Source organism: Pan troglodytes, chromosome 3 (genome assembly GCF_028858775.2).
Source record: "Pan troglodytes isolate AG18354 chromosome 3, NHGRI_mPanTro3-v2.0_pri, whole genome shotgun sequence".
Classification (NCBI taxonomy): domain Eukaryota; kingdom Metazoa; phylum Chordata; class Mammalia; order Primates; family Hominidae; genus Pan; species Pan troglodytes.
The window spans coordinates 46,077,283-46,365,640 of NC_072401.2; the positions used below are offsets into that span (position 1 = coordinate 46,077,283).

At 37.8% G+C, this 288,358-nt stretch overlaps 1 long non-coding RNA gene across 4 annotated transcripts; it reads right to left on the minus strand.

The window, feature by feature from the left end:
• Positions 1-72,475: 72,475 nt before the first annotated feature.
• LOC104006041 (uncharacterized) lies at positions 72,476-209,660 on the minus strand. 4 transcript variants are annotated; one of them, XR_010156551.1, is made up of 9 exons: positions 209,571-209,660; positions 178,568-178,641; positions 150,844-150,983; positions 146,051-146,157; positions 137,230-137,349; positions 132,661-132,778; positions 113,479-113,539; positions 112,628-112,669; positions 72,476-75,186 (listed from the first exon to the last, which is right to left on the minus strand). It is a non-coding gene; the product is annotated as an uncharacterized LOC104006041 (long non-coding RNA). The 4 variants fall into 4 exon arrangements; XR_010156553.1 differs by lacking the exon at positions 150,844-150,983; XR_010156552.1 differs by lacking the exon at positions 137,230-137,349.
• Positions 209,661-288,358: the final 78,698 nt, after the last annotated feature.

Consider the following 288,358-nt stretch of genomic DNA (forward strand, 5'->3'; position numbering starts at 1 on the left):
AATTGTCAGATATGGGGAAGCGAGAATTTGGCTTTCTAACTTCTCAAAACACACGGTAGCACATTCCATGTATGTCAAAAATAATTCAGACACTAGAAAGCCAAAATTTAACCAGCTGGTTAAATTTTTTAAATTTTAAATAATCGGTTAATTTTTAAATAAATATTTTATGTTTTAAAACAGAAGAGGAAAAAATTGATTTTTGTCAGATCTTAGGGTGATGAAGGACTTTAGAACATAAAACAGAAGAAACTACAAAGACAGAGATTGACTATGCAGCACAAAATTAAAACTTTTGCATCAGCCAGGTGCAGTGGCTCACGCCAATAATCCCAGCACTCTGGGAGACCGAGGCAGGCAGATCACTTGAGGTCATGAGTTCTAGACCAGCCTGTCCAACATGGTGAAACCCTGTCTCTACTAAAAATACAAAAATTAGCTGGGTGTGGTGGCCAGCTACTTGGGAGGTTGAGGTACAAGAATCGCTTGAACCCCGGAGGCAGAAGCTGCAGTGAGCTGAGATGGCACCACTGCACTCCAGCCTGAGTGACAGAGTGGGACTCTGTCTCAAAAAAAAAAAAACACTTTTTAGCAAGGAAACTCTCAATTATTAGGTAAATGAAAAAAATGGAGAAAAGAAATAACATATAAAATACATAAAGCTCTAATAAGTTTATCATATAAACATTTTTCAAAAATCAGTATGAAAAAGTCCTGTTAAATAAATAGGTAAAGGACATAAGCAAAAAATTCACAAGAGAAATAATGATGGAATGTGAACAGTGTATGGCCTTTTTGATTATTTACTTCATGCTCTTGGATCCAGGCTTGCTGGGGCTGCAGAGCCGGGTCTATGAGAGGCTGTCTGGGAGCCCATCCTGCCATGCACAGTGAGGTTGGAACTGAGGGGAAGGGGGAAGAAGAATTTGGAAAAGTCAAATCCAAGAGAAATGATACTGAGCAAGAATGAGAAAGTGGACAGCCAGCAAAGGAGCACAGTCAAGACCTAGTTAGAGGTTCAGGAGTCTCTCTCATTTCATTATTTCATTTAATCCTCAAACAACTGTAAGGCAGATGTTTTTATCATTCCTATTTTGCAGTGGAGGAAATAAAATCTTAGAAAGCTGAAGGGATTTGTTGATAAACGTACATTGAGCATGTGGAAGATTCAGAATTTCAACCTACTGATGTTCATGGTTTAGCACTGGTCTCCAACTTGCCAAAAATATTTATGATATTTACAATGTGATAGAACAAATAGAACTGTGATGTATAATTCACAATCATCACAGCCAATTTCATGTACTATCATGCCTCAGACAATCGCACTTAATTTCCTCCTGGAACTCAAGAGAATGATATTGTCACGTGGGTGGGGCCTCAGAATGCTAGGGTTGGTGTGCGGGTGTTAGGATTTACCGTGCCTTGCAGGGTCCCCGGCTTCTGTCCTGCCAACCTCACACTTGGCTCAACCCTTTTTTCCTAAGGAACAACGGTATAGACAAAAAAACTCCTCTCTGGGCAGAAGTGCTTCCATAGAGATGCTAAGCTCATTCTTTGAGCCTCCCCCTCCTTCCAGCCTTCCCTTTCAGGCCACCCGCCCCTCTTCCTCACTCTTTGCAGCTGCAGAATCACCACTACATCTCCACTCATTGTAAGAGACCAGACTAGGCAAATAGGAAGACGAATGGTTAGTCAGGGAAATTTGGGCCACCATGATGGGAAAGGTGCAGAGGAAAACATTATGGGCAGAGTCCCTTTGAAACACGCTGACAGTTGACAGATGAGCATCCATAAAATGACAAAGGCCTCCCTGTGTAAAGCCCTTTGCCACCAGTGCTTCTCCCTGGGAAACTAACTGCCCTCAACTGTCAGTGAAAATATTATTACTTTTTGCTGGTAATTATTCTCATGCCTGTTTCTCTAGCCACAGAATAGACTGCATTTTGTGTATGTGGGTATTCTCCATCCTGGAGGCTGCTGCACCCCGCAAGCCCCCACCCACCAATCCTCTTGATCAGAAGTGATGACTTACCCTGTTGATTAAATAATTACAACCAGGATAGTGAACTGGAGCATGTAACTGTATAAAACTTATTTATGGTTGCCAGGAATACATACTGGGAGAATCCTAGGATTTCTTAAGTGATGTCAGTGATCCCCAAGGGGCCATGAAAGAGATCTGCACATACAGAGTGTTGAGCCTGCAGCAAACAATGGGGACTAAAAAGGACACTGTATCTGTCCTCAAAGAAGCCCTGCTGATGTGACTAAGCAGTTTCTTATTCTGTTTATTTTGCCTGCCCTATTGCTTTCTGTGACAGAAAATATTAAAAAGGGAAAGGGGAGGAAAGAAGACAGAGGGAACCTGAGGGGGTCGGGATGTTGTGACAAAATTTGGCAACTCTAAAATACAGGGATCTTCTTTTCTGCAGATTCCTTTATTTTGGGATTTCTCCCAGGAATTAGAAGGAGATATCTTCCCCTCCCAGATGAAAACCTTAAATTCAGGGTCTCCCTTGATCATTTTTTCTCTAGAGCAGTGCTATCCAATAGGATTTTCTGTGGTGATACAAATGCTCCATATATGTGCTGTCCAATTGTTGTTTTCATGTGGCTATCGACCCTTGAAATGTGACTACAGTGACTGAGAAGCTGGACTTTAATTCATTTAAAATTGGATTTAAGTAAGCACATATGACTAGTGGCATGGGACAGTGAGGCTACAGGGCTATCATCGTGACCACCTCAGTGCAGTCCATGGAATATTCGACCACTGTGGGTGTCAGAGGAGGAACTGAAAATTAGACACACATTTCAAATACAGATTCCTCTGAGATTCAAGCCATTCCACACAGGGTTAAACATTGGTATGCCCTGTCAGGAACTCTCTAAAGTTACTCCCTCTTCCTATCCATGAACCTTTCCTTTAGAACTTGACTTTGGGATTTTCTACTTCAGCCTCCAGCTTGGACTGAATTTTATTTCATGTCCTTGTTTTGAAAAAGGGTGGATGCTTTGCCTTTTTGAACTTCAAGCCCATTTCAAGCTTCAAATGAGAATTCCCTCCCTGTTAGACACCTGATCTACCAACTAAGACAGTGTTTCCTGGGCTCTGAGCCCAGAAATGCCTGCCCAGCTTTTCCCCAGCTTTTTAGCTCAGCTTCTGTCTTGATCAGTGACACCTGCTGGCTTCCAGTTCCCTCATCTCTGATCTTCCAGTGTTTTCTTCCCAGCCCTTCCTGGCCTTGCTTTTTAGCTTTGAGCTTACATCTGCATTTTTCTTCCTCACTCTACCATCATTAGCTTGGCTCTTTTCATGCAGTAGAATTCCTGAGTCATGCACCCAGTAGGATCCCTTTCTTGGGTAGCTTCAGAGTTCAAGTACATTTGGTATGTGAAAGAAAACTTCTTGTCACTTTCCAAATTCTTAGCATTGTTTACATACAAATTGTTTATATACAAATCTTTACAACTTTTAAGTTCCATGACTACATTTACATTTGCTTTCACTCTAAGTTTTTTTTCAGTGTACTGTCCCTTTCTCGCAAAATATTGTTTATATTGCTTTATTCTACTGTTTTTATTTGTTATTTCTTTGTTTTATTGTTTCACCCCCCCACACACACATACACACACACACACAACACATACACAGACCATAATAATTCACTAAGTCATAGTATAAACTCTGTAGGTAGAGGTTTTTAAAATATGTGTGTCAGTATTTAGAGATATTTATGGATAGATGGGAGAGAGAGAGAGAGAGAGAGATACATAGATTTTTTTCTTTCTTTTTTCTTTTTTTTTTTTTTGAGATGGAATCTTGCTCTGTCACCAGGCTGGAGTGAAGTGGCGTGATCTTGGCTCACTGCAACCTCTACCTCCCGTGTTCATGTGATTCTCCTGCCTCAGCCTCCCGAGTAACTGGGACTACAGGTATGCGTCACCACGCCCAGCTGATTTTTGTATTTTTAGTAGAGACAGTGTTTCACCATGTTGGCCAGGATGGTCTCAATCTCTTGGCCTCATGATCCGCCCCCCTAGGCCTCCCAAAGTGCTGGGATTACAGGAGTAATCCACCACATCTGGCTGACATTTATGAATATATTTTATGTGGTCTTCCTCTCCTCCAAAATCCTCTCTTTCACCATTATTATGAAACAAACACAAAAAGGTATACAAAAGCATACTGTAACCTTTAAAGTGCCATCTAAATGTGAGTTTATGTCATTATTGTTTCAACAACACTCTTGGAGGCCCACCCTTGGGTGATTGTTTCAGAGTAGCGTGGTGGCTGCCTTCCCTGGAAGTTGCCTGCTGGCTGTCACGAAGTGTCCTCAACTGCAATTATCCACACATAATTCTGTTCCATTCCTACTGACTGGACCGGATGTGGGGACTCGGCTCATGCTGAACAAATGGCATTCTCCCTCCTAGGAATTTGATTTGGGATTGAAAGATAGGTGGTCAGTTTGAGCTCATTATGGTGGAGGAAATGTAATTATAGAAGCTTCATAGGGAAACTCTTCTGCCTTCCAAGTAGATTGAGAATGTAAAAAAGTAACCAAAAAGCGCCTGTAATCCCAGCATTTTGGGAGGCCGAGTCCAGACAGATCAGGAGGTCAGGAGATCAAGATCATCCTGGCTAACACAGTGAAAACCCATCTCTACTAAAAATACAAAAAATTAGCTAGGTGTGGTGGCGGGCGCCTGTAGTCCCAGTTACCTGGGAAGCTGAGGCAAAAGAATCGCTTGAAACCAGGAGTTGGAGGTTGCAGTGGGCCGAGATCGTGCCACTGCACTCCAGCCTGGGTGACAGAGCGAGACTCCATCTCAAAAACAAAACAAAATGAAACAAAACAAAGTAGCCAAAAAGCTCAAACTAAAACAAGCATAAAAAGTGAAAATATTAAAAAAATGTAATATAGCATAGCATAATGTAGTTAACTCCATGCTGTTCTTGGTCTAGTCAGACATTGTATGAAGCCATGCTCTTCCTCACAAGGATAAAGAGTGATGGAGGATCAATCAAAATCCATTATTACCTCTGGAAACACAACACGTTGTATATCCCATTGATGGCTCAAGGCTTGTGACTAGCAGAGAGAACACAAGTTGTAAGTGGTCATGGTGATGGCCTTGTGAGCCACTTGTATAGTTTGCTGTTTTTGTAATGTCAGGGCCTAGGGAACCCTAAGGGGCATCTCCGTGAAATCAATTGACAGGTTTCCTCTTGTCAGGCATTATTACTGTCATACCTGGCAAAAAATTACGTGAATTCCAATCAAGTCATCTTCAGCAAATGTTTATTTGGAATGTAGGTGCATAGCTCCTACAGTGTCTGCCTCATTTCCCATCAAATCAGTAGGTATCCTCTCAGGCAACACATGCTACTAGTGTGCATGGTATTGTCTGTGTGTGGTGGGTGCATGTGGAGTGAGGGAAGGAAGGAACGGGTCTCAGAGGCCTGCAAGAGATAATGCTTGTGATGACAATGTTCTCGTTTTCTCAGCCAGTATGACTGTATCTTTGATGTCTCTGGCTTGAAGTGACATCTCATGATATTCCCAATAATAATAATTATCCCTTGATTACTATTTTCATATTTAGGCTGAAAAATGTTATATTCTCTTATACATATTTTCATGTAGTCTGAGACCAAGGTTTCTGCTTCTTTGTCTAATTTGGACTATACACATGCATACCAATGAGATTTTTTCTCTGTTGCTACTCATGAAAAAGACTTATTCCTCTTCTAAGACTGAATTCCAATGAGGAGAAATGAAAGAGCAGAAACAGACACTTGTCCTTCCCTAATGTAAATCACACTGCAAAGCCTAATTTATCTCATGTAAGAAACATCCACTTATGCTTTAGAGAAAGGAGCCAAGAGAGGTCTACCCATCTTTGGAAGCATAACCATCACTCAGACAGGTTGGATGTTGTGAACAGAGCTTCAGAGAAGAAATCATAGAACTTGGGTTTGGTCCTGATGGAATTACCCATAAGTCCTAATCATACAACATGAGGCTGTTTCCTCATTGATTAATTTTTTTTAATGGAGATAACAATACCCATCTTAGATTTCTCAGAGTTAGTATAAAGGCCAAATAAGATAAGGTATGAAAGCACTTAGAAATAATAAAACATGGCAACAATGTAAGATAAGCATGTGATGACAAGTATGGTTTTAGATGATGGTAGACCAGACCAATGCAATGTATATATAATTTATTCATGTGTATGTGAATTTTCTTTGAGTCCAATTTTTTTAACCTCTTATTTAAATGTTGAGCTCACATTTCCTTTCATAAAACACATTTTTGGTCATTTTATCTTTACAAAAAAAAGAATATTTCAGCACAAATTCAAGATAAAAAAAAATGCAGCTAAAGGTCTATAGGGGTATAAATCTAAATGAGTCCATTAACGAGAACTAAAAAGTCAGTCCATCACAAATGAAAAAGGCAAGTAAACATCACGTTTAATGAAATCTAGTTAAGGAAATAAATTACTCTCTATTTCTCTTTTCCCCAGTGCCAGTGTTTCATGCCTAGGTTTGCAAAACCAAGTGTTTGGAGATAAAGTTAATTCTAAATGTAGTTTCTCAACTATTTAAATAGCAAGTCTTTCTCGTGTTTACTTAAACGCACACAGAGCTGCATGGAGTCCAAACACTGAACACTTTATATACTGACACTATGTAGTATCAGTGCAAATGAGAATCTACGTGATAAGAAATATCATGCTTATACCCCATTCTTTCCTGTTCCAAATGGGATTTTTAGAGACAAAAATTCTTGAAGTGAATAATTCAAAAACTTAGATTTTAAACATCACAATGAAAAGCAAAGTTGACAAGCAGCTTCAACAAGCAATGTTGTATGGTAGAGATTCTTCATTAGACCATGAGGCAGTCCATTAATGATTCCCACTTTCTATAAACTGTTTAACAAATATCCCACAAGCATTTATGGAATGTTTATTACATACCAGTTGATATTTTAGGCATTTAGACTACATATGTAAACAAAAGAAAATATATTCAAAATTAGAAAGCAATAAATTGTTGTTTAATGAAATTTATGTCAAATATAGTTTTGGGCTTATCTAAGTTGTTAAAGTAGATAACAATAATTTCCTTAATCTATAAAAATAATAGTCATCATTTATAAACCAATGTCCCATTTCAATGTGTCAACAGGAAAAATATTTTTTTCTTTCTGAATTCCTTTGACCTTGTAAAACACACACAGTAATAATATCATATTGACAAAAGAGGTTTAGTTCAATAACGTCCCACCCTCTTTCCTTGCACATTGTGAGGTACGGTATCAGTAGTTGAAGATGAAAAATTAATAGGCATAATTTTGTGTATTTGGTTTCTCCTTCTAAGAAAATTGAGGGTGTAAATAAAGTTGGATACCAGGGTTGTGCATGGCACAAATTAACATTCTTGTGCACATTTCTCCAGCAGTCTTGGCAGCAGAGGATTAGAGTAGAAAGAGCACTGGATTAAGAGACAGCGTCATCAGTTCTACTTCTTGCCTTGTGCAAATTTGTGCTATGAGTGCATTAAATTCTCTATATTTAAGTTTCTACATCTGCAAAATGAGAGCTGGATCATATTACTGTAAAAAGTCACTTTTAGGCCGGGCGCGGTGGCTCACGCCTGTAATCCCAGCAATCCGGGAGGCCAAGGCGGGCGGATCACGAGGTCATGAGATCGAGACCATCCTGGCCAACATAGTGAAACCCTGTCTCTACTAAAAATACAAAAAATTAGCTGGGCATGGTGGCGGGCACCTGTATCCCAGCTACTCAGGAAGCTGAGGCAGGAGAATGGCGTGAACCTGGGAGGCAGAGCTTGCAGTGAGCTGAGATCGCGCCACTGCACTCTAGCCTGGGTGACAGAGCGAGACTCCATCTCAAAAAAAAAAAAAAAAGTCACTTTTAGATATAAAATTCTTTAATTCCCAATGGTAAAAAATATACATAAGACATAGGTCAATATGCAATTTTGGGTATGAAGAAAAAATGTTGTGAACAAATATACTATTAAATACTAATCTGAAACATAAATGAAGCAAAAGGCAAATTTTAAACTACATATAGATTAAAACTGTAAAAACAGTGAGTTATATTTAATTCCCAAGACCACAGTAGCCTGTGGAAGGAAATAAAGATGTGAATACTAATACAAAGTTAAACAGCAGCCTTTGCATTCCCCCCTGCAAGAACTAATGAGATGTCCCATACTCCAGTTTTTCTCTCCTCCTGCAACAGCACCCAAATTAAAGTTTTTCTTTTATCCTTACATGTGCTGCTCTGTGCTCCAAGGCCAGACTGCCTATGAGAGTGTGTGATGCCTGTGTCTACATCAATGGCAACCACAGTCACCACCTTACATACTCACCTGGTCCAACCATGCTTAGCCAATGCTTATTTCCAGATCCACCACCACCAGTTTTACCATTTTGGTGGCCCCCAATGATGTCCTCATGGAGGTTGGAGAGGGCTTCCCCAAAGGCTTTTATTCTGGGCCTTACTTCTTTCATTTTCTTACAGGTCTCTCAATTAATTTAATTCCTTCATTCAATACATTTTTAATTAATTGTATATTATATGGAAAACGCTGTCTAGAATACCAGGAACACAAAAGTATTCATAGTAGAAAATGTGGTAGGGAAGATAGGCATAGAACATGTAATTACAAGTATTTGTTAAGATAGAATTTCTAAGGCTCTGTAAGAAGCATGGTGAATTTACCCCAGGCTAGTTTGGAAGCCATTTGAGTGGCATCAATCAATTATGAAATTGCAAGTATCTTCCTAGGGGCAAACTCAAGCTTTCATGCACATGTGTCAACCCTGTTCCAACTCCCTAAAAAGCTTTCTGCCATTGTAGGAACTATTTTTATCCCTTTTGCTCAAGGGTCTTAATATTAATTAACTAATATTAATTAATTCTGGGTCCAGACTGTCAGTTCCAAAGTTGTCCTTACCATACCAAGTTCCTTCCATGCCAGGATTCATATCACAGAGGACATGGACTATTGGCTTCCAGTCTCAGTTCTAACGTTTACTGGCTGGGTGATGTTAGGTAAGTTATTCAATCTTTCTGAGCCTCAGTTTCTTCATCTGTCCAACAGGGAACTTATAAAGTTACTGTAAGGATTAAATTGTGATATCTATGCTTCACACATACCTTGTTCGTGATAGGCCCTCAAAAGTGTTAGCTCTTGCTGCTTCTCTACTCTCTGAAACATTTTTCAATATGTATGCATTTTGACAAGGACTGAATGAAAATGGGAGAAATTTGAATCGTGAGTTATGGTGATAGAGTTGTCATCTTTAATGACATTTTAATATCTGCTGCTATACTTTTATATATCAAAACTTTTTCCTGTTTATGGTAGAAAATGTAGAAGTCCAACAAGTAAAAAAAAGAAAAAAATCACTCATAATCTCATAACTTAGAGATATCTACTGCCAAAAATAAATGATGAAACCTTGGGCTAAAATTGTGGTAAATTATTGGAAAACATCAGTTGCATATTTACAAAACAGAGGATAGCTATTGATGAAGGGCTGACTTAAAAGGAGGTAAGAAGGGACTGATATGCTCAGGTAGGTTTTTGGCTACCCTTTTATGGCTGCTAGAGGGTCTTGATGACTCTGTCTCTATCCACGTAAACAACTAGGCTAATGGAGCCCAAGTCTAGGGAATCATCACCACAAGAACGTCCAGCTCTTTTAGTGCAAGCCCTGGCCTCTGGCCCTCTTTCCTGGGAAAACAGGGATCATCTTTGAAGACTACTTCCAATTTGTCCTATAAAATACTTAATCAGGCTCATCTTTAGAGCCAGCCTTGCAATGGGCCCTCAGTCATCCTCTGCCCCTTGTTACTCCACATTTCTGCCTTGGTGCTCATTGATCCCTCCTGCTGTTTTACAAAATAGGAGATCTTGATGCCACACAGAGCCAATCTTGTTCATGCAAGCTCCAGCCTTCTTAGGCCTCATCAGCCTTGTTTTTCCTTGTAGTTATCACTGTCTTAAATACTAAGATATTGTACTTATTCATATTTTTAGTTTTCTTCCATCTTTATAAATGAGTGCTCCAAACATGGAGAGACTTTCATTTAATTTATTCTGTGATGTATCTCCAGCACGTGGTGCATAGTAGCACTAAATAAATATTTGATGAATGAAAATTTAAAAAATAACTAAAGCATAATCTTTTGCTATGGTTTTAATATTTGTGTCCCCTCCAAAATTCTTGCTGAAAGGAAATCCCCAATGCAGTATTAAGAGGTGAGTTCTTTAGGAGGTGTTTAGGCCATGAGGGCTCTGCCCTCAAGAGTGGGATGCCTTATAAAAGGGCCAGAGGGAACTAGCGAGGCCCTTTTGTTCTTCTTTTCCCTGTGCCCTTCTACCATTTAGGGACATCATGTCCACCCCCTCAAGAGGAGGCAGCGTTCAAAGCACCATCTTAGAAGTAGAAAGCAACCCTCACCAGATATTTAACTGCTGGTATATTGGTCTTGGACTTCAACTTCCATAACTTTGAGCAATAAATTTATGCTATTTGTAAATTACCCAGTCTGTGAGATTTTGTTACATACAGCAGAAGAAATGGACTAAGACATCTTCCAGTGTCTAAGTATAAAAGGTCATTTCAGATCATCCACTGTTTAGGTGATGGGAAATGTTAAAGACAGCCCACTGGGCATGAAATGGTAGAGGGTGGATATCTGAAAAGGAAGATCCAGCACTGTCTAGAGACATGGAATACACACGTCACATACTCCACAGCATGGCTATGTTATAGCAGGTTTATTTTCACCCAGTTGGGTATGAATAAAATTCTTCACCAATTCTACAAAATTAAAAAAAAATGAGTATGGCCAGAATATTAGCCTGCTAGGGCTGCCATAATAAAATAATACAGACCAGATGACTTAGGCAACAGAAAGGTACTTTCTCACATGTCCTGGAGACTGGAAGTCCAGGATGGAGGTGTTGGCAGGTTTGGCTTCCTCTGAGGCCTGTTTGCAGAGACTTACAGATGGTGCCCTCTTGCTTCCTCCTCATATGGTCTTTTCTCTGTACATGTTTATGCCTGGTATCTCTCTGTATGTCCTAATCTCCTTTTTTAATAGAAACACTAGTCAAATTGGATTAAGGCCCACCCTAAAAAACTCCAAAAACAAACAAACAAAAAATCCCTTATTTTAACTTAATTAACTCTTTAAAGGCCCTAACAGCAAATACAGCCATAGTCTGAGTTATTGAGGGTTACGGCTTCAACAGATGAAACTTGGAAAGACCCACTTCAGTTCATAACATCCAGTTGTCTAATTTTTGGTGACTAAAGCACTCTGCCTAACGTGAATATAAAGTTATTTTAGTGAGCTTTTTTAACCTTAGAGAGAGCTGTATAATTTTGTTCCCAAAAGGCTCTTTCATAGAGGAATCATTTTTGAGTCTTAACTGACTTGTAGTGACTCATGATCTGAATAAATAAAACATATCTCCAAAAGTGTCAGTTTCTCTAAATATTTCACAAATTTGACTGAAAATACTATGGTAAAGATGCAATGATGTCAGAAATGTTAGAAACCACTGGTTATCACAGGACTGTAAGAATATTGTCATGTGTAACTAGGTAGCTCTGAAAGTTTTTGACACACAGGCATATAAAAAGATTTTATATAAAGGTGATTAGAGGTCTTTCTACCAGATCTAATTTCGTTTCTTCAAAAATAGAAAGCAGAAATTAGGTAAGAGTATTTAATGCAAATAAGTAGCATAGAGTGAAACTCTCAAAGATAAGATACATAAGGGCTTTGCAACCAAGGTTGTCAAGTAGAAGAATACTATATGTGTGGGCTAGAAGGAAATTGAATATCATTTAGTCATTTATTTTAATTATGAGGAAATGAATTCTTGTAAAGGCAAATTATCTTCTCCAAGAGACAGAATATAAATAGAATCCATACCTACCCACTCTGGTTTCCATTCTACACTCACTCTGGTGAGTATATCTGAAATCCAAGGTGAATGATTTGGACTGCCCAAAGGCCTTCCTAACCTTGGTAGAATAAAGTTGACAGAATATTACAAGGAATAAGTTCCATCAACAAAATCTAGGTAGAAAATTGTAGAGCCTAACTGAAAGAGTAGAATCCAGATTCAGGAGACATTGGAATACCATTTACTGTCTATGTGATCTTAGGCAAGACTCTTAACTTCATTAAACCTAATTGTGTCATCTACACACTGGGAATAACAATAATTCTTGCCCTATCAGCTTCATTGGGCTATTGATGAACAAAAAAGATAAAGGACTTACAACTCCTGGTAAATATTAAAGTGGTATTCAAACACTGTGTGTGATAATCATTGTTATATGCCAAGAATAAGTATGCCAATGAGATCTATCTTTTAAGCAGAGAGTTGACTTGAAAATGTAATCTGGGATAGATATACTAAGAATGAAAATGTCAGTTTTCTTTACTTTCCTTTAAAAAAAATAGTACCAGCTGCATAAACCACCTCGGAGCTCAAGTTTAAAGAACACCTTTGCCATTTTAATTAAAGTATAACTGGTGGCCTATAATGACAGTTACATCCAAGAGGAGGGGCTTCTCACACTGATCCCTAATGTAGAAACTCAGATTAAAGAACTCACAGTGTATAGAAATACCAGTTCCATAGTCCAGAAAATTTGGAACTGAGATAATATTCATTATGCACTAGGTCCTAAAGATATGAATGAATTTGGGTCAAACCTAAGATAAATAGAAAGCCTACCACAGGAGGACCTCATTGAAATTGATTCTTCCAAACTAAAAGAAAACCACTGAAAATTTAAGACTTTTAAGGATGTTTAATACCACTGAAAAGGAACACCCCGAATTGAGCATAGTAAGAAATAGTCACATGGATCCCAGACCTGGAAGACTTTTAGGTTTCAAGAAAGTATAGCTTGGAGAAATAAGAGTCTAGTGCATTAGGATAATTGAGAGGATATATTAAAATCCAAGGGAAGGAAGAAAGTCTGAAGAAATTTCAATGATAATGTCATTGAGGTCCAGCAGTTTCTTTCTGTGAAAGAGCAGGAGTCTATACTGAGACATGGGCAGAGTATTCAAGAGACAGGGCAGATGGGGAGGGGAGGGAGAAAGTAAAGAGGGAGAGAAAGAGAGAAAGGATGAAGAGAATAAGCAGATGAGAGGGAGAGGAGGGAGAAAGAAAAGGGGAGGGAGAGAGGAGACCAAAAGGAAGGAGAGAATGAGCAGATGAAAACTGAGAATGTCCTATACTGGAAAGAAGAAAGAAGAGAATAAGGCTCCCTCCCTTGCCACACACACATACACTCCTTACTGCCAGAGGCAGATAGATCCTGAATCTAATGAAGTTTAAGTTTTAGGACACCTCACTTACCCAAATCCCCTTTCAAACCCAAAGAAAAGGCCTGAGCTCCACACTCTCACAGTAGTATGATTTGTTAAATTTGCACTCCTAAGACCTTTTAACCACAGTTAATCAAGACCACTGGCTCTTTCTATTCCCTCTTCCTCCCCAGTCAATAGCACTGAAAGGACCATGCACATTTTGGGATCAAACTAAGAGGAAGATAAGTTAGGAATACTTTTGGTGTGGATTCAATGGGGTCCACAATCACAGAAACATTACGAGCAGGGCCAAATTTCACATTGCCATATGGATATGTCTCATGGTGTCAGCACTAGAAAGGTGTGGCTGTGGGAGGAGAGATGATGTTTAATATAAACAAAGCTAGAAGCTAGCTTTGGAGAAATTCTTCCAAATATTATAGCTCATACATGAAAGAATCTTGATAGAGATTTCCCCAAATTTGACATTCCTAAAGGTTTGCATGATATAACCAATAACAAGTTATGAGGTTGCAGAAACTCTTGTAAATACCAGCAAATTAAAAATTCTCTGACCATTCCAAAGGATAAATGAAAGTATTTTTTCTATTCTTTTGTATAAATATTACTAGGGTTGCCAGATAAAATACAGCATACCTGATTAAATTCGAATTTTGGATAAACAGCAAATACATTTTTTTAATTAATTCATTAATTTTTATTAGATATATGTTATAATTATATCTATTTATAGAGTACAAAGTGATGCTATGATACACATATACAATGTGAAATAATTTAACAAGCTAACATATCCATCAACTCAAATACCTATTATTTATTCCTACTGTCCAACGGAAACGTCACACCCTTTAACCAACATTTCCCTGTTCCTCTCATGCTCCAGTGTCTGGTAACCATCATCCTGCTGTCTGCTTCTATGTGTTCAATATTTTTAGCTTTCACATATAAGAAAACTTGCACTATAACAAATTTTTAGTGTAGTATTTTCAAATATAGCGTAGGACATATACTAAAAAATTATTCATTGTTGATCTAAAATTCAAATTGGACTGAACATCTGTATTTTTATTTGCTAAATCTGGCAGCTCTATATATTCCAAAATCATTAGCGTGTGAAAAGATGATTAATGATTCTGTAGCCAGAAAAATACAGGAAAGAAAGTATTAGAGAGGTTTTTCTGATAATTAACTAAACAAGCATTATTATTTTTCCAGATTGTGTGATATTTATAGTATTTTGTAGCTTTGCCCTGTAATAAATATTCATATTTATATTGAAATTTATCATTTTTTTTTCATAAGGGGGCCCACAAACCTTATCTGTCCCTGCCCCCAACCCTGCCTCTAAAGGATACAAAAATCTATCAGGACTCCCAGGAATAGAATGGAAAGGACAGCCAAAAAGGAATAATGAGCTAATGCTGGCCAAATACATTAAAGGGAGTAAGAAGGTATTTTACAACTATCAGTGAAAAGAAATATTTGAGCATATGTAGAGCCATTAACAAATAAGGAAAGAAGTGAAATTAATAATGACTCTAAAACAGCTGAGATAATGAACTCCTTTCTCAACTTTGTCTTTGGCAAGATAAATAAGGAAATGGAATTTGCAGAATTAGGAAGTAATGAAGACCTTGTGAAAATAGCTGTTAATATATGGCAGGTAAAACATGCTTAGAAAATCAGAATAAATCAGGGTGACTGGGAAACATGTCTCCTGGGGTACAGAGGGCAGCACATAACGAAGTTGCTAAACTACAGACCATTGTTGTCAACAATTGTGAAGGCTAAGAGAGGAAATTGAAAACAAACAGAAGGAAATGGGAAAGTGAAAAATATAAAAAATGGTTCCAGAATTCAAAATGTACATTTGAATTATTTAGTAACTCAAAGGAAACAGAACACTTATTAAGGAAATCCCATAAAAATGTATTAAACTTAACAGATTACAAGACTGGACAAGATCCAATTATTTATATGTACAATAAGGAGGATGTCGGATAAAAAGGACATACAGTAATAGAATAGGTACGTATAGTATTCTAAATCATGAACATTTTATACTCAAAATTATTTTTAATTGGCTGGATAAGGAATATAGTTATTTAATTAAAGTCAACTGGAGTCATATATAACAATGCTAAAATGTAATGCTGAATAAAAAATAATGGACTTCCATGGAAGCTGATTGGGTATGAGCTATTCTAATTGCCAGAGTCATAAACTTTCTTACAGAGATTCCCAAAAGGGAGATAAACATGAACCATAATTGATAACTGTTTCTCACTAGAAAGATATTTCAGCATAGGCCTCATGAAGTCAAGGAGTCATAGAACTGGAAGGTACTTAATATAAGACAGGAAAAATATTTTTTCATAAGGCAACAAATAAAATCTACAGAACTAGAAATCAATGGAGACCTGGTATAGTCCAGTTTATTCATTTTGTAGACGCAAAGTTAAGGCCCAGAGAAACTAAACAACTTGCCCAAGGTAGCGAGAGACAAAGCTAGGATTGGAAATCAGATCTCTTTTATTTTCTTTTTAATGATCATTCCTTCACATTTTGTTGTAAACTTCATAAGGGTAGAAACCGAATTTGTTTTAAACCACTGTTCCCCCTGTGCCAGACACACACATACTTAATATGTGCTAAATGACTTCATGAAGCATGTGCATAATTCTACTGCTATTTATCTCTACTTTTAATTAATAATACATTTCTCCTCATCTTCTCCATTGGTTTCTAGTGTCCTATGAGCAAGGGGTCTTGAGACAGCTACTATTGAGGTGCCATAAGCAAATAACTACTTAGTTCATTTTTTTTAAATGATGCTAAGACCACTAAAAGTAACAGTGGCACTAAAGCCCACACAAAGACATTAGAGTTAGCTCAAAATTTTTGTACTTAAAGATTTGCAGGGTCATTTGTGACAACTCTTTCAGGAATGTGTGGGTTTATATGCATTCAGAAGGAAAGTGATCTGTAGAGAATTGAGATCACGTATGTGAAGAACCTACTGTAAGCTTCATATACTCTACAGCAAAATAGGGGATGTTCAACAAATGTTTATTTCCTCTCTAATCTTTGAAACAGCACAACTTCAGCTGTGATCACTTATGCATCATGGAGACAACCTGGAATGCCAGTAGAAGCTATTGTTAATGAAGAACTTTTTAGAAAAGATGTTTGAGACAGGCCAAGAAGTCTCAGTGAATTAAATGGTTTCAATCTACAGCCTTCCAACTACATTAAGACTTGATTCAATTGTCAACTAACCTTGCAACATTAATGAACGTGCCTTTTGTACCTGTAAATGAAATTACCCTTTGTTTAGTGAAGACTCCAGAATTTCTACAGAGAAAGGGCTTATGAGAAACAATCTGTTTCAAGATGCTGCAAGAATTACATAGCACATGTGCTGTTGAATTTAGATTGTGTATTTACTTATGGTAACTGGAAGAGAATTGGTCTGCTCTTGGAGATTATCAATATTCTAATACCCATCTCTCCCAAAGCCACATCTTGGGGTCTAATGGGCTATGCCCCTAAAAATAATAAAGAGGTTAATCTTGGACACCTTGATGTGATGTAGGGAGGCCTTCATCACACCAGACTGAAAAAGGTCTCTCTTCACTGTGAATAACAAATCATTTGTTCTGAGAAAAACCATATATAAAGAGTGACAGCAGAAAAAATGGGAATGATTCCCTACTGCACCACCAGGCTGGGATACAGCCTTAAAAATGATCTCTTAAATCTAAAATGGCTAAGTAGGAATCTCAATCTAGAAGTAGGAGAGACCAAAAAGAACACTTACCTAATGCAGCCCTAAGTGCTGCCAGTTCTCAGAGGCCAGCTCTCACCATGGTTAAATATGTTCGGAAGAGAGTTATTTATTAAAATGTTGGATTTGAAGGCCTATTGTGACTTTTTCTGACATCAAGATTTTAGGGTTCTTGACTGCAGATAGACACAAGGTGTTGTTCTTCATCTATCATTTGGATGCATGCAAACAGCTAAATTCATGTTTAAATAATCATGGGTTAGTCAAATATATTTCTTTTACTTGACTGTTTTTTCCCCAAAATTATTTTGGCACATACGTCCCTCTTGAACATCCAATCTTTTTACTCTTGGAAAACCAGAACCGGGTCACTTTGCATTAATCCTCAACATTGTATTAAGAAGAGCCTTTCTAGGAAGACAGACGGGAGGAGTGTATTCTCAGCTGACTTAGAAACTAATTATAGAAAAATGCAGAGACAGAGTTCTTAGGGACTCAGCGAGAACAAAGCTGAGTTCAGACATGTTTCTGAAAAAGCATATGCATACATTCCATTTTGTCATAAAGAAAATTCATTCTCCTTTTCACTCAGTGTCTGTAACTCAGATTTAAAATTCATCTTCTTTCAGTAGAGCATTGTTTCAATAAATCCTTTTTTGGTAATAACTCAAGCAAGCAAAAAAGTTTCATTACTCAATAAAAGAGACAAAATGGTGGTGGTGTTTTTGCTGTGACTTTTAAAAAATATGTAGTTTAGAAAATCACTCCAAACAATGCCAATTTGAAGGTTCGGCATTTATTAAGCTCCAAATACATGTAAGTGTTATGCTGAGCAAAGTAATTACAAAGATATATAATACATGTTTTTGGATAAATCTAAAGATTAATAATCAAACGAAAGGCAGGGGCACATTAACAAATAACTATGATTCAAAGCAACTATAACCAGAAATTACTGTGAATTCGATATAAGTCAATAGATAAGGATCATGAGAATATCTATAAAATCTTAGGTTATATCAAAAGTACTGAAAATTTTTAGTATAATTGAAGGGCATGGTTTTGCTCTACTTGGTGGTGGTTAAATCATACCTGTATTATTGGGGTGAGCTCTGATATCACATATTAAGAGGGCTGTAGACAAGCTGGAATACCTTGAAATAAAAATAAAAGGAGGAAACTAACTAAACATGTCCTGAAAAGTAGCTTCAAGTGAGGATGGTTAGCCCTGGGAAGTGGGGATAAAGTGGCACAAGCCAGTTATCTCTAAAGAGCTAAAGAGCTATTATGTAAAGAGGGACTAGATTCCACCAAGCAAATCCAGTATCTGTAAATGGAAGGTATATCGGAGAGCTCTGGAGAATATAAGAATTTTCCAGCAATTGAGGCTGTCTTTAATTGGAATGTGCTGCCTCTGGAAAGTGTGAACTGCTTGCTTGGAGAATTGCTAAAGGAAAGGCTGCAAGATTATTCATGGAGGTTGTTGAAAAAGTGGTTCATACAACAGTGAGGCTTCGGCTAAATGGCTCCTTTGAGGTCTCTGAGATTCTAAGTGTTATATTAGAGGAGTAAAAACAGGCAGTGGAAGAAAGGAGCATGAAAATGAATGCTGACTGTAATGGTCTGAGAGGCCCTGTACAAGATGTAAGACTTGAACCGAGATTTGAACAGCAGCAAGGATCTCAGGACACAGTATCGAAGAGAGAATGCATTGCAAACACAATTATAAGTAGATGTTATCCTTGGAAAGTGACAATATGGGCCATAGAAACAGTATAGGCTCTGGAGTTCGATCAACCTGCATTTAAGTCCTGGCTAACTTTATTTCTGTAACTGCGTCTTCACCTGTGATTTCAGCTAAGAAATCATACTTTTCCCAGTACCCTATCCTCTTCCTAACTCCAAACCAGTTCAAGGGACATACCCACAGGTCTCATAAATTTCTTAAACTCAAGGTGTCTCCAACCGAAGTGTCTCTTTTTCATTTAAAATCTGCTCCTCTTTTTATATTATCTATCTTAGCAAAATCATTACTGACTACCCAGTTGTCTGGCCAAAATGTGGGAGTCAGCTTAGATTCATTCTTTTCTACTGCTGACCATACCCACTGCCAATTCCTACATCCTGGCCACTCTACTCCTTAATAGATTTAGGTTTTTCCTCCTCCAGGGCCACTACCAGTGCTTTGGTCTTTTATTTACCTACACTCCTAAGTGATCTGTCATACTCATCGCCAATCTTACCTCATACATTTGCTGCTTAATGTGTTCAACAAATGCTTATCATCTCTATCACAAAATTCAAGTTACTTAGTGTGGCATACAAGGCCCTTCATAGTCAAAGCCCTGTCATTATTCAACACTATTCTACTCTCAACTCCAGCCCTAGTGAACTTCTTCCAGCTACCCCATTTCTTCAGGTGTCCAGTCTTTTCGTTATGGACATTCCTGGGCTTTGAAGACTTTTTTTCAGTTATCCACTTGGTTTACTCCTTTGTGAAGGTTCAGCTCTGGTATCATTGCCCCAGAAACCTTCCCTGAGCACATTTTTTTCTTCCCGCCACCACTTTGTCACTTTGTTAAGTGTGCCCCGTAGCACTCTGTGCACATCTTCATCATAGCATTAACCACACTCTTCTGTGATTGCTTCCTCTTTCATCTTACACTGGTTGGTGAGCTCCTTGAGGGCAAGAATTGAATCTTTTACCACTGTAACCCTGGCACCTGGTAGATAGAAAGTAGGTACTTGTGGAATAAGTACCTACTTTTTGTTTTGTTACTATGTATACAATCTTGAACTTAAGTTCTAGGAACTTCACTTTAATAATTTATGAAGCAGAAATTATATTGTTTATTTTATTCTTTTTGTGGGAATAAATGAGAAAATAAATAATAATAATTAGGACTATTTTGTGGCTTGGAGCACAAAGTGCTTGGAAAGTTGTAGCATGTAATAAAGTTGAAGCTAGGGAAGGAAGGATGTCAGACTGAAGATGCTTGGTTGAAATGTGGAGATATGGAAATAGTCCTCCTCGTTATTATTCTTGAAGTTCAATACCCACTCTAGGAGCACAACAGTTCCCAAGAGAATTGGAGATGTCGTCTGTTGACAGCACGTCATGGTGGTTAAGTGTTAGAAAAACCTAGCTTCAAATCCCAGATCTGCATCTTACTAGCTGTGAAATCTTAGGCCAATTATTTAATCTCTCTGAGCCTCAGATTCCTTATCTGTAAAAATGCAGAAATGTACTTACAAGAAGGTTATTAAGATGATAAAGTTAAATTAGATAGCATAAGTAAATTACAGAAGCTATTTGTTGGCACTCAGTAATAACTATAGTAGACACTTAAATGTTATTTACTACATCCCAGGCACTAAATTGTTTACATATATTAACCCATTTCATTGTCACAGCAATCCTATGAAGTAGTTTCGGTCATTAGTTACAATTTACATGTGAGGAAACTGAGGAACAGAGAGGTTAAGGCTCTTGGCCAAGGTGATAGAGCTAGTAAGTGCACCCTAGAAAATGCTGAACAGATGGTGTCTCTAGATATTATTAGTTTTCTCTCATTACTGGTTTCAGGCTGTTGTCAGTGCTGTTGGTAAGTGAATATCGTAACAGATGCTAGACTTCTTGGTTGAAGGGATACGTGTCTCTGGTCAGATGGTCACTGTGGGCAGCTTGGCAGATTTCAATAGTGTGGCTCTTTGTTTTATCTCTAGAAAGTAGAACAACTCTATTTTGAGGTTCCATTATAATCAGTACAAGACTGGTTATTATGAATAGTACTGAGTCATATCAGGATTGCAATGTAAAATAACAACTGCTCTCTTCATCTCTTTTCACTTTTTGTTGTTTAATAATTTTTGTGTCATTAGAATAAATTCATGTAAGTGTTCACCTCCAATTCCTTCTGAAACAAAGTGAAGCATTACTTAATTTGAATCTAAGTTACGTTTACAATATTGACATAAAATTTAACTTATGATAACAGCAGATCCAAATATAAACAACTTGTAAAACAAAAAAGGTTGCACTAAGGTCTCTAGATATAATGAATATAAGTTCATTATTTCTATTTCTTATCTGATTATGTTTGTGCTTTTCTTAGTCTAACTTAAAATGTAATAGTGAACCTAGCTCAGAGCAAGCAAATCAAATTGTGACACTTCCTGAAGCCTAGAGCCTGGAGATTCTATACAGTTAGCCAAGCTCAAAGAACACCCAGGGGTAGGATGACTGCCAGTCCAAAGCTTCGGCCACAGCTTCGTTTTCATCATCATGCTCCCCACTAAGTTCCAGCACCCAGTTCAAGTTTCATTAGTGTCACCTGTAAGATTCGGTCCACCTTGATATGCTGAGGGCTACTACTGAGAGAAAGAAAAACTTAGGATTCACTTACTCAATTTCCTAAAATACATTTCATTTTATAAAATACCTGCCAAAATCAACTGATGGCAGATTCTAAAGACATCTTTAGTTTACTACCACATATTGGACACTCACTAAGTGCTGAACACTCTCTTAGGTGTGGGGACACAAGAGAATGAAGCACAGCTCTTGGAAACTGAGAACTCAAAGTTGAGGAGAGGAGCTCTAAGTAACAGAACAACTGCACAGTCATGCAAATTGTTTGAAAGTTGTGGCACATACTGCCTGCAAAAGAGAATGTAAAGATTAGGAGGGCGTGGGAGGCCTGGGCTTCTTGTGGTGACTGACAAGGACAGGGATAAAGAGCATGGTGAAAAACAAATCTTGAGTACAGTGGGGCTTCAATAAACATTTGTGGAGTGAAGCAGTCAACAGGGATCTTAAAATTCACAAGCCAAGGGCTGTGAATTACAAGTGATATCATCTATTAATCATTTGAAGGTATCCAAGTACTGTATTTGGCATATTTGGCAAGCGTTGGACATGGAGGAGAAACAGATCATAGGCACTACTCATCCAGGAATGGAGAGTGGGGGGAGTGGGACATGTACCCCATTGCTGTTACACTCCAAGTGTAAGGACTGGAAACAAAATTTCATTCCCATCCAAATGGGCCCTTTAGGGCCAGTGAAGATACTAACCCAGTCACTATTTTCACACGAGCCAGTTTCTTCCCACTACCTACCTACACAATCCTTACAAGGCCCTCCCCTGCCCTTGTCTCTTTGTTTAGTTTGCTGTTAAACATCAACTGTACTGTTTAGCAGCCTATCTCAATTTCATTAGGAGTTTATTAGCTTCACTTCTGAGTCCTCTTGTCTCATAAATAAAAGCTGGGAAGCAGATTGACAGAGGGAAAAGCTGAAGCATAAAGCCAGGAATACCACTCAGTTCCCTTTGGGATGACTTTCCATCCCCATTCATTCTCTCATTCTCTCAAAAAATCAAAAGGATTATGCTTCCAGACAACTTGAGAAAATTGCTGGTGGCTGCTAGTGTGGAGACAAGATGAAGACAACTCAAGAACCAGCCAAGGTGCCCAGCCATGTGGAATCCAAGTGGTGCATAAAGTCATTCAATGTGAAAAGTTGGGCAGCAGGGCCTATGTTCATGGAGAGATTTACCCAGGGAGAACAGCCAAAGAGAGGAGAGATGGCTGAGACCCGCCAGGTTAGGTGTCTGACCTTTTTTTAATTATTATTATTTTTTATTATACTTTAAGTTCTGGGATACATGTGCAGAATGTTCAGGTTTGTTACACAGGTATACATGTGCCATGGTGGTTTGCTGCACCCATCAACCCATCATCTACATTAGGTATTTCTCCTAATGCTGTTCCTCCCCCCGCCCCCCACCCCCCGACAGGCCCCAGTGTGTGATGTTCCCCTCCCTGTGTCCATGTGTTCTCATTGTTCAACTCCCACTTATGAGTGAGAATATGTGGTGTTTGGTTTTCTGTTCTTGTGTTAGTTTGCTGAGAATGATGGTTTCCAGCTTCATCCATGTCCCTGCAAAGGTCATCCCTCACAGTTTTGGTGAGTGACTTGTTACATTCAAATTACAATATCTTCATTTCAGTCTTTCAGAGGGGAAAGCCACCAATTGAATCAGAGATCAGAGGAATTATTTTTTAAAAATGTTTTTATTCCAATAGCTTTAGGTGTACAAGTGATTCTTGGTTACATGGATAAATTGTACAGTGGCGAAGTCTAGGATTTTAGTGCACCTGTCACCCAAGTAGTGTACATTATACCCAATATGTAGTTTTTTATCCCTCACCTTCCTTCCACAACCCCTGCTTCCGAGTCTCCAATGTCTGTTATACAACTCTATATGCCTTTATGTACCCATAACTTAACTCCCGCTTATAAGTGAGAACATGCAGTATCTAGTTTTGATTCCTGAGTTGCTTCACTTGGAATAATGGCCTTCTGTTCCATCCAAGTTGCTGCAAAAGATGTTATTTTGTTCTTTACATGGCAGTAGTATTCCATGGTGTATATATACCACACTTTCTTTATCCACTCATCTGTTGATAGGCATTTAGGTTGATTTCATATCTTTGCCATTGTGAATGGTGCTACAGTAAACATACACACGCAGGTATCTTTTTGATATAATGACTTCTTTTCTTTTGAGTAGATACCCAGTAGTGGGATTGTTTAATTGAATGGTAGATCCACTTTTAGCTCTTTGAGAAATCCCTATACTGTTTTCCACAAAGGGTTGTCCTAAATTACATTCCTACCAGTGGCATATACGTGTTCCCTTTTCACTACATCCATGTCAACACAAAGATCGGAGAAATTTTAAGCCACTGTTCAAGTAAGTTTGCCATGCTGGGAAAGGTGGTAGGTTACTCTCTGGTGGCCAAAAAGCTAGAGAGGGTCAACCCCCTGATCAAGGAACATAAATTATTTGTTTGCTGAATTGATAGTATATGTTTACAATGTGATAGGGGGAGAGGAATCATTTCTCCTTAAAGATTGTTCCAATTCTAATAATAATTATTATTATAAACAAAGGCTATCATATAGTGCAGGAAGTCATCTAAGCATTTTCCAGGTATTAACACACTTAGCCCTCACAAATACCTTATGAGATTGGTACTTTTACTGTCCCCATTTTACAGATGAAGGAATTGAGGCACAGAGAGGTTATGCAATTTTGCAAAGACATGCAGCTGGTAAGAACTGAAACTCTCTATACTTACACAGTCTGGCTCCAGGGTACGGTCTTTTCATTAATATAATAATTTAGTTCAGTAAGTAAGGCATCCAGCTATCTAAAAAGATTCTGTGTTCACATAGACCTGTTATTAAGAAAATCTATGTCATGACATTAGCTCAGAAAAGATAATAAAAGGAGATTCATGTGGGGTTTATTTGCACAGTGAAGGGAACATTGGACTATGAATATGTGATATATGAGTAAATTTATACTCATGATTTTTATTCCAACTGACTACTAGCTGTGGATTCCTTGGTTATGTTCATTTCCTCATCTGTAAAATACAGATAATGTACCTGCCTCGTAGGATTATAAAATTAAATAAATTTTTACAGGCAAATATCTAGAGTACAGTAAATGTAAATAAATGCTATCACTAACAAGTTCAGCTCCTGTGCTAGTGATTTACCTGTTGTCTGCCATTCTCTGCTTACTCTTCTGTTTTCTTCCCGGACATGCCAGGCCTGGAGTCTGCAATCCATATTTCCCAGAGCACTTTGCCTTGGATTGCTGTAGATAGACTACTGGAAGCACTAGAGGGAGTGTGAAAGGCAGAAGGCGGGGAGAAAGGGCTCCTTCTGCTGTCTGGTTAGTAGCAGCCTCATCCAGTAGCAAGAGACACTGCATCTCTGGCCTCCAGCTTCTTGGGTACACCCAGCACCACTTGTGGTAAGACTCACAGGTACTTATCACAGGCATCAGCTCCTGTCACACCAAATCATCTGCCCTGATGTATCACCCTACCTTAGAAATGATAGCTGTTTCATGCAGTTCTCACAGTTTCTAATACTAATCCAGCATCACCTTTCTGTTCTTTCAGCCTTCCAACATCTAACCAATCCCCTTTATTACATCCTCACTGTTTGAAAGACCTAGAACATTTTCTGTTTTCTAGTAGGATCCCGATATTGATAGCATCTTTTAAAGCAGAGGTAATTACATCTTCTCCAGAGGTAATTATGCTCAAAACAAATAATCCTCCAGAAATCTTCATAAGTCATAAAATTTGCTTGGTATGAACATTACTTACTAACGCTTTCAGTCTGGTCTTCAGCAAATTGTGCAGCAGGCCACCTTATAGTGTGGCTTGCAGTTAGACATATCTGAGCATAAGAGTTTCTGTGTCTCGTTACCTGTGTGTCTCTGAGAAGTTACCTAGCATGAGCCTTGTTTATACACCTATAAAACATGGTTAGAGATGCTCACTTTCTTGTTGTGAGAATCTCATGGAGTCATATGAAGAAATATTTGGTCAGTCATTAATCACTGTATAAATAGTTATTTATCCAGATTCTCTTTCTGCACCCTCCTGTACAGTGTCCTGCTTTGCTCACCTTCCTTCACTCTCTGCCCAACATCTTGAATCAGGATTTGTACCTTGGTCTTGTGCCAATTTTAAGACACTGTTCTACCTTCTCTTCTAGTTGTTTTTCTTAGCTGTCCTTATGGAATAAAATGCTCTGAGCATTCTTCATGGAATTTGAGCGGGTATGGTAGATTCAACTCTTTTGGAGGTCAGAATCTTACTGTGATCTCTGTGAGCCAGAATAATGCCCCTCCCCACCAAAGATATCTATGTTCTAATCCCCAAAACCTGTGAGTACGTTACCTTACATGGCAAAAGGAACTTTGCAAATGTGATTAAGTTGAAGAGCTTGTGATGGAGAGATTATCCTGGATTATGTGGGTATTTCAAATGTAGTCACAAGGGTTTGTTATAAGAGGCACGCAAGAGCATCAGAGTAAGAGGAGACGTGATTACAGAAACAGTGATGTAATTTCCTAGGAGGCCATAAGTCTAGGAATCCAGGCATCCTTGAAGCTGGAAAAGGCAAGGCAGTGGGTTCTTCCCCAGAGACCCCAGACAGAACATAGTCCTGCTGCCCCTTGAGATTCATTTCAGACTTCTAACTTCCAAAACTGTAAGATGATAAATTTGTTTTCTATTAAGCCACTATGTTTGTGGTAATTTGTTATAGCAGCAAAAAGAAACTAATACAGCCTCTGAAACCACATTGTAAATACTGTTGCTTTTTCTATTCTAATTCTATTTATTCCTTTTTCTTGACAAAACCAAAGTGCTCACTTAGTGGAAAATTTAAGAACACTTGTCTCTTTTGATAAGAAGAAATATGGAAGAAGAAAAGATCAAGAAAAATTAATAAATCCATAAACCGATGCTTTTCTTTCTACAGAATCATAATGTATATAATATGCCTGTGATGACAATATTAACCGCTGTGTTACCATTAACTCGAATCTCTAACTTTTCCACTTTATGACAATAGACCATCTTCTGGTGACAACCTGAGACAGGGTTTACCAACTCAACTGCCCACAGGAACTAGGTAGGTAAGGTAAACGAATGAAGCAATCCAGGCGTTGAATTAGACAGGGACTCTGGGAAACTGAAGCAGAAGAACTGAAGGGGCTGCTTCTCAGTTGCAGACAATTGTTGCCATATCAAATGCTAGCCACTTGTTGTTATGTAAATCCCCTCTCTTTTTAAATAATTACTCAAAATGTTAAAAATATTACTATAATATGTTTGTCAAAAAAGCCACTTCAACCTTTATAGTAATCTGCCTGCCAGTCTTCCATTTGTGGCCTTTGCCTTTAGTATCTTACTACTTATTTCCTCCCTTGCAAACATCTGATTCAACGTAAACCAGAAAGTCCAAACTCTTTAGGTGGGGGTCCAGATCTGGTTGGTCTTAGCTTAGAGCCCAGACAACCTGGATGACTTACAAGTCCTCACCCTCAGCCTGTGGGTCCCTTCCTCTTTCTTTCCTCCTTCCAGCCTGAAATCCCTCCCCATCTGCATTTCTTAATCCTTTCTACCCTCGAAAGTCAAGTTCTAGTGCCAGCTCCCTATGAAACCCCCTGGGCACTCCCAGCTAGAAATGAGGTTCTTGCTCCTTGGTACTCCCTCAGCACACTCTGCCTTGTGCTCTAGTTATCTGAGTCCATTTCTTTCCTCCCCATCTAAACTGTGACATCCTTGAAGATAGGACCTGGCTCCCTCAACTTCAGGCTTTTGAGAGCTTTTGCAGGTACTAATTATTCGATCGACAGTTGTTAACTAGATGGGCTTTGAGGGAATCTGTGAGAGGAGGAGGATACTGGGTATTCTGTAGGTCCTACTAGGCAGTACAAGAGCAGGTAGCACAGTGGAAAGTGTTTTGGAGTCAGAGAGACCTGAGTTCAAGTTCTGATCTTGACACTTACAAGCTTCCTGACCAGTGGTAGCATGTTGCTTTCCATTTGTTAATTTCAACTTTCCCAAATGCCCACCTCACTTTTTTCAGAAATAAAAGAAATAACATATGGAAAGTCTAGCACAATGCTGGGTGGACCCCATGGGCACACTCTTGCATACTCTCTCTCTCTCACACACACACACAACACGTCTAATTAGAAGTTTCCAGAAACCTCTTTTCTCTGAATGATGTTTCAGTTCAACTTTATGGGACCAACACCTAGGTATATCTTTTTTCAACCAAGAAGGAAAGTTGAAAAATTACCACAAAATTCTATGACCCTGCTTCAGAGTTATGAAGGACCTTTCCTTGAAATTTTCACATTTTTCTCTGCTGAATTCTTTTTTTCAGCCATTATCACATTAGCCTAAGAAAACAGAACATGAGAATCAAACCACCCCCCACCCCCAGATAAAAACAAAACAAAACAAAACAAAACAAAACAAAAAACTGAAGCAAAAAGAGGGACCAAGTTTGTAGTTTGTAGATCATCTCATTAGTCTCACTACCTTGAAATCTTTATGTCCAGCTCTTGCGGGCCAGAGCTTGTTTTCCTATCATGATGGCAGAGATAAGTTCCTGGACCTTATGGATAATTTCAGGGAGATATGTGATTCTAACCTCTGAATGCCAGGCTGACTTTGACAATTCATAGGCTAGCTTTGGGAAAAACAGCCTTTGATCATCTCAGCTGGAGCTAACTTTATTAGGAGTGCTTATTGAAGAGTGTGCACACACTGTCCTTTTTGCCCACCCACTGTCTACCTAAGACGATGTAGTGGCACATGGTCTCTTCTGACTCACAGGAATCATGACTGAGGTTTATTTGATTTCTTTTTAAAGTCCAGCTCCCTCTATAATGACTTGTCAGCCTCAGTCCTCATCACTTAATTGTCAAAGGAGCAACACACCAAGATCAAAGCAGCTGAGATGATAGAAGAAAAATATTAGGATAGCAAAAAGAAAAGAAGAGAAGGAACAAAGGAGGGAAGAGTACAGAGTAGAATGGGATTATATCATGACTCCAGGGTATCTCCTTCTATTGCTTTATGTCTATTAAACCTTCACAGCCAAGCACCTTATATACCTAAGATTCATGGACAACATGGGGCTCCTGGGGAAGTTATACTGCATATCCCCAAAGAGAGGCCAGTAAACTTTCAGGGGCTCAGCCATGACTGCTGTCTCTGGACTTTGAATACACATTTCCCACTGGGTTCTGTTTGGCCACTGCCTGGCTTCGCAGCTGTGCTGATTGCTCAGTAGGGAATGCCATGTCTGTTCTCCAAAGGAATTTAACAAATTAACTATGAACAAAGTCACTTGGACGTGACATAGATTCACACATGCTGTGTCATGCCAAGGAGAAGCTTGTCAGCTTGCTGTTTTCACAGATATGAAAAGAAAATTCCCAAGACCCACCAAATGGATGGAAATACAACTATGTTTAGAAAAGAAGGCAGGAGATGAAATGAGAGAAAAGGGCAGCACTGCAGGCCAAGATGAAAATCCCTAGCTAGACCTACATTAACAAGGTCACACAAAAAGTGTATTAGTGATAGGAAAAAAAGTTTACATTAAGTAAATCCTCACAGATTAGTATAATATCTATATACATACAAAGATATACGCAATGATTTTAAACCAAACAATAAAAGAGGAACTATTTGACAGAATGCATGGTTCCAGGGTTTGTGTTTGGTATTTTATGGACATGATCTTATTTTAATTCATACAATGATAATTCATACAATAAAGTACATGTTAGGGTGGGAAGATAGTGGGGAAGACTGAAGCTCAAAAAAAGTTAAAGAAGTTAAGTAAGTGCAAAGTTCACATGTTGTATGATTTTATTTATGTGAAATATTCAGAATAGATAAATCCATAAAAATGGAAAGCAGATTAGTGGTTTTCAGGAGCTGGGAAGAAAGGGGAATGGGGAGTGACTGCTTAATTGGTACAGATTTCCTCTTAGAGTGAGGAAAGTGTTTTGGAATCAGATAAAGGTAGTGATTACACAACTTTGTGAACATACTAAATGTTACTGAACTATACACTTTAAAATGGTTACTTTTATGGTATGTAAGTTTTATACCAATTAAAAGAAGACGTTACATAAATGTGTCTAGAATTACACAGCCACTAAGTGATAGGGCCTAGATTGGAATCCAAGCTTGCCTAAATCAGGTTCATAACAAAAGATGAATAATAGATAAATTCATCAGTGGTTCCTATATAGAATTAACTGTACTTCCAAACATATAGTATTCTTATATTGACCCTGGCACTTGGTGTATGCCACTTCTTCCATATCATTTCTCCTCAGTTCACCAGCTCCAGACAGTCACCTGATTAACTTATCCTGCAGGATTCTTTCTGGATCACCATGACCATAACAGACACTTGCATATATTATTTACTGTGCTGTATTTTGGCCCTAATTTATTTGTGAGACAAAAAAAAAAAAAAAGTTTTATCATGATGGTTAAGTTCAATGTCCTGATTAGTTAAAAGCAAGAACTAAATTATTGCCAAAGTGTATTTTTATAATGACTATCTCTAGGTAGTGGAAGATCATTTTTAAATGCATTTTTAGATTTATCTTTATTCTCCAAATTTTCTATGTCACATGTAAATAAACATTAGATTCAAAAAAAATTCTTAAAACTTTCTATCAACTTTAATACATTCATGGTGTATAGAAGTATATTTAATTTTGTCATAACCCCCATCATTATTGTCCTTGTGTTATTTTCAAACACCATCACTGAAAACGCAAAAGAAAATATTTATTTGCTTTATTACATTTATCTTTAATTTGTAGTACTTCAATACTGTTTGTTTGTTAAAAACAAAAAATAAAAAATTATCTAATCTTAAATTCATATTTTAAAAAATCATATTTTTAGCTATGTTATAGGTTTAAAGGGCTTTGTGAACTGGATTAAAATCCAACCAGCACTAATACATTGTTTGTGTGGGTAAATATAGCCTCAAATCTCAACAATCCACATAGAAAAACTCTAAATACAAACCTGCTCAAGTGGGTAACTGCCTGTGCTGTTTGTCTCCCACGGAGCCACTGGCGCTATTGTGGATGAGGTAACCAAGGTCAGAGGGGTTAAATAATGTACTGGAAGCCTCACAGCTAATTATTGCCAAGTTTAGCACTCAATTCTTCAGAAGCACTAATTTCTCAATCACAAATTTAAAGCATAACCAATATTGGGGAAGTGACGTTTATTTTCCAAGAGAATCGGAATATTTTCCACACGCTTGTACAGGAGACACCTCGTCCCCTGCAACTGTTAACAATCTGCCACTTTCTAGTTATTTTAAGTTGGGCCCTGTCAACTTTACTAATATTGCAGAACGCTGATCTCCTAAAGGCCAGGAACAGTTTGCCAGGAAGCAGCTATGGCAGCAAAGCACAGATAAACGAGCTAGAGGTCATAGATGGCACTGGATTTTCATGGTGAAACTGCACAGCCATGTTTAACACTGCATAAATTCCTAGATTTGGACAAATAAAATTTTGATTGATTACAATAAACCCTTAAATGAAAAAGCAGTATGTTTTTGTTTGACTTAATTTGAAGCATACCAAAATTGTACTCTATTTCTACAAGGAGTGGATAGCAAGAATGTTCAAGGGGCTCAGCCTATTTTTTAAGCTGTCATTAGAAATGATTAATATTTAAGAGAAATCAATAAAAATTGAATTTGAAAAAAATCAATATTTAAGCAAAAGCATTACAAATCACATGACTAACATTGACACCCTTCATATATTAAAAAGGTTTGTTTTTCTGTGGCATGTGGGTGAAGCTGCAGCTGTATGAAGCAAAATTCTAAAGTGGTGATGTATTAGTGGGAGCCATAGGGATAAATCATTGTGAAAATCAACCTCAGTCCTTTAAGAAAAAGAAAAGCATTGGAATAAATGCCAGCAAATATTAAATCTCACTGTCAAATATATATTAAATGTAAGTATATATGGATTTGTACATACATCTATTTCTAGCAATCTTTCTTCCACCCCTTCTTGCTCACACAGTGTCTATGTCCAAAAAGCAGTTGTGATTATTTAAAATGGTAAATATAGTTGTATTTCATTTTAGTTGTGATACATGAAAGAATAACAGTATTGCTAAATTCAGAAACCATGCTACTCTCACAACCCCAAAGGACTCTCCAAACAAATATATACTCTTTATAACTAGTTATAACTTCATCCTCAATTTACTGTAGGGTTTTCTACCCTGGTGACCTAAACCAGATCATGCATGAGCTGCACAATCTCTTCTTGTCTCTTCAAACATTAGTGTCCCCAAAACTGGGCCCTTCTCTAGTTTGTACCTCACTTTTTAAGAGCAGCCTAGTCTCATCCCAAGAGACATGCTACCCTAGCAATATCTGCCTGTCCTAACTACATGTGACCCAAGAAAAAACAATGGAAGAGAACATTTGCATTTATTCTTCTATTTATAATTCTCTTACTACACCCCCCATTTTAAGATCACTTCTATCGTTTCACCCAGATGCCTTTTCACCCTCATGCCATTTTGCTCTTCCTCATGTTCACTCTGTCTTAGCCAAAGTGGCCTTGACAGACAAAGAAGCGTTTGCTTTCTTAAAGGTCAATCCATCTACCAAATACCTCTTCTGTGACATGTGTTCTTAGCCCGAGGTTGTTAAAAGACTTTGAAATCTAAATCCTTCAACCATTGGTAATACAGGTTTTCTTGTTGCTGTACATGGGTATTTCTGCTAATTAAATATTATCTCTATTAATAAATGGGCTAGGTCTTGACCCAAATAAAGTGCTGAGATATACACACAATTTAAAGGTGTAAACCAAAATGTATCTGAGACAGATCTTAATTAATTTAGAAGTTTATTTCCCCAAGGTAGAGATAAAGGAAAAGATAAAGGATCATGACCTATGACACAGCCTCAGAAGGTCCTGAGAACCAAGGTGATTGGGTTGCATCTTGATTTTATATATTTTAAGGGACAGAAGTTATAGGCAAAGACATAAATCAATACAGGCAAGGTATACATTGGTTCGGCCCAGAAAGGTGGGACATCTCAAAGCAAGGATCTTCCAGGTCATAGGTGGATTAAAACATTTCCTGATTGGCAGTTGGCTGAAAGGGTTAAGCTCTGCCTGAAGAGTTGAAATCAGCTGGAGTTAAGGTAATGGAGGGGTTGTAGAAGCCAAGGTTCTTACTATGTAGATGAAGCCTGCATGTAGCAGGCTTCACAGAGAATAGATGTGAATGTCTCACTGGACCTTAAAAAGTGTCAGACCTCATAAAGGAAGGAGATTCTCTACAGAATGCCAGTGTCTCCCAAAAGAGACAGCTTTGCAGTGCCATTTCAAAATATGTCAAAGAAATATATTTTGGGGTAAAAGACTGATCTCCTTCAGGGCCTGCTCTCTGTCATATGATGTTATTACGGAGTGAGAAATTTGATGTCTTATTGCTGCAAAGAGTCTATTTTATCTGTGTTAAGATCTTTGTTTTAATGTTAATGATGATCAGTTGTGTCTAAACTCCAAAGGGAGGAGCGTATAGTGAGACATGTCGAACTTCCACTTCCTCATCATGACCTGAACTAGTTTTTCAGGTTTGTTTGGATCCCCTTGGCCAAGAGGAAGGTCCATTCAGTCAGTTGGGGGCTTAGAATTTTATTTTTGGTTTACAAAACAAAATAAAAAGGTGCTTCTAATATGATAGAGATTTTACCATAATTGAATAGTTATATAGGAAGAATAAAAGGGGACTGGAGAAAATCATAGTATTATGAGTATAAATATTAACTTGTTTGAAATTCTTCTGGGGTGCTTTCGAGAAGGAGACTTTATATTTCCTTACTTTTTTTATTCTGAGGCTATTTAACTTCTTGCCAATTACTACATACAGTTCAGTCAATCCAATTGCCTTTTAGTTAGAAATTAATCTTTGAGACATTCGAATGGACTAGTTTTTTAAGAACCTGTAGAATATGACAAAATGCAAAGTCAGCTGAATGATTGACTTTGTTAGGAAGAATATGGTCAACATCTATCTCCTGAAATATCATTGAATCAACCCTGCTTGTAGTCTACTGAAAACAATGTGAACTGGGATTTTTTTTTTCGCTCCAGGCAAAGGCCACTATCTCTGTCTGAGTCTCCAGTTCAGGAAGATCATATATAGAATGGTGGAAAGCAAAGAACACCTACCCAGTTAGCAAAATCATATGAATCAAATAGAATGATCTTTTCAATAGCAGAGGTTATTTCCAGCTCAATCTCATATCTAGAATCAAATAAAATGTATTTCTATTGTATGTTCTTATTCTAGGCACTATGTTATTATTAAGTTAGTTCACTCATTAATGCATTTATTAACTCATGCATTCATTAACATACACTTAAGTTCTACTGTATGACTTAATAAGAAGACACACATTTAAACAAATAACTAGAGCATATAATGACTATAATGGGGGAAAATCTTAGGATATTTTGGGAGCAGAGGGGAGAGATGTTTAATTCACATTGGAGGGAGAGGTCAGGCATGACGTTAAAAGAGGAGACACCTGAAATTAATTTTAGAGCTTGACTATGCAGAAGGGTCAGAGGAAGCATTAGTAGGTGAATGGATGTGAGTCCCAGAATGTTGTATGTGCTGTTTCGTGTTAGAATAGCACTTTCAAGGCTAGGCAGTGCAACAGGTGAGGCTGGAATGACAAGCAAGGTCTAGCATACCAACGGTTACTTTGCAATTCTAAGGAATTTGGATCATATCCAATAGGGGATGCAAAGCCTTTGAAAGATTTTAATTAAAGGAGCATTAAGTCAGATTTGAAATATGGATTATTTCCTATAGTGCCTCAGTGGTGAAATGGGATTTGAGGTAGACAAAACTAAAGCAGGAAAGTGATTCCAAAGCTGCAGTAGTAACCCAGGTAGAGATATAAGGAGAGTCAAAAACTGGAGGGAGGTGATAAGGTTGGAGACGATGGGGTGAATTTGATAAATATTTAAGCTATAAAATTTGCAAGACTTAGTGAGTAATAATAAATGGGTGTTGGCACTGGAGTCTGAGGAAAAGGGCAGCATCAAGAATGATAGGTTTCTAATGTGGGTAACTGTTGATGTCACTCAAATGGAATAATAAAGAATCTACAATGGGTGTCTTAGTCGTTGTAAGCTACTATAATACAATACCATGGACTGGGTGGCTTAAACAACAAACATTTATGTCTCACGGTTCCGGAGTCTGGAAATTTGAGATCAGGGTGCTAGTATGGTCGAGGTCTTGGTAAAGGCCCACTTTCCTGGTTTAAAGATAGCTGACTCCTCATTGTACCTTCACATGTGCATTGGGGGTGAGGGTTGACAGAGAGAGACAGAGAGAGAGAGAAGCAAGCTCTTCCCTTATCTCTTCTTGAAGGGCTTTAATCTCATTTATATGGGCTCTACCTTCATGACCTGATCATCTCCCATAGGCCCCACCTCGAAACACCATCACATTGGAGGTTGGACTTCACCATATGTATTTTGTTGAGGCACAAACATTCAGTCCATTAGCAATGAGAGACACGTTTAGGAAGAAGGTGTTCTTTTCAATCAGTTTGAATTTTGAACATTATGAATTTCAGTTACATAAAAAGTATCTGTCCTACCAGAAAGCAGTTGACTGTAGGAACTTGAAGCAGCAGAAAGTCTACTCTAGAGATAACATTGTAGAAATGACCAATATAATGACAGTGGCTTAAAATACAAAAGCAGATGAGATCCAATCCCCTAATTCACTTTGACAATGAAAATATGGTTTTGCTCCCATAAACACAGCTTACAGTGGTTGCTTTTTAGCCAGGCTCTGAAAAATACTAGGGACATTTTTTATTTTTTCCTCCTTTCTTGAAAGAATATTTTAATGACTCTTTTTCAAATTGTGTATCATGGCTGTTAATGGATTGTGAAATAAATTTAGATGATTATGATAAATATTCATTTTGAACCAAGTGGAAGAGAATAAAATAGACTGGAATAGAGAAGTCTAGAAAATAAAGTGCATAGTATTAATCTCATATAGTACTTTTGTATGTGTGTATAAAATTAAACAAAATTTAAGAATACTTACCCTTACTTTATGAGATGCATCTTACTATAAGAAATGTTTTCTCTTCCATTATATTATATTCTGCATGTGTGTGTGTGTGTGTGTGTGCGTGTGTGTGTGTGTGTGTGTGTGTGTGTGTTTGCTCTGGGTTGGAGTGTTTGGGATGTAGTCAAAAGCATTTGAATTATCTGGCCCAGACTTAGAGAAATTCAAAGTGGTCTCTTTTAGATTGGGAGAGAAAAGAGAAAATAAAGAGTACTCTAAAAGTAGCAAGTTAATATTTAACACAGTCAGTGTACATTTGTATTTAGGAAAACAGCTAGAAGTAAGGCAGAGGCAAACAAGTCATAGGTTAAGAAAGAGGCAGAACTACATACAAGTAAAATAAATAATGTTATGCCAATGTGTATAGAACTCTGGTTTAAATAAAGTTTATTGTAATAAAAAAGTAGATAAGATCAACTAAGAATATGGTATAAAGGTAGGGCTGGGGGAATTACTGGATTAAAGGTGAAGCCTTAAGGTACATCAGAAAAATATTGGTGAAGTAAGAAGTGTCCGCAAAGCAATTTGAGCAGCAATTATTAGAGTTATAAGGAGAGGCAAAGGAGTGGGCTGTCATTAAAGACAAGAATAGTAAAGAGATTCAAGATTCCCCTAAACTCTGCAAAATCCCCACTTCCAAAATCTCATAGGAGAGGTTGTCATAAAAATGTCAAAAAAGTGAATGTCTGGTTTGGTTTCCTCTTCCTTTGTAAAGCCTTCCCTTCGACCTGTATTTTATACTTTAAATTAAAGTAAATTAAAATTAATTTTTAATTTAAAGCCTTATAACTTGAACGCAAATAAAGATTACAAAACTAAAATGAGGAATCACGACCTAAGAAGGTGTGGGTTTTCCTCTGACCATGGAGGAGCTGAGAAAATCATTTTGTTAAAACTTCTTATCAGAGGATTTGATTCAACTTTGGGTGAGAGGAAAGCCTCAAATATCAACAGCTTTAGAAATACAGAAATTTACTTCTCTGTCTGTTGGTCAAGAAGATCCAGGGAAGATATGGAGCTACACAGCGATATTGACCCAGGCTCCATTGGGTGTGACTTTCATTCCCAAGATCATCTCATTATCAAATATGGTAGCAGGTGTGGGAAGTGGAGAAAAAGGGCACATTCCCTCCCTTTAAGGACACTTCTCAGAGTTCCGTGCATCACTTACACATATGTCCCATTGTACAGTTTTTAGTCACATGATCACACCTAGCTAGAAGGGAAACTAGAAAATATAGCCCTTATTCTGAGCTGTTTTGCTCCAAGCTATAAATCTAGGGTTCTGTTACTAAAAATGAAAGAAGAAAAGAAGAGCTATTGGACTAAAACTAGCAGCTTATGACAGCAGTTTGTTATTCTCTTAAACTCTATATAAACTCTGTATACCATAACAGCGTCCAAGCAACTTTACAGTACCATTATCCAAATTGAAAACAGTCCTCTGTCTAGAGTGGTCTTTCTTATTCTTCCTAGGATGCGATACTTTCTGCGCCAAAAGTGAGAATGTCCTGGGCAAAATGGGGTGAGGTTTGCCACAGGGAAAGAGTTCCAGATTTGAATGGAATCGGGCAATTTCATAAGTCATTTCAATCAGGCAACAGATTTGTACTATTAATGAAGAAGTTAATAAAAACAAGACATGAAGAAGTTAATAAAAACAAGACCCCCCCCCCCAAAAAAAAGAACTAGCTGTGTGCCACTCTACCTTTGACATAGTCAAAAAATTTATTTTCTTATTTTCAACAATGCTGCCACTCCTAAAATCAAGTTTGGAATGACTATTTGAAATAAGTTTTCGAAGCCTAAAGCTGGTTTATGTGAATATTCTATGTGGTAGAAAATCTCCATCTTTGCCATCTTTGCCGGCAGATTTCATTTCTCCAAATATCCAAGACTCATTTGGAGGCAAGTCTGGTAAAGAAGGTTAGGCAGGAAAATACTCTTGACTGTAACTCCAAAACACACTTTAGGAAATATTTAAGCATTGACAATATTGTTGAAATAAGACTTAAGTCTCCTCACAAGATGACTTTGAAAGCAAATAATTGCAAAGAAAATGACTTCCTGCTTTACTGGCATACCCCCATATATTTTTCAAAAATCAGTATAGTTCAATTAACACATAATGAAAGACTGCATTATATTTAATTATTTTGAAAATAAGACTTTCTCAAGCATATCTGTATCTGAAACTTTTTTAAAAGGCATTTTAATTTTTAGTAAACTTGCATTATTTTTAAATTGTGATTCAAAGCCAATGTTATACAAGAGATCGTTTCCATTACAGTTCTGGACTTGTCCTTAACTATAAGCCAAAGAGAGCCCAGCGAGTGGGGAAGGTCATTTTTACACCTGCACAACCTGCGATGGAGTAGACTTCTCTTTAGCCACAGAGGGAGGAGAGGCCAAGGACCTGCTCCAACTTAATCTTTACTTGTCAAATCTGGACCATATTTTATTTCACAGAACCAGAAACAATATCTCAAAACACTTGCTGTAGGGAAGACTTCCAGATTTGAGTGGAATAGGGCAATTTCATAGGACACTTTAATCAGGCAACAGATTTGTACTATTAATGGAGAAGTTAGTAAAAACAAGTACCCCAATAAAAAACTAGTTGTGAGCTGGCATTTTAGACCCTTTGGAGCTGAAGAGTTTGTTATTTTCATTAACATGTAGCCAAAGAAAAATAATTTTACTACTGAGAAAAGAAAATGCATTTTACCAACTTCATCATATATGAATACAAGCTTCTAGAGTGAAAAACCTAAGAAACTAATAAGCAACTATTTGGCAAAGGGAAAAGAGGCAACATTTAGGTCTTGAAAGATTTTGCTCTCAAACTAAATTACATCTTATCCCCTGCTTTATATAATATGTATTTGATTCTGCTTAGATTTTTCTATTTGCCACAAAAAATGAAGACCTTTGATCTCACTCCGTTGCTTTTCTGATGAACTCTTTTCCACCTTATAAATGGAGGTAATTTTTTGTTTCACTTTGGTTTTTATTGGAGTCAGTGTGGTGGATGCTAGCAGGATAGCAACTTCTGGCAACCACTTTTCTTGTGCTTTCTACCTTTGCCTAGCCACTTGTGTCTACCATAACCCTAATCAAGATATTTTCTCCCATTTTTCACATCTCTTCACATAAGGTATATATAAGAATAGTTATCTTTGTATAGCAGTTTGTAATTTGCAAAATGCATTCTAAATCAACATATCATTTTATGATCCCAATAACCCTACTAAGTTGCTATTACTTTACCTGTTTTACAGACAAGGAAACTGAGGTATGCAACGTTTAAGCCTCTCACTAAAGATCTCACAGCAAGGAAGGGGCTAAAAATTCAGTTTTTCTGGGCCTACATTCAACATTGTTTTCTAATGCCAAAGATTCTATTGAAAAGTTATCAGAATTCCTTTAGGCTGCTTATCGAGGACAAAACTGAAACCTGCTTTGTGTTGTTCATTCTGTTACTGTGAGAGAGATAAACTAAATATTGATGTTCTTCAGCAAAGATCAGCCAGAGTCTAAAAATGAACACCCACATGCACGCATACACATACACCAAGCAAGGGGAAGCAGATAGTTGATTCTCTTAGAGTAATATATGATTAAGCCTGTAGATCCTGTCCACAGAAAAAGGCATGTGCCTATATAAAAACATTTTCAGACAATTTCTGGGAATTCTCTAAGTCCCCTTAACTCATCTGTGTACAGCTGTAGATAGAACCCCTATTGCACTGAAACCTTTTCGTTCCCATGGACACCTAAATCTAATCTATTTTACCAATGAAATAGGCATTTTCTCATTCTCCTCTTACTGGGTTGCCCAAAAGCCTTAGACTCTGCTTTCCATTCCTTCACTCATGAAACATTTTCCTTTGGCTTGTGTGAGGGCCCAGTAAGTTTCCCTCCTATTTCTCTGACTATCTCAGAGTTTCTTTCACTAGCATATTCTTCCTACCTGGTCGTTGGATGTTGGGAAGCCCTCAAGGTTTGGCTGTAAGATCTTCTCAATTTTTAATGATTCCCTAGATGACATTGTCAATGCCTGTGACTTGAATCATCAGAGCAAATAGATGACTCCCAAATTTCCAGCAAATGTATTTCCAGCCCAGGCCATTTTTGTGCATGTCAACTTAATAATCAATATTCCCTTGGAGGTGTCAAAGACATTTCTATCTGTACCTGTTCAAAATACAACTCATGTGTTGTTCCTACAATGTAGTTCCTCATTTCTATTCGATCTCAGTGGCTGGCATCAGATTCCTTCTAGTTTCACAGAGCAGACACCTAGTAGTAGTAATGGTGTGAAACAACTGTTTATCATTGCCCTCAATCTAATCCATTAAGAAATACTGCCTGAATATGTCTATCACTATTGCCACTGACCTCACCCAAGTGGACATGATGACTGGTGGGCAATAGCAGTAACCTCCTAATTGATTTCCCCATATCCATTCTTGACCACTTCACATTCATTCTTTAAGTTATGAAGGGAGTTTGGGAAAATGCATTCTTCCTTTATGAAAGGGAACTTTGGAAAATGCAGCTGATCATTCCAGCTTCCTATGTAAGACACTTGAGTCATTTACTGATATCCTTAGGATAAAAAGTAGTATCTTTAATATGATCTTAAATGTGCCATGCATGATTAGCCTTACTCGCCACCTTTCTTACTTTTCACTGTATGCTGACCCATCACATTACCTCTCTTTCTGAATTTGTCATATGCCTTCCTTTGCTCAGGTCTCTTGGACAGCCAGTTGATCCCTTCTGCCCAGAATGCTCTTTCCTCCCCTTACCTGCAACACTCTCCCAGTTATCATCTATTCAACCTTCAGCACCCAGTTCAAATGTTATTCCCTTTCAAAAGCCCTCCCTGATTCCGCAGATGTAGATTAGCTTCTCTGCAATCCTTAAGTCTTTGTCTTGCTCTTTCTAGTATTCATCATGGTTTATATCTATGGATTTGTATAATTGTGTGATGATGCTCTTTCTTCCACACTGATATGAAAGCTCCATGTGGAAAGAGACTCCATCTTCTTTACACTGAGGAATAATTAATTAACCTATAGAAAGTGTACATCTTCATAGGCATACAGTTCAAGATACTATGGGCATTCTAATCAGGGCATAGAACATTTCCATCAACCCAAAAAGTACTTCTACACTCCCCATTAGTCAACCCCGCTAACCTCCAGGGTCGATTCTCACTCTGATTTCTATCGCCATAGATTAGCTTCTCCTGTTCTTGAATTTTTATCAATAGAATCACATAGTATGCATTTTTTTTTGGTCTGGCTTTTTTCATTCAACATATGTCCATGGGATTTACTCATGTTGTGTTTATCAGTAGTTTGTTCTTGGTACTGATGAATTCATTGGGTGAATCTATCACAATTTGTTTGTTTAATCTTCCGTTAATGTACATTTAAGTTGTTTTTTGTTTTTTACTGTTATGACTAAGGCTGCTTTAAACACTATACAAGTCTTTTAATGGACATAAGTTTTTTAGGACATAGAACAGTGAAGACTGAGATGTAATTATTTGGTTTTATTTTGTTTATTTTTCAGAGATTATAAGCAATTTCTCCATGGCTGGAATTCAGTTGATCTGGGACTGAACCTATTTCTAATGGGTAAATACTTAGGAATAGACTTAAGCGGTTGTAAAATAAGCATATGTTTAACTTTATAAGAAAGTCTCACACAGTTTTCAAAGTCTTTGAACTATTTTACTATCTTACCAGCAGTGTATAAGAAGTTCCTTTTTGTGTCTTTTTTCTCCAATTGCTTTTGAGATTTTCCTTTATTTTGGTTTTTAATAATTTAATTATGACACCTCTCAATGTGGTTTCCTTGATATTTATCCTGATTAAGATGCATTGAGTTATTGGATTTATACATTATTACTTTCATCATACTTGGAAAATTTTTCAGTCATTATTTCTTCAAGTAATGTTTTGCCCTAGTCTCTTTTTCCTTTCTTTCTGGGACTTCATAGCTTATAATAGCCCTAAAGATTTGTTTGCCTGTGTTTATTTTCAGTGTTTTCTCTCTATTCTAGTTACTTTTTAATTGATGTATCCTAAGGTTTACTGATGCTTTTTTCCTCCTATTCAATTTAATGTTAATTCCACCCCATAAAATGTTGATGGTAGATATCTTATTTTTTATTTGTAACTTTTCATTTAATTATTTTTGAAAACTTCTATCTCTCTTCTGAAATATTCCATATTTTCATCATTACATCTCCTTTTTTCTGTAAATCCTTTTGCATTTTTATAATAGTTGTGTTAAGTTACTTCTGCTAACTGGGCCCTCTGTCAGTCTTCTATTGAGTGTATTTACTTTTGATTATATATCACATTTTCGTGCTTTCTCACATATAGAAACTCACATGTACTTTTTAGGACATGAAACAGTGAAGACTGACATATAATTATTTCCTTTTATTTTGCTTATTTTTCAGAGATTATAAACCATTTCTCTATGGCCAGAATTAAGTTGATCTGAAACTGAACCTTAGCTTTCATTAGACTGAGCTTATCTGTGATTAGCCCAACTTCCAATCTCCCATAGTAAGATTAACTATTTGACCTCATCGATATTAAGCTAGAATAAAGTCAGGTTATAGTTTCAAAGACTTTTAATTCCCCTTTTATTCAACTTAAGCAGAGCCTTAGAATTCAAGCCTCCCGAATGTGCAGAAGTTTGCAACTTCTCTCTGATTTCCACATCTTCTGCCACTGCCACTTTCCTGGCAAAATTTGTGGTGGGAAAATTTTTTCAGGTCAAACCACTTGTTTTTGGGATCTCTGTCTCTTTTGGATTCCAACCTGTCCCCAGCCCAAATTATTGTCTAAGAATCAGCTGATTTCTTTTCATTACTGCAATGTCTGTGTGCATATGTCAACCTAATTCTTCCATTCTCTCCACTCAAATTAGGAAACTGACTTATGGTATAGAAGCTGTCATGGTTTTCTGCTCACCTGTGAAACTTTCATTTCCTTCTGGAATTCAGTTTATCAGGGCTTCCTTTGTTCCTTGCTCTTTGCTAGCCCCATAGAAAATATTGTTTTTTATTTCTGTCTGTGGGTTTCTTGCATGTGGGTTTCATCAGGGTGAAGGTCCTTTGCATCTTTCTACATCTCAGCTGGCAGTAAAATGCCAAAATCATGTCTTTTATGCTCACCATTAAATCTCTAGTTATGGAAACAAAGAAATCTCTCTAAAATATATGTAGACCGTAAGTTTAAATAGAGTGAAGTTGAATCAAGTATGTGGAACAAATAAAGTGTGATATTCACAGTACACGGGAAAAAATAATAGATGGTAGTCCAAGACCAAAATATTGTTAAGGGTGTTTTTAACCAGGGTGTTGTCCTTGAAAAGTCAAGTGATGCTTGGTGGTAACATTCATGACCAGGCACTATTTCTAGATCAGAAAAAGTATGTAGTTAGGGGAATTCTCTCAGGTGACAACATTAGACAGATAAAAATTTAGGCCTTGAGAAAAATGGCAATAACTCTTGAATCCATCATCCTAATGAATGAAGACCACAAGGGAAACATTTCTTATGAAGAATATACCTGCCCAATGGCTCAAAGCTCTCCACTAACATGGCCTTTTTGATGAAAGGTTGTGTTATCCACAACTAGGTTGCTTTTCTTTGTTTTTTTGTTTTGCTTCAGTCCCAGATCCTCTGTATCTATCCCATTTACTTGGAAATCTGAAACTTTTAGGATCTTACCAATAGTTTGAGAGGTGATTGAGCCTGCACATGAAGTGCAAGTGTCCCCATGCTGTGTGGAAGGAAAATAGGTAAAGTCTAGGAATCAAGCCAAAGCTGGGATCTTGCCATCCACATGGAAAAAGAGTTAACCTATTAGAAGCAATGCATGGAATAATACTCTTTATTCCAAAACTTCTCAGGTTTCCTAATCTAGAAAGCATATGCAGATTAAAATGATAGAAGATATTCAGTCTTTCCATTACATATTATGCCCCACTATTTTTATTAAATTAAAAAGAAGTAATTTTTACAAAATACTTGCTAGCAACAAATGGCATAGAATCTATCTGGATCCCATTAAGTACTGTTCAAGTGCCCCTTTATCTCCCACATACAGAGTGTGCCACATGTCCTAACCCCCAAAGGAAAGCTATGAATGACTCTGAGCCAGCCGGGCGTCAAATAGCCTTTATCAGGTCCATTCTCCAGGGGTGCCAATGATACTACTGTAACACTAAAATGCTTATATCAATAACATTGTATTGAAGTTGATGTTGCTATGCTGAAATTGGCATCATCTTATTGGCATCAAGCCTATTGGCCTAGCTCCTCTGTGGGCAATCATTATTGCATCTAAAGGATTTATTCAATGTCTGTTTCAGTGCATTTCTCTCCTGGACCTACTTTTTAACATCTGACAATACATGATAAGCAGTAGTGGCAGCCAAAGACCCAGATAGTGAAATCAATTTTCCATAAGGATATGTGTATGTGGAGAAAAAAATATGTTTATTGCAAAGAGGCGATTGAATAGAATATTGTGAAAGAAATGAGGTCAAAGGAAATGTTCTCCTCTTTCAACAGGCCCAGAAAGTTTTCCCTGAGGTAGGAAGATGTCAGAAACTCTAAAGAAAGAAAAGATAGTATATGAAACATATGATGATTACGTGTGAGTTTCAAAGGTTATGTTTCACAAAATGTGTTCAACTGATGTAAAAGGGCAACTATATGATCTACAGAGAATGGAGAATAATTATTCCATTTTTATTGATTACCCCAACTGACTAATAGATCCCAAGTATACTTCAAGCAGACACATAGGTCCTTACTGCTTTATCATGAATTTACATAATGACTGGCTGGTGAGGGTAGATGTAAATAAGTTAATTTTAGACATAAAAGGTCATAATTGGATCCACTTCCACATAGACATTTTCTTTGCTTCTGACTCTTCAGTCATTATTTCATGTCATGCCTTTAGCTTTAGACACTGTGGACAGTCCTCTGTACTACTTAGGTCAACTCTTTCCTTGACACAAACCTTGTTCCCCCTATTTCATTGACAAAATATCAACTACTTTGTCTAAAGCTCTGATTTAATTTTCAAAAACATATAAGTCTAACAAAATAAGAATGACTTAGGGATAAATCTAACAAGATATGTAAAAGATCTATATATGAAAAACTATAAAACTCTGATATAGGAAATAAAAGATTTTTAAAAATTAAAATAAATGTCATGCTCATGGATTAGAAGACCCATTATTATTTAAATGTCAATTCTTCCCCTCTTGATCTGTAGAGTCAAAAAAACTCAATAAAAATTCCAGAAAGTTATTTTGTGAATATTGATAGGCTGTTTCTAACATGTATATACAGAAAGCCAAAAACCCAGATGAGTCAACACAATACTGAAGAAAAAGAACCAAAGTTGAAGAACTGGCACTACCCAACTTCCAGACTTAGTATAAAGCTATGGTAGTCAAGACAGCATGGTAGTGGGGGGCAAAAGAACACATAGATCAATAAAACAGAATAAAAATCCCAGAAAGAGATTTATACAAAAATAGGCTCTTCAATAAATGATAATGGAACAATTAAATGCAAAATAATGAATCCAGGTACAAACCTTACACTTTTCACAAAAATATCATTCAAAAATGGATTGCAGACCTAAAAGCAGAAAACTACAAAACTTTTAGAAAATAACAGGAGAAAATCTAGGTGATCTTAGGTTCAATGATAACTTTTTAGATACATTAAAGGCACAAACCATGAAAAAAGTTGGATTTTATTAAAATTAAAATTTTCAGTTTTTCAAAAAATACTTTTAAGAGAAAAAACTAGCCACAGACTAGGAGAAAATATTAGCAAAATTCATAGCTGATAAAAGGCTTGTTTCCAAAATATACAAATAATTCTTAAAACTAAACAATCAGAAAACAATCCAATTAAAAAATGGGCAAAAATGTGAACAGACATTTCATTAAAGAAGATATACAAATGGCAAATAAATGTATGAAAAGAAGCCCCACATGTTATGTCATTAGGGAATTGCAAATTGAAACAATGAGATACTACTACATACTTATTAAAATGGCTAAGAAAGATTTTAAAAACTGCCAATACTAAATTCTTACAAGGATGTGAAGCCACAGAAATTCTTATTCATTGCTGGTGAGAATACAAAATAGTACAGCCACTTTGGAAGACAAAGCTAAATTTAGTCTCACCATACTAAGCAGCAATCATGCTCCTAAGTATTTACCCAAATGAGTTGAAAACATATCTACACAAAAACCTGCACATAGGTACTTATTACAGTTTTATTTATAATTTCTACCAAAATGTTCTTCGATAGGTGAATAGATAAACAAACTGTGGCACATCCATAAAATGGAATTCATTCAATGATAAAAAGAAATGAGCTATCAAGGTTCAAAAAGTCATGAAAGAACCATAAATGTACATTGAATTTCTAGAATTGAAAGAATTGGCTTCTAGAATTGGCTTCTAGAACTGGCTTCTAGAATTGAAAGAAGCCAGTCTGACATGGCTACTTACTCTATGATCCAATTATATGATGTTCTGAAAAAGCCAAAACTACAGAGAACAAAAAGATCACTGGTTGTCAAGGGAAAGGAAAAACAAAGAGAGGAATAAATATATGAAGCACAGATAATTTTTAGCTTGGTGAAATTAGTCTGTATGGCACTGTAATAGTAGATACATAACATTATATGTTAGTCAGAATCTACAGTATGTTCCAGCACAGAGTGAACATTAATGTAAATCAATTTTTAAAAAAAATTTTAGGAAGAGGATCTCAAGAAATAATGAAAACTATGACAAGAAAATCTAACTTTATGAAACAAGGTTGGGAGACTAGATGCTGACCTAAGTAACTTTGGAAATGAATGTAGTTTGTAAGATTGAAGGCAACAAAAACTGTACATTAATGTACTCTAGTTGATAAAGTTGTTTCCCTTAGAGGTCTGGGTTAAAAATTCTCATTATATATACTGGAATTAACCAAGTAAATGGATGATAGATGGTGGAACCCAGGTTATTCACTTATATAATGGTAATTAGCAGAGAAGGAGGCTAAAATGATCCATGTGCTAGTGAATTTGAGTTGGAGACATGAGAAAAACACCATGTTTAACTTAATGTACAGATTTTTACATGTAGCAATATATATATATGTCTGGATATATACACATGTTAATACACACATGTATTTTTGTTCTGTTAGCTGAGAGGATCTAAAAGAAATAGTACCCTAGCAGCAACAAGCACACCTAGCACCTTGACCTTGTTTTCCCATTTTAAAACAGTTTCTAATACTGTTTTCCCATTTAAAAAAAGACTGTTTTCTTGGCAAAATGGCTGGTTCTAGGACTGGGACAGGAAATATACAAGATGAGCCTTGAACATCTCATAGTGTCAGACAGTAAGGAAGTTTTCAAAACACAAAACAGAATTAAAAAACACATTGATGGGGGTATGTCAAGAGGTCATTGGAGCCAACTGAAGAAGCTCCCAGTGGCTAAAGCTGGAACAATTTGTGCAAGAAAATAAAGTAGTATTATAACTCAAAGTACAAAATAAATATCCATGCTATTTATAAATATCCTAATAAATATCCATGATATAATTATATAAATAAATGATTAAATAAATTAATAACTGGGGAAAAAGAGACAATCTCCCATGCAGAAGCCATACACACCATATACAAAAGTTAATTCAAAATAGATTATAAACCTAAAGGTTAAACATGAAACTATAAAACATCTGAAAAAAATAAGATATGTGTACAATCTTATGTTAGATAAAGGTTTCGTAAGACACAAAAATCACAAAGTATAAAAAAAATTGGATTTTATCAAAAGTAAATTTTGTTCTCTAAAAGACACTGTTACTAAATAAAATGGCAAGACACAAACTGAAACAATATTAACAAAATATGTATTTGATAAAGAAAATCTTTGATTGTATCCAAAATATGCAAAAACTACTAAACTCAAGAATACGACAAATAACCTGACTTAAAAATGGGCAAAAAATAATTTGAACAGATATTTCACCAAAGAAAGTACATAAATTGCAAATAAGAATCTGAACATATGTTCGACACCATTATTCATTACGAAAATTCAAATTAAACCCACAATTAGATACTGGTACACAACTTCTAGAAGGGCTAACATTAAACAGATTAAATTATCAAATGTTAGTGAGGTTGTGGAACAACTGCAATGCTCATATACTGCTGATAGGAATGTAAAACTATACAACCGCTTTGGGAAACAACTAGGCAGCTGCTTATAAAGTTGACATACATTTACCATATGACCCAACAATTCTACTCTTTGGTATTTACCCAAGTGAAATGAAAACACATCTGTCATTTGCTGTACAGGTTATTTCAACACCCGGGTATTAAGCCTAGTACCCATTAGTTATTTTTCTTCATTCTCTCCCTCCTCTCACCCTCCACCCTCCGAAAGGCCTGTGTGTGTTGTTCCCCACTATGTGCCCATGTGTTCTCATCATTTAACTCCCACTTATAAAATACCACATGTTCTTATAAGTGAGAACATGTGGTATTTTGTTTTATGTTCCTTTGTTAGTTTGCTAAGGATAATGGCCTCCAGCTCCATCTAAGTCTCTGCAAAGGACATGATCTTGTTCTTTTTTATGGCTGTATAGTTTTCCACGGTGTATATGTACCACATTTTCTTTATCCAGTCTATTGTTGATAAGCCTTTCGGTTGATTCCATGTCTTTGCTATTGTGAACAGTGTTGCAATGAACATATGCATGCATGTGTCTTTATCATAGAATGACTTATATTCCTTTGGGTATATACCCAGTAATGGGATTGCTGGGTCAAATGATATTTATGTTTTTAGGTCTTTGAGGAATTACTACACTGTCTTCCACAGTGGCTGAACTAATTTAATAACAAACCTACACTTGTACCCCTGAACTTAAAAGTAAAAAAAAGAAAATATAATAAGAAAGAAGGAGATAAATACAGTCACTCAGAAATAACTGTTGTGAACATTTTTGGAATATCTATGAATCAATCATCTTTTTATCTATCTTGTATGTATGTTAATGAATCAATCTATATTTGAAATCATATAATGCAAACTGTTTTGAAATTTAATTTTAACTCTCCAGCACATTAAGTACATCTTTCTCAGCAAACTATTGCAAGGACAAAAAACCAAACACTGCATGTTCTCACTCATAGGTGGGAATTGAACAATGAGAACACTTGGACACAGGAAGGGGAACATCACACACCGGGGCCTATCGAGTGGTGGGGGGAGTGGGGAGGGATAGCATCAGGAGATATACCTAATGTAAATGACGAGTTAATGGGTGCAGCACACCAACATGGCACATGTATACATATGTAACAAACCTGCACGTTGTGCACGTGTACCCTAGAACTTAAAATATAAAAATAAATAAATAAATAAATAATATCTTTTATAGTTTTAAAGTTAGTTTTAAAAATACAGGAAAGCCCTTTGCATGTGTTCCTTTTGTACTTAAAAAGGGAGGGAAGAAGAAATAAAGAAAGATTGGGGAATGAACTGAAACTCCTCACTGAACAGGCTTCTGCCACTAAGCACTGCTTAGGAGATTTTTTAACAATCAGAGAAATTATTTTTAATTAGTTATATTTGTCCCATGTGGCTCACAGAAAAAAACGGTCAGTTAAAGTGAGAGATTTTGTAAATTTAACCCAGAAGAGAGTTGTTCGTATAACAAGGCCAAGCTTTTTATTTTGGAAGGAATAACATATAAACTTCAGTATTCTTGAGACTAAGTGGTCTTGAGAAGAAAATCAATTTTTTTGTGGCATGAAAATATATTTGCTCTTAGACTACTAAACAGCAAAACGAGTGACAGCCATTGCTATTGGAGACCTTGAACGAGATTTGAAATATCTATTTCCCAGTGTCCTCTAGTACTGTGGACGAGGGTTCCCTTCTCTTCCCTCAGAGCCCACTAAAACGGGGCTGCAGATCAGATTTTGATATCCAAATGCAAACTGAGGATGCAAAAGGAGGCAATTAGGTTTGCAACTTTATTTTAGAATGAATCAGAAGTGACAATGTGTCGATAGATCATGTAGTCAAACCCAGCAGGAAAGAGCCCTGCCCACAGAGCAGGGACAGTGTAAAACTTCATGGTGAACAAGGTGTTGCTCCAGGGAAGGGTGAAGAATTGGAGCTATTAATGAAACAAATGTATTGCAATCAGCTGTCATGGGTGCAGTTATTCATGTACCTTCCCCGTGCCAAATCCACTCACTCTCATTCTAAGACCAACAAATGTCTTTTCCAGGCATGGTCTTAGGCTCAAAGTCCTGACACAAATCATGACAGTTCCCTGGACAAAAACTTCTGGTAGCTCCCCAGTGTATTTAGAAGTGTGTACAATGCCCTTGACAATCTGGCCTCAACCTTCCTTCCCAACATCAATCCCTACACATGCTCAGCCTCCTCCCCAGGGCAACTGATGTCTAGCCTTCCTTTATTACTTACATCCCATATATATTCTGCTCTTTTGTGCTTTCATTCCTCACACTGGTTCTTCCCTCTGCTTTTACTCTTCTGGGGAAACAACAGCTCTTTTCTTTTTTTTTAAGTTTTAGGGTACATGTGCACAACGTATGCATATGTAACAACAGCTCATTTCTATCACTAGACTGTAAGCTCCATAAAGGGAAGAAATAAAACTGATTCATATTTGCATCTTTAGCACCTAGCACAGGGCCTGGCACAGAATAAGTATCTAATGAACATCTGTTGAATAAACTAAAGCATTCAGTTATAAAAATTGAATCCTTTGCAGACAATTTAACTGGGACAAACTTCATAGAATTTCCTCCCTAGGTCAATCTAGCTCTGTCTGGAAGTGGAATCCTAACCTAAGTGTTGCTTAGTAAGAAATGGCATTCAATTCATAATTTATGCAACTAGATATAGGCCTTTTGCTCTAATATCATATATTATATATATATGTGTGTGTGTGTGTGTGTATACACACACACACACAGACATTGTTTCTATTCATGGTCTATCCAAGAAGACTGAGAATCCAATTTATTAGAAGCCCCACTCTTTTTGGTTTGTGTTTCAGTGTACAAGGTTGGGGAAAGAAATGGGAAGACTTAAAACACAGTTATAACATGACAGAGGAAGAAAGGGAACAAAAGAATGTGTAGGGAATGATTAAGTGCTTCTGAATTTACACAGTGAAATATGGACAAGTTTAAATGTCTTTGCTGTTTGCTTCTTTTCAAACTGTGAGCAATTTCAAACACCCCATGCTGCTTCAAGATTAATTGAGTTCTACATGCTTTTAGCTTGCTTTGGGTACCAAGGAGAAAGGATTGCCACAGAATCTGTATTTGCCAGAGCAAAGAGAATATCTCATTAATGTGTATGATTAATAGCCATTTGTGGAGTGATTAATTGGTCATTTGACAATAAACTGAGCCTATGTGCCTGCTTTTGCTGGACTTCACATTTCATATCTAGAAGAAAAGGAGAGAAAATCTTGTTTTTCTCTGCTTCCTTCCTGCACCAAGACTGGAAAAATCCAAAGGCCTTTGCATATTCTGGTCTTGTCTGATTTCATCTGGTTTGTCTTTAAGAACAATGGCCCTGAAATGGAAGCTCTCTAGCATGATTGATGGCTTCTCTTTCTATCTGCAAGTTGGAAATTCAGAAAAGGATTTCTTCCCTCTAGGTCTTACTGCTTATTGGTACAAGAGTTATTTCCACTTTGCTGCAGAATTGATTTGCAACATTGGTGTATGAGTTTGTATATTTTTCTCACTGGCCCGTCACAAAGCATAAGTCAGCAAGTCTTCTGCAGTATGATGGATTATGTAGCCAGGAACTTCCTAGTAATTTTTCCATTAAAAGGATGAGCATATTGACATTAACTTTTTAGAACTGGAATCATCCAAATTCTGTACCATGACATTTTACAAACTATATTATTTAGTAGCACCAATTTTCCCCACATCCAATACTATCCATTGGACTTCAGAAAGATTCCTCTATTCCTGATTGCCCACTCTATAAAATAAAAACATTAGGAAAACACTGAGGAATCAATGGCAATAGGCCTAAGCTTTCATCCTGCTTTTTTCCAAATGAAACCATTTATTTAATTCAAAGGAGGAAAAGAATACACAGAAAAGGATGAATTCTTGCTTATCTAAACTGTTACAAAGAACCATTCATACCAGGATATACTGAATAATTCAATTACCAAAATGATAACAGGAGAAGAAAAATCAAACCATAAACTCCTGATTTCTAGTTTATTGTTTAAGAAAAAAACACTTAACCATAGAAATCATCATCTTCCCCTCTACTTGTTTCTTTCCTCTCCTCCATCGCTATATAATTTGGCGTAGGATGTGTGGGGCAGGGGGTTTATCACCTGAAGGCTTTTTTGGTACAAGATGGAATAAAACAATGGAATAAGGTAAATGTTTTAAAAAATGTAATTTGTTTGGGAGAGGCATCATAATGGTCAAAACAACAACAGCTGGCTTTGGAATATGACAAAGCTGGGTTTGAATCTTGCCTTCGCCAGTTGCTAATTGTATCGTGTGAACAAGTAACAATCTCATTAAGCTTCAGTGTGCTTTTTGGTAAAATAGACATACTAGTAACCACCTCATAGATTGTGGTAAATATTATAAGATTAAGATTAAACCTTTATAAAGTAAATGTTTATAAAATGTATAAACAGTGGCTGACACATAACTAAAGTTCGCTAAGTAGATATTAGATACTGAATTCCATGTGTGTGCATGCACATGCTCATGTGTGTGTGTGTATGCAACACTTTTGGTACCATTTTTCACCATTTAGAGATGCAGCATGCCTCTACAGAACAGCTTCTTATACAACCATGTTGATATAGTTAAATCCAAGGGTCCAAGGGCTCTGGGCATATAGAGATCCCCTGAAGCAGATCTGCAGTCTCTGAACAAGCAAGACTTAAACTGATGAAAGTGAAAGAAAAAGTCTACTATTCAGAACATCCTATTACATAGACCTAATTTTAATTAGCACATTTCTAAAGAATACTCAGACTAAGAAACACTTCTTTTAGTAACTGACATGTTACTAAAAGGCTAACATGAAGGTCATATTAAGCTTTTTCCATGTTACCAGTACACACACACACACACACACACGTATCACAAGTTGTACTCAATAGACATGGCTACATTACTATTTCCCAAAACACTGGAGGGAAAGTGAGTGGCCACCTGGAGTGAAAAGTTTGAGAAGAGCTAATATCTTTTCTTATCATTTTAAGACATACTTTCTTTTTACATTTAATGTCTTTGAAATCAGAGATGTCTTATAATCAATGGTGCGTCTTAGTTTAATTGGCAGCACTTTTTATTTCTTAATGGAACATAAAATATTAGTATGACTTATAATTGGTGAAGTTTTAGATATGATGAAATATATTAAATTGTATGCATGAGTCAAGAGCAGACATTGCCACAAATTCTCAGGTGTTCTATTACGTGGCTTTTGGCCAACCACCTTCTATTTTATTAGTCAACATTTAAAAGCAAAAAAGCTGTTATGGATTTGGGTAGTAGAATATGCCTCAATTTAATAATGATTTAATTGGGGACAGTATTAGACAGGGTAACAACTTTCTTGAAGATGTAATAATAATTTCTACAACAATCTCCAAGAAATATGTATTATTATGCATACGTAATAATAGCCTCATCTTCTGAGATCAGCACAGTAAACTTAATAGGAATTAATAGACTGCTTCAATGTCACTTGACAACTTCCATTACCAAATTTGCCATAAAACTAAATTATATATCTCCAAGAAAACTCAATCGATATCATATCCAAGTCACGCTGTTATTTTATGTAACTTCAAGTGAGCAATAAATATCCTTTGATTTTTTGATTCACTCTAAGTGTCTGAATTCAAGTGAAATATTGCAGGTTAAGCAACTAGTTGACAATCCTCCCTTTTATTCTTAAGATTTCCTAAACTTCTGAATTCAAGCCTCCTAGGATTATTTTTAAACTTAATGAATTTTTAATGTAATTCTTATTTTTTTCAACTAATGCAAATGGCATAATGACAAGATCACATGGATTATTTATAAATTGATAAGAATATGAGCTTTATCTTTGGCATGAATGATTCCTGCTTTAAGAAAACATTTTGCAGCAGTAAAGATTTTATAATAATGAAACAAGTTACTAAACAAAGATTATCTTTTCTTTCATATAGAATTTATCCTTTATATCTATTACTTAGGATTTGTCTACCTACAGATAAGAAGAAAAAGTGAGTTTTAAGTCTCCAGCTAAATCATTACTGTGTTTTAATCCAATCATAGATATCCAAAAAATCTCTAGTAAGTAGAACTTTCACAAAACAAAGAATAAAAATGTCCTTCCTGAATCATGCAACTTAAATCAAAGTTGGGAAAATCAAATGGATTTCAAATTAATAATATATTACACTGCCTCTTAAATATGTTTAGACAGTGTAATACATTCACTAGTATACCAGTAGACTAGTAATATATACTATGTAACTTATTAAATAGGGAGAAAACAAAGACTCTTGTGTTAAGCTATAAAGCAACGGTAAGCACAGTAACCCAATTCTAGCCTCATATTTAAAAGACTTTAATAATAATGAAAGTAGCAGGATGAATGGAATTAAATTATATGCAACTAATAGTGAGATTTTCCAAATGTCTAAAATTAAGACCAAATTCACAAAATTCCAGATTAATTTAAAATTTGCATAAATATCTACAATGGACTTGAGTTCAATTATTCTGTGGAATATAACTCAAGTATTCACTTAGAAGTTTTCATATTTAAAATCGCTAGAGTGGCATTTCCAAATGTGCTATACTATTTCTGGATTATATTTTCAGGGTGTGTTTCCGTGTATACATATGTGTGTGCATGTGGGTGCATGTGTGTTAGCTACATTAACAATGTGGCGATAACAAAGCTTTATCCATTACTCAAAACTCACTTGATTTCCCACCCAACCGTGAGAATATGACAAATGATGGAAGCCCAGTCAATGACTTGCTGTCTGTTTTAAGTTAGTACTCTTCTCTTGGCTCAATTGCTGTCTCATGTATGATATTATCCAAATTAGTTAGTTTTAACCTTTTTTGGATTCATACTCTTCTTTGAAATTATAATTAAAACAAGAAAATTTTCCTTTCAAAAATGTCCATAAATTCACATGGACTAAATTCCTATCCAATTTCAACGGATTTGTAGCATTTAACATAATGGAATAGGCAGATGAAATGGGAGCGATGAGAGTCTGTGGCACATGGATGGTGTATGTCCTCCATCTGATTTTCACCATGGGACAATGTATGTCTACTGTTGGGTTTTTTGTTGTTTTGTTTTGTTTTTGTGTTTTTCGTGGGTTTTTTGTTTGTTTGTTTTGCTTTAAAAGAAGCTAGAGCTTAAGATCATTATGTGAAATCTGCAGATTTTTGATATTGACAACTAATTTTTTAAAAACATAGAATAAGACAACCATATTTAGAAACTCAGTATAACCAGTGAGTCTTCAGGTGTGTATAACTTCTGCCCAGAGACCCCCATCTTAAGACTCCTTATCAAAGCAGTAGAATTGCTGCAATCATTCCTAGAAGAGCTACTGCTACTTGTTTTGAAGAAAGGGAGGAATTGACAGCAATAGGTTTTAATGCAGTAACTTCAAGGTGTTATTTAAGAATGCCTCTAATCAAGGAAAGAATCCTCTCATAATCTCAAATACACAATCCAATATTTCTGATATGGGCTATTCTCATGGATTCCCTCATCCTACCTTAAATACCTTCCAAGTTCGCAGGGTACACGTGCGATACATGTTCATTTAGGGTCCATTATTTCCAGGCACTGTGCTAGGCATTGGAGATACAATGATGACAAACACACTTTCTCCCTTGTAGGCAACCACATTCTAGTAGGGTTAGAGATGTATAAAGAATTTATTGTATAATGTATGTGGTATTATAATAGATTATATATCAAGACACAATAGAAATAGGAAAGAGAGAGAGGGCACGTCTACATAGGGACTCACAAGAGATTTCACACAAGAGCAAGTCCATGGGAAGAAGTCACCAAGCAGGAAGGGGAAGAATTACATTCTAGATAGAAGAAGGAACATGTGCAATAGCAAAAAAGAGGGAAACGGCATAGACCAATACAGTGCTTTCGAAAGCAGTAGGGAGCTTTTTCCGGCTAGAGTGAAGACGTAAGATTGTTGCTGAAGAGATGGATGGGGCTTTGAATACTCTGCATACCATCCTAAGGAGTTGAATTTTTCTTGCTCAAGATGGCTATAAGTAGGGTAGTGAACTGGTGACTTAAAGATACTTAAATCTGACTCTGAATGTCCCATCTCATACTGGCAGGTAGGCACACCCGGTCTCATCCTAGACCATCCCCCACTCAGGGTTGCACATTTGTTTACATAGAAATGGGCACAGGGAGCTTGACTCCACACACTATGAGGTTTTATTTCCTGGAGACTACTTTCTAGCTGGTGGAACCAAAAAAAAAAAAAAAAAAAGCAGCAAACTGTATTTTTACATTAAACAAAATTAAAGGAAGAAAAAGAAAGAAAAGTAAAAACAGGTATATTTGCAGTTTGATATATTCCAGTGTAGTAGGACTCATTGACACTGGAGCTGTCAGTGAGGAAAGAAAGGACTAAGTTAACCTAGTCCACATAGAGAGACATTTGAAACAAAACTCAAAACCTGGTCTTATATAGAGAGAGACACAAGAACCTGAACTCCTTCACTCTGTCTGATTACTTCTGCAATAACTTGCTAGTTTTATTTAGGAATCTCTCTAGCTGGGAATGAAGTCTCTTACATCCGTCAAGTCCTGGCACTATATAAATGAAATAGCATTATAAAACAACAGACAGATATCTACACCTATGCATATTAATGATGTACTAACATTTCACTGTGGTTCCGAATTCGTAATGAGCTTTCTGCCTCTGCCAAGTGCACAGTGGCACAGTATTGGTAACGTGTGTGCAATCACACCTTTAAAATAAATGCAGTCCATTAATCAAATATGACCCACAGTAGCAGAGGAAAGAAATCCTGAAAATGTGATTTTTATTTTATTGCTTGCCCCTCCATGCAAGTTTTGGCTCCCTGCCGGCTGCTGATGGAGAGCCATTCCTTGTGACAAGGGGCCTGGAGCTGATTGTAAGGGAACCTGCTGTGTTCCTTTAGTGTACGTTTAAAAAAAAAAAAAAAAAAAGAACACAGCATTTTTTTTTCTAGGTGGAAATGTGCTGGTAATGCTTGCTTTTTTGGCAACTTTTTATTGATACATAATAATTGTATATATTTTATATTTACCAAGTACATGTGATATTTTAAAAGTCAAAGTATTTCAGACTCTTTCTTCTGTGCACCTAAGCCATGTAATTAGTAATAGAGCCCAAGTCCTGGTCACAGAGGATCTGTGTTGCAGGATAAAAGAGAAGAGAGATCAAGACCACTCCTCAAGTCTTATTTGCACCTAAAAACCTAAGGATTGTTCCCTCCTTCATCCCATCCTACCTCCTCCCTTGACAGGTCTTGCTTTTCTGCTGCCTTTCCCCAAAACATAGTCTCCTCCATGATTTTTATCTCTATGAAAGGGCAGTAGCCACTTCAGAACCCCGCAGACTATTGCCTGTAAAATCATATCTGGTTGATATCTAGGCTGGAGTTCAGCATAAACCTTAGGCTATTAGGAGGGAAATTATAGCCTCATTAAAAGAACAATTGCACAGGTCTAAGAGGAAAAATGCATAATGACATAAACCTAATCTTTCTTTCCAACTACTCGCTTTGGTTTTATTCTAAGAAATGGAGTAGCAGTTGACAATTAACATAATAATTAATCTAACATAATTATATAATAAAATATATAGGTTATATATAGTATACAGTATATACTATGTTTATATACAAGTATATATTATATATCTTAATTTGCATTTCTGATTACATGAATGATAATAAGCATTCTTTCATGTATTTAGCCCCATTTGGATTTCCTTTTCTGTGAACTGTGAATGTTCACATCATTTGTCCATTTTTTTCTTGTGTTTTCACCTTTCTTACTGTTTTGTAGGCATTCTTCATTTACTAGGGCACTTAGTCCTTTGTAATATGAGTTGTGAATTTTCCCTCAGTTTATTGTTCTTATGACTTCACATATGTCTTTTGCCACAAGTAAGTTTTTATGTATTCAAATCTCTCAATGGATCAAATCTCTCAATCTATAGCATCTGGATTTTGAGTCATAGTGAGGAAGTTCTTCATTAAGTCAAATTATGATTCTCTCATTTCGTCTGGTACCTATATGTTTTATGTTTCACAGTGAAGTAATTGATTGGTTTAGAATTTGTAGTGGTAAGTGACATAAGATATAGATCCAAATTTCTTTTCAAATGTCCATCCTGTTAATGAAAAAACCAAGCTCTGTAAAATATTTTAAACAAGTCTGTTACGAGCCAATATGAGTGACAGTAGCTTGTAGAAAACCTTATGCTATTTTTTATTGATACATAATAATTGTATATATTTTATATTTATCAAGTACATGTGATATTTTAAAAGTCAAAGTATTTCAGACTCTTTCTTCTGTGCACCTAAGCCATGTAATTAGTAATAGAGCCCAAGTCCTGGTCACAGAGGATCTGTGTTGCAAGATAAAAGAGAAGAGAGATCAAGACCAGCCTTATGTATCAAACCCAAGAAGCCTTAACTAAGTGGTCCCAAGGCAGTTAGGTCGTAACTCTGTTTTATACATTTTAGTGAAGCAGAAGTTACAGACAAAGTCATAAATCAACACACAGAAATTATATATTGGTTTGGCCCCAAAAGGTGAGATATCTTGAAGTGGGGACTTACAGGTCATAGGTGAGTTCAGAGACTCTTTAATTTGCGATTGGTTAAAGGAGTAAAGCTTTTTCTAAAAGTCTAGAGTCAGCAGAAAGGAATTTTTAAGATAAGGAAGGCTGTGAACCAATACATTGGGTCAAAGCGACCTGTAAGTGTGTATGATTTCACCCTTGCCTGGCATGGCCTTAGGTCCCGTTTTTAATTTGGTATCTCAGTGTCACAAAGAGTCTGTTTTGTTAGTCTTATGATCTCTATTCTAACATTAATGCTGGTCAGTTGTTGTGTCTAAACTCCAAAAAGGAGGGTGTATAATGAGATGTGTCCGATCTCTTGTTTCAGGACTTTTCCTTAGTTCAGCTAAAAACAGTGTTCTTTGTCCCACGGCCATAAAAATTCAGACTCACAGACAATTTAAATGTAACACAGGGTTTTATTGGGTAAAAAATAAGAAAAGGGGGAAACAAGGACTCCCACAAGGCTGAAGTCACTCTGCTAGAGTGCTTCCTGCTCAGTTGTTCGAATCCCAGGTTCCACACAAGGAGAGGAGGGGCCAGGCTCCTCCCTGCTGCAAACAGCGTGAACTTCCCAAAACTCCACCCTGATGCTCATTTCTCCCAGTGCACAGGCTGGCTGGAGTTTCTCTGTGGGCCCCCTCCCACCTGGCTGTCTCATTCCCCCCTCTAAAGAAGTATATCTAACTGCTGCTAGATTAAAGATAAGGATGAAGACCGATCTAAACCGCTTCCTGCTGACAGGGGGCGCTGTTTTGGGGGAAACGGCAGTCAGAGCTCCCTCAGAGGCCTATCTAAGTGGCCTCAGCAAAAGGGACCATTGTCAGAGACTCCAGCTGCATGACCATTTGGAGTCTGATGGCCTGAAAACAAGAACAGAAAAACTGAGTTACTAGAAAACATGTATCAAATCAAAACAAGCGGGAGGTAAGGACAGCTCAAAAATTATGAGGCCTTTTACCAGTTTGCATAGGGTGAGGGAGGCCGAAATCCTGACTGGTAAAAAAATCTTTACCCTTTTGTCAGATGTTGGGCTTCTGGGTTCCCTTCCAGTGAGCCCAATCCTAAACCAACCAGTTTAAGGTTTTGGAAATTAACTTTTTCCAGGTTGGAGGATGCATCTGAGGGGAGTGTCTCATAGTACAGAGACACAATTACCTATTGATGAAGAGAGAATCGAGGAGGAAAAAGGAAAAAAGAAGGTGTTTTTTCAAAGGAGTCCCAGTGGTTCAGGATGCATTTGAAAGGGGTACAGACTGAAGATGAATGGCTACCCTACTAGAAAGAGGGGAACAGGTGTCCCTCATTTCCTTCTCTTCCTAGCAGATACCCAGGGTAAGTGAGCGAGAGAAGGAAGAGCGTCCCCTTTCTCTCTTCCATCCTTGCATCCCTGAGTCCCGGTGACCTTGGCAGGTCCTGCCATGAGTGTAAAAGCAGCTTGCACCCATGACACAGGGAGGGCCTAGAGAATAGGAATTATCTGCTCTCACCTATGCCTCTATCCCCCCTACTGTCAGTAGCCTTGGAGTTCCCTAGACCTCATTTATGCCACGGATATTAACGTGGCCTTTATTCATAAAACAGGAAGCTTGGGGTTGGCTTAATCGGCAGGAATCAGCCAGGCTCACCTGTGCTGTGCCTTTTAACGTCTGTTGTCATTTGCCTCTGGATCCCTCAGATCCAGTTTTCCTTCCTAGAGCTTTGACCCGAAGCTTAGAATAAAGTTTGGGACAAAAATATGTCTCAGGGGGTTGCATGGACTCCTTATCATAAGCCAAATGCTAAGATGAAACTGTGGAACTGAGTCCTTCTCCAACAAGGGAGAGAAAAGGATGTCTTTTGATACATCCAGATAACTGGTGGCTACAGTTATGCTTGTTAGGATTTGGGTGCATGGTGCTTGGCTTTGGTTAGTTTTCTTGGTCCTACTTTCCCCAGAAGGAAACCTCTGGGTGATGGGCATTCTATGTATTCCCTATTTATTCCATCACCTGGCAGGATTTGCAGGATAATTGCTCAGAACTAGAATATTGATCCAGATTTCTATATTACCCATCCCTTTTGTTCTTTCTGAGCTGCAGCAGAAGATTTCTAGTTGATTCACAGGAACAAGCAGGGTTAGTCTAAAATGTAGGCAAAAACTTTAAAACAACTAGTGAATATAGAATTTAATAACGAATATATGATGAGTTTTGAAACAAGATTTCTCTCTCTCTGCAGTCCTCATGTTTGTTAAAAAAAAAATCATCATGGGACTGAGTGGTTTGCAAAATAGACTTTAGTCTTATAATTGGTCTGATTATTTGCATAAAGTGTAGCAAGAATAACTATTTCTACATAGGCCTTTTGGATTGTCTTTGATGGAAGTCTGTTCCACAAGGAATCTCAGATAAGACCTTTTAAAGCCAAGCCTAACCATGGGTTTATCCTCAAATACCTGTGAGTTAGGTAATCCTCTCCTCTTAAGGTCCCATAGTAAACTTGGAGCTCCTCGATCTGTTAGAACGTGACATTCTTTACTGACCACAGGTCAGGAACCCTGTACAGGAACTGTGTAGACAAGGGTATGAGGCTACTTTCCCCACTGGGCTTTTATTGGCTCTGCATGTCAAGATTGACTCGTTTAAGGGAAGCATACCCTTCCAGTCAAAGCCTTGATAAAATTACCAGTTTCTCCAATTGTGTCCTGTTGCAAAAGAAAAATTGATTCTTATTGCAGTGACACAAACAACTATATTGCCATAAGAATACTCACAGATAGTTTCCAAATTCTAGAGGAATCAGGCAGAGAGAAACAAATATGCTCCAAATTTTGATCACAGGAGTGTATACCTTACTTAATTATTAAAGGCTGTAAATAGTTCAAAATAAGTTTCGTTGACACTGAAAAACCAAACAAGGATCAGCAATGTACCAAGCAAAAGTAAAAAAGATTTGCTGCAGCTTCCTGAGTTCAGTCCATTTAGTTAACTCTGGTTTTGCTTGATATTCATGAACATTTCAGCTCTTTGTGAGTCCTGTACATATTCCTTCATTCCAATGTTAACAATCTCTAAAGTTATCAGAAGCCTGTATTTGAGAGCACCTGTTAAAGTCCTATAGTTCATTATAAACCAGCTTTGAAAAAGATTAAAACAAGACAACAATTGTCTGTGAATAGCAAAATATCTAGGGTAGTTACAGTAAGAAACAAGATTGACAGAGAAGTTTGGTTATCTCCATGGTTTACGATAACTTAACATAACAACCTTAATTATGATCACAGCATATACTTAGACATTAGAATTTTGGAAATCCCATACAATTGTGGAACATATATTAGCATTATTCACCAAGACATAACCTGAAGAAGATTGAGCATCATTTTGACAATCCCACATTCCTAAACATGTCAAATAATCTTGTTTACCTCTCTTTTATGGACACTTCAGGGGCCCTCTGATGTATTCAAAAATCCAGGTTCCAGGGAAGACAATTTTGAAACTTAAGTTTGATTTGGGGAAGCCTTATAAATATGTTTAAAGCAGTTGATACTATGAAATAAAATTCCAGATGACCATATGTTATTTATTTTGCCAGAAAGATGACTCAGAAATTTGAAAGAGGCAAAACCTTTTATAACCCTTTATAAATTTTGCCAAAGAGCAGATTAGCATTTTGAGAATACCTTGTTATGCTTTTATTTTAATGCTCAATTTACAGAAAAACCATAATACCCTTCCAAATTTAGTCAATATGTTCACATAGAGAACCTCTTCTGCAAGACTAATTTTGACAATTTTTCCACCACTTCTTTGAACCTTCAACTTTTTCCTATCTAGTTTAAAACAATCCTTAAGCTCTAGGCAAAAGTTTACACTTCCATGCCTTCTTATAACCTTTCACTAAAAAACATATTTCACTGTTTTTACATACCTTGCATGTAAATCTATTTTCAGCAGTCTCAATTACATGTTATAATGATAACTCCTAGAAATTTTTAACTTTAAGGTAAAACTTGGTAAGTTCCTTTAATTGTGTACTAACTGCAGCCAGGTTTGCCTTCTTAGTTAAGAGTGTGGTTAGTTCCGTATGTCCCCAGGCCTTACAAGTTGTGAAGCCAGCAAGTCAAATAGTTCTCAAAACCCAAAAAGCAGTTTGTAACCTCAAAACACTTAGCAAACTTTGCATCTGACCTGCATTTTACTAATAGTCTTTAGGGCTGTTTTTACTTCTCAAAGATTAAAGTCATGTGAACTGAAAGGTACCACAGCTTTTACCTTCCCTTTAAAAAACACTTGATCCAAGTGCTTGTCTTTCTTCAGGCCAAATTAATTAGAGCTCTTTTTAAAGATATTACACACAATACACACACAGACAGACAGAAGCAATACACACACAGACAGGCAGAAGAAAACGCAATCCCCACAAGATCCTTTTTCACAACCAAAGCTTTAGAGAGTACAAGCAGTGATAGCTGGGGGACCTAGCCTAGTGAAAACATCTTCTAAGAGGAAAATAAAAACTTTAAAGGTTAACTGCTGTGGGGTTGATAAGGAGAAGAAAAAACAGTTAAAAAAAAAATGCCTGGGGAAGAACCTCTTATTTTATGCAACTGGTTCCTTCACCAGGAGAAAAGCTTAATTACTGTTGATGGAGTAAAGCCCCTTGGCTGGGGAAGGGGAAGCCTCTGGTGGTGTGTGGTGGAAACCACCAGCCAGCTGGTTGTGTGGGACCCTTAGACCACGTGTCCCAGCCCTGACAGGGAGGGGAGAGTGGTGTGGAGCTGCTGCTCGCCCGTCGGTCCTGAAAAAGGAAGGAAAAGACCATGAAAAGCTCCGGGAGTGATGGAGGGTGTGGGCATAGTTTCCCCCACCCTCAGAAGTCCAAGGATGAAAAGACTTAGAAGCAACAGTGAGAGGTTTTGAGTCCCCATTTCACTTACCACCTCTTGAGCCCCACATTGGGTGCCAAAAATGTTGCAGGACTTTTCCTTAGTTCAGCTAAAAATGGGGTTCTTTGTCCCACAGCCATGAAAATTCAGGCTCACAATTTAAATGGTGAGTAAGACAGGGTTTTATTGGGTAAAAAGGAAGAAAAGGGGGAAACAGGGACTTTCACCAGGACAGTGTCCCTCTGCTAGAGCACTTCCTGCTCAGTCATTGGGATCCCAGGTTCCACGTAGGAAAAGAAGGAGCCAGGCTCCTCCCTGCTTCAAATGGCGGGAACTTACCCAGGCTCTGCCCCGGTGTGCATTCCTCCCAGTGCACACGCTGGCTGGAGTTTCTTTGGAGACCCCCTCCCACCTTGCTGTCTCACTCTCATCCCATCACAGCCAAGAACTCAGTGTTTCAGGTTTCTCAGGGGTCCCCTTGGCCAAGATAGGGTCCGCTCAGTCAGCTGGAAGGCTTAGGATTTTATTTTTAGTTTACTAGCCAAAACATGTATTGAGAGCACCTTTTTTCATCCTTGTATTTGAGATGTCACCATTTTCATATATTATTGCTATATGCATTTCTGTCTAGGACTTTCCATTCAATTTTATTGGCTGGTTTTATTTTGTTCTGTTTTGTTTTCACAGTCCAATAGTACACTCTTTAAATTTTGAGACTTTCTAATATATGTTAATATTGGTATGATATTTTTTTCTCAGTACTTATTTTTTAAGAGTATTCCTGGAATTGTTTTATCTTCCCATGTGACACTTAGGATCATCTTATTCAGCTCCCTCCTTCTGCCCCATCCTCAAAATAAAGCAGCTGTGGCATTTTTATTATAATCAAGAGTGTGTTAATTTGTAAAATAGAGAGTATTATCATCTTTATAATGTTAAACATTCTTATATAAAAATATAGTATGCATTTTCATGTATTTGGATCTGTACATTTTAAGAGTGTTTTAGAGTTTTCTTAGGTCTTACATATTTCCTGTTTAGCCTAGATAGTTTTATCTTTTTTAGCGCTATTGTAAGTGGGAAGGTATTTTTTTAATCACATCTTCTAACTAGTGGTTCTTTTTATATTTGATTACTATATGTTAATTTTATGGCTGTTTTGATTGTTTAATGGTTTTAAATTAATTCTCTAGGGTTTTACATTAAACAATCAACTATTTGAAAATAAGATGCATTTTTCCTGCCACTTTCCAATTTTTATACTGCTTATTTCTACTGTCTAATCACATTGGCTTATACTTCCAGTACAATGTTAAAGAACAGTGGCTATAGCAAGCATGTTTCTCTTGTTCTTTAATGGGAATGTTTCTTATAATTTCTCAATAAGTAATGTGTTTGCTTTGGGGATGTTATAGCATAAATGTTGAAAAAGAATTTAGCAAAATTTAATATTCATTCTTGATAAAATACTCAATAAAAGAAAAATCACTATTTTTATCATATGATGCACTATATTTCTCTTCTGGGTTCTGATAACCACTCACATTCCTCATCCCTTTGGGCCTAACTGGAGCATTAGTTCTCCTGTTACCAGCCAATTGTTGGATAAGCTGCACTATTCCTGGTGGTCCCTTACGCCCTGCACACACATTTATAAATAGCTCCTTTATTAAACCTTCTTAGATACCCTAATATGAGTATGCCATCGCTGTCCTGTTGGGACTACAACTGATGCAGACATTTTCTCTTGATGTCCATATTCTTTAATAGTGCAAGCCAGAGCCCTTCAAAGAGCCCATCTTCAGCAAGATAAGAAGAATGCACCAGAATGAAAATCCATGTACTATTCCCATCATTGAGAAAGTCTTAGTTTAAAAAAAAATTAACTGGACTGAACGGCATGTTTAGTGACATACTTGATTTACATTCCTTATGTAACATAGTTACATAAGAATTTACATAACAGGATTTACATTCCTGTCACTAACCAGTTACAATGCTGGCTATAAGCATGGATTGGCTGCTGTCCCAAGGACCACACTTTCAGTAGTATGGGTACAAACAGCATCAGATTTGCTGATCTTCAAAGATTTGAAAGACTTCTGTGAAAACATTAGAACCTAATAATGCTTTGGAGAAGCTCTTTGACAGCTTTATCTGTTTATCTGTCCTTCAACAGAATCCAGTTTGTTTAGATTTCCTATCTCTTCTATATTTAGTTTTTATTTTGTCATACTGTGCTTTTTTTCCCTGAAGTATAATTTATGTACAGAAAAAAACTGCGTAGTTCTAGTTTTGACTAATGTATTCACCTATAACGAGTGCTTGTAATCAAAATATAGAACATTTTTCACCCCCAAAAGTTTCCTCGTACCTCTTGACAGTCAATCCAAACTCTCCCCCGGGCAACCATTGATTTCTATCACTACAGAATTTTTGTATATTCGTTAATTTGTATAAATGAAATCATATAGTAAGGCTCATACACTTTTGTATCTGACTTTTTTTGTTTGGCATGCTTTGGAGTCTGTTGGTTTTTCATTTTTCTCAAAAATTTTACATGTTATTGACAGATATTGAAATTTACCAGCACAAAGTTGAGCAATGTCTTTTCTTAAGATTCTTTATTTAACCATTTTTTTCTGTTTATTTATCCCTATTGCTTCTTATATTATTATTCTCCTCTCTATCTCTATGATTTTCTTCTTCAGATTTGATTTACAGACCATTAATAGATTAAACTCTCCAGGAAATCAGCTGTGATCAAGTTACTCTTCAGTTAAACTCCTTCACATTTTCCAATTGCCTATGGAATGAATTCCAAAGTTCTTATCCTGTCATCCAAATCTCTGCACTGTATGGTCCAACTTAACCTTTCCTGCTTCTCTTCTCAAGACTCCACCGAGAATTTTATATACTTTGATTTGCCCTTAGTTGAAAAAAGCATTGGAACCAATGATGAATTAATTGTAGAAAATTTGATGAGGATATTAGCCTTTACATCTTTCATTGTCCCCCATATAAATATTCACATAAATAAATATTCTTTATGAATTAGCATGTTTTCTTCAAATGTGCAATGAGATCTATGGAATTTACCAGGTTTCCTTTTCATTTGGTCATGGAAATTTGAAAGTCATATTCCAACCTGGAGACTGTGTAGGATTTAGAAACCCTATTTTTCTTCTCTTCAACCTTCTGTGTGTTGACCTTTTATTATCATTTGCATATTTTAATCTCTCATGTATCTGATTGTTTTCCTTTTTTATAACTATCTTTAACAATCTCCACAAATGGTCTATATCCCTTATACAGTAAAATGAAAATGCATAAAATTATCAAATTTTAGTCTGAATGTACATATTTTAAACTTTCAAATCCCTGTGCCTTTTTTCTGATTTTTTTTCTGAACCTGGACTATTTCCACCCCACTACCACCACCCCATCACCTAAAATATTTTACTCTTTGTACTCCAATGATCAAACTTCTACTTTTCCTTTTTATATTCACCTTGAATGTTGGCCTTTGCATAAAATTTTTCTCATCTCCACTGGGTGAATGCAACTTGTGTAACATTCACCTCTTGTTGAACTTGTCTTACTCCATGCTTCTCCACATGTTCGCTTTTGTCTCAGGCTGATGTCAAGATGCCTGCAGCAGTACCATGCATCACATCCAGTGCTGGGAACATGCCAATAAAAAAGGGATCCATTCTCCCTTTTGCTAGGTGGCAAGGTAACTTTCCCTAGAAGCTTTCCCTTACCATCATTATTGGCTACAGTTGACTGCATAACCATTCCTAAATAATGCACAGGAGGGGATAATGAGATTCCCAGGATTGGTTTAGACTAATCAGTTTAAATTCTCAGAAGCTGGGCATGAGGTCAGTTTCCCCTGAAGCCCATAATTGTGTGGAGAATGGCAGATACTAAATAAAATCAAAAATCAGTGAGGAAGGAAAATAGAGGGGAATATATATTGGGTTAATCAATGGTGTATTCTGTAATTGTGACTTTTCCCTCCCAGAATCCTTATATTTTGATTGTACTTTTTGTAATTCACCTAACACTTTCTTGTATTTTAGTTATCTGTGTACTTATTTTATTTCTACTGCCTGCCAAAATTAAGTTCTCTGATAATAGAAACTCACTAAGTGCCCCACTCAGCAACCTGAAGAGTGGCTTGCTGTATTAGGTGTTCAATCAATAAGTATATGTTTAACTAAATTCCTTGTTTTCCTCCTGGACAGCATGGGTAAATGACCTGTGTCTCCACTGATGTGTGTCCGCAGCAGGTACTTTTGTGTAGTTTCATGTTTTGGTTTGGGTGTCTGTCTCCTATTAATTACCACCCACTAGCCCACACCAATAAAGATGTTACTATAAACTTGGGTTTATTAAGTCCTGTGCTTTGATTTCCCTGTAGTGAAAATGAATCCCCTATTCATGAACATTCTCTCACCTGGTTCCCCTTCTGACCCATTTTTAGAATGGCTCGGTGCAAACTGAGACCAAAGGACAAAGCTTTTCTCTGTGCAAAGGTGACTGGCTAACACCTGGATCCACCTTGTGGCCCAGGCCTCATTAGCACCGTATTCTAATCCTGCAGAGAACTCCCAGCCAGACTTCCAAGAGCAGCAAGGACAGCAAGCACTCTGTGTCCTACCGTGGCCAGACCCAGCCAGAAGGGGCCAAGAACATCCGGTAGGATTCTGCACCATAGGGTGGCTGCAAAATATTCAATGTTTAAAGAAAGGAATACCCCCAACCTCACCAGGCCCCAGAGATACGGCATTTGAAGAAAGATGTCTCCTTGCTCAAAGCTGCTCTCTTCTCCTCAACCCTAGCAGTAACAGTAAAACTTCAAATAATCTCAGTGGCTCTTTCCTCCCACAGCATGAATACAATCTGAGTATAGTCAGATTATTGTTTCCAGGATCCAATGAAATACTTTATTTATTTCAACTAGAAATCATCCTAATCAGCTCCTTTGAAAAGGTATACCCTCTAATACATAAACAGGACTTCTCTATCATGGAAGAAAAGATACACTGTGAGACAAATTTAAAAGTTCCTAAATTGCTGAGAAGCAAGCCTCACCAAATTTCCAGCAACTGCTCTAATAAAAATACCACCTTCAGGACAGTGGGGTGCTTTTAAGCATTAGTATCTGACCAGCTGGTAAAGGGAGAAAACTGAAAAGCTGGATCTACTGGCTGGAGATCAGAACTGGCTCTCGATGAAACAAGTAACAGCAGCCAGACTAAGTGGGAACAATCTCTAGAGTCAGACATCAGCTGAATGTCCTGGTGCTTTACCTTGGGGGGAAATGGGATTTAAAGGGGGTGAGCACTCCAATGAGACTATGAAGGCTCACTCTAGAGAACTGGACTGACAGGGGTTAAATGGATATTTCATTTTCAGTTTTTTCAAAGCCAATATTAGGAAAAGTAATCCTAGTCTCTCTCTTTTCCCTCAAGCTCCCCTCTCTTTCTAATATCTCAGCTTTTAAAAATTATTGTTACAAACCACCCCTGGACACCACAGAGCAGAAACACATAAGTAAACTCTAAAAATAGCGAGTACTCACATACTGCTTACCATGTGCTAGGCACAGTTCAAAATGTTATATGACTACTAATCCATTCAGTGATCATATTAACCCTTTGAGATAGGTACCATTTAGGGATCTAATTAAACTAAAGAGCTTCTGCACAGCAAAAGAAATGATTATCAGAGCAAACAGGCAACCTACAGAATGGGAGAAAATTTTTGCAATCTACCTGTCTGACAAGGTCCAATATCCAGAATTTACAAAAAAGTTAAACAAATTTTTTTAAAAACAACCCCATCAAAAAGGGGGCAAAGGACATGAACAGACACTTCTCAAAAGACATTTATGCAGCCAACAAACAAATGAAAAAAAAAAACTCAACATCACTCATCATTAGAGAAATGCAAATCAAAACTACAGTGAGATACCATCTCCTGCTAGTCAGAATGGTGATTGTTAAAAAGTCAAGAAACAACAGATGCTGGTGAGGCTGTGGAGAAATAGAAACACTTTTACGCTGTTGTTGGGAACATAAATTAGTTCAACAATTGTGGAAGACAGTGTGGCTATTCCTCAAAGATCTAAAACCAGAAATATCATTTGACCCAGCAATCCCATTATTGGGTATATACCCAATAGAGTGTAAATCATTCCATTATAGTATGTGTATTGCAGCACTATTCACAATAGAAAAGACATAGAATCAACTCAAATGCCCATCAATGATAGACTGGATAAAGAAAATGTGGTACATATATACCATGGAAAACTATACAGCCGTAAAAAGGAATGAGATCATGTCCTTTGTAGGGACATGGCTGAAGCTGGAAGCCATTATCCTCAGCAAACTAACACAGGGACAGAAAACCAAACACCACAAGTTCTCACTCATAAATGGGAGCTGAACAATGAGAACATGTAGGTGATATTAGAGTCACCTGAGAGTATTTTTAAAATACTGATGCTTGAGTTAATACTGAGATGTTCCTACATGCTCAATAGAATGGCCAAAGTTTAAAAGTCTAACAATACTAAGTATTGGTGAGAATGTGAAACAACTGGACTTCTCACACATTACTGTGAAAATGCAAATGATATTGAGAAACAATATGGCAATATCTATAAAAGCAATAATTTACTTATCATGAAACCCATCAGTTCTGCTCCCAGAGAAATTAAAACATATGTCCACACAAAGACTTGTATGCAGATATCCATGGGAACATTATTTATAATATCCAAATAACTGGAAACAGCTCAACTCTCCATCGACTGGTAAAAAGATGAATGAATTATGGCTTATCCATACTATGGAATTCTACTCAGCAACAAAAAGGAACAAAATATTAAAATATGCAGCAATATGAATGAATCTCAAAAGCATAAATGTATGCTAAGTAGAGAAAGTCAAATCTAAATGAATACACACTATATGGTCTCATTTATATAAAGTTTTAGAAAAGGCAAAACTGTAGTGACAGAAGATAGATCAGTGGTTAGCTGGGGCCAGGTGTCAGGAGAGGGGATCAACTAACAAAGGGCACAAGTAAACTTTGTAAGGAGATAGAACTGTGCTAAGTCTTGATTGTGATGGTGGTTATATGGCTGTACAGTTAACAAATTTCATCAAGCTGTATAGTTAAATGGATGAATTTTTATTGTACATAAATTATACTTCAGTTAGCTGATACCACAACACAGACTAATTAAATCAGGACCTGACAGCTCTGGGCATCAGTATTTTTTAAAGCTCCCCAGGAACTTCTAATATACAGCCAGGATGCAGAACTGCTGTTCTAGGAAAAAGAAATATTATTAGCAAATGCATGTATATTTATATATATATATACACGCACACACACACACACACATATATATATACACATATAAATATGTAAATGAAATACATTTTTAAATAGTAAAACTTGGCATTTCAGGATTTCAGGGAACAACGTGGCTAGACGACAGGGTCCCCAAGTATGACTAGTACAGATGAGTCTAGAAATATAACTTGGGAAAGATCATGGAGGGCCTCACATTTTCTTAGTGAATGAATGCTCCAGACCGTCCATCAGAAAAGCAATTTTTTCCCTGAAAACCTGTAGAAGAAATATTTTCAAAGCTTAGAAGTGAGAATGTTATTAGTATTCATGTCTCTGCAAATGATATTATTATTGATAACAAATATTCCTCTGGACTATATTGTATGTATCTATGCTAAGGAAGGGGAACTGATTATGTCACTATGTGATTTTGAACAAGTTTTCTGTTTTTAACTTCAATAAACTTCTGTTTACCAATCTGTAAAATCAAGTGCTGGGCTGAAGAATTTCTCAGACTCCTTGTAGCTTCTACCCATTTCTTCACATGAAAGGAATTAAACCTAGAAAACAATGCCATATTGAAAATAATGACTCCGGTGGGGGTCGGGGGGGTGTCTCAAGGGTCCTGGATCAAGGTCATGTGATTGATATTCTTTTCCCCTTTTTTCTTCAAGGGCCACATGATGCCTGTCATTGAATCTCCTTGCTTTTTCTCATTCTACACACTCATTTTTCCTGCTAACTTACCTTGTGCTCTAAAATGGCAACTTCAACTCCCTGGTGTATAGGACCTTTTAGCTTGGTTTCTCAAATTTGAGAAAAAATGTAATCATGGCTTTTCATCCTAAATATGGCCCCTACTCCAGTGGGTATCAATTCCTGATAAATTCATCTTGGCGGGGAGGGGCTGACAGAATAAGTGCAGTATTTAGGATTGCTCCTCCCTGTGCAGGACAGATAATGGAACCATCTAGTACACTAGCAACATGGTCATTCAATTTTTACTCTGCAAGATTCATCATAGATCCTATTATCCATGAAAATTCTCCACTTCTGTTATCTGAATTTAACTTCTGGAGATGTGTGTGTGTGTGTGTGTGTGTGTGTGTGTGTGTGTGTGTATGAATATGTATCGTGTGGGCACATGTGTGTGTCTGTGTGTGCCACGTGCATGCTTCAGGCAACATTCCGCTTCTGTTGCAATTTGTTCTGAAAAAATATCAAATGATTAAACATTTTAGGGGGATATAAAATTAGATTTATATTTTCTTTTTAAAAGTATCATTCTTATACTTAATAAGAAAGGAAATATTTTTGTACCTGCATATCTGGTGCTGTCAGTAACTCTTTTTATTTATGCAGCAAAATTTCAACAAAGCAGTAATTACATGATCTTAAACGTAGTTGATAACATTGGAGGTGACATCTGATAGTTTGATACTTAAAATAGCCACAACCTAAGAATTCTGAATAATGGAGACAAATTTCCAGGCAACAATATGCCAAGGTGGGGATTTGTTCTTTTTCAATCAAAAGCCAAAGCATCATTGATAGAACAAACAACAGACCACAAAGAAAACCTTCTTATTACTACAACAGAGATGTTTTATAAAATCTTACCCAACAGATATTTTTGCAAGTCATGCATTGAATTAGAATTTCAACTCATGAAGGTCTTATAAATACATAGATTGATATAGTAGCAAATAGGATCAGAAAAGTCTAACACTATGGAAAATGAAGTTGTCTAAGACTATAAACTTCATTCTCAACAGAGAGGCCAAGGATTTTCTGCAATTAGTTTCTGACACATGGATATGAACATAGGTCTAAGAAAGAGGATATAAGCAACACAAAAAAGAGAAACAGCACTCTCATAACTTTCATTACATTATGAGAATAAGGATTCATAGTTTAAAAATCAGAACTACACTTAATTCTACTACTCTGTGTGTCACATATATGGTTTTAAGTGTGTGTACACATATGCGTATACACATAGGTACATCTATATGTTTAAGATGACCACATAATAGTCCATGTAGATCATCCAGAGTACATGCATGGTTTCTGTTAGCTAACCCTTTTTGTTGTCTCTATCCAGTTAAAGAACTCCTTCTGGTACCAGGAATAGAACTGAGTGTGCTACCTACTGTGTGTATCTGTCAATATGTGTTTGCTTCTCTGTGTCTGTCTGATTCTCTTTTTCTCTTTCTTTTTGTTTCAAGAGGAACTCAAAAATGCTCCCTGGCATTTCCATGCCAAAGCCATTTGCCATCATAGCAATTAAGCTCCTTTGATGGTAGAATATGCCCCCATGTGAAACTCACATAAAATCTTTTCGGCCATTAGCCCTTCTTCAGGCTGAGATGTAGCACTGCCAGTATGAAATATAAAATTGCTTATTAAAAACCAATAAGGAAAAAATGTCCCTGATAGAAGTAAAAGCCTGTCATCCCTAGACTGCATGCATCATCACAGCATCAGCAGCTGCTTCCTCAGTCAGTGGCAGAACAGTAAATCTAGGAGCATGGCTATTCATCTACAGTATGGTTAGGAGGAGGCCAGAAGAGAACAGAATGACATCGGGTGAAAAATGAGTTGCTGATCAGCTAAGGTTACTGTCCGACTCCAAAGGTTATGGCAATAAAATCATCTGCTCTTGCTCTGCAAGGGAAACTCAATATTGCCTTAATTACTTTGCTTTTGTTATCCATTGTATTCCCAATGCAACATCACATCCAGCAAACGAATGAGTAGAGCATTCAGTTATTATATACATAAATTTATATTACTGAGATGGCACATATACTTTGATCCTATAAAGAGGATTATGGGAGTTGACAGAAGGTTTTCATCTGAGCCTCCAAACGCCTGGCCCAGGACACTGGGGTAAACCATTACTCTTATTTTACTTATGTATTTATGTATTTATTTATTTATTTTTGAGATGGAGTCTTGCTCTGTCACCCAGGCTGGAGTGCAGTGGTACAATTTCAACTCACTGCAACCTCTGCCTTCCAGGTTGAAGCAATTCTGTCTCAGCCTCCCGGGTAGCTGGGATTACAGGTGCGGACCACCACACCTGGCTAATTTTTGTGCTTTTAGTAGAGACAGGGTTTCACCATGTTGGCCAGGCTGTTCTCAAACTCCTGACCTCAGGTGACCCGCCTGCCTCCGCCTCCCAAAGTGCTGGGATTACAGGCATGAGCCACCGTGCCCAGCCAAAAGATATGAATTTTTTAAACTATTCTCAAAAATCTTCAGCCAGTGGGCTATTGATCCATTAGAAGAGAGTTGACTGACTTAACATTGAGGTGATGCATCTTCATCTATGGAGGATGCTTCAGGAAACTCCAAGGCCCAGCCCCTAGGATTTCCCAGTGGACATATTTCTTTAACTTATAAATGTATATCCTTTACCATATGGTCCTACATATTTTTGCTCATTTGGTTTATAACAGTTGTCAGGCTCAACTATTCTACTCTAGTCTACTTAGAAAGTATGTTGTTTGAGCTGACAAGAATAATCATGTTTCAGTTTATTTTCACTTGGTAATGATGAGAGGAAAAGAAAAGAAGTAGTAGTCATTCTTTGACTTTGATGAAACCAGAAGGAAGCCACTGGGGTCGGTTAAAGACAGATGAATTCAAAACCAGAACTTTTGTGAAGACATTCATTTCAAGAAAAATTGTGCTTTTAATATTTCTCTTCTGAAAAACATGTTATCTCAATCATCAATGAACATTTAGATCAGCAAAATGAAGGAAAAATATTCCATAATTCCAGTAAACAGAAATAATCATTATTAATTTGATAGGGTATTCATATATATAATTTTATTTATAAACATGAATGAAAGTCACTGGTTTGAGGGTATTAATAGATAGACATTGAGAACATATAAGTGAACGAGGAAATACACACTTCTCCCTTTCTTGCTGATAACCTCCTATCAGGCCAGGACACAACATGGATGTGACTTGCCTTCTTCACCACAGCTTTCCCTGTTCCAAAAGAGTCGCCTCTGTTATCCAAACCTGGACACTCAATGCCTTTCCCAGTAAAAGTCACCACTGTAAAAAAAAGAGTAAAAGTAAAGAACGAATCCAAAAACCAAACAAAAAGGCATGCATAGGCTTAGGGGATAGTTTGCTTCATCAAACACTATCAATCACAGTGTTAAGCACTCATAACACATTTCTATCAAACTCATGTGAAACTTGGCACTTCTGAGCCCTGCTTCCCTCACAATCATATGTTTCTACTGCCCCCCCTCCCCCGCCCCAGGCAGTCTTCAGCTTCACGGGAATGACATCTGTATCTCCAGATGTTTGTGTGTTATCAGGCCCTTCTCAGCCATTTTGATCAGGGTGCATGTACACAAATTATATCATAAATCTCTCACACTTCATATGCTATATCGAATAAGAAAAACACCAAATTTACACAGAGCTATGTTAAGCCTAGGAATTGTAATTTGAGATTTAACATGCTATTTATAAGGATGTGCTATTACTCTTAATCCCTCGATTAATACAGGCTAACACTACTGTACAGATTTATTATGGACCATATGCTCTTTAATTATCATTGCCTCCCAAAGTTACCACTCTGCACATCTGCAGCCGATGTGAGCTGCTGTTCCTCTGTCCCTGCCTCAGCAGGATCTGATAACCATTTTTCAGCTGGACACCTTGATGAAGAGTCAGTCCCAACAATGTCTCAGAAGAGTGATTAAAATAAAATAAAAGGGAAGGGAAACAAACAGTGTTTTGGGGAGAGCGTAGGAAGTGGGGAAAATCCACTGTCAATGATGCGCCTCATCTGTTCAGGTTCCCTTTAGCTGAAATGATTTTTAATTGTAGATTGTTAATGTTTGTCTTCCAAAATCCAGCTGTTGTAAATGGAATTAAGGAGAAACCTTCCTCTCTTGAAGCAAATGAGAAAGTGGAGAGTGTGCAAACATTAACATGGTTCTTAGATCAAGATGTGCCTTGCTGATTTAAAATCTTTTGGACCGCACAATCAGAGGAGACATAATTCATGGGGACTTGGGATTAATTTTTTAAAGATTCACACTGCAATTTTAAATGACATTCTAGCTAATTAAGCATCTCTCTACATCACAAAGGAACAGTTCTTATAAACTGTTTTCCTCTTTATTGAAGTTTAACATTCTTAAGGTCACACATCTCTTTCTGCCAATAGATACAAGACATGTGTATCAAGACAAATGTTTCCTAAAATATTGTAGGTTTGATTAAAAGATGGCAAGCTTTAGCAGAAAGAAACGTGACTTGTGGATCAGGAGACAGACATTGGGAAAATCACCTACCTTAACAGTTTTTCACTTCTGTTATAAAGGACTTGAGCCAGGTGATCCTTAAGGTAACTCCCCTCCCTAAATTAAGGGCACTAATTCATTAGTATTGAATTCAAGAGAGTTATAATCATTTGTGTTTTAGCCATACAGCAATCCAAGGAGGTTGATGGAAATTATTTAGTCCTATTCTATCACTGCAGAAATTAAGATCTTAATGATCCGTTAATTCACCAAAGATCTTATAATCAGAATGATTTTGAAGGTCAATCCCGTGCTTTGAAAAATTTATTAATTCCCAAAAAGTTATTTAAAAATCTTTCAAAAGTAGAGCTTTCAAATATCTCTTCAGTGAATATATGGAGCCTAGAATAGTCAGGAATGTCTAGAAAATGAATAATGATAAAGCTGCAGGACTTGGAACCAGAATTCAAGACTTACTGTTAAACAAAAGTAGCTAAGACAGTGAGGTTTCAGCTCAAGGGTAGACAGATAAACCAAAGAGACATGCTGGAGAGCCAAGAAACAGATCCACACAGCTATGGTCACTTGATTTATAATAAAAATTCCACTGCAATCCAGTGGGGACAAGACAGTCTTCTCAATAAGTGGAAAAAGGGAAACATTGACCTTTATCTTACATCATGCACAAGAATTAATTAGAGATGGATCAGATACTTAAATATAAAAGATGAAAGCATAGCTATCTTTCAGAAGAAAGCATAGATATCTTCAAGACTTTGAGATAGGCAAATATTTCTTAACTGGAAAAAAGCAAGAAATTAACCACAAGGGAAAAGGTAAATCAATTATTTTGCATGAAATTTAAAACTCCTACTCTTTGAAAGACGACTTTAAAAAATAATAATGCAAGCAACAGACTGGAAAAAAATAATTGCCATATATATATATATATATATATATATATATAATGACTCATATTTAGAATATATAAAAAACTACAAATCAAAAAGACATCCCAGATTTTTTTAATGTGGAAAATACTTGATCAGACATTCACAAAAGTGAAATACATGGCCAATATACATACAAAAGCGAGATCAACATGCTTAGTTGGTTGAGAAATGCAAATTAAAATCACAATAAAATATCTCCACACACCATCTAAAATGCTGTAAGAGCATCTACACTCAACATATTAAATGTTGGTAAAGATGTGGAACTCCCATCTGCTGTTGATGGGACTGTAAACTGGTATAAGCCCTTTGGGAAACTTTTGGCCCATCAACTAAATCTAAGCATGTGTTTATCCTATGACCCAGCAATCCCACCCTTGGTGCTATGTTCACCAAAAATGTTCACCAAAAACATTTACTATAATGTCGTAGCTGTACTATTTATAGCTAAAAAGTAGGAAACAACCCAAATGTCCATCAATAATAGAATAACTAAGTTGTAGAATATTCATACAATGAAATAATTCACAGCAGTGAAAAAGAACACACTATTGCTCCACACCACAGCATGAATAAGATCTCACTGAAATAATGTTGAGCAGAAAAGAAGCACAATGTAAAAGACTATATATTATATTATTACACTTATATGAAGTTCAAAAACAGGCAAAATTAATATATGGTGGTAAAGGACAGAAAAGTGCTTACCTCTGTGAAGGAGTAGGAGGTAGGGGGAGAGAGGCAGGAAATCTTCTGTGCCTTGGTCTGAGTGGTGATTATAAAAGAATATGTCTATGCAAAGAGCATGTTGTCCTCTTGGGATTTGTACACTTTATTGTTTATAAGTTATACCTCAAATAAGAATATATACATGTGTGGGTGTGTATATACATATACATATATATATATATATATATATATATATATATATATATATATATATATAAACTTCCAGAAAACTGAAGTGAAGATTACATTCTATTACTTCTATATTTTTTGTTATCTGTTTTCAGTGAATTGGAAACATTTCCCTGAATGTAAATTAGAAATTCTCAATGTATGAGAAAAATAATCATTTGAGCTTCCACCATAGATGGACATATTCTTTCTTGGACAGACTTGCCTTCTCAAATGGGGTAATACGTAGGGTTCTCTTGTTATTTAACCCATGCCTAAAAAGTAGTGGGGTAAATGAAAAATTGTTTGAGGTAGGAGTGTGCAGGTAGGAATATGTGGAGGTGGGAATTTATATGATTACATATCAAGTGATTAGTACATTTTCAGAAATAGGAACATCAGTCTGAGACTATTCAACTTTCCTGTGAATTGAGAGTGAATATGTGGCTAAACTATCAAGGATGGAGGCCTTAACTTCTCCCCTTCCACTTTCCTAAACAGAAATGAAATTCACCAAAGCCCAGAAGGAATAGTAGGTTCCAATGTCCTGAATCTTCAGCGTTAGAAAAAACTGAAACTTACATCTACTATTTTTAAAAAATAATAATATGCCTTTTAAAAATTTACGCTTTGCTGCTTCAATTTTCTCTTCTAAATGACATTGGTTCACATCAAAATCAGAAAAAAAAAAAGCCCCCAACTTCCAGCCTTCCATTTTCTAGATCCTGATGTGCAAAGTTTTTGTCTAGGGAGTGAGATTACTCACTTCCTATGACCCTTCCAGTCTGTGTCTTCATCTAGAATATCAGTTCTCATCCAAAGCATCCACTTGTACTCATGTGTTGTGATCATACATAAAATGAGTCACAAGAAATGTGTTATTGTTCATAAACAATGAAGCAAAGTTGCTTTTTAAGAAATTAGGGTAGGTTTAAGGATAACAATTTCCATTTCATAGTTGAAAATAAAATGGTGTTTGAGAGGTCAATGGCTTGCCCTAGGACAGAGAGCTAGGAAGAAGAACTGGAGCTACTGGTTTTTATCATAAACTGCTTCTCCATGGGAGTAAATTAATTGTGCATGTGCCATGGGAGGGATGATTCATCCATGACACACATCAGACAGAGAATCAAGTTATTAAGATCTCAGGCTTTCTTTTCAAAGAGTAGGTAAATTCACCTCTGTGTCAATATAGTTAATATAGCCATTTCTTAACTAGGAAATTGCAACCACATATTAAAATATTATGGTCACACACCTTAGGTAGTAAAAATTCTCAGGCATTGGAAATTACCTGACAGGACTTCTGGCTCAGAAAAGTGATATTGAAGGTCTTTAGAACAAAAATGTCTACAAATCTGTGAAATATAAGAACATTAAGTTTTTACAATGTTCTACAAGAGGTATGAAATGAACACATAATCACATCAATTCTGCCTATTCCATTTTTTAGTGTTTTCTATTTTTAGCATTTTATTGTTGGAACTTATGCATGCCTTCCTAGGAAACTTATTTTACTTTGCGTCACAGTCAAAAGATGGGAAATTGTAACCAAATGTTGAAATATGATAATTAACTCCTTGACTAAACAAAACTAACACTATTTCTGAATAGAAGCAATTATTTTAAGTCTGTAAGAAATGCAGTGTAATATATTTATTTGTGCAATGTACACTGGTTGACTTGGCCAAAGCTACCCGTCAATGGAAAAAAGATAACAGCTCATGTAAAGCTATTTTCTAAGTGTCTAAATTTTGCTGACTTTTCTCACTAAAACCTTTTTTATTTTTTTGAGACAGGGTCTTGCTCTGTCCCCCAGGCTGGAGCGCAATCCTGGCTCACTGCAACCTCCACCTCCCGGATTCAAACAATCCTCCTGCCTCAGCCTCCCAAGCAGCTGGGATTACAGGCACATGACACCGCCCCCAGCTAACTTTTGTATTTTTAGCAGAAACGGGGTCTCACCATGTTGGCCAGGCTGGTCTCGAACTCCTGACCTCGTGATCCGCCCACCTTGGCCTCCCAAAGTGCTGGGATTACAGGCGTGAGCCACCGCACCCAGCCACTAAAACCTTTCTTAATTATTATTATCAAATCTAGAACTGCATGAGCCTCATTAATGCAAAGAAATATAAACTCACAGAACATGAAGCTTGAAATGGACCCAGGTGATCACTTCATTCAATTCCGTTTTACACATGGAAAACCTGAGATCTGAAAAGTGATATGGTCATGTGTACAGGGATCCCAGTTCAGAACTCTCTTATTATGGATAGAACTTAGCTAACCAGGAACAACCTCTGTTTGATTTGTGACTGTCTTGACTAACCCTGATAAACATCAGTTTTAGGAAATAAAGATTCTCTGTAAATGTGAATGTTCAAATATCAACAACAGAACGTCTGTCATACTCATACAATTTCCTTTTCTAAACCAAGGCCTGGGCTCTTTGACTTGTTTCAAACTATATGAAATTTCTATTCACAACTTTAAAGAAATCTGGAAAACAAAATGAAAACATCCTCACAATCCTGACATCTTAGAATGCCAACTAGATATTGTCAGGGAATTACGCCATATTGGTTCTGAGTTGACAGCAATGCCTGCATGTGTGTAATTTCTGATAGCTAAAACCCTGGGCTCTGGAGCTAAGCCCTGACTACCCTTACTACCTGTATGATCCTGAGCAGGTTACATAATTTATCGTCCATCAGTTTCCCCATTTATTCAATGGAGATAATAATAGCGCCTGCACCACAGGGTTATTGTGTACATATAAATACATGTAAACACACAGAATGGTACATGTTGGCTATTATTGTTATCCTTAATGATCAGATGATGATGATGATGATGATAATGATGATGATGATGCTTTGTAAAAAGGAGGCAGTGGATGAGATTTATTTACTCATCCTTAGTCATTAACAAATTAATTTCATTCCATAATTTACTTCAGAATTATGTTTAAAACTAATTTTATCTTAAATTCATCTAGATATGTCATCTCCACTTGTAACTTCTGAACTCAGGTATTATGCTTTAGATATCTTTGTATATAAATTATAGTGCCTGGCAGCTTGCCTTATACATATCGGCTGCTCAGTAGGCATTTGCTGAATTACTGAATGAAGGCTTAAATAAACAAAGCTCAAAGGAAAAAGAGACTGTTGCCCACCTTCCTTTCCCACCCCACCCTGCACACACACATAAACCCCGTCCAATTTATTGGAAGGCGCCCAAATCACTGATGAAACATTTGGCTCAAGTCTTCAAAATAGTACACAAATAGATAAATGGCCTTTTTTTCCCTATAGCTTTTAATATCCTGTTCTTTATAAATGACTTTCAGACTCATTTTATATTATGGTTATCTTCTGAAAATGCATTATATCCTAATAGCCAGGCTTCTTTCTCTACCTCCAACCCTAGCTTTTTGGTTTGGTGCTGATTTTTTACTTTGAGACATTAATTTAAGTATTCTGCTTGTCAGTGGATGAGTGAATGAATTATTCATTTTATTATGAAACATAAATTTTAACGAACAGCATTATAACTCTTTTTATATGCCAAAAATAATAGATCATTCCAGAAGCTATTATGGCACCCTTTATCTAACAGTGGGTGCCCTTTTGAAAGCTGTGCCAAACTAATATGTTTTAATATAATTTCAATCATGAAACATTAAAAGAAGCCAGCTCAATTTAATATCTAGATAACAAAAATATAAGCCATACCTAACTTAAGTCATATTAGGATTATTTAATTGCTATCAACATTAACCAGGCAAAACCAAAATGTTTAAGCACTGCTTCCTATCCACAACCATAATGCAAAATCCTCACTTCTTTATCAAAATGTTATCATCATGAATATGGGATAAACTAAGAAACATAATTGACATAAAATAAAGTTAATCTCAACATTAATTACAATTTATTCTAACTAAAGACCCTACTACCATACTCCACACATTTGTATAAACATGCATAACTAGACTGAATTGCACTCAATATCTATTATACAAAGCATGCCATCTAAAGTTTCTGACTTTTCAGACCACTGTTATCACGTTAACATTTTAAAGATGTGTCTGCATAGCCAAGCATTGTAACATACCTCATAGTAATTATTGTTTTTTCCTATATGCTCTAGCTTCTGCTCAACATGATGATAAATTTTCAAGACCTTGTTAAAAATTCCAGTCCACATCCTCCCTTTCCCAAACTTACCTCTTTAGTTATAAGAGCAATGAGGCTTAGCTGACTGGCAGCTTGTTAGGCTCAACAGATAATGTGCATATTACTTTCTGGCCCATCTTTATTTTTAAATAATAATAAAAAGGAACATGAAAGATAATCATTACAGACTAAGAAATAGTCATTACAATGGTGGAGATAGATTTACTCCATGACAGAGAAGTGAATGAACCTAGACAGTTAAGCCTACACGGGAGCATGAAAAGCCATACTGATTACTTTAATTTCCTAAACTCTTTAGTGTTCTGAAAGGCTCTTTAAAACTTCATATTCTTTCACATTTGTCTGTTGCTATTATCTTGTCCAAAGCTTTCACTCACCTTCATGCTACCCAGGAAGACTGTTAGCATCAAACTGGCAAGATTTAATCAGAGTTTATTGCTTGAGATAAAAACACCACCACATTTTTTATCTTTTTATTAAATTTACAAACTTGGGTATCCACATTAGGGATCAAAAGGTGATTGCCTGTTTCCTCTACTGGAATGCAATGTTATACTTCTCATATAATAAAAAGCCCTTTCCTTTGATTTTGTAAAGAGAAACAAGACTTTTTCTTATTGGAGCAGGGCCCAGGAACTTTCTTTGAGATTATATTCAGGGATGATAATCTCTTTAGCCAAAAAAAAAAAAAAAAAAAAGGTGAATTTGAACATCTGGCTCTTGCTCATGGATATATTACAAAAGCAAAGTAATCACACTGTGCTCCTGGAGCACAGCAATAACATTGTTGATTCAGAAGTCAGACAGTAAGAAAATTTTAGAGTGCCCACATATGTATACACAAATACATGCTAATGCGAATTAGAACTGCCTGTAACGAGGTTTCATGATAGCCCTATTTTAGATCTCAAAAAAGATCTAGAAGAAGTTTCTCCAAGAAAAGTACTTTTTCCTTTATAGTGACTGTCAACTGCCACTTTTGAGACTTAGTCCTATGTTCTAAATTGGAAACTCACAAATTCCAAAACTACTGGGTATATTCATTGCTTTTTTGTTTGTTTGTTTTTGACAGGGTCTTGATATATTGCCCAGGCTGGAGTGCAGGGGCTATTCACAGGCACAATCATAGCTCACTATAATCTCAAACTCCTAATCTCAAGCAGTAGCTGGGACTGTAGGTATGCACCAACACTCCCGGTTTGGATATATCCATTGATTGGCAACCAGCACCACAGTAGATGCTGATGAAAAGAAAGTTATGAATGTCATGTAAAATGACAGTAGTATTAGCAAATGTGCTTTTAATTATAAGAAAATTACAATATGTAAAAAAATTTCAATTTTCCCATATTATCTCTTAATAATAACTGCCATTTGTTGAGCCCATTGGGTATGTTACATATATTAACACAACAGGATGGACATTATCTATCTTATATATATTATGTGTATATATACGGAAAACAGGACACAAAGTGTCTGAGGCCATGGACAATTAGCTTGCAGTAAAGTAGGATTCTAAATTAGGTTTCTCTAGCTCCAAGACCCATGCCATTTTGTTTTGTCATTTGCTTCTGATGAATCAAATATTAATTCAGCCAAAGACAGCTATTCAAAGCTGGTTGAATAACTTACTATGTGTAATTCACTTGTGTCCTGCCTTTCTTCCTAACTTTTGTACAAAACTGTGATTATTTTAATAAGGCATTCTATACATAAAGTTTCAAAAAAACCATAAGTACCTCAAGAAAATGTCATATAATTTAGAATTGAATCATAGCATATTTTTAATCTGGAAGCAACATATCTAAATAAGCCATTTTTATATTATAAATACAAACATGTACAAAGAAGTATAGTTCACTTTACAAGCTGTTGCACATGCATAATACCATATTATGCTACCAAAGAAACTATTAAGTTATACATATTTTTTACAGCTTTAACTATTTTTGTTGTCAATTTCCTCTAATAAGATTTTTTCTGGATAAACAAAAATTTATCTACTCAAATGATTGTTTTTCTTCAACATCATAATGTTGCAGGCCTATTGATGTATATTTTTGTGTACTAAATAGTTTGTGGAGCTCTTCTTGAAGAATTATCTTCAGAGCTGATTAACCAGACACACCCTCCAGACATCATAGTCACAGCTGCTTTGAGACAGCAACAACCTCATCCCCGCAAATAGTATGGATTCCTGTCTTATTCAATAGGTCTGAATTTTAAATACTCTTAGCTTATTTCAAGAACTAAATCTATCCTCCACAAATAAAAATGTGCTGCCGCTCAGAATATTTAGGAGAATATGTGATAGCCAAAATACTTTTGGCTTATTTCAAAAATTCATCCATCTCCACAAAGGAAAATGTTTCACCATTCAGAATATTCAAGAGAATTTTCTTAGAAAAGAAATCCAAGATTGTATTCATTGGTATAACAGACATTTCTTCAAGGTAACTTCTTCCAAAAGAACAATATTTAGGGGTATACAGAACATCATTTTTAAAATAATTTATTTTGCTATATTTACCACATTTCATGACACCCTAAAAGATTTTGGCTAATGAAATTTATACAGTTCAAATGTGTATTCCTGAAGAGACAAGACTGAGGGAAAAAAAATTATCTCAAAGTCATTCTCAAATTAGATATGAAATGAATTATTAATTTCTACATATTTTACCATCATACTTGTAGTTTTAATAAACAAAAATCAAATGCATATAGGCTTCACACACTTTGTGTAATTGCTTAACATCCCCAAATTCGATAAATGCAAAAACCAGATCTGTCTGGCTTTCCATTAAGTCCCCAGCACCTAGCAAGGTGCTTAACAAATAGCAGATGGATGTTGGAAGGAATAAAGGAACAAAGAAAAGAATAGAAGAAATTAGTGACTTGATTCTATACAGAGTGGACCTTGACACATACTGCAAGTGAATGTTAAACTAAAAGTATAATTTCTTTATCAGTGAATATATTTCCATGAATTTTAAGTATTTTGCTGATGATTTATTAAATATGTATTTCACTACTTTCTTTTCTTTTAATCAGTCCTATTCCATCCCCTTCAAATAATAAAAAAGTTTCAATGATTGAGACTATTTTTGAAAAGAAGCATACACACACACACACACACACACACACACACACACACACACTAAACAAGCCTTTAAAACTAAAAAGATTCATCAGAAAATCTTACAAACTCTGGAAAGAATACATCTCAACAATTCTCTGCACTTGAAGGATAATTTGAAAGGCACAGTTTGCCTTCATTAATAAATCTTAACACTAATGAACCTGCAAGAAGGATTTAGGAATCCATTGTACTTGAAAAAGATCAAGAGGAACATTGTCACATCAGGAAACCGTGCTAAGAGCTCGTTAAATGGCCTGACTTAAAATGCTGTATGAACCTAAACAAAGAAGTTTTTATAGTGTATCTTTCTGCTTCTACCTGCCTAGATATCAAATTATGTTATGAAGCATTCTCTATAAAGGAATAGATCAATGCCATATCTCCCTCATAGGAATGGGACAGATATTATTTGACTCCACTTACGGTTGCTGTGAAATTTAGGCCCTCTCTTGCTAGAACTTCTCATTTTTCAAGAGAAGCCAGAAATAAGATTGTTATGTAAATCTTAACATTTTTAGTGCTGGCAACTATTTAAATTTTTTAGACACTGTGGGGGACTTCTGCTTTTCATAAGGATGTCAGAAATTCACCCTAGAACAAGCTGGCTAAACTAGGTTGAAATTAAAACCATCCAGGAATTGAAGCACAAAGAAACCTAAATGAAGTGATAAGCCCTTCCTAGGACAGAAGAGATGCACAGCTACTTTCATCCCTGATGAAGCAGCAGGAGAAGGGAGAATCTACCATAGACAGCAGTAAGGAGGAACCAGACAAACTTAACAAACTTTTAATGGCTATCCGTTGAGATTATGGATTAAATTTCTGGGCTTTAGCCACAGAACAAGTCTGCATCATCTCACCAATGGTGTCTTCACTAAGTGCATGCAGGTAGTATACTGAAGGCTGGGAGTGGAAGGAGAGAAGGAGGCAGGGTCTGCTGAGGCATGCAGGTCTTTCCCAAGTACAAGGGGGAAACCACTGAAGATCAGGGACAGGAGAGAAACGCTAAGAAAAGTCCCTTTAAGGTCTCTACTGATGTTCAGAAGTAGACCTCCAAAGAAAGGATCAGATTAGAAAGAATTAAGGTACCTCTCAAAGATACAGAAAGCTGGAGGTGGGACCTATGGGAAATATCACCTGGCTGAGCAGAAGACTAGATTGAGAAGAAATGTCCCAAAGCTTCCCAAATTTAATGAAAAGGTTGGAGGTAAATAAAGATATTACCAGACAAACAGACAAAAAAAAAAAAAAAAAAAACCACCATGGATGCCAAATACAAATACCTATAGGCCAGTACTGATTGCCAGTTTTCAGAACTTCCCCTAAACATTATTCATAATTCCCAAAATAGCTATTGTCAGGCTGGTTACTAATTAGTAACTAGCCAATAAACCATTTAGCTGAAATTTACCTGTCAAATCTTCACATAAGATTATCTGGAAACAATGGAAACAAGACAACATTAGTGTCTGGAGATGAGAAGCAGTCATGAGTATAATTAGACTGAGAGTTCTTTGAAGTTAGGGTCCCTGTTTCTCTAATATTTATTTATTTATTATTTTTCTATTTATTATTTTTTAGAGATAGGGTCTCACTCTGTTGCCTAAGCTGGAATGCAGTGGTGTAATCATAGCTCACTGCAGCTTCCAATTCCTGGGCTCAAGCCACCTTAGTAGATAGGTAGTACTACCACGTCCAGCTAGTATTTTTTGTAGAAACTGAGTCTATATTGCCCAGGCTAGTCTCAAACTCCTGGCCTCAAGTGATCCTCCCACCTCAGCCTTCCAAAGTGCTGGGATTACAAGCATGAGCTATTGTGCCCAGCCCCCATCTTTAAGCCCCCAGTTTCTGGTGCACAGAAGTTCCAAACAAATGTTTACTGATCACAGAATGTAACATATTGTTATGAGCATTCTGGACTCAAATTGATAAGATATTGCTTTTATTAACTAGTTCAGTTGCTCTTATTTCATTCATGTTTCTGTTTTTTAAATAATCTCTATCATACACCAAGGAAATAATTTTTTAAATAATCTCTATCATACGCCAAGGAAACCATACACCAGGACACAGTTACACTGGTTACGATGTCTGTGGGACATGGTGTCATTTCTTACCCATTTTGACATCATCATATAGACAGAGGGGAGGCAGGAACTGCTGATGTTTCATTGCTTAATAAGTTTAAGCAAAACCTTCCCACATTTTGTCTTTAAACGAGTTTACAAGGATACTGTCTGTTTACAAAATTGGAGGCTGAAGAATTAAAAATGTCATTTTTACCTGAAAAGGATCTAGAGTACCCAACAACCAGACAACCAAGCTCCTGAAGAGAAGACATCAAAAGTAGAGCATACTTCATTAAAGGTCCCTTTCAAGCAGCTGTCATTTCATGATATATTTCAGTCAAGTAAAGGACAGCCCAGGGGCATTGTGGGATGATAGAACTTACCTTGGAGAAGCATTCTGGTTAACTGGCAGCACAAATAGGGTTGTAAATGCACAAATGAGATAAAATCTCAGTAATTCCTAAATATTAGAGCCTGCATGTCAGAGTGAGTTTTAATTAATAGAAGTATATAATGGTTTCTCACAAAAAACTATAAAATATTTAAAAACTGTTATTTGTTCAAAACATGATTTTAAGGAAAATGAATGTACTGTGGTCAAGAATAGGCCAAGGCAAACATCCAGTCCAGCATGACTCAGCAGGTTTGGAGTGCATGTGCACAACTCCACTCACTATGTAACCACACCACATGAGGTGCATTAGGTGATCACCCACGTGAGCTTGTGCTTGGCTGGGAGCTGCTGTTGTCTGTAAAATGTAGAATTACCCTGCTAATGCTCTACATATGGCTCATGCTCAGGCTTGCTCACGCTGAGAGAGAGAGTAAAGCCATGTCAAAACTGTCTATGATTCCTCTAGTGTTTTTCCAGCTATCTTGCCCATCAACTTCCCTCAGACCTCAGTTGGAACCTGACAATTGGCATCATGAACGGGATCATGGAGTGAGTAACACTTCTGTCCCCGCTGATTCTGGGTTGGCCATGTGGCTGCAACATGGGTTGTGGTACCCGGTGGCAGCTGTGCTGCTTGGATGGGCCCAGTAGAAACCTGGGCAGTGGTAGATGGGTCCCCCACAAGCATGGAGAAGGTGCTGAAGCAGCTGGAAGCTCAGAGCACCAAGAAGGAGCAAGCCTTTGCCAGCAGAATTGGATGGGTGTTTTTCACTGCGCTATGGGAAGTACACACCCAGTCCCTGAGGGACACAGCACAGGTAAGGGCCCTCCAGGTACAGGCAGGGCACCTGGAAGGCCAGCTACAGAGCTCAGAAAAAGAGTTAGAAGCTGCCATGAATGGGGACCTTCAGGTGGAGGTGGAGTGCCTGGAGGCCTGGCTACAGAGCTTAGAAATGAAGTGACCACTCCTACGGTGGCTCTCAGGGAAATAGAAGGCCATTAGTGGGACCGAGGGATCTGTGCCATAAAGAAGGGGAAGATGCCCTGCCCACCAGTGCTCCCAATGGGAGAAAAGGAGGCCCCAATGAGTGACATGCTTACAGATGTGGATAGATTTGGTTTTGGCTGGGGTCAACCAAGAGAAAATCAATTAACAGCCCAATGAGGAACACACTGAGGTACTCAACTTTGTGGAGTCAGTTGTCTCCAGAGCAGCAATTCCAGAAAATGCCCATGAGGGAGAAGGACATTGCCGAGTGACCCAGTCCTGCCCAGGCACTCCAGCTCAGACTATGTGCTGCAGCCAGGCAGGGATGTAAAGCCTTTTCTGTTTGATTAGGGAACTGGTTGAGGTGACCAGCTTGGGGACACACCAGACAACCAGAGGCAACATGTGGACTTGGCAATCCACTGGTCCCTGCACCCAGATAAGTTTCCGGACAAGCCTGCATAGACTGTTACGAAGACCAGTCAGTGAAAGCAAAACCTGTATCTTTGCACCTCAGCAACAGCCGCTTGGCTCCCCCCTTATGCAGTGTGTATACCTCTCTCATACCTGAATACATTCTGAGAGTGAATTGGCTTGGCACAGCTTGGCAGCCGTGCTGTCTGTCATGGACTTGATGGACCACTTGATGACAGATTTGGGACAGTACCACTATGTGGTGGACTTGACCAATGCATTCTCAACTAACACTGCTCTAGAGAGCCAGGAAGAGTTTGCCTTCATGGAAAGGAAACAATGGACTTTCATAGTCTTGCCACAGGGATGTATGCACAGCCCTATCATATGTCATGGTCTTGTTGATGATATGACGTTAACCTCTGATTATCTTGCAGGTTTAGAAGCGACAACACTCCTCTTGCCTAGAATTGAGATGACCTGGCTGAGACTCCCTTCCTGGCAGCCAGACGGGCTATTCAGCGGGCACAAGCCCTACGGGTAGTTGACTGGGGGAGCCCACTTGAGCTGGATGTGCATGTGACCACAGATGGTTTCATTTGGGACCTGTGTCAGCGCACAGAGAGCTTGAGAATGCCAGTAGGCTTTTGGTTCCAACTATGGAAGAGAGCTGAGCTCTAGTAATCCTTGATAGAGAGCCAGCTAGCAGCTGTATATGCTGCCCTTCAGGCTTGAAAGAGTATGACAGGATGGGCTACAGTTGTCGTGAAGGTGACTTATCCAGTAGTGGAATGGGTGCATTCATGGGTAACAACCCCTTGGACTGGAATGGTGCAGACATCCACTTTTGCAAAGTGGGACACCTACTTAGAACAGCAGAGTACTCTGAGTACAAGTTCCTTAGCGGCAGAACTAATCCTTAGCAGGATTAGTTCCTTAGCACCAGAACTAGATTAGCAGGGTGCTAATCTATTCGCAGTCCAGCCTAGCACTGAAACCATATGGTTTGATACCAGGTATGGACAAAGTAGTCAATGGACTGAACTCAGAGCAATGCAAATGGTGATCACCAAGGAGGTGACACCTATGATAATCTGCACCAATAGCTGGGCAGTTTATAGAGGTTTAACCTTATTGTTAACTACCTAAAAGTTACAAAAGTGACTAGTTGGTCACCAGCCCATGTGGGGCCAGGCCATGTGCCGAGACCTCGAGAAGGAATGATGACCTCCTCCAACCAGGTATAGGGACAAAGGGTAACCTGTTGTTGCTTGGCCCAATGCCCCTAAAGGTAGGGAAATAAAAACCTGGCTTAATGTGTAAGGCCTATGTGTTAGACCCATGTGTCTGGGGCCTGTGTGCTCAGAGCCAATGTATAAGGCCTATGTGTCAGACCTGTGTGTTTAAGGCCTGTGTCTCCCTCAGCCTAGGAGGTGGAGTGTAAGGAAAATGGATATGCTTCAGTCAAGAATAAGCTGAGGCAGACATCCGGTCTAGCATGACTCAGCAAGTTTGGAGCACAGGTACACAACTCCGCTCGTTATGTAACCACACCATGTGAGGCACATTAGGTGATCACCCACATGAACTCGTGCTTGACTTGGAGCCACTATTATCTGTAAAGGTATAATTACCCTGCTAACACTGTACATACAGCTCGTGCCCAGGGTCACTCATGCCTAGAGAGAAAGTAAAGCCATGTCAAAACTGTCTATGATTCCTTGAGTGTTTTTCCAGCTACCCACCACTCGCCCACCAACTCTCCTTGGACCTCAGTTAGAACCTGACAACGTTGAAGATACTTTTTCGCCAATGGTGTTTAAAACCTAGCTGGGTATTTGTAGTTTAGATGGCAATGATATCCGCTCTAATTTGGCATGAAATATAATAAAAGCTCTAGAAACACTCTGTCACATAGATATTGGCATAAATAAGTCAAGCCTTAAACATTTTCACACTACCTTTAAAAAACATGGGAATTAAATGAAGCAAAGAAAAAATAAACCTACAATGTCATTGTGAATGCAGTGTTTGTTAATCCTCTTATAAAATGAATCTTCCCTAATCTTCAAGGAATATACTGTGATAAAAATCAATGTCAAAGCTTGTCCCTACAGAATTTCCAAGATACTGAAAGTTTTTCTGGGAGAAAAAGTGGAGCATACATTTTTATTACATAGAGTATTTAATAGAAAATAGATCAAAGTAAATAAAATGGAACACTGTTGATGGATTATGGAGGAAGAAGAGAGCATTACTGAAAAGAAAAAGTTACAATTACAGAATATATCACAGAGTTATGCCTCTTAGAATTACTATAATCTATAACGTCTGAGCTCTGTTGACTCTTTGAACAAAGCTTCAGAAGAAAAATTATGTTTGGCACCAGCAGGTGGCATTGAAAAATAACTTATTAGCATATTTTTATCTGAAGTCCACAGAACTGACCTTACCAAGAACATCTACTCGCAGCACAACCATTCCTGGGGTTTTGCCTCAGACCCTATTCTAGAGAAGTAGAAAGGCTGTACTTTGGAGGTTTTGTGCAACGATTTGGAGGGTAGTTGGAAGCATTCAAGTGGGCTCTCCCCAAGTCCTGCTCCTCTGTAGGGAGGCATGTGCTCTGAGAACATATTGAAGAAGCTGCATTCAAAGAAGCTCACTCAGTGGTTGGGCTAAGACTTTTTCCAAATGTGATTCTAAGGTTATTTTAAAATGCAGCAATCCAGGATTTTTATAATAATTTTTGTTTTCAATTTATGTTTTTTGTTTGTTTTTAATTAAAACCGGAGCCAAATACAACTTCTGACATTTACTTGTCAGAAGTATCTTAAACAGGTATCTTAATTCCTCTGTGCCTCAGTTTCCTCAACTACAAAATAATAATAAGAGTGCATCTCATATGCTTGTTGTGAGATTTAATAGTGTCTGGCATATAACACACATGATATAGGCATTTGCTATTTTATTGGAAATTCTCGAAACAGAAAAAGAAGTCACTGCTAGAGATTTTTATCTAATGAAGACTACAAGAACAATTTCCAGATAAGGATCTCAATGTAAGGACATTTTTATGAGGGCAACAATAATTGACAGGTGAATCCATTTAAGCAAAACCACCTTTGTAAATTCAATAAGCATAAACAAACACCTACTTAGAGTGCTTTTGAAAGACATCAGGTTTTCTTTTCCCTGCTTTTACTTCTTCCCTCAACTTCAAAACATACCTTCTATCAAGTTGCACTTGTTATAACTATGTAATAAAATTAAACATTCAGTAAAATAATGTGAGTTTTTAAAATAGGGGTGTTGCTTCTGTGTGTCTTGGTTTGACTTGCCTCCCACAAAGCAGAGTCTTGCATGTAGACAAGAGTTTACATATAAGTAGTTAATGTAATCCCAAGAGTGGAGAACCTGAAAGAGCAGGGAGCCAATATAAGAGTGTTATTGAGCTGCTGATTGTTGTTAATATTAAGGTCTAAACTCCTCTGGAACCTTCTGAGAAGCTGTATAAACTGGACAGAAGAATGATATATTTATCTACAAGATCCTGTCCCCCATTGATTGAAGGTTTCCTAGGGGGCACAACTCCCTTGCACAAACTTGAAGTTGCTGCACCTATTCATACCGGGCGATTCCCTGAGGCTTTCCAGTGGTATCGCATGCTGTGGCACTAGAAAGCCTAGGTGGGTAGTCAGATGAGATTAAACATCATCGGTTTACACCTGCAAAATGTTTGTGGCTGCAACGATAGCTGAAATAAAGATGGGCCAAGATGATGGGAAGTGTCCAATATACTGTAAAAAATAAGTTGATTGCTTTAGAAAATCATAATAGTAAGTAGCTAGTAAAATATTTCTACCAAATTCAATGTGGGCAAAATAACTGTAACAGGTTGGGAAAACAATTATAAAAAATTTCAAATTGCTTTATAAAGGTGTATAATTTTTCACTCCACTTGAACTAAAATGAAATTGGGTATCATAAAAATGCATTTGTGATATGTGCAAAAATAGACTACAGATAGTTCTAAAGAAAAGATTAATGGTCAAAGAAAAGGCTCTGGCTCTGTATTGAATGATTGGTAAATAAGTATGTACTTATATTTTTAAGTTAGGTAAAACATTTAAGATATGTGTGTGTCATGTTTTATTATTTCATACTTTATCCAAGTTTGCATAATGGTACCAATGGCATTAGATAAAGGAGCTTTCACTGTATTTTCCTGAAATTCCTAATTTCATAGAATATTGACAGACAGTGTGGCAAAAGCATTCCTGAGATTATCTGAGATATATGGCACACATTATTACCACACAGTTTTATTAGCTATTTAAATCAATAGAAAATGCTAAATATCCAATATTCCAAACATTAATTGAATAGCCGCTACCTTTACTCTGGCCACAAGCAAAAGCCTTCTAACTGGCTTCCTGATCTCCAGCTTGAATCCATTCCCCACAGTGCAAATCTTTCTGAAGTGCAAATCTGAGCACAACAGCCTCTATTTGAAATCTATTGGCCTGGGATAAAATTCAAACTCCTTATTTGGTTTTATAAGGCCATTCATTCATATGTTCACCGTTAATTGAGCATCTTTTATATGCGAAGCCCCATACCAGAACACTGTTTAACTCTAACCCAGGGGTCCCCAACCCCTGGGGTGGCAAACCTGTACCTGTCCATGGCTTGTCAGGAACTGGGCCATACAGCAGGAGGTGAGTGGCGGGCTAGAGAGCATTATCACTTGAGTTCCACCTCCTGTGAGATCAGCTGTGGCGTTAGATTCTCACAGAAGCACGAACCCTATTGTGAACTGCACATGCGCGGGATCTAGGTTGCATGCTTCTTATGAGAATCTAATGCCTGATGATCTGATGCAGAACAGTTTTATCTTCAAATCATCACCCCACCCCACTCCCTGTCTGTGGAAAAATTGTGTTCCAGAAAACCAGTCCCTGGTGCCAAAAAGCTTGGGGACTGCTACTCTAACATATTCTCTTACCACTACCTCCTCACCAACCAAACTCTGGTCGTTTGAACTTTTATCAGAGGGGTTGCTAGATGGTGAGATGAACCTGCCGGCTTTTCTAAATCTCTGCTGAATTCAGTGCCCTTGGAAATGGCCAGGCATTCCTCCCATGCAATAGCTGATCAAATGATCATCTCCTTCTCACTGGTCCTGACTCTATTTGTGGAAGAGTCTGGAACTTCACTTCATAGTTTCCAACCTTGCAGAAAGCTACATGCTGCATTTTAGCTATCCTGTCTCTGATCTATATTTTTCCACACCAGAAAAATACTTACCTGCACAAACCCTCTCTAGTGTCAATAAGAGAAAAATGTTCACCTGCCACAATCGCATGGTTTCTCTGCTTCACATAATTGCTTTGGTTTAGACCAGAGCAACACTTCTTACTCTTGCTAGTTGCTCCAAGGATTGCTCTGCCTCTAAGTCCTCCAGCCCTATCTTTTTCTGTAATACAAAGGTTTTACAATCTTTCAGAACAAAAATTAAAATAGGTTTTTATGGCCGGACACGGTGGCTTATGCCTGTAAGCTTACCCTTGGAAGCACTTTGGGAGGCCGAGGCGGATGGATCACGAGGTTGGGAGATTGAGACCATCCTGGCTAACATGATGAAACCCCGTCTCTACTAAAAATACAAAAAATTAGCCGGGCGTGGTGGCAGGTACCTCTAGTCCCAGCTACTCGGGAGGCTAAGGCGGGAGAATGGCGTGAACCCAGGAGGCAGAGCTGGCAGTGAGCGGAGATCACACCACTGCACCCTAGCCCGGGTAAGAGTGTGAGACTCTGTCTCAAAAAAAAAAAAAGTTTTTATTACTTTAAAATGTGTCACAAAAATTAAAGCCTAGTAAGCAGAGAAGGAATTACCAGTAGTTGAAGACAGGTTGACAGAATTCTTAATGCTAGATTCTTTGATTTAGTTAAAAAAAAAAAAAGGTGGAATAAAGGTTCTTGGAGCCAATATGGCCGAATAGGAATAGCTCCGGTCTACAGCTCCCAGCGTGAGCCACACAGAACACGGGTGATTTCTGCATTTCCATCTGAGGTACTGGGTTCATCTCACTAGGGAGTGCCAGACAGTGGGCACAGGTCAGTGGGTGCGCGCACCCTGCGCGAGCCGAAGCAGGGCGAGGCATTGCCTCACTCGGGAAGCGCAAGGGGTCAGGGAGTTCCCTTTCCTAGTCAAAGAAAGGGGTGACAGACAGCACCTGGAAAATCGGGTCACTCCCACCCGAATACTGCGCTTTTCCCACGGGCTTAAAAAACAGCGCACCAGGAGATTATATCCCACACCTGGCTCGGAGGGTCCTACGCCCACAGAGTCTCGCTGATTGCTAGCACAGCAGTCTGAGATCAAACTGCAAGGCAGCAGCGAGGCTGGGGGAAGGGCGCCCGCCATTGCCCAGGCTTGCTTAGGTAAACAAAGCAGCCTGGAAGCTCGAACTGGGTGGAGCCCACCACAGCTCAAGGAGGCCTGCCTGCCTCTGTAGGCTCCACCTCTGGGAGCAGGGCACAGACAAACAAAAAGACAGCAGTAACCTCTGCAAACTTAAATGTCCCTGTCTGAAAGCTTTGAAGAGAGCAGTGGTTCACCCAGCACGCAGCTGGAGATCTGAGAATGGACAGACTGCCTCCTCAAGTGGGTCCCTGACCCCTGACCCCCGAGCAGCCTAACTGGGAGGCACCCCCCAGCAGGGGCAGACTGACACCTCACACGGCCGGGTACTCCAACAGACCTGCAGCTGAGGATCCTGTCTGTTAGAAGGAAAACTAACAAACAGAAAGGACATCCACACAAAAAACCCATCTGTACATCACCGTCATCAAAGACCAAAAGTAGATAAAACCACAAAGATGGGGAAAAAACACAGCAGAAAAACTGGAAATTCTAAAAAGCAGAGCGCCACTCCTCCTCCAAAGGAACTCAGTTCCGCACCAGCAACAGAACAAAGCTGGATGGAGAATGACTTTGACGAGCTCAGAGAAGAAGGCTTCAGATGATCAAATTACTCCGAGCTACGGGAGGACATTCAAACCAAAGGCAAAGAAGTTGAAAACTTTGAAAAGAATTTAGAAGAATGTATAACTAGAATAACCAATACAGAGAAGTGCTTAAAGGAGCTGAAGGAGCTGAAAACCAAGTCTTGAGAACTACGTGAAGAATGCAGAAGCCTCAGGAGCCGATGCCATCAACTGGAAGAAAGGGTATCAGCAATGGAAGATGAAATGAATGAAATGAAGCAAGAAGGGAAGTTTAGAGACAAAAGAATAAAAAGAAACGAGCAAAGCCTCCAAGAAATATGGGACTATGTGCAAAGACCAAATCTACGTCTGATTGGTGTACCTGAAAGTGACGGGGAGAATGGAACCAAGTTGGAAAACACTCTGCAGGATATTATGCAGGAGAACTTCCCCAATCTAGCAAGGCAGCCCAACGTTCAGATTCAGGAAATACAGAGAACGCCACAAAGATACTCCTCGAGAAGAGCAACTCCAAGACACATAATTGTCAGATTCACCAAAGTTGAAATGAAGGAAAAAATGTCAAGGGCAGCCAGAGAGAAAGGTCGGGTTACCCTCAAAGGGAAGCCCATCAGACTAACAGTGGATGTCTTGGCAGAAACTCTACAAGCCAGAAGAGAGTGGGGGCCAATATTCAACATTCTTAAAGAAAAGAATTTTCAAACCAAAATTTCATATCCAGCCAAACTAAGCTTCATAAGTGAAGGACAAATAAAATACTTTACAGACAAGCAAATGCTGAGAGATTTTGTCACCACCAGGCCTGTCCTAAAAGAGGTCCTGAAGGAAGCGCTAAACATGGAAAGGAACAACTGGTACCAGCTGCTGCAAAATCATGCCAAAATGTAAAGACCATCGAGACTAGGAAGAAACTGCATCAACTAACGAACAAAATAACCAGCTAACATCATAATGACAGGATCAGATTCACACATAACAATATTAACTTTAAATGTAAATGGACTAAATGCTCCAATTAAAAGACACAGACTGGCAAACTGGATAAAGAGTCAAGACCCATCAGTGTGCTGTATTCAGGAAACCCATCTCACGTGCAGAGACACACATACACTCAAAATAAAAGGATGGAGGAAGATCTACCAAGCAAATGGAAAACAATAAAAGGCAGGGGTTGCAATCCTAGTCTCTGAAAAAACAGACTTTAAACCAACAAAGATCAAAAGAGACAAAGAGGGCCATTACATAATGGTAAAGGGATCAATTCAACAAGAAGAGCTAACTATTCTAAATATATATGCACCCAATACAGGAGCACCCAGATTCATAAAGCGAGTCCTGAGTGACCAACAAAGAGACTTAGACTCCCACACATTAATAATGGGAGACTTTAACACTCCACTGTCAACATTTGACAGATCAACGAGACAGAAAGTCAACAAGGATACCCAGGAATTGAACTCAGCTCTGCACCAAGCGGACCTAATAGACATCTACAGAACTCCCCACCCCAAATCAACAGAATATACGTTTTTTTTCAGCACCACACCACACCTATTCCAAAATTGACCACATACTTGGAAGTAAAGCTCTCCTCAGCAAATGTAAAAGAACAGAAATTATGACAAACTATCTCTCAGGCCACAGTGCACTCAAACTAGAACTCAGGATTAAGAATCTCACTCAAAACTGCTCAACTACATGGAAACTGAACAACCTGCTCCTGAATGACTACTGGATACATAACGAAATGAAGGCAGAAATAAAGATGTTCTTTGAAACCAATGAGAAGAAAGACACAACATACCAGAATCTCTGGGACGCATTCAATGCAGTGTGTAGAGGGAAATTTATAGCACTAAATGCCCACAAGAGAAAGCAGGAAAGATCCAAAATTGACACCTTAACATCACAATTAAAAGAACTAGAAAAGCAAGAGCAAACACATTCAAAAGCTAGCAGAAGGCAAGAAATAACTAAAATCAGAGCAGAAGTGAAGGAAATAGAGACACAAAAAACCCTTCAAAAAATTAATGAATCCAGGAGCTGGCTTTTTGAAAGGATCAACAAAATTAATAAACCGCTAGCAAGACTAATAAAGAAGAAAAGAGAGAAGAATCAAATAGATGCAATAAAAAGTGATAAAGGTGATATCACCACCAATCCCACAGAAATACAAACTACCATCAGAGAATACTACAAACACCTCTACGCAAATAAACTAGAAAATCTAGATGAAATGGATAAATTCCTCGACACCTACACTCTCCCAAGACTAAACAAGGAAGAAGTTGAATCTCTGAATAGACCAATAACAGGATCTGAAATTGTGGCAATAATCAATAGCTTACCAACCAAAAAGAGTCCAGGACCAGATGGATTCACAGCCGAATTCTACCGGGGGTACAAGGAGGAACTGGTACCATTCCTTCTGAAACTATTCCAATCAATAGAAAAAGAGGGAATCCTCCCTAACTCATTTTATGAGGCCAGCATCATCCTGATACCAAAGCCGGGCAGAGACACAACCAAAAAAGAGAATTTTAGACCAATATCCTTGATGAACATTGATGCAAAAATCCTCAATAAAATACTGGCAAACCAAATCCAGCAGCACATCAAAAAGCTTATCCACCATGATCAAGTGGGCTTCATCCCTGGGATGCAAGGCTGGTTCAATATATGCAAATCAATAAATGTAATCCAGCATATAAACAGAACCAAAGACAAAAACCACATGATTATCTCAATAGATGCAGAAAAAGCCTTTGACAAAATTCAACAACCCTTCATGCTAAAAACTCTCAATAAATTAGGTACTGATGGGACGTATTTCAAAATAATAAGAGCTATCTATGACAAACCCACAGCCAATATCATACTGAATGAACAAAAACTGGAAGCATTCCCTTTGAAAACTGCCACAAGACAGGGATGCCCTCTCTCACCACTCCTATTCAACATAGTGTTGGAAGTTCTGGCCAGGGCAATTAGGCAGGAGAAGGAAATAAAGAGTATTCAATTAGGAAAAGAGGAAGTCAAATTGTCCCTGTTTGCAGACGACATGATTGTATATCTAGAAAACCCCACTGTCTCAGCCCAAAATCTCCTTCAGCTGATAAGCAACTTCAGCAAAGTCTCAGGATACAAAATCAATGTACAAAAATCACAAGCATTCTTATACACCAATAGCAGACAAACAGAGAGCCAAATCATGAGTGCACTCCCATTCACAATTGCTTCAAAGAGAATAAAATACCTAGGAATCCAACTTACAAGGGATGTGAAGGACCTCTTCAAGGAGAACTACAAACCACTGCTCAAGGAAATAAAAGAGGATACAAACAAATGGAAGAACATTCCATGCTCATGGGTAGGAAGAATCAATATCGTGAAAATGGCCATACTGCCCAAGGTAATTTACAGATTCAATGCCATCCCCATCAAGCTACCAATGACTTTCTTCACAGAATTGGAAAAAACTACTTTAAAGTTCATATGGAACCAAAAAAGAGCCCGCATCACCAAGTCAATCCTAAGCCAAAAGAACAAAGCTGGAGTCATCACACTACCTGACTTCAAACTATACTGCAAGGCTACAGTAACCAAAACAGCATGGTACTGTACCAAAACAGAGATATAGATCAATGGAACAGAACAGAGCCCTCAGAAATAACGCCGCATATCTACAACTATCTGATCTCTGACAAAACTGAGAAAAACAAGCAATGGGAAAAGGATTCCCTATTTAATGAATGGTGCTGGGAAAACTGGCTAGCCTTATGTAGAAAGCTGAAACTGGATCCCTTCCTTACACCTTACACAAAAATTAATTCAAGATGGATTACAGACTTAAACATTAGACCTAAAACCATAAAAACCCTAGAAGAAAACCTAGGCATTACCATTCAGGACATAGGCATGGGCAAGGACTTCATGTCTAAAACACCAAAAGCAATCACAACAAAAGCCAAAATTGACAAATGGGATCTAATTAAACTAAAGAGCTTCTGCACAGCAAAAGAAACCACCATCAGAGTGAACAGGCAACCTACAAAATGGGAGAAAATTTTCACAACCTACTCATCTGACAAAGGGCTAATATCCAGAATCTACAATGAACTCAAACAAATTTACAAGAAAAAAACAAACAACCCCATCAAAAAGTGGGCAAAGGACATGAACAGACACTTCTCAAAAGAAGACATTTATGCAGCCAAAAAACACATGAAAAAATGCTCATCATCACTGGCCATCAGAGCAATGCAAATCAAAACCACAATGAGATACCATCTCACACCAGTTAGAATGGCAATCATTAAAAAGTCAGGAAACAACAGGTGCTGGAGAGGATGTGGAGAAATAGGAACACTTTTACACTGTTGGTGGGACTGTAAACTAGTTCAACCATTGTGGAAGTCAGTGTGGCGATTCCTCAGGGATCTAGAACTAGAAATACCATTTGACCCAGCCATCCCATTACTGGGTATATACCCAAAGGACTATAAATCATGCTGCTATAAAGACGCATGCACACGTATGTTTATTGCGGCATTATTCACAATCGCAAAGACTTGGAACCAACCCAAATGTCCAACAATGATAGACTGGATTAAGAAAATGTGGCACATATACACATCATGGAATACTATGCAGCCATAAAAAATGATGAGTTCATGTCCTTTGTAGGGACATGGATGAAATTGGAAATCATCATTCTCAGTAAACTATCGCAAGAACAAAAAACCAAACACCGCATATTCTCACTCATAGGTGGGAATTGAACAATGAGAACACATGGACACAGGAAGGGGAACATCACACTCTGGGGACTGTGGTGGGGTGGGGGGAGGGGGGAGGGATAGCATTGGGAGATATACCTAATGCTAGATGACGAGTTAGTGGGTGCAGCGCACCAGCATGTCACATGTATACATATGTAACTAACCTGCACATTGTGCACATGAACCCTAAAACTTAAAGTATAATAATAATAAATAAAGAAATAAATAAAGTGAATAAAAACTAACAACAACAACAACAAAAAGTACATATTTTAAACCAAATTGACAGTACTTAAAATTTGAGGGAAGAATTTTTAATTTTTTTTTAATCACAGAGAATGTGAATTACTCCAAAGCCTAAATAATAATAGACTTTGAAGCCTAATAATAACAGTTTAAATAATATGAACTAAAGAAGTTCCATTTTGCCTTTATCACAAGAATATTCTTGTATTCTTGCCTTCTTCCATAGGGAAGGCCTGGTCAGTCTCTAGAGATGTGAAGTGTAGGAATATTTTATCTATACAACACCTATAGTTAATACAAAATCAGCTCTCACTAAATGTTAGGGAAATAATGTTCAGGTTTAATTTCAGATTCTAAGATGACTGATAACATTTAAATGGAGTGTTGAGTACTGATTACTGTGGAAATGAACATGGTATTGAGGAAAACAATGTGAAAAGCCTTGGTTGTATGACCTTGAGCAAGTCATTTATCTTCTTTGGTTCTGAATTTTCTTAGCTGTGAAATGAGGGAGTCAGACTAAACTGTCTCCAAGATCCTTTTATAAAATTGGATTCTTCTTCAACACTAACTTGGACTGTTTTCAATCATCCTTTTCATGCTTATTTGACATACATAGTTGAGATTTTCTTTAAACATTAGAACTGTGCAGTTGCTTATTTTCCACATTGGATTATATCCTCTGCCACAGTCGTCATTTTCTGCATTCCAAAACATTTCTCTTATTCTCTGATGTGGGTATTGACAAGCAATGATGCTGATGCCCAACATGTCAGATTTGTCAAGGATGCTCCCTCCCTCTGCCATGAATCAATGGCCAGCTCACCTCCTTGGAAAGCCACAGGCTCTCTCTTAGAGAGTCAGGACAAATTCAGCATTCTCCCCAAATCCCAAGGCACCAGAGGAGAGGAGATGAAATCTCTGCAAACTTTACACTTTGCTGGTGAAAATCTCCAAGTCTGCCCTAGGATACTGACTTTGGTGCATTTAGCAGAGCTACATGGAGAGAAGACAGCTGTAAATGGTGAATTCAGAGGAATGGGCTTCAGTCTCCTTTAACATGATGGGATGTATCCATTTCTTTGGTACAGGTTGTTTTCTAGCTGTCAATAAATACTAGCATACGTTTTTGAAAGTCTTAAACTATGGTCTTCTTTTTCAATAGAAAGGGAAATTGAAAATATCTGGCATATAAAGTACAACAGTGCATGACACTTTTTACAGCAGGTCTTAGAAATAACATAAATGATCACGTCAATAGTTTTGCCATATTGCTTATTCCTTTATCCACTCTATAAGCACTTTTTTGAATGTCTACCAAGTATCAGGTCTTAAACTAGGCATTGAGGATACAGAGATAAAAGGATCTCTGCCTTTAGAGCTTCACCATCTGGTGGGAAGCTAAGCAGGTGAAGGGACAGTGGGTGAAGAGGGACATACTCAAACAAATCTTGTCTATTAACTTGAAACTTGTCACCAGTTTTATGGGCTTACTAGTAAAAGCCCTCTGAACTGAAATGAACCAAGCAACAGTAAAAGATCATTACTGAATACACTGCTATGCTATTGATTAGCTCCTATTTGTCATACACATTAATGACAAAAAGCAACATGTAAGTGCTAAGTATGAGTATTTTCACCATCCAGTTAATAACTTAATTGTGACATTTGGGTTATATGTCAAGCTTCGAGCAACATCCAAAGTATCACTAAAATGCAACAGTATGGTGTCATCAAATATAGTGATTCAAAGATGATAAAATTTTATGTATGTTTTTATGAGTTGTCTATGTACAAGTCAGCAAATCTATAACAAGTAATTTGTAATAGACATAAATTGATATTAATATAATAGCTGTATATTTAACATAACCATCCATTTTGTCTCATAGTCCACAAAATGTGTAATAATCATGAGATGCATAAAGTCTCCCTGTGGGAGGCATGGGCTTGAGTCAAGGGAGGCAGCCAACCCATGGAAATTCAACAGGAAAGGAGTTAGGAAAATAATATTCCTGACTTCACTCCTCTCCTTTCCTCCTTTCCTCCTATCTTCATTCAGCACTCCACTGGGTAAACCCAACTAGAAGCCATAGAGCTGAGAAGCCTATTGATGCAGTCCATACAGGCCAGCCTCCCAGGCTGTAGGGTAGGTTAGGGTGAGGTGTGGAGGGACAAGTGGAAGATTTCCAGCACAGTGGCAGTAAATGTAGAGAAATATGGGTTAGATGTTAGCACAAGACAGTGTTTTAAGTTTATTTAACCCTATGCTCAAGGGTGTGGATTTCAAGACTGAAATCAGGATGCGTGTTAGTGCTATTGTATGCCATTTTCCATTAGTGGCTGAAGAATACTAAGCTAGAAAGATAATTAATTATGTTCATGATACAATAAACCCAAAAAAGCAAATAAATTGAAATGATAGGCTGAAATCAATATAATAACATTTATTTGGGGAAAATGTTACATTTTACATGTTACAAAATAATCAATCACAAAAGAAGGATAGAAATAGATGTGATAAAAGCTTGAAGCTTTTAATTGACCAGAAGTGCAATGGAAGAATGATTGACTTCAATCTATGAATAGAAACACAGTATCAGATCCAAAGAAGGGACTAGATACATTGTCAGAATATGTTTCTGCATTCCAAAAATGGGGACTAATCAACATGGTAAAGATGGAAACTATGGCACACCCAAAAGCAATCCTGCTGAGTCCAGAGGCTTGAAGCCCTGCTGCAGGTGGTCCATGCCTCCACCAGAGACTCTGAGTTAGCTCTGTGTTAATAATCAACTAGAGCATTTGGTCGTTCTGTTTCTAGATAGGATTTGAATCATTTCTTTATGCAACTTCAATTTTTCCCAGGTGAGAAATTTGAGATATTTCAGAGAAACTGGCAATATTCCAGTAATTTTCCATTTAAATCATATACATAAAAATATCTGACATAATTTATTTGTCTTCAGATTCCTTTTTCCCTTCAATTTAAGATTTTTAAGTGGGTCATTTAAAAGTAGAGATTGACATGAAAAATGTCATCACAGATTCTGTGAACATGTGATGGGGAAAATGGAGAAAGCTAACAAGCTTTGAGCATTTACTCTGCACAAATACTTTACATATATTACCGTATTTACCATAAAACTATCCTATAATGTTGATATTACTATTCCTATTTTATTGATGTTAAAAAAAAAAAACTTTGTTTAAAAAGGCAACTAAGTTCACCTATCTGCAAATATCAGGATTCAAATCATTTATTCCAGAATGAACCATTTTTTCTTTGTCTTGAGCTGAGATATTTCAAACCTTATTTCTCTTTGTAAGTCCTTATTATAATTTTGCTCTAATTAAGTTGTGTGAACTACATTTGGAAGACAAAACACACGAGATACTCAGAAGTATTCAGATGAGTAATGATCAATAGTGGAGAATAGCAATGAGGTTCTTAAAAGTTTAGGCTGACCAAACCTCTCACCAAACTAGGATTTGTCAATGCCAAAGCTACTCCATTCCTATGCATTTATATTTTCAATCTAGATATTTACATAACTAGTTAGCAGATTATATTATATCATCTCTAGCCAGATGTCTTCATCCTGCACACAGAATATTCTGAATTGCTAAGTAATTACTAAGAGGAAGATAGGATGTTATTTAGAATAGGTCATATTAGTGAGCTATTATTTATTATTATACATATAAGCCCAGATGAATCTTTATTGGATCACCAGTAAAAAAATATTGTGCCACATTATAATAGCTTAGACATATATGAAAAATACACTAGGTTATTTTTTAGTATTTGGGGAACATCAAAGCAAGATAAACCCATTACAATTATTAAATCTTAAAAAAAAAATAAATGATTAAAGAAATTCTACTAGGCAGTGCTTGGCCAACCAAATTCAAACATATTAGGAAGTAACATGACTGTATTTTTAAAGGATATAGTTGCATTGCTTGCATTGTTTCAGAATCCTGTGTTTTCAACCAGCTTGAAATTCTAGCCTCCTGGAGCCACATACTGACTTGCTGAGAGAAGCCCTGGGCCAGGGCATGAAAACAGTCTTGCTGCAAAGGAGACCAAATTAGCTCCTTGAGGACACCAGGCATTTTCCCCAAGGGCAGCGTTTGGCCCTAGCTACAGTGCTTGTTTTCAGTCATCAAGAGACAACATTTAGTTATTCTCTTGTCATGAGCCTCTTGTGCCTTTGGGAGAGAGAGAATTATAGTCTATCTTCCAACCACATGACCCAGAGCTTCAGTCGCAAAGCTGCTAATGTTGATCATATGACAAATAACTAAACCGCCCTGTTAAAAGCCTTATAGGGGTTTATTCAGAAGAAGAGAGCCAAAAAGAAGAGAGATGAGCAGCAAGAGCTCCCACCTATTTCTTCCCCTTCCCACTCTCAGCTCTTTGCATGGAGCGCAGAGGCAGCCCTCAGTCACTTAAGACTGCTTTGATGGGGAAGATACTCATGGTGTTTGACTTTATTATAGCTGAGCCAAATCAAATGCACAGGCACTGCTTCCTTAGATGTCTATATTTCACTTAAACTGGGATAAAGCAAAGAAACTGGAATATTGTCTCATCATGCATTCTAAATCAGCCAGGGTAGAAAATAATGGGGAGTTAATCAGATCACTGAAACTCTAATTCACTTGGTATTGATCGGGCAGATTCCTAATGGGATGGCAGACCAATTTCAAATTACAGTAAGCTGACTTGTCCTGGAATACCAATGACCAGGCTGGAGGATGAGCCAAGAGGACTGTGAGCTCTGCTCTCGGGATGCTCCCGCCTTGCTGGCAGGCATAAATGCATAATCCAGTGCGGCGTTTAGCTAATTAATAGGGGATTGATGAAAGGTTCAGTTTTGAAAGCAGCCATCTCACTTGAATAAACATGGGACCAGATCCCCATGGGGAAGGCTAGTGGGTCCTTGGAAAGTAAGTATACAATGAAAGCTAATGGAAAGTATGCAATTAACTCAGGCTTTTAATTATATTAATCAGTGACTTCATAGGAGCTCACTGCATACAGAATTTACTCCTTAGCTCTGTGCCAACACTGTGTTTCTGATTCATGTCTGAACCAAACTTAAACAGCAACTTGAAGAAATAGGTGCAGGTACATTTATGTTAATTAATTTTCCCCGTGGCTAGAAGGTTTTCTGGTATGGAAGGATAAAGAGCAGAAAAAGGAGAAGAAAGGGGAGGAGAGAAGGAGGCAACTGGCGACAATGAACATTTTCAAAGCAGTGAGCTAAGAACTATTTTTGTTAAGATTGGTTGTTACTTTATACTTTCTTCCACTTAGGATTATTTGGCTTGGGTGTGTGAACAAATGACCAGTGTATTTACATGTAGTGAGTGCAGCCTAAAGACATAATGGATTAACTGTTACATTGTAGAAATAATTTGCTAAACTGCCAGGTAGAATATTCAAATGGATAAATTTGTTCTCACCAATGATAACTTCTTGTCTTAGGTCCCTTCTTTCATCTTCTTTCTCTCTCTCCTATGTGTGTGTATGTCTGTGTGTGTGTGTGTGTGTGTGTGTGTGTATGTAATGTACTTATCTATCATGCTCCCTTTCTCTTCTTAGAGTCTCAGCAGACACAGATCTAGGCAGACATCAGGTGGACAGAATCTAAGGTGAGCAACTTCCAGTAAACCACAGACTGTAAGGTTGATGCAGATAGACAGACCCCAGCCTTTTACAAAGAAAACAAAGTCAGGTTGTTGCCAGGTGGGGGTCTCTTTGCTTTATTTTTCATTTTCTCAATATATCCCTCAGGTAACTTGATTTAGGAAGTAGGCAGTGAAAACTGATTTATTTTAAACCAAAGCTTTATAGCAGTTAGTGCTTAACCAGACATAAAACTCACTGTTTTAAGGACTTTTACAAGTATTAACTAAATGTATTATTATCCCCATTTTACAGAAAACTGTAACACAAGGGGGTTAATTAATTTGCCTAAGTTCATCTACCTAGTAGGCCAAGAAACCCACTCCAGAGTCCAGATTCCTTACCACTATGCTAGTCGGGGTTGCGGGCTGAGTTTCAGTGTGTGAACGCAAAGAAAATGGGAAACATGGACTATTGTTCATGATGACAGCTGAGATTTGACCTATTTGAAGTCAGTCTGAGCATCAATCATGCATACTCCCCCAGTAATAATACTACTATGTAGAATTTACCATGTAGACTACCATACTACTAGTCGAAGTTAGTCTGTTATTCTGACATGGATGTCATGTATGTATATGTTCCTAAAATAGAATACAGCATAGAACACTGTCACAATTCCCTGAGGAAATAAATAAGCAAATCATAGTATATTAATATTATGTAACATGAATTGCTAAATATAGCAATTCATAGCATAGCATTAAAAAATTATGATTTCACAGACTAACTGATTATGTCAAATGTAATACATGATCCAAGGAGGCAGGGATTTTTGTCTCTGTCCTTAGATGCTAGTCTGGCCCTAAGAAGCACTAATTAAGCATTTGTTGAATGAATAAAATATTTATATGCACTTATGTTAACTGAAAAAGTAAAATTTAAAATTATATGTGCCCATTGATTACAACTCTGAATTTTCTGAACAGAATGAAGAAGAGAGGAAGTGGTGGAGACTGTCAAAAAGTAGATTGTTACTTTTCATTACAAAAGTAGATTGCTAATTTTAATGTAAATTGTAGTAAAATATGACAAAATATTCAGTTGTTTGGTTATTGCCCTTGCCTCTTATTTTAGATGTATAATTTTAAATTACAGATTTACAAGCTTTATAATATAGTATATGATATAATATAGTACAGTAGTATAATATGGTATATTAATATTTTTAATAGCTGAAAAAATAGTAACCACCTAAGTTACCATTAAGTAGAATAAATTGCAATCTATAAAACTGACTACTATATAGAAGGTGAAGTTACTAAGTTACATTTGCATAGAATATGGATAATATTTAAAACAATGTTGGTTTTTAAAAACCTACAAAGGAATATATAGAGAATATACTATTTAATGTAATAAATAGCATTATAATAAACAATACTGTATTGTATAGTATTGTAATCAATAATACAGTATTGCTTCCAGATAGAAACACATATGGTAAATGTTTTTAAATGTAGACATTAAAGAATTTTTAAAATGTGACAAAATGTTAATGTGTTAAGATGGAATAATGAGTCCACGTGTATCTATTATATTATTCTCTGTAGTTTTGTGTATATGAAATATATAACATATAATTAAACAATGTAATAAGAGTAAACATTTAACATTTAAAATTTTTTTTTACTTGAATAACACCTTGCATATCACAAAGCAATTTATTTTATCTCTAGATTCTTTTTGAGCATGAGTTAGAAAATATTCGGGGCAGGGAGGAAGGAGCTTTCTCTTACTTGGTGAAAATTATGCCTAGAGTAGTTTTTGTGTGCCTGTACTAGCTTGTATAAGCTTCCTATGTCTAAAAGAACTGAATGGGGGAACATCAAAAGAAGTAATCATTAGAGAACCAAGGTGGTAGGTAGAGGTGAAAGCCAGAACCAATGTCAAGTCAGATCCCCAAGAACATGGTCCCATATCACCTCCAGAATCACCTAGGATGATAGTTAAAAATAAACTCCTGGGCCTGATCCCAGATCTATTTAATTACCACCACCAAGGTGGAACCCAATAATCTGGTTTGTTTGTTTGTTTGTTTTGAAACGGAGTCTCGCTCTGTCGCCCAGGCTGGAGTGCAGTGGCGCAATCTCGGCTCACCGCAAGCTCCGCCTCCCGGATTCATGCCATTCTCCTGCCTCAGCCTCCAGAGCAGCTGGGACTACAGGCGCCCGCCACCACGCCCGGCTAATTTTTTTGTATCTTTAGTAGAGACGGGGTTTCACCGTGTTAGCCAGGATGGTCTCGATCTCCTGACCTCGTGATCCGCCCTCCTTGGCCTCCCAAAGTGCTGGGATTACAGCCGTGAGCCACCGCACCCGGCCAATAAATCCATATTTTTAACAACAACTCTGCAAATGGTTACCATGCACATTAAAGTTTGAGAACCACTGAGTTAAATCTTTTCATAGTTTCAAGGCATGTCTCCAAGGAGCCTAGGAACTGTTAGTTTCCCTTCAATGGGACCCCAAATTCATTGAAAAGTCCAATAAAATGTATGAGCTCTTTGAAAGAGAATGGGGGAAAGATGAGGCAGGCATGAAGGCCATGAAACCAGTTGTAGCTATGAACCAGCTATGAAGCCATTCTAAAGGCAACGCTTAGATGTTTGCATGGAGTACTAGGGAAATCTGCTTATCCTAAGGCTATAGTCAGCCTTATCAACAAGCTGCTGCAAGTGGAACAAACAAATCAAAAGAACTTTGATAACGGATGCAAAGTGCCTAGCATGATACTCAGCTTACCCCACATGGTCAACACTGTACATTGTGGTGATGAATGGCCGAGATCTTTCAAAGCCAGTTCCACAAAGGCCTTTCACTGGGCATAGAGATGAACTAAGTAGTTAGAAAACTAGAATGCAGATTCTGAAAAAGAATGAGGCTCTCACCAGGCTCTTGTAATGGTGCCAACCACATCTATCTAGGACCACAGTCTGAGCAGCTTGATCTCATGGTTAACCCAGATAGGCAGACTTTGAAGCCCACCAAGACACTTTCAGAACCAGATGCTCTCCAATTGCATCAGAGAAATCAAACGTAGAACTACAGACCGGAAACAAGCACGATGAACACTTTATAAGACTGGATAATGGTAGCAAACATACAGGGAGAGATTTGATAGAACTTGCAACTTCCGGCTGGGCGTGGTGGCTCATGCCTATAATCCTGGCTCTTTGGGAGGCTGAGGCGAGCAGATCACTTGAGGTCAGGAGTTCGAGACCACCCTGGCCAATGTGGTGACCCCATCTTAAAATTAAAAACCAAAATAATTTGTAACTTTCTGAAATTGCAGTGGAAGAAAAAGCATTTAAAAATTTGATAATCACAGTATATAAAAGGATTAAAAAAAACATGCACAGTATTTCCACTTGATAGATATAGGAATAATGAGTATCTCCCTCTCCACCAAGACAAGGGTTAGAAGTAGCCCTTGTTGTAAGAATTCCATTGACCAAATTGAGAGCTTCTTAGAAAACTCAGACTGGAAACTGAGGTTATAACTAAACCCAGAAACCCTTTTATTATACTTGTTAAGGTACTTAACTAAAATGATAAAGATCATATACTTTAAAAGACATCAATTGCTTTTTTCAAAATACATATAATTAATCACCTAAGCTTAATTAATTCCATGGTGTATATGCACCACATTTTCTTTATCCATTTCCCCTTCAATGGGCACCTAGGTTGATTCCATGTCTTTGCTATTGTGAATAGCGCTGTGATGAACATACGGGTGCTTATATCTTTTTGGTAGAATAATTTACTTTCTTTTGGGTATATTACCTTTTCAGGGTAATATATATATTATATATATTTACCCCTGAACTTTAAACCACAGGCAATAAACACAAAAATAGAAAAATGGAATCACGTCAATTTAAAAAGCTTCTGCACAGCAAAGAATGCAATTAACAAAGTAAAGACATAACCCATAGAATGGGAGAAAATGTTTGCAAACTATCCATTCAATAAGGGATTGATAGCCAGAATATATCAGGAACTCAACAACTCAATAGCAAAAAAGCAAATAATCAGATTTTAAAATGAGCAAAAGACCTGAATAGACATATCTCAAAAGAAGACATACAAATGACCAACAGGTATATTTTTAAATGCTCAACATCACTAATAATCAGAGAAATGTAAACCCAAACCAGTGAGATATCCTGTCACCCCAGTTAGAATGGCTATTATCAAAAAAAAAAAAGGAAAAAACAACAAATGCTGATGAGGATGTGGAAAAAAGAGAATGTTTATACACTGTGGGAATGTAAATTAGTTCAGCCACTTTGGAAAGCAGTTTGGAGAGTTTTCAAAGAACTTAAACAGAACTACCATTCAACCCAGCAATCCCATTACTGGATATATACCCAAAAGAAAATAAAGTATTCTACTAAAATGATGCAAGCACTCGTATGTTCATTGCAGCACTATTCACAATAGCAAAGACATGGAATCAACCTAGGTGCCCATTGAAGGTGAAATTGATAAAGAAAATGTGGTGCATATACAACATAGACTACTGTGCAGCCATAAAAAAGAACAAAATCAAGTTCTTTGCAGCAACATCCATGCAGCTGGAGGCCATAATCCTACACAAATTAATGCAGGAAAGGAAAACCAAATATCACTTCTTTTCACTTATAAGTGGGAACCAGACATTAGGTACTCATGGACATAAAGATGGCAACAATAGATACTGGAGACTACTAGATGGGGGAGAGAGGGAAGGAGACATTGAAAGGTTGGTTGAAAACCTATTGAGTACTATGCTCAGTACCTGGGTGGTGGGATCAATCGTACTCCAAATCTCAGCATCACACAATATACCCGTCAAACAAACCAGCACATGTACCCCATGAGTCTAAAATAAAGTTGAAATTATAAAAACAAAAAAGAAAATGTGGTATATATACACAATGGAATATTATTCAGCCACAAAAAATAAAATCCTGTCATTTGCAGCACCTGGATGAAACTGAAGGTTATTATATTAAGTGAATTAAGCCAGGCATAGAAAGAAAAATGTTTTCACTCAATTGTAGGGGCTAAAAAATTGGACCTCATGAAGGTATGAGATAGAATGGTGGTCACCAGAGGCTGGGAAGGGAAGGAGGAAGGAGGAGGATGAACAGAAGTTGATTCATGGGTACAAAAATACAGTTAGAAGGAATAAGTTCTAGTATTCAACAGTACAATTAGGGAATTGTAGTTAATGACAATTTATTGTATCTTTCAAAATAGCTAGAAGGGAAGAATTGTAATGTTCCAAACACAAAGAAAATGTAAATGTTTGAGGTGATGAGTATCCCAATTACACTGATTCAACAATTACACATTGTATACATGTATCAAAATAGCACACGTACCCCCAAAAAATGTATGACTATGATATTTCAATAAAAAATACAAAAAAAGTATATTTACCTCAAATCAGTTTTTTTCATCCTGAACATTTTCAGACTTCCCCTTCAAATTAAATTAAAATACTGAAATTAGTTTTCTGGGGTTTTGTGTTGCAGTTAATATTCTTATTAAGCTTCCTTCAGCATGGCTTCTCCCGCCTCCATCCAAATGCCTGCCACCCTCACCCCAGCTCCCACACACCTGTGTGATACTAGAGAAGATTTTTATGGGCTTTCAACTACTGAGGCCCGAGTTACTTTCTCATTTTTTGTTGTCATAGTACAAACTGTAGATTCATTAACAAAAACAAACTCTAAAGGCACTTTTGACTTAGAGGAAGAACATAAAATAGTCACCCTCCGTGTTTTCAAAGCCACTGCACAAGTCACGCTAATTCCCGAGCTCCTATACTCAAGATCTACTTTTGACTGATCTATAAATATTTATAATTAGCTAAATAGATTATTGGGTAGTATGCAATATTAGTAACATAATATTTAAGGACCAAGGGAAAAATTTTAACTCAGTGGTTGTTGTAAATGTGTTTGAGGGAGAGTTAGCATGAATGTGAACACCTGAATAGGGAACAGCACCAAAAGAATGATTTAAAGCAAGAGCCCCAGAGGCCTAGCTCACCAATGCATCCCAATTTATTATTTTTAAATTCTGTATGAGAAGAAGAAATAGAGAAATAAACAAACATATACTGGGATTTTCCATGTCTCTGTAATGGAAGAGGGATAGAGGGAAAATTTCTACGTCCCTTCCTGTCTTAGTGTTTCTCTTGTTCCAATCAATGGCTTCAATTTTTCCAGGAAGATGAAGTCTTAGTTTTCTTGGACTTTCTTAGTCATTAGTCTTCAGCATCTTACCCCAAATGAAAAGGGATTCTGTGGAAAAAACTGGTCCCCCTCCATCTGCTTTCCTGCTTCTCTGTGAGACAAAAACAGAATGATTACAGTCACATAGTGGTTTGGTTTTTGTTTTTTTTTAAATCAACAACATGAACCTACAAAACTGTCTTTTCACTTATTAAAAAAGTACTTTCCTCTACTTGACTGCTTTTGGCTTTATCCTTTTCCATTCTTCTTTTCCAGGAAAACTCACTACAAATTTCTTCATGCGCCTCTGGTCAATACATTCTTTCACTGGATTTACCATGAGCTACCGCTGGTGATTTTACTGAACTTGTTCTTTACTACATATCCCCCCCAAAAAAACCAGTGCTTCTTCCAAAACAAATTATTTTTAAAACATTGAAATATTTACTAGTAGAAATGTGGGTTTCAAACAGCGCTAAAGAGATTTCACCAGCTGGAACAATTAAAGCTGCTGGAGTAAAAGATGAGACAATGGTATCAACAGGGCCAAGAGTTCATTTATTAAGAAACTGAACCCTATCTGTTAAAGATATAATGTAAAATGGTAAAAGGTAGCAAACTAGTGGCGGTAGTAAGATTCATGGAATATGTGGACTGCAAGAAAAGGACAAATGACCATGACCAGGTGGCAACTCAAATCCTAGGTTGGTCACTACATTTTCTACTCTGTCTTATATGCCCTGTGTTATTAGGGAAGCATTATATATTTTGATTATGTATTTTAGTCTGTAGGTCAAAGACCTTCAAGTGAATTCTGCCTCTGATAAAGGTATCAATAGGTAATCTCACAACATCCCAGAATACCCAGTATGAATTGACAAGAAAGTAATCACTTGAATGTCTCTTCATCAACAGTGCCCACAAGTGGTATGTTTTTAAAAATTTACTCTTCAGTGAGGCAACCTTTAAATGCACCTTTAAATTGCATTAAAATCTGAGTGTTTCGAAATCACGGCAGCATATTGTATTGGTCAGCACAGGCTATGTTATATTGCAGTAACAAATAAACCCCCAAGTCTCAATGGCTTAACATCATAAAGGTTTAATTTTTGCTTATCCAGTGCAGTTTGGTAAAGGAGCCCTATCTCAATTTGTCACATAGTATCCCAGGCTGAGAAGAGTTCCATCGTCTTGTGACACTGCCATCTCAACATTGCTGAGGCAGAAAACGAGAGAGCTGGAGACTCATGCAGGGGCTGTTACCTATACACATGTGAAGTCCACTAACAACCCATTGGGCCTAATCAGTGACAAGGTCCCAGATAACTCCAAGGTGGCTGAGAGGGATAGCCCTCTGTGAGTACTAATAATTCTACCATCCAAGTATGGTATTGATTTTACCTAAACAATATTTCATAAGGAAAATGCTCATCTAATTATAAATTTTTAAAAACATTCCTTATCGTAACATATTTTTAAACGTTCAATTTTCTAAACTCTGTATTCTTTAAGCTATTGTAAATATTGCAAATTATGAGTTTCAATTTGAATGTTTTGAGTTTTTGTGTTAACTTTTAAGGTAGTATTTGCATATAAGAAAATCATCATTTTAAGTGTAGAGTTTGATGAGTTTTGGTATTTATATATCATCATATAACTACCACCACAATCAAGATACAGAATATTTCCCTTACCCTAAAACATTTCCTCATTATCCTTTGCAGTTAATCCCAAGCCCCACTCCACCTCTGACTCTAGGTGACCATTAATCTTCTTTTAGCCAAGGTAGTTTTGAATGTTCAGAATTTAATTTGTAGAATTTATTTTATAATTCAAAAGAGAAAATTAAGAATGTTTTGTTCCCTTTTGTAATTCAGGCAGGTTATCTGATAAATATTTAATGCTATTTATCATTCATAATGTTTCTATCATATCATTTAATAGCTGTTCCTTGCATCCAAATAATAACACATGCGCAGCCCAACACACTTTCAGAAGGCAATATCCTGGTGATTGATGTATTTAGAATATGTCCATTGGCTCTACCTATGCCACAGGGTAAAGCAGAAGTGTTCCTTCCTCTTTGTATCCAAAACACTCTCAAGATTGAGCTCAGAGAAATAGTAAGGGCAGTTATAGGGAGGTCTTCCAAATTTTCTTTTGAGACTCACAGAAAAACTGCTCTGTATATCAATGAGAGTAGATAGGGATATATCAATGTGTGTGTGTGTGTGTGTGTGTATGTGTGTATGTGTGTGTTGGAGTCACTACAGGGAGCTAATACAAGTACTCATTGCATTGATGAAAATTCCCCTCCTTCCTTCCTCATCACAGAGCTGTGACGAGAGACCACAGTAAATCCAAGCTTGGAAAATGAGCTGTGTCAGCCCTCCGAAAGACAACCTCCTTTGCAACAGGAAGTTGTCAAAGCCCCAGGGACCAGGTGAGTTACCCATCTCTTTCAAAAACAATTGTGATTTGCTCTTACTGTCTTGTGGGGAAAGGAAAGATTGTCAGGATGGGATTCACCACCATGTTCTGGGCATGCACAGTAGTGCTGGCAGCTTTGTATTCGGGTGCAGTAATGGCAGTGGACAGGGAAATTGTTGAATCAGCAGAAGGACAAAGGACACAAGTAATATAATGTCAGCTACACCTTGACAGAGAAAGAAGGTGGCTGTTTGTGTTCCCGGGGAACCCAAGGACTTGAGGCAGAACACTGATGGTGCTAACTAAGGCGTAAGGCATGTGAAGTAGGTGTTCTTATGCTATAACTAAAGATCAGTGTATGAAAACTTGCTAACACTTAAAGTGCTTTTTTCCAGAAATGTTCAGGGCAGTCATATGCTTTTGTCAGCAGCATTGCCAGTCTCCACAACATTCCATCATGTTTGAAGTATTCATCTTTTTCTTCAACGGTTCAACAAATATTTAGTAAGCACCTGCTGAGTGCAAGGCAAAATACCAGAGTCAAGAGAAGAGCGGCTGGGCACGGTGGCTCGTGCCTGTAATCCCAGCACTTTGGGAGGCCGAGACAGGTGGATCTCAAGGTCAGGAGTTCGAGACCAGCCTGACCAACATGGTGAAACCCCATCTCTACTAAAAATACAAAAATTAACCGGGGGTGGTGGCGTGCGCCTATAGTCCCAGCTACTCAGGAGGCTGAGGCAGGAGAATTGCTTGAACCCAGGAGGCGGAGGTTGCAGTGAGCCAAGATCACGCCATTGTACTCCAGCCTGGGCGACAGAGTGAGACTCCATTTCTGAAAAAGAAAAGAGAAAAGCACCATGCCCAGCACTTGGGTTGCCCCAGACAACACTATATTAGTATAAGTACTTTACCTTCACCTTCATCCGCTCTTTCAGGGTCTCTTCTCTCACAGCAACATTACTGCACTCCCAGGACTTTCCACCCTCCCTTTTCCTGACAACTTCTGCTCTAACTCCTCTTCATGATGTGTTCTAGACCACACTTCCTGCACTGATGGAAATGTCCTATTTCTGCACTGTTCAATAGAGTAGTCACTGGCCACCTGTGGCTATCAAGCTTTTGAAATGTAGCTAGTGAGGCAGAAACTGAATTTTTAAATTTATTGTTTTAACTTATTCAAATTTAAATAGCCATTAAATACCACATTGGACATCATTGTTCTGGACATTTTCTATTTTTCCATCCTCACTGCCTAATACTTACCTTGCCAATTTTCTTTGGGGTTTTTTTTGTTTGTTTGTTTGTTTTTGAGACAGAGTCTCCATCGCCCAGGCTGGGGTGCAGTGGCGCAATCTTGGCTCACTGCAATCTCTGCCTTCCAGGTTCAAGTGATTCTCCCACCTCAGCCTCCCAAGTAGCTGAGACTACAGGCACGTGCCACCACACCTGGCTAATTTTTGTACTTTTAGTACAGACAGGGTTTCACCATGTTGGCCAGGCTGGTCTTGAACTCCTGACATCAAGTGATCCACCCGCTTTGGCCTCCCAAATTGCTGGGATTATAGGCATGCGCCACCACATCCAGCTGTTGCCAATTTTCTTCTAGATAGCAACAAGTTAATATAGTGATTTCATGCATTAATGAGTGTTTCAATGAAGGAACCCCTTATGTATTGTACTGGGTTGGATAGAGTCCCCCCAAAGTTCATGCCCTTCACAGAACCTCAGGTTTGTAAACTTATTTGGAAATAAGGTAATTTAAGATGCAATTAGTTAAGATGAGGTAATGCTAGAGTAGAGTGAGCCCTTAATCTAATATAACATGGATCTTCATAAGAAAAGGAGAAGATAGGCACAGAGAATGCCATGGAAAAGAAGAGGCTGAAATCGTAATGATGCATCTACACACCAAGGAGTGCCAGTATCATTGGCACCACCCAGAGCTGCGAGAAAAGCATGGAACATACCCTCCCCTAGAGCCTTCAGCAAGAGCATGGCTCTGCTGACATCTTGATTTCAGACTTCGAGCCTCTAGAACTATGAGAGAATACATTCCTGTTTTTTTTAGCCACTCAGTCTGGTAATTTCTTAAGGCAGCCTTAGGAAATGAATACAGGTACTTAGATTGGCTTCATCTTTATCTTTACTCTTATGTTATTTAATAAAGACTTTATGGTCTTGGATTTGCCCCCCAAATTATTCATGGTGAAAAGGGTACTCTACCCATGGTAGAGTAACTAGCAATAAGGATATTCAAGAACAGTAAAGGACAGGTGGTACCTTGATAAAGTGAGAGTTTCCCATTTCTTCCTGTCTAGATTTTCTCCCTCACCAGACTTTACCTCAGAAGGCTGCTATACATAGCCTGAGACCTATTCTGAATCAAGGATGTGACTTAAGTCTTAGAAGCAAGCCTGGCTTCTGTCTGCAGCCCATTATTGACCTAAGGCTGCTATGATCACATTAAGAAAATAAAGCATTATTCATCCAGAGAAGAAGTATGACAAGTAATCATGTGTCATTACTAAAATATAATATTCCTAAAGCAGCTTTCCTAAAACTTATGGAAATACATACATATACATGCACATGGATATTATGTGTGCATATAATGAATGTGTGTATAAATGTGGATATGTATGAGTGTATATTGTATGGGTACATCACTGAAGTGAAATCTGTTTTTCCTGAATGACTGAGAGTTCTTTCAGAGAACCTGGAATCCTCTAGAGTGAGCCACACACTGGCCTCTCAAAGAGACAGCCTGGAGTAAGTTAAATATACATTGAAGTCAACCCTGAGGACACCACCAGGATGATCTAGAATTGCCCTGAGGGAGAATCAAAGGCTCCAAGGCTCACAGTTCTGTACTGTACATGTTGAGGAAGCTAAAAGTTTAGAGCAAAACCGTATCCAATACACCACAGTCCACTCCTCTGCTACGGACTTCACATTATTTCCACAAACAAGCTTTGCTGCCGTAATATTCATATTCAGCTAGATATGTCAATTTCACAGTTTTAAAATATGCAGGGAATGTGCAATTTTTAGGGACAAGTGTTTGTTTCACCTCAGAGAGATTTTGGGAGCTGGTATCTGGCTGTTCAGATTCCCTGGAGCAAACAGACCCAGTGAGAGAAACCACAGGGATTTGCCAGAACCCAGAAAGGCAGACAAAACCCCTGGAGACCTCTCTCTCAGAGGGCCACAGTTGCAATAGAAAAACAACTGTTTTTACATATACATGTACATCTCAGAGGCAGCGGCAGAATGAAAGCCTTACTGAGAGAGATGTCTCCTGTGTCAGGAAAGACCTTATTAGACCGTAATTGATGGAATCCAAGACAGGTTGCAGAGAATGCCCCTGCGTCTCAGAGAGTTGCACGGCCTTCCCATAAATTTCGCTGATGACATTGATCCCAGGCCTGGAAACCTTTGTGGGGGCTGTATTGTTAGGCTTCATTAGATTCCTACTGTTTTCCAGAAAGCTATCTGCTATAAATTGTTATTGATAAATGTTGGAACCCAATTCTGGTATTTTCAGAGACTGTGCAACCTGAAAACACCACACATGTGGTACAGAATGAGAAAAGACAGACAAACTGACAGGTTTGTTCACATCGACTGTAGCTTGACAAGCAGCAGGGAATTCCAGCCTCCCTAAAGAGAGGTTGTTCGTTCAGCTGATGCACATTTGCCCCTCTGATTACTGCCAGTGTTCTCTGCAAGGGAGCAAAAGCTTTGGTAATTGGCTGCTTTGGATGAGTTTCAGAGGTTTGTGGGGTTTCAGAACCCAGTCACTTTGTTTCTATCAGAGTCCTACTGCTGATCTGGCTCTGACCTAAAAGGAGATTTTAAAGAGAACAATTATACTGTAGATTGAGAAATACCTACAATAATGGTTGGGGGTGTGGGGGTTTCGTGACAGAAAATGTGAAGAGAATACAGTGTAGAAGTTTTATGTCCTAGAAGAGCCTGATTTTTATTCAGAAGACATTGTCTATGTATTCTGTATAAAGTCAGGACAACTTTTTTTTGTTGTATGTGCCTAAGATGTATAAGGCTCTTTGGATGCATATTTTAAAACTATGGTTGCATGGTTCCAAAAAGAACTGATGTGCTTCCAATAAGTGGAACTCCATGCCACACAGAGGGTGGTAGAAGACCTGCACTGTGTGATGTGTCTATTTAGCATGAACCTAGTAAATACTTTTCTTTAACAACTTTTCTTTACCTTCTGAGGCTTCAGTTGTGACCTTGGGCATTTGGCCTATGAAGTCCTACTTTTCCATCAAATATATTCTTATTTCTCAAATACACATGAGGGGCACTTTTTTTAAAAGTCAGTAAATTCAGAAATTCCCTATTTTCACTATATAGATTTGCTCAAGTATCATTCTTCTCTGAAACCTTCTAGCTTCTCTCATAGAAAATCTAAATCAGAGTTTATAAAATGGTAGGATCATGCAATGTATTCACAACTGAGCTATTTTAGTGCTTAGAATGGGATATGGTGTATACCCAATATATTTCAATGTGTATTAAAGTATGTTTTAAAAATAGTAGCTTTATATTGAATAAAATCTTATACGTTGATACTATATATAACAGCAGAATGAAAAATGTTATTTTCTATTTTCAGGGGGCAACACTAGTAATCATTTATTTTGTTTCTTTAAAAATGTGGTTGTTTTGAATTTGAAATCTGATGTCCAGAATGTCTTAATATGTCATATAATGTTCTACTACTCTTAGCATGACATTTCAAAAAGTAATAGAGTATCTAAGATCTTCTAAAGCTTCTCATTTATTAAAATTAATAGAGATACATGCACAGCTTTGTAATTACTTATTGTACCTAAATTTGTGATTATACCAAATTTGAAGACGAAATAGTCACAAGTCACTCACCAAAATTTAAAAGTGTAGGAAATCATACTTTAACAATTGATCATACAAATAACTAGGAAGTAGTATAAGTAGTAGTTAAGATCAAGAATCTCAACACCAGAGATACCTGAATTCAAGCCCCTGTTCTGCCACCAAGTGTTTCTGTGAACTAGAGTCTCAGTTTTGCAATCCATAAAATGGGGATAATAACACTTCCTACAGGTTTCTGTGTGTGAGAGAGAATCAAATAAAACACTTTTAACATGCTTTTTGTAGTGTATAATACATAGTAAGTAGTATTTGCTAGCCATTAATTTTTAATAACATTCATAATGAAAACATACATATAAAGAGCATCTCTAGGCGTACAATTTAAACAAACTTCAGGGACTGGTGGATGATTTAAAAAAAAAAAAAACAGCCAGGCCTGAATTAGTGGAAGCCTCAGAAGTGAGGAACAACCAGCTGGAGAGTGGTGTGTGCAAACTGGACCGGTAGGAGGGTCATGGCTAAACTGATCATCTGTGGAGTACCACATTCATGATACAATGTTTGCTCCTCAAATCCTTTTAACTTTAGTGAACAAACAAATATTCCCAAAATTCAGTGAAGGTTTTCAACATAATTGCCAAAATAAAGTGTGTGTGTATATGTGTGTGTGTGTGTGTGTGTATATATATATATATATATATATATGTACATAAAACAATTCTTTGCTTAAACTCAATAAAGGGAACATGACTACACTGCTCCTTTCCAAAAAGTGCATTCACTTTGGGGGGATGATGACAAATGTAAAGTTAGCTAAGAAACGTCTTAGCTAGAAATGTTGGCTGATATTCAAATAGGCGTCACTTTGATCAAGAAAATTACAAGTGCAAACACTTGTCATTGTTTAAGTGTAACCAAAGTAAACTTATGGTTATTACCTAGTATTACGTGGCCACAGAAACTGTTCATGCAAAGGTTACCAATTACCTCCTGAGGTCAACCCGGTGAACATTTGTAAATTCTGATTCTGCATGGCCTCTCTGTGGCATTACCTGCACACTATTTCTATAACACTACTGCTCATTCTAACTCTGCTTTCTCAGCCTTCTAGGAATCCTCATAACTTTTGGGGGGCTGCTATTTCTGAAGATTTTGTCCTCTGCCTGCATTTTATAACTAATACTCTCCCAGGGAAAGCTTAACCACTCCAATCACTTCAATTATCCTCATGCTGACAAGTCCTGTATATGTAGTCATTTTTCCTGAACTCCAAATACATATTCCTAATTTCCTTTGGACCTCTATATCCAGCACACTGACACTAGATACGAGAAGTATTCTCTGTTGTTTATAATCAGTTTATCATTTAGTGTATTGTTATGGAATTGTCATACTCTGGAGAGTCAATAACCTTAGTCCTTACAACCAGCCATAAGTGAGGCAAGTCTCTCAGACAAGAAACCAGAACCCCAGAGGAAGAACCAATCTGAAATTTTCTCTGGTCTCTGTACGAGGAAAAAACAAAATAAAAGACAACACTACTAAGAGCCAGTTTGGGGGTGCTGGAAATTACTATGGGGCTGTTCCACTGTTTTGTAACATTGGACAGCCTTGCTACTTTCATTCTTTTTTCATGTATTCTGTCCTTCTGAGTTTCTATCCAGCTGTCATAAATTCATGCAATAGCAACACATATCACTTCCTTTAAATATAATTTCCTGTTCACATGGTCTTGATAAATTAGTGTTGATTACCTGTAGTTTTTAAGTCCAAATATGTGATTAGAAACTATTTAAAGACAGGGTTCATTTTACCTCATCTGCATTACCAACTATCCCATTATTCACTCAAAGTAAATTTAAAATTTCATAACACCTCTATGAATTGCACCTTCATCTACCACGTACACCTGAGATGTATCTTAATTCTCTAATAAAATTGCTAAGAGAGAGTTAGCTAGAATTGGTGAGAATCACTTGGGCTCTAGGAGGGGGCAATAATCTATAAATTTAAATACACAAAGCATCATCTCGCTCTTGTGATTGTGATTAAATTAGCCTTTGTGTCTGTGCTCACAATGTCATGTAAAACATACACAGAAAGAAAGGCAACTCTCTTTCATGAGTAAATGTTATAATTTGATATATTAAAAGAGAGCTCAGCCAGTGAAGGGGGTTTCTTTGTCCCTTTAGAACCTTTAAACCTATGTTGTGCCCAAGGTACTCAGACATACACACACAGAGAGACAGTATTGATTTCCAGAATTTCTCTATGGAATGCCAAAAATAATAAACAAAAAATTAATCAAAAGCAACAGGCTCCTTCCATTATGTATTAAATATCCTCCCCATGAAGTTAGGACAAATAGAGATGTATATAGAAAGCAATGGAAACATAAATCTAGTGTAGTCATCGATTTCTGCCTTGTTCCTTTATTTCTAGTAAATAATGATCTTCAGATCTTTCATGGTGGCACTATACTAAAAGTCAGTTCTAGGAACCTTGGAAGTGTTTTATCTTTGAAAGAGCCAATGATACTGCCTCCTCTCCAAAATCATTGCATTCATTCATTTCTTGTTATGGAATGAAAACAACGTTTAGTAGAATCAGAAGAAACTGACAAAAGATACTCGCTATAAGAGCTTTCTGAACAGTTATGTATACAGTCAATAAAACATTTTATATTGTCCTGTGTCAAATTAGAAAAAAAGGATTTCCCCAGAAAATGTGGCCCCTGAATATTACCATTAAGTTACTAAAAATAAAAATACTATAGATATGGATTACTAGAAAAACAATTTTAAAAATCTTAAATATTAAGTATACCTGATTGGACCTGAGGCTCAGCCCAAGCTGAAAATTCTTAGCTAACAAGATAAAAAGAGAAATAATTTAATCTACTTAGATGTATGAATTCAGTAAGCAAAGACCACTACTGCCATTTTATACAGACCTCTATATTCCCTCCCATTGCTCATTTCTCAGCAAATTCATAGGATGATGCATGACCAAGCCAGGTCATTAGATTTTAGAGCACATGAGAAGATGCCAATATATTTACAAGATAAACAATTAAGGGTGAATTCTGAATCTGGCAGTTAATTATCTATATGCCTTGAAAAAAGAATCACGTAACCTTTCTATATAATGAGGTAGCATGGCAATATACATGGGAAGTAATAGATAACTGTCAAGCATCTATTTAAGCCATGTGGCTTGTATATCTTAGTTTGAAATCAAGATGCTTTCTGGGATCTAAAGGAAGGCATCCCGAGAGGAAAGAAGGGAAAGAGACATAGAGAAGGTTAAGATTCAGAGTAGTTTGATAATACAAGGATAAGTCTTATAACTTGAGTCTTTTCTTTCCTTTTATTATTATTATTAGTTGTTGTTATTTCCAGTGGCAGCCTCTCATGAGGTGAGCACAAATGTCTTCAGTGGCATAGTCACCAAAGCTCACATACATCTTAATAAATCCAATTACTTCAGTGAATCATTCTAAGCAAGACTCCTGCTTTGTTCCAGCTCCTCACTTCAGGATATGCACTTTTTATAAAGGGCTGTGTTTCTCTTACACAGAGATGTAGGTACTAAATTTCTGTGGCACCTTGTAGGTGGATGTCAAAAATAAAATAAATGCTGAATGAATCTTTTAGAGAAATCAATTGTGTCAACCACAGATTTTCTGGGTCAGTAGGTTGGATGTAATAGAAGTAGTGACAGATGCCTAGGATGATGACTTTTGTAGTTACCAATCAAGCCAGTCAAAAGCACAGTGTTTAAAAGGAGCAGATATCCTACAACCAAAGAGGTGAGAAGAAACTACATGTTTCACATAATAAATTAAATTTGTGATGCCATCAATGAAGAGCCCTTCACATTCCTCCGACATTCCTCCCCCTGCAAAATTATACCCATCACCTTGGGTAGCTGTGCCTTATGGTCTGCTAAAGTCCATGGCCTCAATTATATATTAATACAGCTTTACAGTTCTTAGGTAGGGATTTTTTTCTTTTAACAAAAATCTTGATATTTGTGCCCTACACTCTCACTTTGACCCAACAATCATCCTGTGAAAGAGGTGCCACTAGTGACAATTCAATTTGCTTTTTCAAGAATTTGCAAATGTAGGCAAAGTCAATGGGAATAACGCATCCTTCATGCAACTTTTACATTAAGAAGATGTGAGCTTTATTGGATTAGTCTCATAGAGGCAAGAACAGTAAAAACTAAAAATGACATGTTAGCTAATCATTACTTTGACAATAATTGTCATGAACAGAATTTTTTTATAGATTTTGGATGTAGCCTTGGAAGCAAAAAAGACTCAGATGCTGTGTTGGCCTGAGCTAAAAGGATTTTTTAAAATTTAATCTTTAAGAAGCTCCCGAGGATACAGGCTAAAAGAGTTTATAAAGGTCATTAAAAAATTAACTTATCTTGCTGACTGAAGCTTTTTTAATGCACTCTAAGTTACAAAGGAATCGCATCTGGAGCCTTTAGGCCAATGGTCTACTATATTTTTCTCTCATTAGTAAGGACAGCAAAAATCTGCATTTGGATTTTTACCACCGTAATCATCTCTGGTTCATTAGTCTTCATGATTGAATATGAGGAGAGCATGGAGCCAGTGGTGTAGGAATATTTTGTACTTATCTCATTTGCTCACACTGCAGTTCGGGAGGCAGCAAGAATCGTGGGAGGATCTGGGCCGGCTACTGGGGCTTAAAGTGGTTAAGGAAGAGTCAGACTGACTTCTATCAGGCCTGTCTGGAAGAAAAAAAATATACAATGAAAGGTCTTTAATGAAGGACTATTACTTAGGTAAAGCAAAATTTACTCTTCTCTCGTTGTTTAGCATCAGAAACAAAATTGGCTGGAGACATCATCGTAATGGGCAGCTAGATCCAGAGGAATCTCACCTTGAGAAATTTCAGCTTCCTCAACCATATATTGGAGATAATAAGCTGGCCTTAGTTATTTCACAGGCAGTTGTAAGGCATGTATGAAATAATATATATAAAATATTTTATTGTGATCAATCTCCATATAAACATTGTGCATTTTCATCATATTGACCATGATGGGTTAGAAAATCGGCAATTTCATGCAATATTTCTAAGAGTAAAACATTCTACAAACTAGAGAGTATTCTATATATTTTTATCAAAGGCTTTTCTTAAGGGAAGCATGGCCTCTGGCTTGGCAATTCTATTACTGGAAATTAATCTTAAAGGAATAAGAATGAAGAGAATGATGTACAAGTGTGCCATCAAAAAATTGTTTACAAGAGTAAAAACACTAGAGACAATTTAAATGTCCAACAAAGGGGATGAATAAAATAAAGTGTGGGTAAATAACATTCTATACATAATTAGGAATGATTATGTAAATTTGTATTTATCGGCCAAGAATAGAAGGATATTTCACCTAGTATTGTTAATAGGTATCCTGAGCATGTTATAAAACACTAAAGATAGTGTTAAAAAGGACAAAGAAAAATTCTTGAAGAAAATTAGAAATGCACAAAAGTATTAGTAATGGTTGTCACTGGATAAGGATTATAGAGGATTTCACTTTTTCCTTTGTGTTACTAAGTATTGCCTGATTTTTTTTATTTTTTATTTTTTAATTTAATTAATTAATTAATTAATTTTGAGAAAGGGTCTCACTTCGTCACCCAGGCTGGAATACAGCAGCATGATCACAGCTCACTGCAGTCTCAACCTCCCAGGCTCAGGCCATCCTTCCACCTCAGCCCCCCAGGTAGCTGAGACTACAGGTGTGTGCTACAAGGCTTGGCTACTTTTTAATTTTTTGTAGAGACAGGGTCTCACTGTGTTGCCTAGGCTGGTCTCAAACTCCTGGCCTCAAGCAATCCTCCTGCTTTGACTTCCCAAAGTGCTGGGATTATGGGCATGAGCCACCATGCCCAGCCCGTTTTTGTAATTAGCCACAAAAATAGAAGTTACTTCCACTTTGGAAAAATAATAGCCCAGGCTCGCAAGTTCAAATTTGGCATGAAAATTCAAATTTGACGTTAAGTAGCATATTAAAAACATGAAGACCATGGTTATGCCCAAAAGACACGTATATGAATATAGTTGTACCTTAGTTTCAATTAACCCAGTTGACACAATGAGGATTTTCTAAAGTCAAGGACTGTATCTAATCCTTTGTTCCTTTAGCATCAGCAGTGCTAGGCACATGGCAGATTCTTAATAAATATTTTTTAAATGAATGAATGATAATTTTATAAGAATAACCTTAAGAATCTTTTAAATAAAACAATCTCTGCCACAATGAAAACAAGATTCGATTTTTAAAAATCTGTTTACATACAGTACATAAAGAAATATAGCATAATGGATGAAAGAACATGAATGACTACACTGCCTGAGTTTGAGGCCCAAATACACCACATAGCCAAGGCATGTTTCTCAACATTTTTCCCCTCTTTTACGAAAAAGGTAATAATAGTATCAACTTCAGTTGTTGATAAATGAATAATCCACAGAAAGGATTAAACACAATGCCTAGTAGATTCTTCCTAAAAGTTGTGATTAATGTTGTTTTTACTGCTGTTGTTGTCATCGTTGTTGTTGTTCAATTTATCATTGTTTAAAAGTGGGCTTTCAGGGGGAGACAATTCAGTGAACCAGTTGGCCAAACTGGATGTTTGGCATTACACTGACACACTTTGAGGCCTCTCAAGATGAGAGACCGGCTTGAATTACTGTCATTTGGCTCGTCTTAAGACTGCTGAGCAAAACCAATGAACACTTATCAGGCCTCGGTTTTAAAAATGTCTATAGGATTTTTTTAACCCAGCTGTACCACTGGTTTAGGCATTTCTCCTAATGCTGAAGTCTTCTCTTTGCTGGAATTTTGATTGGGCTGCCTCCTTTAACCTAAATTATTTTTCAAATTAAAAAGCTTCCAATAAGCTAACCTTTAATAGGGAGGTTATATGGGGTGCTTCTCTGAAGTCAATTGCATTCTTCTCATTAGTATTCATAACAAGATCCCCTAACAATTGAGGATATTACATAGCTGGACAACAAAACATAATTTTTATGAATAAGAAAATCCAGCATAATCTGTTTGGCAACTTTTTTGTTAGAGATCTTGCTAGGGTTTTTATTCACTTTGGCTAAACCCTGTGATTGCGTTAGAGGTTCATGGCATTCTCATTATTTATTACAACTTGTTCCACATAGGGGTCATTCTCTTCTACCCTTTTTAATCATAATGATGACAGTTGAGAATTGACATTGTGCACTATTGTGTACTGTCAAATGCATAACAAATACCTTAATCAGGCTTAAATAGCTCAAGAACCACAACTATTTATTGCAGGTCAGAGGCAAATTTCTGGGGATGGCAAGTGGAGATGTGAGGATATTAATTTCAATATGCCCTGCCTCAAATGATAGCACCTAATTTGATCAAACATTTGCTTCATTTTATATGAAACTATGTCTCTTCTACAGTAGCAATAACCTGGATCAAATAATCTACCAGAGACAACTAGAATGAATAACCAGACTGTACTAGCGATTTTGTTGACTTAATACATTTACAAAATCAGAAACTTGGTGAATTTAATATAGCTAATTTCCTTAATACGCTTAAGAATCTTAAGAAAGAACAATATCTTTTGTGCATTTGTTTAGTGATAAATAGATTCTGTCATTGCAACATGCACTCTTCTTTCTTTGATTCTGAGAGCAAAGAAGAAATTTTCAAAATGGAGTCTTCATTCCTTCCCTAGTAGCTATTTCTAAGTTTCATGTGATTTCTGCCATACTGGTAGTAATGCCCTTTAAAGGAGGTGCATGTTACATTTTAGAAAATGATCACTAAAGGGCCACTTTTTGTTTCCCATTAAAATAGATTTATTTCAAATGTAGAGGGTAGTGATAACAGATCACATTTCCACATTGCCTGACAGATAGGATTAACTACCTGAAGGCTCTGTTTCAAAACTAAAAGGGTGCTTATGGCTCCTTAACACTTTTAAAGCAAACTCTTTGTGTCTGCTCTAAGCATGCTAAGGTGGAGGGCATTTATTTCCACAGCAGGAGGCCCATGGCAACACTCAATCGCTCTTACTTCACATTTATTATGCTAAATGACCAATGCACACTTAATCACTTGGCCTAAGAGAGGTGGCTAAGGGGATGCAGGTTTTCTCTGTAAGGGTATTGATGGAGTGGCTTAGAGATCAGCCTGCTTGGTGTTTCAGTCAATTAGAAAACACCTTATCCATGAAGTGGACTGACTGTACTTTCAAAATAAACTTGGATAAGACTGGATGCTGTTCTATTCCAATACGAATCTTTAAATCATGATCAACGAGGTCAATGTACCTTCACTTAGCTGTTTGCTCTATTTGGGATATGCTAAACTCTGGCTCTCTGTAATGATTTCTAAAAATATTAGTGTAATAATCGGGATGATAAATGCCAAGAACTTTCATGCTGATTTTATAACCACAGCAACCACTTAGAAATATTTTGTTTCTCCTTTTTCTCCCAACTCCAAGTAACTCACTCAACTTTACCCAAATTACTATGTGTGAAATAAAAGGCTTACAATAGCAGGTGTCTGTAAATTGAATTTTGAGCTCAGGTAAAAGATATGCAACTACATTACATTCTATTTTATAAAAGCATTGATCTTTTCAAGATAAAGGAAAAAAATTAAGTTTTTTGAGGTTTATTGTTAACTTCTCTGACTCTTTTGTTCACTCAATCAAAACCTCAGAATCATCTTCGACCTTCTCATCTTGTTCACCAGTCTGTTGCCAAGTCTATGGATTCTACTTGCGTAATACTCTGTCGCTTCTTATGAGTTCCCACTGCTCCTCTTCTTTTAGGTTATTGTTTCTTCTCTTTAGGATTAACCAGTCTCCTTAATACCAATCTCTGTTCTTTAATCTATCTTATACACTGTGACCACATAAAGCTTCCAAAAGTGCAGAGTAGATCATGTCATTTCCTTGCCCCCAGATCCTTAATGACTCCATATTGCTTAATTTTTAAAATAAACTGCTTAGGCTGGGCGCAATGGCTCACGCCTGTAATCCCAGCACTTTGGGAGGCCAAGGCTGGCAGATCACAAGATCAGGAGTTCAAGACCAGCCTGGCCAACACAGTGAAACCCCCTTTCCACTAAAAATACAAAAAAAATTAGCTGGGCATGGTGGCGGGCACTTGTAAGCCCAGCTACTACTTGGGAGACAGGCAAGGAGAATCGCTTGAACCTGGGAGGCGGAGGTTGTAATGAGCCGAGATCAGGCCACTGCACTCCAGCCCAGGCGACAGTGCAAGACTCCTCTCAAAAATAAAATAAAATAAAATAAAATAAAATAAAATAAAATAAAATTAAATTAAATTAAATTAAATTAAATTAAAATAAAGTAAAATAAAATATAAAATAAAATAAAATATAAAATAAATAAAATAAACTGCTTAGTCCAGTATTCAATGGCTGTCCCCTATCCTTCTATCCCTGTTCCCAAGTCTACCTTTCCAGTTTCATTTCTCTCTGCTGTCTTCTTTCACCCACTAATTCAGTAGTGTGGCATTCGTTAATATTCATCATGCAGGATCTGTGCATGGGATTTCCTGTTCCCTTGCTCTTCTCCCACTGTATCTCCTTTCCTACCCCCATTTTATACAGCCAAATCCTGTCTGCTTAGCCTTCTCTGATTTCCTCCAATGTGCTGATCCCTCTTCTATATCTATATACCTTATGACATTTTCATCTTGTATGATAGTTATATATATCTCTTAGACTTTAAATTGTTTTTATAAATTCCCTGGAAGTGGAGTCTAGGTCTGATTTTGTGTTGACATCCCCCTTAGTACCTAGCACCGTGACTGACACATTGTATCCATTTAATACATATGTATTGATGTATTCCATTCACAAATGAATCCTAATTTACTATTCTTAAAACATCATAAATTTATGTTTTCAGACACCTACTTTCACCTATTCAGATCTTGAAGCATTCTAAATTCGAACAGATGTTCGGTGACAGCTGGGAGAAATTACACTGCAGATACCAAATCATCAGCACAGCTCTCAGGATCACATCTTCACCTGGTTATGTGTTCTGGACAGCTGTGCCTTCTTGGAAATGCACTTGGCTTCAGGAGCGAGCTCTGTTTGTAATACCCTTATAGCATTCCAGAATAAACATGACAGGCCTTGATGTAGAGTAGAATATGTGCAAGTCCATGATCTATTTATGTTCTCAGGGGATTAAGGGGGGGCTCATTTTGCATTTGTAAAGATGTTTCTTATCTCAAGACCTCAGTCAATTTCAGATCACTGTGATTTTACTTTTAGTAAAAAAAAAAAAAAAAAAAAAAAAAAAAAAAAAAAAAAAAAAAATTCAGATAGCCTGTGATGGGGAAAATATGAATATAAGGAAAATGTATAACTCAGCATATGCTGGAGGCCAGAAACAAGACCAAATGATGCATAGTTAGGCTCACTTTTCCTGAATTGGATGCATGTTCTGCATCCAAATGTGCATTAAATTTGGCTATTGCATCGTTTTTTATACTTGTCTGCCCTGAAACTGTTCTTACCATTCTCTTGGGACTATGGCCAAAGGTAGAACATTAGTGAATATCCATGTTACCTAATCTCCTGTGGTATATTTTATTCCATGCCCTTTGTTTTCTTTCTTTCCTCTTGATTACTCATATGTACCCCATTCCTGTACTCTATGTTGGTAGGGGTAGGTGGGGAAAGAAAATAAATATGCCCATGGTTGTCCTAATAGACACCAGTTTATAAATAGTACTGGTTTGAGTGTGCACTGGTTTTCTGAATACAGGGAGGTCAAAAAAAAAAAAACATTTTCTTTTGAAATGAAAAAAGGAGGTTAAAACAAGAGTTCTAATAACAGGCTTAACACAGAGCAGTAATACCAGCATGAATTACCCTTGGTACCAGACTTTTATTGGAAGTCCTAGATTGCTTTGTTCCTGTCCCTGACATAATATTCAGAGTTGGGTTTATATTTGTCCAGAACGGAGCTGCTTGCTGCAGTCCATGCAAATCAAATGCTTGATTTATGTACCATTTTACTGGAGGGTATAGCATTAAATTTAATTTTGTGAGGGAAGCCTGAGGTGCTTCAATGCCTGGGCCTGACATTGTGAACTAGGTAGAGAGGTGCACAAAAATTCATTACAGTTTCCAATATGCGAAATGCAGCATTTGAATGAAACATTTGTCTCTTGTCAAAAAGGCGTCATGTCTATTCTTGGATAAATATTTCCACCCCACCCCTCAGGACACAAAAGCACATTTTTGGCCTTCATCACAGATCTTAATAAAAGAAGAGTGACTACAAGTATTTGGGGGACTCCAGGGACATCAAGCAACATGTGTCTGTGAAATTAAGAATTAGTAGTAATATCAACACAACTGTCTGTACCTTGACTGTTGAATGTTGCAGCAGAAAATTGGTATACCTATACTAATTAGCTATATGAGAAATTTGTAACTTTTTTCATCTTTAGCTAGATACTATTTACCAATCTTGTTGCTCATTACCGGTTGGCTTCCTTTTCCATCCCCTACAGCACCTATTCAACACTTGACTGCACTCTTCCCAGTATCCTAACCTCACCGCTAACTCCTGGGTCGCAGCAGAAATCCTGTCATTCACCTCCCCAGGAGACTCAGGGCCATCAGGAGTCAACATCCCTAGCTTTCCTTCCATATGCCTCATACTCTTTGTAAACACTGTTGATCCTCCATTGCTCATGGAAGACAGTCTTTAACCTTGTTACCCTTGAGCATGCAGGTAAATCCTTTAGTAACCTGCCCTGTCCTTCCTTTCCAGCCTCATCTCCTGCACACTCCCCATGCACTAAGTGTTCCAAAACATACCTGGGCTCACCTGCTCCCTCTGCCAGGAATGACCTTCCCCTGTTTCACCACCAGCAAAATCTGCTTCTCTGTGAAGCTCTTCTCTCTCAAAAGAGGCTTGCTTACACCATTCATAGCACTAGTATAAAAATAATAGCACATTTAGTTGAAGTATGCCCAGTTTTAAGTATATCTTATTTAATTTTGTATCATCCAGAGCACCTGGCACAGAATCTGGTACATAGTAGTTCCTGAATAAATGCTTCTAGAATTAAATTGAGTTAAATGATCACTATGATAGTAGGAGGAAAATAAATGGGTGTGAGGCAAAGAGAATTTATATCATCTCAATTTTTCCTACCTTTTGCCAAAGAAATATAAGACGAGCCCAATCGTAGACCCAAACTTTTATCTTTAGGAATTCTAGGTTTGAGTCCTAACAGTGACATAAATCAGTTTTCCTTTTGAACTTGTTCTTTAATTATTGTATATGTAGCTGTTCCTATTTGTGAAATAAATATAAATGGACAAAGTCTTAACCATATTTTAATTTCAGTTTATTGAAAGTTTACATGAAAAGAGAATTTGTTAAAAGTTTCCCCAAGGACGCTTTTCTTACAGAAATGCCTCCTACAGCATTCTCTTTGTCAAAATAGTCAGAAATGTTGATATTCATTTTTTTAATATGTAAATAGTATAAGTCTTTTAGACTCAGAAAGGACTAAAGAAAGGCTCTACTATGTTGATTGATAAAAATTATTTTAAAATGACCTAATCCCATGTCTGAACTACATTAAGCACTATGCTGTCAGGTTCGAGCCCAAGCTGAGATCCAAGGGTAGTGGGTGGGTAGGTGGTGGGTAGCTGGAAAAACACTTGAGGAATCGTAGGCAGTTGTGACATGGCTTTATTCTCTCTATGGGGGCCAGCCATATGTATATTGTCAGCAGGATAGTTATACCTTTTACAGACAATAGTGGCTCCGAGCCAAGCACAAATTCATGTGAGTGGTTACCTAATGTGCCTCACGTGACGTGGTTACATAATGTGTGGGGTTGTGCGCCTGTGCTGCAAACCCGCTGAGCCATTCTGCACTGGAAGGCCGCCTCAGCCTCCTCCTGACTAAAGTGCAGCCATCTCCCTTACACTCCACCCCCTAGGCTGAGGGTGTCTTCTGGGTAGGGACACGTGCCCATAGGGCAGAGCCCTGAATCCGTAACCCACAACAGCAATACAGAGAGAAACAGCTCACTACTAGGGTCCCAGCTATGCTACTTACGACTATTAGGGCCCAGCATAGGCCAGAGCCCAGGAATGCCCGCCATCTCTGCAGGGGTTTGTCAGTAAGGCTCTTGACTGCCTCAATCTCCCATGAGACCCCTTGCAGGGCTGCTGTTATGTTCTGCGGATTGTCAGGGATAAAGGTACAACATTGTCTTCCTAAAATGGCATAGGTGCCTTCTTGGCAGCAGTTCCTATGTCTAAGGCCATTCGGTTTTGCAACGCCACCTTTCTGATCTGATCAACCTTATCTGTTAACAGGAGGAGGGTCACTTGGGTGTAATTCAGAGCCAAGAGCAGTAACTAGTGCTTCTACAGTTATGACATCCGCTCCAGGGATAGTCACTGCCAAGGGGTAGAACCAACAGGGGGCTCGTCGCACTCGCAAAAACCAAGAGTGTGGTGCCTCCCAGTTATGTGAGCGTCTGGGTAATGTGGGGAGAACAGTGGCAGGCACAGAAGGCGACCCCCAGGTACAACGTCCAGTCCAGTTTGCTGGTAGATAAGGCCACAGTATGTCCCCACAGACCCCTAAACTCCCAGGGGACACAAAGTCCATTGGGGCCTGACCTTGTTGGGGCCACTTGTTCCATCATACCTTCAGTGTGGTGACATGTGTTATGTTTGCACAGGCTGTGACGGGTACCCCTCCCACAGTGGTGTTACCCCAATGTTCTATGCACTGTAGCGCTTGAGCTGACGGTACTACATCTTCCCCACTAGCCAGCCCCACTCATCATAAACACTATAGCCAGCCAGGGGGCAGGTGTGTTTGCTTTGTCCAAAGCTTAGCGTGTTGTGTTCCAGACATCAGCCATGGAACCCCAAGTCTCCAGCCATGTCCAGTTCTCTGCAGATGCTGAATGTATGTGCCAAGGCAAGCCATCCACAGCTGCTGCTGGAAGGCAGTGCAGATCCAACAGTTGGAAACATTGGTCACCTCAGCATAGGTGTGGGCCCAGTCCACAATGCAGTTGGAGCATGTTAACCTACGGTCGAAATGACAGAGCAGGCGCAGATACTAACAGAGGTAAATCACATCCCTCAGGCAAAATACAGGCTAACTTTTCATCCCTGGATAACAATGCAGCCACGAGGGCTTCTGCCCTGGGCGATGGTACTACACCTTCTCAGCTCCCGGTGGTTCCTTTGGGTCCTGTATCCATGCCAAAGTCACGGGGGAGCTCGTAATAAACCACACAGACAATACATATGTCTCCCGGAGGGGGGTTCCTTCCCTGGCTGTTCCCCTATGAGCAGTCAACTCTGGGGGCCATGTATTGAACATCCAAGGAGTGGCATGCAAGTCATACTATAGGCCCTCCCCCCAGGGAGCTACAGTGGCCCACCACTGGCAGTGGGGGCTTGGAGGGTCCATGGCCACAGCCAGGTTTTCTGTTCCCCCACCTTCAGGGGTGTTGGGGCAGCTGCTCGTCTCCATACCTGGTCGGAGGAGGTCATCCATAGTGTGTATCTGCAACCGAATGGAATGGGGATGGCAGCCTGGTGTAACAAACCCTCCACCAGGGCCAGGCTGCCTTTCCGTGGCCATTTATTCAAGGTTTGGAGCACCAGGTCCAGCCTGGAACTCCAGCCCACAAAGATGAGGGTGTGACATGCAAGTGTAACCCATTCTTCAAGAGCCCGTTATATCATTCAATCATACCTGCAGCTTGTGCGTTGTACAGCACATGGAATCCCTACTTTATGTCCATTCGTTGTGCCCATTGTTGTACCTGTTATCCAATGAAATGTGTTCCCCTATCACTCTCAATGGCCAGAGGGCAACCATACAGGGCACATAAGTGTTGCAGGGCCCGGATGGTGTGCTGTTGGCCAGCCGCCCTGCAAGGGTAGGTGAACAACAGGCCTGTGGCGATGTCCACAGCTGTTAGCACATGCATATACCCTTGCGACGTCAGCAGTGGCCCAATGTAGTCTACTTGCCACCTGGGCAAGGGCACTCGCCCTATCATCACTTGTTGTGTAACACTGGGCAGCTGCCTCCATTTAGGGTATGCCTGAGCACATGCTGGGCGTTTTTGACAAGCCTCCCAAATATCTTGCATGGGCAAGGACAGACCCCAGTGCTTATTGATCTGTTGTATCAGCTTACCCCCTGCATGTCCCAGTTTCTGGTGCAGCCACAAGGCCTCATCTTGTGTAGGTGCCGACTCTACTAATTGGGCTTTGGACAAGGCATCTGCCTCATCATTGCTGGGGGTGGCCAAAGACATATGGCCTGATGCATGATAAATAGTTACCTCTTTCTGATGGCCCATTTCCCCGAGGTCTTGCTACATGGCTTGGCCCCAAATGGGTTGGTGGCCGACTAGCCAATTCTGTGTTTTCTAAGTAGTTAACCACAAGGTTAAGCCTCAATAGACTGCCCAGCTATTGGCACAGATTACCATAGATGTCTCCTCCTTGGTGATCACTATCCATACTAAGTTCAGCCCATTGGCTATTTTGCTCACACCTGGTTTCAAACCATATCATGTTGGTACTAGGCTGGACTGCAACAGTGGTTCAGCAGCAGTAGCACCTTGGCTAGACCCATCTGTGTACCATGCTCCATTGGGAATGGGGGGATGCCCTTCCTTAAACAGTGATTGCTTGTCTAAGGGTGCCTCAGGCCCCATGACCTTATCTTGCATTAGAACTACAGGCCCCAAGACCTCTTGCAACTCTGCTGCTAAGGGGCTTGTACTCAGTGTACTCCACTGCTCTAAGTAGACATCCCACTTTGCCAAAGTGGATGTCTGTGCAGTCCCAGTCTGGGGGGTTATTACCCATGAATGCACCCATCCCACTGTCAGGTAAGTTGTCCACATGACAACTATAGCCCATCCTGTCACACTCTCACAAGCCTGAAGTGTGTCATATACAGCTGCCAGCTGTTTTTCTATTAAGGAATACCAGAGCTCAGCTCCCCCTTCCATAATTAGGACAAAAAGCCTACTGGCATTCTCAAGCACTCCATGCACTGCCACAGGCCCCAACCAAAACCATCTGTGTTCACATGCATATCCGGCTCAAACGGGCGCCCCCAGTCAACTACTTGTAGGGCTTGTGCCTGCTGAATAGCCCACTTGGCTGTCAGGAAGGTGATCTCAGCCACTTCCCAATCCCAGATAACTTGCTTCTTTGTTAACCAATACAACAATTTTATCATTTGAGCTCAATGGGGAACAAATGCCCGCCAATATCCCAGGAGGCCCATAAGAATTTGCAGCTGCTTCACCACTGTGGGCCTGAGACACACCTGAATTTTATCAATGATGGCCTCTGGTATGACCTTCATCTTACCTGACCAGATTATTTCCAAGAATCTGGCAGATAATCCAGGCCCTTGGACCTTGGATTCATTGATGGCCCAACTGCATGCTGCCAAATGTTTCCCCAAGAGTGGCACTGCTGCTTCTAAATCTGCAGGAGAATCAGAGGTTATCATAATATCATCAATACAATGGAATAGGTGGACCCCTTCTGGACATTGCCAGGCAGCTAAATCCGTGGCAATGAGACCATGACATATGGTGGGGCTATGCACATAGCCCTGCGGCAACACTGTAAAAGTCCATTGTCGCCCTTTCCATGTGAAGGCACACTGTTCCTGGCTCTCTGGAGCAATGTCAATGGAGAAGAATGCCTGGGCCAAGTCCACTACATAGTGGTACTGTCCCAGTTCCATCTTCAAACAGGCCATCAAATCCATGATTGACAGTACAGCTGCATGCAAAGGGGGTGTTACTTTATTCAATTCCTGATAGTCCACCGTCATCCACCAAGTTCCATCAGGCTTTTTAACTGGCCACACTGGAGAACTGTAGGGGCTGTGGGTGCCACGCAATATCTGCACCTCCTCTAGCTTTTTAATTGTCTCAGTTATCTCCGGATGCCCACCTGGAAAATGGTATTGATGGGCGAAATTAACCAGTCGGGGTTGTGGCTGGACCTGAGGCTGGTGATGCATATATCCATGCAGCACCGTCTTCACCATACACACTCGGAGTCTGAATTTCCTGGCCATGCTTTGTAATCCCAGGCCGTGTAAAATGTCCACCCCCAGAATGTATTGCAGTGTGGGACAGACATACACAGTATATAAATTGGAAGCCAAGCAGCCGATGCCGAGGAGCAGAAATACAGGTTTCACATTCACTGACCAGCCTCCATAGCTGGCAACGTATGCAGCCTCACCCAGAAACAAGGCTACAATCTGTGCCAGTATCTACCAGTGCCAGCACCCACTGTACACTGGTGGGGGACCAGTGGATTGCTAATTCCACATGTGGCCTGTGGTAGTCCATTGTCCCCACCAAGCCAGGCACCTCAGCCAGTTCCCTAATCAAACAGAAAAGAACTACAGTTACGCCTGGCTGCAGCAAGTAGTCTTTAAGCTGGAGTGCCCGGGCAGGACTGGGTCACACAGCAATGTCTTTCTCCCCCTTGGGCATTTTCTGGAATTGCTGCTCCGAAGACAACCGCTTCCACAAAGTTAGGAGTACTTCATTGGGCTGCTTATAGATCTTCTCTCAGTCAGCCCCAACCAAAATCAAATCTCACCACATCTGTGCATGTCACTAGTTGGGGCCCTGCTTTTTCCCATGAGGGAGCCCCCTGCAGACGGGGCACCATACCCTTCTGCAGATGGCCTTCTGCTTCCCCAAGAGCCACCATGGCAGTGGTCATTTCATGTACACTGCACCCTATGTACAGGGTGAACACAGCAGCTAAGAAGCTAAAGGCACTCAGGGGTGCAGAACCCAACATGAGATCCCTCATGTGGGAGGTGAAACGTTCATCATCTGGCCCCCAGGTATTCAGGTCAAACATAGTCTGCTGCATACCCATCTCCCAGATGACTTGCACCAACTCGGCACACGACTGCCATTTATTCAGTTTCAGGTATTTCACTGGCGTCGTTCCACACAGTCCATTGGCTGCCTGTAGCCACTCAGTAGGAGTGTGGTCACCTTGCCCTGCTGCTAACCGCCTGCTCACTTGCAACCACTGACAGAGGAAGGGGTCAGTGGTGATGGAGCCCAGCTTTTCCATCTCAAAGGCAGAACAGGAGATACTATCTTCTCCCTCATCCCACAGATGAAGCATCCGGGCTGGCATGGGTTCCCCTGGATGCTGGCAGCACTGCTTGCCTAATTCCTGCACTCAGTTGGGGTATATGCAATATACAAAGTGTGTTGCATTATGGTTGGGGGGAGGTCCCTGAGCCTGCCCTTGGGGCCCCAATGGCTGTTCATGATCTACCTTCTAACAGTGGTGAATCCACAGTGGGGGTTCTTCCTCCTCAGTATCAGACTGAGTGGGGGTTTCTGGCCAAGACAACAGACGGAGGCCTGCATTCATGGCAGCCTCTAATTCTTTCTCCAAGCTCTGAAGCCAGGCCTCCAGGCACCCTGCCTGCACCTGGAGGTCCCTTACCTGTGCCACATCCCTCAGGGACTGGATTTGTACTTCTCATAGCACAGTCATAAATGCCCATCTAACTCTGCCAGCAAAGACTTGCTCCTTCTCAATGTTCTGTGCTTCCAGCTGCTTCTGCGCCTTCTCCATGCTCATGGGGGACCCATCTACTGCCGCCCAGGTTTCCACTGGAGCCCATTCAAGCAGCACAGCTGCCACCATGTACCACAACCCATGTTGTGGCCACATGGCCGACCCAAAATCAGCAGGGACCGAAGGCTCACTGACCTCAGGATACTACTGACTATGCCAGTTATCAGGTTTGAGGCCAAGCTGAGGTCCAAGGGGACTCAGTGAGCAGGTGGCAGGTAGCTGGAAAAACACCCAAGGAATCATAGGCAGTTGTGACATGGCTTTATTCTCCCTCTGGGCATGAACCATATGTACAGCATCAGCAGGGTAGTTATACGTTTTACAGACAATAGTGGCTCCGAGCCAAGAATGAGCTCATGTGAGTGGTTACCTAATGCACCTCATGTGGCATGGTTACATAATGTGCAGGGTTGTGTGCCTGTGCTCCAAACCTGCTGAGTCATGCTGCACCTTGCCTACTCCTGACTTAAGTGCAGCCATCTTTCTTATATATGCCTATCAAAATTCCATTGAAATATGTTTATTTACATTTTGTGTTGCCTATTACTATGACACCTGGGAGACCAACTTTCATTTTGGGCTTCAAATGAGAGTGAGAATATGCTAGCTTCCAATCCATGTCTCTGTTCAATGAAAACCACAGAGCACAAAGCACTTGTTCTTAAAAATGCCAACTAGAAGCAATAAAATTAACATTCAAGACTATATGGTCATTGGCCAAAAGTGATCAAAGGGACCCCAGGGTGGTGTGTAAGTCTATGGACTGAAGAAACCAGGTCAAAAAGGAAGGACTTATTGAAATGTTATGGCCTCAAATACTCATTCATAACAAAATTACCTGTCAATTAAATATTACCCTATCCCTTAGCTTTATTCTCCACCCTGAAATCTTCAGCATACACAAACACACTTACACACACACACACACACACACACACACGTGTGTGTGTCCCAATTTGAATCTCATTGAAACTTATAAGAGTTTTCAGGGTCTCTTGCTGTCTATTGGGAGGAAAGTGAAAAGCAGATCCCAGCTACTGAAACACCTATGAAGGAAGGGAATGCTACACCTGCATTCTGAAATCCAATTGCAACAGCTACTCAGAATAAAATAATAGACTAGAAATCAGAAGTCTAGGATCAACTTTGCCATGGAGTAAACAAAACATGTCAACTTAGGCAAGTCATTTTGCATTCTGAGTCAGTTTCTTCATCTTATGCTGGGGACAGTTAGAGACAATATTCCTCTACACTATGGAGAAAAGGTATTAGAGGTAAAGAGAGGTGAAAAAAAGACTGGAAAGAGAATAAGCAGTACCGTGAGGAACCTGTCTTAATGGATAGGTGAAGGAAATTAAGATAGAATGGTAGTGAAGTAGAATGGTAGATTCTTGAAGTTGTCAAAAGTGAAGCTTAAGAGTTAAGAAGCTAAAACAAAGGAACCTCCTTTGAAACAAAGCTTCAATCTGTTAGTCTTCCTATTTAACTTAAGTGTTGGCAGAGAAGTGTGGTAGGTTCTTGAAAAGAAGCATAGAAGGATAAAAATAATTGAAATACTAGTTGCCAGGGCCTAAACTTGGATAGCGGCAAGGATTAAATTGCAAGCTGTTAAAGGGGATCAACTCCCCTCAGACTCAAGTCATCCCCTATAATTGGGCTGTTTCCATAGATTTTCTAGGGAATTTGAGTTGCTGTGCAGTTAAACCTTCCCTCTGGTCCCAGATTCTCTTACCATGAAAACTCAGATTGAATCCAATGTCCCATTTATCTAGAGTGGGAATGATGTCTAGATGGTGTAGCCCTTTTAAAAAATATGGCTAATAGGATAAACCAGCTTCCGTGTAAACTAAAATCAGATTAGTCTCAGAAATAAAATTTTTAGAGCATTTACTTAAACCCATGAAAGAATTGTCTTTCTTGATTTGCACATTTCTTTCATGCATTTCTTAATGACCATTATACAAAAGAGGAAAACTATTAATTGATATTTATTGAATATTTTCTATGTGCCAGACATTGTTCTAGGTGCTTCTCTCTCATTTAATCATCACAAAATCTCTAGGAGGCAGGTACTACTGCTATCCCCACTTTACAGATACTCTTCGCAGACAGAGTAAGTAATTGGCCCACGTTTACACAGCAGATCAGTGACAGACCTTGGGGGGGATCCAATGCTGGGGTGTGAGCACAGAGTGCTTGTTTCTCACTTCTGAAAGCACTGCCTGCAATCTGTGAAAGGTTGGCCTCTCTGGGAAGCACAAGTTTTCTCTCCACATCTACCCCAAAGACAACAATTGCTGATAGGTCAGGTCACTGGAGACTAAGAATGTTACAAAGGGTGAAGATTTGTGTTACCCTTATAGCAGAATGCCTTATTAGAGATTAAACTTGTTTTTTTTTTGTTTGTTTGGTTTTGTTTGTTTGTTTGTTTGTTTGCAGGGTGGGAGGTTTTTTTTTTTCTTTTTCTCTCTCCAAAGAATTCCATGTCAGAAACTCACTTTTCAGGTATGGAAGGGAGAAAAGCTTGAGGTCAGCTTTGTAACTTGTCAGGGGTGCTGGGGGAAGAACAGAACTCAAATCAGGCAGGCGTCACTACAGACCTGTTCCCAGTGGCACACAGGGGGTGGAACTGTTCCTAGTGTGGGCAATGGGGAGTCTGTACAGAATTTAAAAACAATAATAAAACCAAATAGAAGTTAGTCTGCTTTTTACTATCACAGTGCACTGGCAATTCTAAACAATGGCAATAATACTCTCCCCAGAAAATTCTTTTTGTTGGTCTATGTTTTAAACAATTGCTGCAGATAGGATTGAACTTTAATAATATATATAAACTTCAAATCATCACATTTGTATCACTTATCCTTTGATAAACATCATATTCTACAAAAGTTAATGCAGAGAACTTTTAATTGTACCACTTACTGAAGCTTGCTTTGGCCACAATTTGTCTCCAACCCCTGTGGTATTACATATGCATGTCTTTAAACAGTAGATTCCAAATAAACTATAATAGCACAGTAGTTGTAAAGACAAAGAAACAGAACTTCAGTTAGTTCAATTACGTAACTCATTCTTAAGCAATGGATTAAATAATGCCAGTATTCACTAGTGTCCAGCCAATTCTGATTTTTGCAAAATACTAAAGACCTCAGAAATATTTACAGAATAGAGTAAAAATTTATGATAAATTTTATGCTAAAGATTTTTAGTGGAAAATTTTCAACTGCAGAGACATTTTCAAGCTTCTAAAGTTGATTTTGAGGGAAAAACAAAATGGGTAGTATTACAATTTCTGAAATTTTTGTGAAATGGGATTATTTAGGAACTTCTGACACGTGTATTCTTATGTTTAAGCCTTTTCCTAATTATTTTAGATATCTTGCTTTACGTAAAAGAAATGTTTCAAGTCACAAATTAATTAAAAAGTGTTATTCAATAAACTATGAGCAAAAATAGATTGACACATCTGACCATACTGTGTACTGAACATGCATATGCAGAGATCAATCAACATCATTGACAAATTTTCAGAAGTTAAGGCTTAAAAATAGACTGTAATGTTATTATTCAATATTATCACATGCAATATTTTTCAAAGAACATGTCAATAATTAAAATACTTTAATCTATAATTTTATCTCATTTTTGTACCATAATATTTCATTTTAAATGTTTTAATTTAATTTTATACAGACATATTATATATTATAATTATTATATATAATTATATAGCTATATATAATTATAATAATTACATATAATTATCTACCCACCTTGGCCTCCCAAAGTGCTGGGATTACAGGCGTGAGCCACCACACCTGGGCTAATTTAATTTTTATAGGCATGACATTATATATAATATATATATTTATAAGCATGATATTACATATAATAAATACATATAATATTGTGCCTGTAAAAAGTTAAATTAGGGTGGGTGCAGTGGCTCACACTTGTAAATCCCAGCACTTCGGGAGGCCGAGGCGGGCGGATCACCTGAGGTCAGGAGTTTGAGACCAGGCTGGCCAAATGGCAAAACCCTGTCTCTACTAAAAGCACAAGAATTAGCTGGGTGTGGTGATGCACGCCTGTAATCCCAGCTACTTGGGGGGCTGAGGCAGTAGAACTGCTTGAACCTGGGAGGCGGAGGTTGCAGTGAGCTGAGATCACGCCACTCTGCTCCAGCCTGGGCGACAAGAGCAAAACTCCGTCTCAAAAAAAAAAAATTAATTAAGTAATTAGATAGATGATAGATAGACAGATAGAGAAGTTTTTTAAATGTCAACCCCTACATTTCTTTTCTGGTTCTTATTAATTTTTGTTTCATTTTATAACTGTTACTGAAAATAATTTTGTCACATAGAGAGGCGTTATTAAAAATTATTTTCTCAGGATATTAAGTATGATGGCTCCTACCCTACCCATCTGAATCCAAAATGTGAGACTGAAGGATCACAGCCAGATAGAACACCCCCCTGTAATTGGATCTCACCTATTTCTGTACTTCCAAAATGCTGTCTGCCAGAATTCCTGGTCACCCTGATACAACGTACCCTGAGATGTTAACACCCAGGAAAACTTGGACCCTAGCAGGTTACCAGAAATCTAATGAAGATGGAGGAACAGGTGTAGTTTTAATTGAGCCTCATTGCCTGCACTAAAGAATACATACGTGTTATTGCATCTGGAATTTTGGTCCTGGGAAAACAGAAACCTTTTTCTTAAACACATAAAGGATTAAACGTCTAGGCTTTGGCAAAGGTTGACTCTCCTTGGATTTACTGTTTCCCTTACATAAATATATTTGGCTACTCTCCTGAGAATTGTAGTAGTCCAGCTGCTCATGTCTTAATTGGAGCCCAGAAATCCCTTCTATTAGGAAACTGTACCCCTTGGGACAGGGATACAAATCTGCCTCTTTCTTTTCCTTTGTTTATTTTTCTTGGCATTTTGTCACTTTGGATTGGCTAGAAGATGGCAACAGGACATATCAGAATCACTTAGGGAAATTTTACCACCTATACACATCATAGACTTATATCAAATCGTCAAGGGAGAGTACATGTGTGAAATTTGAAAAGTTGCCCATGTTGAGAACAATTGATTCAAAGTATTGTATTTCAAACTACAGGTTACGCTCTATTAGTGGGTCATGAAATTAATTTTTTGTTGGTCACAAGCAGCTTTTTTTTATTATTTTAGATTCAGGGAGTACATATGCAGGTTTGTTACATGGCTATATTGTGTGATGTTGAGGTTTGGGCTTCTAATGGTCCTGTCACCCAGGTAGTGAACATAGTACCCAGTAGGTAGTTTTTCAACCTTTGCCCTCCTACCCACTTTTGGAATCCTTAGCAGTGTTCCCATCTTTGTGTCCATGTGTACTCAGTGTTTAACTCCCACTTATAAGTGAGAACATGAGGTATTTGCTTTTTCTGTTTCTGAGTTAATTCACTTAGGATAATGGCCTCCAGCTGCATCCATGTTGCTGCAAGATACATGATTTCACTTTTTATGGGTGTGTAGCATTCCATAATGTATATGTACCACATTTTCTTTATCCAGTCCACCATGGATGGGCACCTGGGTTGATACCATGTCTTTGCTATTGTGTATAGTGCACAAGAAACAATTAAAAATATAATTGAATAGAATAAAAATAATCAGAGTGCCTCATTTGCAGTATGGGAAAATACTGTCTTGGAAATTTACAGAAATGTTTGTTTAAACTGTGTGTGTGTGTGTGCATGTGTATTGGGTGGCAAAGTAAAATATGTTTCTGACTGTGAGGCATGTTAAAAAAATGTCTGCAAACCATTGACATTGAGGGCCCAGTGCTGAATGGTAGGCTCAGGGAGTGGCCAAGAAAGTCATCCTCCTACTTTCTACAAAGGTTCTGAGATTTTACCTGCCTTTGAGGCAGGGACACTGTAGCTCCACATGGTTCCATCCAGGTTTCCAAAACCCTGTCTTTGACTTCTCCCTAAGAAACTTGAGAGGCTAAAAGGAGACAGATGGAGGAACATTCCTGGTCTCTCTAAGGATACCCAACAACAACAAATCTGCATCTGCACTAAAGCTATTAATGAGGAAATTGCTCATTTTATTATTTCTTGTTCTCTCATGGACTGTCCAACATGAAGAATTTCTTTAAAAAATTAGAGGAAAGGAAGCCTTCATCTATCTGATGAATTGGTAGGGTGTTCTCCCCTTTGGCTGCAAGGCTCCAAGGCTTCTGGAGTGTTTGACGCTTGTCATCGTGGTGTGATTGCAGCTTCATTCTTGCCTTAGTCTGGACTTTCTTTCCTGTATTGTGTTGTGTTTATTCCATTCTAATGATAGGTGTACAAATCTCTTGAAAAAAAAAAAAAAGATGTGTTTGGGAAATATAAATATTCCTCCATTGGGCAGGAGGGATTCTATAGCTGGGACTAGCTTGGACAATTCAGAACTCAATTCAGTATTATTGATTTACAAGATGTAAGAAAAAGCAAGCAAAAAAACCCAGAAAACACGATTTTAAGGTGGACTTTTAATGCCTGCTTACCTCTAAATAATAGGGTTTTTTCTTTTCTTTCGTTTATTCACTCCTAAATTCATGCCATGTTGGTGACTGCATACTCTCTCCCACCAAACTGCAAGACTTGCTTTTTTCTGGATAAAAGAAGGATAGAGTTAGTAGAGGAGAACCAAGGCAGCCCAAGAATTAGAAGTTGACATATTAAAAAGTTGAATCACGAAAATTTGCCATGGACAAATTTTCCATGAAAAGGGAAAGAGGGGAAATTTTGATAATATGCCTTGTCCCCTTCCCTGACAGATTTTTCTCCACAGTAAAATAACCTTCTAATATACTATATCATTTACTTTTTTATTTTCCTATCTCTCTCTTCTACCTAAAATATAAGCTCTATGAGAGGAGCAGGGATTTTTTTTCCCTGCTGCTATACCCCCAGCACCTTGCACATAATAGATGTTCAATTAGCTCCAGAATCCACACTTTTAACCAACATTCTGTTGTTCTTCTTGAATCTATTAGTAGTTTCTGCCACCCCACCTTCAGCCAGCCCCATAATAGCTAAGCTGCTTATTTACTTGAGTCTGTCAGGCATGAACCTGTATAATATCAAAAAGAGGGAAGAGGATATGTTTTACACTGAAGAATCCTAGTTTGGGCAAGACTTTTGCATTTCCTCTAAACTTTCCTCATGCTCCAGCTAGTCTCCAAATACCACAAAGGAACCTAGCTACTGGCCATGAGACCAGCTATTCTGCCAGCAGCCAGGGTCTCCCCGCAGCCCTGTATGCACAAGAACAGCTGCAAACACAAACACAGCTGTTGGGTTTAATGGACTATTTCTCCGTTTCCCCTCTTCCTCATTTCACCCGCAAACAAACTGTAGAGATCAAAAAAGTAACTCAAATGTACTACCATTAAAGCCACACAGTAAGTTGGAACTCTGGTCTTCCTTCCCTTGTGTTTCATCAAAAAGAACTGGCATGTGGAGATAAATAAATGTTCAGTTCATTTTAGAAATCCTGATCACTGAGAGAACAACAAGGCAGTGGCAAAACCTCCCAGATATTAAGTCAGAAAATCTAAGTTCTCATCATACGTTGGAGACTCCTGTAACTTTAGGTAAATCAAATTCTTTCTGAGGCTCAAGTTTCTGGTCTGTAACAAGCAAATGATATCCTCAATTACCTCAGATGGTTGCTGAAATGGCAAAGTTAAACAGTATGTTGTGAGAACATGGGGAACCACAGAAATACAACATAATATCAGATATTAACCTTCCTTGAAATCTAGATAGATAGATAGATCGTTCAGAAGACTACAAGTATGTAGAAAGGGCAGGAAAAACGGCAGATGATTATCCAAAAGTATGTTTGTAAGGCATCAAAATAATTTTCTACCTTCCTAAATTTGCCAAATGAGATCTTTAATAGCACTATTAAGTATGTTGCATATTATTTTCTTCATTTTAGGGAATGAGGCTTAGAGAACATTAATTTATTCAACGTACATTCATTAACCACCTCCGATGCAAGCACTGAAAATTAAGCTTTTCCAAGCCAACATTTCTATCAAGCAGCAAAATCAGAATTCACACTCAGGTCTGTTTGTATCATACTAACAAACATGATACAAAATGTCTGGAAGCTGTAAAGAACATTAGAGTTCATTCATTCCCAACCCTCTACTCCAAGCAAGGATAGAGAGAAAGACTCTTCGCATCATTAATAACGCAGGTGCAAGCATAGATAGGTTGCTGATAACAATCTCAGATGAAAAAGCCAACATATGGGATGACAAAGCAGAATGTGTTAGTTAATCCAATTTCTTAATCATTCACTGGCCACCTAGGCTGAGCCAGGTAATATGGTAGGTGATTGTGCAGGTACAAACATGTAACAAATATTTCCCTACCCTGGAGATGTACCAAAGCTAGGGGGCAACAGACGGAGGAAAGGACAAAGACATCGAAGGACACCTGAGGATCATCCTTGACCAACTTGTTTCTCAGCACAGGAGAGACAGTCCTTGGGAGTAACTTTACATGTGTTGTGGTCGTTGTTTTTAATGTGTGTGGGGAGAGTGAGAGGACACTGGCATTTTTAGTGAATGAAGCAAGTCAATTTTGTGCTGTTGATGTAAAGGTCATCCCATAGGTACATTGTGTAAGGCCTGGGGGAAAACAAGTCATATTAAAAATAATCAATGTTTGGCTGTATATACTAACATTTGATTAGCACTTTAGGATTCCCAGAACACTGACAAACGGATTATCTCTTTCAGGTTAAAACATTATAATTTACCAAAAAACCTGGATAACTTTCTATGCAGAAAATGAAAATACAGAAATTCTGTTCTCTTTCTTCACTTTTCTTCTCCATACAAAATCAACCCTCCTTAACTCATCCCCTCAAGTTTGCCAACGTTAATCATTTCCTATTAAATTCCATTGGAGACAGGGGGCATAGAGAGAAAATGTATGCCCTTGCCCTTTAAAAAAAAAAAAAAAATATATATATATATATATATATATATATATATATATATATATATTCTGAAACATATGTGGCAGGCAGCTCAGAGAAATGAGTCACATTTCCATATGAAGATTCAGGATTATCAGTAAACTTGATGAAAGCTAAATTCTCTTTCCCAGGCATAACTGCCACACAGGAGCTTCTCTCCCTCCCCAGCTCTCAATGGTTCATTATTATGCAGGCAGCAGTTAGAATTCTGCAGAGCAGGAAGGCGTAGCTAATCTCTGAAGTTTAAAGTTTGTTAAAATGCACGTAACTGTACATAAGAAAAATCTTAGATTCTTCTGTTTCTTAAATGCATATGGGGAACTAGGTTTGAAATTAAAGATAAAAAAGAAAAGTGAAGAAAACTGTTGTTTCTCTGGGTGTCATATATTCATCAGGATAGAGCTGCAGAACAAATTCGATGAAATAAAATTAGTGTTTATAAGTCAATGTGAACTCTAAAAAAGCATCTGAACACAGAATTTTCCATGGACATTTGGAAACACTTAGTTTCTCAGCCCCAACTCACTAATGCAGGTTCAATGAATATTAGTGAAGAGGAACCACCAAGGGATAAATGGATCTTTAATTTTTATTTCCACTCTCCTTTTTTCATTCCCCAAAATGGCCCTTTCGGGAACATCAAACACCGGGGCCTGTCGTGGGGTGGGGGGAGAGGGGAGGGATAGCATTAGGAGATATACCTAATGTAAATGACGAGTTAATGGGTGCAGCACACCAACATGGCACATGTACACATATGTAACAAACCTGCACGTTGTGCACATGTACCCTAGAACTTAAAGTATAATAATTTTTTAAAAATGGCCCTTTCGATGCCTCCTTAACAGTTCAAACAGATGTCTTATCCTTTGTGCCCTGTACTTGGAATCATACTTGTTAGCCTACTTTCATATAGAATGCTTTAGAATTGGCGTTGTCCCGGAAGTCACTGATTACTTTAAAAGGATACTTCCATGCCTGGAATAGGATGGCCCAATCCAGGCATAACAAGAGTGGCCACTGAAGGAGATTTCATCTGAAAGCAAATGCCAGTCACTGATGGGTATCAAGAATGGAGACATAAAGAGCAGGAGCTCATTCAGGAGGGAAGTTTACAGTGAAGAGAAGGGAATGAGCATTTATGGAGTGTCTGCATGAGGTCTGCTGCTTTGCTGCATTTTCTCATTCAATTCTTACAACTCTTCAGGTGAACATTATTATGCTCCTTTTTATAAATTAATTCTATCAGCAAATATATATATATACTATCTATTACATACATAGACATCTATTTTTATTCATTGTTGATAAGTAAACTAGACTAGAAGGTCCTCTCCCTTACGGATATTATTAGATAATATAATTCTAAAAGGCTTCATATCTAGAAAACATGTATGCATGTGTATTAATAAAGGGCTATTAAATCAGTGACTATACACTTCTAATAGCCTGATGCACATTCCATACCTTTGGAGTTCTTTGTCAATTGTAAAGCAAATATGAGAGTTTCATTTGTGGGATATTATTAATTATATTGGGATATCTCCTGATCTGAAAAATGGGGATAAGAATACTTACTCATAGAGCTGCTTTAAAGGTTGCAGGAGACAACAAATATATGTTTATGGGCTCAATAAATGTTATTTGCCCTTCTGTTTTGCTTTATTTCTCTTCCAAGTTATTCAAGTTATTCTCAAGTTTCTCTTCCAAGTTATTCTCTTCCAAGTTATTGGTAAATGCCATTTACCAATAAGTAAAATGCAATCTGAGAAGCATTTATATTGGATTCCCATAAGGGGAAAATGATTAATTTCTTAAGCAATGAAAAGATATATTTTGAAGGAGCCTTACCTGTGAAATGGTCTCATTGGCTGACATCCATGAACAGCATTAGAGAAAAAAATTGTTGAATCTAAAAAACATATTTTATGCTTTCATACCACTCTGTAATTTTTAAAAACCTGAAATTATAGGGCAGCTTTATCACAGCAAAGTCTTGCCCACATTCTTCTTCTAATATATCTCAAACTTATAGTTTCAGGAAAAACATGAGAATGAAAACAGCAATATTTGGTAAACACCAAAATATCAGTGATGCTACCTTTAAGAAACATTTAAAAATAAACTTGCGCTGAACTTGTTAATAAGTGCTGTGCTTTTATTCTCATTCTCTCTGTCTGTCTCTCTCTCTCTCTCTCCCTCGTTCTCATTTCTGCCAATTGTCTTAAAGATGTTACAGGGTTTAAAACAATATATTGTCATAAATCTCCAAAAGATGGTGATGGAGAAAGGCATTACCAAGTTGGACTTAGGATTCTTCCCCCCAGTTAAAAAAGACGCCGATCTCCCTATTTCTTCACCAGTTTGGCTGCTTTCCCAGCAGTCTTTAGTGATGAGGAATATTTATCAGTACTTTTTCTTCTTCTTCTTGGCCAACTCTGTCAAAGAAAATTCCAAAAGAGAAGGCAATCTCAAAATAGTTGTCTTACTAGAAATCAACAAACCAACAGAATCTTACTATCTAAACAACTGTTTCCCAATTTTCTCCAAAGTACAAAGGCATGCCTGTGGAGTGCTTCAGTCTACGTTCCAAGAAGCAACAGTGAACACTTTTTCCTCTTGCAATAAATATCCACAGTAGAGGCCATCAAAATAACAGTTTGGTCCAAAAAAAAAAAAAAAGGTCTTTATCCTGATTACCAAAATCTTTTGAACATTTACTTTCATAAGTTGAAGTATAATTAGACATAATTATCTGTTTCTTTGTAATGTCTTCCAGGAGAGTCTAGAAAACAGTTCTGACATAGCAGTGTGACCTTATATAAATAATTGTTCCTCCTTCTGCCCATTCTTTAACTACCAACTGAGATAACTGTTAGACCATGGTTTTCAACAGGGGTTAATCCCCATTCCACCACCACCACCACTGCCAGCAGCAGCAGCTGCTGCAGCACCCACCCTCTGCACTCTCACCCAGATTTTGGCCATGTCTGGAGACATTTTTGGTTGTCACAATTGGGGGATGCTACTGACATCTAGTGGGTAGAGGGCAGGGATGCTGCTAAACATCTTACAATGCACAGGACAGCCCCCCACAAAAAGAATAATCTGGACCAAAATGCCAATAGTGCCAAGATGAAAAACCTTGTTAGAAGATCTATGAAGACACTTCAACACTGAACTTTTACAAAGAGTTACTGCATATGCACAAATATGTATACACACACAAATATATATCGAACCAAGGTTCCCACTTAAATAAGTCTCAGATACATCTTGATGTTCCAAACAACAAGAAGGAAGTGCAAAAATTCGGCAGCTGGCCAACTAAGCAACATACACTAAGTGTTTGCAGTAGACATAATATGGGCAGAAAAATGTCTTACAATGTAGTTTCAAATGCAACAAAAACTCAGCCATTGTGAGCCCCACCCAGAATAAATAAGGTGGAGAACATCTGAAAGAGGGAACAGCTGCATGGTCTATAACAACTTTTACCTCAAGTCAAATCCTGATGGAAACCTAGTACTTTGCTCAAACTAAAGCAAGGTAACCGTGAAGAGAAGTTTATGAAGATTTTTAAATAATGTATTCTTCAAAGGAATTGGTCCATGGATCTGACCATATATGTATCCCATTGATGTATCCCATTATAACAGTCAGAGCAACTAGATAGCCAGATCGAAAACACATAGATCACATTTACAATAAAACTAGATGGCAAGGTATCCACATGGTGTGAATCCCCAAAATCACACAAGGTGGAAAAGCCACCAGCAGCCACAAGATGTTCATACTGCCAACATCAGTGCAGGAAAAAGCAAAGAAAAACAATACAGGTCTATGGACTAAGAATAGGAGAGCCTCAAAATAGCCAGCAGATATTACTAGAAATCTTGGCAAGCCAATTTGAGAATAGGAGATGACACTGGGACAGTTTTGCTCAATCTAATATCATGTGTGTACAAAGGACATAAGTAAATACCTAAAAGAGCTGGAGCAGTCTAGCCACTGTGCACACTGGAAACTGACCAGCCAGGTGTGTCTTTTAGGATGGGGACTCATACCGAGGAGAAACTGGTGACAGTGGGATCAAAATGAAGCAGGTCAGGCATGGTGGGTGGTGCCTGTAATCCTGGCTAAGGCGGGAGAATTGCTTAAAGTGAGGAGTTCGAGACCAGCCTGAGATGCATAGTAATACCCAGTCTCTAAAAAATTTAAAAGAAAAAAAATAGCCAGACATAGTGGCACATGCCTACTGTCCCATCTACTCAGGGGCTGAAGTGAGAGAATCTCCTGAGCCCAGGGTTTTGAGGCTGCAATGAGCTATGACTGCACTACTGTAGACAACAGAGTAAGACCCCTTCTTTAAAAAATAAATAAATACAATTTTTTAAAAGTTAAGCAAGATATGGACAAAAAAAAGACAAAGAAAAGAAATGGTTCTGATCTAGAAAATTAGCAAGAAATCTCAGAAATCAAGCTGTCATGCTTCTTGGCACAACATAAAAATAAGCAAACAAACAAAAGGAGAAGAGGGAGTTCTATAAAGTTGCACAGCTATCTGAACCAAGGCTCCTTCTAACATTCTCAAAAAACTAAATTAACATGAAAATGAGCAGCAGGAATGTATTGAAGTCTATATCTTAGATAGTTACTATAAGAGAAAAGATAAATAAGAAACAGAATAACATCCTTATAGTTCAGGTCTGCCCAGTAGAACTTTTCCTGGTGATGGAAATGTTCTATATCTGTGCCATCCAACATAGTGGCTCCTAGACACATGTGACTATTGACTAATGAGCCCAGGGAACCAAATTTTAACTTTATTAAATTTTAACTAATTAAAATGTAAATAGCTATATGAGGCTAGTTGGTACTATATTGTATAGCACAACTATAGAAAAGAAAAGCATGCCAGAAAAAAAATTTCAAAAAGCAATCAAAACTGTAACATAATACTTCAAAATGATTTAAAGTCATTAAGAAAGTAATACAATATGACAGTAACATAAATCAAAATTAGAATAATTGACTGAGATAACACTCAAGAAATAATTAGAAATTAAGAAACAATTATTTTAAAAGTGAAGACTTAATTAAAAGAAAATGAATAAATAACAATACTTTGAAATAAATAGAAGAAAAAAGGAGAAAAAAATTAAACATCAAAAGCAAATGAAGAAAGAGATGAAAATGACGTGGGAAAAGAGAGAAATATTGAAGTAGTTAAGAAGACCCAACATACGGATAATATGAATACCTGAAGAAGAAAACCAGTATTGATAAGCACTAAAACAAATTCTCAAGAATATAATTCAAAAACAAATTTCTGAAATAAAAAAGACTTGAAACTACATATTGAAAATGTACAATATATACTTGAAAATATAAACCCAGAATAACAAAAAGCAAGAAATAAATATTCTTGTAAAAGAACAGGAATTTAAAGAAAAAATTCTTTTGGAATCTGGACTAAAGAACATATGACTTACATAATTGATTGGATTATTAGTTTGTCATTAGACTTTTCAACAACAGTTTATCCCAAAAGAAAACTGAATAACTGATTTAAAACACTCAAGAAAAAAAGTGCACCAAATATTTTATATTCAGAAAAACTAACATTCAAATATACAGGAGACAGACAGCAAGCGATAATAGTTCAGTTTCTATTCTCCTCACGAGTACTTCTCAAGGAATCTACTACAGAACAAGCTTCAAACAACCAAGATCAGTAGAGACTGGTGAAAAACATTAAGTATGTAGCAATTTATAGAATTAAGTGAGGATTAAACGGGAGAAATTATAGTATGTAATGGCTATGTGATCTAATAATACAAATCCAATAAAACTATTAAAAACCGTGGGGAGTACAGGACTAACATATATAAAACAAATGATAAACTGTTTTCAGTTTTTTTAGAATTGGCAATGGTGGTATTAGTATCGTTGTTCTCACCCTATTGTATGTATAAAAAAGGAAAACAAATAATTATGGGGTTTCCTAATTCTATTACTCCTGTGCCCTTGAGAACTAAAATTCTTGGTGCAGAATTCAGAAGACAAGGATATAATATAGATCCAGATAAATTAAAGCACACTAAGCTTAAATATAAATTGGAAATATTGGTATGAATTTATAAGTATTTTGTGTGTTTACACTAAAAATATTTATTTCAGTAATATTTTATATTTTTGTATTTACATAATACAACATATAATGCATATATTATTCATATGATAAAGTGCATATGTTTGTGTCCTAGCTCTGTCCACTGAAAAGGCCAAGAAACAATGATCAACCAAGTAGAAATAAGGCTCTCTCGTACTTAGGCTGTGGTTTTGAAAAACCATCTCTATAAAAAAAAAAACAATCAAGCAGCAGAGCTTTTCAAAATATAGCTGTTTTCAGGTCAGCATCAGAAAATGTACAAGATGACCCTGAAACATCTTGACATATCAAATGGATAGCAGAGAGTCCATGTAAGATTACTAGGGTCATGGCAAAAGGTCTCAGAAATCAATTCCTCAGGATCTCACTGGCCAAAGATGAAACAATGTAAACTCGAATAAGGATAAGCATTCCAACAGATTGAAAACCAAGAAATATATTTAAATTATGTTTGAAATCCATGAGTTCATATGAACCAATTGATCTTAAATTAAGTAAAAAGACAGCAGTCTGTCACTAGGTAAACAAATGATAGATAAGGGGACTCACCTCCTTTAAAATCTTCTTCAGCGAATAAGAAAAAACAAAATGATAGAAAAACACTCTTTTTTAGCCCCCCGTGAAGGAATACATTTAAGTATTGAGACTTAACAGCCGCTGACATCACAAAGAAACAAAAACCAGATTTGATATGTCTCTCAGTGAAGTGACACAAAACCAAAGGGATCAAGCCTGAGATGCAGCTGACAACGTTTAGGAAATCAAGGTGGTAGAGTAAGTTATTAAATTGTCCCTTGAGTGTGCCATCAGCAAAATCTAGACTGCAGGTAACTCTGCAGCTAAGTAACCCAAGTCCTTCAACAGGTAAGTTATGAGAAAGTGAAAGCGAAGGGGGCCTATAGGATAAACAGGACTTAAAAGAGACGTCAAGTTAAAAAGGAATGGGCAAGATTAAACTGTAGTATCCAAGGACTGATACTTGAGTAATAAACCATAAGGAAATTCAAGGAAGTGATTACTATAAAAGTAAAAATAGGGACTAACAGAAAGTAAGAGAGGACATTGTAATTAGGATCGGGTACCTAAAGGAACTTCTGCGGTGACTGGAAATATTCTGTTTCTTGGCCTGAATAGTGGTTACAATGATCATTGGCTCAAAATAATTCATTAAGCTCTACACTTGTTTTGGATTTTTTTTATATCTATGTGCATGTGTGGGGGAATTTTAGGCATGGATTTTCTAGAAGAACAGAAGGAACTTGAGTTTGACTATTTCCACCCTTTCTGCTAAAATGAGGTAACAAGATTTGATCCTTTGTTAAAGAGAACTTTATGGAAGATAAGACCTTAAGTCTCATCATGGTTCCACCATTACCTTCTGCAAGACATCATGAAACACTCAATGGCTCTAGTCTTCAGGTTATCTTCACCATAGCCAGGCAAACAAGGCCTGCACCACGTGGCTCAGGAGAACATTTTCAGCCTCCACTTCCATTCCACACAACTGCCAAGCCTCTCACTTCTGTTCATCATTATCCAAACATGTCTCCATATCTCTCCCTTTATGATTTCCTTAATTGTCCTTATTCTCATGCCTTTAACCCATTATCCTTTGTAATCTACTTCAAATGTCACTTCTCGAAACTCTGAGTTTAAGCTACTTTTTCCTCTGTACTTCTAGACCACTTTGTATGTGTGGCTATTGACATAGGAGTTACCATATTTCTAACGTTGTTATGTCTGTATTCTCACTAGACAATGAGGTTCTCAAGAGCTGCATTTTCAAATCTGCAGTTCTAGTACAGAGGTTCTAGAAACATTGAATAAATGGATGGATGCATGGATGGATAGATATATAAAAACAAGAGGAGGTAGTAGAAATATTAAGTTACTTTAAAATCTAACATTTTATGATTCTTTTTTCACATTAGGTGATAGGCAGTCCTTTGATAAAGTGAAGATCTCCTAGGACTTACAAATTAGTAAGAACAAAAGATCATGCTGTGCTCCTGCCTCATCTGAGGAACTGGGATGTTTTCTCCTTGCAAACGCTGCAATGGATAGTACTTCTCTGGTCCTTACCATTGTATAATGACAAGTTTAGTGTGTGTGTGTGTGTGTGTGTGTGTGTGTGTGTGTTTTGCTTGCACCACTGTGGCTTCCTTCTTAGCTTTATGGAAATAAATGTCCATTGAGGATAAAGAAAGAAGAATTAGAAAAGAAACAAAGGGTAAAACCCAAGCCTGGACTAAATGCATAGATACAGTGTTAATCTTCATACTGGTAAGAAATGAAATTTGAGATGAAAACACAGAGAATGAGACAGATGCTGGTTTACATTTATTTACTTTTCCTATACCAGTCACTCAATCTAAGTTTCTTCCTCCCTACCTATCCAAATGCAGTGATGCATAAATATTCTCCCATGAAGAAAGTTACTAGTTTTATGTAACTAACTTCATTTGAAGTACCTGTAATTAGTGCCTGTAGAAGCCCATTATACATATTAAGAAGGAATCATAGTATTTAGACAAGAAAAACATAACATGTACATTTGGATAAGGACCAAATTTCCTTCAATAAGAAATAATACTATTCCCTCTGCTACACATAAACTACATTTTAAAATTCTCCTTCTGCCGAGCTGTAGTATATTACATGAATCTTATAATTTCTGCAACATTTCAATTGTTTCCTTATTTTTCTGGCCTTTTCTTGTTACTTGTTTAAAAATCTCCTTGCATTGGCCTCCTGAGCCTGTTGGAGTAATATTATGAAGCAAATGACCAGACATAATGACTTTCCAAGGTCCTTGTGCTTCCTTATTAACATTCAGTTAGCATAAGTCCTGACTTTATTATTGACTACATTGAATACACAAGACACTGACCTCTGCCATCTGCAACTAAATCTCTTCCTGCAGATCTATTGGAATGGTTTCATATATAGAGGAAGCAAGAGAAAACAAAGCAGCAGCCACTTATCTTTTCTGTCCCTAGAAACTTTAACACACTCACATCTGCAATCCAAAAAAGGAAAGAAAATCCCCCTTGTAAAATCTAGAGTGAGGGTTAGAGGAAAAATTCAAAATGGCAATCCCAGATTCAGATTCATCTTCCTACACTAAGACCACTAAATAAACAGAATCAGATATATCTGGCCACTAGAAAGCAAAATCACCAGCATATATAATTGATTACTGAGTCTCAAAATCAACTGGTAGGACCCAAGGAGTGTTTTCATTAGGTCATGATCACTTTAACTTGTGTGATTACGGGAAAGTCTGCCAATTTAAGATTGTTTGACATTTCCACTTATCCCCACACAAAAGGATTGATGACATTTTCTAAGTAACATATGAAATAGCAAATTGTCTACCTTGGTCTTGAAGCTATTGGTGAGTCTCAGAAATGGAGCCCAGAAGACAACAAGGACATGATGTACTGAGTTTTGTTCTGAAGACCTAAACTTGAGTCTTGATTCTGCCACAAACTGTGTGGTGGAAAGTGACTCCAACTCCCTGAATCTCAAATTTTTTAACTTGACAAATAAGAGGATAGTAGATAATCTCATGCCAACATGAGCCACTTATGTAGGAATTTATCACCATTCCTTTCTTTCCCTCCTCTATTAAATTGGATTTGCCTTTCTCACATTAGAGAAGCATGTAGTCCAATATATCTTTGCCACCAGAGGTGAAATGATTTAGCCATATGTCAATTTTCAGAGATGGTAAAAAGTAAACCCATGCCCATATAGGCTGCTTAAAAAGTGAAAGTTTTCTCTCAGCATACTTAATTGAGTGTTTAATAGAGACATCAATGTTAGGAAGGGCAAAGGCAGTAGAAGTGAATAGGAAGCCATGACATCACACCGTGATGTGTACTAACATCATCCATCCATACTTCTGAGGCTTCAGGAAGACAGTGGCTTCTCTGCTTCTCCGAAGCACCTCCTTCTCCTCATGTATCTGCATTCCTTTACCGATGCTCGATAAGAGAACAAATTCAACTAGATCTGTAGAGGACTTTGAGGTTTGTAAAGCTCTCCCAAATATGTTATCTCATTTGGCCATTAACACAGCCTTTTGATTCAATTAGGTGTGAATGTATATATGCATGTGTCATTATTTTCATTTACAGATTTAAAAAACTAAGTTTGAGGGAGATTAAACACTCTTAAAAAGTGTATGTAACTACTAAAAGACTGAGCTGGAATGCCAAACCAGGGTTTCGAATTCTAAATCTCAATTACTTTTTATTCTACAGTATGCCACTGATTACCTCAACCCCTCTGCACAATAAAAATTTTATAATTTTTATTAGGAAAAAGTTTAGGAAAAGAATCTTATCTCCCTCCTAGATTAATGTAAAAGAAATTTAAAAAATGAAAAAGAGAGGTTAATGACTTCAAATGAATATTTTGGGTACTATACTACTATACCAAAAGATGATCAATGAAAGACAAGTAAGATATAAATTAGGAGGAAAAAATAAACTTTCATTGGTTATAACTGGCTCCACGTATGAAATAATTTTTTAAATATCAAAAATTATGTTGGAATATCAAAAATTATGTTGGTGTTCTATATGGAAGATGATCATCAACTGTACTCCATTTCCTTGAAATGTTAAAAAAAAAAAAAAAAGCAAGAGGAATTGAGATTAGATGTAACCATCATTTTAACAACTTGATTTTTATTATAAAATTGATGTATGCCTAATCTTTTAAAAGGTAAAATCACAAATGAACAAAGAATAAAATTACAAACTCCCATTCTCTTCACCCAAAGATAACCATTATTATCATATTGGTAAATGTCCTCTCTAGGTTTGTTTTTTATGCATAAAACATACTCTTTTTTCTGTACTCTACATATAATTTTATACATTTTATTTTTATAGCAAATTACTATGAATATTTCTCTACATCATTGACTATTCTACAATAATATTTAAAAGGCTACATAGTATTCCCTCACATGAATATGCTGAAATTTAGTTAACTAATTCAATAGTTACATTGTCTTCAATTTTTGATATTTATAAACAGTGCTTCAATAACACCCTTGTAAAATATGTCAGCACTTTTTTATAAGTGGAGATTTGGGGTGCATCTCAGAGGAGATTTCTAAACATAGAACTGCTTACTAAATAGGTAAGGAATTATAAGCTTCTTTTAACTTACTACAAAATTGTCCTCCAGAAAACTTAAACCAATGTTACTCCATTAACAACATGTGAGAATACTGTTTTTTTCCCCAGCACAATGATTACTCTGTTTACTAATTACTATGTGATACGTGAAGAATATTTCACTGTTTTAATTTGCATTACTTTATCAGTGTGCAATTTTTTTCACATGTTCACTGGACATCTCTTATGAAGATATGTTAATTTTTACCCAAGAAAGAAATTTTTGACCATGGTCTATTATAGTAAGTCTGAGTTGCAGGTATTCTTCTCTCGAGTTCTCTGTAATAATCATCTAAACTAGTTTCAAGAGAAACATTCTTGAAAACAGAAAGGATAAACTTGGTGAATTCTGAAGATCTCTACCAGTCTTAAATTCCTTTCATTCATTTATTCACTTAATCCTTAATTGAGTGTCATCTTACTTCATATAGCATTTCATAAGTTTATGTAGAGCTTTTCCATGAAATATTTTATCTGATCCTCATGATAATCCTATGAAGGCAAATATTAACCTAGGTTTATGAATGACTTCAAGAGGTACAGAAATTCCTTCAATTGTTTGTATATTTGTGCACAAGCGCATTTGCTTGCCAGAGAAAGCCAGTAGCTTTCACTGCAATCTTAAAGGCTGAAAACCAATGCCTTTGTGACGAAGAGAGGGAATCCCTTTATAGCTCTATTTTACAATTAGAGGGAAAAAAATTAATCGCCTTGTCTAAGTCTCAAGGCTAGTAAGTGGTGGCATGAGGACTAGTTTTGCTAGCTCCAAGATTAATGCAAATACTACTGCATTTTATAAGTATATAGAAGTGTTGCAGAATTATAGCATGCCATCCTTGCCCTAAGGAACCCCATGACTATTGGAAGAGCCAAGCCTTATGCAATGAAAAGTTAAATAAGTTAAATTAAAAAATCACATGCCCATATGAGATTTCATAAGACTCATATCAGCCAGATGATAAAGGACTTGAATTTCAGAAATTACCTGAAAAATTCAAACTAGACTTCATAGAGAAGAGACTATTTGGAGTGAGGTTTAAATTTTAAGATGAATAGGAGGAAAAGACAATTCTATATTGAAACAGGGAAGAAAGAAAGGTAAGAGCACAGGTCCAACAGTTGCAATGTGCATGTTCCAGAGATATTCAGTAGACCATAACAACTTTGGGAGGAAATTTACACATGTATACATTGCGTTGAGTGTTGAAACCACTCAGTGTAGGTTTGTATCCTAAGTCCACCATTAGTTTGCTGTGTTACATTAGAAAAGGAGGGCTGGGGGAGGGATAGCATTAGGAGAAATACCTAGTGTAAATGACGAGTTGATGGGTGCAGCAAACCAACATGGCACATGTATACCTACGTAACAAACCTGCACGTTGTGCACATATAACCCTAGAACTTAAAGTATAGTAAAAAGTATTATAAAAATAATAAAAAAAAAAGAAAAGAAAAGCTCTCAACTTACCTAATTTGCAGTTTGCTCACCTGGAAAATAGAGGTAATAGTACTTATTGTGAAGGACTGCTATTAAGTTTTAATGAAATTCTTTAAGCATATAATATAATACCTCTCACATAGTAGAGTGTACAAATTACCCGCTTCTCCCCTGAGAAGAAGATACATCTTAAAAATAAGTTGGACAAAATTTTAGAAAACACAGAATGCAAGGTTAAAAGTTTAGAAAAATCAATTAAGATTTCTTGCACTGCTATGGACTCAATGTGTCCTCCAAAAATTCACAAGTTAAAGCCCTAATCCTCAATGTAATGGTATTTAGAGATGGGGCCTTTGAAAGGCAATTAAGTAATGAGGGTGGAGCCCTCGTGATGGTTTATAAGGGATATGATGGTTTATAAGAGACACGAGAGCTTTTCTGCACTCTCTCTCTCTCTCATTCTCTCTCTGCCATGTTAGGATACAAGAAGGTAGCCATCTGCAAACCAGGAAGAGGGCCCTCACCAAGAACCAAATCAGCCAATACCTTGATCCTGAACTTCCCAGCCTCCAGAATTATGAGAAATAAGTATTTGTTGTCTAAGCTACCCAATCTATGGTGATTAGTTATAGCAGCCCAAGCAGACTAAGACATCACTGAGCAGCAATAATATAATAAAAACAATATTTTATGAAGGTAAATTTCACATTTGGGGGCATGATAGATTAAAAAGTAGAGGAAAATGGAGTTGAGAAGAATGGGCAAGATAGTTCTTAAATATTCCAGGCCAAAGGAGTGGTAATGTCTAGTCTTGATGCTAGTATGAAAAGTAGGAAGGAAGGTTCAATAAAAGGAGACATTTTGAAGGATTTGATTGGCTATGAAAAAGAAAGATGGGGGAGGGAAAAAAAGATAACCTTGGGTGATAATACTTAAGGATATCAGAAGTAAGAGCTAGTTCAGAGAGATGAATATTGTTTGGTTATAAACAAATTCAGTTTTAAGTGACAATAGACTGTTATATCAGTCAAGTTACAGCCAAAAACACTTGAGTTAATTTAAGCAGAAAATAATAAAACAGGGAATTAAATACTTAAAAATAATTGGGAGCACTAGGAGAGAGGATTCTAAGCTGGATCTCTAGAAATAAATCCAGAAGAATACTACTAAGCTGATAAGACCCTGTCCAGGAGATGGGGATTCAGGAGGCTGCCACTAATTCTTGACTTCAGAAATCCATCACCATAACTGTGATCCAGAATCACACATGAAGCTGGTGCTGTCACTACAACTGCTCTCCACGGCCACAGAGTGAGTGAGTAGACACATTCCAGTGCTGCAGAAAGCTCAGCCTGGATCAGTGGCCATGCTTGGTCACAGCACAATGCCAAAGCAGCTGGACCATGGCCTTCCTCATTTCTGCCTGCCCAATCTCACACAAATGCATCTAGTAGGCAGAACCTCATTTGAACCCAGAAGCCTAGCTACAAGGAGTCTGGAAAATGTAGTGTTTTGTTTTCTTTCAATGTTTTTTTTTTTTTTAAGTTTTCCAGGCTCTGAAATTTAGGAAGACCCAATAGAAGAAAGCTGGAATGGAGATAGCGCCAAACCACCACATGCACCACAGATGTTGCTGTGTAAATATCCAGTAGATAATTGGATAAACATAACCAAAACTCATAAGAGAGATCAGAGTTACAGATAAAGGTCTCAGAAAGAATAGGGGATAGATGATGTTTGACTTGATTAATTTTCTGTTTAAATATCATACAGGAAGGAATTACAAAGCCCAAAAGACTTATAATTGAAGTTTGAAGATACCTACGCACAAATTACTGGGCTTATAACACAATGAATACCTCCAGGTGTTCATGAGGCCAGGAGCAAAAAGGCAAGGGCCACGGGTATCTAACCGTTGCCCACAAATAACTGACTGCTGTGTAATTTCATAAGCATCAGAGTGATCCTGGTAGTTAATTCTCTAACATCCCATCTAACCCACCTAATTATTCTAAGCCAATTAAGCTAGCATTGTTCCCCTTACACATGATTGGTTTAAGAATGGACATGTGAGGCCGGGCATGGTGGCTCACGCCTGTAATCCCAGCACTTCGGGAGGCCGAGGCAGGCGGATCACAAGGTCAGGAGATCGGGACCATCCTGGCTAACACGGTGAAACCCCGTCTCTACTAAAAATACAAAAAATAAGCCGGGCGTGATGGCGGGCACCTGTAGTCCCAGCTACTCGGGAGGCTGAGGCAGGAGAACGGCGTGAACCCAGGAGGTGGAGCTTGCAGTGAGCCGAGATCCCGTGCCACTGCACTCCAGCCTGGGCTACAGAGCGAGACTAAGTCTCAAAAAAAAGAAAAAGAAAAGAAAAGAAAAAGAATGGACATGTGAGCTAATTCCGGCCAGTAAGACACAAATAGTGATTTGTTTAGCAGTGTCAGGGAAGAGCTTTCTCACTCAGAGAGAAAGAGAGAAAGATACAAAGAGAGATACATGCTCTTACTTCTGGATGTTGACTCCTTCCAGTGGGTCCCCTATAACAGATGCTACCCTCTTGCCTAAGAATGAGGTAAAGATGAAAGCAAAATGTGAAAGGGTGGAGCCAAGAGAATCACACAGAAAAAAATCTAGCACCCTAGAATACGACCACAGCTGAAACTCTGTTCTCTGTAGTCTTTTTGCCGAATTGGGCAATTTGAGTCAGAGTTTCCTGTCACTTGCAGCCAAAGGCATAATCGCTGAATCCAACACGATGTTTTTCAGGACACCATCCATTAGGTTTTTCAAGGAATAACCTTTCCTCTTTTCTAGCCTGAAATTTTCTCAACAAATAATAATCAAAATACTTTTAATGGTATAAAAAATTATATGTATGGACCACCATTTGGAGACCATGTTTATTTTTCAAGATTATTTTATTCAATTTAATTGAATCAAAATATTCAAATTTATTCTTCAAGATATAACTGGTTCCCAATTTGAGTCTAAAGTGGGTTCACTGTGGGGCTCTGACATCTATTCTCACTGTGTGAGAATAGATGGTGAACTGACGGGGCAGGTGCCTTCATGCATTTGTATGAATGAGCTTATTTTTAGGTGAAGGTTGAGGAAGGAGTCTAGGTTTCAGAGGAGAGGAGGGAGCATACCTGTCTCCTGACCTAGACCTATGACTCATTAATATACCCTATGGAAAACATCTGAAGAAGTAAACTGAAGAAACTGCTTCTGCAACGGATCATTTAAGACATGAGTTGCAAGCAACCCTGATTTGGTACCTAAGCAAGATGGCTAATAGTGGATAAGAGAAATGCAATGGCTATCATGGCTGCAGTACAAACTCTCAAGTAGTTTCAAGGTCAAAAGACTTAGGAAGAGGGCACAGAGCAAGAGAGAGAGAACTCAGCTGATTTTGTGTGACCATTAATGCTCGTCAACTTGTTTGTGAACATATATGAAATTGGCCTGATGCCTCAAATTATAATTGGGGAGACTTTTGAAAATACTAACTCCAGTATGATCAGGAGGGATGCAAGAACAAATTAACTAGGAGGTATTACTATTAATGCAACACGATTAGGGGAAACTAAGGCTGCGTTTTATATTCTACATTTTATCCCTGGTTTAAATATTTTTATCAAGAAGCTAAACCACGAGACTATGCTCCAATCCCAAACAGAACTGAGATTCTAGCCTTATGCCCTCAGGAATACTACAAACATCTGGAAAGCCACCATTGCTTCAATTTAAGAACACAATTTGTGTGCCTCTCTTAATAAGATTTATCTAAGAAATATGCTTTAGAACTAATGACCAGAAAAAAAATTGTCTTTCCTGAAGAATGTATGTTTTATTTTTTAAAAAACAATGGGAATACTTTATCCAATCATATTTCTCTTCTTCTTTTGGCCCAGTCTCATACTAACTTTTGCCTTGTTATTATCATCTGATGGCTCTATATTTCCCTTATTCTGCCTCCCCCACTCCTAATTTTGTTTTATAGGCATCCATGTGAACAACTGTATATCCTTAAAGGATTGAAGTGTGAAGGTGAGGGGTAAGAAGAATAGAAGGGCTATGAAAAGAAAGAAAGTTTGACTGAAAGAGAGTAAGGAACGGGGGGAAGATGAAAGACGTGAAAAGAATGAAAGAAATAAAGAGGAAAAAGAGAAGGAAGGAATAAAGAGAGGGAGGAAGGGAGAAAGCAGGTGAGGGGGAGAAGAAAGGAATAGAAGAAAAGATAGAAGCAAAAAAATAAAACAAGATAGAGCCTTTTTTTGGAAGAGCACTTCACAGTTTGCATAGCTTTTACACATATGCTTTCTCATTTGATCCTACCAATTTAGAAGAGGAAGAAATTAAATCATCAGAAAGACAATGAAATTTTCCAAAAGCAAGCACTAGTAGTAATTGTTAACAGAAGACACCAAATTCACTCCTTCTGACATCTAATAGAGTTGTCTTCTCACTTGTACCATATGAAATTATAAAACACACACACACACTAAAGAACATAGTCTCCACAAGGTCTCTCATACAAGACAGTTGGTATCAAGAGAAGAGATGAAGTTTTATGTTCTCTCCGATTAGCATGGTAGAATTTTAGACTGAGTCTGGTTATCAGAAGAGTAAGCTGACCAATCAGCACTCAGAGAATCTGGCACTGCCAGGATATAACAGATGAAAGAGAATAACAAAGCAAGCCTGGAAAGCTTGGAGAGGAAATCCTGAAGACATGACAGGGAACGGCAGGCCAAAGGGAGCCTCCAGATTACTTAAGTGTTTCTTCCAACACAATAGTGACCTAAATCTGCTACAGTTAATATGTATTTTAGTAGCAAAGGTGAGTAAGATCTAACTTTCAAATCAACTGAGTTTCTGAGTCAAACTGATAAATACCAATTCCAATTTGAAGATTGTTTTCCTGTCTTTAACAAATTATTAGACAAAAAAAAAAAAGATGCAGAAAGTAATGGCAAGATGGTAAAATAGGAAGTACCAGCCCTCAAACCCCCACAGAAACATTGATTTAACAACCATTCACAGTTGAAAATAAAAGAGCTCCAGTATCCCAGGGAGAGGTTACAGCACCTAGGTGAAGCACAAGAATGAGAAAAAATACACATTCAGAAGGCTAAGAAGAATAGTTTCACTTTACCCACATCACCTCTCCACCCAAGCCAGCATGGTACAGTGCTGAGAGAAATACCTTTGTCCCACAAGCTCTCCCATAGGGGAAGGAGAGATTGAAGTGGATATCCAACTTCCCCAATCTTTCAGGACACTGAGAGGTCCAATTTTGTTGTGCCTCACCCACAGCAGTGAGGGAATCAGTATGACTAAATCACCTAGGGTAGCTAAAAACAAAGAAAAGAGACAGAGGCTCTCAACAACCAGCACACAGAGCTCAATAGCTGGCCCACTGCTCCTGGCAGCAGTCCTGCCTGCTCATGGACCTAGGCTACAGGCACACCTAGAATCTCTGGTTAGGCTGATTGATGAAAGACTTTTCCTGCTGAAGCCAGTCAGAAAGACTGGAAGAGGTAGCTGCTTCTACAACATACAGGTATCAATACATTTTTATCTACAAAGATCATGAAGAATCAAGAAAACATAATACTATCAAAGGAAAAAAACAAAGCTTTAGTAAATAGTACTAAAGAAATAGAGATCCACAAACTGCCTGGCAAAGAATTCAAAATTAAAGAACCTCAGTGAGCTACAAACGAACATAGATATAGATATAAATTTTATATATATATATATATATACATACACACACACACAACTAAATGGAATCAGAAAAACAATACATGAACAAAATGAGTTCAACAAAGAAGCAGAAATCAGAAAAAACAAGCAAACAGAAATCTTAAAACTGAAGAATGCAGTGACTCAACTGAAACATTTAAGAGAGAGCTTCGGCAGCAGACTGACTTGATCAAGCAGAAGAAAGAATTGGTGAACTCAAAGGCAGGTCATTTGAAATATCTACTCACAGGAGTGAAAAAGAAAAAAAGAATGAAAATGGTGAAGGAAGCCTATAATATGTAAGGGATATGATCAAGTGAACAAATATATGAATTATGATCATTTTAGGAGGAGAGAGAGAGAAAAGGGAAGAATTCTATTTAAAGAAATAGCTGAAAACTTCCCAAATCTGGGGAGAGAGAGGAATATCTAAATTCATGAAACCGAAAAGGTACCAAGTGAATTAAACCTAAAGTTGTCTATATCAAACACATTATAATTAGATTGTCAAATTCAGAAACAAAGAATTTTGAAAGCAGCAAGAAAAAAGTGACTCATCACATATAAGGAAACCACAAGACTATCAGTGAATTTCTCAGCAAACACCTCACAGACCAGGAAAGTGGGATGATATATTAAAAGTGTGGAAAGAAGGAAACTCCCAACCATAAAATCTATACCTGGAAAAAGTCCTTTAAAAATAAAAGAGAAATAAAGGATTTCCCAGACAAACAAAAACTAAGGGAGTTTGTCATCACTACATATGCTTTACAAGAAGTGCTAAAGGGAGTTACTCAAGTTGAAACAAAAAAAAAAACCATTAAATATGAAAGGATATGAAAGGTATGAAACTCACTGGTAAAAGGTAAATATATAGACAAAGATAAACATGTTAGAATTCATAAACAAATGCAACAAAGTTGCAGATACAAAATCAGTATGCAAAAATTAGTTGTGCTTCTACACACTAACAGCAAACTATCTGAAAAGGAAATTTAAAAAGCTATCTCATTTACAATAACATACAAAAAATAAAATACTCAGAAATAAGTTGAACCAAGAAGGTGAAATATCTGCATGCTGAAAACCATAAAACACTGATTTTAAAAGTTGAAGACACAAATAAATGAAATAATGTCCCATATTTGTGAATCAGAAGAATTAATATTGTTAAAATGTTTATACTACCCAAAATAACGTACAGATTCAATCCAATCCCTATTGAAATCCCAATGGCATTTTCACAGAAATAGAAAAAACAATCTTAAAATTTGTATGGGATGAAAAAAGACCCCAAATAACTAAAGCAATTTTGACTAAAAGGAACAAAGCTGTAGGCATTATACTTCCTGATTTCAAGTTATATTACAAAGCTACAATAATCAAACCAATATGATAATGGCGTAAAAGCAAACACACAGCCCAGTGAAACAGAAGACCCAGAAATAAACCCATGCATATATGGTCAACTAATCTTTAACAAAGGTGCCAAGAACACACAATGGGGAAAGGACAATTTCTTCATATGGGGGAAACTATAACCACATGCAAAAACAGAAAAGAAAAGAAAAGAAAAGAAATTGGATGCTTACTTTACACCATACACAAAAAATCAACTCAAAATTGTCTAAAGACTTAAATATAAAACCTGAAATCATAAAACTCCTAGAAGAAAACATAGGGAAAAGTTTCATGACATTGGTTCTGGCAATGATTTTTTGGATTTGACACCAAAATTAAAGGCAACAAAAGCAAAAATAAACAAGTGGAACCACTTCAAACTTACAGGTTTATGCATAGCAAAAGAAACAATCAGCAAAATGAAAATGCAACCTATGGAATAAGAGAATATATTTGCAAATCATATATCTAATAAAAGGTTAATATCCAAAATATATAAAGAATTCAAGCAAATTATTAGCCAATACACACATAATGCATATGAAAACCACTAAGAGATATTACATCCCACCTGTTATAATGGCCATTACCAAAAGATAATAAGTGTTGACAAGAATGTGGAAAAAAGGGAATTCCTGTACACCGTTGGGAGGAGCATAAATTGGTGCAACCACTATGGAAACAGTATGGCGTTTCCTCAAGCAATTAAAAATAGAACTACCATATGATCCAGCAGTTTCACTTCTCGGTATAAACCCAAAAGATTTATAATCAGCACGTCAAAGACATATCTGCACTTCCATGTGCATTGCAGCATTACTCACAATAGCTAAGACATGGAAGCAACCTAAATGTCCATCAACAGATACATGAATAAAGAAAATGTGCTATGTACATATAATAAAATACCGATCAGTCTTAAAAATTTAAGAATTAAATCCTGCCATTTTCATCCACAATGTACATGAAACTGGAGGACATTAAGCCAAGTTATATAAGCCAGATGCAGAAAAACAAATACTTCATGATACCACTTATCTAAGGTATCTAAAATAGGAATCATAGAAGCAGAGAGTAGAATGATAGCTGCCAAGGGCTGAGAGGAGGGGTAAACAGAGAGACATTGGTCAAAGGATACAGACTTTCAGTTATGTGAGATGAATAAGTCCTAGAGATCAGCTGTAGAGCACAGTGCTTATAGTTAAAAATACTGTAAAACATACTTAAAATTTTGCTAAGAGAGTAGATCTTACATTAACTGTTTTTGTCATATACACCACACAGAGATAATAATAATAGGTAAAGGATGGGGGGACTTTGGAAGGTGGATGAATATGTTTATGTCATAGATGGTGGCAATCATTTCATAGTGTGTACTTATCTTCAAACTCATCAACTTGTATACATTAAACATGTACAGCTTTTTTAGTGTCAATCATACCTCAATAAAGTGGTTTTTTAAAAAAGGACAGCACCAGAGCTGCACAAAGATTCTTTATCCTCTGGAAAATTCTATAAGACATATAGACATTATTTACTATATCACATGGCCTCATGTTCAGCATCATGTTGAAACAAAGGAAAATCAGTCTTCATTCTCATGGAGTTTAAAATATAACTGGCTCATGAAGGTGAAATACGTAGGATAAATGAACTCTTTAAAGTTAATCAACAAAATGCTTCCCTTATTCACACATCAGAAACTATCTTTAGAAAGTTGACGGTCTGATAACCCCTCACTTATTGACTACAGCTATGACCCTGGACCACTATTATGTCATTCACATTGTACAGATGTCTTTAGAAAATACTCTTACCTACTTATTATAGGTGGTGACAAGTAAAAATATTAATCCAATTTTATGGTATTAGTGAAAACGATGAGCAAAATATGGTCTGAACAATTCATTGTACTAATTTTCAAAGCACTAGGCTCTGCATATTTAAGCTAAGTGGAGAAGAGAAGATGAAACATAGCAACGTAGATAACGGTAATGATTTGGATAACTTTATTAAACTCATCTTGACCCTAAAAAATAGATAAATGGACAAATCACCAGGCTGATAGCAGGTAAGCACTTGCATAAAAATTGAAGATGAAGCCCATTATTGCTACTATGCTCTTTGTTGATTGATGATGCTCACTGCCAATCCCTATATCATTGTTATCTCACAATAAGACTGAAAAACACCTTAGGGATTGTGCAGGAGACCAAAAAAAACTACTTAAGCAAATGTCTATATCTAAAATTCAATATCTATCTTGGGTTTTCAAATCTCTACCAAGTTTACATAAATAAAGTAGTCTATATGAAAGGTTGTGAGTGGAGAAGTAAAATGTTGAGCCACACTGCAAAACAAAAACCAAGGAAACAGGTAGACAGAGAGATGTTTGCAGTATGAATAAAAATTACAGTTGCCAATAATGCAAATAATTATATATAGAAAGCAAATAAATTCCTGAAAGCTTGTTTTTTAAAAAATAAAAATAAAAAAAAGGAAATGGCTTTACTGGATAAATCAGATAACTATGTATTTCCTCCAAGAAAAAAAAAATCTGATTTCTTAATCTTAATTTTAAATTGTGATATATTATGCACCATGAATTTGAAAGTAAAAAAAGTGGTACTTCTAAAATAAGCATTGCTATCATATGTAAATGGTGTCAGGGAGATATTATGGGTTAATAGAAGAGATCAGAAACCCAGATTTAATGTCCTTTGGGAAAACTAATGAACTTGTGATTTACTTCAGGAAACCAGCAAAACTGAAAACTCACCTCAAAATGTAAGAAGAATTCATCAATGCTTTGTTCCCAAGTTTCTTTAAAAAGAAATTATTCCTTTTGGAAGAAGTAATTGTGAATATGCAGAATTCTTAAGAAACGGCTAAATTATACCCATAGATTTTATATTTCTTTATATTTGAGCTTTTGTAATGTTTTACATCCTCTTCCCAATCTGTGATCCTTGCTTTCTCTGTCCCTTTTTCAACTCAAAAATTTATGTTGGAGAAGACCAAAAAAAAAGTAAATTAAAAATCCTTTACAAATCTCCATTAACTACCTTAGAGGGGGAGCTTGTATTTCATTGACTGTAGTTTATGCAAATAGGATCAGAGGAATTAACATATTGGAAGGAGCTGACATTTGTCCTGATATATTGAATTGTTAGCATGACAGAATCACTTAAGCTGGATTCACTAACATCAGGTTTCCTCTCATTATTGACCCCTACAGAGTAGGCTCTGACAAGTGGAACTGCTGCAAAGTTCATTAATAATGTGGAATAAATCAATTGTTCAGGAAATACTGAAAACAGATGACACTGAACTCATACATTTTGCAAGTTCAGCACAAGCCCATCTCCATCAAGGACACACAGTCTCTCTCTGTGTCCTTTTCTGACCTACCCATGGAACCTGGTCTTAGATTCCGCTTTTCCTCGAGTATCCCACAGATACATGGCTCCTCAACCCCTGGAAACACAGTAAGCTAAGAGTCATTCAAAAAGAAATGGCTACAAGCTTAAAAAGAAAAAAAGTTGAAGGCTTACAAAAGATTTACAAACAGGAAGAAAGTGAAGGGCATGATTTAGGGGGTATGCCTGGATTTTACTCATATTTACGTTTATTTCAGACATACTATTTCTGTGGCCGTAGATCCTAACTAAAAACAGCTCAGTTGTGTGAGTTAAAGGGCATTATCAGGAACAGCAAACGGGCAAGAATCTAGCCTAGCATACTGTTTAAGATGCAGGGTAGCTACTTCTGGGATGTGAAGAATCCCTTACTGCGAGGTGTTAAACTGTGGCTGCAGACAACAATATACATATGTTTCTTTGTTTTTATTACTAGCATCGCCTCAACACTCTTCAAATTGCATCACTTAACTAAATTTGTCATCCAGAGGTTTTAGTTTAAATATGCCCACGCTCCAAAAACCTTTAGCTCTGTGTGTGTGTGTGTGTGTGTGTGTGTGTGTCCTCATGTTATACAGTATAATCAGCTTATGTTGGTCTATGCTATTGGGGACAGAAATAACATAGATAAAGGAAATCCACAGAGAATCTGAAAATAAGCTGATTTTTGCCAATAGATTTAACTTCTCACCCACCAAGCCTTAAATGGAAACTCCTTTCCTTGATTGATTATTCTCCTCTTCTGGACTGCTTAATAGAAATGCTAATGAGCAGTGCAATAATCAAAAGGAGGGTGGCAGGAGAAAAAGTAAGAATCCACAGAACAGAATCATCCACAAACTAGGGAACCGGTCCTAATCTTCTAAGAATGAATTAGCCCGATTCTTAAAATTGACCGCTCATATTTTGTTTCTTTAAACTTAGTTTCTCTCTTTTTTTTTTTCCTTTACTAAACTACATATTTTTTTAAGGGTGGAGAGGATGTCACGTTACAGACAAGATCCTTTAAGAGAAAAATCATCATGAAAACATTTCTGTTAAGTCTTTTTGCAGAGGAAGGGTGTGGTTGGTGTTTGCATAAATCCTACATTGCCTCAGTATTTGGGAATATCTCCACTGGCATCATTTCTTTTTATTTTAAAAAAATAGGTTATCTATAAAGCTTTTATATGCCTCAGAACATCCTTGAAGCAATTAACGGTAGACTCAGAACACCTAAAATTGAGATTTTCTCTGTGAGTGTGGCCGTCCCCAGTCTCTCAAAGCCTGGTTTCTCCTTATCCTTCCAGTCTCAGTACAAATGTCACCTCTTCAGAGAAACCATCCCAGATGATCCAGACCAGAGTTCCCCATTATTCTTTATCTTTGCAGACTATTTTTTTTCTAACCCTTATCAGAGTATATAATGTTTATATTTGTTCACTTATTGGCAATTTTTAATTTCTTTAGCTCCCACTTGAATAAAATGTAAACTCCACAAAGACAGTAACTTTGTCAATGTCTTTATCACAGTGACTGGCACACAGTAAAATAATAATAAATATTTGTTGAATGAGTAAATAAATAAGAATGTGAGTTTTTTGGATATATCCAGCTATCTATCTATTATTGTTTTTTTCTCAGTATATAGAATAAAAACTAATTCTAATTTCATTTTTCTCATGCATTATCCAAAACCAAAATAGTCAATCAGCAACAAATTATGTACCAAAAAATCTGCACAAAAAACATTGTATCAACGCCAATATTAGGTGTCAACATCATCAATGTAGAGAAAACATGAGTAGAACCCCTCTTTTGTTAGAAAAGCAAAATATTCCTTGAGTTTCTATTTCAAATTCAATCACCCAGAGGCATCCTTTATATACGGTGTGCAATACCAAAATGTTTAAGGTGACATAGGATAACATCAGAAATCACACTTATACTCTCTCCAGGTTTTAATTCATTCATTATTGAACAAATGTTGATCTGGGACTCCAGATGTGTGGAGGCCAAACACTGAGGTTATAGTGAGGACAACATAGACACAGAACTTAAAACCATCTTAGATACATATAACTCTTTGCAATGTAGGATATGCTTTCCATATCTACTGTCCCTTTAAAGTTCCAAGCACTGTTTTATGCTTATTGAAAATATCAAAGCATGGCTTCTAGGCCCCAATCTCCCAAGTAACTGAAGTTAAAAAAGCCTGAGGCCCAGAAACTACGATTAACAATAGGACCTCTCCAAATGAAAATGAAAACAACAACATCAAGTTTGCAGTTTCATCTGATTCATTTTGTGTAACTATAGGCTACATATTTAAACTAATAAAATGTAAGGGTAAAAAGAAAGAGCAGTCATTACTCTGAAAACTAAGTTGAATGCTTTGGAAATACTTGATAAAGCTAAGTAGTATTGGCAGAACAACTGTAAAAGAAAGAAAACTTAAAAATGTGAAAAGACCAGGTGCGGTGGCTCGTGCCTGTAATCTCAGCACTTTGGGATGCTAAGGTGGGCGGATCACAAGGTCAGAAGATCGAGACCATCCTGGCTAACACGGTGAAACCCCGTCTCTACTAAAAACACAAAAATTAACCGGGCGTGGTGGCGGGCACCTGTAGTCCCAGCTACTCGGGAGGCTGAGGCAAGAGAATGGCATGAACCCCGGAGGCAGAGCTTGCAGTGAGCCGAGATCATGCCACTGCACTCCAGCCTGGGTGACAGAGTGAGACTCCGTCTCAAAAAAAACAACAACAAAAAAGAAAAAATCTGCACTTGATTTCCTTGCAATGTACTTCAGTTCTTATTTTACTTCGAAGAAAGTGACATAGGAAAACACATAGGTCACTCGGCAGTTGTTTACATCAGAAACATAAAAATGAATTCCAAAAGTAGATCCATACTAAAACAAAACCAAAAGTAAACACATACAGACAGGGAGCAAAACAAAAGCCTTGATCTTAGGTTAAGCAAAAAAAAAAAAAAAAAAAAAAGGCCTATAAAGGTACACTTAAACATTTGCAATTGAACCAGATCTTTACATTAGATATAATTTTTACAGATGCCCAGTTTAAATAATTTTTCAATTAACTAACCAAGTACCACCCCTGAATATTTTAGAAAAGAGGGCTTTTTTCATATCTATAAATAAGTGATCATTAAATTATTATCAGAATTCTCATTAACTCCATTGGATACTAAAAGACAATAGAACAACAACTTCAGAGTTCTAGAGGAAATTCTCAGGCTGGCAGATCTATCAGGGACCATGGATGAGGTTGTTCATTGTGGCAGGAAGTTGGAAGCAATCCCCGTAGGTAAAATGTGACAGATGTATCTCCTGGAGCACTTGCAGCCATTAGAAGCAAGATGGACATAGAGCAACATGGATCACTCTCAAAAGCAAGCAATGAGGACAAGAAAATTAAAGAATGAAGTGAACTATACATTGCACAATAAGCTTTATGAAAATTATAAATATACACAGAACAACAATACACATTCAAACAAAAATATACACACGGAGTATATTACAATGGTTACCAAACAGAAAAAGGGGGAGAGAATTATTGAAAGTGAAAGAAAATAAATACAAACATACATAGATTCATACATATAATGCATTCACATATGTAAACCTGTATTCATATGTACATACATACATTCTTACAAAGACCAATGAAGATAAAGAGGTGCATATCAACCAACTACACCTCAATTCAAAAGAAAAACGATAAATCCCCTTGGTTTTATTTATTTATTTATTATTTTGAGACAGGATCTTGCTCTGTCACCTAGGCTGGAGTGCAGTAGGAGTGTGGTAGCACAATCTCTTGCAAACTCCACCTCCTGGGGTCTCAAGCAATCCTCCTGCCTCAGCCTTCAGGGTAGCTGGGAATATATGCGTGGGCCACCACATCAAGCTTTTTTTTTGTTTTTGTTTTTGTTTTTGTTTTTGTTTGGTAGAAACAGAGTTTTGCCATGTGGCCCAGGATGGTCTCAGACTCCTGGGCTCAAGCAATCTGCCCACCTCAAAGTGTTGGAATTACAGACGTGAGCCACCATGCCCAGCCCCCTTGGTTATTTATTTTTGTTTTTGTCTTATTTTCACAGACTGAAATCATAATTCAGCTCACCATTTTCATTAATGCTTGAACTTTGATAGAATGAGAATGTCTGTGAAAAAACTGGCAAAATAATTTAAATTCCATGTCCTGAGGGTGGTGGATCAAGATGCCATGCAATGCTATTAATTCAAACAGCGTGTGTTGTTAGGAAAACGCAGTACCTACACATTCCACACAGTAAGTCACAAATTTCTCCAAGTTACTACAGTATTCTTCAGTTCTCTGAGCTCTTCTGGTTTTATTTTAACAGATAGCTATGTGATGGTAAGTATATATATCAGGAGCTGTCCCAAGTACTTTCCAAATATTAATCATTTAATCCTCCTAACACCCATATGACGTAGGTATTACCATTACCCACATTTGAAGAGGGAGCTATTTGGCTCACTTGAGGTCACATAGCTGGTTAAATGGCAGAACTGGAATGTGAACCCAGGTGGTCTGAGCCCAGGGTGTATGTGTTTAACTATTACACTCTGCAAAACTGCTTCTTAGATGAGGCAAAATATCCAGATGAAAACAATGTCCATATTGACACCCATCCAGAGTCAATGCCTTCCCATAATTAATCAACAAATAGCGATATGGAAAAAAACCCACTAAATCTGAACAAGACACTAACCTAGATATCGTACATACTACTGGGTTATCCAAATCAGTGCTCATGCTAGTAGCAGAGGAAACTAAACTCAGAGAGAGGTTAATTAACTTGCTTTGTGTCACTGAGCTAGTAGATAGCAACGTGAGGATTTGAATCCTCTCTTTGCTTCACTCCATGAAGGATCATGCATACTGTAGTCTGTATGAATGGCACCCTAGTGTGTATGTTATGCCTGTGAACCTAGGTCTCTTTGACTTCAAATCCAGTGCTCTTTCTACTGCAAAGCCTTAGAATCAAATAAGCCCTTACAGCATAATCAGACATAATGACAAACAATTACACAAGGCATTGTCATAGACTGGCATTTCAGCTCCATTAGATCTTGAATACTTAATACTCAGATTGTTCTCTTAATTCAAGAGTATGATTTCAGCCTGCTCTCCTTTGCTCTAAATCTATGATCTTCCAATTACAAATTCCCCCAGGTCACCACAACATTATGAAATTCAGTATTAAGTATTTAGGGAAGCAACTTTGACAGATATTTCAAAGTACTGAAAAATCTCTTCATTCTTAGAATAATCAAAGCATAGCTTTTAATGGTTTTCACTGATAGCATGTAATCGATGTTAGTAAGCATTTTTATAACATAATCATTCATTCATTTAAGTTATTCAGTTTTCACTATGTGCCAGGTATTCTTTGAATATACTCCATCTATGATTTAACTAACTTTAAATTTAGTCAGACAATTCTATAATTATGCAACCACAATATATTTGAGGTGACTTCTACCATCTAATTATATTCTCTTCAGTGGTTCATCTTTCTTTGCTCTATTGATTACTTTTGTTAGCATCTTTCCAACAAATTGCTAATATCTGTTGGAGACAGTAAACACTATAATCTGGGGATCAGCTACTTCTCTGCATAATCAAAAAGCAAGTGGTACCAGAAAATGCAGTGGGGGGCTAGGTCATGTGATGGGTTCATCACCAATGTAGAGGATGTGTGCACAGGTCTTTTGGAGGTGGTGTACCTTGAGGAGTCATTTTCCTTGCGCAGCTCACCTTCCAGGATCATGTAAAGCCCCCTCCACTCAAACCTGCTTGAAGTTTTTTTCAGGAAATCTTGATCCTCCCTACATCCCACTACGCTCCCCAAAGGGAAATAAGTAAATACATTATAACCTCTGCCTGGTGAAAGAGAAGACTATAAAATAAGAAGTAAAATGTGTTTGAACCCCTAGAAACTAGGAATAGGTGGCTTCAATTATTTGATTCACTAAAAATGATATTGACAGAATAACAACAGTGTATACTAACACTGTATGTACAATGTCCTAGCCACTGTTCAAAGTGCCTTCCATATATTCAATTGTATTAAATATTCACAACAATGCTATTGTGTGGGTTAATTTTTATCTCCACTTTATAAGGGAGGAAAAAGAAAAAGTCTAGAGGGAAAAACAAATTTCTAAAAAGTAACTAATAATTAAGAAGTTACTATATGCTAAGGCCCTACCCTCACAGCTATGAATACACATAACTTCAGATTACTATCCCCATTTTATAGATAAGGAAACTGAGGTACAGTTTCCTCAAAATGTGGAGCTGAGATTCAAACCCAAGCAATAAGTCCAGGGCTTGCACTCAAGCATTGTTATTTGCCAGGTACTGACAAACATCTAGCAGATGAAACCATGCTGGGTTATCATTTCCACAATCCAAATGACAAATGTAATCAAGTTAATGTTATACTGTACCTATACGAGAGCAATAATTTAAGGGTATATTATTTTAATATTTAAGGGTAAATCTTAATAATCCAGACCAGATGTATTAGTCCATTTTCACACTGCTGATAAAGACATACCTGAGACTGGGTAATTTATAAAGAAAAAGAAGTTTAATGGACTCACAGTTCCACGTGGCTGGGGAGGCCTCACAATCACGATGGAAAGTTAAAGGCACATCTTACATGGCAACAGGCAAGCTAGAATTAGATAGAATTAATCAAATGAAAGGGGTTTCCCCTTGTAAAACCATCAGATCTCATGAGACTTATTCACTACCATGAGGGGGTAAACCCTCTACCATGGGGGAAATCCTACCATGGGAGAAACCGCCCCCATGATTCAAGTGTCTTCCACCGGGACCCCTCCCACAACACATGGGAATTATGGGAGCTACAATTCAAGATGAGATATGGGTGGGACACAGCCAAACCATATCACCAGAGGAATCTAGACACACTATAAATAGTTGTATAACTGGATAAGAGTCTAGTCATCTATTTCTCCAAGAAGCCTTTTATTACCTGGCTCTGCTAATTACCCTCTACCCCATATAGGTAATTGCTCCCTCATCTGGACTTCAGGCCTCTTCTATTGTTACACTCTGGGACTATGATTTTTCTATTGCACATTTCTCTCCCACACTAGACTCTAGCTTCTATATTTCCTGGACTTTGTTGTATTTAGTTCTCTATTCCTAGTATCTTGCACAGTGTCTGAGGCAGAGTTGGTCTTAAACTATTATTTGTTTAATGAATAAATCAGTGAATGAATGATGTTCTTTCTGAGGAATTCAAGGTCATTGACAGAGGTAATCATAACCTATCATTTGCATTTGGAGCAACAGAATTGTGAGTGTGGTGGAGAACACAAAGATAATTGGAGCAGGAGGATCTGGCACCGAGATAGATGAATTTCAGAAATGGCCCCAATGTTCACACTTTTCTGGATATACTCCCTCTGCAATTTGATTTTACATTCTCTTTCATTAATAAGTGGAATCTATTGCACCAATCCATGAATCTGGGGTGGCCTTGTGACTTGCTTTGGAAAACAGAATGCGACAGAAATGGTGGTGTGCTCATTCTTAGCCTAGGACTTGTGTACTTCTCACTCTCAGGAAACCCTGTCATTCTCATATGGACAGCCTGAGCTAGCCTGCTGGATCATGATAGATACATAGTCCAATCGTTTCTATCATTCCAGCCAACAGACTGTCATGTGAGTGAGGACATCTTAGACCAGTGAACCTACTGGCTAACCGCAGAAAACCTGAGTGAATCTAGATGAGATCTGTTCAGCCCAGCCCAAATCAAGGAACAACACAGCAGACCCACAGACCATGAGCAATAATAATCACCTGTTGTTTTAAGCATTGAAAGTTGGGATGCTTTGTTGTACAGCAATAGTTATATGATATAGGCAACTTCAAAAAAGATTGTTTTGTTGGATTTGTTGATATTTTGGAAGAGATACAGAAAGGAACTGCTTGAACTCCAAACCTAATTTAAAATAACCAAAACATCTTAGATCAACAGACAAAATATTTAAGAGATGATATATTCAGAACATTCAATATGTTCAAACCCCAGCTCATACTCTACAGTCTCAGAAAGTATTTATCCATCTATTCACTCATTCCTTCACTCATTCATCAAATATTTTAGTGTCTGCTATGTATGCAACATTGTCCTATACTCTAGAAATACAGACAATAATAAGATATTCCTTGGCCTAAAGAGTTCACAGTCCAGTAAGGGACATAGACCTACAAGGAAATTAGTACAATAAAGTGTTTCAGGTGCCATGATAAGCACGCAGTAGAGGTATGAAAGAGAGAGTGGCCAATTCTGTATGTGTTGAGTCAGGAAGCAGGCAGTGGGAGAGGTTGGGAGAATCAGGAAAAACTTCAGAAAGAGTTAGCTCCTTTGAGTTAAATAGACGAGTATTTGTTCTCTAGCTGGATAGAGAATATTTCAGGCATAAGTGAACCAGGATAGGGAAGTGTGGGCCCTACTGGTGTGTCCACTAGTCAATGTGTTCAGGGAACTGAAAACTGGATGATTGGAGCATTTGGTGCCAGGGGAAGCTAAGGGAGAAACAAAGTTAGAGAGGTGTGCAGTCACGTCTGCTTTGATTAATCCACCTTGAACAATGCAACGGGGACAAAATTCTGCACTGCTTCCTTTTGCAAACTAAGGAAAATGTAAACTTCTTACTACAGTGTTCCAAGGCCTTGCCAGTCTCATTAATTCTTGGTGTTCTAGTCACTTCATACTGCTCATCATCCCTCCCAGGCCTTTGCATTACTTGCCCCCTTTGCATATAATTATCTTCCCTGCCTTCTTCCTCTGCCTAATCCAGAGGCATCACCTGGTGGCTTGTGTGCCATAGGCAGTTTATTATCATGTTTTGTTTGATCCACACAGGATTTAATTTTAAAGTTATTTTTCAACATTTAAAAATGTAGATATTTAATGGGGGTGAGAGAAGCTTGATTTCTGGCTCCTCTAGGAAAACAAGAGGATTATCTAGCTATCATTTCTGAAAACAATAATTGGTTGGGATCTCCATCATTCCCTATTGTCTCTTGAATACTGAGGCTGAGTATCGGTCACCATTGATCATATCACTTATGCCATCGTATTTTTTTATAGAAAGGCACCAAGTATAGTGAATACCACGGGCATCAGACCCAGATGGCATGGGTTTGTGTTCTAACCATGCTATATCAGGGGTGTAACCTTAGACTAACTGCTGACTCGCTTTGTGCCTCAGTTTCTTCAAAAGTGAAATAGAGATAACAATAGTAAGAGCAATAAAAGAAGCAAAAATTAAATGAGTTAACTCAAATAAAGTGCCAATAGTAAATATGTGACACTGAATGGCTGTTTTATTATTTAAAAAAAAAAATTCATTTACATTATGTTCCTGACTGGTCTAGGAGTTAGAACTTGCAATCTTTAGCCTAACCAAATCCTACTGTCCTTTTAACAATAGCTCAAAGACTAAGCCAGGCATGGTGACTCATGCCTGTAATCCCAGTGCTTTGGGAGGCTGAGGCAGGTGGCTTACTTAAGCCCGGGAGTTGGAGATCAGCATGCATAGCATAGTGAAAACCCCTCTCTAAAAAAACGATAATAACTCAAAGACCAATTTTCTCTTTTTTTCTGTGCATTGTATAAGTGTTCCTCATTGTGCCCTGTGTCTATTCGGTTATATACCTGCCTCTCTCATCAGAGGAAGAGCTTCGTGAGTGCATGGACATGGACCATGTCATATTCATTTTTGTTTTAATCTTCTGCTCCAAGCACAGTGCCTATGACAGAAAAACTGCTCAATAAATGTCACTGAATCGATGCTAATCTCTCCTACCCTAAATACCTTAAAGCACTTATGCACCATTTGATTTGTATTAAGTAATTTATCCTTATTTGTCTGGTGCTGTATTAAAGTTCTTCAGTCATCTTGTGTGTGTGAGCCTTGGTCTTTCAGCTACCTTGTGACTGGATGGCAGGAGAGATGTATCTTCCTTTCCTTTGAATTAAGCCTCCATACATGACATAGTTGCATGTGCTCCTATTTGGATAAACTTACATGTGCTACACACCGCAGAATTATAAATGAATGGCAGCCAGAGTGGGATTCCAGGGATTGGTCACATCCCATGTAATGTCACTGGAATGCAGAATTAGATACAGGATGGGAGGGAATGGGGTTTATCAGCAGTTACTCTGTTTTTAATTGTCCTTCTATTATCTCTAGTTCATCCACCAGGGATGGCAGGAAGGACAGATTAACATAAGAGGGATTCTCTGCTGTAATCTGGGCTCTAGAAGTAGTCAGAGGTCAGGAGAATGCTGTTCAAAATGAAAAAAAGAGGAGAAGAAAATGATCATTTCTTGAGCAACAATTATTTATATTATACATCATGCATATGATATCTAATTTCCCATAACAATTTTATGAATTGTTAACTATTTATGAAGTGCCTCTATTCATATGTGAGTACACTGATACTTCAAGAAGTTATTATGTGTTATTTGTCAAAGTCACGCAGCTCGTGTAGGCCGACCAGACATTAGACCCCGGTTTGCTAGTCTTTAACATTTATGTTCTTTTCACTAATCCACCTCACTCCAGGAAAGCAGATTGAGAAAGCAAGTGCTATCCTTGTAAGAGGGATCTGAGGAGTAAACAATTATCAATAGAGAGGAAATAAATATAAGCATCACAGAGAATAGAAGCTTAATATGAGGCACCATTTTAATATGATAGGTAAAAATAAGCAAAGCACTGGAGAGATGCTCCAAGAAACATTCCCACATGTGAAATTCATTGATCCATTTTTCCATTTCATTCTGCGTGAATAAGTAATTTACTTCTAGACTGTACAACATGGAAGGATTTGAGAAGTTTGAAGTACAGATCACAGACGAAACATGCATAAATGGTGGAAACAATGGGTAAATAGTCAGGGGAGTATTCCCTCCTCCTTGTAACACCCCAGGAAGATGTAGAATGGTTTTCTTAGGTGACAAATCTATCATTTCCCAAATACTAACTTGTTGTCTTACATTGTTAATGATTTTGAGTCACTAGTTTCTAGTTTTTCTGCTTCTTAAAAAAGAGGAAACATCTAGCTGGTAGTGACTGCCTCCATTTCTCCAATGTCTCCAAGAGCAATTAGACAGCTGTTTTAATTTGTTAAAGTTGAACATTTGTGGCTTGTAAGATCTGGATATTCGACCTGGAGGCATCAGGCGTCTACTGGTCTATTCAAGAAAGTTCAGCTCTCCTCACTTCTACCAATAATAGCTAGCCTTCATTAATGCCCACTTTGTATCAGGCATGGTTCTAAGTGCATCACACAAGTTATTTTGTTTCATCCTCATGATAATCCTAAGGGATAGAACCACTATTATCTTCCATATTATAAGTGAGAAAATTAAGGCCTCGATATTCCGAAACTTGTCTAAGGTCATAGGGTAAGGGAGTAAAATGATGATGACAGGCTTAAAACTCAGGCTGTTTACTTTTATGGCTATGTGTCCTCATAATCTCTGTATCACTCTAGCAATCAGAAGTCTGTAACATTTGTTCCACACCCCTGAGGGATAAACATACAAGCCTTGGCACACAGAGACAAGTCACATGGATCTTACTGGAAAAGCCATATTAAGGCTAGGATAAATATGTTATTATTTTCTGGACATGATATTTGAGTTCTTCTCAAATGTTAATAAAATATTGCTTCCAGGCCAGCCTTCCCTATATGCAAATGACTATGGAGTTCCTAAATAAAGAATGATAAGAAATTCCTGAACATGGAGAAATTACTTTTAATAGCCGTGTGCATCATAGATCAAGGATGGAGAAGCCAGTTAGGAAGGTTAAGCAATTAGATCTTTACATTTAATAGCTCATCCTTACTCCTTCTTTCCAGGATGAATAGTTATTGTGAAATTAGACCTCACACCCAGGGTCAGCGAAGCCCACATTTTTGCTGTTAGGGATGTAGAATTATGTGATTCTATACTTAACTCTTACTACTTTCTAGATCTGATCAGGTACTATGGTCTTTTTTTTTCAAACAGAATGTGTGGATTCCAGTCTATTCTGTTTGAGAATTGGGAAAGCTCAATAAGGAGGTAGCCAGAGGCACAGATCTGGCTGTGGCTGAGGAGATAAAGATTGGGTGGGTGCAGACATCAAATGGGAAGAAATCTGGGAGAAAATTACTACAGAAAGCAAAGTAATCAGTAATATCAGATGACAAGGGTGATCAGAATCTATAGATGGGCAGGATCCCAACTCAGATTTGTGATGAAGAGAAAGTGGTTCAAAGGGAATGTCTGAATGAGAAGTCTTGAGTGACAAGATAATCAAATATAGTTGCTTTGATTTTGTTTTTTGATGTCTGAAGATTATCCAAGATAGCCTAGTCTTCATTCCCAAACTCACACAGAGTGGTTCAAGCGACCATTCTTTAAAACAGGCTACATGTTTGTAAGAAATTCCTTCAAAGGCTGGAATCTTGAATGACCAGAATGCACAGTCATTTTGTGGAAACTTAACAGACAGACTCGAAAATTCCAAGGAAACCTTGAATATTTAAGACAACACGCCTGTAATCCCAGCACTTTGGGAGGCCGAGGCGTATGGATCACTTGAGGTCTGGAGTTCGAGACCAGCCTGGCCAACATGGTGAAACCCTGTCTCTACCAAAAAATACAAAAACTAGCCAGGGGTGGTGGTGCACACCTGTAGTCAGGAGACTGAGGCAGGAGAATATCTTGAACCCAGGAGGCGGAGGTTGCAGTGAGGCGAGATCACGCCACTGCACTCCAACCTGGGAAACAAAGTGAGACCCTGTCTCCAAAAAAAAAAAAAAAAAAGAAGATAATAATGGCTTCTGTTTATAATACAAGCAAGTTGTACCTCATTAAATTATTAATATGTCAGTATCTGCTATAAAGATTCTGTTGATCATGATAACCCTAATCTCAGCCAATTTCTCCTTTGCCTTAATACAAAAAAAGGAAATGAGGAATAACAGATAATAGGAGAATCCTTTAAGGTTTCTGTTATAAAAGTGGATCCATTTTCTGAAAACATATTCTAGGGACAGGTTGGCGTAAAATAGTTCTTGACATAGTTAAATAACAAGAATCCCCTCCTAGTCCTTTATTGAGTTCAAGGAAAAAAACTTCAACTTAAGGAGCATTTGTATTTTGCGGTCCTTTCTGAGTTTTTACTCACTTCCTTCTGTCTTGCATTCAGCAGCTCTAGGTGATGTCAAGAGATTTTCATGAACCAAAAGTCACAGATTTTAATTTTCAGTCATTTTTCTGTTAGGACCATAGAATTCCATAAGTGAAGAAACAAAACACTGTCCATATGCAGATTTATATCGGGGACTGGAATCTGAGCTAAAACACAAATGTATTTCTAAGGTATATATTTTTAAGTAGGTTATTACCAACCTTTGTAAAGGTCATCTCTCTGTGGTATGCCATTTGATTCTAGAGTGAAGGAACAATTTGTGAATATTAAAAAGATAACATAAAAATTTACCAACAACTCTTGAATTGAAAATAGAAATCAACTGATATTGAAAAGATCACTTATTTTACGTTATGAAAACAAATAACAAAATAATGCAAAATTACAATAGAGCACGTGGTTGTAATGGAGCAACAACTAAACCTCACCACAAAGAACACGAACTAGAACTAGGTTTCATCTATTTGTTGGCAGTGGGTGCTTGGGGGCCTGTGTGGAGAATGATTCAGAAACGGTTCTGAGCTCACCTGGTGTGATGGTGTGAATGTTGTGTCTCCCCAAAATGCATAATTGAAACCTAATCACCAATGTGAGAGTATTAGGAGCTGGGGCCTGGGATAGGATTAGTGTCCTTCTAAAAAAGACCCCGAAGAGCTGCCTTGCCCCTTCTACCATGTGAGGACAAAACAAGAAAACACTAGGAACCACAAAGAGAGTCCTCACAGGACACAGAATCTGCCAGCACCTTGATCTTGGACTTCCCACCCTCTAGAACTATGAGAAATGAATTTCTGTTGTTTATGAGCTACTCAGAGTATGGTATTTTGTTACAGCAGCCCTAACAGACTAAGGCAACTAGAAAGAGTGTCCTTGTTGACTAATGATTTCTCTTATGGCCCTGGTGTCACAGAGTGGGGTAATAGGTTGAGTGATTTTTTTAAGTGAGGATTTAGACCAAAAATGTTTTATAATATCAGGAATAAGTAAGTCTATTTGGTACATATATTAATCAGGCTAGGCTAGGCAGGGCTGAAGTTACAATTATGACCCCAAATCTCAGTGACTAACACAGTAAAGGTGTGTTTTCTAGTTGTGCAAAATCAGAAGCATGTTAAGCAGCCCCTTCTGAGGCTTGTATAATAACTGGACCATCTGTACACTTGGCTTCCAAGGTCACTATGGCCAAGGAAGCATAAGTGGTAGGACAACAGGAGATGTTTTAAGAGGCCATCCCTGAGATTGGCATCAATGACTTTAACCTCACCTGGGCCAGAAGATGGTCAAAAGGCCCCAACCTAACTGGAACACATGGAGGCTGAGTAAGTATTAACATTTTCTGCCACAGTACATGAAGGTAACTTGTGAAGCTGATTCTGGGCTCTGTTTAGAACAAGGAATTTAGGTCTATTCAGTTAATTAGACTTGATATTGGCCTGAGTGGCAGACAAAGAGCACCTTCTCTTACCTTAGCCTGAAGGTAAAAAGGAGGTGAAAATGAAGTTTCATCAGTTAGAAAAAAATTAGAGCTACACACTGGTCGTGAACCAAAAAGATTAGATATTGTTGAACTCTAGACCCTTATCCTTCTGCCGTATTAGTTGGTATGGTGCTAAAGTAAAAATTTCAGTGGAAAACAGAGTCCAACACAGATGGAGATTTTCATGAATGAACCATTTACAAAGGTTTGGCCGAGTTAAGGGAACCAACAATGAATGATTCTTGGTTCCCTTAGACACCAGCAACAGCAGGAAGTTGTTACTGCCTATTGTTTGTTCCTGAAAGGGCAAAGAGAAGAAATAGTGTTCCCAGTGAGCTCTGGAAACATGGAGAAGGAACAAAATGACAGGAGCTGTAGTTCTGGAGGAACGTGGCCACTGCCAGAAAATGCGTCCACAGTGTGGAGGTAGAAGGGAAGAAAAGCCGTGACCTCTCTCTCTCTCCTCCGGATGTCCAGTGTCCTACCAGCACCTCCCATTGGCCAAGGAGAACAGAAACTAGCTGACAAGGGAGCTGGGGTGGATCTCTCATGAGGCTCCGCCCCCAGGGGCAACCAGCAAAGCATAAAAGGAGAATTTGGGTGAGGCCTGGAAAATTCATAAAACAAGGACAAGACTGATGAGAAATTAAAAGGCACAGCTTTTGAAGAAATGGGAAGATTTATCAATTCCCTCTTTAATGAGCAATATTATCATTACCATTCCATTGGCTCAATTCCTAGGCTAGTTATTCAAGTACAGAAACCACTGCAATGACAATCTGTAGACAATACATGTATCCTAGCAAAAAAATATTATCTGAAACAAATGCACCCCTATCTAAAAAACCCTAGGGCCTTATCAAAAGAAGATCCACAAAGGAGTGGAGACCTTCTTAAGCAATCTGTTTATTCATCTATCAAATCAGCAAATGTCTTGTGAGTATCTACTAAGTGCCAGGTACTTCACTGGGCACTGAGAATACAAAGATGAACAAGACAGATATAGCTCCTTCTCCCTTTTGGTATATAATCTTTTGAGAAAGACTAAAGCAAAGTGAGCAAGAGTGGGATGCTGCAGATGGTTTGGAGAGAAGGCACCCACCAGTTCATGAAGAGCCTTGGAAGTCACGGTAAGGAATGGGTATTTTACTGCAAATTTTAGTGAGAAGCCATTGAAGGCATGAGGCTATTTTATTCTAAATGCAATAATTCTCACTGCACTTAGAATAAAATAATCCACTGAAGGTTCAAAGCAATTAATTCATTATTGCTTCTGTGTGAAGAATGGACTGGTGGGAGGCAGTTTTGGAAACTGGAGGTGCCAGTTAGAAGACTATTTCAGAGTTCAAGTAAAAGAGAATTGAATGGACCAGGGTGGCAGCTGTAAAGCCAGAAGTGCAAATAATTCAAAATACATTTTCAAGGCAGATTTTATTTGTCATAACTTGTTAAGATCAGAATAAGATCAGCTTCAACCTGGAAGAATCTTTGTAAACCCATGAGTCTTACAACTGGCTTCATGGATAGTCTCTGTTCTCTCGTGTTGCACTTTTGTGAATGCACTGAATGTATTAATTTCTGAGGACTGCTGTAACCAATTACTACAGACTCGGTGGCTTCCAATAGAAATTTGTTCTCTACGACACTGGTAGCCATAAGTGTGAAATCAAGGTGTCAGCAGGGTTGGTTCCTTCTGGAGGCTCTGAGGTAGGATCTAGTCCATGCCTCTCTCCTGGCTTCTGGCGGCTGCAGGCAGTCCTTGGCATCCCTCGGTTGGTAAATGTATCACTCCAATCCCTGCCTCTGTCTTCACAGGGCCTTCTTCTCTATGTGTCTCTATGTCCCAAATTTTCCTCTTCTTTCTTTAATAAGGATATTAGTCATTTGATTTAGGATCCATTGTATGTCCAGAAGGATCTCTTCTCCAGATCTTAATTACATCTGTGAAGACCCTATTTCCAGATAAGTTCACATTCACAGGTACCAGAGCATAGGACTTGGACATATCTTTTTTGTGGGACACAGTTCAACCCACTACCCAGAACCTTTTATTTTTCTGTGTGTAATGTGAGAGTTACATCAAACCAAATAAAACCAAATTAAGTACTGGATTCCATTTACAAACCAAACTACTACACAAATGTTTATTACTTACATATTACAAAATTATTTCATCCATCTGAAGGGCAGATTTAACATAGTCAATATATTATTTTAACTATATGATTTTTTCACAAAGATATTGTAATAACAATAAAAGGAGTTATATCACATTTGCATTTATCTAATATATAATATTAGCACTTGGGTGTAAATACATGCAAACCTATATAAATATATTCATATATAAATAAGTAACAGATATGGAAAGGTGGAAGGACAAGAGAGGGAGGACAGAGAGGGGGGATAAGAAAGAATGAGAGGAGAAAGGGGAAGGAAGAGAAAGGAAGAAGGGATACAGAAAGGAAGGGAGGAAGGGAAATCCCTTTATGTATTATACACAATTTTCCTGTCTTGTTCAAACCAAAGCTAGATTTTCAGGTCCTAAAGAAATGGAGGCCATAGGCAAAGAGTAAAAAGAAACAAGAAGTTAATTTCATGCAACACTGAGCTTGGGGGTTTAATGATAATTTTTCATGCAATGTACCTCACAATCTAGTGATGTTGACACCATATTCCCCCTCGTTTTGCACCTGAGGTTTACAGAGGTTACACAACTTGCCCAAGATCACGTGGTTGCCAAGAAAGTGGCAGACTTGGAATTTGAATTCAGGTTTGCCTGATAGTTGATCCATGGTGCCTGATACCACTGTGTTGTATCGCCAGGCTCCATTCCTGTTTATTACTTAAGCATTCTTTCCTTCATCCAATAAACATTTATTGGGTGCCTGAAGTCAAGTGATCTGAGTCTATATTCTTGATAGACTTGGATTTGGTTATATATTGGAACAAGAGGAATCAAAAATGACTCCTTATTTTTTGGCTTGATTAACTGTGCAGTTGTTCCACATCAAGGAGCTGAAGTTTACAGTGACTGGACTTTGTCATCATATCTGAGATGAGTACAGAGCTGTACTCTATCATGCAGAGCTCAAAAACAATCCCTCTCCTGCCTCCCCATACCTCCAACTGTGCATGCACACACACACACACACACACACACACACACACACACCCCATGTTCATGATGCCTGGTCATTTCTAACCCCTTGTTTCTGAGACTACTTCTCCAATGATTTAGGTCCACAGAGATTTTCCCCTTCATATTAGAATATTAGCTCTGGAAAGACCTTAAAGATCACCATCTCTGACTCCTTCATTTTATAGATGGGAAACTGAGAAAGATCCAGAGAGATAAATTTCACTGTTCAGGCTCACTCAGCTACTTATTGTCAAAACCAGAAATAGAGCACAGAAGTCTCTTGATTTCCAACCAAATTATCTTTCCTCTTAATCCAAGCTGACTTCTAAAATTCCCTTGCCTATATAGTCTCTCTTCTTCAACTAGAACTTTATGATAAAGTGTTTGGTCCTCTCATTTGTCTCCTCTGCACCTACTTTGCCTTTCTAGATAAGGTCAGAGACTGCGTCATCATTTGGCATTACACACAGTGCTGACTACATTACACAGGACTATTCAATACACTTAGGGGGTGGCTGATTGATTATGCTGTAGTTCCACATTTGCATACCTAACCTCTCATATTTTTAAGTCTACAATCTGAATCTGCATAGCAGTCAGGTACATTTAATTCTGGTCTGCTCTAAAGAGAAAGTAAAAACTTGTTCATTTTATATTTATTATTATAAATGCTATTAATATATCTGTTCAGCCTATCCTTTTTGATAGGCTGAGCAAATATATTAATATCATTTTTTTTCTATTTATTTTGCCATCTCTGAACAAACTGGGCTAGCCTAGGGTCCTAGATTCTGTCTACTTGTCACTGAATTCTGAACATCCCATTAGTGATCGATGACCTAATCCTTTTAAAATGCCTTCCAGGAAGGCTTCCTTATTGCCCACTCTGTCTCAGGAAGGAGGTGGGACAGTAGGTAGGGAGGGGAGTGGAGAAGTCTAAATTCACTGAAAACAAATTTTGTGTTTAGAAACAAGTGAGTCTTGGCTCAGTGTTCACTAGCATTTTAGGAACCCAGGCAGGATTAATCCTTCATTCACTCTCACTGATGTAAAAGGCTCATGCTTTTCATCTGTTCCTGATCTGACACCATACTGCCTTTTGCCTTGTTCCTGGACACACTTTAACAGCTCAAAGAATGCTGCCTCTGGGTTTCCAGGTAGAACCAGAGAGAAAAAACGCTGCTTCCTAAACTTGTCTCAGCTCAACTGTGATTGCCAGTCTCATTCCAGATCACCTATGACTCCCTTTGAAACCAAAACCATAGGTCCATCTCTCATTTGTTTTTGTGTTGCTGTTTCATATTTCCTGGATATTACTGGTGTCTAAATGCTCTGTACTAATAACTAGTTATGCATAAACTTCACTCCTTGAATATTTTCATAATTAGTATTTTAACTAGTTATGTTAATAACTAGATTCACACATCTGAGCATAAACTTCACCCCATGAATATTTTCATAATTAGTATTTTAAATAGTTATTTATGCTAATAACTAGATTCACATGTCTGTACTGCTTAGGGGTTACCAGATCTGACTTAGGAGTCGTGCAGATCTGAGCAAAGCATCGGTCTTCTATTTGTCTGTGTGACACTGGGCAAAAAGTTTACCCTCTCCAAGCCTCTGTTTCTTCATCCCTCGTTTAAAGATTAAAATGATCTCCACATAGGGTTGTTGTGAGAAATAAAAGATTTAACACATATGAACCTTTTCGCATAGTGCCTGACATATAGTGATCCCTTGATAATCACAGGCTGCTCTTAGTATTACCAGTGCTATTGTTATAAGGCAATAAAATGTTCCTAGAAGTTATAATAGTGATGGACAGAATCAGAACAAGAGTTTCTTCAGTGACTTTCTGATTTAGAGGAGGAAACAAAAGAAACTCTGGGAAATGTTGGAAACTGTCTTGGTGCGTTCCCCACCCTGTGGGTGGCATGACCCAGTGAACAGGCTAATTGAGCAGCAATCCCAGATAACTTCAGGAGATGATGAATTTTGTGAGCATTATTTGGAAACTTGATCTTGCCAACAAAAATAAGCAGGGGTCTCTTACAAAAAGAGTTTAAAATGTGGTCACTAAGCAGCATTTTGAACAGCAAATACAGATGGACAGTAATATTTACGGTCAATTTACCAGAATCAGGTATCAGATGACCTCTGACACTAGCCACTGCTTACTAAAGAGCTAATTAGCTGTAAAAATGAGGTGACAAGTCAATTGTATCAGCACAAAGGACGAATTTGTCATGTGGGATTTCGCTGGTAGTAAGGCCTGCCATTACAGCTTCTGGGTGGCTACTTTGCCTACCAAAGCAGCTAACTTTCCCTGAAGGGAAGAATGAGGTGGGAGTCAAGATTAAAGGAAACCCAGGGGTGCTCACATCAGGGTCAGGATGTGGCTCAAACAAGAACCTCTTGGGCCCAGAGATACAAGGTTTCATGGTCTGATAGGTGAGAGAATGCCTGCCCCATCAGGACTGTTGTTTAATTACTATTAGAAACACTGGCTCTCTTTGACTACTGATAGAAATGCTGTTACTCACTGTGTTTCCCCCTCTGCCTTGGCCAGCAGAACTAAATGTTGTTTTCTCCAATGCATAATGCTTAAATTCATGTGTGTTCACTGAGAATGTTGGAAACCACAGAAAACTTAAAAGAAGGCAGGGGGCAGAAAACATCTCTAAATCCCCCATTCTTAATAATCAGGATTTTAACATCTTGACATTTGGTATAGCTCTTTCTTATAATACCTTAGTAAAAAAAAAATTGAAATCACATTGTCTATACAGTTTATGGTCTTCCTTAACTTCACATTGTATCAAAAAACAGATCTGTATGTTAATTACTATTTTTAGTAATAGGATTTAAACAATTTTATGCTATTCCACCATATGGACAGATCATAATTTATATAATTTCTGTGCTTCCAAGTTCTCCTCCAGCTCTCAGAGGTCACTCTTCTTTTAATGCTGACATAACAATTGTCTAATTCCCCAAACTGCTGCGCAGGATATTCAGGTTTCCTTACCTAATAAGTAGCTGGGGACTCCCAAGGATGCGTACCCGTTCCTAAAAACATGTCCTGTGTGTCATTTGTCAGCATAGCCTATGCTCACCATGTTAGCTGGCTCCTAACCACTGCTCTCTGTTCTGACACAAATCATCGCTCAGAAACATCTGGGCTCCACATCTCCTTGAAGTAACACAGCCATGGCTACACAGGCTAACAGGAGAGGAATCAACACTGGGTAGAGAAGACATGCTCCTCTATTCCTTTGTCCTAACATGAACACAGGCCCCTCCCTTACATCCCTGAAGTCCAGCTAAAACTAGGCTGTGACATTACACAGAATTTTAATGAAAGCTTATGGCTAACGTGGGTACAATACAGAATGATTTACTACCAGAAGAGTTTCTCTAGGCTACTCCACACGGGAGGAGCCACCAACAGAAATTTCTAGACATCTCCATCCCCAAAGTCTTGACCCCACCTCCTCATTTGGCTTCAGAGGAAGAGTTATGTTTTCTCTCCCTCATTCTAAGACACCCTAGTCTCTTCCACAGAATAATTGAAAGTGGAAACTCCCTTCTTTTTCCAGAGAAAATTATCATCCTCATTCAGAGGGTGTAACCTGACCTCCATGGTCCAAACAAAGTGACTATAACAGTTGGCCACGTCTTTCTCAAAGTCAGGATTATGTATGTTAAGTATCACTGTGCCAACACCAGGCCAAATATTTCACATTTTTTTTTCGGCAAGAAGTGAACCTATAAGTTCTCCCTGGTTTGTTCTGCACACCAGGTCCTGAAACAAAATATTTAGACAAAACACACACCCATCTCTCAAGGACTGCAAGAGTATTGAAGTACCAACCAGATGAAATTTATATTAAAGTAGAAAGTAGTTCTGTTGATTCGTTCACTGTCTACCTACTAACCTCCCCCTGCCATCCTTCAGCAATTTACACAGGTAAAATATTTTACATCTCAGTCTGAAGCGTTTGCCTTCAAGTTCATGGAGACTTCACAGTTTTTTTCCAAGGGCAATTGATAAATTCTCTATCTCCACGTGATGCCACTAGTTCTAAATAATAACTGTTATCAAAAATTGAATGATACTTCTGCAGTGTCAAAAACATTATTGCTGTGGGTTCAATTGTGTCCCTTAAACAGATATGTCCAGGTCCTAAATCCTAGTATCTGTAAACGTGACCTTATCTGGAAATAGGGTCTTTGCAGATGCAGTTAAATTAGGACGAGGTCACACTGGATTCTAATGGTCCCTTATCCAATGACTGATGTCCTTATAAAAAGAGAGAAATTTAGGCACAGACACAGAGGAGAGACGGCCATGTGAAGAAACAAGTAGAGACTGGAGGGTTGCATCTACAATGTAAGGAACACCAAGGATTGACAGCAACCACCAGAAGCAAGGAGAGAGACATGGAACAGAGAACCTCTGGAAGGAAACAAACCAGCCAATGCTTGAATTTCAGACTTCTAGCCTTCAGAACTGTAAGAGAAGAAATTTTGATTCTTTTAAACTGCTTATTTGGGATAATTTGTTATAGCAACACTAAAAAGCTAATATAATTCTTATTTATTTAACCCACTGTTTCTCAGTGGGGGTGAGTTTGTTCTCCAGGGGACATTTGGCAATGTCTGGAGAAGTTTTTGGTTGTCACAATGGAGGCAATGCTGCTGGCATCTGGCATCTGGCATCTTGTGGGCAGAGACCAGGGATGCTGCTAAGGATCCTACAATACACAGACCACCCCTATAAAAAAGAATGACCCCTGTCTAAAACGTCAATAGTGCCAGCATTGAAAAGCTCTGACTTAATCTATCCCTTGTATTTGGAGATTTTCTTTCCCTTTTTTTTTTTTTTTCTGCCATAAATAATGCCGCAGCGAACACCATGGTGCACAATTACTGGTCAACTAATAGTATAAATTTCTTTAATTTCATTTCTTAGAGAACTGTGCATACATTTTTCTTGTTTTAGTGGACATCTTGCCATTTCTTGTCAACCTATTTGAATACTTTTTTGAGGCAGATAAATTATAAACAATAAGTACATAAAAGAATGAAACATCACTAACATTTCAAAGGTAATAGAAGCCTCAGTGCCTCTTACAGTTACCTTTTTATTTGTTCTAATATTCCACACAGCACGGAGACATTGTGTAAGAGTGTTTCTGTGTGTGTGTGTGTGTGTGTGTGTGTGTGTGTGTGTGTATGTGTGTGTGACGGAGTCTCTGTCACCCAGGCTGGAATGCAGTGGCGCAATCTCGGCCCACTGCAACTTTCACCTCTCGGTTCCAAGCAATTCTCATGCCTTAGCCTCCCGAGTAGCTGGGACTACAGGTGCCTGCCACCAAGCCTGGCTAATTTTTGTACTTTTAGTAAAGACGGGGTTTCACCGCATTAGCCAGATTGGTCTCGAGCTACTGACTTCAAGTGATCCACCCGCCTCAGCCTCCCAAAGTGCTGGGATTATAGTCATATTGTCTTAAATATTCAAGTAATCCACCCACCTCAGCCTCCCAAAGTGCTGGGATTACAGGCGTGAGCCACCATGCCCAGCAAAAGTATCATTCTCATAACAGCTGATATAAACAATATGCTATTCCAGGATTTAAAAAAATCTGTGAATGTCACAATAACTAAGACTTGGAACCAACCCAAATATCCATCAATGATAGACTGGATAAAGAAAATGTGGCACATATACACCATAGAATACTATGCAGCCATAAAAAAGAATGAGTTCATGTCCTTTGCAGGGACATGGATGAAACTAGAAACCATCATTCTCAGCAAAATATCACAAGGACAGAAAACCAAACACCACATGTTCTCACTCATAAGTGGGAGTTGAACAATGAGAACACATGGACACAGGGAGGGGAACATCACACATCAGGCCTATCGGGGAGTGGGGGACTAGGGGAGGGATAGCATTAGGAGAAATATCTAATGTAGATGACAGGTTGATGGGTGCAGCAAACCACCATGGCACCTGTATACCTGTGTAAGAAACCTGCACGTTCTGCACATGTATCCCAGAACTTGAAGTATTAAAAAAAAATAAAAGTCATATGGCCAAGCAAAAAAAAAAAAAAAATCTGTGAATGTAACAAAGTTATGTTTTAAAATAGAAAATTTTAATTTTTTAAATGAAAAAGAATTTGATCTAGCCATTGGGAAGACTTTTATACTAGAAGGTACATAACATTGTTCATTTTAGCAATGGAGAAAAGAGGTAATTAAATTGATATCTGAGCCTCAATGTCCATGACCTTACCAGGTCTTTTTCTATTAGATCCCAGGAAAACCCTTCTGCTCAGGTGTGATGGTACTCTCCTGCAAGTATTGGGCTGCCAAACAGTACATCTTTATATAGATCTCTACTTGGTCCTCTCCTCCTCCCTAACCCTGTCCTGTTGAGTCAGTCAAGGGTAACTGAGGGTATGAGGCTGATCGCTGAGACAATGCAGAGCAGACATTCTGGTTCAATCAATATTCCGCAGTTATCTCTTGCAGCCTTGGCCCCAGCTGGGAACTCGCACACATCAGGCTCCTGGGAGGTTTCTCAAAGGTTCTCTTCCATGCTTCAGTGGAAATGTCAGAATACACTCCTGGGTTATGTGCCAGAGGATGTTACCTGAGGCCTTGAACTAGAAAAATCAATAATCCAGGAACACTGAGGATGGAAGATAAAGTAGCTAACTGAAATTTAATAAAAATTATATGTATGTATCTGACTTTTAGCAGACTATAAAATAAATTTAACCCTGGCAGCCTAGAAGGAAAAGTGAAAAAATATCTAACTAAAAACAATTATTTTGTTAGTTCTAATCTTCTGTTAATACTATTTAAGACAATTCCTTTGGTGGTTCAAAATTGGGACGGAGATAAAGATTTTACTTATTATAACACCCATCAGAATAATAGTCATCACTGAAATAAGACCAAACAGTGGCTCTGGAGGTGTAAACAATTTAGAAAGTCAAATGAAAATATACTTGAACCTCAAGGAAAGAAAATTCTAGTACAGTAGCCCCAGATCTGTGGCTTCACTTTCTGAGCTTTCAGTTACCCAGGATCAGTTGCTTCTGAAATATTAAATGGAAAATTCCAGTTGACAGAGGGAGGCCATGTTCACATAACTTTTATTAAAGCATATTGTTACAATTGTTCTCATTATTATTAATAGTTATTGTGTTGATCTCTTACTAGGTGCCTAATTTATCAATGACACTTTACCATTTGTTTATATAGGAAAAAAACATAGCCTATATAGGGTTCCGTACTATCCATGGTTGCAGGCATCCACAGGGGTTCTTGAAACACATCCCCTGCAGATGAAGGGGGAGTACTGTAATCAATTTCTCAAAGCTACTCACAACAGGTGAAAACAGAGCTATATCATAGCACCAGTTCTTTGGGACACAGCACAGTTGTTTGTTTTACCGCACATTCCAGGCACCATGTTGCTATTGCCATTGAATCGCCCTAAGAAGTCACTGTGGCATGTGGCTGAGAGCCAGTAAAAAAAAAATTAATCACTCCAGAATGCCAGTAGATCCCATTTTAAGCAACCTTGAAATAAGCAAATCAACTAACATAGTAAATATTTGTGGCTATGACTTTTATTACCAGAGGACAATTTACTTCAAATAAGTATTCTCCACAGATTTTCTTTAAATAGCAGATATCCAAAGTGCCTAAATGTTTGTTTACTATCCTTCAGGCCCCCGAGTTCATAGGCAGGAAATATAAAGAGCTGACTAAAGATTAGCAGAAACTGAAGTTGAAGCACTTCTGAAATAATAATTATGAAAAAGTAATTACATTAAATTGACTCAGTGTTTTGGAAACATGCCAAATGCTTAAAAATGAATAATGCCTTTTACCTTCTCCTTCAATATCTGTTAGCCAAAATGACAAAGAGTTGAATTGAAGATGTTACTACTGCTGAAAAATCGGATAGCACAGACTCAGCGCTGAACTTAAGTCTATTCAATTGGCTCATTTTACAGTCTCAGCTCTAGAAAGTTTAAATGATTTGCCACCAGGTTACCAGACTTCCAGACCATTTCTCCTATCATTCATATATTTTTATTCAAATTACACGGCAAATAACATTCTTGTGCAGAAAATTTGGAAAATTCATGAAAGCACAAATAAAGCAAAAATTATGCATAATCCATGTACTCCAAAGATAATCCTTACTAATATCTAAATAATTTAACTATGCCTTTTTACAAAATTGGAACCTTACTGTGGATATTGTTTTGTAAGCTGCTTTTGTTTCCACGTAATAATATACTTGAACTTTTCCATGGCATTGAATATTATTTTACTATATCACTGTTTAAAACTACATAGTATTTCAGATTATGGATACAGAATAAATTATTGTAGGAAATCTAGGTTATTTTCAATATTTTATTATTAGAAATACTGTGCTCAGGAGATATAAATCTACATGCACATTTCTATTTCTTTGGAATACATTATTAAAAGTAAAATTGCTGGTTTAATGGAAAAACACTGTAAACTCCCAAGTAAAGCTCCCTCCCAAGTTGTATCAGTACTAACTTCTGACACACTCACATCAGCAATAGTCATTATATTTTTAAAACTCTTTTTCTAATTAATAAGCAAAGAAAATGGTAGCTTGCTGATTTGCATTTATTTGATTACTGGAATTTGATTTTATTTTCTTGAAGTGTATTGACCATTTAAATCTTATATTTTTTAAATCGTCCAAGGCCATTGTATCCACTTTCCAACTTGCTGTGTGTGCAAGGAATTAGGATTTTGTTTCAGGGTTGTTTTTGTTTACTTTTGTTTTCGTTACTACATGCTATGGCTTCTCTAATAAAAAAAAAGTTAAACAATTTTACAGACTTGCTTATTGGTGGCAAAGCAGGGCCTAGGAACCAGAACTTGTCACTCCAAGAACAATGAACCAATATCCTCAATTTTGACCCCCAAAAGCTTCAACATTAACAAGTTTCAACAAAGCAATCACTTCTGCTTTATTTGTTGGAGAAACTGTTGTAGTATATAATTAATCACTGCCTAGATCTTCCCTACCCAACAAAAAATATAACAATCTATATGCTCATAATTTATGTATCCCATTGCAAGTGAAAGTTTCGGTGGTCATATTGTTGTCTTAGAGAAAAGCTAACAATTCCTGTGGGCTTTCACTCCTACAAACACAAGTTCAGAAAAAAGGTGACTCCGCACCACCTGAGCTCACACATTCTTGTTTTGACCATCCTGCCCATTCCCAGCAAGATCTACTATAACTAGAATCATGCTCAGGAGATGTCTGAGTGGCTGGGCAGCAAGTCAACCCCAAAAGGAATCTTCGTACCACTGAACAACATAAGCATATTTCACTCTCTTCCCTGCCCACCCCCCACTCCTTTTAGAAGCTTTCATGTTATTTTATGATGTGACTCTTCCCCATCATTCTATATTTTTCTGAGCAGTGAACAGGAAAAACATAGCGAGTCATAAATGCTAAATAAATATGGCCAGTTCTTAGATCTAAAAGACAGAGGCAGATAAAGAAAGAAGTCATCACTATTTAAAAACACAAACAAACCTTAGCAGCAGAGCACTTAACTGGTAGCTTTTGCTCAAGTGGAAGTCTCTTTGTTTCAGCACAGCGAATGGATGCCAGGCAGATGTTGAGTAAATTTGTAATAACTCATTTGAACATACGAGAAGCCCAATATTGAAAAAATTAAATATGGATAAGAGATCTCTCTATTTAAATTTCTCCTGACACTGCTGTCCCATGCTACCTGGAAAGCTACAAAACTAGAATAGAATTTCCCTAGAGCTCAAATATGATTCTCTCCTTTGTGCCCCAGAAAGTAAAATTAAGAGGTGGGGAGGAAGAGAGAGTCGAGTCAGCAACTCCAATCACTTTTATCCAATTCTTCCTTGTCCTGCTTTATACTCTCCATAGCCAAAAAAAGCACCAAATACACATGGTAGGAAAGCAGGAATTAAAGTAGTATCCTGCAAAACACTTTATAATATATGAGAAATGTGACTGTGAAATAACAAATCAAAATGTTCTCTAGTAATCATTTTATATGCATATCTTATGATTGCATGATATTTGTACATATTTTCTCTCTCAAATGTTTACATGATTCTTGAAATTGTCTTTTTATTCACTGTAATCTTGCACCTACATATCACCTAAAATTGCTTCATTTTATGTAAAGCTTTCTTTAAGTGGAAAAGGAAAGTAACAAATTGAGATGATATTACCAGTTTTAGTTGGGAATAGTCATTTAAATATGAAAAGTGAAGTGGAAAATTAAAATAATCACCTAGGGTATCCAAAGTAGGGAAAAGTCACTTACAACTCAGATATTGCCATGGGTTTTCACACTTTCGTGGATAGAGATGGCCTTAATTGTTTCTCCAATGTGACTTCGAATAGAGGATAATTGAATAGGTTGGCATGTCTTGCGGAAGGTATTTTAAACCTGTCTCAATAGCTTCTTCAATGAGGAAAAAGTGAGGAGGCAGTTTTTCCAAAGGCAGGTGCATTCATTTTAGTGAGGGCAGACAGAAATAGGGCACATTTGTTGTCTAAGCCTTCCTTCCCAAACTTGTTTTTAAGGTTTTATGGCAAGAAAACCTGTGCTTTTCTTCTGCTATTGGGCTTTCAGATGATGTTTCTAAACAGAAAAGAAGCCTCTGGCATTTTTTACATTGCAACCAGCAGTTGCTTGGCTGCACTATCAAAGCAGGCCCAGCAGATCCTCTTGAATGGAGAATCTAAGACCCACCACAGACTCTGACTGCACTAATGAACTAAGAGCACAGATTCCGTGGGGCTCCAGTAAGGCAGCAGGGGGACATAAAATCCCATGGAGATGGGATCAGGCTGCAGCCATAAAGAATCAACTTGTCTTCGTAGGTGCTGTAAGTTCCAACATCTGCTGGCCATATAAAACAAAGTGGCTAATGGATGGTATGAAAAGGTAAATATACCATGAAGAGTTATTTTGTTACTCTTCTTGGCACTGGTCATATCAAGGTTTGGTGTTTTTTTATATTAAGCAAACTTATATGTAAATTTTCTTTAGCAAATAGCAGAGTCAAATGAATTACTTTCCTAATTTATTTTAACATAATAATACCCAGGAGTAATAGAGTAAAATGTTTTAAACAAGAGCACATCTTAAAACAGCAATCCTGATGAAACTAATGGGACTTGTCTCCTAATGGAAGATTCAGCAAAACAAGGAAACTGTATCTACAGATCCAGGCAGCACTTAAACAAAAACTCAATGGCAAACGTCCACAGTTATTCATGGAGAAGTCAGTGCAGTAGTTAAGGACCCAGGCTTCCGAGTTAAGAGGATCTGGGTTCAAATCCCCAGTCAGGCGTTTACCAGGTATATAACTACTCCAAGATTCCATTTCCTCTCTATATAAAATGGGAATAAAAATAACTTCCTCACGGAACTGTAGGCAGATTAAAATAAAACATTTGAATATGCAGAACAGAACTAAAACAAAGTGAGCATTCAATAAATGGCAGCATATTATTATTTCTACTACTATTGACTATTTATACCCTAGTTTGTCTCAGGATACTTTTAAGGTGGCCTATAAAAATAACTCACACAATGCAAAATAGCACAAATCCAAAGTAGATGGGGGAAAAGCTATCAAAATTAGGGAATGTTTTAGGCAAAGAATTCATTTTTGCTCTGTGGTTCCATCAGATTAAAATGTGTATTTTTTCTTCATGAAATACTCATCAAATACACAGAAACTGAAACCAAGGCACAACTTTGCAACAATAAAAAGGACTCTTGGGAAGACTAAAAACTTCATTTTTATTTCACTTCAGGTCACAGACTCTTGCTCTTGCTCCCATGAAAATACCGGTTATCAGGAAACAGGCTACCATAAACTTTAGTGGCTGGGGCACAAGTACCAAGAGCCAGAATAATATGGCCTTAGCTGGTTCTTTTCTAAAAGAGCCATACAAACTTCCCTTGCACTTTGCACTCCAGTCTTTCACCCATCCCTTCCCTGATCTCCACGCTTAGCAGGGTGTGTAACACCACACAGTCACTCAGTGAGACCTCAAAAAATAATATCCTATAATAAATTTTGTCTTAGAAATGATACACTACATCACTTTCAGTGTCAGATCTCTAGGGAGGAAAGCATCTTGGCATGTAAATTTACACAAGTCTACTTTTGAATATTAATTACGTATCACACTACCTCCTCACATAATTATTTTTACTATAAATTTGGAGCCATTACCCAGCAAGCTGTAGGATTAGCATTTTAAAGACTTGCTGGAGATGGGAGATCAACCAATAAACATACTCTTGGCCCCCCATTGAGAGATCCTTTAATTTCTGATGCTCAAAGTATATGTTTATTCTGACAGACTGAGAACTGGGAAGGCTTATACCACAGAGATGAGAAGAAAAAGGTTTCCCCTTGAATGCCAAGTCCAGCTGGATGACTATGGTTCCCTGGAATTCACTGTGGAGGAGTATCCCGGACTGGTGTTTAAGATCAACGGAAAAGAATTCTGCGATGAGACAGTGACGTCTGTCATAGGAAAAGGAATGAGGAAGTGGAGCATGGTGGCAGATATTTGCCTTTCCTGCTATAACCACTGGACCTACAAAGCACTTATTACCAATTTGAAACCATAGAGAGTTGCCAAGTGTCATTTTAAATGCTAAGCCAAGCAGTTCCTCCAAACCTGTAGACCCCGACACTCTTTGATGCTGTTATCCCCACTAAAAAACAGTACAGGTGAGTCTCAGACTGATGTTCAGTCAAAACAGTCTGCTAAAATTACTATTATGCACAGGAAGTTCCCCCGAGAAAGCACCAGAAAGTGGACAGAAAGGCCAGTTAAGAGGGGAAGGTGCTACTGTCCTCTCAGATGTGCTTTCTTCTGTAGAGCAAGGAATATTGCAGAATACATCTTTGGCAACTGAAGCAAAGAAGATGTCCGATTCAGACTGGTTTTGTAGAGTTAGTCCTGAAGAGAAATGCTTCCTTTTAAGCAAATCTATCACTACCACTCATATCAGTCTGGCCTAGCCTGACAATAGCTGTGCCTACAACCACAGCTAGGGAGTGTCTCCACCTCTACCTCCCACTGCCCAGCATCTTTAGGATAACTATGGAGGCTAATTCATAGCCTGGGTTCAGCTTGGCAGCCCTTCCTAACATCCTTAAGAACCACAAAAGGTTGGGAGCAAAATCCTTGTCATCTTTTCCTGCAGTTTAGACTGTGTGTGACTCAGCTCACATGGATGGTTTTTTGTTGTTGTTGTTGTAATGAGTAGGAGACAAGGGAGTCCTGAGGCTCGAGGTCAAAATGAAATATTTTTCTTTCAAAATAGTCATTGAAGGGAAGAATATTGCGTAGTTTTAAAATTGTATTCTTATTCAAGATTGCTTCTTAAAAAATGGCCATACAATAATTTGGGTGTACATGAAGGTTCACATATTGTATGATTCCATTATATGTAAAATATCCAGAATAAGTAAATCTATGGAGACAAAAAGTAAGTTTGGAGATGCTAGGCACTCGGGGAAGAAGAAAATAGGGAGTGACTGCTTAATGGGTGTATCTCATTTTGGGAGTAATGAAAATGATTTAGAACTCAATAAAAGTGATGGTTGCACCATATAATGAATGTTCTAAATGCCCTGACGTGTACACTTTAAAATAATTAATTTTATGTTATGTAAACTTGCGAATTTCACTTCAATTTATTCAAAAAGATAATTTGTGGGGAACTTTGGTGAAATTTGACTATGAATGGATATTAAATGGCATTATGGAATTATTAATTTCTTGCATATGATCATGGTATTGTGTTACACAGGAGAAAGATATTTTTTATTCTGTTTTCAAAGGTAAGTGCAGAAATCCTTAGAAGTATCATGAAATCTGCAGCTTACTTTCTAATAGTTCAGCAAAAGTCATCCATTTCTATACAGAAAGAGATTAAAGCACACAGCAAAAAATATGATTGTTGAATCTAAGTGGAGGCTACGGGGCTGCTCATTGTATTATTCTTTCAACATTTCAATATCCTTAAAATTTTGCAGAGAAATATTGGGAGAATTTTTTTTCGATGATCTCCTGAAATTCAGAGTAAAGTTCAAGGCTCACATTAACTAACTGATTTATTAGTTCATTAATTAATGCAAAACATTGTTGAGCACCTGGTAGATTCCAAGTGCTGTGCTAGGTAGTCCAAGTATAATAATGAACAAAACAGATGTAATCTCTGCTCTCATAAAGCTTGCAGCCCAGGGAGGAAACCCATAAATAATTAGGCAGCTCAGTATGAGCTATGATGGGAAGATGCAAGATGCTAAGAGAATGCAGAGGAAGAAAGACAAAAGCTAAGACCTGAAGGACCTTATTTAGAGTGCTATAGAAAAAAACATTCAATGATATTTGTTAAAGCATAGTAGGGCAGACTTTATTCAGGACACTGGCAATAGATATAGGGACCGTGGCAATGGGATCTTGCAGTGGCGAAGAGAGATTGGATTCAACTTCAAATACAGCATGGACAAATGGTAATTTATGACCAAGAAGCAGGGTGGGGCTTAGTGGACAGAAAATTACTAAGAGAAAACATCAGGCGTGAGGTATGTTCTGGCTAAACTGACCTAATAGGATTCTTGCTGAAGAAAGACCAGGGCAATCAGATGTCACCCGGGAGATGATGGAGGTTGAAGAACCCAATAAGATAGCAAGGGGATCCGATATTGAAGATGGAGGATTCTCACTAAACTGACTTAGCAGCGTTCTTTGCTAAAGCTGGATTTTACAAGAAAGTGCACAGATGGGCCTAGGAGAAGTTTCAAGAAGCTAACTAAAGTTTGGTCAAACAAAAAAATCTTTGTAAAGTCAACCAAGTAAACAGAGAGAAAGAATATTCCAGGCAAACCCATAGGGTGAAGGCCTAGAGGTGAGATTCTGGGCCAGAGGCTGCAAATCAAAATCCCTGCAGAAAGAGCCAGACAGCATAAATGAATGAAAACCAGAGACAACCCCATTTTTAAAGGGTCATCAAGTCTATTGTGGGTACACCACTGAACTCCAGTCAACAGAAAGCCAGGAGGTGTGTAGTGGGGGGGATGGGGGGTGGATGAGAAAAATCACGGACCAGTGAGGTCAGGTGATCACCCCCAGTCCCAGTTCAGAGTACTTTCCCCTTTCCTATCTTGCTTTTGGAAGCGTAGACCTTTCCTAAAGCAGAGGAGTCGGAGCAGCCAAAACTATGTTCAAGGCATTAGAAAATCACCAGGACTGGGTGAATAACCATGACCATGACAATTAGCCAGGCACAGATCTATACCTGTACTCATGCAATCTGGGGCCTTACTACTATGCGTATTTTTCATTTAAAAAAAATACAATTGGAGAGAGAAGCATAAGCACAGAGTGGCAATTCCTAGAGCTGTAAATCTTCAGTATATTCTAAGTTAAATTGATTGTCCTCCTGGAGCTACTTAAACATAATCACATAGCAAAATGATGAGAGGGCTCAGTCTTCAGTTTTCTTTTGTTTCGTTTGCCTGACTGTAGCCAGACTGTTGCTGATTCACATTAGAGACATGAGGAAAAAACCGTAACTTCCTTTCTCCCCTATTTTCACCGTAGGGCAGACAGAGGAGGAGAAGACAAGAAGGTGAATTTTTAGGAAAATAGTTTACTTGAGAAAACCTTGAAATTAATATGGTGTTTGTCCTTTTGGCAATAAATAAATTAGGCTAAACAGCTTTGAGTTACTCTTTTTCCAAGGCTCAGTAGGGGTTAACATCAAGGAAGCTGGAGAACTTGGCAGAATGGGAAGTGCCCAGCACTGTGTTTAAGATTTCAGTCTGGGAGATCTGAGGGGTTTCTGCAAAATCCATGACAGCCTCCGGTGCCCTGAGAGACGCCAGGATATCCATGAAGACTTGGAGTGCCCACTTTACAATTAGAGCCCTAGAAGAAAATACTCCACTCTTTCTATCTTGAAACACATCTCTTCGTGTTATTTTATTCTATTCTAGGGCCTGAGAAGAAGCCTGGCTGCTAATTCACAGCTCCAGCCCTTTGAAGTGCCATTGATATTCCAAACTCGGGGAGCCTCCCGCATCATAATGGAATCTTCAACCCGCCCCGGGCTATACTACAAATAAACTTGTTCCAGCGAAATCTGCAAGCAGGCCCTGAGCACCAACACCAGCCGACCTCTGAGAAAGCAGCTTGGGCAGCATAAGCTTTGCAAAGGAAAATAAAATCCTCAGCATGGAGTCTCAAACAAGAAAAACAGTGAGATATTTAAACCTGACCATTTCTTTTTAAAGACTTGGGTGTTCTTCAGAAAGAGAATTTCCCTCCCGCCCCAGAAGGGTCCAAAGTGTTACTCATATTATTTACAGAGCTTTGAAGTGTGCCTCCAAAGTTTGAGTTCAGCTCTGAGGAATGTGAAGGTCAAATCATTTTCCCTTTCTGATGAAGGAAGGCTGTGAATTTAATACCACAATTTATTCAAAACAAGGAAATACACTGAGGCACTCTCCACTATTAATGCACAACAGTAGATGGTTGGAACCATCTCATACTCCAAAGAGTTTATATGGTTTGGCCAACAGTGGTGATACATTTAATGAGCCTCTGGTTAATCCATTCCTACCAGACTCAGCACCTGTAAAATGCAAGACACTTTGCTTCTAATAATAGGAATTGAGTGAATTTATTTAAACAATGTTAGAGTCATCATTTTCTAAAAGTAAAATAATTAAACATATATTCCTATAGTATGTGTATATTTTATAAAAACTGAAGGTTAAATAGCACATCTGGGGCATCTGGCTTTTCCTGGTAACCCTCCAGGTGACCTCTCTTTTTAAAAGTGGCCTTTTGAGCTTTATTATCTTAACAAGAACCCCCATTTATATAGCTGCTTTCTTTATGGAGCCTGAAGTGCTTTGTTGACCTTGGAATGCCCTTCATGCTTAGGAGGATGTTCTCCCTGGCCCACAGAGCTGGCGAGACATTTAGAGGCCAGGAACCAAAAGGCTTGGCTGCAGGCAGTCAGTGGTGAATGTACATCCAGAACTGTTCTCTCAGCTGGAATGATGCATAATATTTTAGTCTACGGGACCCAGCAGTGTGCTGTCACTACACACTTGAAGAGGCTACAAGGAGTCCAACGTTCTGAGTCAAGTCTGTGCTCTGTCACTTACTGGCTGGTAACCATAAGCACATAGCTCAAATTCCTGTAACCTCCTCTTCCCCACCTGTAAAATGGGATTAATAATTGTCAGGCCTCTGAGCCCAAGCCAAGCCATTGCATCCCCTGTGACTTGCACGTATAGGCCCAGATGGCCTGAAATAACTGAAGAATCACAAAAGAAGTGAATATGCCCTGCCCCACCTTAACTGATGACATTCCACCACAAAAGAAGTGTAAATGGCCGGTCCTTGCCTTAACTGATGACATTACCTTGTGAAAGTCCTTTTCCTGGCTCATCCTGGCTCAAAAAGCACCCCCACTGAGCACCTTGGACCCCCACTCCTGCCCACTGAGCACCTTGCAACCCCCACTCCTACCCGCCAGAGAACAAACCCCCTTTGACTGTAATTTTCCTTTACCTACCCAAATCCTATAAAATGGCCCCACCCTTATCTCCCTTCACTGACTCTCTTTTCGGACTCAGCCAGCCTGCACCCAGGTGAAATAAACAGCCACGTTGCTCACACAAAGCCTGTTTGGTGGTCTCTTCACACGGACGCACATGAAATTTGGTGCCATGACTCAGATCGGGGGACCTCCCTTGGGAGATCAATCCCCTGTCCCCCTGCTCTTTGCTCCGTGAGAAACATCCACCTACGACCTCAGGTCCTCAGACCAACCAGCCCAAGAAACATCTCACCAATTTCAAATCCAGTATGCGGCCTCTTTTTACTCTCTTCTCCAACCTCCCTCACTATCCCTCAACCTCTTTCTCCTTTCAATCTTGGTGCCACACTTCAATCTCTCCCTTCTCTTAATTTCAATTCCTTTCATTTTCTGGTAGAGACAAAAGAGACATGTTTTATCCGTGAGCCCAAAACTCCGGCGCCAGTCACGGACTGGGAAGGCAGCCTTCCCTTGGTGTTTAATCATTGCAGGGACGCCTCTCTGATTATACACTCACGTTTCAAGGGTGTCAGACCACGCAGGTACGCCTGCCTTGGTCCTTCACCCTTAGTGGCAAGTCCCGCTTTCCTGGGACAAGGGCAAGTACCCCTCAACCCCTTCTCCTTCACCCTTAGCGGCAAGTCCTGCTTTCCTAGGGGGCAAGAACCCCCCAATCACTTATTTCCGAACCCCAACCTCTTATCTCTGTGCTCCAATCCCTTATTTCCGCACCCTGACCTCTTATCTCTGTGCCCCAATCCCTTATTTCCATGCCCCAACCCCTTCTCTGCTTTTCTGGAGGGCAAGAACCCCCCACCCTTTCTCCGTGTCTCTACTCTTTTCTCTGGGCTTGTCTCCTTCACTATGCGTAAGCTTCCACCTTCCATTCCTCCTTCTCCCTTAGCCTGTGTTCTCAAAAACTTAAAACCTCTTCAACTCACACCTGACCTAAAACCTAAATGCCTTATTTTCTTCTGCAATGCCACTTGACCCCAATACAAACTCGACAGTAGTTCCAAATAGCCAGAAAACGGCACTTTGAATTTTTCCATCCTGCAAGATCTAAATAATTCTTGGCGTAAAATAGGCAAACGGTCTGAGATGCCTGACGTCCAGGCATTCTTTTACACATCAGTCCCTTCCTAGTCTCTGTGCCCAGTGCAACTCATCCCAAATCTTCCTTCTTTCCCTCCCGCCTGTCCCCTCAATACCAACCCCAAGCGTCGCTGAGTCTTTCTAATCTTCCTTTTCTACAGACCCATCTGACCTCTCCCTTCCTCCCCAGCCTGCCCCTCGCCAGGCCGAGCTAGGTCCCAATTCTTCCTCAGACTCCGCTCCTCCACCCTATAATCTTTTTATCACCTCCCCTCCTCACACCTGGTCCAGCTTACAGTTTCGTTCCGTGACTAGCCCTCCCCCACCTGCCCAGCAATTTACTCTTAAAAAGGTGGCGGGAGCCAAAGGCATAGTCAAGGTTAATGTTCCTTTTTCTTTATCCCAAATCAGATAGTGTTTAGGCTCTTTTTCATCAAATATAAAAATCCAGCCCAGTTCATGACTTGTTTGGCAGCAACCCTGAGACACTTTACAGCCCTAGACCCTAAAAAGTCAAAAGGCCGTTTTATTCTCAAAATACATTTTATTACCCAATCTGCTCCCGACATTAAAACTCCAAAAATTAAATTCCGGCCCTCAAACCCCACAACAGGATTTAACCTCGCCTTCAAGGTGTACAATAATAGAAAAAAGTTGCAATTCCTTGCCTCCACTGTGAGACAAACCCCAGCCACATCTCCAGCACACAAGAACTTCCAAACGCCTGAACCGCAGCGGCCAGGCGTTCCTCCAGAACCTCCTCCCACAGGAGCTTGCTACGCGTGCCGGAAATCTGGCCACTGGGCCAAGGAATGCCCGCAGCCCAGGATTCCTCCTAAGCCGCGTCCCATCTGTGCGGGACCCCACTGAAAATCGGACCGTTCAACTCACCTGGCAGCCACTCCCAGAGGCCCTGGAACTCTGGCCCAAGGCTCTCTGACTGACTCCTTCCCAGATCTTCTCGGCTTAGTGGCTGAAGACTGACACTGCCCGATCGCCTCGGAAGCCCCCAGACCATCACGGACGCCGAGCTTCGGGTAACTCTCACAGTGGAAGGTAAGCCCGTCTCCTTCTTAATCAGTACGGAGGCTACTCACTCCACATTACCTTCTTTTCAAGGGCCTGTTTCCCTTGCCTCCATAACTGTTGTGGGTATTGACGGCCAGGCTTCTAAACCTCTTAAAACTCCCCAACTCTGGGGCCAACTTAGACAATGCTCTTTTAAGCACTCCTTTTTAGTTATCCCCACCTGCCCAGTTCCCTTATTAGGCTGAGACACTTTAACTGAATTATCTGCTTCCCTGACTATCCTGGACTACAGCCATATCTCACTGCCGCCCTTCTTCCCAATCCAAAGCCTCCTTTGCGTCCTCCTCTTGTATCCCCCCACCTTAACCCACAAGTATAAGATACCTCTACTCCCTCCTTGGCGACCGATCATGCACCCCTTACCATCTCATTAAAACCTAATCACCCTTACCCCACTCAATACCAATATCCCATCCTGCAGCACGCTTTAAAAAGATTAAAGCCTGTTATCACTTGCCTGCTACAGTATGGCCTTTTAAAGCCTATAAACTCTCCTTACAATTACCCCATTTTACCTGTCCTAAAACCAGACAAGCCTTACAAATTAGTTCAGGATCTGCGCCTTATCAACCAAATTGTTTTGCCTATCCACCCCGTGGTGCCAAACCCATATACTCTCCTATCCTCAATACCTGCCTCTATAACCCATTATTCTGTTCTAGATCTCAAACATGCTTTCTTTACTATTCCTTTGCACCCTTAATCCCAGCCTCTCTTCACTTTCACTTGGACTGACCCTGACACCCATCAAGCTCAGCAAATTACCTAGGCTGTACTGCTGCAAAGCTTCACAGACAGTCCCCATTACTTCAATCAAGCCCAAATTTCTTCCTCATCTGTTACCTATCTCGGCATAATTCTCATAAAAACAAACGTGCTCTCCCTGCCAATCGTGTCCGACTGATCTCTCAAACCCCAGCACCTTCTACAAAACAACAACTCCTTTCCTTCCTAGGCATGGTTAGCATGGTCAGAATTCTTACACAAGAGCCAGGACCACACCCGGTAGCCTTTCTGTCCAAACAACTTGACCTTACTGTTTTAGCCTAGCCCTCATGTCTGCGTGCAGTGGCTGCCACTGCTTTAATACTTTTAGAGGCCCTCAAAATCACAAACTATGCTCAACTCACTCTCTACAGTTCTCATAACTTCCAAAATCTATTTTCTTCCTCATACCTGACACATACTTTCTGCTTCCTGGCTCCTTCAGCTGTACTCACTCTTTGTTGAGTCTCCCACAATTACCATTGTTCCTGGCCCAGACTTCAATCTGGCCTCCCACATTATTCCTGATACCACACCTGACCCCCATGACTGTATCTCTCTGATCCACCTGCATTTCACCCATTTCCCCATATTTCCTTCTTTCCTGTTCCTCACCCTGATCACGCTTGATTTATTGATGGCAGTTCCACCAGGCCTAATCGCCACACACCAGCAAAGGCAGGCTATGCTATAGTACAAGCCACTAGCCTGCCTTTCAGAACCTCTCATTTCCTTTCCATCGTGGAAATCTATCCTCAAGGAAATAATTTCTCGATGTTCCATCTGCTATTCTACTATTCCTCAGGGATTATTCAGGCCCCCTCCCTTCCCTACACATCAAGCTCAAGGATTTGCCCCCACCCAGGACTGGCAAATTAGCTTTACTCAACATGTCCCGAGTCAGGAAACTAAAATCTTAATCTCTCCCACTCTAGGTTCCCACGCCGACCCTAATCCCGCTTGAAGCAGCCCTGAGAAACATCGCCCATTCTCTCTCCATATCACCCCCCAAAAATTTTTGCCGCCCCAACACTTCAACACTATTTTGTTTTATTTTTCTTATTAATATAAGAAGGCAGGAATGTCAGGCCTCTGAGCCTGAGCCCAAGCCATCGCATCCCCTGTGACTTGCACGTATAGGCCCAGATGGCCTGAAGTAACTGAAGAATCACAAAAGAAGTGAATATGCCCTGCCCCACCTTAACTGATGACATTCCACCACAAAAGAAGTGTAAATGGCCGGTCCTTGCCTTAACTGATGACATTACCTTGTGAAAGTCCTTTTCCTGGCTCATCCTGGCTCAAAAAGCACCCCCACTGAGCACCTTGCGACCCCCACTCCTGCCCACTGAGCACCCTGCGACCCCCACTCCTACCCACCAGAGAACAAACCCCCTTTGACTGTAATTTTCCTTTACCTACCCAAATCCTATAAAATGGCCCAACCCTTATCTCCCTTCGCTGACTCTTTTCTGACTCAGCCCACCTGCACCCAGGTGAAATAAACAGCCATGTTGCTCACACAAAGCCTGTTTGATGGTCTCTTCACACGGACGCGCATGAAAATAATACCTACCTCATACATCTGTCATGTAACACTTTAGTGTTCTTCTATATTTGCATAGCTGTATCCTTCCATTAGTTTGTATAGAGCTGACTTAGTATTTTTGGTTGAATAAATGTTGAATGACCTGGCATTGTGTTCATAGCTTTACTTATTGTATTTAATTCTTACTATAACCACCTGGGCTAGGTACAATTATTAGAAGACATGACAAGGTGATAGTTAAAACAGTTAAGAAACTTGCCTGAGTTCATGAACTAGTTGCAATTGGGATTCAAATTAAGGAGGGCGGGTGTAGTGTCTCACACTTGTAATCTCAGCACTTCGGGAGGCTGAGGTGGGTGGATCACCTGAGGCTGGGAGTTCAAGACCAGCCTGGCCAACATGGTGAAGCACCATCTCTATGAAAAATTAGCCAGGCATGGTGGCAGGCAACTGTAATCCCAGCTACTCGGGAGGCTGAGGCAGGAGAATTCCTTAAACCCAGGAGGCAGAGGTTGCAGTGAGCCGAGATGGTGCCATTGCACTCCAGCCTGGGCAACAAGAGTTAAAGTCCGTCTCAAAATAAAAAAACAAACAAATAAGTAAAGTGCTCTGCCTGTAAAGCCTGTGGTCTTGACCAGGATATCATCTTATTCTTGGCCATCTTAGATCTTGACATATACAGTAGGCATATAAATAAATTATAGTGATGTAATATACTAAGAAGACTTGATAAATTGCACCTTATGGTGATCTTGTGTTTTTCTGGCCATTTTCAATGAACCTGGTCCACTTCGGGAAGCCTGTACAGGACCACATAAAAAGTCCACAACTCTCTCAGTGTGAAAGGCCTTCAGGTATTTCTCCCTGGCTGGTGTGTCCCCTCCTCCTCATTCTCATCTTGCCTGGTTTTGTGACTACTCCTTCTATGCTGTTATTCCTTGCCTTTGGCTTTGCACCTATCTGGTGACCTGGTTTTGAACTTGTTCTTTCTACAGGAGGTCAAATACACCAGTGGTCTGGAATACGGGTGCCTCCCGTAATATACAAGGACTTTCCAAAAGATATGTCAAGGGAGGTTTTAAGTAAGTCAACTTCCAGATCCTCAACTTTTATGTATAGTCTTTCCTAAAACTAACGTTACCTGAGAGAAAGCTCATTGAAAAGGAACAAACTCTTATTTCTCACTTTCTCTTTTATTTCTCCCTTCTTACAAAAAAAAAAAAAAATTACGTGTTTCTTTCTTTTCTAATCTTACCAAAAGTGCATGGCCCAAGGGCATAAAGACCTCAAGGATGCCAAACAGAGAACTGGAAACCATTTGTGCCTGTCACTAAATTTCCAATACTTCTCTCTCAGCCACATTGAAGAAAGATTTAATTGAATTGACAGTTAATGGATCATTAAAAGTAATTTTTGATTATTAGGTTGGGTATACATCAGGATTTTAGACGATTGAGAAATCTTGCTATAGCAAAACTTTTTTCCTTCTCATCTTATTTACTAAAGAAAATTTTAGTGTTTTTATTTATGAAAATTAAAACTAGGAATAGAAATTATACTGAACCCTTGTCTCATTCTAGCAATACGGGGGTATCCACAATTCAATTGAAATAAAATTTAATTGAACTAAAAATATATATATAGTCCCAGCCATCTTATAGGAGATGCAGTTTCAATAAAAATTTGTCTTTTTAAATTATTTATCAAAATATATAATATGTTTATGTTATTTTGACCAATTGGTACTATTAATAGTCATAAAAATAATTCAGTCAGTATTTTAAAATTTATAGCTTGATGGCTAGAAGAAAAAATTTAATTAAAATATCACTGTATATACATATTTTGTAGCGGAGAATCATGATATAATGGTCCATAACACCTTCATGCATAAAATGTATTACATAAAAATAAAATTCACTGGGGAAAGGGGTATGGAAAATGACTTCAAAAGAAAAATAAATAAATGATGTAAATGTTCAGTCTGTTAAAGGAGAGTTTGTTTGTGTATCTTTAAATAGGTGATGGTTGATATCCAATCAGTATTTAGATTCCATTGAATGCATTTTAAAAGGTGATGTAACAATTTTATTTAAAAGTTCAATATTTACAATATTTTATTTAAAAGGTCAATATTTACAATATGGTGAAAATCCATCCATTCAACTACTCTATTTATACTTTAAATCTAAAAGGGGATACTAAATCTTTCAAAATTCTCTTAAAAAGTATATGTGAGCAAACTTTGAAGAGCACTTTATATGTTAAAGAGAGAAAGAAACAACACTCATTTCCATTGTCTGTCAAGTATACAGTAGGTGCTTAATAAAAGTATGTTAAATGGAGGAAGGCTGAAGCCCTTTGTAAATTAAAAATCACTCTATAATGTCGGTGATGCAGCATTGTCACATCGTGTGCCTACATAGGTCATCATAAGAAATCTCATAGATTTGTTTCAAAATGAGAGACTAGCCCAAGCCCTATCCTTATGCATGGTCTTCATCACTTTCACAATACCCTGACAGACTTCGAATACATTTTGCTCTTTGAACCATGTACTACAGCCGATTCAAAACTAAAAGTATCAAAAATAATATTTCTACCAACCACAGTCCGGTGCTGAACCTGATACATTTTGATTCATTTACCTTATTTAAAAATATTTTCTGAATCAAGACTCAAACTTGAAGTCCCTTGATGTGTTTTCTCTGTATGATTGTGGATGCATATTTTATTGATTTTGCTGCAGGAACAGTAATTGCTAAATTGGAACTCCATGAAATGTGTGCATATACCCACAGCAGCTTAATTTATTTAATGGTTTTAAGCAATTTACAAAAAGTGACTTAGGTTTTTTGGCTAGCTCCCTATATTTCTCCTTTCTTTCTCATTCCAATAGTCAATTGAGTCTGGTACATTTCATTGAGCATATTTGAATGTAGGGCAGAACTATTTTAATGGCACATTTAGTGTCCATTTGTAATAATGTTTTTTGTCATTAAAATGTACACTAGGGAGGGCCATGACAAGAACACTAATTACAGTCATGCAGAAACTGGTATGAAGAGAAGGAGGTCCACTCTCTCACACCCTATTCCAATTTTTCACCAGCATGCTGACCTCAACAAGACCTCCACTCCCTTGATCCTTCCATTCTCTGCTAGTCCATCAGCTCCCCCTGGTTTGATTTCCTTCCCTACTGAGCCAGGACCCCATGGTGCAGCATTTCAGCCTCTTTCTTGTCAGCACCTTTAATTTCCTTAGCCCTTTGCCTTCTGCCACAGACCCACCCTCCCTACCCCCCAAGCCCTGCTAACCTCCAACTCCAGATTTCTTCAGTAATCCATCTTGTCTATGCCATGGAGACTGCCACTGAGACTTCTCTCCAGCACAGCTGAAGAGAATCATATGACCCTTCAGATTGGTGCCACTGCAGTTCTGATCTCAGCTGAATTCTCTACACCATTTCTCAATCTGTCCTGAGCCAGCTCCCACTCACATCTTCCCTCATGGGCTCTTCTGAAACCTTGCTCCATTCACTGTAGCAGATGACCCTGCCCCACATTCTGAGAGAAGAAAGTATGTGGTCCTTTTACCCAGCCAAACTAGAGACGGTGATGGGCTCTCCGACCCAGTGGACCACACGACTAAGGATGAACACAGGGTGGCAGGCACCACTTACTATAGAACCAATACCTTCACCAGAGAGAAACTATCGTAATTCACGTGCAAGAAAAGTGTGAATGTCAGCCAAGACATTTAAGGACCTGCTAAAATCTAAATCCAAAACCTAGAAGTTCACCCCAGGTGCCAGGTAAATAACCTTGTGAACCAAGGGATAAAGTCAGAATGGAAGAGGATGAAAAAGACTAGAAACAAACAGCAAGGAAAGAAAACAGAGAAGTGGGATTGACAGTAAGAGATAGTCAGGAGAAGGTTTTCTTAACCCAGGGTTCGTGCTTAAGAACTCAGGGATTCTATGAACTTGAATGGGGAAAACATTGTGGTTTTATTTTCAGTAATTGTTAGCAGAATTTGAGCATTTCCATCATTAGGAATGCAGGCAGCATATGGTGATAACAGCGATATCTGTGATTTTGTCACCGAGTGAAATCAGTGATATTTTTGTATTCTATTACAATTGTTGCAGATTTCTCAAAATATTATTTCCATTTGTAATTACTTCAAAATTATGGTAGTTATTAAACACATTACTAGATCTTGTTATTTAATGTGTTAGTAAAGAAGCATATATATTACTATATCGCTAACTTTGTAAATATTTTGCTAACCATGTTACAACATAATTGATTTCCTTTGTAACTCTATGTATTGCATTTTATGAGTCTCAATCTAACATGCATGGATCAGATTCATAAAAAGATGTCATGATAGGATCAAAATTCAATAGCAAAAGCTTCAACACTTTACCTTCTCTTCCTCACAATGTACAAAACATGTCTATATCCATACTTAAGTTTAACTTCCTTCCCTCTTGTTCAGAGAGAAGGTCTCCAACCTCTGGTTAATCTGATCCAGAGAATTGTGCCCCTGGTTCCTTCTGTCATCCCCTCCAGAATTGTTCCCTTCAATTACTCATCAATTGTTCCTTCTACATTGTTCCCTTCTCTTTGTCTTAATAGAGATTCCCCCGGTGGCCCTCATTCCTTACCCATTCATTTTTCAGTGTTAACAGTTACTCTACTTACTCTTTATTCTCCTTCCTGTATTTATAAAAGATTTCTCAACCTCAGCATTATTGACATTTTGGGTTAGATAATACATAGTTGTTGAGAGCTGTGCTGTGCACTGTAGGTGTGTGGTAGCATCTCTGGTTTGTATCCCCTAGATTCCAGTAGCACATCCAGCCATCAAAATCAAAGATTTCTCCAGACACTGTCCCATGTTCCCTGGGAACCATAACCATGCTGGTTAAGAGCCACTGCCTGAAACACTAGTCTCCGTTCACTCTGCCCTCTTCTTCACCTTGCCTTCACTTGCTGTCTCCCTGCAAGCCTGGCTCCACCTGCACCCCTTTACTGAAACTATAGATCCTTTGATCTCTCATTACATTCAAGGTCCTAATCAAACTGAAAGCTTCTACTTAATTGACTTCTTTGTACAATTTGACCATGTAAGCCACACCTTTTTGTTAGTCATCGCTCTCTCCTTAATTTTTCTTCAGGACAATTTTGCTCAATTCTCTTTACTGACCTCCCTTTCTCCACAATGGCTTAAATAGCTATGTTCCATGGGGGGTGCCCACCATACTCTATTCCCTGGGCAATCTCATTATCTCCCATGGCTCTATCACCTCCTTGTTCAGGCTAACCCTGCTCAAGGCTGAATTCAGTTTCTTCTTTCACAAGACTGGCTCCTACTGTAATATTTTCCCAACCCAAATGTTCAAGCCATAAACTTAAAAATCAGTCTAAATATCTCTCTCTGTATATGTATTCAGGCATCAAGTTTTGGCACATCTTCTTCCAAATGTCTCCCAAATCCAGCGCCTCCTCTGTCTTCATTTCCTTCTGTTCTCATTCAGGCTCTTATTATCTTTTGCTTAGATGATTGTATAGCAGTTGGCAATCAGTCAATTCATTGTTAAATGAAGAAGTGAATGAATGAGCAAACTGGACTCAACTGTAGTCTCATTGCCTCTGTTTCATGCTACACATAATGGCTGGGGTCCTTCCCAAACAACAAATCTGACCATATCTTTCCTCTGCTTAAATTCCTTTAAAGGTTCACCATTATCTGTAGAATAAAATCCAAATTCTTATATCTCTATCCCCTAACTACCTTTCCAGCTTCATGTCCCGCTCCCTACTATTTTTGTGTGTGAGACAGAGTCTCACTCTATCATCCAGGCTGGAGTGCAGTGGCACAATCTCAGGTCACTGCAGCCTCAACCCTCCAGTGCTCAGGCTATCCTCCCACCTCAATCTCTCAAGTAGCTGGGACTACATGTGTGCTTCACCATGCACACTACTGTTTGTTGGTTGGTTTGTTTGTTTTTTGATAGTGACAGTGTTCTACTATGTTGCCCAGGCTGGTTGAACTCCTGGGCACAAGCAATCTCAAAGTATTGGGATTACAGGCTTGAGCCACCATGTCTGGCCTCATGTACCATTATTTCCTTAATAATAATAGTGATAATGATATCTCACATTCTGATCACTTACTACATCTAAGGCATTATTCTAAGTTCTTTAAATTGACTATCTCATTCTGACCCTATAAAATATTTACAATTAATTTTCTCACTTTTTTATCTGAGCATATTATAACACTTAGCACACTGTATTGTGAAACACTTAGCACATTGTATTGTGAAACACTTAGCACATTGTATTGTGAATACATGTGTGACTCCTCCACTAGTCTGTGAGCTTAGGCACCAGAGATCTTTTCTTTTTTATCACTGGACACACAGAACTCAGCACAATGCCTATACATGACAGGTAATCAACGCTAAATGAATGAATAGACGGATGATGCTTAATAACATAATGATGATGAAGCTGCACATAGATATGGCACCTTTTATACCAATAGATCTCAAAGTGGGGCAACTCTCAGTTTCAGTGAGTGAGAAGAAAATTCAAACTGGCTCAATCTACAAGTATTTGCTGAATGTCTGCTACAATTAACTCTTATTGTGTTGGAGAAGGTAAAAACTAGGAAATGCAAGGGCAACTCAGAAAAGGTTCATGACAATACCAGGTGTAGAACCAAAATGCAGATGATATGAAATGATTAATATGTGAGTACAAACCTTCCCTAAGTCATTATCAGGGCTTTTTCCTCTGTATGCAGTGCTTTGAGCAATCTATTTTCTTGGCTTATGCTGTGTACCACAGCAGTATGAATCATATCACAAGAGGCAAAGGAAACTAACCATACTTTGATTACCTTCATGTTTAATATGTCCCCTTTGTGTAGCATTTTCCACTTTGAATTGTTTTCACATATAATATCTCACACAGTTGGTGTGATCTCTAGAATTTTTGAGTTAAAATAAAACCTTGAAAGATTAATCTACGCTTCTTCAAATTGGAAAATAATGAAAGTGAGGTCCAAAGCCTTATATGATTTTCTTGAACCTCAATGCCCTGTAAGATTATCAGGAAATGTGCAAATAGGTAAAAGTTAAAAGATAGAAGAGGGTCCACCAGACGAATATTACCCCAAAGAGCTGGTATAAAAATGCAAGGAGAACTAAAAACTGAATTATAGCATACAAGTAAGGGGAGAAGCTTATCAGACGTAAAGTATTTTAAAGCATCTATACTGTTAGTGAGAAGGATAAAGATACTGATTAAATTTAGATTTTGTTAGGTTAAGTACACATGTTAAAATTTTTAGAGTAGATTTTCAGCTCTTTCTGTATTTTTGTTCTAAAACTAAGAAGTTGGGGAGGAGCAAACCAGGGGGACTTACAAAGACCCAGAAAAGGTTATCAGAGCCCAGGTAGAGAAATAAATGGTCTAGATAGAAGGATAGTCCTCCTATATGGGAAATTAGAGCCACAGTGAGGTAAGGAGAACATCCATGCGGAGGCACATGAGAATGCCCATATGGGGTCTAGAAGCTAAAGGTAAGAAAGGCATCCCAGCAGAGAGGTATCTCAGGACTGGATATCAGAGCCTGAGCAGGGTGAAGACAGCATTCATCGAGGGGGATAGCCCACCATGGGAGATCAGAGCTGAAGCTGGGAGAAGGGGGTATCCATACCAGAAAAGGACAGGAAGAGGATGTCAGAGCCTGTTCAAGATGAGGAGGGCATCTTTGCACACTGGCAGCTTAGCATGGAAAGGAAGGAATATAATCAATCTCCCATCACGAGCACTTCCTTTCTAAGGCGATGGGAGATTGATTACAAAGACTGATTACACAGAAAGTGATTAGTAAGTAAACGTGTAATAAAGTTAATGGGAAGCAAGCATCTCACAGTCAGAAGAAACTTAGAAACATGGAAAGAGTGAATGAACTATTTGGTGTTGGATTGGAATTGAAAGTATCATTACTAATCACAGTCTTTAATATGCAAGTAAATATATAGAGAAAAATAGAGAAGTGTGTGAATATATGTCTATGAGGACTCAGAGAAATAAATGAGTTCATTATTGGGGTAGAGAGAGTACAAGATGAACCTGGAATAACTTAATTTGTCAGAAAGCAGAAAAATGTTCAAAGAAGGTTGGGGACATGTCAAAAAGACATAAAAGCCAACTTCAAGAGGCTCCCACTGACCCCATTGGGTACAACCACAGTATCTAAATAAGTGTTATTAATGACAAATACATCCCATTGGAAAAAAATGAGAAACCATGGGTCCATACATAAAATAATACTAAATGGAACGTTTGATGGAATATAGAGTTTCAAAGCACTTCCCACTCATTATATACAAAGTGGAAAGAATAATTACACTAAAAGCCTGGCAGACACCACCTTAGTCAAGTGAACATTATCATCAGTAATCAGACAAATCAAGCTGCCATGCCACCTGATAGCATGCAATGAGAAGAATCACTCCATGTTATTCCTGCCAAAGATGTATAACCTGAATAAAAATGCATAGCCTGAATGTGATCATGAGGAGGCATCAGACAAGTCCAAATTGAGGGGCATCCTATAACCTTCAAAAGTATTTAGGTCATGAAAAACCAAGGATAAACTGAGGAACTGTCCTAGACTGAAGGAAACAAAAGTAACATGGGAACCAAAGTAGTAAGTGAAGCCAACCTGTGATCCCGAACTGCATCATTTTCACCTAAAAGACATATGGGGAATATCTGGTGGTATCCACCTGTGAAACTTGGATGTGGTCTGGAGATTTGATGGTAGTAATGCATCATTGTTAATCTCCTGATTTTTGATTATTGTGTTGTGGTAATATAGGAGAATTTCACTGCTTATAGGAAATACACAAAAAAAAAATTAGAAAGAATTGGGCATCAGGTCAGAAATTCACTATCAAATGCAGAGGAAGAAAAGTTCAATTGATGCAGAATGAGAAACTTCCAAACTAGCAGAAGGGGGAGAATGGAATGAAAGGGGAAAAACTTGTATCAATTCAAAAATGGTTAAAAGAGAAGAAAACAGAAAAAGTGGAACAAACAGTACAAAAATAAATAAAAATAAATCTAAATATGTCATTACTATGGTAAAAGCGTGGATTGTCAGATAGGATTTAAAGGAAAATATTGAGCTATATGCTATTTAACAGAGATATGCCCCAAACCTAAAGGCAGAGCATAGCTTAAAATTAAAATTTTAAAAAAGATGTACTATTAAAATACTAACCAAAGAAATTATTTTAATTATATTCCCAAAAAGTTAGAAATCAATAATAAAAAGATAGCTTTGAAAACCTGGTAAGTTTGGAAATTCTGAAATGCCCAATCTTAAGAACTTTTGGTCAAAAACAAAATTCTAATAAAAATTAGAAAATATTTACACATATAATAATGGAAATATTCTATATTAAAATTATGACAATACAGAAATTAGAGAATAATTTAAAGGCTTAGGAACATATACTAGAACAAAGAAAATATAAAAATTAATTATCTAAATAGGCCTCAAACTTAAGAATTTACAAAAAGAATAGAATAAGCCAAAAGCAACTCAAATAAGTAAAATTATAACAATAATAAAAGAAACTAATAAAAACAAACATACAAATATAAAGACTAATTTAATCAACAAGTATCTTTTGAGTACCTATAGGAGTCAGGCACAACTCAAGTTATCATAGAAACATCAATGATCAAAACAAGCCAAAATCCCTACCCTTATGTACTTTATGTATAAATGGCTTGAAATATATCAGAGGTAAATATTTTTAGATATATAGTAAAGTCATAAAGACAGTACAGAGAGTTCCTCTATATCCCTCAGCTAGCTTCCCAAATTGTTAACATTTTACATTACCATTGCCCATTTGTCAAAACTGAGAAAATAACACTGTTACACTGATCCTTCTCCACTTAAGATGGGGTTATGTCCGAATAAACCCATTGTAAGTTGAAAATATCATGAGCTGAAAATTCATTTAACACACACCTAAGCTACTGAACATTATAGCTCAGCCTAGCCTACCTTAAATACTCTCAGAACACTTATATTACCCTATAGTTGGGCAAAATCAACTGGAAACACAGGACCCTAGAGGGTATTGGTTGTTTTTTCTCATGATCATGTGGCTGACTGGGAGTGGTAGCTCACTGCTGCTGCCCAGCATCTCAAGTGTATCATAGTGCATATCACTAACCCAGGAAAATTTCAAAATTCAAAGTTCTAAGAACAGTTTCTACTAAATGCATATTGCCTTTACACCATTGTAAATTCAAAAAACTGTCGAACCATCCTAAGTCAAGGACCAGCTGGATCGTTAATAACAAATCCCAGATTTTATTCAGATTTCACCTAATTTACCTATAAATGTACTCTTTCTGTTTATTCACTTTTATAGACTCCAGCTCTCTGTTAAAATATATCATGTTCCTCTGTTTTCTTGAACATTTTAATACTAGTTATTTAATAGTCTATGTCTAATAACTTCAATTTCTGGGTAATTTATGGTTCTGCTTTTATTATTTATTTTATTTCTTAATTTTCATCAATTTGATTTTGTTTCTTGATATTCTTGGTGATTTGGTAATTTATGACTACATACTGGACATTGCATATGACAACATTTAGGTTCTGGATGATATCCATAACCAGAAAAGATTTCATTTCTTCTGACATGCAAAGTAAATGCAGATTATCTTGTTCCAGTCAAGGCTATGTTTCTGTCATCATGAAGGCCAATCTATTTCTGGTTTGCCCTTATTTCCAAGTTTAGCCTTTAGTCTTGAAATTTAACTGTTGAAGGAGCACAAATGAAAGCTTCCCATGTTCATCTAAGCCACTTCACCCTTGCAGGTCCTAAACTTCAACCTCTTTCATCTTTAGCATGGCAACACTGCCCAGGGCAGTTGCCTTTATACAATTTTACCTACCTGTCATCTACCTGTCCCAATCCATCTGTAGTGGTTTTTTAAAATTATTTTTTTAATTTCCCATAGTTTTTTGGGGAACAGGTGGCATTTGGTTACATGAGTAAGTTCTTTAGTCATGATTTGTGAGATTTTAGTGCACCCAACATTTGAGCGGTATACACTGAACTCAATTTGTTCTATTTTTTACTTTTTTAAGTTGATGCATAACAATTGTACATATTTATGGGGTACAGAGTGATGCTGCAATACATATAATGTATACTAATCAGATGAGAGTAATTAGCATATCATCATCTCAAACATTTATCATTTCTTTGTGTTGACAACATTCAGTGTCCTCTGTCTAGCTATTTGAAACTACATATTATTATTAACTATAGGCATCCTACAGTGCTATAGAACACTAGAACTTATTTTTTTCTAACTGTAATTTTGTATTATTTAACAAACCTCTCCCTATCCCCTCTTTTCCCTACTGTGGTGCTTTTGTGTTTTTTTTGAGACGGGATCTCACCCTGCTGCCCAGGCTGGAGTACAGTGGCGGGATCTCGGCTCAGGTAGTTGCATGTTTCTAAGATATTTATCTGTATTCTTTAATCATCACAACAAACCCATGAGGCAAGTATGTGAGTCTTGTTCAGGGATTTTGTTAAATAATATGTTTCCAATATTTGTCTGAAACATAGTGCAGTAGACATACAATTAATATTTGTTGAATTAAGGAACTCAGAGAATAATAAAGATGAGAATGGGAAAAATGAGAAACTATTTTTTTGCCTATCAAACTGAAAAAGATAATAAAATTATGGTACTCATTTTCAAAAAGGACCTGGTGAAATGAACGTATTTCCATATTTTGTGTGATAGTATATGCTGATATAGCCCTTTTAGAAGGGTTATTTACACGTTTGTGAAACACTAAGTATCCTATGGTGTATCACATGTGCTTTGGCATTGTGACATCAAATGTCTTAACATGTTTCCTGACCTCCAGCATCTTTTTGGAAACATATATTAGCAGCTTTAAAACTATTCATTACCATTTCTTTCTAACCAAGTGTTTAATAATTTCAGTTCTGGAACTAAATCCTAAGAAATTAATCAGAGATATTTTATTTCATTCATTTATCTAATGTATTGAGTACTTAGTCTAATAATAACAACTAACACTTACCAAGTGCCTTGGGCAACATAACGCCGTAATTAAGAGCATGGATTCTGAAGCCAGATTGCTGAGGTATTTTTAAATCTTGGCTCTGCCACTCACTAACTCGATCCCGGGGAAAGTCACTTAACCCAACTATGTCTCAGTTTTCTCATGTGAAAATGGAAACAATGATAATTTGGTTGTGAGGATTAAATGAGTTGTCATTTATAAAGTGCTTACAACAGTGCCTGGCACATATTATGAAGTGCTATATGTGTTTTTGTTTTAATCATGTGTTAGCTTCTATTCTAAATGTTTTACTTGTACTAATTCATTTAATTCTCACAGCTACTCTATAAGGTAGGTACTATGATTATCTTTATGTTATGGGCAATAAAATGGAGCCTAAAGGAGGTGGAGTAACATACTCAAGTAAATTGTTGAGCAGGATTTAAACCCAGGTTGACCAGCTCCAGAGCCTGTGCATATAATCATTAACCTCAATGGCATTCCCAGCACCATTGTAGGCATCAGATCACTGTACAGCTAGAGTTCCTATTCCCAGGAAGGCAAGGATGATGATAATAAAGAGCAGGTAAGAGTAATAAAGGAGTAAGATAATTTTAGGTTGTAATGAATGCTATGAAGAATACAAAATGAGTAATGTGCTAGAATACAGCTGGCAGGGACGCACAACAGCATTTGATAGGGAAAAGAAGTCTCTTTGAGAAGGTAACATCTAAACTCAGAAACTAAAAGACCAGGACATATGAAGATAACTGGTTTATATAAATGGAAATTCTTCACTGCATTATTAAAAAATCTAAAAGTCCAAAATAAATGAATAATTTATTATTACAGCATATTCCAAAGATGATGGCATACTAACTGAGCCATTAAAAGTCTAAGAATATTTTAAAATACAGGAATATAATACATTATAAAGTTAAATGAAACAAGTAGAAATTCAAATACACATATAGTTTAATTTCTATTTTATTTACTATATATATACACATAGGGAAACACGTATTTATACACTTTAAGCAGATCTACGTATACATAGAAAAGGGGCTGGGAGGAAATATAAGAAAACATTTACATCGATTAACTGTTTAGTGGCAATATTATAGAAAATATTATTTTCTTTGTCATATTTTTTATATTTTATAAATTTTCTAGAACCAGAAAAGAATTAATGTTTTTACATAAATCCTATCAACAAAAAATATCTATGAACAGGATTTTAATTGTTTGTTGACTCACAATGCTCTAGGAATTTATGTATTATCTTACTTGTGTATTTTATGAATCAGAAAGTTGACACTTAAAAAGATTAAATAACTTATCCAAGGGCATACATTTGGTTGAGTTGTAAGAGTCAGATTCAAACCATATCTGTCTGATATCAAAATCTATGAACTCACTACAGAAGCTTTTTGTTTTTGCTTTTACAGCATATATTTCCATTCATAATAATAATCATAAAACTAATATCTGTTAAAACAAGTTAACTAATACTAACTTATAAAAGAAAAAGTCAAGCAGAGTTGTTTTTAGGGTAAAAAATTAGAAATAATCTGAAATCCAATAAAAATAGTATATTAATTGATGCATACCTATATGCTATTAAACAGACATTAAAAACACTATTTGAGATAATTATCTGATGAGGGAAAATACTTATGAAATGTAAAGGAAATTAAAGGCAATATAAAAATATTCAACATCATACAGTTCGATTCCAACAAGGCAAAAAACATAATCCAGGAATTTTTAAAAAGTAGATAGAAATACACTAACCCATTAGTAATTATATTTCATTCATAGGATAATGAGGGATTTCTTTTTGCTGTTGTATATTTTTTACACTTTCTGAAATGAGCGTATATATTATACTGGTAAAAGGCTAGACTACTTGGATTTGGGTTTTTTTGTTTGTTTGTTTGTTTTGAGACAGATTCTGTCTCTGTCGCCCAGGCTCGAGTGCAGTGGTGTGATCTTGGCTCACTGCAAGCTCCGCCTCCCGGGTTCACGCCATTCTCCTGCCTCAGCTTCCCGAGTAGCTGGGACTACAGGCGCCCGCCACCACGCCCGGCTAATTTTTTTGTATTTTTAGTAGAGTCGGGGTTTCACCGTGTTAGCCATGATGGTCTCGATCTCCTGACCTCGTGATCCGCCCGCCTTGGCCTCCTAAAGTGCTGGGATTACAGGCCTGAGCCACCACACCTGGCCTGGACTACCTGTATTTGAATTGCAGTTCTACACTTACTAGTTGCAGGAAATTGGGCAAATTTCTTAACTTCTCTGTGATTCAAATGTATCACTCCGTAAAACGACAGTAACAATAGAATCAATCTCATAGGATTAAGTGAATTAATATAAATAAACTAGTTAGAACAGTTCCTAGCACATAATAAGCACTCTATAACTGCTAGATATTATTATTCCATCTTTAATGGAAAAAAATCAACTTGTTTAAGAAGAGAAAAGCGTGACTATATTGAAACACAATTCAAGAATTCCTTTTTTATTCTCTATATTTTATGGACATTAAAATAGCTGATATGTGGATAAAAATTTTGCTTCTTTGGATTCTGCTTACAAAATAGACACTTGAAGCTTTTTAAATGGTTCTTTTCCTTTTTCCATTTCAAATCCAGCTATTCAGCACATTCTGTTGATAACTACCTTTATATTTGGAAGCCCAGTTTTACTTAGGGACAAGATTAACCCCTAGTAGGGCTGGTTTAAAAAAAACAGTAATAGATAATGATAGATAATACACAACATTCCCAGAAGCCAAAATAAGAGTCATGAGCTCTACAGGTCAACATGGTAGATGTGTTTTCCTCCTTGCCAGTATCAATCCCTTCTTCCTCAATCTCAGTTGATTGGTCCCATCTCCCTTCCCAACCCTTGTGAAGGATGGCAACATTTTCGAAGTCTGTTCAATGACATTTCTACCTAGGACTTCTACAGGAACTATTGGTAGAGCAGTATTTGCTTCCCACTGTTAGGGTTAAATTCTGGGGTTGCTATTAGGCATTTTTTGTCACTACCCTGGGAAAGACTGCCTGAGAATGAAGTCTAATAAAGAAGTCAGCCAAAAGATGAAGACAATATCTTGTCAGCATCACTGCCAAGATGCATCTGTGGCTAAAGCCAAATGTACCTGTGGACATCCAAATTACTTAAGCCAATTAATTCCCTTTTATGCTTTAACTAATTGGAATGCGTTTGTCACTAATGACCAAAAAGGTCCTTATTAATGCATTAGTGATTTCCCATTTAATATTCAAAATAACACTATGAAGTAATACTATTGTCACATCTATGCATTAACAAATTAATGCATAAATTATACAAAGGTCATATAATTTACCTAAAAACTGGTAACCAGGAACTGGTAGAACCAAGATTTGCTCTCAGGCTGTCTAGGCAGTCCAGTCCAGCTCATAGCGATTTCCTTCTTTGTGACCTTACTATACTCTGCACATTCTTCTATCAGTCCCCCTGTAAGCTTTTATTAGTTTTTCTCTGTCTCTTCCTGTTACTCTGGGAGCCTGTCCTCTTATCGTCAATGGGAAAGATGCTGAATAAATGTTTGTCAAATACACTAGCCTCTGCCCAACCAACTTTAGTTGGGAATTTTCATCCTTGTTAAAAGAAAGTATTTCTTGGCTCATGGACCTCACACACAGATTCAAACTAGCTAGACTTCTCCTGAAATTTTCAAGGCACATGTTAAGGTCTGTGTTTAGTTATAGTGTTGACCTGTGACATCATCAAAACTACTACAAATAGAGCTAAGTCAATAGAATCTTTGAAAGCTTAAGATCCTTTTCACATTTAGTAACACCCTAGCCATTCCAAATGTAACCCACCTTTTAGTTACATAGAATGTGCAAGTGTCACAATTGTTTAGGTGTCATAACACCAACGAATTTTATATCATATTAAAATAAAGCTCTTTCATTCAAAATTGACCAAAGTAGAGTCAATTTAATATTTTTTCAAGGCACTACTCTCTCTCTCTTTTTCTCCTTTCTCTCTGTTTCTCTCCCCGCCGCCACCCCCCTCCTTTCTCTACCTTCCTCCCTCAAAATGTGACCTTATTTGGAAGTAGAGTCTTTGCAGATGTAATTAGTTGAGGCAAAAAAGAGGTCATTCTGGAGTAGTATGGGGCTCTAATCCAGTATGATTTGTGTCCTCATAAGAAGAGACACAGACACAGGGAGAATGACATGTGAGGACAGAGGCAGAGATTGGAGTGAGGCATCTAGAGGCCAAGGAATGATAGGGATTAGCTGCAACACCAGAGCTCAAAGAAAGGCATAGAACAGATTCTCCCCCAGAGCCTTCAGAGAGGGCCTTGCCAACAACTTGCCTTTAGACTTGTAGCATTCAGAACTGTGGGAGAATGAATTTCTGTTGTTTTAAACCATCTGGTTCATGATATTTTGTTACAGCAGACTTAGGAAACTAATACAGTACCCATGGGCAATAAATAATATACCTAACTCACAGAGCCATTAAAGAGATTAAATGAAATAAAATATACAAAGAGTTTAGCAGTGCTGGCACGTAGCAAATATTCAAAGAATGATCGTTATTATCATCAATCCTTTTTTTTTGAGATGGAGTCTTTCTCTGTCGCCCAGGCTGGAGTGCAGTGGCACGATCTCAGCTCACTGCAAGCTCTGCCTCCCTGGTTCATGCCATTCTCCTGCCTCAGCCTCCCGAGTAGCTGGGACTACAGGCGCCCGCTACCACACCCAGGTCATTTTTTGTTTTTGTATTTTTAGTAGAGACGGGGTTTCCCTGTGTTAGCCAGGCTGGTCTCAATCTCCTGACCTTGTGATCCGCCCGCCTCGGCCTCCCAAAGTGCTGGGATTACAGACGTGAGCCACCACGCCCGACCCATCAATACATATTTTTTAAAATTTTATGCCATAAATTATAACAGAAATTAATATAACTCTCCCAGAAAGAAACAATATGTCCCTACTCCTGAGCTTTTAATTGAAAAAGATGGAACACCTTACATCTCCCTACTCAGGGGCCTCCTCCAGTAATGGTAACTGAGCAGCATGCTGAGGATACAGAAGCTCTGGCCTAGTCATTAAAACTCAGCCTTTGAGGAACTCTAGTTGACACCACTTCCATTTCTTTGTCTGGAAGCGGAAGACAGACCTAGTCAATAGGCATCCCTCACACCCCCAAAAAAGGAACCATCAATCTCAGCCTAGGTGACTGTCACATTGAACATTTTCAGGCAGCTTTTTCAACCTTGGAGGTTTGGGCACCCTGCCAGTAATGAAGATGTATTAATGCTTAATGCAGCTTAATGTAATAGGTGTCATGTTCATAATTTACAGAAGCTCTTTCTAAAGCATTAAATTCATTTATACTCCTTAAAAGCTACTCAATCGTGGGGGCTAAGTTAGTTTGGTAGGGCTTCTTTTTTAGGATCAAATGATATATAAATTGTTAACATATCCAAACTCATCCATTAGTGCATGTGAAAGCAATAAATGTGCCAAAGTAGCAATAACATGATCGAGGAAAGTCATTGTGGTCATTAGGGCTGAAAGGGTTTCATTTATGGCCCTGAGAAAGAGAATGAAGGCTGCAAAATAGACCCAGGAGGTCCCACTGACCAGAAGTCCTGACTTATTGTGCTCAAATAAAAATAAAACAAAATGTACATTTTAGGTTTTCAAAAGTGACAATGTATTGTGCCCTCTATTTTGTAGTGAGTTGTCCCTCGTGCTTCCAACTACCATTTTGAAAAAAGAAAATGGAATGGATTGATGAGGCCTTCTCATCTCAACTGTCTGCTCATAGAATATTGATTGGCCTTTTGGTAAATAACTCTAAGCAAAACAGGGGGGCATGACTAATGAGAGCCCTTGCTTGTTGGACAGATCTGGGAGGTCAGTAATTGATGGAATTATAAATCCTAGCATGGCATTTCCAAAGTAGTCCCAGGATCAACATAGGAATGAGAAGAAGCCATAGCTTTGTATATCAGATTAGGGTAACCACTATCTATTACCCCATTATGATCTGCTGACAGCCACCATTACTCATGTCCCTGTGAGTCAAGTTCTCCACCCCTCCAAAAAAATATTGCAGAGTGCCAAGAAGCACTGCAAAAATAAAAGGTGGGAAACCAAGTTTAAAAATTTGTTAAAGTTATTCCAGCTAAGTTAGTGCAGCTCAGTCTTTGGTATAAGTAGAATCACTTGGGAGCTTTTATAAACTAGCAAGATCTTGACCCACCCTAAACAATTAAATCTCTGGGGGTGGGGCTTGGCCACCAGTATTTTTAAAGTACTCCAGGGAATTCTCATGTGCAGCCAGAATTAAGAGCCATTAATTTAACTAATATTTAGGAGCAGCTACAAAAGCTTTAAGTAACCATGGTACAACATATTAGTCATGTCTTCTTACTTAGAGCTCTCCATGGAGCAATGTTTTACAAACATTTGGTGCTTGCCTAGGTATTCCCTTCAAGAGTTTAACAATCTGTTCAGGTCTCCTCACCTAGAGGCCTCTGAAATAAAAGGTAATCCTCCACCCAGAAGTCTCTTACGTGACTGAAAGCTAAAAAGTTCATTCTCTGTTAAAAAGTCAAGCTCTGTTGTTGATATCAGGGCACCTGCCTTCCTGGGTTTACAAAGCATTCTAGGTTCTGCAATGGCTCTGGCTATCACTCATCTGGACAAACAGCTGGACCAGTGATCACCAGAGATTCTACAGAGGGAAAATCCTGCTGAAGATGTCGCTATTGGCTCCTGTTTTGTCTATGAAAAGCCAAACTTTATCTTCATGGCAGAAAAGCTGAAATCAGGAGTCTCTGCTCAGCAGAGGCTGAGTCTAGGTGGGGCAAGGGGCAAATATGGGGGTTGGTGGGAGCACTAACTAAAATCCAGGCAGCACACTAGAGGATCAGGGAGTAAGTGTATCTAACAAGCTCTAATTAAGTCATGTCATGTAGCCAGATTCGACTTGGAGAAAGAAATGCCTACAGTAATTGCATTTAGTTCATCTTGTAGCATGCTCCCAATCATAACTGCTAATTCAATTGTACGTTCATTCTGCCAGCTCATTGCCATTAAGCACACATTTAATTACTTCAATAAAGGATTAATATGCAGCACACAAAAGGAGGGACAGAAGACTGTGCCAAAGCACACAGCTGCCCCAGCGTTTAGCCCAGAGATAAAACAAGAATATCATTGGGCAGCATAATCCTGCTCCAAATACATCATTATTAGATGAACATTCCAGACTTTTATTTTCATGCTTGTTATGCACCATTCCACATGCATATATTTCTGTAGCACCAGAAAGAGCTGTAACAGGAACCTGACAGCTTTCCATTGTTGTCTCAATCACGCACCCACCACTCCCCCATCCCCTGTCTTCCTCCATGCTTGTAAGGTTGTGCTTATCTCGTTTCCAGGCAAAGGCTTACAGTCCCTACATTACAACATCCTGAGATAAGGGCCCTCGCTTGACATTGTTCCTGCCAGTGCTGCAAACAAGTGACAAACCTGGCATGTATAAAAAGAGAGGGAGAACAACAAAGCCAGAGCCCCCTCCTCCTCGCCTCCTCCCAACTCCACCTCAAAGGACAGCCCATCAATTCTCCAGGATGTACACAATCATTATTGTAGGGGAAACAAAGGCCAGTGTCAATTGTGCAGTGTTATAAAGCAGTCCCTCAAATTAAAACCATGTACCTAACTGCATCTGATGGCAGAAGCTATTTAGCAGTGATATTTTACAGAAAGGCAATGAAAAGCAATAACTGCTTTATTTAATGTATCTGTTCAATCCAGCTGCCCTGGATAGGCCTTAATAGAAGCTGTCGATCAATGTCAGGCCCTTAGAAATAACTGCACCAGACTGCAATAAACATGAAGGAAAGATAACTAGAACTACTGATCAGCCTCTTGTTACCTTTCCTGCGCCCAGAGATTTGTCATTTGTTTATACTGCTCATAATAGCTGGCTCGATGATTATCATCTTGCCCGCCTGGTATTGTGGTGGGCACATCAAGGCAGGGAGCCAGAGAGCAGAAGACACAAGCTTGGAAGAGGAGGGAGGCGGAAGAAATATGAGATGTAAGACCAAAAGGTGAGGAATAAGAAAAGAAAGTTTGTTCAGGACATGAGAGGTTAAATCTTATAAAGTGTGCATGCTGGCTGCCTTGTTAAAATATTAACATCACTTATACTTTCTTTGCCATCTCTTGACGGACCTTCCCTTAAGATTAATGGAATAAGGCATGAATTTTTAGTTTCAGTGTCTTGTCCAGCAAATCCTAGTGCTATCAGGAAGACACTAACAAGGCCTATAACCAAGATAGCCCATACTCAACCATGACTTAATTTGCCTTCTCTGCACATCCACTCTGAATGTTCCCCCATGCTCCAGTCTCAGCCTTCTCCAATTCATTTTAATTTCTATCCCTGTACAAGCTCATCCTCTCTTATCATTACCATCTGTAACAGGGGTTAGCCATCTACAACCCATGGACCAATCTAGCCAGCAGCCTGTTTTTATAAATAAAGTTTTATTGGAACACAGCCACACCCAAGCATTTAGGTTTTGTCTATGACTGCTATGGCATTAAGATAGCAATTAAGTAGTTGAGACAGATACTATGTTGTCCCCAAAGCCTAACGTATTTACTATCCAGCCCTTTACAGAAAATGTTTCTCAATCCCTGATCTGTTTATATCATTTCAAAATGTGTATTTCAGCCCAGATCTCTCTACTCATCTCTAGACCTGTGTTTCCATCTGTCCCTTGGTCTCCACCTCCTGGATCCCTCCATCGGGCTGTCTCCATGCAGTGTATATGTAACATGTCCAAAACCTAATTCATTTTATAGTTTCTCCAGTTTTGTATCTCCAGTCATGGCCTCACCATCTGTTTTAACAATACAGACAAAAAAAAAAAAAAAAAGCTATTTTTTTTAGCGTTCTTTATTTAGCAACTATTTATTTAGCATTAAGTACCTCCCAGGCATCATTCCAAGTACTTTCCACGTGTTTATTCATTTAATCCTCACTAAACTCTGTAAGACAGAGTAGGTCCTATTATCATCCCCATAATCCCCATAAGGAAGCCAAGGCTTAGAAAAGATTCAAGACTTGCAAGGGTCACATACTTTGCAAATGACTACATGGGGATTTGAACCCAAGACTATCGGTCTCAAAAGCCCAAGATTTTCTTCATATCTATAATGCTTTTCTCATATTATAGAAATCTTTGATAGTTCCCTACTCCCTACTAAGGACCAATGTTAATTCATATGACATTCAAACTTTCAATTTTTCTTTTTACGTGTTCTTCTTCCATCACACACTATCTCATACCACTCTTGACATGTACTAGTCCATGAACATGTGATGTGATTATGGAGCTAATATGCCACTTCCCCTGGAAATTCTCCCTAATCCCCACACCCACTCTCACCTTCCTAGCAGAATTAATTGTCCCTTCCCTGGTGTCCTTATGTACTCTGGTCAAACTACAGGAAAACACTTATCAAACTGTGCTATATCTACGCATTATATTATACCTCCTCAGATAGGTTCCAGACCTTTAAAATGAAAGATAATTTCTTAACACATATTTTCTAGTGCCTAGAACTTATATAAGTAATGAATAAATGTTAGTTTAAGGTTTCTTTCAGACTCACACCATTCCAATTCATTTTTTTTTATGGTTCCATAGTGAGCTTTCAGAAACACAATTTGGATCATGTGGTTTCTATTTAGATGGACTCATAGCTTCATCTTTATGTACAGGATTTCAAGGTCCAAACTCCTTTGCATGCTGTGACGCTCACTACATAGGTCCACACCGCAACCTCATTTTCAGCCATCTTAATCCACCTCCTAATCTCATTTTCAACTTCTGTCTTTTCCACACCCCAGACACAGACTTAGCATCAGCCATACTGAACTACTGGGCCTCTGCACATGCTTCCCTGTCTTCCAGGACTCTTCCTTTCCCTGTGGTCCTCTTTGACAACCTCTGTTTCTTCTTCATGACCCAGGTCAAATGTCTTCTACTCCATGAAACCTTCCTCACCAGAGGAAAGTTGACCTCCTTTATTTTGGGTCTCCATGTAATAATGATAGTAGTATTATTACAATGTAGCCATCTGTGTTGTGTACTTTAGATAGGTTAGATTGTTTAATCTCCACAAAAAGAGGTCAGTACTATTATTCCCATTTTTCTGGCTGTAGGTATACATGTCTTCTAAGAAATACTTGCTCTACCTTCTCTGCCTAGACACCCAGAATTTATTTTATTCTAGATGAAGAGAAATCTCGATTATCTCACTCTACCTGATTGACTCTCTGAATTCCTCTTCTGGGAGACCGTGGGTGAAATACAACATGTAAGCACAGCAATATGTGGCAGTCATTATAAGCACTAGAACCTTGTCACAGTGAACGAGTGATCGTTGCCCCATATTGGTCTTTCTGTTGAAAACAAGCGAAACAGAGCAGCAGACTTTTAAAGGATCTCTTTCCAAATGGAGACTGAAACTGTAGGGTGCTTTGGTTAGTTGGAAGCTTTATTTGTACTTTGACTTTGGTTTGGAAGGACAACATTTTGAAGATTTTCTTATCAGTAGTTAGTCAATGATTACTAAGGTAATTGGGTTCTCTGATGTGATGGATTGAAGTGCCCAAGAAGATGTCACTCTCAAATGTAATCTCTGTAAGTCTTAAGCACCACCTTTCTTGGTCCAAAGAAAGGCAAACTGAGACACAAGAGAAGAGAAAAATACTATGCACATTATAAAAATCTTCCATTTGTAAACTTAATAGGACAAATTGAGTTTTGAGAAAATACTTCCATAACTAAGGCATCTGGCATAATGAAAAAAAAAATAGAATTTAGATAGCCTTGTTGATTTATTGTTGCTTAACAGTTAAAAGGAAATTGTTGAGATTCCTGTCTTATTTTGAAGAAATTAGCAGCTTCTTTCATCAGCAAATGTATATTTTTTGTTTATGAGAAGCATATAAAGACATTATTGATAGCACTATGAAAATTATATGCTAAAAAATTACAACAGCCCAAACTCCTACAGCCTTAAAGAAATTGAGGCATATCTAACAGGAATTGGTGCTCAAGGTTTTTTTTAAGCTCACTTGCCTCACATTCATCTTCCATTATTTTTAGTTGGTCCCTATGGGAATCTATGATGGAGCTTGGAGAATGTTTCCTTATGTTCTTTTAATTTCAAGAGCACTTGCTATTTTTTTTTTTTAAGTTCTGTTATGGGCTGCCTGTTTGTGTCCCCCAGAATTTCATGTATAGGTGCACTAAACCCCGGTGGGATTGTATTTGGAAGTGAGGCCTTTGGGAAGTAAGTAGGTTTAGATGAGGTCATGAGGATGTTGTCCCAGTGATGGGATTCATGCCTTTATAAAAAGATGAAGGTTGAATTTTATCGAAGGCCTTTTCTGCATCTATTGAGATAAACATGTGGTTTTTGTCATTGGTTCTGATCATACAATGGATTACGTTTATTGGTTTGTGTATGTTGAACCAGCCTTGCATCCCAGGGATGAAGCCAACTTCATCGTGGTGTATAAGCTTTTTGATACACCGCTGAATTCAATTTGCCAGTATTTTGTTGAAGATTTTCGCATGGATGTTCATGAGAGATATTGGCCTGAAGTTTTCTTTTTTTGTTGTGTCTCTGCCGGGTTTTGGTATTGGGATGATGCTGGACTCATAAAATGAATTAGGGAGGAGTCCCTCTTTTTTAAGGCACTTATACACCATGGAATACTATGCAGTCATAAAAAAGAATGAGATCATGTTCTTTGCAGGGACATGGATGAAGCTGGAAGCCATCATTCTCAGCAAACTCACAAAGGAACAGAAAACCAAACTCCCCATGTTCTCATTCATAAGTGGGAGTTGAACAATAAGAACACATGGACACAAGGAGGGAAACATCACACACCAGGACCTGTTGGGGGATGGGGGCAAAGGGAGGAAGATCATTAGGACAAACACCTAATGCATGCGGGGCCTAAAACCTAGATGATGGGTTGATAGGTGCAGCAAACCACCATGGCCCATGTATACCTATGTAACAAACCTGCACATTCTGCACATGTATCCCAAAACTTAAAGTAAAATGAAAGATAAATAAAAAATAAATAAATTGTTTAAAAAAGATGAAGGGACCAAAGCCATCTAGTCTGCGGTATTCTGTTATAGCAGCCTGAGCTGACTAAGATAAGTCCCAATAAGTTTTCCCCCCAAAAAAGTATTAATGCTTTTTGGAAATTACTTATTTTATCAGATGAGAAAATACCATTTTGATGGGAAAATATCTAACATTATTTTAGGCCAAATATTAAACTAATTCAAATTTGCCTTCTCTAACCTTTTTTTAGATTTGCCCTACAGGCTGCCCCTGAAACTTTGAATACTGCAAATGAATTTAAGAGCACAACATAGCCATTTCTCCACTGGTTGGCAACCCAACATCTCCCACAATCCCCAGATGTCCCAGCCTGACTTATTGACCATGTAACACAGTTCTGACCAACAACATATAAACTTGAGTTTGTTAGGTGGGACTTCTAGGACAGCTAGAATCTATCTCCTGATTTTTAAAAATAGAAATGAGGGGATGAATTCAGTTGACATAGCCCTTAACTTCTTCCTCCTTCCTCAACTTTCTGACTGGAATGCAGATGTTTGGTCTGGAGGTGCAACATCTACCTCGTAACCACGAGGTAACAAGCTGGAGGACAAAAACATACACAGAAGGGATGACAGAGCAAAATATGGAAAAAGCTTAGTACTTGATGGCATCACTGAAGTATCATACTAGCCATAAGCAACCTACCCCAGAACTTCTTATTGTGTAAAATAAACAAACCCCATATCTTTAAGCCACTGGTAGATTTTCTGTTGCTATCAGCCAACTGCATTGCTGATGCTAACATAACCTGACGAAAGTAAAAACAGGAAGGAGGGGATGGTGTGAAGAATAAAGTCATATTTTTTTTAGAAATACGAGCCAAGCAAAACAAAGTAGGAGAGTCAACCAAAGTTTTCAAGATATCAAAACCCAGCATTATGTGGTAGAACATGGTCGAAACCTAGCCACAGATAGAAATGTACACCTTTTGTTGAGAATGATGGTTTCCAGCTTCATCCATGTCCCTGCAAAAGACATGAGCTCATCCTTGTTTATGTCTGCATCATATTCCATGGTGTATATGTGTCACATTTTCTTTATCCAGTCTATCATTGATGGGCATTTGGGTTGGTTCCAAGTCTTTGCTATTGTGAACAGTGCTGCAATAAACATACATGCACATGTGTCTTTATAGTAGAATGATTTATATTCCTTTGGGTATATACCCAGGAATGGGATTGCTGGGTCAAATGGTATTCCTGGTTCTAGATCCTTGAGGAATTGCCACACTGTCTTCCACAATGGTTGAACTAATTTACACTCCCACCAACAGTCTAAAAGCGTTCCTATTTCTCCACATCCTCTCCAGCATCTGTTGTTTCCTGACATTTTAATCATCACTAATCTGACTGGCGTGAGATGTTGTCTCATTGTGGTTTTGATTTGCATTTCTCTAATGGCCAGTAATGATGAGCTTATTTTCATGTTTCTTGGCCGCATAAATGTCTTCTTTTGAGAAGTGTCTGTTTATATCCTTTGCCTACTTTTTGATGGGGTTGTTTTTTCTTGTAAATTTAAGTTCTTTTTAGATTCTGGATATTGGCCCTCTGTCAGATGGATAGATTGCAAAAATTTTCTCCCATTCTGTAGGCTGCCTGTTCCCTCTGATGGTAGTTTCTTTTGCTTGCAGAAGCTCTTTAGTTTAATTAGATCCCATTTGTCAACTTTGGCTTTTGTTGCCATTGCTTTTGGTGTTTTAGTCATGAAGTCTTTGCCCATCCCTATGTCCTGGATGGTATTGCCTAGGTTTTCTTCTGTGGTTTGTATAGTTTTAGGTCTTACATTTAAGTCTTTAATCCATCTTGAGTTAATTTTTGTATAAGGTGTAAGGAAGGGATCAAGTTTCAGTTTTCTGTGTCTGGCTAGCCAGTTTTCCCAACACCATTTATTAAATAGGGAAGCCTTTCCCCATTGTTTGTTTGTGTTAGGTTTGTCAAAGATCACAGGAACAGAAAACCAAACACCGCGTGTTCTCACTCATAAGTGGGAGTTGAGCAATAAGAACACATGGACCCAGGGAGGGGAACATCACACACCGGGGCCTGTTTGGGGGTGGGGGAGCTAGGGGAGGGGTAGCATTAGAAGAAATACCTAATGTAGATGACGGGTTGATGGGTGCAACAAACTACCATGGCACGTGCATACCTATGTAACAAACCTGCACGTTCTGCACATGTATCCAGAAGTTAAAGTATAATTAAAAAAATAAAATAAATACAGCAAAAATTTAAAAAGCAGATTCTAGAGTCCTACCCTAAAATAAAATAAAAGAAAAAAAAAAAGAAATGTTCACCTTTTCAGCTAACAGCAGTATTGAGGAGTTCTCGAAGTGAACGACTGAAGGGGTTCTTGAGACAAGTCACTCAGAGCAATAAGCCTCTGTTGCATCGTTTTGAAATGGAACATTTATAGCACATTTTAAGTCAATACCTATGTGGTTTAGGTTACAGGAGGGCAAAGAGGTGAAAACTTGCAGGGAGAGAAGTTAAGGCTTCTTAAGACCTGATTCTATTTATTTAGTTTTAGTCTTGCCTGAGGTGGGGTGGGGAGCTGGAGAGATGCAGGGTGCTAATTGTTTGCTATTTATTTAAAGTCCATCTATTCAGAGGGAATATTCCTTAAGGTCAAAGATTGAATCTTCTAATCAAAACTAGTGCCTGACACACAGTGGGGATAAATGCTCATTGAATAAATGAATAAATGCCATTTCTATATAATTCACCTGTTGCATTTTTTTCAGGCTTAAATTCTCTTTAAAAAAATGATTCATACGGTAAAAAAAATTAATTTCTGATTTTTTTCTTCTTGATATTGCTTGACCTTTCCTCATAAAAACACTATTTATCTCTTAACATAGCTCCAGTTTCATTCCCACCATAAGGGTCTGTGAGGAATCTATTGCTGTAAATGGAATAAATGAAGAGAGCAAGAGTTCTGTGTCCTTATATTCATCTCCCGGGAGCCTCTACTACATTTCTGTTGCTTCTCTACCTTCTGAGAGTAGATGGAACAAAAATCTAACACTGTATTTAATGAGAAAATAATTGACTATTTCCTTTACAACACAGTTAGAGCCAAAAACATCCATGGGGATCAGTTTCCAACATTTTCACACAGAATTGCACAAATTCCAGTGATGATAATATAAAACTTAATTCGGATTCCATTTGTTTTTCACTTGCCAGGGGGAGATTTGAAACAATGGGTAATCCCAGAGTTCTCTTTTTTATAGAAAATTTAAATAAACAGCTTTCTATTTACGGAGTGAGGAAAGCTCTGCCTGACAATTATCAAGCAAGCAAGGCTGAAATACCGCACCACAGAGCTCATCCATCTATGGTGTTTTTTCACATGGCTGTGGCACTGAATGATGGCAGCAAAGCCATGCTTGAACGCCTTTTACCCAGCATGGTGGCATTGAGGTTGTTTTAGGCCTTGAGAATAATAATGACTTAAGTTGTTATAGTAACTTTTAAGTCAAAAGATGTTTAAGTGATTTTCCCTACCCACCAGGTTTAAACCTTCGTTTGCTCTCGCATTTTTAAAGCATTGCAGCATGAATCTCAGACCACAAGCACAAGTGGTGCAAGTGGCTCAGAGAGACGAAGAGTTTGGGAGGCAGAGTGAAGAGCCCACAATAAAACTGATAGCAATGGATGGAGTCACATATATTTGATGGAGTCACATGTATTTGACATAAGGGAAGCAGCCTCTGGGGTGCACTCAGAGGTAATCACCAGTGTTCATTGAAAGAGAAGGTGGAATTTAGCAGACTTCTAGTGTGAATCCATCCCAAATTGGCACCATTTAAACCCTCTGCATGAACACCACTCAGAACTTAATCTTCCTCCTCAGCATGAAGCTTCATTCTGCACCTTTCTCCCAGGCTGAGACTCCAGGGCCTGCTGCTTTCCTGGGAGAGCAACAGGAAAGAGTTGATGGCTGAGTAAAGTTGCAGGGCCATTAGTGACAAGGCAGGCCATGACCCCATATCCTGCCATCCCTGCTGCTCCATTACTACAGTGGCTCTCAATTCATAGGAATAAAATAAAGGAAGAGAAGGGCCAATTTAACACAGCAGCAAACTGTTTTTTTTTCTAAGCAGTCAACCATTTTGTCAGTAGGAAATAGTTGTCTTCACAGATGTCAAGCAGTTAATCACCCCCAAAACCCCAAGAAGAAAAAAGGGATGCAGGTGCTGACATCTCAAGGTCTTGAACACCAAGTTTATCTATTCTTAAAGTGAGTTGCAATTGCTTTCTCATCTGTAAAATACCTACAGTGTTGCTGTGAATTTAAATGACTTGATTTATGAAAAAAATAGAAACAAAACTCACATATAGTTAAGTACTCAGTACTTATTCAGTCAATCCAATGTCAATTTTTGAGAACAGAACAAGCACTGAAGAGTCAGCATGGAACCAGGTGGTTCGAAAAAACTACATATTAATTACTAACATATAGGAAAAGTTTGCAACAAGTTTTGTTTGTTTGCTTCTACTTTTAGATTCAAATTTTCTATCACTTAGAAAAATAGTCACAAGGCTAATTTAGATCTCTGAAGGAACAAATTGTAAAAATTTTTCTTAAAATGTTTTTACATAACTTTTAAAAATTGGAAGCAATGTCTTTTTATTATATACCATAAAAACCTATATTAGTCAGTGAAGTCACCAAATTCAATTTTGTTACTACTCAAAATATTAATTTTTAAAAAGTAAATGACAAAATGGTTTTAGCTTCATTGTCAATAGTGAACTCCTCTGATAACTTTTTTTAATTACCTACTTGTATTTTAACACTTGCATGGAAAGTTTTAAGGTATTCAGTAGCTTGATAAAATCAAGCAAATTGTTACCAATGGAATAAATTTCTTCATCATACTCAGATTCAGTCTTCGGTAATTTAATTCAAATTTTAAAATTAACATTAAATAAAGTGCATCAAGATTCTCAGATGAACAGTTTGATTAGTCTGTATCTAAGTGTTCTGGTTAGTCTAAATAAAGATCTATGTGCTAGAAAATTACAGGAGAAATAAAAAATGAATGACCTGCCATAATTTGATTAGTAAAATTGAAACATGTATTTTTTATGTAAATTCAAGATGCACAATGTCTTGTTTCTTTCCTCTTCTTAGAATCAATGAAGAAATAAATATGTATTATATGCCTCTAATGGCCAAGGCTCTGTGACCAAAGCTGTGGAACCCCTAGAGATTTATCAATTACTGTTCCACAATGGTTCTTCATCTAGAAAATGGTAGGGCAAATTGGATGCCGTCCTTTTATAACTATAGTTAGAGTAGTCTTTATTGAATAAGTTTGTTATTTAGATATCCTACCACTGTAACACCATCTATATATTTTATCTATCTGTTAATCTCTTGCCATGTTACTAAAATGAATTAACAATAATTTACCAATTGGAAGAGCATGCCCAATAGACATTTTATCTATAGCTCACATAATAAGTGGCCAATGCCTAGCGCAAGAATGAAAAGGGAAAGGGAAATAATATTTGTAAAATGTTTAGACAGGGTTTACTATGTGTTGGATGTTTTATACATTTTCCCTCATTAATACTCATAATAAGCCTATGTGGTAGATATTATTATATCTATTTTATAAGTGAGCAGAATGAGAGCGATATCAGCAAGATGACAGAATAGGAATTTCTAGCACTCGTCCTCTTGCAGAAACATGAAATTAAACAACTATCCACACGTAGTATATCATCACAAGGGCTAAGAAATTCAAGTGAGAGATTACAGCTCCTGGGTGCAGCAAAAAGAGAGATAATGGGCTGATATATTCAAAGTGCTAGGAAAACAAAATCAGTCAACCAAGAATACTATACCCAGCAAATCTGTTCTTTAAAAATGAAAGAAGAAAAATACTTTCCCAAGCAAACAAAACCTGTGGGAGGGCATCACCACTAGAACTGCCTTATGAGAAGTGCTAAAGGGATTTCTTCAAGTTTAAATGAAGACACTAACAGCATGAAAGCATATGAAAATATAAAACTCACTGTAAATATAAGAATACAGTTAAGTTCAAAATACTCTAATATTTTAATGGGGGTACATAAAGTACTAAAAACAAATACAGCTACAATAATTTTTTTTTCGAGACAGAGTCTTGCTCTGTTGCCCAGGCTGGAGTGCAATGGCACGATCTCAGCTCACTGCAACCTCCCACCTCCTGGGTTTAAACAATTCTCCTGCCTCAGCCTCCTGAGTAGCTGGAATTACAGGCATGTGCCACCACAACCAGCTAATTTTTTGTATTTTTAGTAGAGACAGGGTTTCACCATGTTGGCCAGGCTAGTCTTCAACTCCTGACCTCATGATCAACCCACCTTGGCATTCCAAAGTGCTAGGATTACAGGTGTGAGCCACCACGACTGGCCCAATAATTTGTTAATGGATACAAAATATTCAAAATATGTAAATTGTGACATCAAATACATAAAATGTGCGAGGTGGAGAAGCTAAAGTATAGAGTTTTTTAATATGGTCAGATAAATTGTCACCAATTTAAAATAGACTATTATAAGATGTTTTATGTGAACTTCATGGTGACCACAAAGAAAAAGCCTGTAGTCGAATACGCAAAAAAGAAAAAGAAAGCAAAGCATAACATCATAAAAAATTATCAAATCATGTAGAAAGACGGCAAGAGAGGAAGAAAGGAAGAGAGAAATTACAAATTAGAAAATAATAAACAAAATGACATAAGTAAGTCTTTATCTAGCAATGATTACTTCAAATGTAAATAGACTAAATTATCCAATGGATTTTTTAAAAGCAAGATTCAATTACATGCTGCCTACAAGAGACTTAAATTAGTTTTAAGGAATATGGATAAACCTGGAGGATATCATACTAAGTGAAATAAACCAAGCACAGAAAGACAAATACTGCATAATATCACTTATATGCAGAATCTGAAAAAAGTCAAACTCATAGAAGTAAAGAGTAGAATGGTAGTTATCAGGAACTGTTGGGAGGGGGGAGTAGGTAAATTGGGAGATGTTGGTCAAAGCAAAAAATTTCAGTTACACAGGATCAATAAGTTCTGGAGAACATTAGTATAGTGTGGTGGCTACAGTTTAAAACCAGTACATTTACTTGAAATTTGCTAAGAAAATAGGTACTGAATGTTCTCATGACAAAAAAATGGAAACCATGTGCATTAATGGATATGTTATTAGCTTGATGGTGATAATTTTTTCACAATGTCTATGTAGTATGTCAAAATATTGCATTGTATACTATTAATCCGTACAATTTTTATTTGTCAATTATACCTCAAAAGAATGAAAAAAATTAATAAAAGAAGACTGAGTCTAAGTAATTTGTAGTAGTCATAATAAAGTATTTACAACATGATCATTTATCATGAAGCCTCTACATGTACATTACCATACTATCCATAATTAATGGCAGACTATAGGACTTCCCCTAAACTGTGAGATAGTATGGAGAAGCAATATTGCATAACAGATAAAAGGCTGGGTTTTAGAATTAGGTCTGCACTCAAATCCCTATTTCACCACTTATCCATGTAGGGTCTTGAGCAAGTTATTTAATCTTTTTAAGCCTCAGTGTCCACATTTGTAAAAGGCAAAAACAATTTACTTCCTCATAATGTCTTATTGTATGAAATAATACACATAAAATACTTAATCCAGAGCATGCCATGTTAATACCAAAAATGTACAGAGTGCTTATAATGTGCCAGGCATTGTTGTAAGAGTTTAAACTCTCATAACCATTGATTTTAGTAAATATTCACCACAACTAATATTTCATTGTTAAAACAACTTAAGCATGTTTAAACATCTTTTGGCACTCCTGTATTTCTACCCTCTTTATCTGACTGACCTATCTTCAGCTTCAAAAAACTTTCATTTTCTTCACACACTTAAACATAGTTCTATTAGTATTGTTAGCTATAACCCTAGTACAATGCAGTATAGGTTTCTGTAGTATCTATATCTAAGAAATATGATAGCTACAAAACAAAGTATAAAATTGAGTCAATGAAACATGGCCATTCCAATCTACGGAACAGGATTTAAAGCTTAAATGGCCCAGAGAAAACCAGCCCTGCAAATGTGTATTCAGAGGCCACAAAAACAAAATAACAATAAATAACAATTTTTAGCTCTTATTTTGTGCCAGACACTGTTGTACGTACTTTTCATTTATAAGTAAAGTCCTTAATCCAATCTATGGATTAATGCTCTTACCTTCTCCATTGTATAGACTAAAAAATTGAATCGCAGAGAAGTTAAAGAATTTGGCCAACTTCGCATGATTTTACTTCCCATAAAATCACATACTTTAGAGCTAGCCTGCCTTGGTTCAAGTCATACTAACTTCAAGTTAGAACTTGGTTCAATACTAACTTGAACCAAGGTAGGCTAGCTCTAAGGTACATGATTTTAACCACTAAACAGCATCCTCAACACAATAATAAAGGAAAATATAATATTTAAATTATCTGGCTATAATAGAATCATGTAGTTCATTTACTAGCTTATCATACAAATTCAATTTCTTTATTTCATAAACTTGCAGTTTGAAAATCAACTCCTACAAATTTTAGACAATGCAAAACCCCATTTGTAAACATATGAAGATGCAGGAAACTCTCTCCCTCTTCCACTCCTAAATCATTGCATTAATCAACAAAAAGCTCTACTCACCAGTAGACATTATCTTTCATTTAGAAAATTCAGTTTGCTGTGGTTAATTTTTTAATGTTTCAATTTCAGCTTCAATTACCCATGAAAAATTAAGATCCTGTGTATTAAATATTAAAACATTCCAGGAAAATTGCACATAGTTCCATTTAAAAAATAGCATAACCTGAGTTTAGAGTGCCACCATCTATATTTCAACTCTGCTCCAAATCTTCGTTTTGCTAAAAGCAAAAGCTCTGCAGTTAGAATTAACTGTAAAAATCTTAAGAAGCCCAACAAATCAAGACCTTTAGACAAAAAATGATTCTATGAATTTGAATAATTCAATATATACAAAAGATGTATAGAGAGTCATCTCACGAGAGAATTAAAAATAGTACCTCAGAGCCAACTGGGGTTATTGTCTTTAATGGACAAAATTGCATTGACAGCCTGAAATTCTTAGTTAATAGCAAAGCTAAAGTAACTCACAGAAAATAACACTTTGAAGTAGTCAGAAAAATTAAGAATGGCTACAGTCAATCTAGTAACACCCAGATATTGAGATGTCAGTAGATTGGAAACTAATAATGAATGATCACTTAGAAGGAAAAGAAGCTAGATAACGTTATATAAAACGTAAGCAAACAATTTTCAGGGCCTTTAATGTAAGAATTTCGAACTTCCTCATAGCACTCAAATGTTATGAGACATTCTACTAACATTCTGCTAACAGATTCATGACTAAAGACCAGTATATCTTAAAATAAAAATTTTTTGGTACTTTAAAAATTACTGAAGTCCATTGGACTAGATCCAAGATGGTCTTACCTTAAGGCCATATTCAATTCTGTATCAAATAGTTTTGTTGTAAACTTCATGTCATTGATTAATCCATTCATTCATTTAAAACATATTTGCCACTTAGCGTGGTTCAGTCAGTACATTTGACATGAAGCATGCAGAGATGAATAAAACAACTTTGCAATGACCTTCACCGTTAAATCTACCAAGCCAATTTTAAACATAGTTTAGGGCATTAAAACAAAGCCAATTATAATCCTTCACAATATACTAAATGCTTTTCACAAACGTTATTTTATCTTCAAAACTTTTCTGTGAAAAAAGCTAATGCTATATCTTTTTTACAGAGGAAGAAACTGAGGCTCAAACTTTTTATGTAAATTGCCAAGGATAACACTTCTAGTATAAAAACAAATTTAAACTTGGAATTTCAGCTTCAAAATACACAATTATTACACTGTATATTTTTTTCAGTGTGTGAGACGGAAATGAATGGTGAGCCTGGTAATAGAACCTCAAACGCTTCAACAATTAGGGATAATTCTTTTCATCAAACCCTGTGAGGAAAAAAGACAAGAACAACACTGAATACTAGGAAGTGATATAACAGCCTAAATCATAACTTTTAGCTAGTCCTTCTCCTATTTTAAAAGATAAGGTTCCCCACCATTCAGGCAGGGGTGTAATATGGAGATGATTTTGTTCCACTTCCTACATCTCATGCTTGAAATGCCCTCCTTCTGACTTCAATATCCTGATTTTCCATCTCTTATATGGCCATACAACATCCTATTTCTCCATCATCCCATTCAGGGCTTCATTTGCTTCCTTACTAAGCTCTATAGCCACGATCAGCTATTTCCAAATTGCCTATAGCACTTTAAAATCCTTTGTCCCTTGACTCCTTCTTATTATATTTTTATTATATCTTATTTTAATTATAATGGAGAAAATCCGAAACCATGACTGGGCCCACTGCATTTTTTTCTCTTTTACTTGGTCCTTGGCCCCTGTGCTCCTCAGTCGCTCTCCTATTCTTATTTCCTCTAGTGCATTTTTCACTTCCACTGTTTGACAACATTTTCACATTTTCCCAGGCTCCAATCCCATTCCCACTGCTCCAATTTGATCCCCACCACCATCTCAACTCTCAGGAAATGACTTAACCTCTCATCAGGACACTAGTAAACAAAGATTTATGGATTTGGGTCTAAGGTCAAATTTTGAAGGCAGATGATCAGTGATAGAATGCAAAGAGTAGGAGAGTAGAGAAATGGGCTCTGGGTTAGACCACAGCCTGTGTAGTGGGTCTACAGCTAGAAACGCACAGAAGATAAAAGTCAGTTTAATATATCAAGAAGCTTTATGTGGCAGAAGATAAAGAAAGTATTAGAAGTGGGGATACTGATTGGTAAAGAATCTTAAAATCCCATGGTTGAAAACCAGTTGAATAAGATCATATTTTGTTCTTGGAAGGTAAACTATAGGACTTTTAAAAAATATCTAAAGAAGATGATGCAAAAAAGAAAAACCCATTGAAGACCAACAAAAGGGCCAAAAACATTCTCTGTCTTCACCCTCTCTCTCCTGATTTTTTCGTTCCTTTTTGTTATTAGTATATTAAAGTTTCCATTAAAATTTTAAGAGATGCTAGTTTATGTAAGACATGTATATCTAACCACACACCTATATTTGTCTTTGGCTTCTTAAGTCAAAGATACACTTAATACCTGCATACGAAGTTCATTAATAGTTTAGGACAAGTGTTCAATGATTAGACAGATCTCTGGGCAATTTATCATTGTATTTTAAATAATACTGAACTTCTTTTGCTAATACAGGACCAGGTGTTTGTGAGTGTAATGGACACATATGAGATGTTCTGCCTACCACTACCCCATCTGTCTTCTGGCAAGGAGTTTAGTGTAGTGGAGACAAATTCTGTGCTGTAATGGCCGTTGCCTGACCTCAAATCTCAATTCCATCATATCCCTCTTAAGCAACAGGATAAATTATCTAATATCTCTGAGACTTGGTTGTCACTCTGTAAATTTGGCAGTTAAAAACAGTACCTCCCTCGTGAGACAGTTGAGAATTACGGCGCCTGGATATAGTAAGCCATCAAAATCTTAAGGTAATGTTATAATTATTCTAGGAACTATTTCTCCTCTTCTCACCCACATGGCTCCAATAGAAACTCACATGATAGAAAGAACAGCCTCCCCTGATCACAGTCCACTGGTCTAGGGTTGTACCTCCCACCCTAGTGGAACCCAGGAGTCCTTTCTCATATTTAAACTGGACTTTCTCTTCAAGACTTCAAGCTAGCTATTTAGAGAAATGCAAATACTTTTATTAAAATATTAAGGGAATTTCAAAAAAAAACTACAGTGTATGAAAGGAAAGATTAACATTCTAGTACACTTAAACTTTCTCTTGAATTTCCAAAGGAATGGTACCTTAAGACTTAGACCTTCATGAGGGAAGGGAAACCTTTGGACAATATCCCCAATTCCAGGGTGGCTCTTCCTTTCCCTCCACAAGATATTCCTCTTACCAATTACTCTACAACTCCTCCTTATGCCTTCTCCCCCAGTGCATTTCCTGAGAAGTATAGTCTGTTTCAATTGTTCTCAACCTGGGGCAATCTTGCTTCTCAGGGGACATATGACAATATCTAGAGACATTTTTCATTGCTAAAACTAGAGGATGCAGTGCTCCCGGCATCTAGTGGGCAGAGACTGGTGTGAATAATATGAATGTTGAGAATCAAAACAGAGAAGTGAACCTTTTCTCCACCAGCAAAAAAGTCCATCTACCTTTGAAATCGGTTCTCTCCCATTATTATGTAGAATAGTTGTAATCGTTTCTTGTCTACCTAGGTCCTTCCAGAGTCATATATCTAGTGCTACATTAGTATTAAAAGTTGTTTGTTACCCTGGGGATGGATTGGGAATGATTCCATTCATACAATTCAGGACTTAGCCATTATGAGCCAGGAGGAGAGGGGAAGTTGCCAATCTTCCCAGCAAATGTATATTCCAGAGAGAGACTGCACATACTCTTAAGAAAGAAGTTAGGTTAATGCCTGTTGAGACAGCCACTGTGATTATTGTGCTGAAAGAACTTTGTTAGGGAAATAACAAACTTTACACAAACTCAGTGGATGCTTTAGACAAGGAGAACACTGATCACAAAGTCAGTATTAGTAAATAGGAAGATGGGCTGCAGTAACCAATCAGGCTTTCAGAAGGTAATTAAAAATACTGGTTCAGCTGGAGCAAGGGACGAACACTGAAGAACTAGAAGTGTGAGTCCTGCCTCATTTCACAAATGATAACAACAGGATAAACTGCGATGACCATACCTGGTATCTTAGTCCATTGGGCTGCTATAATAAAATAGCATAAAATGGTATAATCAATGGGTGACTTACAAACAACAGAAATTTACCTCTCACAGTTCTGGAGGCTGGGAAGTCCAAGATTAAGGTACCTGAAGATTCAGTGTCTAGTGAGGGCCCACAATGTGGTTCATAGACAGTGTCTTCTTGCTGTCCCCTCGCATGGTAGGAGGAGTGGAACAGCTCTCTTGGGCATATAAGGCCACTAATCCCATTTATGAAGGCTCTGCCTTCCTGACTTAATCAACCACAAAAGGCCTCACCTCCTCATACCATCACCTTGGAGGTAAGAATTTTCACATATTAATTTTAGGGGGACACAAACGTGCAGACCGTAGCACCTGGTCGTAATATTGGCTTAGGGAACTTGTAATAAAGTACATTGAAGACAAATTCACAATGAAATGTATCTAGAGACATAGATAGTGGTTTATCTTATGCATAGACCACTATAACATAAAAATTGTTTAGTAAGAGCACACTAGATATTTTAAAATTAATATTTTTATTGGTTAAAATTTGTAATAGAAATATGTCATTAAGTAAAACTATGGATAAGTATTGAAATCCACAAATACATAAGATATAAAGAACTGCTTCAGCCAAGCAGAAGATTGAGTATTCAAAAAATGTGGATGATTTAAAAATATAAGTAAGTAAAAAAAAAAACATATGGAAAGATAAATTTGGTATGCTTGATTTTTGCAATGGAAAGAAATAAGCATCAAGAGGGATATTGGAATAGTCATTAGTCTTTGGACACAAAATCAGAGTAAAATTGCCCGATTCTTTTAGAAGAAAATGAGGTATGGCTATATTTACAGTACAATTTCCTTATTGCAAGGAATCCAGGGTTGAGTTTTTTATCCAAGTTCACTCTTACATTTTCCTCATCCTATTGGATATTATAATAAAAAAATGGCACCAAAAGAAACTGTTTAATAGTCCATTTTGTACTGTCCATTACAGAAACCATGAAGTTATTTGGATGATAGATACAGAGATACGCTGCTCAGATGCCCCTTTCAAGAAAGAACTTGCTGCCTCTTGCTCAGTTTCTTCCTGGAGCTTTCAAGCATCTTTGCAGGGAAGTCACATCCTTCCCAGGGCAGCCCGACTGACCAAGGTAGGGGTACAAAGATTCACCCATTTCAGCCCATTGCAGGACACTCATTCAGATGGGATGCTTGAACCACAGTTCCTCACCAAGTTGGCCAAGGCATGGTTTCCTTTGCTCCTTCTTTCTTCCTCTCTTTTCCTTTTACCCGAGTAAATATCTTGCACCACAAGCTCCATCTCATCATCTGCTTCCTGAGAACCCAACCTGTGAAATTTATATTTAGAAGAATCTCAGAAGTTCTTTGTCAGATCTTCCACTCAACTACAACAGTTTATGGTACTTCAAAGTAGCATCAGAATAGTCTGATGTGATGAAGAGTGCTGACTTTGTAATATACTTACCCATGGATTCTAATCTTACCTCTACCTCTAATTAGCAGTTTCAACTTGGATAAAGTACATAATCCCTCTAAATTTTGGTTTTCTTATCTGTGAAACAAGGGTAATAATATTTACTGCAAAGAACTGTTATGAAGAATGAAAGTTAAGTAATGTATATAAAATGTTTACCATGGTATCTGGCTCATAGCAGGTATGAAAAAATAATAAAAGAAAAAAGACTGAATAATTTACAAACAGATAAATCTACTCGAGAAAAAAGCAGAAATGGGAAGTTTAGAGATTTTGATAAAAGTTGGAATTCTTTGTTGATATGTTCATGTTCTTTGTAATGTTATGGTAAAAATTTCCTAGATGATAGTTTATAAGCCTAGTTAATAAAATAACCAGGGGCAGCAGAAAAATTGTAGTGTGGGAGGCTGTGGAGGTGGTGGGAAGATCTGAAATAACTGTTACAGCAGTTGTAGCAAGAATCTTGGCCTCTCTCCGACACATATATTGGATCTACTCACTCTCCTTTATGTCTGAATCCTTACAATAAGAAATCTCTAGAGTATTAGTCATCTGAAATTGGCTGTACTAATAGCTGAGTAGTAAGAATAACTGAAAAGAATAAGACTTATAATAGGTTATAAGAGGAGACAAACTCAAGGAGGGGACTTGGTAACTGTGAAAGTACAATAAAAAAGCATTTAATTATGAAAATCAGCATTAAGTTTTTCTACGTCCAATAGTACTTTAAAATGTCTTCTATGTATCTCTCTATATCCTTGACATCAGTGCACATAAGTTTTGCCAACTGGATGAAAAATACTGATAGTTAGATTGCTATAATAATATAGACAGCCACTAGCTTTCAAAGTGCAAGACTTGCTTCAACTTGGAAAGCATAGTACCCACTATGTCTTCAAGTATCTGGGCATCTTGGAAGCCATTTCTGGCACAGAAGAAAGCTTGGGAGTAGACATTTCAGTTTTTATCTATAGTACAAAATGTTATTTCAACCCCATAGCTCCTAAGGAATGAAGCTAGTGTCAAAGATTTAATGCCTTTTCACATTAGTGATGTCAGCACAAAATGGCCATCTTCTCTGAATAATTTATCTTCCTGCTGCATAATTTTCTTATCTTTTTTTCTACATTTTGGCTTTTTACTGTAGATGAGAAGGTAAATGGCTGTTAGTCCCTGACAAAACCTGTGGAGCATCCTTCCCATCAATCAATTAAAAAACACTTACCTTACATTCAACATGATTTATTTCTTGTTAATACAATTGTCTCACTATATCCTTCTATTATTATACCCTTAATTCCATTAGCCATTCACTTAATGCTCACTTTGAAGCTGACCCCCAAAGAGCTTAAAAGAGAGAGGGAAGTCCGTCTAATAGTGGCATTGCCAATAAAATTCTGGAAGCTCTTCCCCTAAAGCCTTGTAGGTCATGGAAAAGATAGGTCACAGAATGTATCCTGCCTGAAAAGAATAAAGCAATCTCTCATTTATTTATTCTGATGGATAATGCTTGATAGCTTAAAAATCCTTAAGAGCTCTCATCTTAAAAGTCAACACAATAAGTTCACCAAGTGAAATCCTACACATTGCACAAGGATGGATAAGACTCTTCCAAGTTTTTCTTAATAAAATTTAAAAGGGGGAAACAAAGAGAAAACCATTTGTATTTTTTGAAGATTAATGACTCATTTGTTTGGAGGTGGAGCAAAAGGTTAACCTCTTAAACAGCTAAGTGACACACAAAAAATGTAGTATTATTTCTCATAGTGGTGAAGCTACATGCTCTGTAGCAAATGTCCTCCATTTGAAGTTTAAAAGCTATAAAAAGAAATCCTTCTACTGCACTTCTAAAATTATAGGTTGAAGAGCTGCTATGATTTTTCTCAGTGAGAACTTATGCTTTCTTTCTGAAATTTACTTATACGAATGTCTTTATACAATATACAAGCATATATATTTTTTATGTCAATGCATATTGGATTGGGTCATATGTGACAGGCTAGATACGCCTTGCTAATAGACATTTCTGTCTGCTTCCTTGCTGATAGAAACCTAGTTTTATTCAGGTGCCTGTGCTTCAGAGATAGAGAATCCATCTGCAGCCTAAGGGTAAACCTGGACAGTAAAATCAGTACTGGAAATTCCCCAGCCCTTATTGGTCATTAAAGTTGAGGCAGACTTCTGGGACAAGTTTCCTCATTTCTAAAAATAATGATAAAACATGGATGTGTTCATAACCACTGTGATACCTGGGGTCTTAATCATTATCTTGTGACCTTGAGAAGTGGTAGCTAAGTATGAAGTCAACATCCTGGGTATGAGAGAGTAGAAAGATAGAAGATATCTCTTCTGTTGAAACATAATTTATCCCTGGAATTCATCAAACTGAAACTGTCTTACTTCAGTGCTTTTTGTTAAATGAAATAATACATAGGCTCGTTATGTCAGGTGACTAAGCATTATCTATTAATTACATCTGGAAGCATCATGGCTGATAACATCATAGACACTTTTTTAAATTGTCTTTTCTCTTTTTGCTATTTGCTTCCTCTTCCTCCCTTTTCTCTTTTTCTTTCTCTGTTCTGAATCTTATCTCATTTAGCCCTAATTTTAATTAACTTATTTTTATGATCTAGTGTGTATCCTTTTGTATTTTTCTGTATATACACTTAATTACATACAAAGGCATATAAATGCACATATATACATACACATTTATACACATACATACATACCCATTGGTAAATAAGTATGCAAGTTTTATGGCTTTACCAACAAAATGGGATTATATCATACACATTCTTTTGCACCATTTTTTTTTCATTCCACAATGCTGCATGGACATTTCTTCAGGTCAACTGGTATAGCTCTAAATTCAACACAGGTTCAATAATATTTATGATGTGGGTGTGAAAATTCATTTTCCTATTGATTGTCATTCTCTTTGTTTTTAATTTATTGCTAAATAAACAGGAGCTAACATAAACCTTGGGCATATATCCTTTCATACTGGTGCTTTTATTTATATGGAATAGATCCCAAGATAGCTATGTGAAAGGAAATATGCATTTTCTTTTTAATAATTATTTTCCCTAAAGACCATAGTGATTCACAGTTTCACCAGTGATATGTGAAAAAAACTATTTCCCCAAATAGTCACCAGCACTAGTTCTCACTTCTTAAGCTTTTGTCAACTTGATAGGTACAATGTGATAGTTCCTTCTTACTCCGATTTGCATCTTCCTCTCTGCTGCTAGAGTTTCAGCATATTTGGGAATGTTTGTTAACATTTGTATTTTCTCTTCTACAAATAGGATATTCTTGTCTTCTGCCTGTTTGTTGTTGCTGCTGTGTGGCTTTTTCTTTAACCTGTAAACTTGTAGAGTGTTTTATTTATTATATAAGATAATTCTGTCATCGGTGTTGGAAATGCTGTTAAACAATCAATCCTTTGTCTTTGGGCATGGTACATTTTCTAAACATAAATTTTGTAATGGCAAATATGCCCATATTTTATTGCCTAGTTTCTGAGTTTAAAGTTGATATTAAGAATATTTTTATACCTGTGTTGTATTCATAAGACTTTTTCTCATTTTCTCAAATTGAGATAATACCTCAATTTGTTTTTTAAAATCCAATCATTAGATTAAAAATCATTAAATTAAAAATATCTCAACTCATAGAAGCAGTAAGTAAATGGTGGTTTCCAGGGGCTGGGAGGAGAGGAAAATGGGGATAAAATTTCAGTTACGCAAGATGAGAAAGTTCTAGAGAGATCTAGTATACAAAAATATTCATATAGTTAGCACTACTGTGCTATACACTTTCAATTTTAAGAGTATAGGTTTGAAGTTGTGTGTTTTTATACTATAAAAATACATTTACACTAATTTTAAGAGGAAAAATTATGATGTGTTTCATCACAACTCAAAAGATACCTAAATAATTTTCACAGATAGAAAAATACACTAATTAAACAATAAAAACAAGTATATGTAAGTAATAAACAACAACTTGAATGTATAAACAACTAATGCATATAATGTATATGTGTATTGGAGTGCCTTTTCCTCCTTCTTCCCCATTTTATTCACCAATGTTTAAACCTCTTGGGAGATTCAGGGTTATCTTACATTCAAACTGCACAGAAAACCAACCTTAGATAAAAACAAAAGTGGAATACTATCTGTACTATTTCAAAATTTGGAAATAGTACATGTGCACAGCAGATTGAAAAAATGTTAAGAAAAAGAAAACTACCCCTTCATTCCTTCTACTTGACGGATGTGTACAAAGCCAATATTTTGGGTTCACCCAAACATCCCAATCCCAATTTATTATATGATACTCTATGACTGAAAACTATTCTGTTGAGTAAATGGTGTGTCTTTGCATGAAACCATAATGTTGAAAAATCACTTATCTTAGTCCATTTATTTGGTATGGTTTGGGTGATAAAGCTTTACACACACACAAAAAGGAATCCTTATCCAAAAAGTGGTATAACATTTCAAGAGCCACTGTGACCAAGTCATTAATCGAATAGTCATTATCAGAGAAAAGTTTGTCATCCCCTAGATTTTTTGAAGGACTTTCATTATTTTATGTTTTATAATTATGTCTCTAATCCATCAGGAATTTTATATGGCATAAGATAGGATTCAACTCAATTTTATTCCAAAAGAATATATTTTATTTATTTTTAATATTAAATGTTTGTAGTTTATGTCTACATTATTTTATTCCATTGATCATTTTGTCTATGATGAAATTGATACTTTTTTCCAGCTTTATTGATATTTAAGTGACAAACAGAAATTGTATATATTTAAGGCATTAAAATGTGATGTTTTGATAAACATACACATTGTGCAATGATTCCACAATCAACCTAATTAACATATCCATCACCTCACATAGCTACGTGTGTGTGTGCGCACGCGCACGTGTGTGTGTGGTGAAAATACTTAAGATCTATTCTCTCAGCAAATTTCAAGTATACAATACATTATTCTTAACTAAGGTTACTATGCTCTACATGAGTTCTTCAGAATCTATTCAGCTTATAACTGAAAGTCTGTACCCTTTGACCAACATCTTCCCATTTACTCCCCCTTACCTGCTAGCAACCATCATTCTACTCTCTGCTTCTATGGGTTTCACTTTTTTAGATTCCACATGTAAGTGAGATCATGTTATTTGTCTTTCTGTGCCTGGCTTCTTATTTCACTTAGTATAACATATCCCCAGTTCATCCACATGACAAATGATAGTATTTCCTTCTTTTTAAAGGCTGAATTATATATATGTAAAACATTTTCTTTATCCATTAATCTGTCAATATCTTGGCTATTGTGGATAATGCTGCATGAACTTGGGAGTGCAGATCGTTTCATTTTCTGTGGATATATACCCAGAATGGGACTGCTGGGTCATATGGTAGTTCTATTTTTAATTTTTTAGGCAATCTCTATTCTGTTTTTCATAATGGCTATAACAATTTATATTCCCATCAACAATGTATAAGGGTTTCTTTTTCTCCATACCTTCACCAACACTTATCTCTTGCCTTTTTAATAATAGCCATCCTAACAGGTGTATAGTAACATCTCATTGTGGTTTCAATTTGCATTCCTTGATGATTGGTGATGTTAAGTATTTTTTCATATACCTGTTGGCCATTTGTATTTTATTTTGAGAAACATCCATTCAGGTCCTTTGATCATTTTTTAAATTATTTTTTCTGCTATTGTTTGCATACCTTACATATTTTGAATATTATCCCCTTATCAAATGTGTAGTTTGCAAATATTTCACCTCATTCCATAGGTTGCCTTTCATATTGCTAATTGTTTCCTTTGCTGTGCAGAAACTTTTTAATTTGATGTAGTCCCATTTGTTTATTTTTGTTTTCGTTGTCTGTGCTTTTGGTGTCATATCCAAAAAAAATCATCGCCACAACCAATTCAAGGACTTTTCCCCCTATGTTTAAATTTTATAGCTTTATGCCTTACATTTAATTCTTTTTTTTTTTTTTTTTTTTTTTTTTTTTGACCAAGCTTTGCTCTTGTTAACCAGGCTGGAGTGCAGTGGCATGATCTCAGCTCATTGCAACCTCTGCCTCGCAGGTTGAAGTGATTCTCCTGCTTCAGCCTCCCGTGTAGCTGGGATTGCAGGCATCTGCCACCACACCTGGCTAATTTTTTGTATTCTTAGAAGAGATGGGGTTTCACCATGTTGGCCAGGCTGGTCTCCAACACCTGACCTCAGGTAATCCACCAGCATTGGCCTCCCAAAGTGCTGGGATTACAGGCGTGAATCACCATGCCCAACCCATTTAATTCATTTTGAGTTGATTTTTGTGATGGTGTTAGATAAAGATCCAGTCTTATTATTCTACGTGTAGATGTCTAATTTTCCCAACACCATTCACTTAAGAGACTATCCTTTCCCCATTGTGCATTCTTGGCACCTTTGTCAAAGATTAGTTGACCATAAATGCACTGGTTTCTTTCTGAGTTTTCTATTCTGTTCTATTCTATACAACTATATTTATTCCAGTACCATATTATTTTGATTACTATAGGTTTATAATATAACTTGATATGAGACAATGTGGTATCTTCAGTTTTGTTCTTCTATTCAAGATTGCTTTAGCTAGTTTGGGTCTTTTGTGGTTCTGAAATAATTTTAGGACTATTTTTTCTACTTCTATGAAAATTGCCATTAAAATTTTGATAGAGATTACACTGAAATTTGTAGATTGCTTCTAGTGAGAAATCCACTGATAGCTTCATGAAGGCTTATCAAAGGGCTTCCTTGTATGGGATGAGCTTTTTTCTCTTGCTGCTTTCAAAATTCTCCCCTGGTCCTTAACTTTTGACAGTTTGATTTTAATGTGTGTTGGTGAACAATATAAATTCTTTGTTAGGCAATTTATAGGTCTCTGTTTCTTTAGGGAAATCATTATGTTCCTTTGGTGGTGTCATGTTTTCTTATTTTTTATGGGTCTTAATGCTTTGTGTTGCTGCTTTCACATTTGAAGAAGCAGTCCTTCTACAGTCCTTACTGACTGGCTTTGGGACAGAAATGCCTTCACTAGTTATCCCAGGTAGAGATTCTGAGGCCCTCAAACCCTTTCTATGGATGCACTCATTCAACACCTCTTTTTCCATCTTGAAGGTGAGGAGAATTCTTAAGATTGTGTGCTTCTCAATCTTGCAAAGCCAGGCCAGGTGCTGACCATCTCCTGTTTATTTTACCTAAGGTGATGCCTTAAATCCTCAAGTTTGTGTGCCTTCTCCTGCAGTGTCAAGCCAGTTTTCTGTGCAAGATGCTTGTACTTGCTGTCCACAGGTTGCTCTCATGGAGTCCACTTTGAGAAGGGCAATGGTGAGGTGTGCAGAGTGTTTGTGATGCTCACGGACCGGTTGGGAGGGGTCTTTAGGCCAGGTGTCCCAAGCAGCTCATGGGCAGGCTTCCTAATGGAGTCCACAAAGCAGTTAGTAGAGTCTGTAACCTCTCTTTTCTATTCCTGGCCTCTCTCAACCACTCAGCTGTGCCAACTACCTCAGAATTCTAGGTGTGATGGAAAGAAATAGGCCTCCTGTGCCAGATTCCACACAACTGAGGGAACCAGGCACTCATTTACTACACTCTCACTTTCCCCCATGGGAGAAAACATGGGTCGAGGGGTTATCTCTTGGCACTGAGCAGCGCTGCCTGGGGAAGGACCAACATGGGTAAAATGAAATTTTCTTACCCTCTTTGATGTGCCTATTCTTAAATTTTTTGCTCTAACAAAGTGCTGGAACTCATCCACTAGGTTCCTGGAGTCCCATCAAGGTACTGTTGTCTATGAGTAGTTCTCAAAATCAATGCTTCTGTAAGGGGTTGGGAGGGATGATAATAGAAAGCTCCTATTCTGCCATCTTACTGTTCCTATGATTTCTTTATGGTCCATTTAATGTAGATCCTGGCCCTACTTGCTAAATTTATTCCCCCAATATTTTCTTGTTTGTGTTACTATTGTGAAGAAAATATTTTTCTCATTTCTCCTTTTTGGTTTTAATTTTTGGCATAGAGAAAAGCTATTGATTTTTGTAATTCTATTTTATATCAAATCAACTTATGAAATTATCTTATTAATTCAAGAAGGCAATTTTCCTAGAGTTTCTGAGATTTTCTGGGTTACAATTATATTAACAAAAAGATTAATTCAATCTACTTTTATTGTTTACATAAACTATTTCATTATTTTTCTCTTACCACATTACCTTTACCCTCCAGGATTATATTGTGTAAGAGTAATAGCCAATTTCTCTGTATAGCTGCTAATTTTAATTGAAGTGGTTTTAGTGTTTAGAATAACAGTTTCTTTTTAAAAGTAAATAGCCTTTGTTATATTTAGGTAGTTTCCTAGTATTCTTATTTTATTCAGTGTCTTTATTAAGAATCAGTACTTAATTGCATCAAATTTTTGTCACTATAAGATTTTCTCTTATTTTATGGATTAATGTAATATATATTGGATTTTTCTCATACTGAACCATTCTTGCACTCTAGAAATTAACACAAAATTCTTATTTACATTTTATTTCGAAGTTTATCTTCTGGAGTTTTACAGAAGACTAGTCTACAATCATCTTTCATATTCTTTATATCAGATTTTGGTATTTTAAAAAATGGCTTTATAAAGAATACATTTCATTGGGCTTATCAATATTTTCTATAGCTTCAAGTAAGTTAAATAACACAGGTCTTATCTATTTATTAGAGTCGGATATAACTCAGCCAGAACCCATCTTGTTCTGGCACTTTTTTCAGTGATAGATCTTTACCCTTCTACATTGATCAGACAATTAGAGTGTTCCACTTCTTGTTGAATCAGTTTTTGTGATTTGCATTTTGTTAGGAAGTATCTACACTTTTTGGATCTATTGTCATGGAATTGAGTGTAGTACTCTCTTATAACATTTTCAAATGCTTCTGTATATCTATTCATGCCACCTCTGTTGTTCATGTCATTGTAAATGCCTGCTTACCCTCTTTTATCCTTAAACATTCTGAAATATGTTTATCAGTTTCACTGGCCTTTTCAAAACAATCAGGTATTTGAATTTGTTTCTTTTTTCTTGGTTTTTGTGCATTTGTTTTGTTTTTTGGTTCATCTTTTATCTTCTCCCCACTTACTTTGGTTTTTACTTTATGTTGTAAGTACAAAGTTATTTTGTTTTTCATTCTCTATTAATAAAATTAATTAAGTCTATGAATTTCTTCTGAGAACAGCTTTTCAGTGTTGCTAAGTTTTTATTAAAAACAAGTCCCTGTTTTCTAGACAACTGTGAGTCACATGTGTCAAATACATAGACAAACAAGATTGAAAATTAAGATGTAATTGTGAATGTGCATAGCAAAGACATAGAATCAACCTCGATGCCCATCGACAATGGGTTAGATAAAGAAAGTGTGATACATATATACGATGGCATACTATAAAGCCATAAACAAAAGAATAAAATTATGTCCTTTGCAGCAACATGGATGCAGCTGAAGGCCATTATCCTAAGTAAATTAACACAGAAACAGAAAACCAAATACCACATATTCTCACTTATACGTAGGAGCTAAACATTGGGTACACCCAAACAGAGATGGGAACAGTAGACACTACAGACTCCAAAAATGGGGAAAAAAGGGATGGGGCAGAGGTTGAAAAAATACCTACTGTGTGCTATGTTCACTATTTGGGTGATGGGTTCAATAGAAGCCCAAACCTTAGCACCACAAACTATATCCGGGTAACAAACCTGCACATGTACCCCCTGAATCTAAAATCAAATCAAAATAAAATTAAAAGAAGAAAAAAATATAAGTTGAGATATTTAAAGTAATGTGCAGGTGAAGGAAAAGTACATTTTATGAGTGGAGGGCATATATGCAATGAGGGCCAAGGTCATAAACAATTGTCATAATGACTGTCTATCTAAAACCCTTCCACACTGGGTCACAAATATATAGTCCTATTGACACTACCAATACAGGGCAGGTTCTCCAATTGGTCTATTGGAACACAAAATAAAACCTCTTTAGCATAAACAAGAAGGTATTGGTTAAAAGTGTATTCACTAGACAGAAATATGGCTAAATGATCAAGACACCATCTTAGCTCAGACTGCCATAAAAAATTGTCATGGGCCAGGCACTGTGGTTCCTGCCTATAATCCCAGCACTTTGGGAGGCCAAGGTGGGAGAAGCACTTGAATCCAGGAGTTCAAGACCAGCTTGACCAACATAATGAGAACCTGACTCTACCAAAAAAATAATTAGCCGGGCGAGGTGGCACATGCCTCTAGTCCCAGCAACTTGGAAGACTGAGGCAGGAGGATTACTTAAGCCTGCCCCGGGAGGTCAAGACTTCAATAAGCCATAATCATTCCACTGCACTCCAGCCTGGGTGACAGGGTGAGACCCTGTCTCAAAAAAAGAAAACAAAACAAAACAAAAGTCACTGATTGGGTGGCTTAAACAACAAGAATTTATTTCTCACAGTTCTGGAGTCTGGAAGTCCAAGATCAAGGGGCTAGCAGGCTCAGGTTATGGGTTATGCTCACAGATCCTTGGGTTGCAGACAGCCACCCTCTGTGTCCTTATATGGCCTTCCCTCAGTGTGTGCAGATGGAAACAGAGAAAAGAAGCAGTATCTCTGGTGTCTCTTCTTGTAAAGGTACTAATCTCATCACGTGGGCCCCACACCCATGACTTCATCTACACCTACGTACCTTCCAAAGGCCCCATCTTCAAACACTATCACATCAGGCATTAGGACTTCAACATACATAGTTCAGAGAATGAGGGGCACAGTCAATCCATAGGAGGCACCAAATTATTCTGTAATTTGCACCAAATTACAGGAGGCACCTGTATATATGGAGGCACCAAATGCTACAGAATGGGATGGCTTAAAAAACAAGAAGCCCTATTAGCTTTCTCATTCTTTGCTTTCACTAAATTTTATCAATTATATTCATCAAAAGATGAAATTCAGAGAAACCCATGTTGGTTGAAGTGCAAAATAAACCCTAGTGTGATATTCCTGAATGTTGAGGACCATCACATGGTTAATCAGAGATAAACTGTCTTTCAGCTCCTTTTTCAATTCAGTTCATATTACCACCTACACGTTTTTATTAAATCTTCCTGGCAGCTTAGAAGAACAGAAGCGTGGAGAAAAATTGTGTTTTGTGTAGTCTGCCCCCACAAGCTTTAGAGTTACAAAAATTCTCTTCACAGCAGGGAAGTATAAAAGCCTTTTCAGAGGTATGTTTGTGCTGCCCTTCCCAAAAAGAAAAAGATGGTGGTGCCTCTCCTGACTCCGTGAGAGGAAAGGCGCCTCCTTTGTCTCTGATCAGAGCATTTAAGCCTGAAGGGCTGGCCACAGAATTCTATGCATCTTTTAGAACTTTGATGTTAAACTGAATTCATACAAAAAAAAAAAAAAGTCTCCATCAGTCTAGGGTTGCTGGTAACATAGAAGAATACTGATTAAGGGTGATATATCCAGAGTTCTCCTGGTTCAACTCCTCCTACTTACTGGAAGGCTCTATCCCAATCTTTCTAAACCTTAATTACCTTCTGTGCTGCTAAAGACTCTGGTCAAATAAAAAAAAAAATGACAGATTTTCCTAAAACCAAGTCTGAAGCATTAGTAGGTGATAGTGTTTACAGTATATAAACATTGTCTTTTGACATTTTGAATTTCTAATTGAAGCTTTCTCTCTGCTTGTCTAGTGGTGGCTGAAGCAGGAGGGTTTGCAGTGATGCTCCAATCTGGTCTTGGTGCCATCACAGGTGCTAGATGACCTGTCACATTGAGTTTTACTTTAAATATTCTGAATTTTGCAATCATGTAGTGAATCATCCAGGTAAACTTAAACTTACACTTAAACCAGGCTGCTCAGATTCAAATCCTGACTCTCCTTATTTATTCAGCAAGTTAACCTCACTGTGTGTCAGTTTGCTCAGCTGTAAAATGGGGATAAAATAGAACCCACTTCATAGGGTTGCTCTGACCTAGCTGGTCTGACATAGCACCTAGAACAGAGCCTACCTAGCTCATACTAAACACTGAGTAGGCATTAGCTATCATTATTTCATCATGCTAAGCAAACCAAATGTCTCCTTTAATAGTACAACACATCTAAATTCTAGTGATGCCTAGATTTCTTAAAAAAGAAATTGTAGAATTCAGTACATTTATTAAATCCTGTATCCATCCTCCTAACATATTTTGACAACTTATGTACATTTAAAATTTTTTCAATTAAAACCCAATTTACACAGTTAATTTATATATTTGATATCTGATTTTCTGCTGGCAAGTATTGTTAAAAAATAATTACAGTTGTTTTTATGCACCACTTGGCTTAGGCATTTTGTATATGTATGTATTTCTAAAGCGTAATAAAATAAAATTGCCTGTAATCTGCCCTCCAACTCTAAGGTCTGATTAACCCCTTTTAAAAGTTTTCATGTCAAATCTTACAGAAATTTTCTGTGTTTGTACAGATATAGTTATACACACTATATATATAGATAGATACATATATGTATATATTTATAATAGAGGAACATGCTGTACATATTAGTTTGCAACTTGCTCTTTTCTTTTAATGATATATAGTGGATCTCATTTTGTGTCAAGATACATAAATCCATCTCATTTTTAAAAACTCTCTTTTTTAATATATCATAGACACTTCTCCATGTCAATATCAATAAGTTTACTTTATCCTTTTAACATATATTCAATTTCACTGGATGAGCTATGATAATATACTAACGGACATTTTGGTTATTTAAAATTTTTTTCATTTGAAAGTAATAGTGCAATAAATGCACTTACAGTTGTGTCTTTGCACACTTCCATTATTTCCTTAGGAATTGCTAGGTTTTGAGCATACATGATTTTTAGTATCAGATTTTTACTATAATTTTTGCGTATATTTCATATAACACAAACAAAATATTTACCTAGGCATGTAGTTAGCCATCTCTTCTCTAAAAAGAAATGAATTCCTTCTTCCTTTGCACACTGACATGCATTTTCCTGGAAAGAAAAAAAAATGCTGCCTTTCCTTGTCTCATTTTCAGTTAAGACTGAAAGATTTGAGCAAGGCAACAGAAACTCTTTCTTTTGAAGATTAAAAACTACATGATATGGCCAGGCACGGTGGCTCATGCCTGTAATCCCAGCACTTTGGGAGGCCGAGGCAGGCAGATCACCTGGGGTCGGGAGTTCAAGACCAGCCTGGCCAACATGGTGAAACCCCATCTCCACTAAAAATACAAAAATTAGCCAGGAGCAGTGGCGGGCACCTGTAATCCCAGCTACTTGGGAGGCTGAGGCAGGAGAATCACTTGAACCCAGGAGCCAGAGGTTGCAGTGAGCCAAGATCACACCACTGCACTCCAGCCTGGGCAACAGAGTGAGACCCGTCTCAAAAAAATAAAATAAATAAAATTATATGTGTGTGTGTGTGTGTGTGTGTGTGTATCCCAACAGCCAGTACCTGCTGCCTTCAAACCACCAGAAATGTGTGTGTGTGTATATATATATATATATACACACACACACACACACACATATGTATAACTACATGATAAAGTACATCAACTCGTGTATGCAAGGGTGGCAATGAAAATAGTAGCTTTGGTTGAGAAGGAATAGTTATTGATGAGCTACAGGGAGAGGGGCAATTTTGTTTTATTGCTCACCTTGTTGTGAAGACAGCCAAGTTGTGAGGTTAAATTGAAGTTGGTAAATACACAATTATTCAGCTTGTGTCTTGGTAATAAATGTGTCTCTAGGCAGTGAACCTGCCAGTCCTCAGAGTACCACTTTGCTGATTAAGGAGATAAAAAGAGGATGTTGTGGAAAGGGTCATTTCAAGAGTAATGAATCCTTATTCTGTCACTGTACTTTGCCGACAGGGAGAAGAAGTTTAACAGAGATGAGGCATCCTGGAATATCCAGGTGGCAACATGGAGTAGGGCAAATCAGAGATGACTATTTCTAGGCCATGAAAAACCAGCAGGATCCATGATGGCTGAGAAATGACAATATTGGTGAATTAAGTACATCTCAGGGAGAAGCCTTATTAAATTAGCCTAATACCTTATTGCATGATCAATAACAATGTATTTATTTTGTACTGTGGCCTTGAGTGACTTTTCATTAGGAATTTAAATGACCTTAGAAAGCCACTGAGTATAAATTTAGAATACTTTTAGGAGATATTAGCCTGGTCTCAGAGCAAAAGATGAGTGAAAATGCAGCTCATTATTTAAGTCAGAAAGAGAATGTCAAAAAACATTTCGCTGTGGCATTGAGGGAGGTAGTGCAAGTGATGTATGCCACCAAATGAGATTGCTTTGTTTTTTGGTTTTCTGGGCACAGAATAAAATAGATCAAGAAAGTGTCTGCAGTTCCAATAGATATTAACCCAGATAACTGTTGAGATTGAGAAGGTTGTGAGACTGGCAATGGCAGATGTTGCTTCAAAGTAAATGTGTCAGTGAATTGCAGGATTCTGTCAATGCTCCCCCATGCACACTCAGGTTTCTTTACCATTTCCATGCTCACAGATATTAGGTGGATTTTCACTCCCAAAAGCCAGTACCTGCTGCCCTCAAACCACCAGAAATATTTTAGGGGACCCTGAGTGTACATTCTGACAGTACCCCTGAACCAATGGCGGATGTGTAAACCAGGATTTCTCAACCTTGGCACTATTGACACTTGGGGACAGATAATTATTTATTGGGAAAGGAGGAGACTATCCAGTGTGTTGTAGGATTTGTAGAATTTTCAGCAGCGTCCTTGACTTCTCCCGCTGGGGTATCACACTTCCCCTAGTGTGACAACCAAAAACGTTTCCACATTATCATCAAATGTTCCCTGGAGGGTGAATCCTGCCAGGTTGAGAACCATGGCTGTAGACATATGAATACTGCAGCCCCGTTGTCCCTAACTGGACCATTCTGAGTTATGACCAACGTTGGCTTCACAGGGCTCCTGAGGGATTCCTTCTGTAGAACTTGGCTTGCTACTCTCGCTTAACCTCCTTCCTTTCTGCTCAGTTCCCAGTCCCCTGAATAGTGCTCCCTGGGACCATTTCCCAGTAGTCACACAAATCCTCATCTCAGTATCTGCTCCTGAGGATGCCAACCTCAATGGTAAGGCAGACTCTGTAACAACTGAGATGCTAGCTAAATGGTCACAGAGTTAGATGACACTATTCTGAATACCTTTGCTGACCCTTTTACTGTTCTCCACCTTCTACCTTTACTTGAAGTAAAGGGGAAAAAAAGTGTCAGTTCCTACTTGGTGTACTTAATAAAAGGGGGATGGTGGTAAATATTTGTAATTCTGAAATTCTGACACATTTTTTCTGGGCATTGACATCCTGATGCGCTTGCTTTCCCTCTTTCTCTCTGTCTCTGTCTCTGTCTCTCTCTCTCTCTCTCTCTCTCTCTCTCTCTCTCTCTCTAATTTACAAGCATGGGAGCAAGCTCCCTTTTGTTTTCATCATTTCATTCCTTCAAAGCAACAAGGGGAGCTTTCTCTGGCCTCTGTTGTCTCCCAGCTACCATCTTGAACTTTACTCTCCAGTCATTCACCAGCCTGATCTTCACCCCACCTTCCTTGGAGTGCTACAGGCACTCTCTGGTCTTTTCCTCTTAGCTTACCTACTTTTACTCTCAATGCCTTATCTAATATTCATTAACTCTCTATGTAACATGTCTTAAAACCTTTACTTGTTATCATTTCTATTACTTGTTCCAATAAGGATAAGAGAAAGAAAATAGAGGAAGCCTGAGAAAGTTTGAATCATCTTAGGTAGTTTGAGGTATCAAATTTATTCACACATATTTTAGGAGGAGAAAATGAATCAGAAGCTAAACCAGGCCAATGTCAATCTGAGACTGTCCTAAAGGAGGAAGCAGCAGTGTGAGCATACCTTTCCTCCAGCTGCAGCTTTTCCCTAAATCCCTGTTTACTACTCAAGACTTTAGAGTGATATCTTGAACACCACTAATCTGGTGCCTTTTATTTTACAAGTGGCCTTGGGACACATCTCAAAATGAAGACAAAAATGATCCCTTTCTGATGACCCTGCTAAGCCAATGAATAAAATCAATAAAAATGCAATTAATTTGGATTCATTTGGACTGAAGAATCAAAAGACAAAATAAGGAAGCATATTTGCCAGGGTATGTGATGTAGCTTTTGGCCAGAAATCCTGCTTCCGAAAGCATCCACCTCAGATCTAGCGGCAGTAATAAACTCCCTGTGTCTTATACATCCATAAATCCTTGTACCAACCAAGATTTCAATGGTCTCTTCTCTTCAACCCACACATAAAGCACTCCAGACACTAATTTAGAATATTAATTAATCTCAGAAAATTTTATTGAGACTCAGCAGATATTATTTCACAACCTGTATAACTTAAAAAAAGAAACAAAAACCCGGACTATCCACTTCAAAGAGATTCCTCTTATTGTGACCTTTTCCAAAGAAAATGTAATAAATTGCCCACTTTCCAAAATAATGATGCATTAGGAGGAGCTAACTTAGACTAGAAAAAACATCACAACTACATATGGCCAAATATAAATGGGAATTTGTAAAGTATTTTTTGAAGATAGATAAAATATATGAACATTGATTTTTAAAGGCAAGTGTATATTATATTGTAAAACTATCAATGGTGTTTTAAAAGGACTACAACGCAACTTAATATTCTACAGTGGAAGTACTAGCGACTAGATGTTGATATTAAAGGGGATTGCATGACTGTAAGAAGAGAGCATTGAGGGAGCTGATGGATGCAGTGACAGGTGGAGCTGATGAAACAGAAGGAAAGATATGGAGCCCAAGAAAGAAGAAATTAAGAAGGGAGAGGGCAATACAAGCATGGAGATGCTTCATCGGAGGTACATGGGAGAGGAATAAAGCCCATAAGAATATCCTAAGTCCAATAAAATAGGCAAGAGAAGAACATACCCCCTCTGCTTTCACAGAGAAAGCAGAAGCCATGTCAAAGGCATGAGAAAGGAACAAAGGTCGAAAGGTGAGTGTGGAGAAGGACCTAAGTGACCAAAGAAGGGCTGTACTTGGAAGCATGATTTAGCTTTTGAGCCATCCAGGAAACCTTATGAAATTTGCTCTCTCAATTCCCAAAGGGATTGGATCTCTCTAAGCATGTTGAACCCAGTGATCACAGAGATAGACATAGTACCCCCAAGAGAAGCCAGAGAATGAGGAAGATCCTGGGACATAACTCCTGTTATGGATGGAATGTTTGTGTCCCCCTATTGTTCATATATTAAAACCCCACCCCCTAATATGATGATACTAGAAGTAGGGTCTTTGGGAAGTAGTTAGGATTAAATGAGATCATGAGGAAAGAGCCTTCATGAAGGGGATTAGTGTCCTCATAAGAGTCCTGAGAGAGCTTGCTCCTTCTCTCCACCATGTGAAGACACGGTGAAAAGACTGCTGTCTATGAGCCAGGAAGCAGGCCCTCACCACACACTGAATCTTCCAGAGCCTTGATCTTGGACTTCCCAACCTCCTGAACTATGAAGAAGTCCATGTTCGTTGCTTAAGTCACCAGTTTATGGTATTTTGGTCTAGCAACCTGAGAGACTAAGACTGTACTGTACTGTAGTGTACTGTAAAAAAGGCTATTAGAAACATAACCTGTGTTTTATTGTTAGGGTGGAAGTCTAATGGGACCCTAGATATGAGAGACCACGATAACCCCAGCAAGAATTCGTTGTGATGCACAAATACTGAACAGACTTCATTGACTTAGGAAATAAGCATTTACTGAGCTCATCTCTGTTCCAGTCCCTGAGTTGGATCTGGGCCACAGAGGTGGGGGAACAGGGCCCCAGTCCTAGAAACTGAGCTCATAATTCCCAACATTGTAGATGGCAGTGAGCATTCCTGGATAGAGCAACTTGTTTCATGGTAAGTGGCCTAGATGAAGAGATTACTTTGTATTTATTATTAGAAATTAAATGGATCAAGCTTAAGATAAATCTCAAAAATACTTAGGTCCTCAGATTTGTAGTAACCTAAATGGAGTATAAATTCATATTTTGTGAATAACAGTTCTCAAGATTTCATGTTTTTATATAAGTTCTAATATTAAATATGCATAATTAGAAAAGTACTGTGCATTTTTATTCCAAACTATATCTGAATCCAGTTTATTTCTGGTGGCAGAATCAAGCACTGTTCCCTTATGAAAGGTAACTACACCACATGAGTTCCTCAATACGCCAGAAGGAAAATTCAGATAAACTAAACAAAAAATTCAGAAAACTGCAGTGAACGGATTTCACAGTTTAATGTATAGAATGGATCCGGAACCATTATCACATGATCCTGAATTATTATGTGAGGAAAATAATTAATCATTTTAGCCCCTTATGTATCACCATCCTTTTTTACAGTACAGTTGTCTCCCCAAAAGTGACTATAAAACCATACTGTGTCACTCCATATTTATTCTTCCTCATTTACTTCCATATCACATTCCTTCAGTTTACAAATAGAAAAATTATTTTCTGAAAGTCTTTGCACTGCCAGCTCCAGCTGAAAACCGGAAAACACAAACACACACACACACACACACACACACACAAAATATACTTCCTGTCTTTCATATTATCTGCAGCTAGAGGACTGAAAACATCAGTTTGCATTTTTGCTACAGATGCTTAAAGAAAGCTTTTTCTTCCACAGATTTCCTGGCTCAAACTCGCTGATAAAACCAAAACTGTATTTTATCAGGAGGCTCAAGATGCAGGGAGAAGTGCCCTGTTTTCTTCTGTCATTCATTCAACATGTATTTATTAGGTACAGTATAAAGAGCTGTGCTGGGTACATTAAAATACAGCAATGAATGACACACAAGCCTTAATGTTCCAATGAGAGGAAAAGGCAAGAAAACAGATTATGAATGAAAGGGACAGGAAAGGATCTACTGCCATAGGAACACAAGGGAGCAACGTCTGCTTTGGTATCGGGGCAGTCTTCACATAGGAAATGATGTCTAGGTTGCTGTTTGAAGGACAAGAAAGAATTATTCAGACACCTAGTGAAAGTATGTGAAGAGCACGGGTGGAGAGAGAATGAAATAGGAAATGAATGAAAGGTATAGGAACAAGGGCCACAACTCAAAAGTTCTTGGAATACAGGTTAACGACTTCTGACCTTGATTGAAGGCAATGAGGGGATGTGTTTGATAGATGAAAAAAAAAAAAAAAACCACATACTCTATTCTACTATGTTTGTGTGGTTGCCAATAACAGTGACTTTAAAGCAAATTACCTTTTCCCAAGCTGCACATGGCCAATGTATCTGGGATCCATTCTCTTTTTCTTGTTTTTCTTTCTCCTATTCTTCCTGAAGAGGGCATGAAGCATGACGCCACAATGATAGATGAATGAGCAAACAAGGAGTTCTTAAGAAACGCTTTCTGGTAGTGTTAATTAGGAACATAAACTATTATAATGCTTCTTTCATGATACCAATATAAAATTTCACGTCAAAAATCATTACATCTGTGTACATATATAATATTGAAGGAAAGATGGACACGTGGGAATATGTGAGAAGAGTGAATAATAATTCAAGAAGCAAAATCCCAGAATGTACTGAGAATTTTCAAGTATGTCATAGAAGACAAAGAGGCTGTTTTAGTTTTGGAAGGCATAGATATGATTTTTAGCATCAATGTAATATTGACTGATGACAAACAGAAAGCAGAGTTACTCAATTTTTATTTTGCTTTTATCTTCTATGTCAAGGAGAATAATTGATTGGGAAAAGTAGAGCAAATATTGGAATGAGAGAATTGAAGGCCATGACAAATGGCGAGAACAACAGACAGCCTTGTTCTAAATGTGTTCAAGTTTCTGTCAGCCATTATTAGAGGCCTCTGAGAAACTGTGTGGAAAATAGGCACAGTGCTGGATGGTGAGGAAAGTATGATATCTCAACTTTCAAAAAGGGAAGGGCAGCAGGTGCCCCAAACCATACATCAGGAGTTAACAACTCTGCCTGTGTGTCTCTGGCCCCACCCCGCTCTATGGAATCATGAGCTCCAAGGCTGAAATGCAAGCATCTAGATTTCTTAAAACTTTTCACGGGTAATTCTGATGCAAAGCCAGAGCTGAAACTCTGCTGTAAATCTATAAGCTTAAAGTCAACTTCAGCCAAATTTTAGAACTTATTATTGTTTGTTGGAGACATCAGTTTGTGAGCACATAAAGAGGAAACATGATTGTTAAGAGTCAACATGAGTTTATGAATAGCAACCCATTCCAGACAAATTTCATTTTAATTTTAATTGCAAGGAGTTTGTATATTAGCATCTTCCAAACCTCTTACACAGAACACTAGTTCTATCAGACATTAATAGCTATTGTGAGAACAAAGTATACCATGTTAAATAACTTTCGGAGTTTCTGACTTTAACAAAATTAAACTGATTTATTTGTTAGGTATTCTTGGATTCTTTAATAAGATAATACGTATTGGCCTCTTGGATGGATTTAATATGGAGTTTTTCCCAGATGCTTTTTTTTTTTTTTTTTTTTTTGAGACAGAGTCTAGCTCTTTACCCAGGCTGGAGTGCAGTGGCATGATCTTGACTCACTGCAACCTCTGCCTCCCAGATTCAAGCAATTCTCATGCCTCAGCCACCCAGATAGCTGGTATTACAGGCATGTGCCACCATGCCTGGCTAATTTTTGTATTTTTAGTGGAGACGGGGTTTCACCATGTCGGCCAGGCTGGTCTCAAACTCCTGACCTCAAGTTATCTGCCCCGCTCAGCCTCCCAAATTGCTGGGATTACACAGCACCTGGCCTACCCAGCCTCTTTCCTAGGACCAGTGTCTTTTGGAACATCTACTACAAAAAAGATTATTTTGGTTAAACCAATGCATTTGACAAAGCATTTCATGCAATTTTTGCAAGAAATATAGATAAATATTGGCTATTAGTTGTATATATAGTTCATATTTTGTAGAATGACAGTACTATTTATGTAGGGTTGTATATATCATGCATATCAAGTTTTCAAAGTTTCAGAGTTGGAATATAGAGAGAAAAAGTAGGATGTTGAATGACAGGGTTATGATTTGAAATCACTGCATCTAAACAGAATAATGAGCAACATATAATTAGATGAAATCCAATAGTGAAAAACTATTGTACAAATCTCAGCCCATGAGAAAAAGAATCAGTTGTATTGACTATAAACTCAATATAAGTTAACAAAAAATGTAAACAAAGCATTAGTATACATTAAGAAAAACTGTTCATTAAAATAAGTTTATATTTTAAACTTATTTTAATGCTGATTATTACCAAAATCAGACCAGAAGTAATGTGTTTAACATTGCCACCCTTGAAAGTAGACATCATTTACCAAGAATTCACCTAGAGAGGAGCACACCAGAATGGCTGGAATCTCAAATGCAGTAAACATGAAGAAGAGTTGCAAGAATGAAGATAAAAAAGAAATGAGTGGGTATTGCGAGTTCATGATAACTATGTTTAAATAAAAAGAGAAATTGATCCATTTGCCATTGGACATTTTTAATACTGATGAGTAGTTAATAAGTAGTATTTGCACTCAGCACAAGAAGAAATGGATAACAGTTAACCTGTCCAAAAATTTAGTAAGTTTCTTCTCCACTAAAAGTGTTTAAGCAGGGGCTGGTATACCACTTATCAAAAATGTTAGAAAATGTTGCACTATATTTTCTCAGTTTTCTCATCTGCAACAAGAAGAATTTGAACTATAAAATTATTTCCTTTCAGTAATATAATTTTGGTCCTATCAATGTTAATGAGGAATTTCTTTATCTGTGATCTGAACATCACAGTTTGCTATTTCCTTCATTCACAAGCCCTTATAAAATGCTTACTATACACCAGGTACTGTGATAATCACTGGGCATCATGAAAGAATAAGACATGCCTCCTGATCATGTAATTATAATCGAATCATTTTAAAAGAGTGATGAGAACTCAAAAGAAAGAGGGGTTTTTAATCGATCATTTCATTGAAGACTCGATTATCGTAAATAGGTTAGAACGGCTTTTTAAAGAAGGCATTTGCACCAGACCTTTTATTAATCAATGTATGTTACTTGCTTTCTAAAACTTGACATAAAGTTGTTTTCTTACATCAATTAAGACTTAATGCTTCATAAGCCTTGACACTTTAATTTCTACTATTTTTTGGCTAATATCTTTCATCTCTCTCTCCCTTTCTCTTCATGTTTACCTATTTGCCTTTGACAAACCTATTAAATTTGCCTTTTTTCCACTCCCCTTTCCTATCACTAGCTTCACTAGATATTTGCCTGGATTCTTTTAACAGGCTCCTCACCACTTTTTCCCATTCCCAAGACAATACTTCCTTCCACTCCCCAGCTCCCACCCCCATGTCTCATCATAAATGGCCATCATGAATATCATGCCAGACTCATCCTTTTAAAGTTCTTCTATTCCCCATTCAAGTCAATTGTGATTAATCTCTCTTTTCTAACAGATCAAATAAATCCCCCTTCTTGGGTTTCAGGTTTGATTATATTAGGTTACTCTTTATTTTTCACTCTCCCTCAATACCTATCTTCCAAGTCAGCTCTTTGCTGTCTCTTTCATGAACAATATTCACTCCAATTCACAAAATTTTGTTCCTATTCTCCTTACCTGGAATAGTTTATTCTCCATCCTTCCCCAGTTCTTCCTCACAAGATTCTAGCCACATTTTAAAATATAGCTTAAATACTACCTCCTTCTCTAGACTCTCATGATGTGAAGCTCAATAATACATAGTTCACTAGTGAAATCTCACTTGATAGTTTCATATATATTAGTTATATCTTCCCTGAGTTATAAACTTCTTGAGAACAAGAGTACTTTCTGTATCCCCAGGAGAGTCTTATGCCCATAACAAGCATGAATAAATACTTCTTGGCTAATCGTTTTTATTTTGAGAACAACCACCACCAAATGAAAAAAAAAAATCTATCACATCTCATGCTTGACTAAAGAATGGACTAGTGGAGTAATTGTACAGGGTAACATCCTATAAGATGTATTGAATTATCACTGGGGTATCGGAGACATTTGTGGAGATATGACAAAGAGGAAATAATGAACTTAGTACAACTCTTCTCAGGAAGAATATTTTATGTCCTTGGAAGAAATGCTGATTAAACCCTCCACAGGGCATCCTTGTCCTTGGGACATGAGACGGGCCTACACTTCCTTCCAAGGTCTCAAAGTCAAGTGACCAGCCAGGCTACAGCAGTTAGAGAAGCCACCAGCAGTCCCCTCTGTCTTTCCACATATGCTCAGGGCTCAGCTTCTCTCTAAAGAAATGTTAAAAATTATTTTACAACTATCAGTTCCCAGGCACATGAACGTTTTAGCCTTCTCTGGGCATTCAAATGTCACCATCTTTTATTAATCAACTCCACAGAGAACATGAAGTGAGGTTACCTCTTGCCTACCCTCAAACCTATCCCCATGTACAACTTATACAATGTGCTTTTGCATACAATTCATTGAAAAGAGTCCCCAAATATTTCTAGAAACTATGGTAGAGAGAAGAGAGGAGTTGTTGGCAGAGGATCCAGGCTGATGATGTGAACTCAAATCTAGTCTACTTGCACTGCCCTGGAGCATCTTAATTTTCTCGTCTGCCAAATGGGGTGTTTGTTAGCTCCAGAATGTGTATGGAAGGCCTTTGCAAACCTAAAGCACTTATTAATCTGTTTACAGGCAAAGCCAACAAGCATGGGCACTCTGTGTGTGGCCCTTTAGCTCTCGCTAAAAATTCCTTGTCAAAGGGACTGCTTTTGCTCTCTAGAAACTGAGTTATGATTGGATAATTTCTCTCCAATAAAGTACATTTTATGTGTTAATCACATTAGGTTGTTATAACCATTGTCTATTTTCAACTGTAATACCTCTAACTAAGAAATAATGGTGGTAGATTGACCAGTAGATAACCCTTCTTCATTATGAGTAACATCAGAGAGTATATCTTTCACACATTTTTGCTTTATTCAACAATTTTTTGGTATGAGTGACCTTATTCTTTTAATGTTAGGCAGAATTAATTAAAGACACCGTTATTTAATGCTGCAACACGTTTTGCTTAAAAAAATGTATCACTCACCAGTTCATGTTTCATGAATACAATTATCTCTTTTTTGCAGTTGTCATTGTTCCATATGCTTTCTTTATGAGCCACTATTTTTTAAATATAAATTTTAACCTACTGTATAAATGTGAACAGCTGTTGGGCTTGTAGTCCAGAAAGGACTATTCACATCTTCCAGCCAAATTGCAAGTGTCGTGACTGGAAAAGCTATTACTTTTGAGCTCATTATAGTGAAAAGAAAGAAGGTTTTACTCTTAGCAGATGTAAGTTTTGTAGATAAGCCAGGGTTTCATGGCTGGTTGAAATTGTGCAACAACAAACAATTTCAGTTCTATGACCCTCAGAATATTCCATCAACACATGCTGTTGTGGGCTTTTCTACTTCCATTTAGAGGTTTTTTAGTAGAAAAGTTAAGATTATAAATTTTGAAGTCAGGGCAGAAGTGAATTCAAATCCTGCCTTCACTTAATTACCTGCTGCGTGACTTTGGACATGTCTGTTAAAGGTCCCACGTTTCGGTTTTCCCACCTGTAAAATGGGAATAATAATTAGCCCATAGACCCTGTTTTGATAAAAAGATTACCAGAATGCCTGGCACATAGTAACTACTCAATAAATGTCCAATGATAGTATTACTATTTTTAGCTTTTTGTAGGTACCTTCCCTAACTTCCAGTTTTCTTTCTGTAAATGATATGTTTCCATATGGCTCTATATGGGCTATGTTTAAAGCCCATGACAAACATTTCTTTTGGCACCATGTCCATCCTTGGACATCTCTTCTGGAAATCTAGTGTTGGGCCACAGTCAGCTGGAGCAAAGGCCATGGTATTTGGGGGGTTTAAAAAAGGACAATACTCAAAAGAAATTAGGAAAAGCTCTGCTAGGTATTCAGTCAAAAAGACAGCAGACCCAACCTATGTAGACCTTTCTCCTTATCTCTCAAAGAGTGATTTTATAATCTCTTAACAGTCTTCATTCATTTGTCCATATTGTAGGATGTGTCCAGTTTAGATATTTTGTTATTTATCTTGTCCAGTAATGTGAAGTGAAGATGAATACAGGCAAAGATTTAAACAACAAAAATAAGAATGCTTGGGTCTACCTGAATATTTTTCCAGAATGTCTGAAACAAATCAAGATATAATATGAGCACCACAAAAATCCTAAAATCACTCTCCAAATGGATGCTGAGGTTGGGTTTGCAGGCTTCCCTCACATGTGTTTCCTACTAACATTGCTAGTTACAAGGTGTGGGTTGTTAGGATAATGGAGGCAAAGGCTGAAAGTGCGATATGGAGAAAAGCATGGTCTATGTAAACCCTATCAGAATTTCCTCCTCAGAGCTGGGTTTGAGATGTGAATTGCCTGCTTCATGGTACCAATGGCATCAAGAGGCCTATAAAGTGTCCTAATATATCAGTCAGCCTTGTCTCAGTCATTTCTAGATTATTTTCTTACCCTAAGGAGAGCACAGTCAACAAAATGGACCTCAGAAACAGTAACAATTTCCACTGACAACTGGAGAGAGGGCTGAGGGAGGAAAATGGAACACGGGTGTTTATCGTTCACCCTGTGAACAGAGCCACAGACTGTATTTTTTAAGAAGACACATCAAAAGAAGCTCCATTGGCTGGACTTTGACTCATTCCTTGATTTGGTTTGCTCCTATACCACACTTTGGCACTCAACTTCTTTCCTGGCTCTCCTTCTTCTTGGATTTCTCTACATCTCCTTTTGTGATTCTGCTTCTCAGCATCGTCAGCGTCCTCCAAAGCCCAACATCTTCTTGTCACTGACTTTCAAAGATCTCATCTACCCTCACTACTTCAGACCTCACTCTCTCTAAAGCTTCTTTATATGTCCACATCTGCCTAGTGAACAAGTCCACTTGGATATATTCCCTAAGCATGTAACTTTGGGTAGTAAAATTAAACATATTAAACATATCCATGTCTTTTCAAACCTGACTCCTCCCACTTCTCTATTCCTGTTCTTCTAAAAATCCTTTCCAAAATCTGGGCATCTCTTGTTTCTTATCCTTTCTTCCTCAATCTCTCAATATTCCTGGAAGCACCATGAATTACCAGTTATTATTTTGTAATAATTATTTAACTTCTCTCTCCCTTATTTTTATCACCATTATTCTTGTCCAGACCTATGTCCATTCATGGTATGTGAAGCAGTTAGTTGTTTTTCACATACTTTCTGTGGCTCTGTTTTATTTGCCTCCAATCCCTCACAAACTATCCAATCTTTCCAGCTATCGATGTGTAATTTCACTGCTAAAAGTGCCATACAAATAAATCTTTGAAATATTCCATACACCTGACTCCATTCTTTAAGATTCAGTAGAGACTAGGTGGCCTTGGACTATGGCTTTCAACATTTTTTTACCAGCAGAATTTCATTTTGCTCTTTCATGGATGGCTCCTGCCCAAAGCACTGAAAAGAAAGGTCTAAGTGTATCAAAAAGAAAAATGCATGAAAACTTTAAATTGGAGGAGTCAAGTGACAGCTGTAGTCTTATCAAATTCAGCATCCGAATTTATTTGTTGCACTTCACTGAAAACAAAAATGCTGATTCACACTGATCAGAAGCTGCAAAAGGCATACATTTTATATTAGCTCTCTGATGTAGTTTGTATATTTCTCCCTTCCAAATCTCATGTTGAAATGTGACCCCAGTGTTGGAGGTGGGGACAAATGGGAGGTGTTTGGGTCATGGGGGCAGATCCCTTATGAATGCATGGTGCCCTCCTTGCAGTAATGAAGGAGTTCTCACTCCATTAGCTGCCACAAGATCTGATTGTTAAAAAGAGCGTGGCACCTCCCCTCTCTCTCTCTTTCTCCTTGTCTCACCATGTGACATGCCTACTCCCCTTTGGCCCTCTGCCATGAGTAAAAGCTTCTTAAGGCCCCATCAGAAGCCAAGCAGATACTGGTGCCATGCTAGTATGGCCTGCAGAGCCCTGAGTCAAATAAACCTCTTTTCCTTATAGATTACCCAGCCTCAGCTATTCCTTTATAACAATGCAAAGTAGACTACTACACTATCTTAGCAAGTTCATATCACTTTCAGAATACAGACAAAATAACAGCAGAAGTTATATCCTAGGCCTGAACTCAATTAGTAAATTGGTGTCACAAGAGAGAATATAGAAGTGATATTCATTGTGTTATAATGTGGCAAATACCAAATTTGGGTGTGTACTTTATGTTACAGGTTTTTGTAATGATTCAAATAGATTTTAAAATAAAATTCCATTCAGAATGTCTGAAGTGCTTGTACCCAAGAGTTTTATTAAACAGTGTTTGAAAACCATTCCTTTAGAGAACACTATTTTCTAACCTATTGTTCTTTTTTATCTCTAGCTAAGCAGGACCTTTCCCAACCATCTCCAATGTGCCTTTTCAATCTTATCTCCACGAGTCCTCTGTCCACGCCCACATGCCTAAACAAAGGGCAATGCCCTGCTTCTCCTCCCTCCATGCCTCAGAAAACATCAATTCCCACTAACTCCAAAACGTCTTCCCTAACCACTCCAGTCCGCGGTAATCTCTACCTCATCTAAATTCCTGCAGCGTTAGTCAATCACAACCCTCAGACAAATAACTCTATGTGCCTATCACTGGGCTACACAAATGTTAGGTAGCCAAGAAAGGAGGAAGGGAGGAAAAGAGTAAGGGAAACTTCTCTGTGAATCATTGAGAAGAAGAGGGTAGAGGATGAAGTCACAGTAAATGTGTTGACATGAGGGATGTTTTAGTGTAAGAATAATTGGGATTGGAAGAAGAGGGATGAACATGTGGCTGAGCTGCTAGGTTAGATTCCCCCATTCTAGCCCCCCATTTGGGACCTAACGACTCTATAAATGTGTCATTTATTATTAAAATTCTGATACACTAAAAAGTTACTGATCTATTAAAAAGAGAAAGAATGATTGTTTCATATTAATCCATAAATTGCTTTACTCCACCAAAGGATACTGAAATATTTTACTGAAAACACTACTGATTTATCTTAGTTTTTGTATAATAATTTTACATTTAATTTAAATGTAGATGTTAAGCTTTTTCATTGTCATATACTATTATTTTGTCTGGACACAGAGCAGTAAGGATACTGCTTAGAAATGCCTTCTTTTTTTTTTTTCGAGACGGAGTCTCACCCTGTCACCCAGGCTGGAGTGCAATGGCGCAATCTCAGCTCACTGCAACCTCCGCCTCCCAGGTTCAAGTGATTCAAGTGATTCAAGTGATTCTCCTGCCTCAGCTGAGTAGCTGGGATTATAGGCATGCACACCATCATGCCCGGCTAATTTTTGTATTTTTAGTAGAGACAGGGTTTCACCATGTTGTTCAGGCTGCTCTCAACTCCTGACCTCGTGATCCGCCTGCCTCGGCCTTCCAAAGTGCTGGGATTACAGGCTAATAATGCCTTCTATGTGCTTTTCATATAATAATTCAAACAAATTGACATAGCAATCCTATAAGACAGATATTCTTAGGCCCATTATACAGACTTAATTGAGGCTTAAGGACATCTAGTCACTTGTTCTAGATCATATAATAAATTATGGCAAAGTCAGCATTCAAAACCATGGGAACCTTGCAACTTCTGCATTGGAATCAGCTTGAGTATTTACTAAACTGCAGATTACTGAGCCCCACTATGGATTTACAAAAGAACCTCTGGGGAGTGAGTGTAGGAGTCTGTGTTTCTTAGCACTCCAGATCCTGTGGAGACACTTTAATGTTTAATAACCCCTCATTTAACTGACAATGAGTTCTAAAACATTGCCATGTTTAGAGGATGGTGGAAGTGGATATAACCATTACTGGTTCCTTAACTTGAGGAAGTCAAGGAATTTTGAGGCAAGGTGTTTAGGCAACTACAACGCAGAGGCTGAGTAGTAAAGTATGCTGAGTTGCTTGAGTTTTGTAATTAGATTGTAGGTACAACTATCCAACTCTAAGTTTCCAGTAGAATGTTGCTGCTTTCTCAACTGTAAAATAAGGAAATTGCCTTGAATAATCTCTAAGTTTCCTCCCACACATTCCTTGATCTCATGATTCCTAGTTTCTTATCCTGATTTCCAACTTCTACTTTGCTAAATATCCAGGAGAATGGAAGGAAAAGGACTACATATTGATGATCTTTTCTTACGTTATTCAACTTATTTAACAGCCTCCCTTAAATGCTTCACTAGGAACAAAACAGCCTCTCTTGCCTCCTTCAGTATTTACCAAATAGAGAGGAAAAGGAAAATGAGAAAAAAAAGAAGATTAAAGAAGAAAAAATGACTAGCAAACAGAGGTTTTACCATCTGCTATATTTCATTTTGGTGCATTTATATTTCTGCTGCTAAGCTCAGAAGTCTTTGGGGAATGTGTATATTTTGGACAAATTTTATAATAAAGACTGTAAATAAATCCTAAATGCTGCTAGACCTGGAAGTAGATCATTAAACTTTTATAGAATCGACATAAGCTTGGGATCTGACAAATCTCATTTTAAATGCTGAATATAGCAGCTTCCCAGCAAAGCACAAAGCTGATAGTATACATTTAATCTCTATTAAGGTCTTGCAAACAATACGTTTTTAAATAATATTTAAATTCATTGTCACCTTTTTTTGCAAACAAATTATTACCAGAATTTAAGGTATAGGATTTCAAATTTTGACATGATGCATAAATACAAAGAATATACAAATAACAGGATTCTCTGAATACAGCCAACGTAATAACAAAACTGAATTCCCAAGAGATACCTAGTGTTTTATTTGTGCAAACACCAGCAATCTAACTGGATGGCCAGATTGACACCTACCACACCCCTTCTCTTTCTCCCTTGGGCAAGGAATGTTCATTCTTTTCCTAAAAGATCATCTCTTCCAATAAGTGTGCTCTTCTTTCTTTGTGTCCTGCCCTCAGTGACACCTCATCCTGTGAAAAATGACTTACAGGTTTTTCATCTTTTGAAACCATTATCACTGACCAGCAGTCCCTGTAGACAGAAGATGGATTGGATTATGAATCCCAACCCTGCTGCAAAACCTATTACTAAAGGAGCCCACCTCACACTCCGCTTCCTTTTCCCACCCCAACTGCTAAGCTCTTGGGCTGGTTAGACAAAAGCTTTGGAACTTGCGTAGCATACCACAGTCTACTTAGCGTGCAAGACTAAGCCACACTTCCAAGTTCTGCCCCAACCATTCTGCTTGGGAAATTGCCAGAGATGCTTCTTGCTCTAACCAGGCCTCTTTGCTATGGAGCTGGGTGTACCAAAATCAAGCATCTGTTGGGTTGATTTGGGTGGTCTTGTCCAGAAACACAAAGGTCTGGAGTCAGAAGTGAAGCAGTTAAAGCAGCCGAGGCATGTTTACTAAGCCATTTGAAGTTGATAGCCCACACGGCCTGGCTTTTTTCTCTATCTTCGTAAACCGCAGTGAATTGATGGAATGACCCGGACTTGATCTTCAGGGCAATATGTCTGATGGCACCGCTGGATTGATAAATTGATTCAAAACTATTACCATGGTGAAAAAGCAATAAGGTCATAAAAATTGCATCAGCTGGCTAAGTAAATCCTGGCATTTCATGACAAGTAATGCAGAAGAATCGCAAGAGGATCTGGGCATGAGGCTGAATGAGTGAGGGAGAAATGACTTTGAAGAGCTCATCATCTCCGATCTATTCTTCCTGCCAGCGATTCATGCCTTCGCATAGTGCCACTTCATTATGGGGAAATAACTGTACACTTCTAGCATATTCCTGGCCTCCCTGGCGGCCCCTGGAGGACCCTTAGCTGGTTAATACCTCATCACGGGCTTCATTGAACACTTTAATCTGCACTTGTGTGATCAATAGAATCCTGGTGTAAATTAAAAGGACAATTTCATGTAATCAAGCCTGTTAATGCTCATTTTGAAAACCATTATTTGTGGAAGGCATTTAGAAGAAAATTACAAAGTGACAGGCTGATGCACTCTGAGATGATTTGAAAGCAGGCCTTTTTTGTGTGACTGTATACCTGCTTTGGGAGCAGGATAGGAGTGAGCATTAGTGAATGCATGGGGGGAAGGGAGGGGAAATGGAGCCAGGAAAGAAGAGAGGAGCAGCCCAGCAGGAATATGTGTATGCCCTGCCTGCTTGCTTGCCTTCATGCAGGGAAGAAGAAAATGAAATTTTCCAGTGTTCTATTTCTGTGGCAAATTCAATTACTGTGGGGACTTGTTCAAAGCGGTGTAACTTCCAAGAGGCAGAAATTGAAAACCTTGCAGCTAATGAAATGGCAAATGACTAGGAAGTTCAGACGGGGGCCGTCAGTCAGATCAAACACCTGAAGAAAAATAGCAGCTATCCCCAATGCCTTCTTCAAGCCACTCTCTCATCTTCAGGAGAGAAGAGACCTCCTTCCCCCAACATTTTATCAAGCTGGAATAATATGTTAACAGTCACAAGCTTCCAAAGGCCCCTGTACTACAACACAGTGATGGTGCATGAAGCATGAAATGCAAAATAAAACCCACATGTTGTTTCTCTCCAATTCTGGGATGCATTTTGCATATGACTATGTAATATTTAATTAGATGATTTGCCCTCAAATGTATTTTTTAAGTCTTTGGTAGCTTTTAAAGACTTTCAAAGTCTTTTAATAGCTATATGCACTCACAGACATAATATATGGCAGTATATGACTTGGAAAGATTTTTAAGAATGCTAAAATGGAGCCTCCACTCCTAAAGATTCTTTCCTATTGGTCTCAAGTGGAATCTAGACTTTATACTTTTGAGAAACTCTCCAGGTGATTCTAATTCCCAGGTACTTTATGAGAAGTACTGGACTGTCCTGTGAGCATAAATGCACTAAGTTTTGCCATGGGTACCAGTAACCATACATTCAATAGTTTTTTTTTACATTATTGAAACTTGCATGCCAGTGATATTGACCCAGGTAGCATTACATCCCAGCAATACCAGAGATATGAAATTACAAGACCCAAGAAAAAGTGGCTTGTAGGCATGACAAACTGAAATCTAATTGAAATCACTTACCCAGAGCCGGCCATTGCTGGGGCATCACTCATCCAGGCTCAAGAGTATGAAAATTCAATGTCTGTTCTATTCCTTCCTCCATGCTCATCAGAACATTCCAAAAAGGAAAACCATTTCCATTTGTCATGTGACAAGCATTTCCAGTCAACTCTTATTAAGCTGATATTGGCTTATTCAAAATAAGATGCACTTCAGACGACCATTCTCTGGGCAACTAAATTTCCTATAGCTCTTTATTAAAATTGTCAGATAATCTGAGCATAGTTTATTCAAAATATGCTTGCTTTTATTTGATTTTATCAATACTTGCATGTCAAATAAGCATTTTAATGCATTGAGCTATAAATAATGTTTCCCCTTCTCTCTCCAAAAATGACAAAATGCCATCCTCCCTTCCCTTGTTCTGATACACTGGGGCTGACTTGGTTCTTTCTGATTCCTTTTCAGGATGCTCCTCCACCCCTATCTTCACCCAGTCACTTTAAATCATGCTTAATTTGATCTCTTAGAGCTGGGTCAGGCTTAACATTTTCTTGCAAGAGCTAACTACATCCATGTGAATTTGATTTCTCTATGATTTATATTCAACCATTATTTGGGGGCCTTAATATTATTTCAGATATATCCAGTATTTTTAATGACTTCTAAAAACATGAATCATTGAATGTGAGGTTTTTCTTCTTTGAACTTTTTATAAGTTAGATTCTGAAACTCTGACTTCATGAAATGTTCAATAAGACCTCAATATTCAGAGGAAGAGTATCTTCAAGTGCTTTGTTTATCTCCTAAACCTCAGGTGACACTCACTATGGCAGAGTGACTGGGTCTACTCCCTTTTAGATCTAATGACTTACGTAGGTAAGATGGCAGTAACTAAGCAGGAAAGTTGAATTTCTATCCTGAGGTCCACCTCACTTTCAAAATATCAGAATTTGCAAAAAGTTTCAAAGTGGATAATAAAGAGAATGAAGAAAACTAAATCCATCAATGAAATACGTAAAGCGGCTACTACATAAACCCCTTATTAAAGTGTCTGTCCAGGCTCAAGAGGCTCAACTAAGGTTTAAGATGTTTGGCGTTCAGGGGAAAAGAAAGTTGGGTCTTTTAGAAACCAGTAGTCGTGAATAAAGTTAAAACTTCACTTCTACGGCCGGGCACGGTGGCTCACGCCTATAATCCCAGCACTTTGGGAGGCCGAGGCGGGAGGATCACAAGGTCAGGAGATCGAGAACATCTTGGCCAACATGGTGAAACCCCGTCTCTACTAAAAATACAAAAATTAGCTGGGCATGGTGGCAGGTGCCTTTACTCCCAGCTACTTGGGAGGATGAGGCAGGAGAATCGCTTGAACCCAGGAGGTGGAGGTTGCAGTGAGCCGAGATCGTGCCACTCATTGCATTCCAGCCTGGCGACAGAGAGAGACTCAATCTCAAAAACAAACAAACAAACAAAACTTCACTGCTAGAAAGTGACAGGCTGACTAACACTTCTTTCAAAAACTAACTTAGTTTTTAAACTAAAAACTAAGTTATTGATTTAAAACTAGTTTTAAAATTTAGTTTTTTTGGCAGATTTAGCACACACACAAAAGAAAAACCTTAAGCTAAATAAGTGTTAGCTGGGAAAGAGGAATTGAGATGACTGAGGATCTAAAACCATGTTTCTCAACAGGTTTTTTAGAGCTGAAAAGAGAAGCTCTGAGGACCCAGGCACATGAATACCTCACAGGTTTTCTCTTTTAAAGTTAGCCACAAGGAAAAGGATGTGCTGGGAATTTTTGGTGCTGAAAACAATTGGATGGGTCTTAAGTATGTAAAACAAAAAGAAATTGTAGGAGTCCAGAACTCCTCCTCCGGATCTAAAGAGAGAGAAGAACTATAGATAATGTTGTTTCAAAGAAAATTAGTTGTGCGAGAAAGAGATATTAAATGTTTCATTCCAAAAGCCTACATTAAAGAGTAGTGTCTCTAACACCGCCACCAGACAGTCTCATATGCTGTTTCCTCTTCCTGTAACAATCTTTGGCCACTACTCCCACTGCCACTCATCTCCAGCCTTCTCCTTCACAGCTCTTCTCAAACATAAAACTTCCTCCAGGAAACTATCCTTTACAATCCCCTTCACGGATTCAGGAAGCTCACACGGCACCCCGTGCTTGCCTAGCATTACACTCATTCCACTGACTCCAATCCCAGTTGATTTGCCTCCTCATAGATGATAAATAGTGAGCGCTTGGACTGGCTCTGATTTACACCCCGTGGAGCCCAACACAGTGCCTGACACAAGGCAGGGCCTCTACAAATTTTTGTTGAATGAATGAAGTCTTCCAGAAGTCAGAATATGTACACAGGTCCAAGGTCTATACACCTACTTCCTAAGAGTTCTATGAGAGCATATTAAAGATTTAATGACAGCCAGAGGCAGTAGTGTGCACCTGTAGTCTCAGCTATTCAGAAGGTCAAGGCAGGAGGATTGCTTGAAGCGGGGAGTTTGAGGCTGTAATGCGCTAAGACTGTATGTCTGTGAGTAGTCACTGCCCTCTAGCCTGGGCAAAATAATCAGATGATCCCATCTGTAATTTTTTTTAAAAAAGAGGATTTATTGACAGAAGACATTACTCCACTTAGATGTTTATATTCAATTTACTCTGTCTCAATTATTAATTATATATTATTTGTATATATTACTTATATACGATACTTGTATATATTACTTGTATATGATAGGTCAAAAAAGGCTATTACGTAATTAAAGCATCTGTTTTTCATTTTAGAAACATCCATAAGCCAGGCACAGTGGTTCACACCTGTAATCCTAGCACTTTGGGAGGCCAAGGCAAGTGGATCCCTTGAGCCCAGGTGTTTGAGACCAGCCTGGACAACATAAAGAAACCCATCTCTACCAAAAAAAAGAAAAAACTTAGCCAGACATGCTGGCGTGCGCCTATAGTCCCAGCCACTCAGGACGCTAAGGTGGGAGGATTGCTTGAGCCCAGGCGGTTGAGGCTGCAGTGAGCCATGATCACCCCTGCACTCCAGCCCTGCACAACAGAGTGAGACCCCATCTCAAAAAAAAAAAAACTATGAGAAATTGAAATATGTGCCAGTGTTTACTCAATTTTTACACTGGAAAGCCTAAAAATTAGAACTCTCCTCTCAAGCACAAGGTCTCACCATCCATGGTCACAGTTACCTAAATTACCCAGAAGAAAATAATATTTTCCAGAGACTAAGCCTGGATGGGTCAACCCAAAACCACAAACTGATTTGAACTGATAGTTTTTTCCCCATCTTCTTGTAAGAGTCTTATTTAGGCATCAGATGCTTTAATATAGAAAATAATCAAGGTCCCATTTAGGTTTTTAAAATGTTTTGCTACAGTGAGATTAAAATAATGCCTCACACATATGGTTATGTCTTAATGCCAGGAGAGTTATTCTATAAATTCCTGTTTACTCACAGAAAATTTATCAACATACATACTTTAAATACTTTGACAGCATAAAAGTTAGAGAAAAGGGCTTTAGGAAATGATTTTTTTAATTTTAAAATTAAAAATTAATACACTGTGAAAAGCCCCAACTTACAAGCAAATTTTTTCCAAAGATACATTTTTATGTCAACAGTTAGAAATTCAGAATGTATTTACCATAGGATATAGGAGTTAGGCCAAATTTATTAACTAATCTTATGCCTAAGATGCTATAGAAATTTTCCTGCCATACAAAACATGTTTCTATTAGAATGTGTGTTCAGAACTTCATGACACTCTTGATTGGTTGATTCAACACTTACTCACAACCCCTTTGTGTCTTTCCACCATCTACCACAGACAGTAAAAAAACTAAATACTTGCTTTCCCTGCCTTCCTTTCAGCTAGAATATAGAATTTGTTAGGCTCTCCAGTGTAAAAATTGAGTGAACGTTACATGCCACCATGTGACATGGTTCCAGTCAATAACAGGTAAGCACAAGTCTAGTGGATCTTCTGAGAACTTTACTTCCTTATAACAGGAAGATGCACAGGAGGAAAGCTTCCTCACTGCCACTTCTCCCTTCTTGTTTTGGATTCAGACACGATACCTGAAGCTATGATAACCTTCTTGTGACCAGGAGACAACAAGCAGAAGGCCAAAAGTACCCAAGAATGGCAGAGCAGAAGGATGGAAGGAGCTGGGCTTCATTATAACATTGGAGAGTAGCCAGACCAACAACTCCAGCAACCAAATACCTCTGTCTTCTTTTTAAGTGTGTTATTAAATGACTGCATCACAATAATCAGTGTCAGGTTTTCTGTTATCTGTTACATGCAGCCAAAAGCATTCCTAAGTGAGACAAATGCCAACGTGAAACTCTAGAAATACATGGCTCCTACTGTAGTTGAATTGAGAGTTGCTCATTTCCTTCTGTCTGCTGGACAGTGGCTGTCAGGATTTCTGTTTTCAGAGCCTCCTTTCCATTTGTACCTTCAAATACAGTGGAGCGACAGGGGGAGAGGCAGGCCAAACGCAGGAAATATTCACATGGGTCCCAAAGGAACTGAAATTAAAAATTTCAAGTACTGGAGATTTCTGCCAGTATAAAATACATGGGGACCCACACCACCCCAGAGACTCACACATAAGACCCAGAGTAAGTTTTAAGACTACTTCATTTTTTTCTCACTTTGCAAAAAGTGATTCTCTCAACTCTATATCCTAATTGTGTTTCTCACCTTTCTTAACCTAATACAAAACTAAATCCAGCCTGTTTTCTTGCCTTCTGGCCCTGAAGCAAGTGCACAGGTATTTTGAAGTTTACTGAGAAATATATCCTGCAGATACTGCAAGGAAGCAGATGGGGGAAAATGTTTCTCATTTAGTATAAAATAGTACAACCTCTCTGGAAAGCAATTAGGCAATATGTATCAAATTTCTTACAAATGTAAATATTATATGGCTAGAAATCTTATCAAGGTTGTCACTCAGAATGCTGTGCACCCTTGTAAAATGTTCAGTAAACTTTGTAAAAATGTTAGTAATGTAAAACATTCAATAACATAAAAAAACTTCTTTGCAGCAATCATATTAACAAAAAGTTGGAAACAAAGTTCTAATAATACGTGTCCAGTAGTAATCATATTCAAGGCAGCACAGGATGTTC